Raw genomic sequence first — 239040 nt, forward strand, 5'->3', positions numbered from 1 at the left:
TGACGGTTCAAGTAAAATTGTACTTAAGGTTAGAAGAAAGGGTGTCGGAGGTCCAACTTTCCGTTTTCAGATTTATCCTTGATGTGACACATTTCAGTTTTAGACCCAAAAAATCCACATTGAAACATGTCAAAAATTGCCACTGGGTTCCATTATTTTTTGTTAAGAATCTGATACTGTATGTTTATTAGAATGTGAAGAGTTAACATCAATAAAAAAAGCACTTAATTGAAAGTGATTTTGTACAATTACTTGCAGATATTTGTCCATTTATCAGAAACCACACAGCATTATCATTAAATCCTCATCAGCACAGGGGCATCATTAAATGCCCCTGCAGCGTCTTTGCATCTCAATGATATGCTGACATGTGCTAAAACAGCTGGGGGACTGCTGGGAGAAAAATCACTGCCCGGAAAAACTCTGTATATTTTGTAGTGCCACTGAGTTTTAGCACCCTCGGTATTGCATTACAGGCTCAAAAGTCATCATCTAAGTGCTGACAATACACCATCAACATCATATTTGTCTTAATTAGCAGCAAAAACAAGAAGAGGGGAATAAAGTCCTCTATTTTTCTTGAGTTTACGAGTTTTGTCGTACTAGAACTTGAAGCCAGAGTTGCTCATAAACAAAGCACATAATGATAGAGAGAAACATCAATATATTTGAAAAGCGGATGTTATGACCATTTGGTGGTGATATTTTTATGTAACTTTGAATAAACATCTGATACATTACTCTGGCAGTTTTATAAATATTCACATTCTGAACAGAAAGGCATCTTCAATGAGTCAAGACAAGAAAGGTGTGCTAAATTTAACCAAGACAATTGATGACTTACAAAAGTAAAGCTAGATATTTGATTATGTTATCTCTCGGGCTGTCACAGTGCTTAGAAAGCAAGATTTCCATGCCAGCTCCTGAGCTGAATGTTTTTTGGGGGATAAAAACAATACAACTGTACTAATTACTCTTATCCTTAGACTGGCTTTTAATGTGCATAATGTTGTGTTGTTGTGCTAAATGTTGTTTTAATATTTGAAATAAACGTTTCATATATTTCCTATTTTATGCCACTGTAAAGTGTCTTTGAGCACCTGTAAAAGTGCTTAGAAATAAAATGTATTAGTATTATTATCCTCTAAAAAAAAAAGAGTGGATGGACTGTCATAAAAAGACAAGTGAACATTTATAGTTTTTGCAAACATTAATCTTTTTCAACAGAAGGACAGATGGAGGGATGACAAAGGGCAGCAGATGAACGAGAATCCTTTAATGTACAAGGCACTCTACCACTCTACATAAATGCATCTCCAAATAAAAGGCTGAAAGGTTGGGCTTTACAATACAAACTGTAGTTAGCCAAATGTCTACCCAAAGCGTCTTGGCAAGTGACATTTATTTAATAATTAGAATAACAATTGAGACATAAAATTATCATACTGAATATGGAAAGGAAGACAAAAGTTAACGTATCCATTATGGGTTTTCTACGATTTACTTCATTCAAAGCAAGTTCCTCTTTTTCTTCAACTACAACCAGGATATATTTCCTGAGGCGCCCATGTACCCACTTGAGAATCCCATATGGCTAGTTATATATAATTGAGCATCATAAATATACAATCTCTACCCTCTTCCAAACAGACATGGGTATGAGGATCCAACAACACTTATCGCAGTCTGTTGTGCTCTGTAAATCCAGCAGGGCATTGGGGTTTTAGTGGAGCAGCAATGGTGGTGTAATGCCTGTAACACCCAGCTGTTAATTCAGACTGACAACAGGCAGATATCTGGTAGACTAACAGCAGATGGGACTCGAATCCTAGCTTTATGGAGATAAAATATACGCCCTCTGAAAGGAAGGGGATGGAGAGGAGCAGAGAGACAGGAAGGATGAAACACATTTTTGCAGCATGGTTAAAGTGCATTGTAGAGCTTATCTGAAAAGGTGAAATACTGTCAGGTCATTTCTGGACATGTGTATCATTATGATAGGAGGAGGAGCAGGTTTTAGACAAGCTGAGTTTAAAGTAGGACACATCTGTAGGGCCCTGTTCAACCTGTTTTTTTCTTCATCTAAAGCAAAGAAAGCATTGTCATTGAGGCCAACAAATTATGAAATAAAAGTAGTAATAATAGTAAAATTTAGAGAACAGGGTTCTATAGTTCCAAAAATACCCGTGACTGAAAGGCTAAAGCTATTCAATTTCAGCTTTACTGTTGCTGTTTTATTGTTTGCCCTGTAAATCCTCTACCTTCAAAATAGGCAGTTAAGAATTAGACATGGTTTTATGTCTGCCATGGATATCGGGGATGTTATTATGTTTCACTGTTAAGGACTGTGTGAGCTTCTTTTCCCTCCCAGTGTCTTTCAGTTCAACCAGAGGATTATGTCTGCCCTCTAATGGCTAAAACAGGAAACATAACACAACATTTTATCTACAATAACTGGGTGATTGCAGGCCGAAATATAAATACTGGTTCGATCCGAAGTTGGACTTAGAAAAAGTCTGCAGCTGCCATGGTCGATCCTTTCTCATAATCAAATGTTTCAAAAACAAAAAGTCTATAATAGATTGTAACAGTTTTTATTGCTCAGTGACGAAAGACAAGAAAAGACACACATTAGTCATAGTAGAAAAAGAACATAACCAATGACAGCTTTCCTATTGGTCCCAATGTTGAAAAAAGAACATGCAAATGACTTGTGCCAATCATCAACTTTGTCCCCACTGTTTACATAAACAGACATTACTCTTATCCTCTTGGCCGGGCTCTGTCCTGCTGTAGAGCAGGATCACATATATTGTCGTAGTGTTTAAGCAGAGCAGGTGGTCGCACAGGAACAGAGGAAACATGTTTTTTACAACTCTGCTCTGTCCGCTGTTACTGTGGCCTGGCTTTGCCGCTCTAATGACTTCTCCATTGGAAGAGGTAGGTGGAAAACTGCGGGTGAACAGGAGCACTACGGTGAGTGATTCTGCTGCTGCAAAGTACATTGAACTCTTCAACTTTAAACAGTTTATCACCCAGTGAAAAGACCCAACATGCAGAGAGCCATTACTATGTTTTACTGGATTTACATGGCAGTCACTATGAAAACAAAAGCTCTAAAATAGTTTAGTGTTCTCATTCAGTATTTAGGTCACACTTCAAGTTTGATTCTACTGGTTTAAAGCTGCCATTTGTAAAGGGATCTAAAAATAGTTTGTTTGTGTCCTCTTTAAGCTTTCTCATCACTCCTCTAAACAAAGAGACATAGTTTCCTTTCCTGGTTCTTCTCCTGATACCTCAGGTATGTCTATGTACGAAAAGTAAAAGTGTTTGAAGATCGCATGCAATGAGAACTGTCTTCCTTTGGTTATAGTGTAATTGGAGGTGATATGCAGTAAAACATCATCTTACAGTACTTGTTTAACTGCAGGTACACAAGCATAGTACTAGTGTATGTCCATACTTTGTTTTCTCCTTATTCACAGGGAGTGGGCGGCTGCCTCGTTCGGCTCTGATGCCTGATATCACACATCTGGAACTGCTGGTGGTTGTAGGGCCCGATGTCCAGCAGTTCCACAAGCAAGATACAGAACGGTACATCCTCACCAACCTAAACATTGTAAGTCTAGGCACAATAACCTACGTTCAGATTATGTTCTGTAGATTGCCAGTTGTATGCCCTTATAAGACATGTATGGAATCATTTAATTAAACCAGAGATGGAAATAAAACAAGAGTATTCTACTCTACTTGTGTAAAGTTGTTCAGTTGATGCACTTTGGGTAAATGTTGCTGACTTACATTTTGAAAGTGAAAGGGGGAGGTTAAGAAAATAAATCTATTTAGGATAGGCTACAATGAAACAAGTACAATAACATGTCAACCACATTATATTGTTCACATTACACCTTAGTGCTCTCATGTCCAAATTAACAAATTACTTTATTCTTTGTGGCCTGTGAATAAAATGTAATATCAATTCGACAACCAATAAAAAAGAAAGACAACACCGGGAAAATTACACAAACTGTGATGGGTGCAACAAGCGTTATAGAGCTGCATACATTAAGTAAAATATAAATTCTTATTAAAGTAAGAGGAGAATAAAACATTACCAAAACTGAAACGCAGAGATGTATAAAAAACAAAGCTTCCAAGGCAGGTAACAGCCACATCCACTCAACACACAATAAAGCAAAAAGGATTTGTACAGTTTATACAAAGTAGCACACACACGCTATACTGAATAGCAAAGCTGAAATTGTCCTCTGGTGGTGTTTGCTGTACCCACCTTTTTCGGGAAGATCTCCCCAGGCTGCTCACTCTGCTTTTTCAATTCTAATCCAAAATGTAACCAGCCAGTCAGACTTAAGAAAGTTCTCACACACCGGAATGAAGGTAAAAGTTCCATAGTAAACACAGCAGTCCACGGGAGGATGCAATTTTAGGATTTAGCATGTCAAGTAGACCCAGCATGCACCTGCTGGTCACATGCAAAAGGTGGGTGAGTTTGATTTGTCTACATATAATCCTGTGCTAAATGATTAATTAAGGTAAATGTTTATTTTATTTGCCTAGCTGCAACATAGCTCTAAATTATGCTAGATACAAAATTGCTGCTTTTTAAATTCCATTCTCATACCAAACAGTTTATCATGATTTATTCATCTCTGTTTTTACTCTGCAACATGCTTCCTGAATTGTGGTGAAGTAGGCCTTGCTACAATAGGGTTCCTTGGGGAAAAAAATGCTCATAGTTCCAGTGATCAGAAGTAAGAGTATCAGAATGGATATATGTAGCCTGTCATGCCTGTAAAACGGAATATTCTTGAATATTTTAGCGATATTAAGTTACATGAGGGATTTAAATCAAATACTACATTTGACTTAGCCGCTAACACGTCATATTGAGCTACAAAGGAATAGTGGATGGATGGATGTTATATTATTGGTTGAAATTTGTTAGTAAAACTTTACGCAAACACACGTCCAATTTGTTTTACAGTTTTTTGTTTTACAGAAATTCCTCTAAAAGGGTTCAAATGCATTTCATCTTGAAACTGTAATTAACTAATTCTGATGTCACAACACAAAAATACGAGTTGGTTACAGCAACCAGAGTAAATGTAATACTCCATCCCTGGCACTCACTATTTACAGCACTACAGGGCTGTTAATGGTAATGAATAGATAATGAAGATGAGTAAAAAGCAACACAAGAAGATGTAGGCTATTGGGAAGTGTTTTCATAACCAGATAAGACATATAGAGTGCACTACAATCCTAACATCCCATTACACTCTAAAGTCATCCTGCTATATTCATCTTACTTTTATTCACATTTCCCCCCAGGCCTCAGAGCTGTTGAGAGACATGGCCCTGGGCGCCAACATGAGGGTGCACCTGGTCCGCATGATCATCCTGTCAGAGCCAGAGGTAAAAGCAGCTCCCTCTACAAATTCATTGTAGAATCAAGCTCAAAAATGACCAGATTTTAAAAGTAGCCTAGTACGTAACAGTAATCTAGACCTAACTCTTGTTTCATTTAGACATTGATGGTTACTAAGCTATTGTTGTTATTCACAGTGTCTTTGAATGTATACAATAGGATAACCTCACATTCAGTTGTTCTATGTTTTACAATTCCTACCTTATTGTTCTTTTTGCACATCTAGCCAGAGATCCAAATGTCTCCCAACATTACCTCCTCTCTGAGAAGTGTGTGTGACTGGGGCAGAAGGATAAACCCCTCGAACGATACAGACCCACTTCACGCTGATCTTCTCTTATACATTACAAGGTGTGTTGCATGAAGCTGGCTGTATTATAAATGTAAAGTTTTTAAACTTTTTTCAAACCGTGTTTTACTTTAATCGCTCCCACCGCAAACAGGTACGACCTGGTGTTGCCTGATGGGAACAAGCAGGTCAGGGGTGTAGCGCAGCTGGGTGGGGCTTGCTCCAGTGAATGGAGCTGTGTGATCACAGAGGACACAGGCTTTGACCTGGGGATCACAATCACTCATGAGATTGGCCACAGGTAAAGCAAAGTCACATGCATGATCAACAAATCAAATGATGCATTATCTATAATGTTTGAGGATAAGGTAACACTTTGTTTTAGAGATTTTTATTTTGCAAGTCCTTCCTAGAAATTTCCTGTTCCAAGTACTATACAAAGTACTATACAAATTGGCACTTTATAGGAAAGGCAGGGACAGTGTTTAGTTGTTATACCTTTAATTGTGTTATTATTTTTAAATTAATTGCTGCCTTAACTTTTGACAGTCACAGGGAACTTAATCAATGATAGATATATAATGAAGGAATACTTTTTTGTATTGAAATTAAGATTTCTCCTCAATGGCTAAGTAAAAAGGAAAGGAAACAAAAAAGGATTTAATTAAATTGTGCAAATGAATGTAGCCTTGTTAGAAGAATCAAGTGAAACACTTCCGAACAGTAGCAATACAATAGTTTTTAATTAAGCGGAGAAGTTGAGGTGCATTCACTGCAAAATGGAATGAAAACTTTAAATATCATCCCCGACTTTTAACAACTTCAATGAGATTCCTAAACATTTAAATAAGTTAATCTACACAATAAAGTATATTTAACATATTTAACATATTTAATTGACTTCGACCCAGTTTTGGAATAAACCATGACGGAGTAAGAAACACCTGCAGCAGGAGTGGGTTCATGATGGCCTCTGACGGGGGCTACAACAGCGTGGATCTGACCTGGTCGCCCTGCAGCCGCACGCAGCTGCTCACATTCTTCAGGTGGGCCAACCTGCTCAGAGAAGCTGTGCATTAAAGGCCTCCCTTTCAGCATGCAGAGGGGTACTGTTGAAAGGGCATTTCAACGTTGGGTCATATGTTAATGTGTTCACCTCAGGTTAAGAAAGGTCAATGTGTTATATTTGGCTTTGATTTGAAACCTTTTAAAACCTTTGTTGATCTTTAGTATATAGTATAGTAAAGTCTCAGTGTACTATGCAGGGGTGGAGAGATCTTTAGCAAAAATAGTGATACAACTGCATATTATGTTCTTTTCTATTATACTAAAAAAGATCTAAGATTGTCATTCAATGTACCATTTGAGTGACCATTCAAAATCTGACTTTAGTAAAAGTAAATTATTAGCATCAAGCGGCCCATTAATCTATATACATATATATATATATATATATTATATTATTGATTTACAATTTTGATCATACAATAAGTTCATCATTTAAATATTGAGTAAATGTCTCCAAAGTATCAATGACATTTTCCCAAACGTTTTTCTTATACATTCAACATTTTTTGATTATTATGTTTTGTTTTATTAATCTGAATGAAAATCTTCCAAATTAATTAAGTTATAAAATATATGTAGTGGAGTTAAAAGTCCAATATGTGTCTATTTTCAGTTGAAGTACCCCAAAATTGTACTCAAAGCAGAACTTGAGTAATTGTACTGTCCACAACTGGTGATATACTGTGAATAGTTTAGATAGAAAAAGCTCTAGTCTGGACTTATTGTTTTAATGTTTCCAGTGAAGGAAACGCTGAATGTGTGAAGGACCTGCCTTCACTGGGAGGCTCCCTACAGGACTGGAAGCCTGGCCTATATTATGGAGTTGATGATCAGTGCCGTATAGCTTTTGGTAGCAGTGCAAGAGCCTGTTCTTTCACTAATCCTGATCTGGTAAATCACCTGTTATATCAGCCTGATACCATCAGGTGGCATTTTACATAATTATTAACACATTTCCAGTCATCTCTGCATTACTGACCACCCTTTCCATCAGCCAGCTTGTCGTGTCCTGTCCTGTCACCTTCACCCTGATAACGGCTCCTGCAAACGTCTCCTGGTCCCTCTGCTGGACGGGACAGAGTGTGCACCTAACCAGGTCTCCGTCTTCACTTAGTCATTTTGGTGTGATCCTTCTCTTAATCATTGAGAAGTATTTACTAATGTTGTCTATTTCTCTCTTCCAGTGGTGTCTGAAGGGCCGTTGTGTGTCCGCTGATGAGCTCAGCTCCTCTGTGGTGGTGCATGGCTCCTGGTCCAACTGGTCTGAGTTCTCTCCCTGCTCCCGGACATGTGGCGGGGGAGTCTCTCACCGCACACGGAAATGCAATAACCCAAGGTAACGGATGGTATGCAAACATCTGTCATTGTCAGTGCTGTAGATCATGTGACTGTACTTTACTTTAATGTTTCAGACCAGCTTTTGGAGGGGATGATTGTGAGGGACTGGATATTGAGGCTGAACTTTGTCACCAGCAGGTAAGTTCTTACTGTTTACAATGGGCCCCCATACAGTACAGTAGGTCAATACTATTTACTTAGATCGTATTTGTAAGCTCTTTGTATCCTGTGCTCACATAACAAGTGTCTAAAAAAGAATAAGCGGTGTCACGACCTGGTCACGACCCATTATACAAGATAGAAAAATATTCATGTTTGTTTTTTCCTACTACACATTTTGTTGCAGCCATGTAAGCAAATGCAGTTGGATTTCATGGCAGAGCAGTGTTCCCAAACAGACCTCCACCCCCTCTACCTGCTACCAAACACTGCCTCTTTCTACACCTGGATCCCTGCTATAGGATTTGAACAAGGTGTGCCTAAAACATTTTCTTTTCCAAAGTGAAAGGAACCTTTATCTCTAACATGTTTTATTTGTGGAAACGCTTCTCCAGGGGAGGAGCAATGCAGATATATGTGCCAGTCAAAAGGAGAACATTTCCTAGTGAGCCGGGGCTCTCAGTTCGTGGATGGGACTCGCTGTGAGTCAAACAGCCTGCCTCAATTTGGCTCCATAGCTGCATGTCTCAGAGGGAAATGCCAGGTAAAGACTAATAAATAAATGATTTGGTAAATGATGAAGCATATGCAGTCTTATTTCTTCTCGCTTTAATTTTTACAATCATTCATATACTATTGTCTCTGATTAGCTGTTTGGCTGTGACGGCGTGCTGCATTCTGGGAAAGTGATGGATGTGTGTGGGGTGTGCGGTGGAGGCGGATCATCCTGCACTTTGACTTCTGACTCCTACACTGGTGGTCAGGCTAGAGGTAGCAAACAACAGTTCAACACATGGCAGAAAATCAATTGACAACATATTTTGGATGAAATTAATTGAGTGATTGCAAACATGCCTTATTTATGAATATTATGAGTTTTAATCCAGGCTTTTGTGTTTCAGAGTACACCACCTTCCTCTCTCTGCCGATGAATGCCACACAGGTTCATATTGTCAACAGATCACCTCTGTTCACTCACATGGGTGAGCAGCATACAATTTCAAATACTCTACAAAAAGCAGGAACTAAAACCTGAATTCATTTTTGGCATTTGTATCTGCAGCTGTAATGGTTGGAGATCGGTACATTGTGGGTGGGATGAGCAGCATGGCCCTGAGTATGACCCACCCCTCCCCACTGGAAGACAACCACCTAGAGTACCGCGTCCACCTGACCCCCGACCTTTTGCCCGAAATGGAGGAGCTTCTCCTGCCAGGTCTGCTGACAAAAGAGATGAAAATACAGGTGAGGAGAGAAAAACATTCATCTTGAAACAACATTTTATTTTAGATAAGAGGTAAGAGAAGACATTCTTCAGAATTTAAAAGCTGAGGGATGTACCTTTTACATACATTGTGTAGAAAAATACTCAGGAATTGTTCTTATGTACTCAATATTATCATTTTTGTCTTTGAAGGTGTATCGCAAATATGGAAAAGAATACGGAGAGAAAACAAACCCGAACATCAGCTACCAGTTCTATTTACCTAACAGAAACAGTGACTTGATAGACATCTCACCTAGAGGCAAATGGGCGGTCTTCACAACACCCTGCTCGGTCTCCTGCGGCTCCGGTGAGAGGCTGTTTATTATGAGTCATATGGAAAAGCACAAAGAGAAAACAGCATAATAATAATATTTGCTAGTAGATTCCATAATGAACTCACCGGCTGATGGCACATTATAGTGTTAGCTCTTTTGTTTTAAGGAACCAATGAGTTTAACAAATGAGATGAGGTATTTATATGTTAATGTGCAACAAAAATATTTTCAGACAAGCTTTTATTTCATAGTAACAGTATCTGCTTATTATACGGACACTGCATTGTTGAATGTGGTAAATTAATTTAGTTATTCTAGTCATCTTTTTAGTAGCAAATGCAACTAAAAATACACTAAATTGATAACCTGGATGATCAATTATAGTGCAAATAATGTAATATATAGCCTTTAATTGAGTTTTCCTTGTCCGTACATGATGTTCTTATGTGAATCTCCTCAAATCCAACCTAAAACCATTAAAATACATTTTTAGAATATTGGATTTAAGACTTTTAAACTTCTAAAATCATGTTCAATTTAATATATTTCTTATTCACAGGTGTACAGAAGTATGAATATGTCTGTGTACATGAAGACACCAACAAACATTTGGAGAAACACAATTGTGAAACACCTCCTCCACCCGTACCACTCCAGACAAGCTGTCAGCTCTCACCCTGTCCCCCCAGGTTAGGTTCAAACTCAGCACTGTGTGTTTTTTTCCTTTGCTTTCCACATTCAGCTCAGCACACAAGGTTAAACATGAATAATTTACTTTTTTACAGGTGGGATGTGGGGTTGTTTGGGTCTTGTAGTGCCTCCTGTGGTGGAGGAGAGAGAGTGCGTCCTGTTAGATGTGTTCAAGAACGTGGAACCGATGTGGTAGAGGTCCCAGATGCTGAATGCCCACCTGATACCGCTCCACATGCTGTAGAAAAATGTAACCTGCAACACTGTCCTGCCAGGTAAGTCTACACTGCACTGTTGAGCATTAGGTACATGGGTCAAATAACTTCCTATGACCTGCTGATATGAGACTGGATATCGTCTTAGAATGTTCATATTTTACTATCATGTAAGTGTCTTTTTCTGGCTTCAAAGGCTTCATTCCAGTAAAGTGATGCTACACTATTTACGAAACACTCTAGCCTGATCTAGCTATTATTTGCATTAACCAGCAGTATATAAACATACTGATAGTTATGAATTATTATGATTATTTTTTGGCAAAAGCACCAATAGTCAGCCCTAAAATATCCTCAACATATAATGATATTTCAGTTTCTCCATATATAACTTGCCTTAGGAATGTGAAGGATTTCAGGTGTTGAAAAGAGAGTAAATAAAATCCCCTAACATGTTTTTACAGATGGCATGTGTCAGAACCAGGGGAGTGCTCAGTAGTGTGCGGGCCAGGTGAAGCGAAGCAGGTTGTGTACTGTGTCCGGCCAGAACATGGTCAGGAAGTTGAAGTGGATCAAAGCTCTTGTTCTCTGCAGATCAAACCGCTTGACACTGTGCCCTGTGTGGTAGATGTCTGTCCCATTGGGTGGGAATCAAAGGGAGAGGTAACGTAGAGAAATCATACTCTAATGAGAAAATGTGGAGCATTTGTAAACATTGTTTTCCTTGACCAGTAGCAGCCCGTACTGAAGTCTGGTGTGTCACCACGCTCCAGACAGTCTCCTGTCTATGTTTGGAGTCCTGTTATCAGCCAGTGCTCAAAGACCTGTGATAATGGTAAGTGAACATGATCGCTTACCATCACTCAGAAACAGAAAGTCCTATTCAAAGAAGTTCAACCAAGGACTGATGCTTATGTAGGAACCCTGCAGGTGTGGTTCTCCTGTGTGGACCACTGGACCAGACTGGGGGTATCAGACGTCTACTGTGATCCTACTACAAAACCTCCTCCTCAGTCTGAGACCTGCAACACATCTCCCTGCCCCCGCATGTGAGATACCACATTTGACTTGTATATGTCGGGTATAATGCAGTAGGCCTACATATAATTTTCTTTGGTAGTCTTCTATGTATAGATCAAGACAAAGAAGCTATGTTTAAATAAAGGGTTTGAAAATGACAGCAGCAACCTGTTTTTATAACCACCAGGTGGCACACTAAGCAAGGAGTCTGCAGTGTAACGTGTGGAGGAGGGGTGGCCAACAGGGTGCTGTACTGTGCCGGAGAAAGAGACAGGGAGGAGGACGTGGTTGAAGATTCAGAGTGCAGTGACTTTCCCAAACCCACAGCAGTAGTTTCATGTAACAACCACAGCTGCCCAGCAAGGTGAAGCACACACATGTCTGAGATACATCTTTGCAAAGGGAAAATTACTCAAACAACACTGTCACTCATCCAGGTGGAGGGTATTCAGTGCATCACCCTGCTCTGCGTCCTGTGATTTGGGTGTAGCTCAGAGGACTGTGTCCTGTGTCCAGTTTGTCCATGGCAGGGAGAGTGTGGTGCCGGAGGAAAGCTGCTATGCAGCCATCAAACCAGCCACCACAGTGCCCTGCCTGGTGCGGGTCTGCACCTTCAGATGGGAGGTGAAACCATGGAGCCAGGTACATTTAACAGGACACACATGGTTTCAATATGGTTATTATATTAGACTCAAAATGAAACAATTAGTTGATTAATTGGCAAGTTAGTTGACTGGGCAACTATTGGTATTAGTAATTAATAATTCAAATTCTAATAATTGAATCCATGATTCCAGCATCTCAAATGTAAAATAAAGGATGAACTCTAAATATTTGGCTTTTTGAGCCAAACAGACATAAACTGTGAAGATGTCCCCATTAGATTGAATAATTGTGAATTATTGTTCCTACAGTATATATTGAAATATTTTGACCAGCAAATGATTAAATAATTTGTCAAGGAAATGATGGTCAGAATAATGGACAGCCATAGATAAGATAAATAATTAATTAAAAAGACAAATGACTAGAAAATGTATCACACTTTACATTATTTAATTTGTGTGGCTTATTAGTGTCTTTAATACAGAGTCAGCTTCACATTTGAAGGCCCTTGCCAGACATCCTAAATGTAACATAAAAGTATCTTCATTTTGTATGGAATATACTGAAAACCGATTGTTCTCCCTGGAATTGTAGAAAAAAATACATACAAAAATGTTGATCTATACAAATTCTCTGAATCCACAGTGGAATAGTATTTTTGATGGTCCTTTAAAAATGGAATCCTATTTGTACATGTTATGCAACTTGTTCTTCTTCTCTCATATGAATCATGTTTATTATGTTGTCCATCCAGTGCTCGGTACCATGTGGGTATGGGATCCAGTCCAGAGCTGTGTCCTGCATGGGCCCATCTCTGCCAGAGCCTCTCAGCCCTCAGTTTTGTATGCACATGCCCAAACCCATCACCATACAGGGCTGCTACATTGGCAGCTGTGGAGATGTGACACCAACCTCAGATGTCATAACTGCAGTCACACCAAAGCAACAATTGGACAATTCTCCTCCGAGTCCAACAGAGGCAGTTCCTATCCTACAGGCCACTGCAACAACCATCTCGACAACTAAACCCAGTTAGTGCACAAAAACTGCCCATTCTCATTAAGAGCGGAAGGCAGCTGATGGATTATCATTACAGTTTCTGCTTTTCACCAGGTGCATGTGGACAGCTACTCCTGGAAGAATCTGGCATAGTGGATTTGAAAGACGTGACAGGCCGCTGCACAGTATCGATTGGTCGACCCCTAGATGAGGTCCTCTATATTAAAATGGAATCTGGCTCCTTAAACTGCAAAAAAAGTATGTTTGATCAAAGATATAAAAATGTATTTCATAAGCCATAACTCTTGCATCTAAACAAACACCTATCACTCTATGCATGTTTCTACAGAGGAGTTTGTTGCATTTTTTGACCGACTGGCATTTGTAAGGAAGTGCGAGCAGGTAGCGGGCAGTGAACTAACCACCAGAACCAACGTCGTGCTGGTGCGTCAAAATCTGCTCACCCCTGGGAACGGGGTTGTGTTTACCTATAATTCACAGAAAAACATGAAGAAGAGCCATCATCAGGGTAAGGGTGTGGTCAGCACATGCAGTTCATTTTTGTCTGTAAACCAAAAGACTGATATTTAGCCAATTTCAAAAGATCGGCCGATGCTTTGTAAAAGAAGTAAAAGTTATTATTAGAGCTAAAGTGAAGTGACGCCACGTTTGAGCTATGTTAGAATTTTCAGAGTGGTGTTAATTCAGCTACAGTAGTCAATGTTCTTGTGTTCAATTGTATTGTACTATGTTTTTCCATTTTCTCTCTCCCTATTCATTTGAAGGTCAAAACCTTTAAGCTGCCTAAACATTTTGGGTTTTTTTAAATGATAAGTTGAATTTGTACCTGACGCAGTCCCCACAAATATTGCAGGATTCACCAAAACAAAATCTAATGCATTTCCAGCCTGAATTCCCTCAATTTTAAAGACACTACTTGGAAAAGTTTCAGACACAAAACAAGGTCATAGTGTGAACTTTTATTTATTGCTGCAGGCTTTGCATTGGGCCTACCGCAGATTTTTGACAAGCAAGTTTTTGTAAATGTCTTCAGTGAGTCCCGCCATTTATATTTCCCAGGCATAGCTGAAGGTCTCGAAGCTGTTTAACCTGCGTCATTCCACTTTATTCACTTATAGGTGATTGTCCCACTTACTGGAGGCAGTTGGCAGGTTAATCGTTAAGGGAAAAAATATCAAAGAACATACATTTATTTTCTTGCACAAAATATTTAAGAAGCTTCAAGGCCTTCATTGTTTCTGCACCTCAGATTGCGACATTCAGCTGTTTTCCCCAACTGGCGTCTTTGAGAATCCAACAACAGCAAACACTAACCACACCTGCAGAGTCCTTATCAACGCCCCTCCCTCAGTGAAGATCAGAATCCAAGCGCTACACATAGGATTAATATTTAACTCCACCTCCTCCCAGTCTACATACATCATGGTGAGGACAAACACATAGTTTCAATGGTATATGTTATATGTCACAATGTTGATATTGACTGCACTTTGTCCTCTGTGTTTCTTGTTCAGATCCGGGACATGGATGTCTTAAAGACCAATGTGTTCAAAGGCCAACAGCTGTTTCAGTGGCACTCCTCTGGAAACATGGCTGAGATTGAATTTCATGGAGATTACCTGTTTGCCAGAGGGAGCTTCAGAGCTGAATATTCCTTTATGCGTCTTTAACACTAAATATAAACTATTTTGAGGAGGTTTGAAATGGCATTATAACATTTCTTTAGAATTCTTTATTTACAATAAATATGTTTTTGTAACAGCAAATTACTTCTGCGCTGTTCAATAGAAACACTTTTTATTTCATTCATATGTGGTAATTATTTTCGAAATAAATAAAAAACAAACCAAAGCACTCAAGTTCTTTAAGTCAAACAAGGACAGTATCGTGAAAATGGAACCAGGGACAGAAGTATCACAATACTCCAATCAGCAAATTATGTTAAAATATGATGTATATTAAAATATAGAAATTCCCTCATAAAGAACTGCTTCTCATTACAAAAGCAGTCACAAATTGCACTTCCCACGACCCTTTAGTTACAGCATCACAGCACAGCACACCCAGTACATTCTGCGTCTACGTCAGCGTGGCACTCTGCCAGCGACTCCGGCACCCGTTCAATTCCAGCTCCTGTTCAGCCCCGCGGGACACAAACACCACGCCAGGCTCCGGTAGGGGATCACTGCTCGGCTGTAGCTGTGTCTTCCAGGAGAGCTCTCATGTCCAACAGAGCATCCTCTACAGCCCGGGCAAACTTGGCAGCATTTGTCTCGTCACAGCTGTTGAAGGCCGTGATGGCGATGTTGATGTGCTCATCCATGGGATTGTAACACACTCCATAGCCATCTGGCACCATTGGACCAAAGCACATCACACAGTCTGTCTTGGAGCCAACCTGGACACGGAGATGGGAGAGATGAGGGAGAGCAAACAAATATGACAACAAGTAATCATTCGCTAAGGGAAAGTAAACTGTTGATTTTCTTAGATGCAAATATACCTGGCTGGTGGAGAGATGGAAATGCTCAGCCACAGCAAAAGAGGTATCCATGAATATCTCAGGCATGGAGGTCAGGTCTTCAATACTCAGCATCTTTAGCCCCAGGAGATGCCTGTCTATGGCTTGTCCATGAATTGCCTAAGAAGGAAAAAGTTAAATGTGTACAACTATGACAAATCAAACTATGATTTTTAATGTTGATAAATTCCAGCTCTTACATCGTAAGTGTTCTTCTTATGCATCGTTTCAGCCTTCTGCAGCAGCGCCAGCCTCTCTGTGTTCTGTTGACAATATTTACTGTTCAGAAGGACGGCCTACATGCCTTAAATTGTACATAAATAGTGAGACTCTAGTGGATTAACAGTACCTGTTTGCTTGGGTCTTGCATTGCCTGGACAAATTTAAAGGAGTCTGCAGTAGTAGAACGGACAACATCTGTGCGCCCGTATTTGAACATTCGCAACGATGCACTCTCATAAGTAGAGCAGCAAATATTATACATCCTGGAGTTCAAAAACAGCACACAGGTTATATTAATTGATACTCTCAATGTCCATGTCCAGCATCATTATTCGAAATAGGAAAAGGGATTTCTTACCTGAAGTAGGCAAGTTGAAGAGCCATTTGCACAAAGGCATCTGGACTCAGCTTATGTTTCTTTGGAACACTTTTTCCAAAATGAGAAAACATAAGGGCCCTCACGTCTAAGTCCTGCACCATTCTGAAGAAACAAAGATGGGAGTGCCTCAAAGAAAAGGTCTAATATTATAATTGATTATATAATTAGAATAATAATCACAATTGCACTTTTACATACATGTTCATGTTTTGTTTGGCACTCTCAATGTCTCTTTTGACCTCAGGTGTAATGTTAAAACGCAGCTTCAGAGGCATGGACAAGGGAACCATGGGAGTGCGCACTATTTCAGCTCGTTGCCTGTTGAGAAAACATGAAACATTTAGTGCATTTTAGCTCATTTGAAAATAGGAAAAACACTGATCTAAGAATTAAAAGACACATACATGAATTTAACAACGAAATCGATGAGAAACACGATGGGTGGACCCTCAGCAGGTGCATGTTCATACACCAGTCCACATGTGCCGTCCTCACCAACAATGAACTGAGAAATATAAACAATCACTTTCAAATTCCCAACCATTACCACAGTAGTTTTGATAAATTGCAATATAAAGTAATTTGTCTCAAACTCACCTGTATCGTCTTGTCAAACCAGCGGTTGCCGCTGTTCCAGCGCGCTCCTCCTCCATGCAGCATCTGTGCAGCCACGCGGCTCGGATACAGCTCGTCTGACACGCGTGGCATTGGGGCGTCCAGGCAAACTGTGAAGATACCTTTCTGGATGGCACGGACTGACTCCTTATTTGTCTTATCTGAAAAGAAATAAAACATCATTTTTCTTTGACCGGATTTATTCTAAATAAGAGAACACATCTTTTAAAAATTCATGTTTAAGTTACAGGATCTTAAATGTGGTTGTCTTTGCGTTGCTCACCCTTTATCAGATTGTTATAGGCTTTTCCCCAGGTGTTTCGATGCTGTGATGTGAGGATGCCAATAGGTTCCTTGTTAGTCTGCAGAGAGGAGTTCCAGATCTTCTCCAGCTGCATGTAGATCTGGTCTACTGTCAGCGGAATGCCATCGCTGTGGTACACATCTAAAACGAAAAACTGAGGGAAAAGGCCAAGTTAATTTAAAACTGCCACAGGTTCACTATTTCTTTATCAATTGCACCATAATTCTGTGGAGTTGTCTAGTTGAAACAAGAGGAACAGCGATGCCATCTAGAGTACCTGGAAGTTGTGGACCACAGTGATGTGAGTCACGGGTGTATTCCCACTGTTGTAATTTACAACAGTATCTCTCTTTGGGCCCGGGATACGGCAGGAGGATAGGATCTGGTAATACTGGTCCATGCACAGCGGCTTCCCACTCAGATACTCTATAGGCAGGGTATCACTGTGACACAGCATCCAGCATATATTTGCAGATTTGTAAGTCAACTGAGAAGTGATGATAATGAGCTTTCTGTTATTATACATCCATTCATTTCTGACAAACTCACGTGTCAATCATTTTTTTAAAGTCCAAGACTCCTGCAATCAGTTTTGCAGCAAACCTGCAAAGAAGACAGTATCGGTGTTATGGACTAGCATACGGTATTATGAGTATTCAATCATCAGTAGCCAGCTCTTAAAGAAGACATTTACAACCTGAATGTCATTCAATATGACCTCCTGGTGGCACTCACTGACAAATTGTAGACCTACTCCAGTACTCTCTATGTGGCCACTGTGTTCACTGCATATCCCATGGGTCACAGTAGTCAAAAACAGCTGTGCAATGCTATGATGTGCCAAATGGCTTTAAATAGCTAGCCTTTAGAGGGAAGCCTGCGCAAAGGTCAAATTTAAACTCTAGTTTTATACAAGCTTGTTTACACTACGCTTCAACAGGATGTAAATCACTCTTTAAAACTTTATGATTGTGCTTATAATAGAAAATGAAAGGGATAGTTTGAATGTTTTGATGCAGGGTTGAGTGAGGTACTTGTCCAAATTCAGTGTGTTACATACAGTAATAGCAAATAGCACGCCCCTAGTTTAGAGAAACAGACAGTAGTTTCTACACTGGAGCAAAGCAATATACTGCTGTGGGAGTTGCTCTTCTACCGTTGCCTTTATCAGTCGTTTTTTTGGGTGTGATTGTATGACTGGTTGGAGTGTGATGGCTTTGGGGACAGTATGGATATAATGGCTTCAGTTTTCAGTCAGAAAGGACTGTCTTACGGCAAGTTAAAGCAATGTGAATACTCTAAATAGCGTACTCTTAAGCTGATATTGATTGATTTGGTAGCTTAAATGGGTTTTCATCCTAGCCTAGACCAAAGCAGTACATTGCTTTGCTTCCTTTCCTGTACTCCTTCCTTTTTCTCTGGGGGCTTGCCGACCACCGTTTACTGTAGGTAGCACACTGACTACTGATAAGAACCACAAGAACCACAGTTCAAGATAACCAAAGTCTCCCTTTAAGGTTAATAAATTATAATCTTTGAAACCAAGAAAGATACATTTATTAGATGTACTGGCACTTCTTTTTTCTGAAGGATGGCTTGGATCTCTAGTTTTATGCGAGCTTGTTCCCACTGCATTCAAACTTTGGGAGAACCCATATTTATGTGCTTATAATTAGGCCAGAGTTTTTTATAAGTGATATAATAGGATTTGGATAAACGGTTAAGTTATTGTGGTCTTACAATGGATCCTCACCTCATCTGTCCTTGTCGATCTCTGAAGCGCATGCGGGGCAGGACAACCCCAGGGCTGGTGTAGACCGCCAACGGCATCCGGCAATCGAGATAGGCTGACTGCATCCACCATTCTGACAGCTACATAGAGCAGGAGTCAGAAATCAGGACTTTCCTCAAGCCAGGGTTACCACAAAATATTCAGTTTAATACAACCAGAGATCTACCCAGTTGTCAGTCTTGCGTGCCCGTCGCTCCAGGCTTTTCTGCAGCCTATCCCCAACACCACCCTCAAGGAACTCCTTCACAAGCTGCCTGGTGTGTTCCAGCTCCTCCTCGCTGACTATGGGCTCCAGAGTGGTCAGGTATTTCTCGAATGTCTGCTTCAAGGGCGGCACAGGCAGCGTAGGTAAACCCTCCTGGTGCATCATGGACCTCTCTGGGATCTGTATAACGGATCTGACCAGGCGACATGGCTTCACTATGCCAGGCCGCAGCTGAAAGAAAAAGTACTTATCAGCATAAACTCTTATTTCTCATTTGTATAATATTACACTGGCAAGTCTAACACATTTGGAAAGTGTCACAACTGTTCTTTGGGCATATATTTAAAGTGACCACATGGCCATAATGCACACTCACTGCCTTGATATTAAAGCTAAAGTGCTTAGTGGTAATCTCAATAGTTGAACCAGAAGATAAATTAGACTACAGCTAAGTGATACTGAGTTTTTGTCAAATATTAATTAAATCCTCAGTGGAAATGGGTTCAATTAAGGACAGTATGTTGTGAACAACATTTTCAGAGTACGATGATTTGAACTTAGAAACCTGAAACCAAAACAACTGAGCAAAGCAGTCATACTATTTGCTTTGACCCACTGGTGTTAGCTTTTCCAACCTATAAATACAAGGTTGACACAGTTGAAGCTTTGAAATGGTAGCTAAAGCTAACACACATGAAAGCAATAAATATATCTGTGCTCACTAGTGCTCTCGTTTTTATAAACAATTATGATAAGATTTAAAAATACATTTGGGTGAAGGTACATTTGGTTTATACATGTATTTTGTATTAATGTAGCTGTAAGAATTCCTGCATAAAAGTATTACTTACAAGTAAAAGTTTCTGTAAAGTACATAAATATTAGCATCAAAATGTACCTTCTGCATTAGGGGTCATATAAGGTAATGTTTATTGATACATCTGATCACGTTAATGTGACAGCTGGTAAAAGTGGAGCTAATTTTAAATACTTTATATACTGTAAGGCAGCTTGTAAGATATCATAAAGTTTATATTCAACCGTATAAACTATTATTTATTCATGCTATTCATCTGAATCCTCAAAGTGACTCAATTATTAGTAAATGTAAATTACAATGTCTGCCTCTGGAAATAAAATAGCAGAAAATGAAAAACTTCTTAATGTTTTTTCTCAAATGTGTACTTCTTCTACCAGGAAAATTAAGTTACAGTGGGGATACGAATTCATTCTTAATTATTATATAGTGGTGATATAACTCATATGTATGCCAAGCCTAAAGACAAAATAACTTCCGGTACACTCTTACAAAATAAAAGGCTATGACCTCCGAAAGTCACAGGCGTGTTGTGTATTTGGCAAATCATGCCAAAACAAATAATGAAAAGAAACTAATAATAATACATGACCGACTCATTAATGCAGCTAACTACTAGCTACTGGTATGTTGACAATTTCGTCCTTTTTTGCAGCATGCGTAGTATACTATGCTACCTGCTAAGCTAGGCTAATTTACGCATAAAGTCACAGTACAGGGTTGATAAATTCCACTCTAAGTGAAGCCTATTTCAAATAATAAGTACCGTACCACACATTTTGACAGCCTGCAGTGGAGAAACATTTAAATGTTAACCTAATATCACAGTGTTGATGTCCTGAACAACGCCCCACCCCCGTTAGTCGCCTTAAAGCCAAACGTAACGTTACTGCGTTTGTTATTACGCATCTAAAATAAAGACTAAATAACAATAGACTCACCGCGGCCTTGACAAAAACACCCAACATCTTGTCAAACAGACTTGTTAAAGTATAACGCTGTCCTGGGAATAAAGATGAGAGACCCTCGGGCAGTCATGTCTCAAGGACAAGCACTCGGTGTATTCTCAGCTGTCCGCCCCCCCAGACCCAATGAACAGACAACTGCGAGCTCTCCACAGTGCTGCTTTTCCTAGTGGGGTTTATTGTGCATGCATCTCGTTTTTCAAATGTTTTGCACACGTTTTGGAAGCAATGACTGTCTCATTTCATTATAATTCATTTTAGTAAAAATAAATAGTACCTAATTAAGCTACATTCCAGTGATGTTGTATGAACTATTGGGCTGTCTTTTAGTTTAAGTCATGACAGATACATACATTATAACGTTAGATATGAAATCCCAAATTACTGGTAAAATGATGTCGATGGGAAAACAAATACAAGGTCACTTTAAACACCATAGCCTGCCTAATTTTCATGTGCTCTCTTATAATGTCGTATAATTATTCAGGATTTTAAGTTTAGATTTAGAGCCAATACATCAGTGTTTTAAACATATGTTAGCCAACTGTATTAATAAAGGATATAACCAGATATAAATAAAACATTTACAGAATGATATGCGATGCTGTGTTGATTTGCTTCACGAGGCTGTACAGATCTTAACCAGCCACATGATGGAGCTCTTCCAACATGCCAACATCCTTGCAAAAGAAGCAGCATGAACTCATTTCTTCAGGAAATACAAACCAAACATAGACTACAGCATCTCAAACGAATCACCAGAAAATAATGTTTAAATGAAAGGTGCCATTAAGTCACTCTGGGTAAATAAATTGTATCAATAGGCATTAAAAATGTTCAAAGAATCAGAAGTAGTTCGACATAATATGAATGCTCTGTATAAGCACATTTCAGAAACATTTTTCAATAACAGATGAGAGAGAGAATTGCATTCGTGTCATGGTTTATTTGAAACAATAAAATAAATCGATACAAAGAATAAAATAATCATACAAATCAAAATGCTTCGATTGCTCTTGTCCAACCGCTGCCTGTTAACAGTGTATGTTTTAAACAAATTGTTTGAGTAGCGAATATTTGCTCAAGGTCCGTCTGTTGCCAACTCACAAACTCAGATAGTCCGCCTGAACCCAACACTGAGATCAGGTTGGAGATGTTTGTGCTGTCCAACTGCTCCGATTCTGAATGTAACTCATCATCAGTCCTCATCCTTTTACATGGCACTAGCCCAAAGTCTGGCAAATAAAACTCTGGATCAACAATATGATAACTTGTGTCCATCTTTCGCTTTTTAGCGTAGGACTGCGCGCCCTGCGGCTGTTTTGACTGTGCGCAACAGTCTGAGTGGAAGTACCCATTCGTGACAGTAGTCACCACATGCGTGTCCAAGTCCAGGACAGTCTTTTGGTTGGCTTGTGCGTTTTGGATAGGTAACTCCCAGGGGGATTTGTCTGCACAACTCCAACAGGCTTCCGAAACCATGAGGTCAGAGTCACTTGGTGAAAGCATTGCGCAGGCTGATGCGTCTTGGTGCGCCACCTCTGCAGGCTGTCCGTTATGCTGGTGCGCTCCGCAGTGCCAAGTGTCCGACTCAACCCCTGTAAAGTTGCAGTAGAAGTCATCGGACAACTCCGTTAAGCTCCCAGTCAGTTCAAAATATTCTTGCCTTTCACGGACAGCAGCTACATCCTGATATTGATGCGTCCTCTGCGTTTGTAAGTTTTTGCTCACATAAAACTGCCTGGCGTTTCTCAGTACGTACGTTACCAGTAAGTTCTTGTGGAGCTTGATGCCCCCTCTCTGCGTCCTGGAGCTTTGGATTTTCCTCAAAGAAATGGAGATCAGATTCTGTGCGTCAAATGCACACTCCATCCTCAACCGGGCCAGCCGTTCTTTCCTCTCAGTCTCTCAAATCGTTCGGTTCTTCACTGAAGAAATATGTTAGGCTTTAGTTGAGATTCCTACTGGATTCGTGTAGACTGTGTCCATAGCTCTCCATGTCTTCCCAGTAAGGGCATGGATTTGCAACGCTCATCTTTCCTTGCCACGCCCTCACGTAGACATTGTCCAATGGGAGGGAGGCGGTGCTTCTGTTATACGCAAATATCACTACTAGCCTCATTCAGAATGCACGTAGGAGCGGGCATGCTGCATTTCACTAAATATGTTCTTTAAATCTCAGTGCAGACTAAAATCATCACAAGTTAAGTTTATATAGAATAGAAGAAAGTAGAACGAAATAGGACAGAAAGAGAGGAGTGGAACATTATAGTCATTGTAATAGAATAGACCATAATATACATAGGAATAAAACCGATTAGAGTAGACAGAGAGTTATAACACAGAGATAAAATGTAATAATAAGTTATGATATTAGAGTATTATAGAAAACTGTAGAGAGAATATAATAGAACATTGTTCAGATTAGTAGAATGTAATAGAGAGAAATATTATACAAGATGCAACAGAGTTATTTCATAAAATATATTGTGGTAAAATAGAATAGATAGACATAAAAAGGTTAAAATATATAGGAAAGTATAAAGTATAGAATACAGAAGAGTAGAGTACTATACAACAGAATAGAACAGGAGTTAATAGACCTATATTAGGTGATAACACTAGAATTAATAGACCATACCAAATTGTTATAGAGTTGAATGGATTATGGTAGATAATAACTACATCAAGTCATAAAACACATAAGAGAATGGAACATATAGCAGTGAGAATGATATAATTCAATAAAGACTACATGGAACAATATAATACAATAGACATTAATACAATACCAAAGAGCAGAGAGTTATAGCACAGAACTGAGATCTATACAACACAGTAAATAATAAAAAAGTAACGTAAAATACAACATATAGAACTAGAGATGACTTAAATTATAGGTGAATAGAATAGCAAACCTATTAATAGAGCTCTTTTTGTACAAGTAAATCCTAAAATGACAGAAAGACCAAATAAAATATGTCCAACACTATCTTGAAACTAAAAGGATATTATAAGTGTTATGAGTATAAACAACAGATAATCAAGAAACCAGCACAAATGCTAACTTATTGTCGATTTGAATCACAAACTTTAAGATTTGAAATCATTTTCCGACTTTCCACCGATCCCCTGAACCCCACTGACTGATCCATGAAGCATCTCCTGACTGCAATCATTTTGACTTCTATACAATATAATACAATCGTGCAATATGACACTGTACAACAAAACTTTCTATATAACGCATTGTACTATACTATGACTCTATACTGTACTAAGTAACGAAAGTAATAGGATTCCTCAAAAGTCAAAACAAATATAGACACAGTTTCAATAAGAAGCATCAACCCTAACAACAGAAGATAGTAAAGTATTGTTCAGCTCTATATAATTCTAAACAACTTTGTATTAAAAAAACCTGTACTATACTGTACTATAACTTTGTACTGTAGTAAGTAACACAGATATTTCCTCAAAGGTCAGGTTGAATATATACACACTCACTAAAAGCATAATCCCTAACAAGAAAGGAAAATAACACCTTGACATTCACTTCCATACAATACTTTACAATTGTGTTCTTTAGAAGCCTTCTCTCTACTATACTGTATTTGACTATATTGGTTTACTAGACTTAGGTAAATAGACCTTTCCTCCAAATCAAAATTAAATATATACATGCAGTAGATAGGTTTTTTGTACCAATACACATGTAGTCAATTATGAACAGACTGTCTGGACCTGACAATGATGTCATCAGACCTGCCTCTGATAATAGAAATACTGTCACCGTTCTCAGATGTGTGAGGTAAAAGCTCTTTGTAGGCGGATTATCTGTCATCCATGCCCCACATCTGTTTGTGTGTACACACACAGATGGCTGACATCATACTGAACACCTGGATATGACTTTGATTTTCTGCCAGATACGTGAATTAGGAGGACAGCCACTATTATGGTTATCATGCTCTGATAATGGAGTAAATTGGAGTCTGACATGTGTGCTCTCTCTGGAATATGGTTTAAGTGGCTGGGAGCAGATTGAGATCATTTTTTATGGTACAGCACGCTACAGTCCTAGGCCCTGCTGTGGTTCCCTTGCAAGGCACCGGACACCATTGCTCCCCGGGCACTGCACAATAGCTGCCCACTGCTCCTAGTGCTAGGATGGGTTAAATGCAGAGGACCAATTTCACTGTGTGTGCTATGCTGTGTGCATGTATGTGACTAATAAAGAGGGTTTCATCCTCCGATTCTATCTATCTATCTTATGGGATAGGTCAGGAATTTGTATAGTAGAACTGAATGCATTAGACTAGTCAAATCCAAGTATTCTTAATTGAATGAAGTAAATTGGGGAAGTTGACGTTGATAAACCTAATGTAATAATATACTTATGACTTGCTTTTGTCCATGCTGTTATACGATATTTGCAAAAAATCACCAATCATCACTTTGTCCAAGTCCCACTGCCTAAACTATGTGTGTATAGGTTGTTGGTTACACAGAGGACATAGTGTAGAAAGGTTAGTATAGTGAAGAATATTGTAAAAAAGTATTGTGACATTTAAACTATATTTCTGAAAAGCTATCTCTGTCTTTTTCCAATGATAACAAAACACATTTGCAATTATTTCAGCAACGTGAATAGAATAAACTTTAAAAAACACATATTTGTTACCTTGAGGGCAAAAAGAATTATGGGTGGCTAAATGGCAATGCCAGTGAAGCAAGGGGGGGGGGGTGCCAAAATGTCAAATTGGAGGAAAAATAAACCGTAACAAACACTTTATTGAGCATCACTGAAGAGAAACAGCAACCTACAATCTGTGAGAGACAGACCCAAAGGTTAGAGCAAATGTCAAATGGACCTAGAATCAGGTATGAAGACACGCACACACTCATATTGACTTGAGTAAACGTGTAGATCATAAGACAGTGATGGCTTTGCTGGAGTGCAAAAGTACACACGGTATAGTAATTCAAATAAAAGAGGTAAGTGTTCTCCTGTATATTTTGACCTCTGTGTGCATAAAATGACAAATTGTGAAGAAGTCAAGTTGGCATACTTAAGTTAAATATTATGATGCTGTTAGAGGTTTAAACCTGCAATCACAGATTCCAGTAATAACAGATATGTTTCTTCGATGTATTTTTACTCAAATAAAAATGTGTATTCTACATTTACTTAAACATGTCATTTTTGCCTTTGTCTCATACAGTATAGTCGGTTTGTAGTGCCATGACTGATAATGAAACGGACTATGATCATTAAAACGTTCTTGATGCTCTTTTTATTCAATATCAAACTGTTAGCTTTTAATCTCTGATATAAATATAGATATCGTAAGTAGGAAATCTGATGTTATTTGATTTAACAGCAGTACGTTCTTAATTATTAATTTTCTCTTCGCTGCAATTCAACTTAAACCAAATCTTAAACTAACACTAAGATGGTGATTCTAACTTTTAACAGACATGCAAAACACATAACATGTACACTTCTATTTTATATTAAATAAAGTATGGTACAATTAAGATAGCAGATATACTAGAAATGATTAAAACAATGTTTTTCAAATTCTTCCATTCAGTTCCAACAATTTTTAAAAATCCTACTTTTGGCGTGTTATTTTCCATTATATTTGTCATGTTTTCTCTCTCAGATTTCTAAATGATATGAACAATATATTTGAAACACCCTCATAAAACCACAGAGTTGAGTTAATGCAAATGATGAAATACAAATGTAAAAACTGCATTATTGATTATAGAGTTTTATATTCCTTTTTGCAGGGCAGTCCTGATGAATAAAAAGTGTTAATTGTGTTATATTTTATCTATTTGCTTCTAAAAATGTTGTATTATATGTACCTAAACATAGTGTAATGCCATATTGACATATTTAAACAAAACCTTTCAGATTACTGGAGAAAGTTTAATTGTTACATATACTTTTTTTTTAAATCCTCTATTCAACTCTATTGCTTTGCAATGTATGCATATTGGGAAGCTTTTTTCTTACAATAGGTTTTTCTCATACTCTAAGCTCTAACTCCCCACACTGAGATACAGCAAACTTTAGAATTTCATCCCTGTCTACACTCAGATTTATTTTTCATCGAGGGTTTAGTTCATATAGCATTCATGTTGTGATTTATTGAACACTGCATTACATTGCAAAACTGTTTTTTTATGGCTGATGAAAATATTTTCTCAATTTATTTAGTGACAAACGTGTTATCTACAAATACTTTTGAGTCTAATATATAAAAAAAACATTTTTAAGCAGACTTTGAGCTATGTTGAGATTGTGGTTCTGGAAAGGTATGCAAATTAATACAGTTGTTGATAAGATAATGGCTACTTTCCATACAACAACAAAAAAACATTTAAAGTAAATATATTTTTTCAATGATAAACACAACTAACAAAGTCCTTTTAAGGCATCATTCATAATTTTAAAGGCATATGACAAGCTATTTAAGGTCTAAGGTTACATTGAGTTTATGTATGGAGCACATTTCATACCTGAAACTTTTTAAGGGCTTCAAACTGTCCCAGCATTGGAGACAGATGTTTGGTTTTTTTTGTCTGTCTCTTGAGACAAAGAGTTTTGTAAAGATGAAAAAGAAAAAACGGTTGCTTTGATATAAATAATAATTATATCTGGTAGTTTATGTTGTTGATGATTGATATTATGAACTGAAATACGCATTAATGCCAATTTAATATGGAAACCAATTTATATATATTCTCTTGTAAATTAGTTAAGATATAACTATTCATAATAGTCAACCAAGTATAGATACTTCACAGTACCTGTGCTGATAAAGTATTGTGGGTAAAATTATATCTGTCAGAGATCCTATGCAAAGGACTCAGCCCCGCCCATAACCAACTCCTTAATAACTCTAAAAAATTGGGAAATTGTAAAAATTATACTTCAAGCACTTTTAAAAAATCAATAAATCTATAGTTGTGGAGTTGTCGATGAGCCTAAACAAAAAGGAATCACATGCTTAACAAAGAGAATTCAGTCTTTCCATAGTGCGTCCTCTTAAACACCGAGCTGAGATATGCAGCTCTGTAGAAGATGCACACAATTACTTCAGAGGCAGGGTGCTTTATTTACATATGCAATATGCATAAGCAAGGTTACTGTGAGGGTGAAATAACCGCGAGATAGAAGGAGAAAAAGAGGGAGGGGTTTGGGATGAGTGTGTGATGTTTGTGTGTGTGTGTGTGTGTGTGTGAGTGGTGATGGTGGGAGGGTTTGTGGGGTAGAGGGGGAGGCAGAAAATTGGTGTTATCAATATTTAACCAACCCTTCCAGCATATTTATGGCAGACAATAGAGTAGACCTGCAACTGTCTCATGTGAGTGGAAGTGTATTTATTACAGACTGAAATAGAGGCTGTAAATAGGATGTTCATTGATATATCACCACCACACTGGCAAGGAATAACCAAAGAGCCCACCACTTGGTATACTACTGCCAGTTGATTGTTACCAAAATAAACTATAAACATGTTCTATTAATTGCACGTCAAAACCCCTGCATCACAAACATTCATTAGGCGGATATTTCCACATGTGGCAAGCAGATGTATGTAATTCAATCAGTTTGAAGAAAAAAAAGAACAGAAAAAGCTATGAAAAGAGGGAGAAGAAATAAAATGTCTGGAGCTTTTTTTCACGGACCCATGGCCTCTCTGAAAATGTTTCCATGTGTTGTGTCTGAGCACACTGAGAGCAAAGTAGGAAAACATTCTCTCCTCCAAACCACATGCAACAGATTCTTTCTGAAGACCAAATAAATCAACTCTGTGTTTCAGATCATGTGACACATTTTTGTGCTTTGTGTTATTCCCAACATATCCTGTTTCAAACCCCCCACCCCAATCCCCAACCCGCCCCTATTCCAACATGCACACACACAAACTGTGCACACACACACAACACATGCACATTCAAAGTTTCCATTTCCTGTGCGTAAGATCACCTGTACAGACAGAATGGCGTGCTTCAATGTGACATGCTCAGGCAGGAAAACAGGAAAGGGAGTTCAAGGGTGTCCAACATGAAATACTCACACAGTTAGGGGAAACCCAGAGCACATGGCAGCACTCCAGTTTCTGAAAACAGTAAGTAAAGTTTCACTAGTGTACTTTTTTTTGCTTTTGCACTGCCATCGTGCGCTCTACTTTTGCTTGTACAAAGGTGTTTTCTATTAGTGTAATAACTGCTTGTTCGAGGACAATGGGCCTACATCAATTCAGTTAATTGGATCATGCAGCATAGGTATCATACAGATTCGTTGGAAGATTTCTTGTCAAAAGTTAGTTCACTCTAATGATAAATATGAGCAATATCTAAGCAGAAGACCAAAAAAAACCAAAACATATAATTGAATGCTACCATAAATGATTCCTGGAAAGTCTGGGCATGACTCTCTAAATAAATGCACTTCAGTTACCGACAACCCTCTGAAGACCTTTTTAATTTCACTGTAACTGCGTTCGCCTATTAGCCCTTGCAGTGAAGCTTATTTGCATAGAATGGAGGCGATTTTGCACCAAATGTATGCACATATTTAGATGATGCTATTTGCTTGGCAACACAATTAGGAATGCCATTGCAGATGAGACAGGTTCTTTTTGTCATATGTGTGCAGGTTACCTTACCTTATGTACATTTGCACATAAGAGTCGACAGCTATACTAGCAGCTCTGTGCATTTATACTTAAAGGTACAGCAGTGATTAATCGCCAAATGGTAATGTCAGCCTGCTTAAATGCGAGGAAAGACAATGCTAACATACTGTATCTATGTTTAACAAGTGTAAGGTCAGAGGTTCACCGTCTCAGTTTAGCATTTTAGCATGGTTTTATTTTCTAATTAGGGGGTTTGTTGTTTTGCTTTAATCAGATCACTAGCCCTTCCGCTCTCAACTCTTCAAATCTCATCAAGTAAATATGATGCTGAAACCCGCAGTCACAGTGGCTAAGCTTAGCATGAAGACTGGAAATAGGCTAGCTCTGTCCAAAGGTAAGAAAATGTGCGTACCAGCCCCTCTACAGTTCACAAGGGTTAGGGTTAGGGTTAGGATTAACACGTGTTATTCGATTTGATTGATTTTCAAAAACATAAAATAACAAACAAGCACATAATACAAAATATTGAACTTTTTTTTTCACCCTCCAATATTTTTCTGAACTACTTTATTATCTATCCTCCATTTCTTTCCTCTAATGCCATCCATAGGTTTGACTTGGCATGTGCCATTGTTACCTTGTATTTCTTGCTATATGTGACTTGCCATATGGATCAATCGCCTGTTCTCTGTGGGGTAACACTGTTCCCCTGCGCATCTGACAGCCATCCCTAGCCCATTTACTGTCAAATGGGCTCCGCTCTCTTTGCCTGAGCTCAGATGCAGATTTATGCCAGAGCAATGCCGGTTCTTGCATATTAGATGAAAGCCTTGTTTGCATATACCCGCTCTCTCTCCCTCCCTCCCCTACTTCCCCCCTCTTTCTCTCTCTTCCTTTTTTCTGAGGCGTCACTTTAATATGTATGCAAATGGGCTGCGCTCCACGGGCAGATATGTGTGGAGTCCTGTCCTGCAGTCAGGAGGTGTAGGAGAGATTGTGTTTGTATTTATGAGGCATGGGCCCTGCCGCTCTTGGGAGAGAAAACGCTGCGAGTAGTGTGGTGGAGGCTCTGCAGTGCAGGCAGAATGCAGATATGCCAATAACAGAGGTCATGGTTGTCACTAATGATAAGAGGAGACAATTAGACAATAGCATAGCTGTAATGTAACCCCCCCTTACACCCTCTTATACATATACACACACACAGACACACAGACACACAGACACACACACACACACACACACACACACACACACACACACACACACACACACACACACACACACACACACACACACACACACACACACACACATCCCTGCTCTGGCACCAAGCGAGCGAACAGACTGCGGAGGAGACTGGAATGTTCTTTCTATTGCAGCAGCTCTTCTCTTCAGCTCTGCTCAACCTGGATGGGGGTCCTTGGTGATTGGTGTGGGTAAAATACCAATTTATTGATCCCACACATCACTCAGGGGGGGGAGGATCACTGTCAGGGGCTGAGGCAGAGGAGACAAGGTCAGGTCACCTATGAGAGAGGCACCCTTAACCCATTTCATCAGTCTGATGCTCCCCAGACGGGCCTCAAAAGCCTGCGATCAATGATGTTTCGGTAACAGAGGAAACTGAAATAAAAAAATAAATGTTAAGGCTTCTAGTTTTGTTACTGGCATCATCTTTATCTGAACATGTGTTGTGTAAAACTTCCTGTAACATTCAGTATCGCACAATCAGAGGGAAAAATCTTGTTTTACAAAAAAGGTATTCATTTCAGGATGTTTTGTAAATTATTTTTTAGAAATATCAGTGAAAGTAACAATGAAATCCCGCTATTATGTTCAAGACATAATAATATCTTGGCTTAGTGCCAATCAGTGATCTACTAAGGACACACACACACACACACACACACACACACACACACACACACACCCTTCCTCCATCATGAATAAACCATACTGTGTCTATGAGTCATATACCACCCCCACATCCCTCTCTAACCCACTCCCCCTATTCGGAGCTGCGAGAGTAAAAACGCTAATTAACGTGATGGCTAGCTCCAGCTCCTGTCAATAGCTTGTGGGGGCCTCTCACGCAGCCAAGCTCCACTGGTCTCTGGTTTTAGCAGCTCTCTCCCCAGTCGCCATCTCTGGAGGACCGGGGCCCCTCATTCATATTCAGCCCCAGTCGCAGGCACCTGGAAGCAGCCAGCACCAGCACCACCTCCACCCTCTCCACAACCCCCTCAGTGTCTATCACCAGACCCCCATTCGAGCCCACCTGTCAATGCTGGATCCCAACTACTGCGAGTAAAAGATGCCCGAAGAACTCACCCAAACCTCACCCCACACACACACACACACACACACACACACACACACACACACACACACACACACACACACACACACACACACACACACACACACACACACACACACACACACACACACACACACACACACACACACTCTCTCTCTCTGTTTTCTCAAACTAGAATCCAATTGAAACACAAACTGAAAAACTCCATTTAGGAGAAGTGGGAGCTAGAAACTCTATCTAGGAGATGACACAACCCAACTGATGGGTTGAATCACCCAACGGTGGCGAGAGAGAGAGAGAGAGAGAGAGAGAGAGAGAGAGAGAGAGAGAGAGAGAGAGAGAGAGAGAGAGAGAGAGAGAGAGAGCAGAGGGAGGGAGGGGAGCTGCGTGCCTTGGTCGACTAGCTCTGTAACCATGACAACACAGCCGGGAGAGCAAGAAACAGGAACATACAGAATCTGTTTCTGCTGAGACTTGCACATGTGGCACAGTACTGCTTTTCCTCCACGCGTGTGTGTGTGTGTGTGTGTAGGCCCTTATGAAACATACATGCCTGCTGCCTCTCCAACCAAACTCACTCGCCTGACCTAGTCACAGAGTGAGTCACAGCATAAAAGACATTATGGTTGAAACTGAAGCACACAACCCAGTGTTTAGTGGCAGCCTTTCTTCTTCTTCTGTCCCTCGTCAACTACTGAATAAGGCGAGGTAGAGGCTGGGTGCAGTATGAAGAGAAAAAGATAAAATATAAAAAGCAAGAAAGAGCTAAACATTTTCATCCTCAGCCGCTGTTTCTGCCTATTTTCTGTCCCTGTGCCTCTCCGCCGCTCCCCTTCTGCCTGTCTTTTCTCTTTCCTCTTGCTCCCTCTTTCTACAGGCTCAGTCTAACCTCCCCCTCCCCTTTCCTCAAGGGAATAAAGGTCGTAACGCAAATGATTACTCAAACCCGAGTTGCCATAGAAACGCAGTCATGTGACTAGAGCAGGCATGCATAGACCACAACAAAGAGGTGGATCAGGAACCAGCGCTGGGAAGAGCTGTAGCTCGCCTTACTGGTGCCTCAGTGCATTTCACTCAAATTCAAGCTTTTAAAAATAGGCGAGCAGCATGAAACGCAAGGGGGAGAGAAGCAGAAAAACCGACACTCTAAAGAGCTGGGAAGAGAGGCTGTAAGGAATCTAGGCTGTAACACTGCAGTGTGCCATATATTCTACCATTCACTAGCATACCAAGGGTGTGTCCTATTCATCATGTCCTTCTTGAGGCAGAGCTCAGGCGCCAGTTGTCTGGAATTTCTGTGAAATGGCGTCAGTAGTAGAAATGTAGAGGGTGGTGGATTTGAGTGCTTCTAAAATAGGAGTATGGAACCGTAACTTTTTCAGCATGCTACACTTAAATGATTCCTCCTCAAAGCTCAAAGAGCAAGAGCAGCCTGGTGTTAGTGTGAAGCTGTACGGTTACTTGTTGAAGCAGTTCTACTTCCAAATAGATTTGGGTAAACCTTAGATTTGAGAAAAATTATGGCATGTAGAAAAACACATTTCGGAAGAGATTTAAAAGAGGAAAGTATACAGAAAAGTAGGGCAACTTAGGAAGGATCTCTCTATTTTCCAACAAGAAACTAACTTGAAGCTGAACTTATTTTTCCTTAAAGGTTATCTATCTAACAAAAAAACATACAAAAAGCCTTTAATAAGAACTTAAAGAATGAAGTATAATGACTACTTCAAAATCTGCTGAGCACAACAGCCGGTATGTGTCAGTCTAAACGAGGAACCAACACCTGGAGCAGAATGAGAAGGTGGCCTGCCCCAACAGGACTCAGTTATCCTGCATCAAATCCACCCTCGCTGAGATTAGTCCTAGCCCTGGGTGAACCCAGCGACCTGTGACCATCTCCGAGACCAAGAGACACCCCCCAATACACAGAGTCAAACCATCACATTTAACAGTACGAGGGCAAAACAACAACAATGTTATGGGAGATAAATTTGCTCCATGGAAGTCAGCAAAAGTGCAGACTTGTATTGCTTTGATTTTATATGTGTTAGCATTAACATCCATTCATTTTTGCTGAGCTCCATCAGGGCTCACAGAGCAGTAGGACGGGGTACATTTTCTGGTGATGAAGTCACCACATCTGCGGTTATGAACACTGTGTGTTTCAATGTCTACGCTTTTTCTTTTTGCTCTCCCCCACACACACACACTCATACATCTGAATTCAGGCTTGCCTTCACACACCAGAAAACACTCACAGCACGAAGATGTATGGGCAAACACTTAAATACACAATCTAAAGGGGGTGCGAGTGTTACCCCCCCCCCTACCCTTTACTGACTGCTGGGCCTTTCCCTCCAAAGTCCACCTCTGCTCCCACGAGGTTTCAGGCAGCAGCTGAGTGTTCAGTGAGGTCTGCAATCATCCCGTGTCTAGACGATGTCTACTGGTAGACAATGTATACTGAAAGACAAGGAGATGCACATTCTGCACAGGCTCAATGTATAAAAGAGCATTCCCGGGATAGACCACGATGTGTTTGAGTTGGTGACGCAGTGGTTAATAAAAAAGGTTTAGAGCCAGACTGGGAACTCAGCCAACAAGCACTAACATGAATACAAAAGAAGCAGCAATATTTTTGTCCAAATTTAAATAGCAAAATATTTTCTCTTCATGTTTTAGGCTCAGAGCTACAGTGCAGTATTCCAAGTACTGTTATCACTTGATATCCATACAATAACTTTTCTACGTGTGGCTTTAAATGTCCTTGTACTGAATTTTTTCTCCTAAAGTTAGTCCAAGTCCAAGCTTTTATTATCAATACTGCTGCAGCTGGCAAAGATGTCAGGGACGAGTTAAGACCAAGAAGAGAAATACACAATACTTGTTTAACATGGACTTATTTCTTTCGATAATCTATTATTATCGGAAGAAATACGTTTTGAAGTTGCTGCTCATCATGCTTTTTAGCCATGGATGTGTACTTACTTACCTTCTTATTTATTTCTGTATAACTAATGTGTGGTTTTCCTCTATATATTAATGTGTTAGCTAATTCTGTCTTTTTACCTTTTGCTGTAACAAATGTAAATGTCCCTGCTGTGTGGGAATATTAAGGGGTTCCTGATTGTGAATACTATGTAGTTAAGAGAAGAATTTCAAATGAAAAGGGGAACATATCAATAATTTTACACAAAGTTTTCATTTTAGTATACATTAGTTTTAACTATAAAGCAAAAAAGTAATTCTAGAATTTAAGTTTGTAAATATAAAACTTTCTAGTAGACATCACTTTATTCTTGGAATCTTATTTTTATGACAAGAGGATTGGAAGAATATAACTACAACACCAGCAAAAAAGCACAGAAGCTGGAGATACAATTGTTTGCAGGGAAGGAAAAGGCTATGAGAGAACGAGCAGGTGTGGTGGGAAAGACCCAAGGGCTTCAGGGAGAGAATAGATCAATAACTAATTTCAGTACCGAGCTTCACTCGCACTGTTTTCCAATAAATGCTGGATGGAGAGCACTGCCTTAGCCCTCCCCCCACTATCTCTGTTCTATCACCTTCTGCAAGCAGGGATTGGACTCTGTGGAAGAAGGCTGTTTCCCCCCGCTGTTGTGATTGTTGGTTGGATGGATTATGTTCCTACAGCTAGTGTATTGTATAAATGTAATCCAACGTTGCCATTTCCATTACCATGTGTGCTCCATGAGTGCTCCCACAACCACTCCACATATGCCGTCTCTGTAACTTTTTTTTTTTTCCCTGCTGCCTCCTGCAACCCCCTCCCAACCCTCCCTCCCCCTCGCTCGCTCTCTCTCTCTCTCCCCCTCTCTCTCTCCCTCATTCGACCAGGGCCAGTGTTGAGGTTTTGTCAAGAGATTCAGTCAGACAGGAGAGTGAAGCGTGTGTCATGCAGGGCTGCTGCTGCTGCTGCTGAGGCTCTTCTCCTCAGAGGCTGTGACCTAGATAACCAAGAGGAGCTGGAGCGCTTGCAAGCCTTGGAGCCACTCCAGCTTCAGCAATGTCAGGAAGGGGTTAGTTGTGTAACACAATGTCCTATTTAGTTTGCTTGTCTCACACACACACACACACACACACACACACACACACACACACACACACACACACACACACACACACACACACACACACACACACACACACACACACACACACACAACCATGGTTGTTATTCTTTTAGGCGCCGTTTATTTATTACCAAAGATGGGATGTGCAGATTGGGTTTTGTACATAGCAGGAACCAAACCCCACCCCCCCCCAAAAAAAAAAAAAAAAAGAGGAAAGGGCCCCTGTATTCATCTGAATTTAAACATTAGCATTAAGAATGCTTGGTAAAACTTTCCACGCCAGCAGCCACTGCAGACACATTATGTCACAGTGAAACCGTGTCAAAACATCTACAGGCTTCCTGCCGTGTTGGAGCGTTATATTCCTTCTTCTTTTTTTTTTTTTAAGCATTCACTCAACTGATGTGTGCTGTATGAACATGCTAAATATATATAGCAACAATTATTTCACTATAAACACGCAGCCAGTTAGTCTGAGACACACTCAGCGCTGCACTGCCACTACCTGGTCAGCTACAAACTGTTACATGTTGACAGCCATAACAAAAAAAAATGTCAAACTCATATTTGTGGACAGCTTTCAGGACTCTGCTGGTGAGAAACCTGACTGTTTTATTGGTACATTTTTATGTTAAAGCGAGAAAAGCGAGAATATCCACAAATTCCACAATACTCCACCATCATGTTGAGGAGATGAAATATAGATGGAGCCTACCTAAATCTGTGACCCTGCGATCTGAGCTGAGAGAGCAACACTGCCATCTGGTGGATTGTATTGTGTGTTTGCTGTGTGGCAGTTTAATCAGAACAGCAGATTTAGCTACACGCATTACTTTGTGTCTTTAAGTAAACATACACTGGTTGTCTGGTATTTTGGCAGAGAAAACAATGATAAGATTTTAAATAAAGGCCTCAATGGTGCTCAATACTTTTATACAACTACTACAGGCCTTTTCAGTTCTTCAATTTAGATTTTCAGGTAGAGCACAAACTAGTTGGTAGCTTTTATTGTCAGTGCTGGCTCTGTTGGGGCTTGAAGCAGTCCCAGCCAGGTTTAGGGATTGGCTCAGGAAGTATAAAGTCTTTCAGTTTGTCCGGTAACGGTAAAGCTTTCACTCTGTCTTCCAGGGGCCCAGGCTGTAGGTGGCTCCTTATAAATGCCCTACAAAGACTTTGCAGAGCAGGAGGGTTCGCTTCGTGCTCTACTACGCGGCTATGCAGGTCCTTTAGAGCCTGAGCGTAGGGATGCGGGTCCTGACCGGGCACAGGGAGCTTCACTTTCACATGCAGCGCGATGAGGTCTACCCTTGCTAAGTCGAGCAACACCTCAGCTTGCTCCAGCAGCTCTGAGGCGTGGCTTTTATCGGGGCACTTCTGCAGGACTGTGTGGAGGCGGTGGAAAAGGAGGCTGTAACCTGACCAACAGGAGTCGCCGTGATGAGAGCAAACCAAAGACGCTCCGCTCCGAATTAACAGCACTGCCAGAGGGAAGAGCAGGTCAAAGTGCTCCAGGCTCGTTTGCGTCAGGGCATTCAGACAGGAGCTGGGGTCCGCACCGTGAGACAAAAGTAGCCGCGTGGCTTTCAAGCAAAAGTTACCCATCTCAGCAGCATCCTCCACGTCGGCCTCCAGAGCCTCCGTGACCACAAAGACCAAAGAGGACATAGCAGTTTCACCGTCTAAAGAAGCCGCGTTAACGTCAGCACCTGCAGAGAAGAAAGCGTCACACAGAACCATATTTGTGTTATGAACAAATTAAAATAACAAGCAAATGTATCATTAACTATATTTATCAATGATTATTTCTTTAAATTAGTAATTATTTAGGCCCTTAATGAAACTACAAAACAAATCCACTGACATTACTGGTTAAATTGAGCCTTTGCTGCCTAGATTACAAGGCCACTCCAGACATACTGTATAGTAGTTCTATAAAGTTTGTTAACTTTCAAAACAGATCATAATGAGAAAAAAGGAATGAGAAGGAATGGTATAAATCAAGGCAGTGGAGAATGACATAGTTTGACCAACAGTCTGTAGTGTTCTTCTCTTTAAATTAAGATTATTTTGTGGGCTTTTTATAACAGGTTTCCTTGTTGTGAGTCTTTATTCACACTGTAGAGTCACGTATACTGTAATGCAGCTATAACAGCATAAACAAAACATTGCTTTGAGCCGATATGGCTTATCGACAATCAGCAGCAAATAACATGATCGAGCATCTCAATCAATACTAAACAAAGAGAAGCAGGACGTCTCCATATTTGAGAGGCTCAAACTGCATGTCGGGCCATTTGAATGACAAACCTTTATTAAAACATATATATGTATATACAGTATATATATATATATATATATATATATAAATATATATACATACATTATTTTCTATTGATCAACTTCATCATAGCTCTGGACGACTTCCAAAAGTTGAATAAACTGACTTTTAATAAAGTTCCCAATGTGCGTCTTCTTTATGCCGTTGTTCACTATTGTAAATACCTAAAGACAAGAGGTATAGATATAGTATAAATAGAGCAGATCGACAACACCACTACTCTGTCTGTGAAGAAGTGAAAGACTTTGACTGTTAAACATCCTGCAGTTTAAAGTCAGTCAGTCGCTTCATGGCGTAATCACAGGATTGGTTCTGCTCCATTTTCACTTTCGATAAAACTTCTATGTGCGTATTTAAACCTGACAGCCCCTGAGTTTACTTTGATCTCAAAATGCATACAGGTGGGCAGGTGCATACTAACACAAGTTTCTGAAAGTAGTGGTTTGAGTGCGATTCAGTTTGAGAGGGTGTTTGAAAGTGGACAAGAAGGCAAAGGGAAGATGAAGGGTGTTTCACAGTCAGTACCTCTCTGAAGAAGAAGCTCGATGTTCTCTATGTTGTGCACAGTCAGTCCGTCGCTACTTGCAAAAGCATGGAGCAAAGGTGTTTTTCCTTTAGGGAAGAAACCAAAACAATCCGGTGTGAGAAGGAACCAGGGAAAGAATAAATATATTTGAATAAGGCCAGGCAAGGTTAATTTACCATGTTTATCCCATGCATTGACATCAGCACCGAGCTCCAGCAGGACGAGCAAGCAGGGCAGCCTCTCCGACTCCTCACTGGCAAGATCCAAAGGACTGCTCTCATGGATCTACAAAGTTACATCTATATTACACATACAATGCTACAGAAAGATAAGCATGATACTATGAGAACAAATAGGACTTAAATCATCCAGAGTTGCCTCACCCTGTCTCTCTTTTCAACGTCTGCTCCGTGTCTGACCAGCAGCTTCACCATGTCTGGTTTGTTCCTCAAAACTGCCATATGGAGAGGATTGTAGTAGGATACTGGGTCTGGATAGAAGAACAGAAATTAATATTAAACAAATGGAGTCTTTATCACAGATTAAGATTTCTGACAATGATACAATTTAATGGTATGTTTTTTGTTGTTGTGTATTTCCTTGTGTTTTATTTATTTACTTAGAGCTTCAGATGCAGCGTGTGTGATGACAAACTGGTGACTGAGTGTTTTCTCAAGCTGTTGTTGGTGTCAGACTCTCGCCCGCTGTATCCCACAGCAATCCAGTATAAAAGCAGATTATAAACCAACGTTTATTCTAAATTTTACATTTAACAGCACAGTACTCATTACATGTATCTATAGATTATTGACAGTTTCTGTAACTATGATCAAAGTCCAGATTATTAAATGTCAAAATACACTCTAGTCCGCCCATCTGGTTAGTATGGTTTATTTTTGCTGATTTGAAAGCTGTCAATTACACTTTGCTGCTCTCTCTCAACCTGTTAGTCAATTTATGATTATTTTTGCTTCGGTTCAGACCAAATAACCATTCTATTGGTACCAAAGAACCTTCAGTGCCAATTACCTGTCTTATAACTATCTTTACTATCATACGCTTTGGCTACAGGCCTCTCAGATAGTTAGCATAAACTATTTTAAAACATCAAGGCACGACAACCTAAAAATAGAGAAGCTTGAACATACTTGCTTGCTATGTGGGAGAATTTGTCACTGTTAACATTCCGGAAAAAGGCATTCAATATAAGTAAAAGATGAATGAAGCAGCCTCTGCCAGGAACCTCTAATTATGTCCCAGGGGAAAGACATTCTTGCTACCACCAGAGGTCACCACAGCAGAGTCTGACACGCTGGCAGATTCTGTCACAGCCTTAAGACATGCAGCTCTTTCCACTGCAATTTGCAAAAGGGAAACTTGTTCCCTTCAGTGTATATGGACAACAACTTGTTCAATTTTAAATCATGCAATCCTTGTGTAACATTGAAAATGACCGCGACACTTAGGTCCCATACTTCAAACACTCATTACATTTTCTCTATGAATTCAGGTGAAATACTGTTGTGCATGTGAAAGAGACTCCAGATCACCTATTAAAACTGCAGCAAGATGAAAGCTATTGTAGCTTCTAGCCAACAAAGCAAAACAAACAACTGATCAGTAAGCCTACTACTATAAATGATATACGATAAGATGATACTTTATTGTTAGATCAAGTCTGAAATCTTTCTTGCATCACAGCAGCAACAGATATACCTTTTGTTACAGAAACAAGTCGAAGATAATTTTTGTGAAAGTAAGGCACTTCATTTGTCAAGAGAAAATATATATTATGTTTAAAATAATCAAAAATGACTACTGAAATTGGTATATATATATATATATATATATATATATATCATTTAAACCAGCCTTTGCACAGTTTGAAATGCAGAATTGATCATTTATCATTAGGGTCAGTGTGCTCTGATAGTGTTATTTAGGGTTGTCTGGCTGGCTACTCTATTTATTTGCAATTTTATTTTAGTAAAAGAAAGTGTACAATTAATTTACAGCCCACAAAAGAAGCGATATCTTACCCTCAAAGTTTAGATCAGCTCCATAGCGTAGAAGGATTTCAGCTGCGTTCACCAGTCCATGCTCTGCTACCTTAGACAGAGCACAGCTGATACCTTCCACAAACACTTCTGAATGGGACTCGCGCTCCAGAAGCTCCACCAGAGAGCTGGACTCACCCTCAGGGCTTCTGACTCTGGACACGGGAGCAGAAGGTGTACTGTTTTATTAAAACTGTATGCAAAGCTTCCAGATCATATATGCATTGTGTACCAGCAGAGGTTATGACATTATAACTGGAGTAGAACAAACTGATACACACACAATTGAACATTAAAAATAACTACCTTTTACTGTTATGCATCTGATGAGGATAAATTGGATTTAACCTTGAAAAACATATTATTGGCTTTCTGAAAGAGCTCAATGAACATACTGGAAATAAAATGTGCTCAAAACTGAGGGATGAGACAATAACGTTTTTAATTTTTTCGCAAATTACAATAAAATACACCGACCATAAATTCAGGGTGATACCATGATCTGGGTAATCAGGAATATCCTCACAATTGACTTGAAAAAGCAGTTTGGGTTGCTATCATGTTAGAAAATATACTATAATACTACTACTACTACTACTACTAATAATAATAATAATAATAATAATAATAATAATAATAATAATAATAATAATAATAATAATAATAATAATAATAATAATAATAATAGAAAGAACTGCTTAATTGTGCTGCTACAATGGGATATGTAAGGAAAATAAAAACATACAATGTAGTCAAGCTGGAGTTTCATCTGCCTCCTGATCACTGCCGGCCAGTCCCTTTTTCTGAGTCTGACACTTCATCTTTATCCCTCACACTCATTTCTTCTTTTTCACTAATGTCCTCATCTCCTCCTGGCTTTCTCCTGCTCTGACCTTCCTGGTCTCTTGAGCTCCAGTGTGTTTTTTTTCCTTTTCCTCTTTCTATTTGTCCTGATCACTTCTCAGATGTCTTTTATTTGTTAAACAAAATGTAAGTGTAGTGGGGTGCTTGGGAATGCAGCTCAGGGCCTGACTCCTCCCCCCAACCACTCCCCTAATTAGGGCACAGTATAAATTACACCTGATGCAATTGTTCTTTCCTTTTGCTCTGCTGTCATGGTCGGTGGTGCAGTTTGTCCGGTGACTCTTTCTTCCTGTGGTTCACCGGCTGCTGTTTTTGTGTATGCCAGTTGCTGTTTTTGGCTAGTCCAGTTTAGTTTGAGTTAGTTTTTTTGTTTAGCCAACTGGGATAACCCCTTTGTTTGTTCAACCTTGTTTTCAGTTATTTCTTATTTCCGTTAGTAAAGCTCAGTGCCAGTCATTGGGGGGGTAGTCACCCTCACTATTTGTGGTGGTGAAGATCACCGGGGAGCACGAGTGAGGAACTGTTTGCTCGGTGTGGTTTGCTGTGGCTGCACATGGTGAGTATTTGGTTGCACCCTAGTGTCACGAGAAGTAGCCTGCCACCCCATTAACTGGCCTCAGCTCACTTTAGATTTAGTTTTTTTTAAATAGACTTTTAAATGTTACATTTTAGATAAAGATGTTAATCCCATTGTATAATAAAGATCATTTTGAAACTGAGTAATTGTTGTCTTATAATCCATTATTTTGTCTTCCAGCACCGTTTTCCTAAGTTTCCTTTTGATTTACAATTAATAGAAGTTACTTTATTCTGAAACACCTCTCTGCCCCTCAGTCCTGAACCTGTGTCCTACTCTTTTTATGTTTATATCCTGGGGTGCAAGTCCCCAGGTGGCGTTGTCGGTCCATCCCATTTAAATTTAACCACACCACCCCGCCACATAAGGTAAAGTGTTTCCAGGATGTGTTAAGCATAATTAGTTTATATAATTACGTGACTTGCAACTACTTTGACCAGGATAATCGTGAACACAAATGTGTATATCGTCCTCTGCCTACAGCTATTCAAAAATAATATAAATGTGACTTCAGCTTTACCTGTCCTCGTGACTTCCGCCTCCTTCCTGAAGTACAACCACAGCCATAACAGCATCAACGAGCGGCTTGTACTCGTAAATGATCCTACGAAACCCATGGAGGAAAGGCATGGCTCCTCCGCTCAACACACTTTAGTAAGTCGAAACCTAAAAAACAAAATACAACAGTATACAACTCATATCAGAGACTTAATTTCAGATAACTCCCCTAATGATTTATCGATGAAACCCATGTATTGGTTGAAAATAGGAGACAATTCACTCATTTTCTACGTCAGATGCTTTGCTACTCTGTGCATAGCATTTCACCCTCACCTTCTCAAAAAGTTATATTGTAGCCAGCTAATTTAGCATGCACATGTAAAACGTCCCAGTCACTTCTAGCATTAGTAGCTACGTTAAATGCATCGCTCATGTATTTGCTTAATTGTGACTGAAAGTGTTCGGGGAAATGATCTAAATTGTAAAAACACTCACTGATAACTTTAGTCCAGCCAGTCGTTTCCCTTGGTTCAAAACAGGAAGCTTGTCCTGCACGCCCAAATGGGTCCGACACTGTTTTCATTCCCCTTTGAAGCAAAAAGTGTGCAACAAAGGTTCCACTTTACGCTCTTTCCTCAAACGATGGCTAATCTTTTCTGCACTAAACAAACACTGTCAAGTTTACTGCTTGAGAAACAGAAAGACAAATGAATGAGGAAGAATATATACATCTGCAGTGTTACTACAGTTTTTATTAAATAATGAGAGGCATTGGGAAGCGGATGTTATTTTCTTTTTTGTGAACAGTACTTTCTAATTGACCCCGTTTTTCTTAAGTTTATCAGCTATTTTAATCAAAGCGATCACGTTATATTAAAGAGTCTCTATTCTGAGTATTTGGGCAGAACATTTATACAGATATAGTTGTTGCTGTGGGTGGTTTGGGTTTGCTTAGCTGATACTGCTCTCCTGTGGGCTTGCATCAATATGATAGGTGATAGACTTCTTCTTGCAGTCCAACCATAATGGCTAACCTTTCCTGCACTAAACGAAATATGTCCAGTTTACTACTTAAAAAAGAGAAAGACGAATACATGAAAAATAAAACCTAAATCTGGGCAGTTACTGGGTTTTTAATTGAATAATGTGAAAGATTGTCCAGCAGTGGCTCAGTCAGTAGGGGCTTGGACTGGGAATCGTAGGGTCGCCGGTTCAAGTCCCCAAACAGACACGAAATATGGAAGGTGGACTGCTACTTCGAGAGGTCCCAGTTCACCTCCTAGGCCCTGCTGTGGTGCCCTTGAGCAAGGCACCGGACACCTCCAATCCCCCCTCCCCATTGCTCCCCGGGCGCTGCACGATAGCTGCCCACTGCTCCTAGTACTAGGATGGGTTAAATGCAGAGGACTAATTTCACTGTGTGTGCTCTGCTGTGTGCATGTATGTGACTAATAAAGAGGGTTTCATCCTCCGATTCTATCTTCTAAGATTGGGAATCTGATGGTATTTAGTTAAAACATACACACCGTCTTTCATCAAAACTACTGTAGTTGCTGTGGGTGGTTTGTTTTTGCTAAGATGATACTGCTCTCATGTGGAGGCTTGAATCATGATATGCAAGAATTTCAAAAAACAAGTACACATTGAAGATGAGACATATTGTCAGCATATCATTTACATTGTGGTGGTAATCTTGGATAATTACAAATAATAAATCAGGACACAGCCCAGGCTTTTAAAAAAAAACGTTCTCTTCCAAACAACCATCCCAATACATAACATACAACATATGTCCGACCAAATGAAGTTCCCTTGTAAGTAATTCAGTAAGTAATTCGGCAAGTTTCATCTTTAAAATCTATACTACCCTTTGTTGTGTCTGAAACCTTCTGTCATGCAGTTGACTAACCATAATAACCAACCCTTTTTCATTTTGTCTACTTCTTCAGAGATCAATTCATTGATAAGCATTATGAAATTTCAATTTGATGTTCTTTCTAACAAATATGACTAGGGAAATGGTTTAGCGACGACACATCACTTCCTACGTTTTCCTTGTCCATATGGCACATTAGTCTAAGACAACAGCTTTCAGATATTTTTTTTTTTTTGACAACTACTCCATTTTGCTGACAGCATCTGGTTGGTTACAGTCGCCTTTGTCCTGTTTAGCAAGCAATCCCCTGCTGTGTCTGGCTTTGGTGACAGATGGCTCGCTTTGAGAGACGTGGAGGAGTGCTTTCTTACAAAACATGTCATTTTTAACTTATCTGTGAGTCTGATTTTCAACACAGCATATGTTAAGTGCATTTTAACATAACGTGTGGTTGCTGACACACTGTACCGAGGAAGACGCGTACAAATCGTTAAAATCCCATTTATTAAAGAGTGTGTGATCTCATATAAAACAGGTAAATGATATGACAACATATACTATATATATAAAATAAAATATCAATGTTTTGCAAAATATGTGTTCAAATATTGTTAGAAACCTAATAAATAAAAAAGATAGACATCCATTTATTTGACTGCAGTTGTGTGTGATTAAATACAGTATGATGTATGACTGCTGAACAGAAAATGGTTGATTTTAAACTCTGTCTTTAGGTGGCAGCAATGCACCACAGCTTTACACCCCTCCACTGTGAGCTTGGAATCAATGCTACACATCTGGTATTGTAAACTCATGCTTGAGTGCACAGTTTACTCATGCATTGAGACAAACATAAACCATCATGTTAATGTAGATATGGGCAGAATTAATAACAAACAGCTCTGAGAGAATCAGTTTTCCTTACCAAGAGCCCCTCCTCTGAAGTGGAAAACAGAATTGCAGTAATTTAATCAAGGCTTGATCAATTTTCATTGTGTCAATGCCAAGAAAATTATTATTTTTACTCTCAACACATCCAATCAATATAGCTTTGTTCCCTGAACGCATGGCAGCCTACCCAGAGTCCTAATGTGGCTAAAATGTCTTTTGTTATTTTCCAAACACGCTCAATTTACCCATGATTTTGGAGCCATGTGCTCATGAATAATCTACTTTATCTCTCCTTTTACAAATCTGCCAGTGATTAGTGCTTAATTCTTTGTGCACACACCTGTCTGGATTTCCCCGATGAAGCAGACAATCTCTCTTTTCCACTCTGAGATTAATTTGTACCTTTGCCACCATGTGGTCACAGGAGCATACTGTGCCTTGTCAGACAACAGCAACAGTAGGTGGTGAAACACATCCTGTGCTTGGCCATGACAATGAAAGAAATAACTCCCCGCTGCAGGGCCCCTCTTTCCAGTATAGCATTAGCATAAATGCAGCTAATTGAGTAAGATTAGGAACATCACTGTGCCACAGCAAGTGTCAATGTTGTCACAGCATTGCATTTTAAGTGCCTGTAGCCATCAAAACACAACATTTGAAATAGCTTTAAAAAATCTTCTGTTATCTGTGATCTAAAACAAAACAACTTTCCCTTCGATACAGCAGTATAACCTCTATAACATAATACTATATGTGGTAAAATAACAAAGAGAGATTATGGGTATTAAAGAGTGATGGTGATAGTTGAGAGCAAAGCTTTTCGAAAATATTACCCTCTTTGCCGTTTGTGTCCTTTTCTTTCCATCTAATTTTAAGCGGGATTGGTAGGATGGAGGCAAAGAGGGAAGATAACTGTGGTTCCATTCCTATACCCCTTACAAGTAAATTGGCTCTTTATCAAATTTAGTTCCTATCTATCACTACAAAGAACGGTATCGAAATTACTTTGTTGGCCACAAATCGCTGGCAATAGATTGAGCCTCGGTTGAAACAAGGCCATCATTTATCTGGTTCACATTTCCTCCTGAGGTTAGAGGGAGCAAGACACACTAAGACTTTTATTTGTTCCATGGGTGATAGATCTAACCTCCCTGAATCTTTGATTACCAGATTACCACAAGTAAAATAAGAATCTATAAAAAATGTAAACCTGTTGGTGCCCTGTGAGATTCTCTCTGTTTCTCACCAATAGTGTTGTCAAGGGAGCTGGAGAAATACGGAGTTCTTCCAACACTGAGGAGATTTACCCAGTTACAACGTATACTGGGTTATGCAAAGCTCTATAGTTCGTCCCAGGAGGCTGATGCATAAAAGAGAGGTTAATTACCGGGGATAAAAAGTACTTATAGATGTAATAAAGTGGAACACACAGAACTCTTCAGCTCCGGAAAAAGCTACACTCTCTGAGGTGAAAGGTGACAGAATACCAGCGGTGAAGGTGAATGTGGAGGCAGTGAATGATAATAGAGTGGCAGCGTATTGTGGTTTGGTTTCCCTCAGTTCCATACCGAGAGCTGGAATTATCAGACCAGCAGGTCTGGGCCTAATATCCTTTTGTGTTGGCAGCGTATTGCCGAGTGAAGATTGTGGATGGAAATAATCAGCCCTTTTAAAGGTCAGGGGAAGTTAAGCACACCCAAAGTCGACCATGACATATTCTAACTGATAAGGAATAACTGTCTGTGTAAGGAAGAATGAGGAGAGTTCACCTTGTCCCGTTTATGCTATCATGATTACTCAACTGTCAGTCAAATATAATGGCACATATGCAGTCGACCCCAACCACAACTATAGGAAACTCTGGCTTACCCTGGCTAACATACATTGAGGCAAGGAGAGAAATATATGGAAATACTTTTAGTGTTGTCATTATAGTTTGATAGCATCTTCACTGTGTTTTAGCATAGTAGTACGTCACAAAGTATTAGTATACATTTCACAGGGAGTGAGAGATGTAATCACAATCAACATCGCAATGATTTCTTTCATTTAACCTGCAGCAGAAACATGCTATATAGGTTTGAAGGAGATGGCTAATATGTTAGGCGTGTTTGCTTTTCAAAATATGCACGACATGAGCATTTGTTTGGACTAATGTTTCTGCTGTTTCTGGCTATTTAACTGTAAAATGTTAACTAGCTTGTTGCTAATGTTGCCTGTGTAGCATACAGTTGGTTGATAGAGCTATTTTGTACTGAAAACAGCTGTTAGCTAAAAAGCTAAAAAAATAATAATTCAGTTTTGGACTGAAACCAAAACAAGGAGCTGAAACACTGAGTAGTAGAGCAGCCTGTTCATCACCATAAGTAGTCGTCATATGATCCATTTAAAGGGATCGTTTTATATTGTGGGCAGCCACGCAAATGAAGACTCCAAGAGTTTAATGCTCTCAGACATTTCAACTGTCTTTTTGTAAGAACAATAATGCATGTTAATTAGATAACTTTATAGCAGCTGGTATGCAGGTTTTGTGAGCATTGGACAGAGGCTCTCTGTTTCTCCTTCTTCCAGTCTTCTTGTTGTTTGAAGCTTCATATTTATTTGACAGATATGAAAGTTTTTCTTATCTAATTATTTACCAGAAAGGGATTAAGTAGGAAAGGATTTCTTCCACTGCCTGACTAAAACCCCCTCTTCTAATTATATACAGAGTAATTAAACTGTTTACATCTTGCTTATGGAAAGGGTCTAGTGTTGTCTACAGTATAGATCAGGCAGAAAAAATAAAGGACAAACCATTTGGGAGCAGTGACTTACAGCATTCGGGGCCATAGGAAGGTCACTCTTTGCCTTCCCCCAGGGCATCAGTCTTGAAAACAGAGTGACAGCCCGAGAGAGGCTGATAAGTAAATACAGTTTTTAATGGGCTGTGAATGGCTGGTGGTAATCTGCGCAGGCCGGGAGTGGGCAAGGCACAGAGGGCGACAGGGCATTCTGCAGCGGTTATTATTAATGCTATCATAGATCAGATAGGCCAGGGGAGGAGAATGAAAGGTGTGATGAATTTGGGGCGCCCTGTCTACCAACTTACTGGAGGACAGGCTACTGAGGCTGGTTAAGGTCATATATGAAGGATACCACCAAAGAAGACACAAGGGACGATTCATTATGTATAATACAGAGGAAAGGATAGTATATACCCCCGAGACCTATAGGCCTACCGAAGGTCACCGGGTGACACTGAGTTAGTTCAAAAACACAGCCCATAGTGTGTTTCTTTTAACCCATATGGTATTCGTAATATATGAATATGCCTAAATAAACTATGTACTTTTATAAACTTATTACTAGCATTTGATTTTTGTAATTTTTTGGGGAAATCTGTGCCCTTACACAAACTAAAGTGCCAAAAGTGAAATCTATTGATTGTTGTCTGGATGTTAAAATGCAATGTGTGTTTGTATGTTCGAGTCTGACATTTCAGACGTGGGCCTATTTTCAATGTATGAAAGCGTCCAGATCTGTTTCAAGACATCAAAGACTTGAGACCTTTTTCCAGACATCAAAGTCTCAAAACCCATCCTCGGAGAGGTCTGCGGACCTTAACGTCACACATGTGTAGACACACACACTTGTTTTGCCCAAGCTGCTCTACCTGGTTTTATAACTCCCACATGTTTGTGTCTTATGTTATTTAGGAGAAAGATTGATGTCTTGTGACTTTTTAGAGGAATAAAGCAAATGGACTTACCATGTGCGGGACTGAGAGGGTTTCTGCTGCTGTTTTTAATGACTTGCAGCTACAGACGATATAACCCAAGCAACTTAGGCTCTGTCTGGTTTCCCCCTCTGATTTCCAGCTGTTGAATGGACCTCAGTGTAGCGTGGGCTTCAAGGGATTTGTTTGAGTGTCAGACTATAGACAGACTGCTTTTGGACAGCTACCAGCTTTTGTGAGAGTGATGTTCCAGCCCAGCCATTACAGCTAGGGAAGTGACTGCTCTACATCAACACTTTTTGCACCCCCCACATGTAATGCTTTTTGCAGCTGTACAAAAGTGGATTTGGTTCCACGATCAAATTGCACATTCACAAGGAAGAAAAAGCAAGGCTCCTTAAGGGTGAAAAGGGAATTTGAAGTCACCTAGAAAGGATGCATTAACATTAGGACTGTAATTATGATTTAGTGGTCAAAAGGATTCAAAACACTCACCTTTGCAAACATCTAATTGAAGTAGTATCCACACTCTATCTGTGTGAATGTAAGAAGTGCTCTGCATGATTCCCTTTCTCAGTTGACAGGCCTTTTCAGACATAAATGCTGCATATAGGGTCCAAAGTATAGGCTGTGATACCACTTTCAGGCCACATCTGTTTTGCTAATGTACTGTACTTTTGCTTGGCTTGTCAATTGTGATACACTGACTGACAGCATATAAGATGACAAGTGCCTTCAAGCTATATGCTTGACACTTAAATATATACTATACTGCTGTAAGAAATGTTTGTTGTACCTGTAGTCACAGTATGCACTGATATTCGCAAATTAAGTGTTATTACACTAGATACAATACAACACAGATATTCAATACACTGTAGAAGGTTATTTAAAATGTGGTCGGTTTCATTTTTGATTAAATAACATGGCTATACTTTGTAAAATCAATTATATCTAAAAAGATAATAAGAGTCTTACTTAAAATCAATAGGACAAAAAGAGCTAATGTAAGGTCTTGCTTCACAGTGATCATAGCGTTGGCAGACCAGCAGAGCAATAAAAACAAACACCCATGAAAAGCATGATTGGACTTGTGGTTGACTCATCTGATATTTCTGTAATTAGCATTCATGAATCTTTCTTTATCTTTCATTCTAACACCATCTGGCCTACACAGAAAAAAAAACTTGATCTGGCTCACAGTTTTTAATCAATTCCTAGATCACAGTAATAAACAATAACTCATTTTCTGGGCAGAATTAGTTTTAAAGAATTTGTCAGAGGCAACAATGAAGTTATCCATCACAACATATTATTTTAAACTAAGAAACGGCAAACAGGCCCGTAGTCACTTTAAAAAGATATTCATGATGTTTCATCAGAGATTATTTTGTAGTAGAGCCATAGTTTGCTCGGTTAAGGCAATAATTCATGTTCATTGGATATCATTACTTTATGTAAAGGGCTTGTAATCTTCACGTAGTCTGCTATAGAATAGGCTGCTATAAGCTTCACATATTCAAAATGCATGCTGAGATAGAGCATCTGTCCTCAAGAACAAGATAATAAAATAGCTGCACAAAGGAAGAAGTCAACATGGAAGAAGGGCTGTAGAAACTCAGTATTCGGCCCCACAGTCAGAAATGAACACTATAGAGACTGAGAACTCACTAACATGTTTTTTTTTCTAAAATGTGTGATTTTAGTCTCCCAATAATCATTGCTTTCTAACTAGATTTGCATGGTTCCCACATTGTGAAATGATTCTGTCCTCCACCACACTTGAGCAGCTCTGTTCAGTTCGCTTGCCCTGCCACACGGGGTCACTAGTGCCTGTCGAGTAGAGCAATCATGCGACCAGTTCTTCGACATGTACGATAACAACTTTTAAAGTCATTATTATCGTCCACAGAGGGCAACCGTATCGGTGGAGAAGTGTGAGGCATTTTGTAAGGAGAAAACTATTTGACTTTGTAAGCAATGCTTCTTATATGAAGATAAACTGCATTTCAGTGGTCTGCTTTTGGAGTTGAATATGAATTCAATTATTAAAAGTGTTGAATATAGAATATGTATGCATATTGTCACCACTACCTGTGTAGAATAGTGTGTTGCTGGAGCGCCACACGCCTCCCGATGTGTGCCATTGCCAGCTTCTGTCACTGCTTTCTTCTCCTCAGCTTCTCTCGACGCGCATTGGACGGTTCACAGTGCGTAAGCTCCACTGAAACTGTAGCCTATCGCCTGTCTACATAAACATCGAAAGATGGAGGCTTGAAACCGGACTTTCGCTGAATATTTGAGCCACTTGGTGCCAAACTGTAATTAGAAGTGGCAGCTTGGCTCGAGATCGGACCTCTGCGCGTGCTGCTGCTGCTGGAGTTGCGCTCAGGACTTGCCTGGGTGTGGATGTACGCTGACCCATGTTGCTATTTGAACTTCTTTACTGTTATATATTATACCATACATGATGGTGTGCGGTAACTGCTTCTATTCGTCCACAAGTGTCGGACTTTACGCACTGCATAGCAGCCAACTTCAGGTGACTGGTGGTGCGGAGGATGCAGAGCAGACAAACTGAGGACAAGGGACTGAATCCGTTTTCAGTCCAGCTGTTTCTGGAGAAAATCGTTTTGGAGTTTACTGAGATCCTTTTGAAGATGTATCAATATAGATGTTTTCCCTGGGTTTAGGCAATTTATCAGACATAACCTTCTTTCTTTTCGGAAAATGCTTCAAAGAGTGATGCAAAGCTCCGCGCAAGTTCTTTCTCTTCAGTTCCTGTTTTTTCCAGACAAAAACAAGTAGACAGGACTCGAGTGAAAACGCTTTAGAATTTGTTTTCCCACACAGTGTGCTTTTCTAGCCCCTGAAAATGACTGGAAGAGGCATAGCGATTTTATCATAAAAAATGCTTTTGCAGTTTTTATGCGATGCTACAACTTGGATTTTCTTCTTTTGAATTTAGCCAATTTGGCTCCCATACATTCTTTTAAGGGGATACTCGTTTGCCTAACGACTCAAAGAAACATGTTGCATATCCTTGCGCTTCATTCGGCGGTGTTACTTTTTGGAGGTAAGCACAAAGTCAGTCAATTTACCTTGTGTGTTCTAGTCCACTGTTTCAACTGAATAAATGTGTTTTTTTTTTTTTTTACAAAGAATATGCACATGGACATGATGAAGTTGAAAACAAATTGTAGCCGACACAAGTTCATGCCAGGTATAAGGGACACATTGTACCTGAGACACGGGCTGCAGTAATCACTGAGGTTGTCAATCTGCTCTATCACATCTGAATAGGTACCACACAGTGTTCGTATCTGTTTAAGTATACATGATGTTTTATAAAACCCCACTGCACCTGTACTACATGCCCAGAGCAGCTCTGGCCTTAAATAACATTTATCTCATGAATATTTCATTATGACAGGGATCCTCTTGTGTAACTGAAACATCGTGGTTTTATTACATCTCGGCTTGTCAGGTTATTACATCAAAATTCATCTCAAAGCCAATGATTATTTTATGGGAACAGTTACAGAGACCTGCATACATCTTCAGAGCACACATCACAACATGACCATAAACAGGCAATCGATGGACAGATATATTTTGTTTTGAGGACTTTCTCTCTATATGACTTCCTGCCAAAACAATGACAATACACATTTGCACACCACCTTGCATGCTTTCTTTTTGCTTTCTAAAATATGTCCTGTTGACTATTGTGAATATTTTCTATGGATAACACCTGCCATTCTTATCAAGCAGATATAACTTTAGACATTATGTCTTTAATTTTAAAGAAGTATTTGGAGCTGCACATGTTCTATCCTCTGTAATGGAAAATATATTTACTGTTCATTGACCATGTCTTGTTTGCCTTTACTGCGTTGAGGCCAAACCTCATCATTATGTTCATGTTAAACAGCCCAACGCCAGTCATGTATCAGTTATTGTAAGAAAAACAACTATTATTCCCCTACAGCATTTAGAGGTCAGAAAGTTTAATGCTCAATACTCAAACTGCATCTCGTATATCCATTGTGCTCGTACACCTTGATTAGGCATCACTCTCACAGCTCTGAGGATGTCTCTTGTTTGACAGCATCTCTATGATGATGCTGACTCACTGGCTTGAAGTGAATAGTAATGATGTTTGCCATATGCCAAGGCCTTCTCAGTAACCATACACAGTATGATCCTAATTGAGCATTGTGTGTCATAAAACTGCAGGACACAGCTTCTCACTGTGAATAGTGATGAAAATTGATAACACACTCCAGGAAATGAGAGGATCAAACCTGTACTAGGAAAATGCCTGCACAGCATAATCGAGCCGTGATTAGGGAGGGGAAACTTCTCGTACCGTGGTGTGACTGTGACCAGACCCTTTGTTTGGAAAAGCAGACATTTAATCAGGACAGACTTAATAGACCTAAGATCTTGCATTAAAATATGTTGAATAGAATGTCATACTGAAACATGATAAAGATTACACTTTTTAAGTTTTTATTGAACTGGCTTAATTTCTTATGGCCTATTTTAATCTGTCCTCTCTATTAAGCGTAGCTGCTAGGTGTTTTCCAGCAAGACACCTTGCTGGGATTCCTGAGTGCAATATCCAATCTTCCCTCCCTTCGTCTTATCCTTAAGCTTAACAAGATCCAAAAGGGGATCAAGCAAGGATAGCCTTCAGTCTACATCTTTAAGCACTAAGCACACAGCCCATGCTGTCTCTGGTCCCAGCTATGTGTCTGTCCTCTTGCTTTTGTATCCCCGTCAAGAGATTGGGCTTGTCGTAGGATTTTTTGGAACACCAACATTTTATCAGCTGAACAGAGATTCTGTGGCTCTCTCTCAGCAGAGTTTTTGTGTAGTCGGCCTCAGAAAGATCCACTGCTGTGGTCCTGCGTCCCGGTGCAGTGGCACACATCCAGCTCCTCCTCTTTTGCCCCTGGCAGTCTTTAAACCTTGCTACTCATGTCCTTGATGAAGCATACCAAGAAATGAGAGAGAGGTGACATCCTGCATTTATCTTTAATAGAAAAAGGATAATATGACTCACATTAATGGACTCTTAGTTATTTGTATGAGAGGTGAGTTCAGTATAACATCTCAATGACTATGAAAAGCATTCAGCTGAAAGCACATACTGAAAGACTGTCTTCTTGCATTGAGACTAACAAACAGTATAGAAAGTTTTTGTTGGCATCCTGTTCTGTGTCTGTTTCTCATTGTTGTAGGTTTTACAATCAACATTTTAATGTATTAAATAAGAGGGTGATTTTATATTTGACTTTAGTCCTAGTCCTAGTGTTTCATCGTACAGGAAGATTGCAGGAAATGTCATTTAGAGAACACTTATAATCTGTTTCAAACCCTTAAAAGCTCATCATTTATACATTTATAAGAAGCATCTGGTTGATATAATTTTGCTGAGTCTCTGTCTTGAGTGAGCTTGCTTTGGAACATGTCCTGTAATATAATTTTGCTGGTTTGTTGGCCTTAGCTCAGTTATAGCGTTTATTTACAGATCAGAGCACATCAAAAGACACAGAATAAGTCCCTGGCTTGGTGGTGTTCTTATCAAGGCTATCTTTCAGCTGTGCTTTGAGCACACTGTGGTTCACATTTTTGATTTGTGAGGGAGGACACTGATAAAAAGAGGCAGATTTTTCTCTTCCCTCAAATCCAATTTTGGCATGGCTTGGGTGTTCTCTTCATGGAGGGAGAAAGGAAAAGAGAATCTCAGCAGCAGCAGGATGCACGCTGGGTTTTGGACATGTCTGCTTTGTAATTACCTTCCATCACAAATGTTTTACGCCATCAGTTTGTCTGCCAAACTGCGCACCTTTTTGTTTGTTTAATGACCGTTTTATGGAACACACTGAGTAGGTGGACTCTTATTTAAATCCCTTGTACTGCTCTTTCGTGCTTATTATACTTAAAGTGTGTGTGGGAGGTGTACATTGTAGCTTTCCAATCAGTGAGTCAAAAGAGGGGTTCTGCCCCCATAAATTCATGTATCATCAGTGTAATGTCCTTTAATATTCCCATGAAGCACATCTGCCCTATGTTAATTGGCTCTGTATAACTGCAGTGATCTTACATTCAATTTAATCAAGTTTCACGATTAGAGAATGTGAATGAAGGAAATCTTTAAAGGGAGGGGTTGGTAGTGTGTGTGTGTGTGTGTGTGTGTGTGTGTGTGTGTGTGTGTGTGTGTGTGTGTGTGTGTGTGTGTGTGTGTGTGTGTGTGTGTGTGTGTGTGTGTGTGTGTGTGTGTGTGTGTGTGTGTGTGTGTGTGTGTGTGTGTGTGTGTGTGTGTGTGTGTGTGTGTGTGCGTGCGTGGGGCAGGCATTGTAATAATTGACAAACATGCTGATGCCGTGTTTGTGTGTTCACTCATCAGTGGACAGTCGTGTCTTATCAGAAGACTTCACCCTCATAAATCTGTTCTCAGCCAGACTGTGTGCTCCAGCCGTGCTGCGTCTGCAACAGAGGGAAAGCACCAGAGAACACCAGCTTGTCTCAGGCTGCCGCTGTTTACAACTCATACTTTACTGTAAATTATTGTTACTCATGAACTGGGGCTGCACTGGAAATTTTAATTCAGAATTGCAACTTCCAGATTTCCAGATTTGGGACCTGTGTTTTCAAAATCTTGTTTTGTAGTTGGAAAAAAAGACAGAAAGCCTTCAGCAGTTCTGAGACTTTTCTGCCCAATGAAGAGGCTTGTATTCAGATGTTTAGCAGGCAATTTAGCATGCTAAGATTGAATTATTACAAATCAATGCTCCACTAACATTAGTTATGTCATATGTTTTGCAGATGTTTGATCATAAACCAACCGAAGTATTGGAGAAATGTATATTCTGACCTGATGGTGGCACTAGTAGAAAAGTCAAAATGTCATTGTAAATCATCAAATACTTTTTGAGACGTTTTACTCAAAACTAAAAATGTCAGCTTAATTGAGGTGCTAGAAGAAAAGTCTAGGGATCAAATCAGTAAGGATTCATCCTCTGGGGACTCGCAATGTCAATGACAAAATGTGTTCGGGCCATATGATGCTTGGTTGGGTTCGCATGAGCTTGCTTGGTGGTCTTTGATACAAACTCAGAGCTTATAACTAGAGAGATATGAGGGTTTTCCTTCAGAAAACTTGTCTTGAACAGAGATTTAACATTTTTCTAGGCCAAAAACTATTACTACTTGAAAGTATATCTGGGACGCCCTGATATATATCCCTTGGAACAATGTAACGTAGTCGTTTTTTACACTTATAAAGTAGTAGAAGTCTTATACTTGAAAGAACAGCACTAGAAAAATATATTAGAAAGAAACATGCACTCATTTACTTTATTTGCAATACATAGCCCAATACATTTACTGTCTTTATGTTGTGACCTAATTTTTCTTGTTAATATTTGTATTCAATAACTGCTGAACACTTTTGTTATGCATGGAAGATGAGGGAGAAAACATGTTTGCCGTGTTCATGGTAATGTGGAAGCTATTGAATCATATGATCTTAAAAGAAACCCGGCAGACTGAGAAGTGGTTAAAATGCCATTAGCCTTGGAGCTTTTTCTGGAAACAAACCACTTCTGGTATAGCATTCTACAATATTAGATATTAATGTAGTATATCCAGCATCAAGGCTTAAACAATATGAATAAACCCAATAACTTAATTCTCCTCTAACTTTGGGTCTTCTTTGAAAGCAAAGATGTGAAGAGGAGAACCAATACCATCAACATGTGTGCTGAATTAAAAGAAAAATGTCTTGAAATAACAAATCTTTAAGTAATTACTTTGTATCACAGGTATACTATCTGTTTCTGCAGCGAGTTATAGCACAGCCTTTCATGTCTTGCTTCCTTCCTGTCAGTGGAGATGCATCCATAGCTCCAATTGGTTATGCATTTTTGATTTGAGTAATCAAAGGCAGGTGGCTGGACAAAAGGCTGTCAATACATCTGAGAGATCAGAGCTGTGTGCGGCGCATTCACTGTCTATCAGAGGCATCAGAGCCCAATGCATTAAAGGCAATGATCTGACAGGTACATATTGTCATGGCTCATTGACTTCTTTGTGGTGTGGCTGATTGATCGTAGAGATTATGTTAGGATGGGGCTCGTGTGCCTCTTTGTGATTCACAGTGGTGTGCTCACGCAGCAGAATGCCAAACAGCAGCTTTTAAACTACCATTGAATTTAAATTAAAACAAAATATTATTTTTTTCCCTTGAGCGGTTCCTTTTTCTTTGTGAATAAACACTACTGTCTGAGGCTGCTAGACGAAATCCAGAGAGTTTGTTCAGCCCACTCATCTGTGACAGCAAGCCAATGTTCAGCGTCATGAAGAATGATTTATGTTAGGTGTCTCTGACACAGCACCTTTTTATAATTTGAAACAAAGAGCATTGGCCTAATATATACATTTCTTTTTGATATAGAAAGATATCACTGTATGAAGTATGCATGTTTATTGTCAGTGGAGCAGCTCTGGTTTTTAAATCAGTGTGATATCAAAGATTAAAATTTCCGCTCTGATGCTCCACCTAGTTTGGTTTTCAAATAAATAACATTGTTATTTTATACAAATCATCAGACAGATGTAGAGTATATGCCAATCCTTTGCTTTCACTCTCATCCGTTGTGATTTATACTAGCTGTATCATTAAGCATATCAATTTATATTTGTGTTACAATATTTATAGGAAGAAAGTGTCAGCACACAGAGCATCAGCGCATCAGTGCTATATAATAACATATATGTAACAATATCAGTCCAAGCAGTTTTTATTAAAAACAATAAAAGTACAATGCTCTGTTGAACTGAATGAATGACTATATATACTTAAAGTTAAGGATGATTTCACACACACCACGGTAAATGTAATTCCATCTATAGCTCTTGCAACATACTGCATTTCTGGAAATGTTGCACGATAATAGACCAAGCGCTGCTGCAATGATTTCATCTTTATTGGAATCTGACCAATACTTTGCTTTGGCCAACAGGCTGTTATATTACCGTATTGCAGATGAATTAGTATTGATGTATGTAGGCCAATGAATAATCAAATACAAAATGTATATTGTCCACCAAAGAGTAATGAATACTTATTTTGCAGCTGTAAAATGAACCATAGTACATCATGGCCAAAATAATTTAATCATCATTATTGACTATTTTTAACCACTAGCACAACAAATTGTTATCAGCTCTATTATCAACCTATAGAGTTAATTTTGCAAACTTGTTGTAAAACAGTTGCCTTACATCAAGCCTACATCATTTGAAGTTCAAAGTCTAATTGACTCTCCTTTTTAGCTGTTTTGGTCTCCACAAACTCTGGGGGAAATATATGGCTCTTTGGCTGCTAAATGCTCTCCTCTGTTCTATAGCTAGATGCTAACTTTGTCTGTCTGCTGTTTTGTGCTACGCAGGTTGTAAACAGTGTGTTTATCTTTGAAAGCAGCTGCCTGCGACTGCAAACAGTGTCGATGAGAGTAAGTCTCAACAGTTTTGGGCTGTAAAACCAAAACACTAAGTTAAAAGGTGCTCTGAGGGATGCTGCAAAATCAGTTTGATTCATCAACATCTTTCACATTAGACATTTTAAATTGTTAATTATGTAAATAGTAAATTAATATTGATCATTTTACGGTAATAAGCAAAGTACAAATAATGTAACCCTATACCGTGACATTAAGCTTCATCAATCTAATACTTTGTCCCTGTCAGTTAAAAAACTGTATGGATCTGCACTCAAATTGGACCAACACATTGGGTGGAGGAGAGTAAAAATCACTACAAAATGTGATGTGTTGACTTTTACAATGGATACTCTATAAAAATACTTCTAAAGAACAATCATGTGCTCATTTACTTCAACTCAGTTAAATGTAAATGGCCTGAAGTGCTCCCTGACCATTGGCTAGATGGTACTTGGTGTAATTGGAATGCCAGTGTATATGTGTGTCCCCAATCAGTCTTGACACAATCACCGGTTCCTAATCAGTGTGAAAGTAATGGCCACCTCAGAGTACAATCAGTGTACAAGTTAGTCTGGCAGAAGTGGCTCTAACTTAATGAACTCCCTCAAGTGAACTCACTGAGTCAGCATGAATGTGATCAAGACAAGGAGCACAAAAGTCCTTTTATGCACTTTTACTTACTGGATCTTAAAAGGCTTTGTGCTTATGTTTATAAATCCTGATCTTGAACCACATGTGAAGCAATTTCTTGTCTATGTCATATTGCCTTGGCTATTACGCAGATTAAAGGACGTCCTCAGTTGTTGGCAGCCTGGATTGTCCATGTTTCTTTGTTTCACTCATGCTAAACAGTATGCCATTGACTATGGAGGATTACATTAAATCAGTCACAATGTGTAGCCATAGTGCGGCCCTACAGTGCTCAGTGGGGCCGCCTGGCCGGTGGGGGCTGAGCTGGCAGTCGGTACATATTACCACAGCTTGCTGTGTACCACTATCTTCTCCTGCAGATTCTCCTCTTAACCCCTCAGTCCCTCAATTTCACACAAATTGGAAGTAGCCACACCAAGCTAAGACAGAATGACCCCAAAGATAATGAAGGGTTAGCAATAAAAATATTACAGCTTAACTCAAATTGGGAATAAAATTGTATAAGTATGTTAGTGCGACACTGAATGCTGTCTTACTGCTCAGAATTCTAATTTGGATTAATATATTATACCATAATCATTTTAATGCATACTCGTATCATGGCTTTATGGATGGCAATGTCAATCAGACTGTTTCTCTTTGGGCCAATAGCAAAATATATCATCACATTTCATACAGACATTCCTGACCCTGAATCCTAATGATTGATGTAATCCTCTGGGTGAAATTAACTTGGGTGGATTGCCATAGAGTTTGGTTCAGAATTGTAACTTCCCCTCAGGGTCAATTTTATTTTATATTAGGGCCATTATCAAGTTAACATTTTAATTATTCCAACACGTATTTTTGTAACATGCTAACACGATAACCCAGCTTAATAAAAGTTATTCCTTTCTTCATCAGCATTTTGTCCTTGTGAGCATGTTAAATGCTGTGCTAAAGTAGAGCAACACAGATATTTTATACTCATAGTCTTGGTATTTTTTTGAAAGGTTACAAAATGTCAAAAGTACTCTACTAATACAGGATAATAAAATAAGAAAGTAATTAAAAGAGAACTCAGGGTTCTGGGTCAAAAGTTGGGAAATGTAGGCCAGAGGCAGATTATTGACTGTGTTGAAGGTGCTGAGTAAAACCTTAGAATTTACTCTGACCTTTATTGGCAGGCAGTGGAGAGAGGCATGATGGTTGTCTTTGCATCAATTAAAAGCTCTGCATCCTTTCCTCTATGGCAGTAGAGTAGGTATAGTAAAGTATGGATTTTAATAATGATACAAACATTTTGTCTGGAGAGAGAAGTCATATAACATCCAACTGTATCCTTTAAATACTATGGAAAGAACAATCCTGAGATTAGATTTTAATTATTTTTGTGTCTTAAAGGGATTTGCATAACGATACGTGGAAGTATGATGGATGTCTTGATATGATTCGCTCAGAGACATGTGACCTATTGCCCTATATAAGCCGGAGTGCAAAACGGGCCTGTTTTCCCTGCTGTGTTGCATTTGATTACTGCCGCCTTGTTTCATGTGTTTTATGTGTATTCTTAAAGAACCTTAAAGATTGCTGCGTGAATCCCCTTTAATTAGATGGTTTGGGACTTAAGGCTTATTTATGGTTCAACGTCGACATAACGCAGCTGTGAACATTTATAGTTCTGCGTCGGGTTTACGTGAGGCAATGCAATTAATTGCCACAACGGTAGGGGGCGCAATGTTTTTTAAGACTGGTCCATCGTCGTTGCTTGTTGTATTTGTTTACCAGACGTTCTTCTGCTTGGTCTATTCCCGCGTTTTTTTTTTGGTTTTTTTTAAATGGTGGTTTTTGTGGATTGTAGGAATTGAAAACCGGGGAAAAGCGAAATGACGTTTGTCGTTTTAGCGGACCAATCACAGCCCTTACGGCTGCGTCGCCTCGAAGCAAGGTTACAATTTTTGGGAGGTGCACGCAACGGCGCAAGGAGGGCCCGCAACGACGCAACGGGTCCGTAAGGTACCTAGCGTTACGTCGACGTTGAAACATATCGGCCTTTAGGCAATGGCTGAAATTCAGAGTGATATAATCGGCGCTCCATCCCTAATTGCACATGTGATATGCACAAAGGCTAATTCAGCCCACCAGAGTGAGTGAAACTGCTTTTTACTTTTACCAGTTGATACTTTCTAAAATCTGTAAGGTTGTATTTTTTAAAGCCTATCTGGAACTAACACTTGCGTATATTTGACAGAGGATACAGAGTTTATCACACAAACAGTGCTGCCTTGCATACTTAAAGCAAGCATGACCAGTTCAACAATAGGCTACCCATGGCAAAGGACGGAGAAAAGCAGTAAGAAAAAGTACAGCATGATAAAGTAGAGCACCTTTAAAACAACTCAGCATGTCAGGGGCACTTATCTGTTCTTTTCAGAGATGGAAGCCAGAGTGGTTTCTTTCAAAGAAATATTCAGGATCCGACCTGTATGTCGACATAGCAACTTATGTCCGAATGAGAAATATGCCTAGAAATATATTTTTGCGCCAGCCAGCAGATAGAGGTGGGTTGATCTCTTAGACAGCAGCCTCCTGCTGTATGAAGATGGATGAGAAGTGAAGAATATCACAGATGCTGTGATAAAGCACTGTAAACAAAATAAGCTTACCTCTGAAACAAACACCCCACACCAAAAATGTACAGGTTCTCTCACACAAAAGCATGAAGTACAAAAAACCTGGAAGCCTAGAGTATAGAAGAATTCTATCAATTATTTGATAAGGAATCTGAAACCGCACACAATTTCACTGAGGGAACTGCGAAGTGAACTTGTGATTTATTTTTGGTATATCTCTTCATGTTGAATGATATAGAGCTATGCTGTTACAACTATAGGCAGCGGTAATCCAGAGAACTCGCTGTTGAAGTAGAGTTTGATCACTTTAATGTTAGCAGATATTAGATATTCCTCCACATCTTTTTTAATTTATATGCTGATTTAAATCACCTAAAATAAATTAATCAAGTCCAGACTATTTTAACCTGCTCTGGGGCTTTTGTTTATCCAATCTGCTTTGAATACTGCTACTATAATCCATGGTGCAGAACAAACAATCACATTGACACCCCCAACAAAGGTAGAGTTTGATCCATTCTCAGGCTTTCATTTTCAACCATGGTGTGATGTGTGAGCATAGAGACTGTATGGAAGAGGTTGAAGAAGTCACAATGATGTCCATGAATTGGTTTGTGGACCTTTGTTTTTGAAGCCTTGAGTTTGGCTTTTTGGTCGTCTCTATTTTGGGTTTGGGATGTCGCCATCTTGGATTTTTTTGGAACCAGAAAAAGACATTGAGGGTGGAGGTAAGCAAAACTGAACGAAAAACATTTTTAGGAACAAATGTTACAATAAACTAACAACAAAAAAAAAAAACGTACTTTGAATGCGTCAAAGCTCTAAGACAAAAATGTTGTCAGTACCACTCAAATTGGACAACACATGGTTAGCGACCTGAAGACCCCAAGGTAGTCTGGCCTTAAAGCAAACCCTGCTTTATCGTTGATTTCACTCTATATCGGACCTTCAATTACAAAATGAACATCATAGTGTGTTGAAGACCAGGTGATACAACAGATTGAACCATAAACTCTTTAGGATCATGTCTACTGGGTGGTAATTCAAGTGAGAAGAAAACACATTTACTCATAGACTTCTATACAATCAGACCTGTTTTAGTAAACATTTTAGTCTGCCTGCTGTCCGTTAAAAAGATGCAGGTTTAAGGCACTTTAAATTTGCTTCACTTGTGAGCTTTGTGGACCACTGACAGGATATGTATAGGTGACATTTCTTTCAAAGCAAATCCAGACAACTCTACCGTGTACATCGTACTGCAGCTCTGACTCTGACTTTTCAGTTGCTCATTTTGGTCAAGACCACCATAGTATCTAACTCTACTTTCTAGCAAAGTAAAGTTTGAATGACTTGCTGTCAGTCATCTGATTAAGGTTTGTTTTGTTTTACCCCATCACAGGATTTACAGTATGTAGTGCTGCTGACAAGTCCCCACAATCATCCATTGAGCGAGTTAGCTGTCAGTCTATGTGATTTCATGCTTGGTTTGTTTATAAATAAGGCAGTGTTGAACTCTGTGTGCACTGAACTGAAATGCTGAATTCATTGGTTTGGAGAATTGAAAACAAATTACAGTGCTGCTAACAGCCCCAAAAGGCTATTGTAATGAGAAAATTATCTTTCAGGTCATGCTGATGTTCGAGCTCCACTAAACAGATATTTAATATTGAATATTTGGGACGTCAGACATGTTTTTGGCAACACTGAACATATTTTTTATCAACGTCCTTGTTCTCTCTTACGTGAGGTTTTTAGATATGCCTGTAGTGGGTTTATAAGTGACCTGCAGATGTATTTTATTTCAATTGTTATGTCTCTGTAAGACATTTATTCTTAAAAATGTGTAGATAAAACATAAAAAGACATAACACATGAAGATGTTTTTTATCGCACATTTTTCAGTGCATTACCTAATTTATGAAGGGAAGCAGCTGTGTCAAAGTTAAACAGTTAGTCATATTTAACTCCAGGCTGCACCATAACCTCAGCTGCCTGATAGAGTCTGACCATCCTCACTGCAGCAGCATAAGTTGATAAAGAATGGATTATATATAGTATACTCTCCCACTTCAGTATTTCATGTTTTTTTTAAAAGAGATTTTTAGCTTGTGGAAGATATGTGAAGACATCCACAAAGGCCAGAGATAAATCTTATCATCAGTAGTTTAATACTGCTACACATCACAGACCTAAAGGTTTGTTTATTTACATTATGTGCCGGTCTTTATGTGTTCTCTATGTAACAATTCATATATTTTTGAGTAGGAATCTATATTTGAAAATGAAGCTATTTGTCTTCAGTAGCAATGAGCTGTTTTCCTGCTTTGTTACCTACTTTTCCAGCCAGATATTTGAAACAGAGCTGATGAAAGCATTTTGCAGGGTGACAGGCAAACACATCAACATTCTTTAACAGGAAAAGTCTGCAATGAAACTTTATTTTCAAAACTAACTTTCAACTCCCACAACTCTCATATTGCAGCAAGGTGAGAGGCTAACAGGATTAATAAAATCTGCCAAGAGTACTTTTTGTACTTTTTTCCCCCGCCAGAGTATAAGTCTTCATAATATTGGCTGCCCCCTCCATTCTCTTCTGTCCACAGGGGTTTAGTTTAACATTAATAAGCCAAAAAAAACTTGTAGTGCTTTAATGTTTCCTATTGAGGATTCATTGAGTTTTTCTTGGTCTAGCCTGCAAAGCAGCTCTGCATCAACACAAATGCTTGTAGAACAACATGTATAATTAGCATTTGTTTTATTACCTGTTTTGCAACACTTCTGAAAGGCTGGATCAAGACTAATCGCTACAGTCTTCTAGGATTTCTGCAGACTTGTTTGCTGGCATTGAGTCAGTTGCTGTCAGTCATTGAAATAAAGTTAAGTTTGGCAGCTGGACAGGGAGGCTTTTTGCAAACAAAATGTTCCGCGCCTCATTGCCATTTTGAAATATTTCTTTTAAACCAACAGACCTTTTCAGTGAGTGTAGAAACACTGAAATTGAAACAATGCCCTCCCCTCGCTTTAATAGCTTTATTTCCCTGGCCTTAAATAGATCTGGTTCATGGAGTTAGTTACCACTCTGACAGATTTGAGGCCAAACAGCAGATTTAAAATAAGTCCATCTGGAGCCTAAAAGCTCCTTTCATAAGGGACAAGGCAGTGAATGTACATTCTGTAGAGAGAAAGGAAAATCCTATTTTTCATATTTTCCAACGATTAAAAAACGTTACGTGACCTTGCAATATGTATGGATGTGCATGCACACCACTTGAAAATTAACAACCTAAAGCAATCATGTTACTAAGAAAATGTGGATTTTTTTTGATGAGTTCATGAGTGTAGTTCAAATTGTGCTTGGATTTAGTGGCTAAATATACCTTTTAGTGTTTCTATCCATAAATCTCTTTTCTTTTGCCCTTGGTATAGTTAAGTGCAAAATGTGCAACTATAGCAGAAAGGAGTGACCATGACCTGTTTCCAAAGGTGAAAAGACAGGGAATCAAGTGATATCTGTGCAGAGTCATCCGTTGCTATTATTGTCTTTACTACAGTCATGAAAATAATGAAAATTAACAAGAGATTTCATTGAGGTACTGTTGAAAAGAACATATGCGTATTGCAAGACTATTGAAATAACTACCAATAGCAAGGATTTGACATCTTTCTTAGCTGTAGTTCTAGGGATCATGACGAAAGCAGCAAAGGCAAAGAGATAACAAAAAAAATGTCATATCAGAAGCTTCAGGTCCTGACGGACGAGGTGCAGAGGTATTCCATAAAACATCGGGCGAGGAATTTAAACGTGACGAAAAGAAACAATATTTGGGATTTATGAGCCTGTGATATGTTAACGGGACCGTCTCTCTGTGACCACCAATTCTCTGAAGATGCTATTCATTTCCCTGTTACTGTGTGTGGCTATTAGCTCTGATCTTGGACTGTTTTTGCAATGAGGCTCGTTTGCATAGAAAGGGGCTAATTCTGCATGTTAACTCATTTAAATATGTGCAAATACCACAGGAGCACCAAGGCACTTTTTGCTTGGAAGCTCAAATACAGTAGTGGTGAATTTCTCTCTTTTGTGGATGCTTCGAGAATACAAAGTTTCTATTTACTTAGCAGCCGCGCTAGCCACTCAATACTTTTTGTGAATCAGGGCATAGTACCTTGTGCCCTTAAGGACGCTCTATTATGCTCACTTCAGAGTTCATATTTGTATTTTGTTCCTCTACTGTGACATGTTTATTGTGATTGGTCAACTGCTTAGAGATGTCCCAGTCATTAGGTGTCCCACTACATTGTGTTGGAGCTCTTACCAATAGAAGTGCATGTGTTACATAGTGATGTCACTACGGTACGGAAGTACATTTTAGCCTTTGCAGACCATTTACATGGACAAATACCTATATAACAGACTACAGAAAAGGAAAAACTTCAACAAGTATAATAGAGCCCCTTTTAATAGCTGTATTCTACTTCTACATTATGGAGAACAAAGCACTAAGAATCAAAGTTAAAAATTCAATAGCAGCGATATTCACTAAAATACCCACAGCTATAGCTATATTCATAATGAGAATGTACAGTAGTAGCAGGATATAGCTTTTGTTTTTGAGCTACCAACTGTCGAATCTCATATGAGAGAGCTTTACAGAAGCACTTCAAATTAATCCACTGTTTGATGTGGACTTATGTGGTTCTTCTGTATGACTATGGATTTAAGAGCTCAAACGTTTTGCCGTCCATGATGATTAGCCACCAACACCCAGCGACTGATTTCTCTTAGTATGCCGATCCACACTTCAGTATAACTGTAACATCACACAACAAACATTTCTATGCATGTGTTTGACTGAGAGCCGACATACAGTGAATTTGTAATTTACAAGAAACATGTCCAACATCCTTTTACTTGCTGATGTTTTCTTTATGCAAATTAACATAATTTCATATATTTAAATGTCTTGCTTGAGACAAGACATTCAATTGAAGCCCACACATCTTTTCCTCAGTTCAGTGCCTGCAGTGAATCTACACCTGTTTCCCTCCATCAACATCTTCCTGTTGACGTTGAATATTTTTCTTACCGCCCTCCGATTTATCTGAATGCGTCTTTCAGTTTGAAATGAAAACACCCATATTACACACTTGCAGTCCAATATTACTGCAAAGTATTATGCAATCAGGGTTAATTATCAGTATAATTATCGTCTATTCATTAAACCTGAGGTCTGGTGCTGTAGAGCCTAGAAGAAAAAGCTTTGAAAAGAGACAACCCAAAACTAGATTCATAAACAGTGTGTAGACAAGTCTCGCAGTGTGCTGCATTTATAGGGATTCAGCCTTGTCAGGGGAGCTCCAGCCAGAATGTATCATCCAGTGTGGATGACCTTGGGGAGAGGTTTACCAATAGATTTGGGGAGGGAGCAGTGCTGGATAAGGAGGCACTTAAGCATGCAGAGACATTGTGCTGCAAAACATTCATTTACCAGCTCTTTTTTTCACACTTTGCTGTAAATAAAGAGATTTGAGGGAAAACATTCCCTCCACACCAATATAAACTGACTTAATTAACTTACGGATTTTACGACTGTCGTCCCAAGGTTCCTCATCCAACCCTCTAAGCCTTGGGATAAAGGCTTTAACTAAATCTAGGTAACAACAGTTATTTGTGAGCATTTTGAAGTGGACCACATGAATATGTTCGCTGGCTTAAGGAAAATACGTATTGATGCATATTATGGAGAAAACTACATTTTTGCTTGATTCATACCCATTTTCATTATCAAAGAAAACGGCTTCTCCTCACACTCATCAGAGTCGCAGTGTTTCATTTTCAACCCGCTAAATCACAGACAGGCATCGCCATCCATAATCAATGTGCTTGGCTTCTGTTTCATTTTCTTTAAATTTTATAGTCCTTGGTTACTTAATTTAGTACAGTTTTAACATGATTTCCCATTGATAAGACTCAAAGAGTAGAACAATGAAATATTTAAAGGCCATTGCAAAGTTAATTACAGTATCAGATCTGAATTAATAATATTCAGTTATACACTGATTATGATCAATAGGGATGTTATCCTCACTTATCATCCTATTTGCTGTGTAATTGTGTATAATTTCCAACCTCGCTCTCATCAGTTGGTGGCCATTAAGTCCTGGTTGGATGTGTATCCACTGTCGTGACAGAGCTCACTCACTATTAAATGTCTCTTTGCACTCACAAAGAGGCTGACGGACTTTGCCCCTCTGTATTTAGCCTGATTTACGATATCGTTTTGCTATAAAGGCCAGTGTGAGGGGAAGAGATTCATTAAGGAGACCAGTTTATGTTTTAGAGAAGTCCGGAGAGCCCATGGGAATACTGATTGGCACACAGATATGTGCTTGTCTCATCGTCGCAACCAAAGCCAAAAGCTCTTACCCCTTTTCCCCTCCAGCCATGTGCACTGGATGGCACAAAGGACGTGTTGTTCTCTGCCTGCAGGATGCCCAGGATGCCCAGTGTTCTTGCCACCAAGTCTGCAGCCTCCTGCTGTGGTTTCGCTGTTCCAGACTTATCAGGCCTCCTTGCAGCACCTGGAGGCCCATCTCAGCATCCCTTAATAACATCCCCGCTGACCCTTCCAGCCACTAACAGCGGCGCCTATTTGGGTTCATCTCCTCCATCCACAGCTTTACCAAATAGGCCCGCGGCACGGCTTTGCGGTGTTTACTCTTCATCGGTCGATACTCTTTAATTCCCGAGATGATGCTTTCTCTCATGAACTCAAAATAGCTCTTCCTCCTGAAGCCACAAGCCCATTACTCTTTATTAGCTCTTAGCGTCTTAAATGTGGCCATCCATTAGAGACACAGCAACAAACACCCAGCAGGTCCCTCAGTAATCTGCCAGGACACACACACACACACACACACACACACACACACACACACACACACACACACACACACACACACACACACACACACACACACACACACTCACACACACACAGTAATTTAAACTGACCCTTAATCAAGAGCAATTATTGTGAATTGAATTCAGCTCATCTCCTAGATAAAGAACGACACCCTGTGTAACATATTCCCATACAAGATTTTCAAACTTGATATTGTGGCCCTGCCTCCATGACTCTTACTCATCAGCTAGGAGGACTCCACCAACCTCTATCTGCCTGAATGATTTCTTTTCCATGGAAGCTGGCATAAAGTAATACCATACTGTGTCATGTATTGATTCTTTTTCCAGTCCCTCTCCCTTGGATTTCTTGGTGGCTCGAAAGCATAAATCATCTGCAAATGATCCTTGAAGGAAATATTGTAATTATTATTCTTGACGCATGGTCACAAATTCAATAGCCCTTATTAATTGAACATGGAGAGAAATATGATGTGGGTAATTCAATGGGACCAGAGAGCTTTCCGTCATCCCTCATGTTTAAGACTGTCCTGTTTGGCATTCATGACAAATCTCTGAATGCTTCAGGGTCAGGATGAGGGTCAGAGGGAGTGTAATTTTATACCTCGACACACAGCAGCTTTGCAATTTGATTTGCTGTTTTTGTGTTTAGACTACCACTGCCGGAGGAACCTTTCTGAATGTGATCATTGTTTATGAGATGATTAAAAACTGAATACCTTAACAGAAACCAGGTATCACAGAATCCACCTTTTTTTCTCTTTGCTCTAAGTTGCTCACCATCTACTTCTGTCGCTTCCTCTTCTGTCATGTTCTTTATCTTTTGTCTTTCTTGACATGTGTGATGAAGCATAAAGACAGCCAACGGACAAGCTACCCGCCCGGGCAGCCGTTCACTTCTGTGTCCACCCGTGTTATAGCAGCCAGGAGTGGACAGCAGGAACGCCCGCCTCTCCTTCCCCGGTGTCCTCTATTGTGGCTTTTCATTTACTCAGATCTTGCGAGTGTGAAGGCTGCTTTTCGCTCCGCCAATCCTTTTCCAGCTCAACATATCCTAGCGTGGAGCCCCAATGGAAGGATGAGTGAGCCTGTATGAGGCTGGCTGTAGGAGGGGTGCTGCTTGGGTAGTTAGCACTCATCTGAGACCTGTCTTTCTCCCCCGCTTACCTCTACACAGCCGTGTCTGACAGAAAACTGTTAGCCAAAGAAACTGGAAAGCTTAAATTGACTGCAAGAGTGGCATCACATATATAAGGGTGACAACCTAATTAATTGGAACTAAAATATTTGTTAGGCTATTACATGCTGTGCGCTTACATACTGCCTAAGAAAGTAGATTACAAGGAAACTAGTCCAGTGGTGACTGAAATTGTAAATCCACTTTCTCGATGAGTTTTTCTAAGATTGTTTTCCACTGAACTGTGATATAGACAGAACTAGAGTCAAAATGAGTTATTCTCCTCAAAGAACATATCCCATGATGGTGTATGTCAAACAAGAAATGTGAATGTCTGGACAAAATATTGTGGCAATATTGTGACTGTGGCGGTCCAGTACATGGCACTGAATCTGTGAACATGTATGAAAAAAACAGGGACTAAAGTCATAGGATTCATGCTCAATCCATCTTATAGTTGATGATATCTCTCAGTCCGGACCAAAATGGTAGATGGACCATCAGACTGACATTGCCTCCCCCCATTTTATAACTACTTATTATTGAATATTTAATACTTCTATAATGCCCTTTCATCAATTACATTTAATGAAGCGACCATTCTTTGTATTTGTTCGATGCTAAAAATCACTGAAGGGTCAATGCGGAGATGTCTTGACTGCTTTACGTAGCGGAAAACACATTCTACAGCGTTCCAAGAGGAAGAGGGAAAAATCCCTTTTTATTAGAAACTTGGAATGAAGAAACGGCCTCAAACATTTGAATTCATCTGGCTCAGCATAATGCTGCATATCGCTTTACAATTTAATGCCACACAATAGGGAAATTTAATTATACATGATGTGGATCATAAAGTGTATGCTGAAATAGACATTTTCCTCAGTTGAATCACCATTATTTTCTGCCAGCTGAAAGTTAAGTCCCCCCCCCCCCCCCCCCCGTATGACAGAAGTCCGATTAGGAAATGTGGAATCTTTTTACCTCTTTGATGCTTCCACAGCAAAACTGCAGTCTGTACTTCTAAACATCTGATGTTGAAAATGCAATCAATGACCCATACATATTCAACAGAAATATGTGGTAATACTACAGCAACATAAAGCAGGTAAATTATCTCTTCCCAACAGTTGTTCCTTGGCACAGCTTTTTCAACTCCCTGACTGCATGCAGTAATCTAGAAGTCTTGATCTGTGTCTCCTACATCGGAGGTTACTGCGCCAAGTTAACAACTGGAACCAGATAAACACTAATATCAACTGATAGCAACCCAAAGTTCTGTAACATTATACGCATATTGCGATGGGCATTTTAGAATCCTAGATATTGGAAAAGTACTTTGACAGGATTGGATGATGAAGCATCTTGGAAATGGCATACTGTCAATCCAGCCATTTAAGAATACTTCCTTGACTTTCAGAAGGACTCACTGTACTGACAACATCAATAGTATCAATCTTCTCCTATCTTTTGCCAGAAATCATTTTAGCAACATATTATAGAAATTAAGTGAAAGCTGTAAATTTGACTGGGGCCACAGCAGGAGCCCATTACAAAAAGGCAATATTCAGAGGGTCCAGTTATCAGAGCTACACCCTTCTGCACAGAAAAACAGACTAGTGCAGTTAAAAAGTATAATGTGTTTTCAATTTCTCCTCTCCAGAACAAAGCAAGAAGCAATTCATCATTAATAATTTATTAATTCTAATACATAACAAAGACTTGCTGATTCTGATCATGTTGGATCTGGGTTTGGAGATATCCAGGTTTATTTGTCTTGTGATAATCCCACTGTTCCTAAACAAGGCTTGCATGCTTATGCCGCTTACCGACAAACTGCCTCCCAACTACTTGTAGATGTGCACACACTGAAATACACTGAACCAACTGTCTTCAAATAATCACAATTAAAGCGCCATGATTTTACTGTCTTAATTAAAAAACAAAGCACAGGTTTGAAGAAATGTTGAAACTATTTTAATTGTTATCTGAGCCGGGTCCACACAACCACCCTAATTTGTATTTCTCATTTTCTGTTTCCCTTCCACTAGATTGACTGCACATTAGATATAACAGTGTTTTGCAGAATGTATTTGTACGAAGGATGTGCCGTGCTCTGCCTTAAATAGACTTCAAATACTTCTACAAACTGCTTTTTTTTGACACATGGTGGTTAAACAAGAACTCTGGCTTCCTGAAATAAGGTCTTTATTCACATGTTCATTCAGATGCTATTCTTGTATTGCCCTTGAAATTGTAAAAACTTATAGACCCATTGAGTTTGCTTGCTTTATCAGAGCAGCCTTTAAGAGTAGTATATTTTTGCAATGTTTGGGTCACATTCTACATAATTATATGTATTATATCATATATAATATATTATATCTTGTAGATTCCAGGAATTACAGCAGGTGCTTGTTACATTTTTTAAGTAAAATAAATCAAGACGAGAATATATTTTCAACAAAAGTCCCTAACCATCAATGATCTATCTCCGTAATAATTTGTTTTCCATATTGTGTGTATAAGCACAATTGAACACATTTTAGTCCTTTATGTCGGCCATGAAAATAATAAATCAAGTCAAGTCTGCAGTCCTGTGGAGAGAGCACTTTGCTTTCACTTTACTTGAAACATAAATGCTCAGAAATGGGAGGGAGAGTAACATTACTACCCAGGGACCAGGAGATGACTTTTTTCCTGACTGTTCTGTCTTGCTGTACTATCAAGCTTTTAATTTGTCAGCACTGAAAATCCACATACACAACAATGCATCTTGTCAACAAACAACGAAAAGATCCTGCTTGTTCAGGACAATACAAATTGCTCTGTGTTTCCCTGTTGCTCAGAAGTCTGTGTTCCCTGTCATTTACACATGGTCTAGATCCGAGCGTGAACTCTGAAGCAGCTCACTGATGCTTTAAGTATCGCTGCTGCCCCCGGGTTGAGGTCTGGGCCTGCCTCTACTTATGTATCCTCCAGTGGTACAGCAGCATGGAGGTCAAGTGGGCCACTATGAACCACAAATCCCTGTCTGATTTGTAAAATGTTGGGGAATTGATTTACATGGATGATCAGAGGAAAGAAATCCTCTGGCAGCCAGAAGAAGATGGTATGCCGAAGGATTGTAATCACACAGCAGATTGCTCTTGAGAAGAAGGTCAAAGTCTTTTGATTCAAATCTTTTTATACGTGAGTTTTGCTGACTCTCAACCAAGGGGACAAAATCCCATAACAAAGGAGGCTGCGCTTAATTGTAATTATGATTATGTCTATAGATGATTTGATAAGCAGCCAAGTTAATTGTAAAAAAACGTTTTGTTGCAAAAATTGCTTAATTGTTACAGCCTTAATTAAGTTGTTATGGAAAAACTCAGTCATACTAATCATTCCATATCTCTGGATCGTCTCTGTTTTATAATAACAAAAGTTCCTACTGCTTCAAATGGCTGTTACTCACACAATACGCCCTCAGTTTTGTATGAGCTTTTTCCTCACTCAGCTCTTCTCTTTTGTCTTTCAGTAGCCAACTGTCGAGTCATGGAGGGACTGCAGAGATATTCCTCCATCCCCACATACCTGCCTGTCAACTACCAGGTGCTCAACGCTGACTTGGCTTTCTTCCTGAAAGAAGCCAACCAGGACTTCATGAGGAACTCTAGCCTGATGTCACGGACTGAACCCTTTTTCATCTACCAGGCCAGAAGTTTGCCGTCCATCAACACCAGCTATGGGCCTCTGTCTGTTGAGCAGCCTGTCCCTTTAGAGCTCCTACAGACCCCGGGGACATTTCCCGCCTCTTCTGTTTTTACCTTCAACTGGAAGGTGCAGACCTTCATCATGAATACCAGGATTCACTTGGCCAAGCCCAAAGTCCAGGTGCTGTTTTATGTTGCAGGCAGGGACTGGGACGACTACAGCGCCATCGACAAGCTGCCCTGTGTGCACATGTTTGCTTTCCATGAGACCCAGGAAGTGCGCGGCAGTTGCCAGCTGAAGGGGGGTCTGGGTTTGTGCGTGGCCGAGCTGGAGCCCTTGGCCGGTTGGTTCAGCCCACCCAGCGTAGTGCCGGGACGCCAGAAGAACCTCGAGATGTCCGAGGGCACACCGGTGGAGCTGTACTACATGCTGCAGTCCACAAAAGCCGGGGAGTGCCACTCAGAGGAGGCCAGGAAGGACAATTTCATCCGTTCAAGCCAGGAGGGGCTGTTTGGTTCCTACACTTCCACACCGCTGCGGAGGATCGGTGGTGTGAGGCTCTACCAGAACCCCTCTCCTCCACCCCTCGCTGAACACAGGCTGGATAATAACTTTATGGTGCTGGTGCCAGCAACACCCATGAGACAGAGGGAAACCATCTCTGCTTTTATCAGCGTGGCAGCCTTCTCTCCTGTGGAGATGTTTACTCTCAGGTAAGAATGCTTTTCTCTGTGTTAGTCTCATACTTTGGTCATTTGAGTCTCATTCACACAGAGATTATTCCAGTAACCTTATCATTTTAAATGTAGAAAAACTGAAACGTGGGCTTAACTTATTTTACATTTTTCTTTCTATGAGCTAACCCTGAGATTTGGTGGTGACTCTGTTCTGTGTGAGCAGGGGAAACCTCAACTCTTCCACCTTGAGTTTTTCCCATTGACTTTTTTTTATTTGGCTCTGAATTCTAACAACTGAATACATTTAAGATAAGGATTCGATTGCAGTTCACAAATGCCACCTGTTAACCAAGGTAAACAGCAATTCCTCTGTTGCGTGCTCTGAGGCTGTTGATGAAATACGTATTGATCGCTGAGTGGTCAGACAGCATGAGCGTAAACAGACGCTAATGACTACTAGAATGTCTTTGCCATTTGATTAGCTGCTTTGGAATTCAAAACAAGTTACCAGAGGGAGAGTTAGAGGAAAGTTGGCTGCTTGATTCTGTTTCCACACATCGTCTGTACACACATCTGTAAAAGCATCTTTACCACTTTAGATAAGGTCTGACTGGTCTGTAGAGAATAGGTATAATTGTTGAATCATTATCTTTAAGTTAAGTGACCTTTATCATGCATTTCATTAAAGAAATGACAAGGGCCTGAGCTATAAACAACTAGTAAACAAGATTCAAAGATTCAAAGGTTTTATTGTCATATAAGCTACAGTGTAGAAATGGCAATGAAAGTCTCAAGCTCCCCCAAAACAATTTCAAAAATAAAATAAACAATAGTGCATTCAAAAGTCTATACATAAATAGAATATGATATATATTTTACATTGAGATGAAATTAAATACTGCTTATTACAGTGACTATTTAGATAAATAAATTGTTAGATGAAAAACGGATGAATGCTTAATGGAGGTACTTCACACAGCTCAGGTGTTTAATAGTCTTATGGCGAGTGGGATGGAACTTTCCCTGAGTCTGGTGGTTTTGGTCCTGATACTGCGGTACCGCATGCCAGGCGACAGCAGACAAAACACTTTGTTACTGAGGTGATGAGGGTCTTTTATAATCCTTTGGGCTTTCTACCTTAGCCGCTGGGAGTAGAGGTCCTCCATTGATGACAGCTCCGTCCTGGTGATGTGCTGTGCAGTTTTCACCACCCTCTCTAGAGTCTTACGGTTGAGGGCGGTGCAACTGCCGTAGGTCGTGATGCAGCCGGTCAGGATACTCTCGATGGTGTACCTGTAGAAGTTGTAGAGTATCCTGGAGTCCATGTTGAACAACCGCAGCCTACAGAGGAAGACGAGCTGCTGACGAGCTGTTTTGGTGATGAATCCATGGACTCACCAAACAAACACCATCACCGAAACAAATCCAGCTATAATTTCTTTTTAGTTTTAGTGAACTTCAGAGAAACTAAACTCTCCAGTAATTTTGTTTATGTTTTTATCTTCCACCTTTACCCTCATCAAGGTAACCAAGCATTTCTACCACCGTGAAAACAGGAAGCACGGGGTTATCTCTGGGAAGTAGCTTGATTCAGTGAAGCTGCTGATAGGTAGTAATTACAATGAACAGATGAGACAAAATGATTTAGATAATTAATGCAATGCAAATGAGGATGTCATTAATTAAAATGCATGTCCATTAGTGTAATGACTGAAGCCGATCTTAATCACACTAGTTTGGAACATTTATAAACCTTCCAAGAAGCTGCAGCACGAGGTCAAGACCATTTTTCAACCTGTGTGAAACAAAAACAAGCCGTACGCTGAATAAGAGGCTTTAATGCTTAGGTAAGGCAAAAAGTACAGAGGCAATTTTAAATTGAAAGATATTAATGTTTATATAAGGTTGTTCCACTCTTATTTTCGTTTTGCAGTTGTTTACTAATGAAGATTATTTACTCGGCTAACAAAAAAGATACACAGAGTGTGCTTTAGGCCCCAAATCTGAGCAACGGTAAACAAGTTCACAATAGCTGTGAAGTTTTAACAAGCCAAACAAATTCTCCAGAATTATCTCCTTCCCCTGCTTCATTTAATTACAAAATATTTGTCCTGAAGTGATAAGGCACTGGAAACTTTTTTCTTTTTCCTGAATTGAAAAACATTTCTTTCATCAGGCACATTTGCAGTCGAGGCTGGCCACAGAGGCGATGCCTGTGGTGTTTTTATTTGGCAGCGGAGCGCCATGGCAGGCGCAGGTTGGCCATCTGAGAGGGGCAGATATGAAAACGCCTCTGTGTGGTCCTAGGTGATAAGGCTGTGCTCATACATGCATTTGTTAGGACGCTTAATCACCAGAGCGAGAAGACTTTGATCTCTATATTCACAACATCATTATCATCTGTGTACTACACACTTGTGCGTTAGCCATTGTTGGCTGTGTAGCCCTGCATGCAGAATGAGCTTATGATCCCGTGAAATCTGTCAAACAGACCTTCCGCCACTTTAGCTTAAAATGTTTATTAGATCCCAAGATCGTACATTAAAAAACAGAATCCCTGTCCTTCATATTTATAGCTCTACACCTGTTTCAGCATGAGTAAACCCATTTATAATACTTATTTTTCTTCCTACCATAGCTAAAAACAGGTACATTTTGTAATTATTTCACCTGTAAATTCACATTCCTCTCATCCATTTAGGTTAAAAGCTCATGCTGTGATATATGCTATGCAATGAAAGCTCATTTATTTATTTTTTTAATAGGCAATCATCCAGGCAATTTATTGCTGTGGGTATGCCCAGCGTGGTATGGTTTACTGAGGTATTTTTGTCTTAATGTGCTAATTTAAATTTGATGGGCTCTGATTTGATAGACCTCCTCTGTGTCACTGTAGTTTACTTTTCTTGAGAGGGATTTTGGCATGGAAGATTGAATAGTTGTCACTATCCTAAGACGTTTTGCCATGAGCTGATTACTATTTCCTTTCTCCTCGCCCTGAATTAATTGTCCACTATGAGAAACAACTACGAGTTAGATGCAAATTGCCAAGCTGTGGGGATCAAGTTCAGTGTACTCATGCTCAAAAATATGCGTCTCAAATATAAGGTACATTTAAACGTGTGCGTTGTTATTATTACAGTGTTCACCAAACGCTCAAAAGAGGATCTAATTTTAAGATGATGAATGAAGGAATTTATATAATACAGCACATAGATTTTGAGAGCGCTGTAGTGTCACCCAACTTCTGTTTTCTTTAATAAAAAACGTTTTTAACAAACAAGTGACTAGTTCAGTTTATCGGCTGAATTTGTCACTGCTGATGAATAGTATTTGTTTAGGCATAGCACGTTAGGGTTTCCAGTCTTGGTTACACTTAAGCCCACAACAGGACATGTCATTAACATTTGCAACCCTAATCCTTCCTTAACCAAAATGCACGTGCCCTAAAATCTTGATTAAATGGGGTCATGCGATCGACACTACCATCAACCATTTGTTACTACATTTACTGAATTAAGTTAAAACTGCTTATCCAAACAACCTTAAACTCAACACTGACCGGTACACCTGCCATAACGTAGTTGCATCCCCTCACAGTATTTGAGGTTACGCATGAAAAATCATCAACCAAGAAAATTGTAGACTGCATGCTGGTAGGTGGAGGAACAATTTACAGTGGCCCCCTCTCTATACACTACAGTGTGTGGATAACTCACTGCTAATAAATATGACCCGTATATCCCTAGAGCTTGCACTCGACAATGCACTTGGCTCCTCTAAAATACACCCGCCGAGTCGATTGAAGAAAAAGTAGCCGAGTAAATCGAAGGACAGAAATACAAACAGAGACTCCTTCCAGTTTAGTAGGATAACATCTTATGATGGATTTTACATTTCTTGTCAATGTCAAAGGACATCATGAAAACACAAATTACTGTGAACAAAGCTGGATTAGACAGGATTAACTCTTTGGCAGCACTGCAACACATATCTTTCTTTTTGATATCTCCCTGCTTTACTGTTCTGGCTAAGAAACCATATCGCATCATACTGTAATGCTGTTTTATCGCAAGCAGGATTTATTCCTTGTAATTTTCAAAGAATAAAGACATTTTATGCACACCAGCAGATTCTGCACTGCAAGGGAGTTGAAAGAAGGAAAGGACGGTAAAAAGTCAATTAGGCATTTGGAGCTATTAAATTTAACATGCAAGTAATGTATAAGTTGGATTCATTATCATAATATGTTTTCTTCTGTGCGAGTAATTTAGATCATTATGTCATTGATAATTCATTATTATCCCTCAGTATTAGATGTTTATATGCAAATCACATGCTGTGGAAAAGGAAATTATTTTTAAAGATATTTTCCTCCTGTAGTCTCTTGTGGTTCAAGACAAAAAAAACCTTGGCACAAAAGGAAATTACTCTATTTTCTGTCTTGGTGCAGTGCTGCCTGAGTCACTGTACAGTCAGTGAGGGTTATTACATGTGCATTGTGCTCCCTGGCTAGGCTCAGCCATCATTTTAACGATAGATTAGTCAATTCAAGTAACACAACAGTTCACAAGTGCAGATGTTCTCCAAGCATACTGTGTTCCTCGCTTTGAATGTTGCAGACAAAAAGCTCACCCTCTGCTGTAGTGAAGTAAAGGAGCATTCACACCACTGTTGATAGTCATTCAATTCACATTTCAGGAGCAGGTATATCATCTTTTTTATTCTATAGGTTCATTTTCTTTGTCAAAACATGGTGCATTCATTACCCTAACAAGCAGTTACTCTAGCATTGAGCAGCGAGCCGTAAGCAGAGATGAGGAGCTGTTAAGTTAAGCCACATTTTATTTTTCTCTCAAAATTGAATAGCCTTCAGAATAAACAAACACTGACTAAAGTGACATGACATCAAGGCAATACTTTTGCCATAACACAACAGTTTTGGTACCACTTATTCCACCTTTAATAACTAAAAGAGGCAAAGCATACTGGAGAGGTTCTCCACTGAGAAGACAGTTATCACATACATAGGCACCAGGAGTCAAATAAAAGATACTACATTTATGGCAAACATGACATAATAGTAAATATGTATCGATTCTGAATAAACTATTTTTACTGCCTCGGCACAGATGGCAGCTCTCCACTGCAATACTTTCTCTTTGCCCCCCTCAAAGTAATAAGTTCTGCTTTCTGTTGAGGTGCAGAAAAAAGCTTAAGGGGGAGTTTGCATTGGCTAATGAAAATGAAATGTCTTAATTCACTGCTCTGCCAAAAAAAAGGTCACCACCTGGATTTAACTAAGCAAATAGGTAAGAGCCTCCCATTGGATAATTACTGCATGGGTGTTGATGTTTCAGCTGGCAACAACTTATTTAACCCTAACTGGTGCAGTGAGTAGCTTCTCATTTGTTAAACAGTTGAAAGACATATCCTGTGGTCGTGGAAAAGATGTTAATCTGTTTCAGAAGGGTCAAATTATTGGCATGCATCAAGCAGAGAAAACATCTAAGGAGATTGCTGAAACTACTCAAATCGGGTTAAGAACTGTCCAACGCATTATTAAAAAGTGGAAGGACAGTGGGGAAACATGGTCTGATGAGTCCAGATTGACCCTGTTCCAGAGTGATGGGCACATCAGGGTAAGAAGAGAGGTGGCTGAAGATGCACCCATCATGCCTAGTGCCTATTATACAAGCCTGTGGGGGCAGTGCTATGATCTGGGGTTGCTGCAGGTGGTCTGGTCTAGGTTCAGCAACGTTATGTGCCCAAAGAATGAGGTCAGCTGACTACCTGAATATACTTAATGACCAGGTTATTCCATCAATGGATTTTTTCTTCCCTGATGGCACGGGCATGTTCCAAGATGACAATGCCAGGATCCATCGGGCTCAAATTGTGAAAGAGTGGTTCAGGGAGCATGAGACATCATTTTCACACATGGATTGGCCCCCACAGAGTCCAGACCTGAACCCGATTGAGAATCTTTGGGATGTGCTGGAGAAGACTTTGGGCAGTGGTCCGACTCTCCCGTCATCAATACAAGATCTTGGCGAAAAAATGAATGCAACTCTGGACAGAAATAAATGTTGTGACATTGCAGAAGCTTGTGGAAACGATGCCACAGCGAATGTGTGCCGATATCAAAGCTAAAAGCGGTCCAACGAAATATTAGAGTGTGTGACCTTTTTTTTTGGCCAGGCAGTGTATTATTTAAACTGTAAAAATGAGGCACTCAAAACTGACATAAATCTAACAAGAAAGGTCGAAAAAGATAAAAGTGCTTCCTGGAGAGTCAAATCTTCCTCTCTTCAACCCTTAAAGAGTGCATTTGAGAGCGACCCTACGTTTCGATCTTTCAAGCGTCTCTAAAAAAAACCTTTTTTTGATCTTGCTGCCTTGGGTGTCATTTGTCCTTCCACTGAAAAGAGGAGCTGAATTGTAAAAGATTGTGATAAAATTGGTTGCAATGACTGAAAATTCTGTGTTGCCATCAGTGCGGAGATGATAGCTGTTATTGCTGTGGTTGTACTTTCATCAACAGCTTTATAGATTGTAAAAATGATGTGGAAGTTGGACTAATATATTGCTTGAATATATTATTTGTGTGGGTCTGTGTGTGTGATGCAGATGCAGCTGTGTGGTGTGTGCACGCACTGTATGTGACTGTTTGTGTTTCAGGCGACATGTTTGCTAACCAGACACATGCTGCTGGTCCTCTGCATGCAGTTTGTTTAATCGTCGGCCTCCCTCAGAGAACACTCTACCAACATTTGTTTCCAAACAGATTTCATTAAACTGACAGCCTTTTGCAATCACATTGTATGCATGTTTGTCTGTGTGCGTACAGGAGTGTATGTGTACATGTGTTGTGTGAACAGAAGTGTTTGTGCATGTAAACTGACATGTCTGACGACGTGCCATGCTCACACTGTGAATACAAAAAGTACTGCATGAGCCACTGTGATGGATTCGAAAGGTCCTTGTCTTTACAAGGGAGTGCAGGAGTAGACAAATTATATATCATTATGCTTCATTATGAGTGCTAATCAACAACAGTGACTAATGTATGCAAGAAGCACTGGTCTTGAAAAAATCAGCAGGGGCGAGATGGAAAAGATTAATTTTCCCGAATGTGTAAAAACGTTCTCATTGGTTATCAAATAAACCTGTAACTGCACATTTCTTCCATAAGACAACTGTGTCTTAAGTCAGGTATTCATATATACAGCTCTGGAAAAAATAAGAAACCACTCCACATTTTTCTTGAATCTCAATATGTGCCTGTATGGCAGCCGTTCCAACACAGAGACATGTTGGCAGTAGTTTATAGAATCAAATCAAACAGTTCCATTTACTCAAACTCATAACTATAAATAGTGAAACCAGAGAAACTGATAATGCTGCAGTGGTCTCTTTTTTTTTTCCAAAGCTGTATATATACCTATATATATTCAATTAATATGTACAACTCTAACAAGCTTTAGCTTTACTCACAAATGTAGACATACAGGCATGAAGAGTCGGACAGAGATAGCTTTCCTAACTTTATGCTGCATACTGTTTTGAAGACAACCACAGCTGCAAAGTTGGTGTTACCATTAGTCAGACAAGGTTGAAAAACAATCATCAAGATTTTAGATGGCTCTTATAAGATGTCGAAAGGTAGTATAAAGTTTCATCAAATGGAGCACAAGTAGCTAGTTTATGTGGTCTACTTAAGTAATTACTTGGTTTACTTTCCCTCACTTGATGTAGGAATTGTGTCTCTGCTGACCACTAATGCCTTGTGCCAAAAGTCCCAGTAAAACTGATAGCTCATCGATATAAATGACTGTTCAGGTTAAGAAATGGAAAGCAACACAAATGGTTGTTGGCTATTAGACACAAAACCACAACACAGAGATCAAATCAGTGGTCACACACTTGTATCCGATTCATTATAGTGCAATCTCATTTCAAAGTCATCATTGCTGGCTATAAACAGGCACTGAATCAGCAACCTCTGGGGTGGCTCTGCAGGGGGAGAATACTTGATGAAAGACTAAGAAAATGCCTTGTCATTTATTGGCAGGCATTGAAGCCATAAGCCATTTTCTTAAAACAGCTTCTCTATCGGAAAGTTGGGGAAAGAAGCACTCCGGGGACCAGATATAGATGATTAGGACTAAACATATCTGAGAAAGCGGCTTTAATCGTGCATAAAATAAATCTTGTCAGATGTCTCCTCTAGTCATAATGAAATCCTTCTTTGTAGTTTGTTTATTTTTAGTCTGTGACAGTTTGCAGTCTGATTTGGCAACCTACAACAGATTGCTTATGCATCTCAAAACAAACTGTCTTCTCTTCTGTAAAAGTTGCTCATGGTGTTTTTAACCTTCTTCGATGCAATAATACAAACTTAAAAAAAGAATGTTAAGGATCTGTTTTGTTTTCATGTAGTCTCCTCTCGTTTTCATTAAGTCAGCACAACGGGTGCCACAAGGTGTCAAACATCGACGTCTCCTATGCTGAGCTTGCCAATTCAAAGGCGTCCCATTATGTTTGTTAAATTTTTATTAGGGGGCTGTGTGCCTTGCCAGCGGCTGACGGAGGTCCTGTTAACAAACACTGCTGCCAAAATATGGGTGCACAGAGAGGTGGCAGTGCTGTAATAGAGCAGAACAGAGTGGTGCACAGCTCCCACATATAGCCCCCCGTCGCCTCCACACAGCTTCATAGGGGGTCCAATCATCTGCCTCGGATCTTCTTAGTAGAAATACAGTATCGCACAACCAGGAATAGCATTCCTGTGTAATTAGACATCAACACAGCTACTGTTGGCTTACTTGTTAGAGGTGGATATTTTCCTTTGAAACTCAATGCCTACATTCAAAATGTATCGGGAGCTGTTTGGGTCTCAATTAGGGCTTCACAATGAATCAACATTTTTTTGAAGTGTAAAATCCAAACGAGAAAGAGCAATACGAGTTGAGCATAGGCTGAATATCAATAGGTGTCCACTCCCTGAGTGAGCAGGATTTCCTGTGTTACAAAAAATGTACATCCAGAGAACTAGGTGTAACTGAATCTTGATCACACACTAAGTCATTTTCACTGAAATGAATTCTTAGTGAATAAATGTGTCTGCATGTTTGTCATTATCCACATAAATGCCCAAATACAACCTTTCTCACTCAGTTTTACTAACTCCCACTCTTGTGTTTTATTCTTTTCTATATTTCTGTACAAAATACAATGAATCAGCTTGCAAAAACAATGGGTTTAAATGTCACATCGCCTTCTCAGAACTTAAACGCAAACAAAACTTTATAGTTTTTATGGAGTCTATAATTAAAAAAAGAACATACCATCTTGAAGTTCAGTGTCTCAATGTCGTCCAAGCACAACATTTACTGAAAAAGGTTTTAGGCAATCAGAGCAATAATATAGCAGCAAACAATTTATTATACTGCAATGGTATAGGGGAGCAGTGACGTTCTGAGACGGGAGTAAAAGTCACACAATGGGAATCGTATTCTGAGATTCCCAGTTTTTTGTTTTACAAAGCCGGTTCTGCCATGTGTTTATGTCCATGTTTGTGTACCCCACTGGTTAGTTTACTGCCCTCTGTGTGTCTTAGAAACGTAATGCCCATCCTTTGTTTCCCCACCATTTTAACACTGTCAATTTTGTCAGCACTGTTGCCATTCTGTGCCCTTTTTTTGCTGTTAGCACATTTAGCTGATAGATGACTGCTTAGCCGTTGCCATGTTGATAGCTGTGTGGAAGCAACCCCTCAGATCCTTCATCCTCATTGATACACTCTGAATACCCTATAAATAACATTTTAAAGATTAAATTATCTTTCAGTCTGATCCATAATTACATTTGTCACAACCTTGACCGACTGAGAAAGGTAAGATTAGCATGCTAATTGTAATTTGACCAGTATTAAATAGATTGAACTTCTCAATCAGATTAACTACATTTCCGGAAAGGCTAATAGAGGTCAAGTTCACATCACTGATGACTATATTGACAAGAAGACCGCCTCAGATATTACGATTCATTTCCCGTTCTCTACATTAAACATGCAGGGATAATTATTGCTTTGTAGAATTACTGAATTAAATTACAATAATTCCTCTGTTTCTCTGTGCCAATTAATGTGTCAGCTTATTCAGTCCCCAGTCTTTTACTTAGACTCATCATTTGCCCCTTTTATTCTTCTCTAAGCATAAACATGATCAAAGCCTTCTTCTTATAATTAATTACAGTCTCTAAGCTAGACCCTGATAGCGTGTAGTTTCATGTTTAATTTAGGGTCAGTACTATATGGATTTTTCCGGTCTTATAATAATAGTTGTCTAACACAAAGTCCTGATTTAAATGGTAATGTTCAGTTTTCTTTTCGAATGAATTACTATTTATTTTTATAGATGAGCGTTCTCGTATACATGAAGGAATTATAGTATTGATTTCATTTCATGCACTCATCCATGGTCATATGTATTATACAATCCAATATATGGCAACAGCAGATGTGCAGAAGAGAGGTTAATCTGATTTTATAAAATATACTTAAAGAATGATCCCTCTGTCTTCCTCATATTGCCCCTATAGATACAGTATGTCAAGCAGACTACACTTAAGCTTCGACTCCTTGGCTCAGTTTCATTGTGTCGTCCATTAGGCTATGCTCACCTTATTAGCAGTCGAGAAGAACGGAGATATGATTTAATGCAGTTTCTTGCAGGGAACACAGTAAGACACAATTGAATGGTTTCGTTATTCATTTTCATGGACTTTAATGCACCCTTAAAACTCTGTAATTGGCTCTGTAACTGGTTGTATTTTATCTTCCCTGACACATGTAGCCACCTGTTCACTGACAGTGGCTAATTATCTCAGTTAGCTGCATTATGGCTGTTATGGGAAGTAAATAAAAAGTAGTCAGCAGCAGGGAACAGGCTGATTCTCGAAGCTCGATCACTACTGCATTCTTCTGACGTCCAGATAAGAATAACAATGAGGGGATTATCTTTCCACCACACAGAAGTGCAATCAAATGTATCAGATGCTGAGTAGATTAACTTTGGAAGACATAGGATCACATTTTTGTATATGGATGTCTTTTTTTTCTTTCAATACTTCTTTTAGATGGCCTAATCTCGAGGAATACCCCTTGACAGTCTGCTCTTAAAGGAATGGTTTGCCATTTTAGCAAATATTCTTATTCTGGTTTCTTGCCAAGAGTTAAAAGAAAAGATCAATACCACTTGTTAGTTTGGTATCCATCTTTTCTCCGAACAATCTAACTTCTCCTTTAACGATAGAAAAAATCACTTTGGGACTTTTTTTTTTTACTGTAATGCAAACCATGGCTATAACCAAAATAACCAGGAATTTATTTAAAGAACAGCTGCTGGTAAAATGTGTCTTACACAGCTTTACTAATCAAATAAAAAACAAATGTAGCTCATTTGTACATCATCCATCTGTTCATCAAGAAAATGAACTACATTTCACATAGTGTTGTCCTGTCTGGGTAAACATGTCCCAGATGGTCTCTGGTTCAGTCTCTCTAGTTTAAGCTTTGAGTTTTAAGTCAGACAAAAAGCATGCCGGCGACTCTGTTAATATCAATGTGAGCATGTTTATATAGTCCTTTTGTGCATTTTGTCACTTTATCTGTGAATAACTTTAAGTTAATGCTTTAGTCTTTAAGCTAAGACTGAGTAATTAAGTAGATTTCAACATAGATTATACATTACTGCCATGTATTTAAATATACAGTGTTTCTTACTTTTTAAATGTGCTGTAAGCAAAGTAAAATGGCAATCCAATATCTCACACAATCATTGATTCACACACTCAAATAATTACAGCTAAACTCTCAGCACTAGTCTGCAAATTTCTTGATCTTCAGGTTTGATTTATTTGTCCTACAGGTTGTCTTACCGATCCAATATTTTAGACATAATCTCTAATCTCATAATGATTCTGATGAGCCTGATCCTAAACACTGTTGAATCCCCTTCACATCTATGTATGATGGCTGTAAGATCAGGGCAGTGAAACATTCCTAGCATCAGCTCTGCTTTCCAAAGACAGACTGACGGAGACACAGCCCCCTGTGATCTTAGTCCCCAAGTGCAGCCCGCCCCCTCAGACCCACATTAAATCAATGGTTTCAGGCAGAGTGCCATTATAACTACATGTTGAAAGCAGATTTTCCTCTTTATGCAGTCCTGTTTTGATGCTCTGCAGTAAAAAAATATATAAAGAATGCACACTTTATGAGATAAAAAATACCTTAGGTTAGCTCTGCATGTGTAGATGTACTCAATAACACCTTTTATGGGCCTGAAACTCTGCTGCCACATTCACTACGATGCAGAAAACCACGATTCAAAACTTTGCAACTAATTAAAAACTAATGTCAAATCCTTTCAAATCCAAACTATGTTTCCATAGCTACCAACTCCTGCGTGAAACAGGTCTATTCTTTCTCCTGTGACTGACCATCCATCATGGCCAGTGCTTAGAAAGAAAGGTATTTTTACTCTGTCTGATGAAGTTGAACTAGCACTTTGAGCTTAGGCGAGAGAGTTATGCTTTCAAAACCCAATACTTTACAAAAAGGACCAATAAGTAATTCAAACCACCACAACAGAAACAAACTATACACACAAACACATAGCCAATAACCTTTCCTATTCATTTTAATGGTGTAATGCAGTAGTGTACCACATTTTAATTCTAATATACACAAGAAGCCGACCTAAAAAAAGGGCTCAATTTAGTAGAAGTCCCAAAAGGAAAATGTCAACCTTAGTAAAAGTATGTATTATTAACAGAATTTATATTCATCATGAAATGGCACTGTTAGTTGTATGCTTCATAGCTACACTGATTCGTTTATATGTAAGTAATATTGTACAGTTCTTGTTCAAAGCTAGTTTTTTCAAGCATGTTCCACACCGTTGGGTGATGTAATCTATAATGCATTGTGTCTTGAAAACTATGCTCATTATAAGTTTGGGATGTAAACCTTTGTAGAGTTTGTAAACCATGCAGGAACTATAGTTGTTATGAAATAAGTAAAACAAGTTTTAGTTAAATTCTTCTGAAAGTAATACAGTAGAAATATAAAGTGGCACAAGAGGAAAGAACCATTCATTTGCTTATTACTGTGCTCAAAAAATCACATCATTCTATCTCTATCCTTGCTTGCACTTTTTAATCACTTTTACAGCTGAGAAAAAAAGCTGGATTTTTAAATAAATCTGTGTCGGCTTTTCTGACCAAGTGTAGACAGTATGACAATGTTGGGAAATAAGAACTGCTCCAAACCAGATCAGTGAGGGATAATCCTAATACCACTAACAGAAAAGAAGAAAACGCAACGCAGAGGAAATACATTTCTGGGACATGCCACAGTTCATCTGAGGTCTCAGGAGAGGTAGGGTAGTGAGTCTATTTTCTTTTCTTTTATGTTAACAGAATAATGATTACACAACTTCAGACTCAGAATGGGTAATGGAAATGAAAGACATCTGGGTCTATTAGGTCTATTAACATCCATTTGACTGTTCCCTTTATGGCATATTTGATTGTGTGATAGCAATGTGCACACATTTGTGTGGGTGAAAAAAAAGAAAGTGTATGAGTCATTGTGCATAACTTTCTGAGACTATGCACAACACAAAACTGTTAATAATGATGCCACCTGCATTTGTGACATTAGCTGTTATTGCCTTTTCACCCATGGAAATGTTCCCATGCTGTGACTTATCCCGGCTCAGATAGTCGGACCTGCCTACAGCATCACTGCTCCATCTCCCTCCCTCAATCTATTATGGTACAGTACACATCTTCCTATAATATCTGGCATACTACCTCATGATCAATGTTGCACATGGTACCGTATGTTAAGGAATAGACTTCATTTTTTTCTTAAAGAACATTTATTGACACATGCGCCATAAGATATACATGTGGTTAGTCTTTGCCGATTAGACCCTGATCCTGATATTGTATTTCTTAAGGGGGAAATGCAGCCCTGAGTATAATAGGAAAACCCTCTGGGGTCTAGGCACTGTTGGTGATGTTGAAGATCTGGATTTGATGATGAGATGGGATAAGGAGGAGATGTGATGAGGTGTGGTCTTTGGATTAGCTCTCCTGGGCACTGGGTCTAGGTGGATGGGTTGGAGGCGGGCTGCAGATTAGACACCTGAAATCACAGCTGACTGCAGGAGAGAGGAGAACGATTTTAAAGTTTGACTGCAGCACGATGATTGGCTGCTGGAGATTGTGGTGAAATGAAATTGGTTAAAGAGAATGCCCATAATGAGCTGATTAATGCAGCTGTGCAGTGAATGAATGTATAGCGTGTCTTCCTGCTTGAACTTGCGCTGAGCTTGATTTAATTTAGGCTTTTGTAAATTTAACCGACCAATCTGTAAAACCAATTACAAAAATACATCTTTCTGAAAAATGTTAGTGTAATATGAACAAAATGAGGTAATGAAGAGAAATATTATTGATGAGAATAACATTTATCCTTTATCATTCAAAAAACAAACTACCTTTGAACTATTATTATACAACTTCAAATGAACACATAATTTAATGAACCAGAAGTCCTGGATTCTGACCAAATCCAGATGTCATTTCCCCTTTTAATTTTTATCAAAGTACTCTGTGTGCTGACCATAGGTTGTATGGTGTTAGTCCTCTATGGATTTACATTGTGTGTGTGTGTGTGTGTGTGTGTGTGTGTGTGTGTGTGTGTGTGTGTGTGTGTGTGTGTGTGTGTGTGTGTGTGTGAGTGTGTGTGAGTGTGTGTGTGTGTGTGTGTGTGTGTGTGTGTGTGTGAACTGTATCCATTTTTTCTTTGTCAACCATATTGATAAACCATTTCCACATCCACTCAATGGAAATGGAGCAGAGCCCTGCATTACCAAAATTCAAGATCCCTTATTAACATTTCATCCTCTTCTTCCTGGGAAGATTGTTACAGGAAGAAGAGGATGAACAATTTCTCCAGTCTTTGAAAGAAACTGTTATTAACCCAAGGAGACCCTGTTCTCGTAAAAAGGATATGGATATGGATCGTGAAATGACTTAAGATTAGATTGCATTCTGGGAAGTTGCGGTGGGGATAATGCAATGTTTGGCTTGCATGTACAGTATGCAGCTTGGGATTCTTGTTTCAATGGCCAATTGAATCGTGATGTATCCCACCTTGATTGACTCGTATCTTGATAATGCTATCATGCAAAATGCCAGACTACAAATCAAGCAGCAATATCCTTCTCGATTTCCAGTCCAACGGAGTTAGATTCTGCTCATTATTTCCAGCTTGTCTCACTCTCACCCCAACATCTCGGGATTTGACCACTCAGATGCCGAACTCTGGCATTTTGCATGATCCTCCAAATTTGGTTATGTTATTCAACTGTCTGGCATTTCCAAAGGTTACAACCTTTACTTGTTCATTTGGTGTCTTCGATGTCAATGTTTCTGTGTTCAACATGAGTTTTTCCGGGGCACATGCGAGGTCGGGCCTTGTTAGGTCTGCAGATGGGCTGATCGGCACCAACAATCAATTCTCAGCAGGCCCTCCGTGATCTTTACTGCCTGTCACTTCTGCCTTTTTCTTCCAGTCCTAATCAATGAACCAAAGGTTTATCCAACAGGCTGCAGAATCACCAGTGCACATCCATGACTCTTTGACACGCACATCGGTACTAAAATAGAGAAAAAACCTACTAAAACAGCTGACCCCAAGTTTCCCCCTGCCAAGTTAGAACTTCAGATTCAATCCTTTCTTTCACTGCGGTTTGGCTCTTTACATTGCACTCTGCAGTATTTGTCTTTCTTGCAGAGAGTAGTCTTTTCCTCTGTAGTACATATTTACCACAGACAGACATTGAGAATATGACAGCTCCTCCTGTAGCATTAAGCACCTACTGAAGGGGGAGAAGATGAAGAGCAGCAAAGTGGTTGTTCTGAGAGGCTAAAGACTGGGAGAGATGAACCGTGGTGGCCTCTTTCTTTCCTGCAAAAGGAGCATGTGGGACCCTCCTGCAGCAGGAAGGTTAGGGATTCATCATTGACCAGAAAATTCAAGCGTGTGTGTGATCAGGGTGGCTGGCCTAGCACTGGGCTAAATGGAAGACTAATGGACAGAGGGAGTGAGCCTGACGGGCTCCTAGGAGCCCTGTTCTCTCTCCCTCCACCTGTCATCCATCACATTTCCAGCTGATACTGGGAGATAGCTGTCCCGCTCTGGTGGGAGATGGGCCAAGGGAGCAGGCAGTATAAGGAGGGGGGGGGCACCAGCTGGAGACAGGGACAGTGGCAGGGACGTGGCTACTGCATGCCATTAGGAGCAGTGTTTAGCAGCCATGCTTATCCTCATGTTGGGCTGGAGAGGAGCCTGTTTTTTTGGGTCATGATGAACAGCCTGTTCTCATTCATAGATTTAATTTGTACCTACGAAAGTAGTGCATTATAATTGCATATAGAAATTGTGAACCAGGATGTGCGGGCTGCCACAAACACAGGTGACTTTGTAAAAAAAGCAACAGTGCCTGAATGGATGGAACAGACAAACACAGGACTTTCACACAGGATCTGCTTTTGCCACATCAAATGATCAAAGTTGACTTATTTTAATTGACTTTTTTACGTGATGTTATAGTTAAGTTAATAAGTTATGTAAGTTAAGTGACCAACAAACCTTATTTAAACCAGCTTGTTCACTGCAGGCACACTGATCGCTCTTGTTGATGGACATTCGAAGGACAAAGCATGACAAATATTTACATACAAACGTTATATGAGGATATGCTGCATGATTTCTAAGTTATGCATTTTCTCATCTCCTTTTTGAACGAACTATAATCTATCTATAGGTTGTTGTTGTTATGTACGCAAACCCACAAGGGATAAGCGAGGCTAAAATGACTGACAGTACCAGAGGAAGCAAATAATGGCAAGTGGCTATTATAATTAGCAATTAAGATTATACACAAATAGATTCAAGCTCTCTGTCTCATTGTCATTATGAAGGTTGCAACAGTGTTCTTAAAACAGGGTGAGTGTTGGGCTGTTCTTCTTCCAGCGTGCAGGCTTCAGGAAAACCTTTCCATATAATCAATGGCTCTGCTTTCTCTATGTGTGACCGAGGACACCAGGGAAAGCTCTCTCTCTCACACACACACATACACACACAAACACACCATTGAAACAGCTTTTGAAAGTCCTTTTATACCAGCTCAGATTAGAGTTCTTTTAAAACAGATGTCACCTTGGGGGCAAAGAAAAGAGATTATGGATTCTTTTTTGTCATCAACTTTACCATGGCAAAGCATGAAAACCCTTCCGGTAAAATGATCGTTAGATTGAATACCAGTAATTACAAAGGGAATCTAACAAAGATTAGTGTTTATTGTACCAGTTTGAGGGTACAAGTCTATAAAAAACATAAATCAAAACAAAGTGAGTTGAACGCAAAATGCTATCTGACATTTGTCTGATCGTTTAAGACAAAGGTGCTTTGCATATTGGAAACAATATGCATAGAGTCGCCATGTTTAGAAAAATTCTCTTAAAAAGTTCATAATCCGCAACACACCAGCTGCCACGCCAAATACAGTCAGGGCGGTAAAGTAGGGGAGCTGATTGGCCCCTTACTCACTTCGTACCCACATACTTTAGGGGCCCTTGCGCAGGAAACTCATCATCAAAAAGTACAATTTCAGAACTGCATCTTCCATGGATGCGACGTTCTCATGGTGACAAAATCTATCCATATTAATACCTGGCAAATAACAAATAAATATTTCCTGCTACATTAGGTGTCTGCAGCATCACAATTTGCCATGATGAGACACACACACAAACAGACACACTCACAAACACACAAGTTGAAAACAATACCAGCGTAGCATTCAAGTCTGTAGAGTATAAGAACATTTGCAATTCCTTGATTTGATTTTTTAGTTTGCACCTTTCTTAAATTCAAAGTATACTTAAGAATAAATCCTCTCTGATTCAATTGTTTCTTTGTGTTCTTCTCTGCTAACAAAGTTTCCGCTACTGCCAAAATAAATGATTTTAAATGGGCAAGCAGCATGACAACTAAAAATTATACTGAGCTGAATGTCAAGGAAATTAGAAAGTCCTGTTTTTGAAAGAATACCAGTGGTACCTTCACCCCAATTACATTACATGTATATACAAATGTAGTTAAATGAATGCGTCCTCCCCCCTAATGCAGTTGTTAACAGATGCAGATGCAGTTGTGTTTATTAATGCATTTGTCAATATAGTAAATCACAGCTGTAATAATGTGTGTTTTTATATGAGCATTTCTAGGCATACACAGTAGTTTAAGCTTACATAATAGTATAATGGAAAAACTTTGCTTACCTAAAGTCTAAAACCTTGGTTTTTGGTGCTATATATTCCCCCGCCTTTTCCAATGCAGTGGCTGTGTTGTAGATTTAGTCCTTTAACAGTTAATAGAGGTAAAGCGAAGGTGTATAATTGCCAACCTAAACAGTAAAAACTTCTGTGATACGTTTCCTCTTGTGATAACCGGCAGTTCTCACCAGTCAGACTCCCTTCACTTATTCTCTCCCTCACTTCCTCCTGGTTCAGTGTATCATCTTGTATGGCAGTGGCTCTTGACACTTTTGTGTACTGTAGCTGTTAAAATGCAAATTTTGCAGGATTCAGCTTTCCTGTTCTGTCTGCAATTTACTGTGTGACGTCCCCATCTCCTTGCTGCTGAGCAGAGGACGCGAGTGTCAGCTATATCCATCCTCCTGAGCCTTGGTAAAATGCCACAATATCTTTTTGCACAAACTGCAGCGCTGCTCTCAGACTGCAAAAAACAAGAAGAGACCAACACAGTGACAAGCAGCCCGCTCTTGGGTCTCTAATGTTTGAAGCCCTGACATTTTTCGAACATCTGACGTGCGTGCTGTAAGACCATGTTATGTCATGAAAAACTGAGATGTGCTGTTCGCTGAGATATCTTAAGGTGTCTTGTCCTTAACATTCTGAAGGCGTTATTTTAAGACCCTATTTACATCTGAAAGTTATCAAAAGTCAGGTGGTTGATAGTGTATTCCTGTCACACTGTGTTGTAATGCGACATGAGCATTATGCAGGGCACCTTGGCAACTTTAGATCTCATTCAAGAAGGGCAGGTTGCTATCTTGCAACTATAACGTTTGTAATATAAATCTGCTGCGTTTATAAGACCCATCGCAAACTGAGAAGGGTTTGCTCATCTCAAATAAACTGATCGCATCAGTCCCCAAGAGAAAGCCTCTTCTGGGGCCTTTCATTCATTGTGATCATGTGCAACATTTGCCCCTGTACCGAGAAGTACACAGCTCCAAGAGTACATCTCTTTCGTTGTGAAGTTCATGTTTGCCATTGTAAACAATTTCATTACAAACAATTCAGTGGCGACAACATCAGCACTTCGCAAACAAGTGCCATTAATTGTCACACTCTCATTCGCTCACAGTGTATGCTGAGTAAACAGCCCCAGCTAAGGTGAAATGAAGCATATTGCAAATGTGCACTTAGCAATGAGTGGAAACAGTGCGCACGTCGGTCGCTGCGTGTTCTGCCCACTGGATTGGATGAAGATTGCTAACAGACAAGTGGAAATTAATCAGGGATAGAGGTGAGAGTAAACTTTTAAGAGGAAGAGCTAAGATAATGAAACAGAGAAACAGACTGAAGGAAATGAAAACTCAACATGTACTAGAACAGTATTCCGCTCCCCTTTTTGCCCCTCCTACTTCTCTCAACCCTGTCATGACACTGAGTAATCAGAGACAGATGGTCATAAATCAGCCTTTTTATTAACACACTGCTGTCAATGAAATAACTATCCGTGAAATAAGCATCAGTTAATGTGCATCCTTAATCCACATAGAACATGACACCCACTTACTAATAGACATTGCAGACTGCCACGTGTAATAATTGCTGCTGTTCATGTATGGCAGGAGACTCATGACGGGAGAAGACATGTAGGCTATGGGGGAGGCGGGGACTGTAATAATTATGCCATGTGTGTTGGCAGTGGGTTCAGTTGCTTTGGAGCTAGATATCCCGTCATATTTGTGTGTTATCACATGATTTGGATGGTGCATTTACTTTTGTTTTGTTGCTCAGCTCTACCTCTTTACAGTTTACATGCATACACTGTAGATCATTCATTTATTGTGGCATCAGTCAAGGCGTTGAATTATTCATGAAACACTGTAGATTGTTTACAAATGAGCTTATTACCTGGTTATGAGAAGGCAAAATAGAAGCCCATGGTGGTTTCACATTCTCAGATATTATTGATAACAAGTAGTCATCATTATTTCACCTATTGGATTGTTGGTGACACAAGAAGGTGGAACAACGGAGTACCATCAAATGCTGAACAAGAAATATTCAACCATGTTTAAATTAAATCCTACAGCTGAACACTCTTTGAAAGGGTTACAGCAGTAGGATGGTTATGTGATATCCATCCATCCATCCATCTTCTCCCGCTTTTCCGTCAGGGTCGCGGAGGTAACAGCTCCAGCAGAGAGCCCCAAACTTTCCTTTCCCTGGCCACATCAACCAGCTCTGACTGGGGGATTCCAAGACGCTCCCAGGCCAGCGAAGAGATATAATCCCTCCAACTGGTCCTAGGTCTACCCCTCGGTCTCTTCCAAGCTGGACGTGCCTGGAACACCTCCCTAGGAAGGCGCTCAGGTGGCATCCTCACTAGGTGCCCGAACCACCTCAACTGGCTCCTTTCAACGCGAAGGAGCAGCGGTTCTACTCCGAGTCGCTCCCGGATGACTGAACTTCTCACCTTATCCCTAAGGGAGATGCCAGCCACCCTGCGGAGAAATCCCATTTCGGCCGCTTGTATCCGCGATCTCGTTCTTTCGGTCATGACCCATCCTTCATGACCATAGGTGAGGGTAGGAACGAAGATGGCCCGTTAGACAGAGAGCTTTGCCTTCTGGCTCAGCTCCCTTTTCGTCACAACGGTGCGGTAAAGCGACTGCAGTACCGCTCCCGCTGCTCTGATTCTCCGGCCCATCTCACGCTCCATTGTTCCCTCACTCGAGAACAAGACCCCGAGATACTTGAACTCCTTCACTTGGGGTAAGGCTTCATTCCCTACCTGGAGTGGACAGTCCATCGGTTTCCTGCTGAGAACCATGGCCTCAGATTTGGAGGTGCTGATCCTCATCCCAGCCGCTTCACACTCGGCCGCGAACCAATCCTGAAGGTCACAGACCGATGAAGCCATTATGTGATATTAGTACACAATTTATTATCAGAGCTTTAACAATAGTACTTTGATTTAATCTATCAAAATTATTTATCTGCTGTCATTGCACTCAATGTTTTTCCCAAATGTTATATAACATCCTTCTAATCGTGCTGTGAACGAGAGACCCATGTACCCTTATGAAATGTTAATGTTTTAAAGGCTTCTGTAGTTTGGAAGAGAAACTGGAAGTCTATCTCTTCCTCTTTCATGGTGGAATTCTCTCTGCACAGGCCTAGATTGAAGTCTGTGTTCTTTGCCGCCAGGTTTTTTCTGTGAGTTATGTAAAATGTAAGATGCTTGAGGGCAGATGTTTCCTGTTAAAATATTCAGAAACTTGGTGGTCATTACCTATGTCTGTGCTATGTTTTTGGGACCTGTAATGTCATGCTCCAGTAAGTTTGAACGAAAAATGACGTAAACACCAGATGTATGTGCACATACAGGAGAAATAAAGAACACAAGTGAGTCCTCAAGGAACTTTCATATCCTCTCTTCACACTCATACTTCAATATTTCGCTGTCTGTGTGTTTTGGTGCGTGTGTGTTAGAAGGAGAAATCGGTAGGACACTTGTCCCTGGTGGGTTGTGAAAAAGCTCTAGGGCTGCTGCTCTGACAGGTGAGACTATCAGCTCTGCACAGCTCTCTGACCACATATTCAGGACAAGGACACAACTTCTGCTGCCTACTTCAATTCAGTGTCACTTGGCCCGTTATAGCTGGTGTCATCTGTCAATCACAGCAGAGTATTGTATTGTCCAGTGCACAGGCCAAGGGTACAGTCAGCTGTGGTGATAATTAACCCTGCAGAAGACCTTTGAGTCATAAAGCAGGGGTCAGCACACCCCAGTGTAATATTAGTATCAGGAAAGAATTTTCCTCCATGAGGAGCGGTGCAGTTAAAGTGACATACTGTAGTGATGGCAACAGTGGTGGACTTAAGGGGACTGTTCTCCATTCCTCCTCATAGGGAGGGTCAACGTTGTTTGTTGGGGGTGTAGAAAAATACGGCTCATGATCAAGAAATTAAAATCCACATACATTTGACTTTCGTTTTGATCAAGGAACAGTCCAAAAGCAGTCCTTTATAAGCAGCTGGCATTAGTTCTATCATTTTATATAATACAAGTCTTTATGATGGCCACATTTTAAGAATAGCCAAAGACTGTCCTGCATTACATTAGTATCAGGGGGGAAAAACTGTTTTTTACTAAGGCATCCTCATATCACTGCAAGGATATGATATTGACCGTCCTGGTAGTCAGTTTGTGGCCTGTCAGTATAAAATACGTGGTCTCACTTCTACAAGTTTACACTGCTGGCAGAGTGATTACTAAAGGACTGATTGAATCATTTAAAAATAGAAACAGGCAACCTTTCAATGGTGTGTTTTTAGCTCATTGTTTGGTCAAGACTCTCATCAGCATGTGTTTCAGATAATCCCACTTTTACTTTTCAAACAGCAGAAAGACAATGCAAGCAACCAGCTGTGGAAGATAGCATTACATGATTTTGTGAACTACTCTAAGGTCAAAAATGTTCATAATCTTTTTATTTTCTGGGTTCCTTTTGAGTAGAATTACTATAAACTATACAGAATAATGCAAACAAACCTTATAATGAAAACCATGTGGCATCTTACACAGTGCCCAAAGTCTTGTTTTACACGGTTAATTTCTAGGTGAAGAGATAGTTCTCAACCCACCTAATTCACTCCACAAACAAGTACCAATTGGATGACAGAGTTTCAGAATTGTGGTGCCAATTTTCCAGTTACGTATTGAGTCTTTAATAGGCTGCAGTGCTTTGTCCCCGTGCTATATTGGGCCATCAGTGGCTCTCTGTGGTTTTGCATGATTAGAAAAGTTGTGCCGTTACATTAGCGGCTGGTAGCTCCTTCTAATCCCATTTTCTTTGTGGTCACAAACAGGGTGCCAGCAGAGCCTCTCATTTAAAGGAACAGGGAATCCATGCTTTATACGAACCAGCCCTAATTCAATTGACATTGCTGGCTGGCTCTAATGGATTTTACCTGGTGGGCCTGCAAATTGAATACTTTAAGGAATATCAACTCCTTCTGAGTATTTGAAGAGAAAAGGTGCAATTTTCATTTTGTGAGCTTTCTCTAACGAGGCAGTGGCATTCAGGAGATTATAATCTATCTCTCGAGTTCAATTTGATTCTTCTTCAGCAAAGCATTGTCCCTCTTGCCTGTGGTTTGGGCTTTTATCTCCCTCAAGCCATTTGATGTTCTTACCCACTGCTTTTCGTTTCTGGAAAACAGACTCACACACTCTCTGACACTCACATTGAACCACATACACATAGTTACATCCTTTTGTACACCTCAGCCCCCCGCGACTCCAGTCTTGTCTTTCTGTGATAAGTCAAACCCTTTGCTGTGTCATTTCATTGAGCTTTGGAGATTGTTATTGTTTTATCTCGACGTGTTGATCTCCGTGCGAGGTGGACGCCCATCTTTCCCCTGCTCTCTCTGCAAAGGTCAGTGAGCTGCGGATGAAGTTGTGTCGATCAGATGAGTGCTGCAGACTGACAGCTAATTTTCATCAAAGCAATTGTGGCAGAGGGGAGAGATTCCGGACGCCCGGGGGGGCTGTTGCTTCTCTGAGGATGCTCCACTACTTATCAGGCTTACTGACTCGCTGTGTGTAGACATGGTCTTGCAGTCTGCTCAGATTTACTAGTACTATGCAAAGTTGCAATTCACTTGTAACATCAGTTTATAAGAATATATAGAATGCTTATTTGTATCGTGAATTCTTGTTTCAATTTCTATGTGTATATTTGAGTGATTTTATATATACTATATAGTGTTATGAAAATAAGCTTTGGACTCAGGAAAGCCATTTTTCTTGTTGAAGTATCTTGCAGAACATTGAAACGTAAGGCTTCTTTTTAAAACTGATTGTAACAAATAGTGACCTCTGGTCTTGCTCTGATATAATAACAAGAAAATAATGCTAAGTACTGTATGTGTACTTCTGAAGTCAGGGATGTCAATTATTTGGTATTTTTTGAAGGCAACATTAGGACAAAGGCGAGAGTTATATTTTATTGTTCTAAAACATGAGCACATATATATATATATATATATATATATATTTACCCAAGCACTTGGCCGTCTTTCTTTTATTGGTGGCTCTTTTTTTTTATGATAGAAAATGTTTTGTCAACAACACAGTGCTCTAACACTTTTCAGCCTCTTATGATCTGCAAACGCCAGCCAATTGTTTTGCCCTCTTTCCTCTCCTCTTCCCCGCTGCCAGTTTGCTAAACATGGTTTGCATTGATTTATTCTCCTCCACCAATTAAAAGCAATTTTGTGAGCATTAGAGTAAGCCATGCCGGGAGCAGTTTAATGGGGCAGGCTGTTCACTACCTCATCGGGTGTGTGCGTGTGTTTTCTGCTTGTACGTGTGAACTCATGGATGCCATGGTTTGACTTATTTCACTCTTTGAATGTGTCTGCATGAGCGTACGTGTGTTCAAATGTGTGCCTTTTCATTCATGTTTAGGTATACATGAGCAGATGGGTGCTGGTGTGTATTACAGAATCCCCGCATGTGCAGGGCATTAGCGCTCTGTTGGCAGGCTAAATCCTCATGTTGTGGAAGTGGTGTCAGTCGCCTCTGCCACGACACAAAGCTTATCTTTTACCAACTCCCGTTCCTCTTTGGAAAAGGAGAGACAAGGGGGCGGGATGGGGGTTGAGAGGATGTGTCCAAGAAGACAGGAAGCACCAGGCTGGTGTGAATAACCCTGGGCTCTGGAGAAAATGTAAGAAGCCAAACACTGTGCTGTGTTATCCCTGAAGGACCCAGTTCCCTCTGCGTATACCCTGTCATCCCTAACCTGACAGAACTCTGATGGCCTTGCATCAGTGTGTCGGTGCAGACAGGTCTCTATGTGTCAGTACCCATCACCTGTAATAAAACAACCATCGACCTTCTTAATGGACACCCACCTTATGCATTGGTATGCTACAGGTGGAATACTGAATGGTTTCTGGTTTCATTGGGTGAGCAAGTTTCAATTACTGTGACTTCAGGCAAAACTCCATGAATGGAATGGCATTCTTTCCACCAACTTTTGTCCTTCATAATGGTCTTTCATGATGTATTTGTGAAATGTATTTCTGTTTAAATATTTAAATTCACTGCTCAGTTGCCTGTTCGTTTCTAATGTGTTCTCGTCATACTTGAAGGAAGAGTAACAGCATAGGGAAGGCAGAGAAGGCAAGGAGGAACAGAGAGAGCAGGAGGTGAGTGTAGTTGAATCGAACTTGTCCACAGAACTTACTACTCAGCTTTGCGGTGGCAGCGGTTTGGGGAAATTTATGAATATTGAATGAGCTACAAGGATCGTGCCGGTCTGGGCCAAAATGCCAGGGCGGATTTTTCTGTCACTGTACAGCCCTTCCTACTTCGCAAAATGCCTTTAAATGGCTTTCATCTTTTACTTAGCACCGATATGTCGAAAACACTTCTATGATTTGAGATGGAAATATGATTCACCTAAAGATGAACTTTACTGCACCTGAACATTTTGGCTCTCAGCATTGACATAATGGATCCAACACACCAGATAAAATCAAAGATAAGACATCAATTTGTGAGCAGCGGAGCCAGAGCCTTCAATAGTTTCCCATTTACTAACCATTTCCTTGGGGCATGCAACTATTTATTCCCTCAGTTTTCTCAAAACTGGAAATGATGGAAATGGAAAGCAACAACAGAGGAAAATATTAAAAAACAAGTGTGCGGGTAATCTCTATCGCCAACGGCGACGTTGTGACATTATCTCTTCGTCACAGCTTAGCAGAGTCCTGCTACTACGAGTTTCTGCATTTACTTGAGGGTTTGTGTACATACATGTGCAATTCATACATGCATTAGTATATATGCATGGGTGGACATTTACATTTGTGTGTGTGTCTGGTATACTGGCAGATGTTCCTTTGCCTGGCCTGTTTGAACTCGATGTTTTTCTCAAAATAAAAAGGGATAATGTTTATGCACACACACACACACACACACACACACACACACACACACACACACACACACACACACACACACACACACACACACACACACACACACACACACACACACACACACACACACACACACACACACACACACACACATTCATCTGCAGATTAGCCTGCAGCTGCCTGCTTGCCCCAAAGCAGGAAAGGGTGGAAATACTCACTTTGCAGCAGCCTTTGTTGAGCCCCACTACCTGCTCACTCTAGATCAGCTCCTCTCAAATACGATTCAATATCCTCCAACAAGGGATGCTGCTGTAATTTAAAGGCTAGCAAAACCTATTCACAGAACAAACCAACTGCAGTCAGTCATGTTGCATTAATAAAAAGAGAAATGATTGAATGGTTTGACTGACAAACATTTTATCAGATGAAATGGGAAAGGGAAGCTGTGCAAATATTCTAGACGTCTTAAATTATCTCCCATCCTTATATTATTGACTGTTTCTATTTTCATTTGCCGCTTATTTTCCCCAGTTCTTCTTCTCCTACTGTGCTCTTGAATGTCGTGGGAATCCAATTAGGTGGACACATTCTTCGATCACAAATCTGCACGCCATGATAGCAATCATATGAATTCTTCAAATAGGATTTTGAAGAATTGCTCACACCGTGTCTACACAAAAGGCAGAGTAACTGGCAAACAGATCTCCATACAAAATGTGTTTCCTCTCACTTTTATGACCATTCAGCATAACAATGGGTACTTTTGTAATCTCTGCTGTGTGATTCAGAAATAAAAAGCCAATAAAATGTGCTCATGGCATGTGGGGGAGTGACTGCTCATAGGTAGATCCTTTTGCCAACACTTACTGTCGTGGCTCTTCCATTGAAACATGAGCACAGGGAACATAATTGTCTATATATTGAATATTTAAGACACATTTTACAATCACTTCTGGCAGGCTGTGACATTTCCTTAAACTTTCCTGCTATACAAATATGCTGTAATAAATGCCCATGTTTACATGGATATAGGTTGGGAATTAGTAATGGTGCTTACCATTAATGTGGACTCAAGGTCGCAAGATACCTGACCATGCTGATAGCCTGATTGAGGGACTCGAAAAAATGTTGTGTAACGATTTAAAGTGTTGAAAAACTGAGACCCTAAGTCTAACAGCGATCATTTTGATATGTTGTCATATAATGTACTTGTTTTCTTTCTCTGTTGAATGGTCGATGATCAGCACCACACATTGATTCGAGGAACTGCAGATTGCAAAGTCATGCTCTGTGCCTGCAAACACTGAATCAGGCATCTAGACCTTCACTAACCTGATTTTTCTGTCTCACTGTTTTCTTTCAACCTAAACTGCTACCTTGAATTTATCTCACTTACAGTTTTCACTTTTTAAAAAAAGTAAAAAAGAAACTATAAACTGTATACTGCCAATCCTAACTAAAATGGGTTTTTGACCTCTTTCGAAGACTCCCTGCATCTATTAAGCTTTTAGCCAACCGCTATAGACAGCTTTCAAAACACAAAAATGTACTGCTGTGTGTGTTTGAACATACAGTGGGGCAAAAAAGTATTTAGTCAGCCACCAATTGTGCAAGTTCTCCCATTTAAAAAGATGAGAGAGGCCTGTAATTTTTATCATAGGTATACCTCAACTATGAGAGACAGAATGAGAAAAAAAAATCCAGAAAATCACATTGTAGGATTTTTAAAGAATTTATTTCAAATGATTGTGAAAAATAAGTATTTGGTCAATAACAAAAGTTCATCTCAATACTTTGTTATATACCCTTTGTTGGCAATGACAGAGGTCAAACGTTTTCTGTAAGTCTTCACAAGGTTTTCACACACTGTTGCTGGTATTTTGGCCCATTCCTCCATGCAGATCTCCTCTAAAGCAGTGATGTTTTGGGGCTGTCGCTGGGCAACACGGACTTTCAACTCCCTCCAAAGATTTTCTATGGGGTTGAGATCTGGAGACTGGCTAGGCCACTCCAGGACCTTGAAATGCTTCTTACGAAGCCACTCCTTCGTTGCCCTGGCGGTGTGTTTGGGATCATTGTCATGCTGAAAGACCCAGCCACGCTTCATCTTCAGTGCCCTTGCTGATGGAAGGAGGTTTTCACTCAAAATCTCACGATACATGGCCCCATTCATTCTTTCCTTTACACGGATCAGTCATCCTGGTCCCTTTGCAGAAAAACAGCCCCAAAACATGATGTTTCCACCCCCATGCTTCACAGTAGGTATGGTGTTCTTTGGATGCAACTCTGCATTCTTTCTCCTCCAAACACGACGAGTTGAGTTTTTACCAAAAAGTTCTATTTTGGTTTCATCTGACCATATGACATTCTCCCAATCCTCTTCTGGATCATCCAAATGCCCTCTAGCAAACTTCAGACGGGCCTGGACATGTACTGGCTTAAGCAGGGGGACACGTCTGGAACTGCAGGATTTAAGTCCCTGGCGGCGTAGTGTGTTACTGATGGTAGCCTCTGTTACTTTGGTCCCAGCTCTCTGCAGGTCATTCACTAGGTCCCCCCGTGTGGTTCTGGGATTTTTGCTCACCGTTCTTGTGATCATTTTGACCCCACGGGGTGAGATCTTGCGTGGAGCCCCAGATCGAGGGAGATTAGCAGTGGTCTTGTATGTCTTCCATTTTCTAATAATTGCTCCCACAGTTGATTTCTTCACACCAAGCTGCTTACCTATTGCAGATTCAGTTTTCCCAGCCTGGTGCAGGTCTACAATTTTGTCTCTGGTCTCCTTTGACAGCTCTTTGGTCTTGGCCATAGTGGAGTTTGGAGTATGACTGTTTGAGGTTGTGGACAGGTGTCTTTTATACTGATAACGAGTTCAAAAAGGTGCCATTAATACAGGTAACGAGTGGAGGACAGAGGAGCCTCTTAAAGAAGAAGTTACAGGTCTGTGAGAGCCAGAAATCTTGCTTGTTTGTAGGTGACCAAATACTTATTTTACCGAGGAATTTACCAATTAATTCATTAAAAATCCTACAATGTGATTTCCTGGATTTTTTTTTCTCATTCTGTCTCTCATAGTTGAGGTATACCTATGATAAACAGGCCTCTCTCATCTTTTTAAATGGGAGAACTTGCACAATTGGTGGCTGACTAAATACTTTTTTGCCCCACTGTATATGCATTGGTTGCTCGAGGCTCCTAGTCAGTCTGTTAGCTTGCCAGTATTAATACAGACAGATTCCCATCACCTGCTACAGTGGGAGGGGAAATAAAATCAAAATATACAATGTTGAGTTCTTCCCATCGAGCCAACATGTAAAATATTTTTGGTTGGTAAATGAATGCTGTCAGTTAGCCTTATGAATGCAGGTTAGCTAGCTGCTGTGGTGTTATGGGCACAGCATTGATGTGGATTTGATGACAGAACAATTATGCCCTGCTAGTATCTCCCTTACGTCTCAGTTCCAATGGGGATCTTTAGTGAGAGTCAACAACCATGCTATCGTCTCTCTCAATATAAACACAGCAATGCTAACATCAGCATGCTAAAGTGCTCAAAGTGACAATGCTAACATATGGATGCTAACCAGGCAAAACGTTTGAGGTTTAACCTCGGAGGGGTGCAATCTGCCTCATTCAAAGCACATGGCCCAGCCATCTGCAACACTGCTGACTCCAATGCTAACTTTCTTGCTAATGCTTTTTCTTGTGATCTTTACGATGGGACACGGGCATCTATCATATAATGCCTCAATCCCTTTTTAATCAGCTCTGGTTTCTTGACATATTCAGTACCTCACATTCGGATAGACACGGCTGTGCAGTTGGTAAAACAAAACGCAAGCTGTCCTGAATCAGAGTCACTGTTACCAAAGTCATTAGGACATTGTCTAAGCAAGAATGTCTGTTTATGCGATTTTGTGCCAGCCCAAATAGTAAATACCCAAACATCACAGTATCACAGGCCAACTTAAATACATTCTTAAATGTTCAAAAAGTATGAAGTAGGTCATTTGGATCCATTTGGTTGGCATTAGGCCTATGTAAATCTCTGACAACACTGCCCTTTTTAGAGCTTTGCAGCCAACAGCTACCTAACTAACATACAACAATCAGCAAGCATAGCAGCTGAATTTGACCCAATAGCTAAGCGAATAGATCTGTGGGTTAAGTGAATTAAAAATAACACAATATATGACGACAGGACCCCCTGCATACATTCTCAGGCACAGACACAAAATCAGTAGAAAAGCATTGAAAATACTTTGCAAAAGTTTCTGTTTCCTCTTGTTCATTTCTGAAATAATATAAGTCTGTTGTGATGTGTCGCTCTGGAATTGGAGTGTGGGTGTTTGGCTTGATTTATCTTTTGTTTGCCACTGTGTATGGGTGTGTGTGTGTTCGTTACAGTGTCTTCTCTTGCGGCATTTATGGTCTGTGTAGCAGCAGACTTGTAGATGAGTGTGGTGCTTTACACTGTTCCATTAGCAGTCAACCACAAACCATCACAAAGTACTGTCCTGCTGTCTCTATGCCATTCGCTCCCACTGCAGCTTCTCTCTTTTCCCCTGTTCCCCACTGAGCTGTTGTATTCTCTGCACACTGTTTATGTAGGCGGAATAGCACAATAAAATGAGAATAACTTCCTCTGGGAGCTCCTGATTGTTGATGCATATCGTCCTCAGAGGAGTCGGTAGAGAAAATGGTCAGAATAGGTCACCAAACCCTGTGATGCATGTGAGCCAGGAGCCGCCCAACAAAGCCAGATGGAAGCAGGCCACGCAGAGGTAACTACAGTGCAGCCAGGGTCGCGGGATATGAAGCACTGGTTGGGGACTCCCATTGTCGTCCAGCCTCAACCTTATTGGATTTCCCCCGGACATTTTTATTCCTTTCACTGCCCCGCTGAGAAGTATCTCTCCTACTTATCTCATCACTATTTATTAAGGGAGCCCCCGAGGAGTCCAAGCATACAATCACATTGAGGGTCGCTGGTCGGTAGAGAGAAAGTAGAAAGCCAAAGTTGAAGAAAAGAAAAAATAGAAGAATAAAATATTCAGTATTTGCAGCATGATTTTTCTTCCGTTTTCTCCAAGAAAGGGCAGTGATGACACGGCTTAACAATCCAGACTGCTCACTGATTGCCTCTGTACTACTTCCATCACTTCTCTTTGTTCAGTGCCGTTTTGCTTGGACCATGGTTCTGATGAATACTCATCCAGTTCTCTTAAGATTTCTTACAGTTTTGAGGAGTTGCATCTAGTCTGACTTTAAACACTCTTGCCTTTTTACACTGTTCCCCTTTCTTCAGTTTGTGGGTATGTATCTTTACATTCTCTTTAGTTGTGTAATACTTGATCTCTGCCTCCCCTTGAAATCTCTATTTTATTTTGTTCTGAGATGCAACACAACAAAGTAATACAGTTTAGTTGTGTTAAATATATACAAAAATAAAGTTAGATCAAAGAAAACATACAGAGATACAGCTACTTGAAGCCTTAATGAGAAATGTTCTACTGTGTATAATGCTTATTATTATATTAGCCATACTAGTGGCACGGCTTGTAGTATGTCTTGTTGTTCTTCGGACGTTCGTGATAATTTGGCTTTTCCTGCAGCATCTTCCAACAACAGGTTGACATTTTTGTTTACTAGTATCTTGACATCCACCACTGTTTTTAACTCAAGTGGATCCTTCACTAAAGTAGTAGTTAAAAGTCTTAAATTGAACATTTAAAAACAAATGTGTAGTATTAGTGGCACTGAATACATACAGTATCAAAAGTAAAAGAACACAATATGCCAAATAAATGGATTCCAAGTGTTATATTTATAATATGTTTATTATAGGAATTGTATTCCTGATTTATCGTCGCCTCAGTAGCATCTGAATGTAGGTGAGGTATAGGTTATTTTAATACTTGTATACACTGTTATGTAATTTGACCTATATAAATGCACAGTTTTTTTCTCTGATAAATAAAATGTAAATTTGGAAATGAACAAGAGCTATCAGTTAAATGCAAAAAGCAAAGTATTTGCCTCCAAAATCAAGTAAAATTGTAAAGTAGCATAAAATGGAAATACTTAGGCGAAGGAAAAGTACATCAAACTTGTACTTATATACAGTAACTGAGTATATTCCATAATTGGTTTCTGATCGATACGAGGATTGCTATATTTTGAGACGCTGGTCCTTTTGAAGGCAGATATTCCATGGCTGAGGATACTATGTACAGAATCAATAATATTGGATGACTGTTTTTTAACCTGCAGGTGACTCATTCGTTGGCTGCTTACAAGGTCAAATTGACCATTAAGTCAATAAAAGACACTTCGACCACACTCTGGGTATACAGTCTGTGGAGTAACGACTGCTACCCTCTGAGACTCAACTGTGTTTAAAACATTCTGAAGCCTCACTGGAAAGCACTGATAGACATCCGGATCACTGAAGTGTAAAGAAACCAGACACAAGCCTCTGCTGCTCCCGTTGGGACCCGGGGAGGACTGCATGAGCTCTTTGTGTTACAGTTGTATGCTCACTGCCACCAAGGTCCTCCTCAGCACTCTCTTTGACTCTGTTTTGAACAGTGGGTCTACCATTTAGTTGGGGAGAAAAATTCACCCATGGATTGACGACGTTAGCTTTTGTATTGTGTCCAGAGTATTTCAGATGATGTAGGCCAGGATATTTTTATTTGGTGTGACCACCTCTCCTTGACTGTGACCAGCCAAATAAGACAATATGTAGTCCTGCTTTTATATTATGGTTACCAAGAATGTTTCATGATTAATAAATATATTTATTTAATGGAATAAAAATAAGGCCTTCTAGCAAACACTTTATATTGCATGTAAATTATATGTTGATGTGCTTTTGATCTTTTTGGGGAAAAGTGAAGTTGTTAATTCAAACAATATAGATGAACAGAACAACAAAAAGGGATAATATTAGAACACAAAGCCACCGTGTTGACACAGTAATGTGAAATAAAATGTAAATAGAACAAAACAAATCAAGACTTAAAGAAACTCCTCCAAACAGAAGATATTTTTTCATATATACTATTGGATGTGGTTTGCTTACTCTTTATTCAATGGCATTTCCAGACTGGTAAATATCTGTTTGATATTTGACAAACACTCCTTTTTGCCAAACTTGTGGTCACAGAGCGCTCCTCAGGACACAACTATAAACAATGTTTAAATGTCACTAAACCTGTAGCTTTTAAACTATCCTCCTCTGATCAGAAGCATTAAACCATATTTATCACACCTCTGGTTGCAGCATCACTCTTTGCACACACATGCGGCTCACACACACAATCCCCTGTTTTCTGTGATGGTGCTTGGTTTAAGGTGTGCTTTCATTCATAAGCACAATATTTGTTGGTGTTGTCAAGTGAAACGGTAACCTCACAGTTTAAGTTACAGGAAATGTAAAAGAAGGCAATAGGATTTGTTGGGGTCCAACGTTTAGCCTCAGCCAAGTATATCAGTGAGGACTCTATGATTGACAAATCTGACACAGATGTCATCTCAAAGACAAAAATATTGTAGTCCGATCAATAAGACTTTACATGTGATGTCGTGGCCAAATCTATGAATTTCGAAAGGCTTTCATTCACAACAGAGAGGGAAGCAGCTGGCAAAAATACTCCAAATCATATTGGTAAGACTGCAACACTAAAGAAGATTACACAGATGCACATATGTAGTATGCACACTTAAGCACATGCACAATCAGATCGACCCTTGTGTGTAGTGTTTATCTTTATTCCTATAGAGAGGGAAAGCATACCATCTGTCATAATACCCATTTTCACTTCGTATAGAATCCCCATCACGACATGACATTACATCAAAGAAAGTAGCCTGACTCGAGACGCCAGATATATTCATTGGCAAACAGACAGGCAATCCCATAGTGCACGTTAAAGTGCAGCAACAAATTCAAGATGAAAGCAAAGTCCTTTCTTTGGTCCCATCTGCCAACCTGGTATGGATTAGATAGTGGAAGTGATTAGGCACTCTTTATAATTTAGTCTTGAATAGATCAATCCTTAAACTTGGACGTCACCCATATGAAATTACATTTCACATGTTATGTAAAAATAGTCTTAATCTTTTTTTATGACACCACTTTCACCCTGAGATCACTCTGTGGATATACCTTACAATATGGGTTCTGGGTTTGAGGTTTTTCCATTTCCATTTTTTTTTCTTTCCTTTGTAGGCCGCTGAGCCAAGGACAGTGACGCTTGCCACAGTCAAAGAAACCTTTTCATAATGTCCTTTTCAGACTGTGAGCGTGTTAATCTATTACTGAGGGAGGTAAGGGAGTAAGAGGAGACGCATAATGGAATGGACACATCCATCTTATACAAAACCATAACTTTAAAGTTAACACATTCAACACTGATGGTTGATCCCACAGTGTCAGGGGGTGTTACTTTTTGATTAGTTCATTTAGCTTTAAGCTCTGTTTGGAGTCACACGGATGTACAAACAACACTTATCAGACTGCAAATTGCTGCGTTTTGATTATCAGATTGACCGGTGAACACAAGATAACACATGTGTTTAAAACAACCAGTTGTCATCTGGGGAGCAAAAACAGTATGATCAAAACCAAGATAACAGCTGGGACATCTTCAGAAGACAAGGCAGTGCAGGGAACCATCTGGATAATGAATTTCTAGACAGTGACCAAAAAAAAACGTAATTGTCTTTCTGTGCGCAGCTGCCATGCATCCATATCCAATGACAAACGGAAATGAAGAACTTCTTGGTAAAAGAAGTAGAATCTCTCAGCCTTATGCATCCATAAACATGTCTTTTCTCTCTCCACAGGGTGAAGTTGAAAGAAGGAGTGACGTTTCTTGGGGCTCGTCCCAGCAATCCCACTCAGTGGATAGTGAGCCAGGATGTGAGGAGCGAAGGCCACCGAGTGGTGACTCTTCACTGCCGCAGGAAGGAGTCCGGCTACGATCAGCAAAGGTTAGCACATAAATGACTTCGCTTTAAAGAAATACTCCCAGCAAATATGTTCCATTGGTAACTTCGGGAGCGTGGCTAAACATACTGGTGACTTCTTATAAAGTTGATATAGCAAAAATGCTATCAAACAGGTGGTCACATTGTTGATATGTAACACATCAATTATTTCAGCCTCAATTTGTATATCTGGAAAAAAATACAAGTGAAATGTGACAAATACTTTTAATCTCATGTCCTTATTTTTAGTTGCATTAAGTCTCCCATATCTTTGTATTTAGTTGAAACAGCATAAGTCTTTCCCTAATATAGTTTTTACATTTATAAAAGAAAAATATACATTTAATAACATAACTATGAAGCGCTTGAGTGGACTTTACAGCTTTTCTCATTCTCTTTTGATACTCATCCATTGAGCCAACCTAATCACTTTGACTGTGCGGTTCAAGCTCCTATAACTTTTGTTTCTCACAGTTAACATAATTTCAGAAATTGCTTTGGCTCATCATTTACATTTTACTAAAGATACACTAAAAAATGTACAGTGCAAATCATGTTCTCTCTCCGCCTGAAATGTAACACTTGACTGTCCATGAAGCCCATGGCATATGTCTGTTGAGACCAATGAAATATCCCCTCTTCTCTCTCTCCCTCTCTCTATCCTCTCCTCTCTCCTCCCTGACTCTACCCACTTCCCTTCCCTCCCTCTCTTTATTTGCATACTTATTTTCTCCGCTGTCATATCCTCAAAGTTGTTTTGGTCATTTCCTTTCTGAATTCATGTCTTTAAACTAATCTGGCAGATAGGGAGGAAGTGATTGCCAGCACTCAGTAAAAAGGTTGCTGTGTTAATTATGTGCTGATTGAAGGTCTTTGTGAACTTTAATGGTTTTTCCCCTTCAGATCAGGAAGTTGTTTTAAATGATATAAGTTTCTAGTGACAGGTGTGATTTTATGGATTAGAGGCCGATTTGGGGTTGGGTAAAGCTCCGCTTTTTTGCTCTTTAGCTTTCGTTCCACTTAGCAAATTCTCCCTTAAGAAAACAGGACAATTGACAATGCAGCTGCTACTTTTAATCAACGTGGTGCAGGGGTTATTTTAAGTGTACAGCAAACTATAAAAAATTAGAATGTGTTGCTCCAGTGATTTGTTTAGACATGCCGCTATTAGTGGATTACTACAAAGAATGATTATAGTGTAACTGCAATAAACACAGACGTTAGCCAAAGATAAATGCGCCTGCCTTTAAAGAGCTGTAAAAGGGAAGCAGCTAATAAACATTTTCTAATAGACGTCTCATACAGTAATTTGTTGTGTGATACTGAGGAGTTACTTTCAGATATGACGTGGCACTGGCTGATCTGGAAGGAATGTTGTTGTTGTTTGTTTTTTTACATTGGTTTAATATTTTCCCTTCTAAAAGCATACAGTACAACTTTTGTTGTACTTTTTATACACTCAGTTTCAAACAAAGACCAGTAATATACATGACGGCTCAGCCTTTCAAACACAAAGGTACCAGCTGCCTGACATTTCACAGGGATGCAGAATGTTGATCATTTTTGTTAGTATCTGGCTCAGTCTCCCTATTTCACCCTTACTTACACATACAATATCATAACTGAATAACACACTTCTAGGACATCAGATTTGCTGTTGCTTTTCAGAACATAGAGGTTTATATCATTTTTCCAAGAAGCCAAAAAGGTTGGAGCCCAATTTATTCATTTTTGGCAGCCAGTGTCAGCCTTTTCTTTGGAAATGTAAAATGTAGAATAATGTTTTCTTTGAAAATCCCCAAACAATACTTTCTGACCTGAATATGTGAGGGGGCTTGCCCGAGGTTAGTCCAAGTTGAATGTTTGGCCTTTAACAATAACTTTCCCATGCGGGGTAGCAGTAATATATTTTGTCTGCAAATGTCTGTATGCGAGCATCTTGAACAACATATCCCCCTTTATGCATGCATTTTTCTCTCTTAACAAACCTTCTCTCCTACACACATGAGCTCAGTTACTGTATAAAAATAATGCTTTATTGATTTACCAAGTGGAGGAACCGGAGACAAGTGTGAGCATATTTAGTCTAATCCCTGCTGTTTGGGCCATGTACGATGGACTGCTCCTTAATCCCCAAAGCTGTCAAAGTCACTTCACAGAGAAGACCAAAGACAACCCGTGATGGCTATACAATACACAATGCTCCAATTTTTCTTTCGTCTTGTCCTCCCGGCTCCCAGCCATTTCAATGAAGCTCTTTTAGGAGGGGATTAGACTATCTCATCTGTTGAGCTGTCACTCAGTTCGCTTTCTTCTTCTCTGCTCCTTTCCTGGAGGATTGGAAGATGACGAGGTGTGTGAATGCAGCGGGTCAAACCCATTTGGATCTAGTTTACTTTTATTTTATTATTTCTAACAACACAATGAATATGATCATCTTTTCCTTTGTTTGCTGATATTCTCCGCAGCCCTTTTTTTTTTTTCCAGAATTACAGTTTAATTGAAAACCTGGACTTTTGGTGCTTTTTACTCAGAATTACTGTCATTACAGTATCTTCAAACAATAGCCATGTATGGTGACAAAATGCTTTTTTGGATGACTCAAAGCTATTCCCCTGCAGTCCTACTAAAAGGTGCTCAAAAGCTCTCCAGATTGACACACTTCTGAAAAGTAATAACGTGTTGGCTAATTATTGTACTACTCTTCTGCAGCACACTCAATGTCAAGCATTAATATCAAATAATCTTCCCTTCTCAACTTTAAAAAAAACCTTTTTCATGATCCTCTAGCTCTGCGACTACTTCATTCATAGCATCTGTCAATTACAAATATAAACCATTACATCACACCCCCTTTTGATAGCGATATAATAACCTAAATAACTCTTTAGACACTTTTTTTGACGCATACATAATTTTTTGGTTTGGCACTTCTCCCATCGGCCGACATAGAGGAGCAGGATTTATGAGCTAAACTGCAGCCAGCCATCAGCTATTGAGATGTTTTGGCTTCACTTTTCGGTACTCGTCATGTCGTCCATCATTATATACAGTCTATGATTTGCACATCTAAAGCAAACTGTCTTTGGAAGGAGGGGTAAAAGGGCCTCAGCTGTCCAGGGTTTAGCAGCTGTTAGTGAGACAGCTAATGACACCAGAAAACATATATGTCATCAGTAACTGCTCTTTCGGATGCACTGAGGTTGGATTTTTATCTTGACACACACGGACTGAAAATTGGAATCGGAGCCCAGGCTGTCAGCTGTGGTACAAATGGATCGTTGGCACTGTACCTTGGACTGTGGACTGGACTTAAGTGTCATTGAATGATGTGAGTGGGAGCACTATTTGAAGCCTTTGTGCCATGATGGCAGCCCAGTCCCACTGCAAGCATGAGAGCACATTGATACTGATGGGTCAGGTGTAGCCTAATATGTGCCGGTTCAATCATTTACTTGAACTGCTCACACTGGCCAGCTGAGTCACTCCTTTCTTCCCGTTAACAGCTGATGATCAAACCACACATTGATGGCCCTCAATACCCATTTAAAACATATTCAAATAGACATTTCTTCTAGCTTTAAATATACAAATCATCTGCTTTACAGATCAACACAGTATACTTTTATTGTCAGTTTTCATCGAACCTGATGGATTTTTTCCACCACATAAAATATTATTTTCCGACCAATTGCATTTTTTGAATCTTTTTTGAGGTGCTACGATGTAAAGACAGGTTGGGCTTTTGACTGAAAATAACACAGATGGCATTTCTTTTCAATTCAATGAATGAAATCTATCGAATGTGCAATAACGACTTCATAGCTGTCCGGGATTTTCTCACAATATATTTCAATAAAAAGCCTGATCTGCTCCAGTTGCACTGCATGCAGGATCACACACATTCTTCCAAGCTGTAGGTGTTATCGCCAAAACAGCAAATAACAATGATCTTTTAAACAGTCATAAAAACACTTAACATTAATAGCTGGATTTTAATGCAATCAACCCTGCTTGAATTCATACTGTGGGATAATGTTGTACATTACAGACTAAGTAATTAATTGATGGGTTTCTGATGACTTCTGAACAGTAATGCGCCTCTGAACAGTATGCAAAAACAGCTAGTCACCTGTAACGACTGGCCTGAGACATTGGGTGTTAATAAGGACAATGCTCTACATCTAAAGAAACTATAGCAGATATTTTGACCTATCACAGTACCCATCATACACTATATGATGATTGCAGTTTATTTAAGAGGTCCTTGCTCTTATGTGCTTCTTCACTGTTGTAACTTATGGGATGGCCCCATTGTTGCTGTTATTGTAGATCACACCTGTTTTTCCCAACTATAAGCAGAAATGTCCCTTATTGATGCTCCAATCAAATATTTCCAACTCTTCTAAATATCAAAAGCGGGTGAGGATGTGAATCTTCAAATAATTTCATATTTTTGCAAACTATGTATGTGCAGTGCAAGAAGGAGATTTATTTAAATGTTGTTGTATGATTTCTGTCCTTTAAAAAGAAATAATAAGAAATAATTGAATTGCTGTAAAATAATATGTCGAACGAATAATGGTTTGTCCTTCAATGTATATTCATCTTCTATTTGTTGTAGGAGCCTGATTGATGAGAGATGACATTGCTGGGTCGTAAGTGTGCATTTATAGCCGCATATATATGCAGATCATTTTTCATCCTTCCATTGTATCTTGAAGTGAGCATGGCGTCCTTTCTTTGACAGGTTGAGATTTTCAGTGATTGTGCTACAGTGCGTCAAAGGAATCAAAATGAGTCCCTATAGAAAGGGACAGAATTGCTCTGTGTACACACAATACTGGCATAAATGCACTCTGGTAGATTGAAAAGTTCACTTTGTCACCATTAAAGGCGAACCCATTCAAAACAAAAGCAGACCTGCATCCTCAGCATGTCATAAGCTATAAGTGGTGGCTTCAGTGAAAGTGCCATGTCTCGGCCTTGGTAGTTCATTAAGATTGCCTGGGTGCAGATGGATCTCTCCTGTGAGCCACCACTTCATTAATCCCCCACACCACACCCATAGAGGGACAGCACGTCGTCCACTCATACAGCCACTCCTCAAGAGAGCCAGCTAAGAGTGGAGAGGAGGGGGAGAAGATGGGGAGGACATATATTTTAAATATCTTTTTTAATTTTCCAAACTTCAAACGGTCTCAGCGTGGCCCTGTTTTACATTAAATCAAATCTGCATAGAGTTGGGATTAATATAATTGAATTCAACATACATTAATTTCGCCATAAAGATACACGACTTTTCCTCTAAAGCAAGCTTGTAAATCTCATCAAAGTGAATGGTAAGGATCCCAGAGGGAGAAAAGTCATACAGCAATGTAATAACGGGTGAGATTTGGCAGCGACCCCACAATTTATCTTAATTTCAAAGTCTGGAGAACCTTTAACGTAATAATTATTTATAGTTTGTGACATTTACAGCAAAACTGCAATGAAACAAGGAGCCCAGAATAGCTTTTTCAGTGCTCAAGGCTCCTGAATTTTATTTAAAAAATATGGGAATGTGGATGTCACAATCCTTCTCTGATATCTGAGGTTCTCTCAGAAATGCAAGCCTATGAGCTTTGCTCCACAGATGTTAAAAGTCCAGTTACAGAGATGGCGAACAAATCATGCATTACAATGTTGAAGCTAATTCTGTGATATTTTACTTGATTTCAAATTACTTGCTAATGCCTCTTGATTTGTGCAGTTTTAAACCATGCAGCAGCACCGAGAATGAGTATCATGCTGTGTGCCTTAATTCTGTATAATGCTGCATAAATCAAGGCTGAAATAGCCCAATTACATTAGGGCCAAACTTGACAGCCTTAATGCTAACACCCTTAATAATGAATCAGCCCTATTCCCACTAGCCTCCATTTACCGTAAACACTCTCACCGGAGCTTCACTGGCTGTATTTACTAACACACAACTGTCTACACTGCTCTGTGTCCTCAGTCAACTCTCAATGATAGAAATGAGGTGCACAAAATGCATGTGTGTTACAGCCTAGGCGTGGAACAGCTTCTTACTGTTGCTCTATTTTTTCTTTCATCAAGATTGAGTGAACAGTGGGGGTGTTATTAGGTTACATATTGTAATGTTGGAGGAAAATGAACATTCAAATTGTACCTAATAGAATAGATGTGCTTTTGTTTCCTTTATCAGGAGTGGAGCAGAGATTTCTTCCCAGGACAGCGGGCTGATTACAGCAGTCAGCCCAGATTACATCTTACTGTTCAGGCTGCTTTTGTCTTCCATTGCCAAGGAAACAATATATTGGAAATATTGTCCCAGTGGGCCTTATTGCACTTTCCCCCAGTTCCCCAATCAGACAGGAATAACACTCAATGGGGAAGTTTTGATCTTCATTATATACAACCACAACAAGTGGCCATGAAGTTAGGTAACCATTCTCAAAGGCTACCCACTGTGACCTGAATGGTTTGTCAGTAATATGTAAAACACTTTAATTGCATAGTAGCTCGGATTTTCTCAGATCACGCCATTGTAGAAGCTGTGCATGAGAGTTTGTTTGTTGCCGCCACGTCTGTGTGTAGTGGAGAGACAGATTGAGGTTTGCATGTGTTCTGGAGAATTCATGTGTTTCAGATTTATAGAGGTTTATGAGTGAATATCCTGCTCTTAGAGGTTAATCCTTCTAAGGATTAGATCATGGCTACCGGTTTGGAGTGTTGCATTACCAGAGCTTTTCTTTGTCTGTGTCTGTGTTTGTGTCTACTTACTGTACAATGGCTTTTAGTAAAAACTAATTATATAAAAACATTTTATATATAAATGTATATTTTTCATTTCAAAGTGCTTTACAAAAATAAAAACAATGCATTTTTACATTTAATTGCATATGTGATTTAATTGCAAAACTGAGCAGCTCCACCATGACTCATATCTACAAGTCAGTTTTGTCTTGTTGTTTTGTTTTTGTTGTGAGTTAATACAAGATGTTTGCATAAAATTAACCAAGAAAACAACCTGAACTATTCACCTTTAGATCATTATGCCTTTAAAATTGAAGTAGCATGAGCAAATTCGGAAGCAGTGACTTATATGAACATCATTTGCCTGTCAAGATGTGACTTTTTAAAATCCTTTTCCCATTTAAACTGACAGTGTAATTACTATTACATATACAGAAATACAAGTATTCTGATAGGCTAAAGACCCTACTGACTACTTATATAAAAAAATGGACAGATGTAAGTGACAGCAGGTCAGAGAATAACAACTTTATGGTGTAAAATGATGACATTATTACAAATCAAATTGGCTAATAGTTAAACGGTATGTATTATTGATAGCTTTATTAATACATTTTCTTTTGTACAAATATTTACACTCTAAATTGAGGTCTGAATACCAAGCATTTGTCTGTGATTTATTTTAAAAACTAAGTAATGAAAATGTCTAATTAACTAGATTTGTTAGACTGATTAGATCACAATGTCCTTCCTTAATTGACGTCCCCCCTCTGTGAATGATCAGGAGCTTCCAGTTTTGTTTTCAAATTCTTTAGTGTTATGAATGAAAGCTACAAATAAGCACAGCATGGATTTATTTCCTGTGCTCTTCTTCCATAAATAAATGTATGACTGTACCCTCTGCAGATATTTGTCTTACGTTTTCTGAGCAGACAGACAGAGTTTAGACCTGTGGTTGGATCAAAATAGTTGCTGTGCTTGCTGCAGGTTATAGTCAGCCACAAAGGCAATGAGGGCTGAGGTGTAAACATGCAATTGTGTACACACTTTCAAAACATCCTTGCTGATTCTCTTCTAATTACATCTTTGTAGTGTCTATTAAACAAGTACTTTGCATTGCAATGAGGTTTCCCTCGTTCAGCACTCTCTTCTGATGTTTTAACAACTAAGTAGTGAGAATGAGCTCTAACACTCTTTATTACTGCCAGTCAAATTCATCACAAAAGCTCCTGCACTAGATTTATCTGACTCTATAGGAAAAGAAACCTTAGCCTACAGTTGGCTCCAATTAACCCCAGTTTAGCTTGGCCTTCAAGAGGATTGGCTTTAACACCAAAGCCTATGCCACTTAACGAAATGCGTTGTCTGGCACCAAAGCGTTTTTTATTTCCCCAACCTGCGCAGGACAAATATTTAAATAGGCCTATTAAAACAGGCCCTGGGCTGTTGAGAAAGGTATAGAAGATGTATTATGAGAAGAAAGGAGGATAACGGAAGGGATGTTGAAGAGCTCAGCACGTAGAACACAAATGGGCAGCTCTGAGCAGATTCAATAAACCAGAAGACAAACAGAGAAGGCACTAGTCACATCCGCTCGTCTGCACCACAGCACTTGTGCGTGGCAACCCTGACAAGCAATCTTTCACTGTCCTCTGTTATCATTCCCAGCCTAACAGGTTGAAAGCAGGAGCTCTGTCCAACAGATAACGTGCAAAGGAAAAGTATAGGATGCCACTGTAGGGTCTCCTCTCGCCCGTTTAGCCGGACTTACCAGCCCTGACACGTAATCAGGCGGTGTGTACACCTCAGTGAGCCTCAGGGGTATCAGAAGCAGCACCCTGAGTGTTCCAACACAGCAGGACCAGCAGACATGTACATGCCTCCCGATGAGATGCCACACTTCGTACATGTCACATCCCTCCACCTTGAACCTGCACAAACAAACGCTCGGCACATACAGAGAAAAAGGTGTACATCAGCGTTTACACACATAGACTGCATGTGAGTGATTGAAGTTCCAACCCCAAGTGATAGTAAAGAATCAAAAGGCTTGTGGAGGTCGCACTGAAAAGACACTCACAGAAGCTCCCCGGTTTAGCGATTACTTCAATACCTTTATAGCTACGTGTGGCGAGACTACATTCATGATTTACCGTCATTAAAAGACCTTGATGCAAGTATGAATGTTTTTTTATTGCTGATTTGTTTGTCAATGAGTCTCAAAGCCTGAATAGCATCTTAGTCATGACATGCGAGCGGCTTACGCTGATGCAGTCAGACATTTCCGACACTTGTCCTCAGTCTATCATAGCGTGATCTAACTTGACTCTTCACGTCCTCCGGATCAACCCTCCATCTCCCACAAGCTGTAAGTCGGCAGGCGGCACTGAATAGCTGTGTTGAATATGTAAATGCCATTAAAGCTTTCTTTCTTTAATTTGTCTTTAGTTTCATGACTGAGTGCTTCTAATTATGGATCAATGTCTCATTTCTACACACAGACCTCTAGGTGTTTGAAGGCAGATTTTTTCCGTTACTAACTGCTGATCAATGAGAAATTCTGCCTGGATAAGCCTACTGATGTGCGTATTATTAGTACTTGTAGGATCTTTTCCTTTTTTATATATGGACCTGATCAGATTTGATTACATTTGCACTTTGATTTATGGAACGTCCTGTCTAGGTTTGTATTGTTGCTGCGTTTACTGAAGTGGATGCGGTGTGTGCAGGGATATACAGTAGGCCTGTTGTGTGTATAATTGCTCTGGTAGTTATTTAGCACTGAGCTCATTAAATGATGCATAAAAAGGGACTAAGTTCTCTCTAATACCTTAATGCACTCATGACTGGGAGTTGTATACTGGGAGGAGTTGCTGATATAGCGCTTTGAAACTATAAAATGCTACTCATGTGTTTAAAAATGGCCATCAGGGTCCATAAGCTCAGTTCTTAGAGCCTGTGAAAGCTGCTCAGGGATTTTAGGAATCCAAAATGTTAACTTATCTTACTGTTAATTGGCTTCAGACTGCCAGTGTGTCCATGTGCAGTAATGTTTATGTACAGAGAGACTTTTAAGGCATTTACAGACTCTCTCTGAGGAGAGCTTGCACATTTCTGATGCAGATCGAGTCCTTGGAGCAGTCAAGTTACTTCAGAATCAGTCTATTAACTGTAATACAGACAAGTAGCCTATTCTTACTCTTAATTTATGTTATGTCACGTTGAAGTAAATGAACAGTCGGATCGTTGTTAGAAATCGTTCAAAGTGCCTTCAAATGAACAAGCTGCTAATTCAGCAAACCTTTCTAGTTGGACAGCTACACAACACGTATAGTAATTTGCACAATCGGTCAAATGTGCAATGAAATGTAAGAATTATTGAAAACATTTGGATGCCAATCTCTAGAAGGTGTGCATGCAAACCATTTTTCGCTGATTTTTAATTAAGTCAGTATAAAGTGTTTGGCTTTAACACAGACTTATTTTGAGTCCCTGAAACAAAAAAATGGATCTCATAAGGATTCCTTAGAAGGTAGGAGTTTTGCAGGAGCAGACTCCCTCATCACCCCTAACCCCTCTGATGCCTGGCACTGCATTAAGACTGAGGTACAAGGCAATCATGCCCACACAGCCTCTGCATCCCTTCCTCACCAACACTGTAATTATCACAAACAGAGCAGCTCTGTTTACATATGTTTAACTGTGAATCAGCAGGAATGTGACTTATATTTAAGTGTGTTTGCATGTGATTATTCAGATGTGAACAGATGTTGGTGAACACACAATACACATGTTGTGTTACATGTTTGCCCCCTCTCTATAGCGTTTTGCGCTTTCATTACTGTATATGTTGGTACAGACCATGTTTTGCTTGTCCTTATTTACCTCTGACCTGCTTGCTTACACATGCTGTAATATTGAGCTGATCCTTTTGACTCTTTCCCCCTTTCTTTTGTCCAACAGACCAAGCTTAACTTTCCCCGACAAGAAAGGTGTGGGGTAAAGCACAGGTTGTAATAGAGTAACATTGATCCGATGGTCTGGGCGCCTCTGGTCAATGACGCCTGTGTGTTATCCAGGTTCTGTTGCCATGCCAACGGTGGCAGAGCTGAAAGGACCCAAGGTTTTGTGGGTCTTTAAGGACTTTTCGAGAGGAGGACAGGCTCTGCCAGTGTCACAGCACCTGCAGGTGCAAAGACAGGCCCAGCCGGTCACATGATGTCACCCGCAGATCGACCTGGGGGAGCTTGTAGAGGATGGAGGGAGGGGGGAGAGTTTATCTGCACAAACATTTGCATCAGTGCCCCAGGGCTCAGTGTCTGCTGCCCCCTAGTGTGTGTGTGTGTGTCTGTGTGTGTGTGTGTGTGTGTGTGTGTGTGTGTGGATGAGTTATCAGCAACCTTGCTTGCCATTCCCAGTGCTAAATGCCTGTTATCCAGCCTTGAGATGAGTGCTTTGATGTGAGGAAAATTGAGTGTAACTGTCTGGACAAGTAGCACATTATTATATTGGAATTTGCTATTAGGACAGCTTTTCTATGACTAAGACAGATATAGAGAGCAATTGACTGAGAAGTGATGTCTAATGCACAAAGGTCTGAGGTCACCGGTGATGATAGCTGCCGTCGTTAGGGATCCATTACACCACAGAGCCTCCTTCAGCTGATGCGCTCTAATGATGTTGCACTGCAGAGAAGCATTTAGTTTTGATTAGACAATTGTTGGCATGGTGCATTTCATTAGCTCCAAGATGAGATTTTGTTGTCTGGGAATTGATCTGCCACTGGCTAACAGACGGCGTCTTGTGTCCCTCAAGGCAATCTGAAACAAGTTAAGAAACAAATGTAATAACGGTGTATTCCCCTCCTGACACACTCATACCTTTTACAACCAGCGTCCTTCCTCTCGTTATCCCGCCCCCATACAAATTGGCTTTTAACCATCTTCCCTGTCTGGAGATAAAGTGTTTCCGATTTCTTGCCGCAGCATTATATCGCACTTCTGAAATGTAAAGTATTGCTTTTTTCTTTGTGAAGAAGTTGACCAACCTTCCAACTAAACAGTTTTAATGGAGATTTGAGTGATGACAGCAATGAAAAAAATCTCTTCTGTGTCCAATTCAAGGCCACATTCTGTATGTCAGTATTTAATTTTTTTTTGACTTTTTTCATGTTCTCTTAATCATGTGTGACAGTTCACATGATTAAGAGAGGGAGCGAGACCAGCTGAGGAGAGAGAAAGAGCAGCGAGTGAGTGTGTGTGTGTGTGTGTGTGTGGGAGTTGAATATGTGGGCTGATGAATGCTGCAGAACACTGTTAAGCTAATCAGAAATGTGATCCCCTTATTGGGTTTGATGCACACAAGCCAGAAGCCCTCGGTTTTGATCCCGTGGTTCATTATAATCGTATAATTAATAGTACTCAGCCCTTTTCTCTGTGTGCACGGTAGAAAGGGGTAAAGAATAAATGATTAAATTAAAAGGAATCTGATGCCTATTAATTTAGGCACTGTAGGTTATTTGAAATGAAACAGCCCAACCTTTTCTATGAGCTCCCCGAGAATAAGATAAATGGAAATAAAAATGGCCCAGATTGTATTTCTTGGCAATTAGAAAGAACAAAGCAATACAGTGCAGAACACACTTTTGGAAGTAGCAGTGTCTTACTGTGTTTCAGCATGATTTGTTGTATTATATTTTGTGAAAAATAAGTGGATATGAGGAAAAAGACTGAACACAAGGGTTTATTGTCAGAAACCCAAACACATTGTTTAAAGGGGCCCTATTCATTTGTGGGGGGGTTTCCCTTTCCTGTATTGTGATATATAGGTTTTACTGCATGTAAATGGTCTGCAAAGGCTTCAATCCCAAAGTTCCCTCCAGAGGGAGTTTCTCTCCTACACACTCCCCCCTACGCCTAAATTGCTTCTATTGGACTCCTTTGTTTACCCCCCATACATAGTGACATCACTATGTAACACTTGTGCTAATAGTGACTGGCGCTCAAACATATTATACGTGATAGGCTAAGGGGCGAGACACCTCTAAACGGTTGACCAATCGCAACAGAGCTAGCCAGCTAACAAATCAGAGTAGACTGGGCTCTGGTTTCAGAAAGAGGTGGCAGAATAATGGAAAATATTAGCAAAGCTACACTGCAAATCTCTGCATAGCAGTACTGTACAGCAGTACTATCTAGAAAAATTAGTGTTTTTTATTTTTTATTTTACTCAACATTATTGGATTACACATCAAGGTCAATGCAGCTGAACTGCTTTATGTACTTTTACGTTCTTTCATCTGTAACATCATATTTTGTAAATGGATTATGAGTAAAGAACAAAGTTAAGCATGTGGTTGAGCAGCAGTAAAAAGACGCTCAACACAATAACATTAGAATTGTACAATATTTCAGTAAATGTAGTTATTTATCACCACTGGATACCATCACAAACAAACATATAGCAGAAAAGGAGATCATTTCAAGCAGAAATTCAAGTGATGTACACTTCAAAATGTGTTTACTCGCGTTGTGGAGTTTCCTGTATATTTGAAGTCAAGTTTAAGAAAGCCTTTTGTGGCTCCTTAGGAGATTAGATCTGATATAACGCTGCAGTTTGAGTCACTTACATCACAACTTTGCTTCTTCTTAAAACATTTCACTCGTGTTACTATTCAACATCTGTGCAAAGTGTTGTGCTCAGGAGAGTCTGACAGTGTTGAATTTGTCTAAACACATGTTAAAAGATGTATGCCTGTTGTGTTAAAGTGTGTTACTTTAACATACACATCTTCAACACAGCATTTAAAACCGAGAGCTCCTTTTTTTCAGCCCAGTTTAGCATTCCTCTGTATTTTTTTTGCCAGTTTAAATTGTTTAAATTATGTCAGTTGACACGCCATAAATCAAAGGTATTAGTTTCAGATGTTGGAGGAAATTATAGCAACATGAATAATGCTTTAGCTTCCTTGATTGTATCAATGCAGCCTTCATATATGAAACACATCCACATGTTTGAATTCCGAATTCCACAAGCACGTAGATGCATGTACACACATACTGTATGTACGTACGTACACACACACACACACACACACACACACACACACACGTAAGCCCACACTCCCAACACAAACCCGTATGTTCAGAGGCAGCTTGGTATAAAGGTTTAATCAAATGTAAAATTGGTGCCGTTTTCAATGTCATTTTGACAACTTAATGTTAGGTGGCTCCCACCAGCAGGCACTTTGTACAGAGGGATCTTTATAGCTTACATCCTGGAGAGCCCTCGTACTGCTACAGGAACAAGTTGCTGCTGTCAGGTGGAAGGGAGTAAAAGGTGCATTTAATTCGCTTTTCTTGCTTTGTGTTTAACCTAAAGGAAAGTTTACATTTTTTTTCTACCAGGGCATACGATACATGTATGACTGCAAACATTTGATTGTCATTTTGTGAATTTTTCCCACTTCTAATCTACAGTTGTTAAGAACATGTGGCAACAAGAGCATAACACAAATGAACTTTTCACTGTCTGGCACAATAGTTTGTTTCTGGCCTTTAAAATTAAATCATTGAACTCTCTTTTAATGTTTTCTCTATCAGAAGGCCTATTTTTTTTTTAAATCCTCACAAATCCAGCCTATTATCTAAAATTACCAGTATTATTTTGCCATGTCTCTCTCTTTTATGCAACTCTAACTCTCATCTCTTCTCTTGTGGCCACTTCATACAATACATAACCATGAACCGGAGCCACAGTCAGCTACACCCTGCTGACATTTATCACTATTATTCTCATTGCTGTCTTCTCTTTATTTGAAAGTATATCAGGGGGAGTTTACACCTTTTTTCTCATCCTGTCACATATCTCCCTTATTATTCTGGAAAAGGCCGAATTGAAAAGGTCCCCTGTGCAAATGTATCCCAGGGTGATATCCCTCTTACGCTTCCTCCATACCCCTCTCTTCCAACCTTTGGACTTTTCTCCACCATCTCTCTTGCTGTACTTTCACAGGAACACAATGGAAAATTATTACTGTAAAGATAGTAATGGAGTTACCATTCCTGGCTTTGCACTCAAGTTTCCTCTGCCGAAGCAGTAGTTTAAAGGGGCCCTACTATGCTTTTTGGGGTTACCCCTATCTGTTATATAGGTTTTTATGCATGTAGATGGTCTGCAAAGGCTATAATCCCAAAATGTCTCTCCCACACACTGTGCAGTTCTCACTCAAACTACTCCGTGAAATTGTGCTTTTCATGAATATTATTATTATCAGAAATATCCAATTGAAATCCAGCCCATATGACATATTTCTTTTCTACTTTTCAAATCAATGACGAATAGTTTCACAGCATGTATCCACAGCAAAAATGGGTCTGAGTGATTTGCTCTGATTGCACAGCAGCTAATCAGAGAGTCGAGGTGATGTGACTTAAGGAGGGTGGTTTCTGATGGGTTTCCTCAGCAGAGGGACTGTGCTGCTTACTGTGACCATTTGGTTCTTTTCTCAGAAATCAGACCCAAAAAGACTGAGGTGCTGACCTCTGAGGGGGATTCTTATTGGAAGTGGTCTGGGATAATTCACTTCATGTTTCATTCATGGACTATTCATCAGGATGATATTACATGTCTTTTGAAAAAAGAGGTCTTAAATATCTTATGACATATCTTATTAACTGTTCAGGTGTCTGGTTTTCACCAATCTTATCTGTCCTTCACATTACCTTCATTCTGAATGAGATCACTTCAATCGACAAAACATCACTGGGTTTTTTGGAGATTTTAAAAAGGAAATTGTTGGTTTTTAACAACTTGAAAACATGACTTTATAATTACAGTCCATGTTCTTAAATGTGGTATTATTGAGGTTATCAAGAAACTGCAATTTAAAAAATATAGTTTATGAGATGGATTAAAAACAAAAGCCACCAACGATAGTAAATGGTGTTGAGCTTAAAGGATTAGTGTTCAAATAGGCCCCTAATGAATTAATTTAGAGAGGATCAATCATTGAGTCATTTTCAAGCAAAAAAACAGATTCTGGGTCTTGATTTTCCAAGGGAGTCATTTATACATCATTTTGGGGGGTTTTGATCAATTGTCAAACAACAAAACGTTAGGATGAAGAAGGAAGATGTTAGACGTTATAATTACTAATAATAATGTAATCCAGAAAATATGTCCCCGGATATTTGGTAGTGGAAATACAGTAAAGGGTATTTGTGTTCCTAAATCGAGCTTTTTGTAGTTGTATAAATTAGATTTGTGAAATGCATGTTTTTCAGTCTCGTAGTACTCCTGTTTGCAGCAGTACGATGTTGTGTACTTGAGCTTGTTGACACAACAGCATAAACATATTTGAGTCTAGCAACTGATATGCATTTCACAAGCTGTAGTACTTGCATGTTGTAAAGGGTTTTATGGAGAAGTGAACACATGTAGCAGACATTTTATTTCATAGTTGAGACATTTGTTGCATATTGATGTTTGTATTAGATTGAGAAAACAAACATCTAGCGTGAGTGATTAGGTCCACAGTGTTTGCAGACACACATTCAGATGCTTGGTTGCTCTTGGGTACAATGTGTGTGTGTGTGTGTGTGTGTGTGTGTGTGTGTGTGTGTGTGTGTGTGTGTGTGTGTGTGTGTGTGTGTGTGTGTGTGTGTGTGTGTGTGTGTGTGTGTGTGTGTGTGTGTGTATCCAGGCTTCATTGTGCTGACTGGTTTATTGCTGTTCCAGGTGACAGAGCATGAGAACAGCAGCGCTTCAAGGTGCTGCTTTCAGGCACCACTGAAGCCACAAATTTGATTATTTTTTTGCCTCCACAAGTAGTTCAGAGTTTCCATGAGGCACCACCTCACACACACACAAAAACACACACACATCCAGCTGCCTGACACTGCCATGGATGGCATGCTGTGCTTCCAGGAGCCTGCATTATGCATCTTCATCTGCCATTGTGTTCCTGTTAAACATCTCTTGTTCCAGGAATTCAGCGTGTTACGTGCTGCTCTGTCAATGTTTGTCATGGCCCTTCGTGGTTTGTACTCTACATCCTTCTTCATGTTTATTATACATGAAAAATACAAAAGCCTGTGCTCATGTGTTTTGGCAAAAACCTATGTTGCGATTATGTGAAGAAGATGAATGTCTGGAGTACTTGATGTACAAGCTGAGAAATTCCTAAATTGGACCTGAAAATGTCACTTTTTTCAAAGACTCTATGTCTATCCCTCTCTTATTCTCTAATCCCCATCGGGTGTGACAGTGGGCACAAGGATCCTATCACATCAGGGAGAGATTAAACAAGGAGTGTCACATAGACACAGTGAGTTTGATAATGGAACAAAAGAAGCTCTTTCAATTACAGCTCTTTCTCCAGAGAAATCTGCTAAAAAGGGAATTCTTCCAATAACTTTGTCCTTTTTCTGTTTGTTCACTTTGACATTTAAATCTATCTTTCTTTAACCTTCTTGCAGTGTAAATTCAAAAGAGCTCTAACGTGTTTCATCAAGATAAGACAGAGCTGAATCACCTCTGCAAAGAGCTTTTTGGACTGTGTAATAAGAGATGACAGCTGATCAATGGAAGTCTGGATTTGTTGATGATCCATTAGGAAAGGACATGTGGAAGATGTTGAAAATATTGTGCCAAGTTAAACTATTTGTCTAAACTTGAAAGTTACCTGCTGATACCTCCTGACCTTTTGATAATTGGGACCAGGATAGGAACCAATAATTGGTAAATCAATATGATTGACACAAAAGTAATCAGCAACTAATTAGATAATTGGCTAAACATTTAAAGGAACAGAGTCTCAGACAATTCATTGGCAAAAAGGACATATAGACGGTGGCAGACTTTCTTTGAACTCCATTTCATCCTCTCAATTGTCAGGATTCGCTGTTGCTGTGTTATTTATCATAAAAACTTGAATTTCTGAAGCCTATGGGCTGTTTGTCAGGCAAAAAATGGTTATTAAAAGACATCACCCTGAGCTGTAGGAGATGGTGATGTATATTTTTTAGCATTTCTGACATTTTAGAGATCAAACGATTGAAGCAATGGTCAGACCTTTTGGGAAACTTTAGACCGAAAGCTATTTCTGAGGGTGCTATCAATCTTCTCCTCTTACTGTTTCTCCCACAAAAATATAAGCCAATGAGCCAACTGCAATACTGAAAATAAATAGTACTTGCAGAGGACATGCTCATATAAAGAAGAGATATAGCATTTAGTCATTTTAAAGACTAATTTCATCTTGAACTATATATTTGATACACTCCCAAAACTCATGTGGTCATTTAAAGCCAACAACTAAACAAAGAGAGTTATTACTGTGGATATGGAAAGCAATGTAGCTACTCTAATGTGTATTGGTTAGCCAACTGTTATCCCTATAACCCTATAGCCCTATAGCGCTACAATAGTGGTGACTGAGTTTACTTTTACAAGTCTTCACAATTGAATCTGTAACTTATCTTAACCATTGGCTATACATTGTCATCTTGATATATAGACATACTCTAGCATCTTAAACCGATCCTTTTTTTGATCATTTTGAGGATACAGATGTATATTTTATACATCATTTATAGGATATAATCAACAAATAAAAAACCCATCATCAATAGTAACAGCTAACCATGGGGATCATTAGAAATGCTCCGTTGTGTTATTTGTTTACCTTACCCTTTTTTTCCCATTAAAAGATACTTTATGATTACTATTTGCTTCATTTACAAGATCCTTCCTTTTTTTGCCAATTCATTTAACAACCTTAACCAATTTCTTGCAATTCGGTTAGGTTTTTCTACTTTTTTACTATGAATAAGTGACAGAGGCACATTATGGTAATAAGCTACACACTTATGTTTCATTGTGTGTCACTGTGTATCCAAGAAATCTGCTAGTGTTGTGGTGATGAATGTGCATCCTGAATGTGCCTAAACAGCATCCTCACAGCCATCTCTCTGCTATTCTCAGGGAGTCAGCTGTCAGCGGTCTCGGGCAGCACCTTGTCAAGTCTTATTCACTCTCCATTTTGGTCTCTAAAGCCAAAGGGCCAGCTGCTTCCAACTTTAAGGCCTGTTATCTACTGAGCCCCTCTCTATTGCCTTTGGCTGCCCTCTGGTCGTCTGTCTGGCCTCAGATTCAGTCGAACCACAGCTAGTTTACAGATAATTATCAGGCTGAGACCAGCTGTGTGGCACGCTTCCATGGGCCCTTTGCTGCTAATTGAATTAGACCCCATGCTGGAAGTGACAGAGAAATGAACAGTTTCCCTCAGCGCTCCGTGTGATTAGCAGACTTTAAAGAGGGCAGGTGGGCTCAGGATGGCGCTGGTGTAAAGGATCAATGTCTTATTCACCCTGACATTAACGCTTCTATCAGGTTTCATTCAATGGTGGTCAAGCACAGGGGACAATAGAAAAAAAACAAACGTTTTCAACATGAGGTATGAAGAGACCAAATGTTAATTTTCCCTCTTTTTTGTCTTTCAATTTATTGGCTAGCTTGATATACAACCTGCAGCAGCTTTGGTTTTTAAGAGTCACAATAAAAAATGCAATAAATAAACTACTTGCACCATAAACATTTTCTTTTTATTATATATTGCTTTTACACGTTTTACTATATTACAAACACACTTGTCCTCCACACTGCCAATGTTTTTATTCATTTCTTTAATCAAAGGCAAAAAATGGCCAAAGTCAAATGATTGTTTGCATGTCATTGAATGTCTTCGCTTTTGCCCTTGATCTCAACTTTGCCCTGCCCTGAGATCCTTTTCTTCTATTGCCTTCACTTTCCCTTGTATTTATATTGCTGTTATCTTTTGAAATTGGATATTTCTGTCACCAAAAATTAATCTGAATTAAGAGCTTGTCTGCATGTTAAAATAAAGCAGAGGGTCTAATTTTAATCTACGATTTCAATTTCGAATAACCTGAATTCTCTGGCATTTCTATTCTAGGAAGGAATAAAATAAAACTCACGAAATGTATAACTTTCACAGCTACAATTAATCTCTCCCAACTGGATGCGAGGATGGAAATAATTGCCATTCTGAAGGGGGAGGAAAAGCAAATATCAGTCAACTTTTCTGTCTTTATCTTGAGGCTCTTTAAGTTTGTGAAGGTGGGAGTTTAGCTCATGTACTTGGTGGTGTATAATGAAACCTTTCTGCTGTGCAGTCTCTTTCATTCTTTGCCTGTCTTTCTAATCGCATGCCTAAAGTGTGTGATATTTGCTGGAGTAAAGGCTGCGTGTGCTGTAGAAAGTAGGCCATTTGGGCTGATGGCTGACACAGGTCCTGTGTGACGCTCGTTGACTCTAAAAACTCTCAAATGTTTATTTCTGGATGTTCAGTGCATCATCTGTTCGCCTGATGAACCTCCGGTCTTCACCGGCCTGAGATTAGCATTTGTCTTTTCCCAAAGCATTGTGGGACGGGTTATGTAAGTCCATGATGTCGTACTACGCCTTCAGTTGCTCGGTGCTCTGATTGGTACGTTGTTATGAAATGTGACACAAGTTATTTGGTTGTCGTCTTAATTATTCATACACACCTCTGTTGGATGTGAAAATTGGGTTGTTGTGTTCTGCTGCACAACAAATCTTTCATTCTCTCAGAATAAAATGAGCACGATGTGGAGATAGTGTCAGACCTATGTGAATATGAGAGCGGTGGATAAAACATTTTCCTTTATTTATTGTTTTACTGTTTTTACTGTCTCCTATTTATAATTTAGGATGTCATACATTTGCTCGGTTGTCTTTCCAAGATGTACCTCACATGTATTATCTGTTCTATAGCAATGTTTTGTTTATTCTACCTCTGAATTTAGCTTTAAAAGTTCTCTTTTTCTGCCTTATGCTTTACAGTATTTTATACATGTTATAGGCCCCCCTCTCTCCAAACAAAATACTATGTGGATTTATTCATCTTGCCTCTTCTCTGTCTCTCTCCCCCTCACCATGTTCGAATTACATGCTGCTGTTTTGTGCTGGTGTGCAGCAGAGACCATGCATGAAATTTATTGGCCCCAAGTCCTGCCATTTGACACGCAAGACGTGGCTAACAGATCTTGTGCCATTTCCCATCTCCTCCGACTCCCGTGTAAAGCTGACCTTTTCTGCCTCCAGGCTATATTTAAACTCTGAGCACCAGAGACTTATAGCGCTACGGGGAAATTTTATTATCAACGCTCTCAATTTGTCTGACTTAATTTGGGCCTGCTGTGGATCGTGCCAAATGTGTCGTTTATGTACGCTCTAGTACAGCAAACAAGGGCACCGTTGACGAACCCCAAAATCAACATCTTAGTGGGGGTGACACCTGATGAAGCATACCTTTGAACTTCCCTGAGATCCAGCCATAAAATAATAGTTCTATTTACAGTGCAGATCAACTTGGAAAGTTGTGAGTGGAATATAGAAAAAAGTGGTTCACTCAGTCATGACCAGGGAGGCAAACACACAGGGACCTGACATTTTGAAGAATCTCAGTTGGTAAAATGTCATAGATTTCAGCCACAGACACATTTATCAGCTTTAACAGTTTGCCGTCATTAAAGCAGACCGCAAATTGAATAAGCCTCGGAACACAAACACATCCACACACGCTTTACCCTTTTTCAACTCTCACCCAGCCATCTGCTTAACCATTCATTGACACTTTTTTCCTGTTATCTGGCAGATCTGAAATGGGAGTTCAGAGGGTGCTCCAGGTGGATCTGAAAATGGAAAGCTTTCCGGAGCCGCTGGGCAGCCGCTGGATGGCCTGGCAGGTGGAGTACCCGTCCAGTCGTGCAGCCACACAAGAGGCTGAGACGGAGATCAAACTGGCGCAGGAGGCCCTGGCGGGCATCGTGCCATTGGCGATGGTGAGTGATGCCACTTCCAGCTCACTGCCATTCCCAAAGAGATGGCTGCACTGTGAAATGTCGAGCACAGCATTCTTTAATTTACACTTCAAGTGGACATTTGCATATATTTTCTTTCAACACATAATTTAAATACCTTTCTGCACTTTTATGCCATGTCTGGTTGGAGTCTTGTGGAGAAAGATGAATGTATTCTAAAGCTATGTGTTTAGAAGATGGTCAACTTAGAATTTAGGAACAACATCATAGCATGCTGAGCTCCAAGGATGTTTGCTGTTACATCTTGCCGAGTAAAATATTCTGGCATTAAAATACTACAGTGCACACGATTAATAAAATGATGTCAAGCTTAAGTTATTTCGGATTAGGATTTTACACGATACAAAATATGTGATTAGTTTCTACAAAGATGTGCATGCTGGTCTTGGACCTGCCTGCCTACACACACCAGAGGTCCTTGTAGTGCTATCGAATTATTTGAAAATAAATAAAAATAACACTCAAAACTTTTCTTGAGTACCTCCTACACTACTCAATAATATACCTAAAATTGCAATTACGTCAACCATATCCAGCTACAACATAACTGCATATACACTAATACATCAGTAATAATATTGCAATCATTTACCCCGATTCACTCGGAGAGGGCCATCCTGCATACTAAGTCATAAAAATATAACCTTATTATATTGCTATATTTAAAGTAAAGGATCTGAATAATTCCTCTATGTAGTGTTGCATGAGCATCTCTCACTCCCAGCAGGCCACAGATGGGGTCAGTAGTCTGGCTCTGGCCTGAGGGGAGCCCCAAGCTGTGTGCCTCCCTCAGCGAGGCGCAGGTACTCTGTTGTGTAGATTAAACCAAGCTCCCGCTATAGAACTTCCCATTTCTAGTTTTGTTCAGCGACCCAGAGTGCACTGCTTCTGATTCAGATCAAGAACATTCAGGTGAACAAATGAGCAACTTCAATGTGTGTTGACTTAAGAAGAAAGCCTACATCAGCGCTGATTGCTAAAAGAAAAAACGCATACATTTTTTATTTCTGTGCGTCTGATCTGCATGATAAAGACCTGCCTGTTGTGTCAGTGTTATTCTCTAAGTATTGCCCATAGCTGTGTGGATGATAGATGAATGTGGGTGGCTGCTCCTTGATTCAGAGGAATGCGACGCATCCTCACCCACTGATCCATTCTCGGGATAATTGAAGAAATGTGTTTAATGCTGCAGTATTGTTCGAGTTCCTTCTCTCACATCTTTTTTTATGTCACTGATGAATCGACTGCCTGCTTCCCTTTCTCTAGGAGTACGTAGTTTGCTTTTACATCTTCAACTGACAAAAGTATTGCAAAATTGATTTGCAGTGTTATCCCTCAAAAAGAAGGAGAATTTACGATAATAATGGATATAGGAAAACAGGTTTTGAATAAAATACTATTTTAATTAAAAAGGAAATCTGTATTTTCAATGGCAGGATGAAGGACAGAAAAAGTCACCTGTATTGTTTATTATAAAATGTCCACCCCTTCAGAATCTAACAAGCACTTCTTCAATCAAGTCTGAAACTGTCCGATCAGTCATATCCTGCTCCATTTGTTCATAGAAGAAGGGATTTTAATGGCTCACTATAAATCATTTCAGTGGCAACATTCCATCTCAATTAACCTGATATTAAAATTATTTGCTAAACTGGGCTGAATCAATTAGGGACAGAGTTATTTAGGTAGGAGCGTCTCATGAGATTAAGATGAATAGCGGTTCACGTGTTTTAAACTGTGTGTGTGACCTGGGTGTGTTCACTTTGCCTGTTCCTTACATTGATTTGCTATTCTGTTCAGAGGACCTGTCAGTGATTCAGTGAATTAGATGCTATCATGGCAGAATGTGTTGTTATTTTCAAACATTTTCATCTTTAGACTTTTTCTGAAAAGACGTTGATTGGACAATTTTACATATTTTATTTTTGCTCCATCATGAGATTTTCTCTTCGCTTCTCAATGTAATTTTCTTCCAAGTGCTTCTTTCACACAGACAACCTCCCAAGGTGCTCAGAATCTCCAGCCACCCTATGGACACACAACACAAATACTCACGCAGACACATTCAGAACTCATTAACTCTCTCCCTCTGTCCTGTTTTCTGTCTCCCTCAGTCTTATACACCCTCCCCCCACCCCACACACACACACACACACACACACACACACACACACACACACACACACACACACACACACACACACACACACACACACACACACACACACAGATATAAGGCTTTTTGCAATCTGCATGCACCAATATAAGAGAAGCACAGAAGCGAGAAAGAGGAAGGCTGAATTAGATTACTTGGGATCACTGTGGCATGAAAGGCCCACAGATAAGTTCCTCTTCCTTCCCCCTGCTACACTCCTCACTGATAGAAAAAAAGGAAGTAAGGTAATGTAAGAGCAGCGCTGTCAAACCCCCTTACACACACACACAGACACACACACACACACACACACACACACACACACATCGCCCTACATCCCCATATTGCCTCTTCCAAAGCGAAAACAAAATCAGTGATTCAGAAAGAAAACCGGTTGCTGCACACATAACTGAAGTCACTAATAGAGTCGTGAAGATGGAGATGTAGCAGAGCTATATGAAATTTGGGCGGACAGAAGATATGGTATAACATGCCCAGTTAGGCTTCATTGGTGGTGGGATGTAGTGACTGGGAGACCACGGAACAGCTTTATCCCTATGTTCATAAAACAAATGTTGGATCACTTTGAAATGGGGAACACCACTATAGTGCAATAGTGTATATCATCATGGAAAACCACGCAGAGAAGTACTCAGATGTAGCAATTCAAATATGTCAGCCCTCAAGACCCAATTTCCTTTTTCTGCTAGGGACTGTTGGCTGCAATTAGATCTGAAACACAGAGGGGAAAAAAGAGTACAAGTTGACCGACCATTATACATGTTTCCACTACTATGAGGTTCAGATTTGGAATATTTATAAGAAAAATTTGTTAGCCTTGGATAAAGTTGAACAAGTGTTTAACAAATTCTGTGGAAATCTCTGAAGCCGTGGTTAGTCAGTATTCCCCAACAGATCTGAAATATGTCGATTTATCTCTTTTTCATAAGCTTTGAACATTACTCACTCAGCTAGCAGAAACAGAGCAACATTGACTTCTCTTCTTTCGCACCACTGCTCGATTGCAAGTATGCCATTTACTCGTGTTTATGCCTCTTGTTTCATCCCTTAACTCCTGATTTAAAAATCGGGAACTCTGAGAGCTGAAGTATTGAGCAGAACATGGTGGTAAGGCAGTGCTCTAAAGTATTAGCAAAATAACATCACAAACAGTCAGCATTAATATCACAAAATATTGCTAAATGTAGATTTGAGGGTAATATGATCATCTAGCTGTCTTCTTAGTTAGTTATGTGACTCCATGTTAAGACGAACTAAAAGCCTTTTATGTCTATTTTTTGCAGTAGTGATCAGTCATATAGGCAGTGAATCAAGGTTATAGATTAAATAAGAAGAGCAGAGGAACAAAGACTTAGGGAAAAAGTGTTGTGTTTTCAGAGAAAGCAGAGAGGAAGAAACACACTTTTTTTAATCAAGTTGAGAGGGAAGACTTCACAGAGCACGCTGAAGGCATCTGTTGACACAACAGCTCTGTGGTTTTGCTCTAGAAGCTCTTTTCATCTGTAATGAGCACTAATTAGTCTAATACCCTAGACTGTATTTAGTTGTAATGGAAAAGCTGCAGTAATTGTTTTCTGACCAGAAATAAACTCATAAACCAAATGAAGATCCATTACCGACCATGTCTCAAAAGGTTGTAATGTAATAAAGCTAATGACTATTAAAAATGAGAAGCTTATTTTGGGTTTGATCACATTTATGGCCTATTACTTCAATGGTTCTTCAGACCGGTTCCCAGCCAATTTATATCGTGTTCTAAATGACCATGCCCTTGCTGGAATCAATTATTATAAAAAGGTCTTTTTATTGCATTTTTCCAGCCAAGTGATGGGCTCTGCCATGGGAGACACCTCTGGAAAAGCAGCAGCACCGTTTTGAAAGACGAAACTCAATTTTTTCCTTGTTCCTTTTGAAGAACGCTCCTCCTGCGTATTGCCACATACCTACCTGCATTAGCAGGGCTCAAAGCACCGCTCTCCACTTTGTCACCAATTTCAAACCGTAGAGCAGGAAATCTGCAAATGCAGCAATTATTTCAGAAGCTGAAAAATGAAAAGAGTACTCTTTTAGTCAGTTTAGAGCAAGGAAACGCCTCAGAACCCTTTCTGTTGATACTGCCTGCCTGTCCTGACTGGTTTTGTCTTCACATGCTGTTCTTTACCTCTCCTCTCTTCTCCTCTCCTCTCCTCTCCTCTCCTCTCCTCTCCTCTCCTCTCCTCTCCTCTCCTCTCCTCTCTTCTACCCCTTTATGTGTCAGCTTGCTCCAAACAAACATACTATAATATATTAACAATGTATATTAATTGCCTCCCTTGTCACCCTCCGCCCCCTCATGTTGGCATTTTCCATTTCACTTACAGTGTGAAATAGCTGTGTGTTTTTTTGGGTCATCTTCAGATGAATCTTAAAGGCAGTAATTGGATGCCTGAGCGAATTCCTCTGCACAGTAGGAGGCTGGTCCATTATCTTTAACCATCGTGAAATAATGCACTCCTGTCCAGGCTGCCCTCATCATCATTACCCATGCTGTGGATGCTTGGTGATGGAGAGGGAGCAGGAGGACAGGGCATACATCATATCTGAACTCATCAGTCTTCCTGCTCCAGCCGAGACACCAAACTGTGCTCACTCACACGAGCATTCGCGGGCATAGAGATGAGGAGAAATGAAAGCAGCCGTTTGTATTCAGAACCGCTCCAATGTATCGTTAAACAATACATCATCACCCTGGCCTTCTCTGGCCACTTCTGCTCTCACATGATAAAGTCATCTATCAACATCCTCCAATGAATGTTTCATTTTACTCCTTTCGATTCCATTCCCTCTGTTGCAATGCACATCTTCTCTGCCAGGCATGTGAGATCAGGAGAGCCATTTATCAAAAGCATGGTTAGTCATACAGACATGAGCACTTATATGCCAGCTAATCCTGCAGGAGTGCCGCATGGACGCATGCAATATCATGCAAGATGTTTATCAAAATAGCATATGCTGTACTGTACACCCTGCATAAAGTACCTGATTTCAGGCAGTCTTGGTTGCATATCCCCGCTTTTTAGTGGATCAGGATGAAACAGAATAAATCATACATTTTGCAAAGATGGGACCCAAGCATGCAATTCATTAGCATCTACTACAGCTTAGAGACTGATGATGAAGTGGTAGCATTGATTGACGCAGCCGCAGTATGGCCAACATGTGTTGTACTACATGTAATGCTAATTGGGACAACAGATTCTGACGAGCGGTCACTTAATTCACAACATATCAAAGTCCTTTACACTTTATGGCTTAATACTTTCCATGTTCCCACACTCCTTTACCAGGTCAAGATGTAAACGGCATACAACAACAGTAAGATAAGATGGACTTTTATTAATCCCTGTGGGGAAATTCAGGAGTTTAAAGCAGCAACAGAGTGAGAGTGAAAAACAGGACAGTAAAGATTCACCAATTACTGACACATTTTCACTGAGTGCATGTATGATAACAAGTGAGGAAGTAAAAAGCTGAACTACTGTACCTTTGGACAATATGGCAAACTGCAGTTACGTTGAAAAAGAAAACCTACACTGAGGTTAAAAGCAAAGTTCTCCAATGTCACTCCAGAAGACAATAAATCCTGAGATGCTTTATAATTCACATGCCATACAGCGACTATACGGGAAGGGTTTGTTACCTTTAAAAAAAACACACTCACATAACCTTCCTTGTGTACTATGTGATCAGTGCGTTCAATTATACATTTTACCGCAGCAGAATCTATTTTTGCAAAACTGATTCTTCGCAGTGCCATCAGATAATTATCAGTCATTCAAACTAACCTTCCCACAATGCTTTTGAAAACTCCCCTGGGAGGAGGTCAGAAAACTTGTTTACTGTACCATTGGCATTCTCAGAAGATAACCCACAATGGATGCATTGCGTGATTCATACATTTCTGTGAACGTTTATTTTTGCTTTGCCCACAGAAAATGATGAAGGCCTGCACCCTTTGGAACCACTTACAGTGTTTTCTAGTTTCTGTAATTGAATGCTGTGAACCCTCATCCACACCACTTCAGCCCGCTTTGTTCTCCTAACCTTGTCAGTTATGGTGAAAACAGATTGTACAGCAAGGCAATAAACAATGTAGAGATGAGGAGAAGGGCAGGATTCAGACTGACAGATCAATCTCAGTGACAGGGTCGTCACCCATCTCACAATAATTGTTAACATCCCACTTCACAGTGGCCAACTTCTATTCTTTCCGACTTTAATCTTGGCCCACTGAGGTTTGAGAGGAATTTGTGCATTTTTTTAGCGGTAAGGGACTCTACAGTGGAGCTGACCTTTATGCGCACTGAGAGAAGTCTGTGTCCAGAGGGCCAAGCCAAGTTAAGCCAAGCTAAGCTGCTAGTATGGATCTCGATCAGAGCCAGGAGAAGAAATCAGACCAGAGATCAGGAGGTCATCCCCAACAGGCATGGTTGGCTGTTGGCGAGGAACTCTTCATCGATCGGCTGAGTGTAATAGATATTTGGCTGAAATTGAGCAGGCTGGCGCAGGCAGGGTTGTTCCCTTGCCTTCTATCCTCCGGGGTCCCAGCTCATTGGGCAAACAGCAGGGGCACCAGAGAGCCATCACAGTACCAGAGTCAAAGCATCAGTCAAAGCACCCAGCAGCTCCCTCCCATGAGCCTCTGCAGCTCTCTGTCATCTCTAGGTGAGCAGAGAGCTAGATGTGTCCCTGATGCCTGACCTTGATTCCTCCGAAGCTGGGTCTGACTATTGTGGAAACTCACCAGGGACACCCTCTTGTCCTTCCTGACCCATTGATCTAGATATATTACAGGTAGGGAATTCATGAGAATTGCAGTGGATTTATCCTATAAATGTAAAATATTGTTCTTCCACATCCGGCCATGTTTTATTCACAACCTCATTTTCACAGCATGAAGCGCATTTCATGCCCACTGGACTCCAGAGGGGGGCTCTCAACCTCCACCACCACCCGAGATAATTTCCAACTTTATCTTGGAGGTACAGACAATAATAATCCCTCTTTTAATGCACTCATATTATTTGAGTGGTGTGTTTATAAGAGAGGCCCTGAAGGTGAATGGATGCAGCACAGAGTACTTTATCTAAACTTATTTGCTGTCCTATTTTGTGTGTCTCTTCAGAAAGTGAAATATTTAAAATAGACCCTGTATAGACTCTTTGCATTGTAAAACAATTCATTATACAGTACTGTCAGCAACTTGTGTAAACTAAAGAATCAAGGACAGATAAGATTATAATTAATATTTGAGGGGGGATTATTCCTGTCAGCAGCTTGTCATTGTGGCATTTTCCCCACAGTCAAAGTTTCCCTCTTAAATCATATTCACTCATAAATAATTTACAGTTGAGAGCTTTTCTATGTGACTTAAACATCAATATTTTCCACTGAGGTGTTAATCCTCTTGCATAACTGACCAAGCAGCTCAGTTGAAGAGTTTTTGAGACGTCATTGATTGCCCTTCTTTTACATTTGGAAAGTGGAGGGGACAATATAACGTAAATCACTCCACCAATGACTGCACTTTAGGCTCCAGAGTTTCCGTAAGAGTTTATGCTGCACTTTTTCTTTTAGGTATTATGTCGGGATGAATCAGTGCCAAACACATTGTTTTTTGTCTAATACCCTCTTTTTTACTATGCTGCTTAACACACTGGCCTAGTCATCAAAAGTGAAATTCAGGTCAGTCATTCAGAAGTCAAATGCTTTATTATTTTCATTTCTGTCAGAGGTACTTACAATAGGTCATGGAATTTAATATATACAGATAGTGGTTCTACATTTACATTTTTGCAGAAACAGCAAAAGGGAATGAGAATGAATTCCCCTTAAAAGAAGAGAAAATGTGTGAAATACATTGAGTTTCAGAAGTATTGTCAGGCAACCAGTAAAGATCCAAGCAAGACCCTAGTAAAAGTAAAGCAAATCTGTTCCCAATAATACCACAACTTGTCATTTTAACAATTCTGTATGGATAAAATGTACATGATATAGCCTTACATGTGTCACTGGCTTTAATGGGGTTAGTAGGCATATAGGCATGTTATTAACAAAAATCAACACGTTGTCGGAGATTTGTAGGCAAAAGCATGGAAAATAAGGAATGCATTGTCACAAGATATTAATTAAACCATTGTATAATGTTCAGCTAATGACAGTACAGCTCCAACACTTTTTCTGAACCAATGCTATGCTCCTTACAAAACTGTTCGACCATATTCTCAAAGCAACATTAATACAAATTTAAAAAACTACTGATAAAGAAGTAAGATTGATTTTAGTAGTAACACAAGCAAAATGTTCCATGGGTCACAATCTACACCCTTCCGTTTTCAGCCATCCGCTTAACCATTCAGCTCTTTCACATATTGGTTGAGTTCCACTTTGTGCTCAGACAAGGAATGAAGGGCCCTTTCTATAATATTTCCTACACAGATTGGTCATTTTGAGCCCTCCTTTCATCCTGTCCATATGATCCTCATGGGGATCCCCCTTTACTTCTTCTGTAAAACTTACATTTTCTGGATCAAATCAGCTATCAAAGCAGAAATAGAGTTAGTCTTTTTCTCATACCTGCCACAACCAACAGTAATGAGCAGAACTGATCTCTGACCAGCATGAACCTCCCACAGGGCACTGCCACTCACTGGAGCTCTTTGTGTGCCACCAATACTGCTGCCACCTTCATCCGGTCATCTGGGAAGTGAGGAAAAGGGAACACTGGAGAGGAATTGGCTCATTGTCAGAGGAGCAAAGAGTGGGAAGAGAAGAGGATGGAGCAAAACAGAGACCCTCATTAAAAGGCAGCATGTTGGCTTCACAGCCATCCCGCCACTTCAATGCGCTGTCATGCAGTGATGTATCGCTCTGCATGGTGCTACGAAGGCCTTTATTCCCACTCTCCTCCATGTTTCTCGCTTCTAGCCAATTAAACGCCCACTGGAATAGAAGGGAGGAAGTGCCACATTGAACCTTGCACAATGTGCAGAGAGGAGCTGATGAAAGGACATGTCTCTTTAAGTCTGCTCAATAGCTTCAGGACATTGCCTGAGTGGCGTTTAATGTCTACAGCACATAATTCACTATCCCTCTATTCCCATTTAACTTTCCGTGCACGTACGCATACTTTATCGCCAAGGGATGAAAATGTTTATCAGAACTATGAATATTTCATTTAGAGTAGTTTGAGTATTGGCATTCTTCATTCATGGCCATTTTTTGAATGTTTTTGCTCTTGAAATGTCACGAGAGATCATAAAGAGGCTCTTGTCCAATGACATGTCATTAATCATTGTGGTAAAATCACCACAATCGGTGTTGTGGGTTTCAGGTTTTCTCACTATGTGGTTGTGCTTCTGGGTTTATCTGGTAAGCTTGTTGGCTTTACGACAGTGGACAACAATAGGTGTACACACTAAGTATATACAGTGCTGTGTTTACCACCCTTTTTTCTTTCTTTTGCCCCATGAATTATGCAGGACCTAAAATCCCAAACTCAACACTGTGCTTGACCTGTTCATTTGTTGTTGTAGCCATGGTGGGGTCAGGCTGTGGATGTGTTAGTGCAGGAAGAGGCAGAGGCTAATCGCAACAGCAGGACAGGCAGCAGATTCGATACTTTTCATGCTGCCTGTGTCACTCAGGCTGACACCATAAATCTCACTTATTTTCAGATCCAACCGAGACACGGGCAGAAATTACTGCCCAGAGCACATTACCAGGCACTGCGGCGTGCTGAATGCTAACAGAGAGATCCTTGATAAAGCAGACCGGCAGTTCTCCAACAGATTATTGAACAAAATCTGTTAGACTTGAGGGAGCAGATTGGCTATAAGAAAAGCACAAACATCAGTGTCAACTACAAAGCACCCTGCATGAATAGACATTTCTTTAAATAAATCAATTAGTGATTTGTACAATGGCAATACTGTGCTCGGTTAAAGCATTTCTATGCTCAGTGCTCTATAATTATCATTGTTATTTACACTTTATCTTTTTATTTTTATGCAGTTTTTAAGGCAAAAAAGATAAAACTAAAACTCGATTCCTATAAATCAATGCTCATTTTTTTACTCCAGCTTTCCACAGAAGCCTTTTTTTTAAAGTGTAAATGTAATATGTTGAAGTGTGATATAATATCCAGAGACACTACACCACAATTTTTCGTTTATCAACCGGCCATAGCGGGCAAATGACGATGGGATGTCAAGGGTTTCTGACTCACTCTGTGGTGTGACTTGGTTCGATTACGTGTAAATTATTTTGGTTATGTGTATGCATCACTAAAAGTACAATCTAACCTGGAATTGGAAGATATTTATTCAGAAACCTGTATTATTACATAGTCTTGAAGATCTGTCTTGCAGAGGACCTAAAGGATATAAACCTATCTTAAGATTTTTAGTTTTTATGGCGTTTTCACCAAAGCCAGCCATACATTTTAGTGTTATTCTACTGTAGTAAAGAAAAAAGCCTATACTGTTGTGTTTAAAATGAAAATGTCCCTTATATATGATTAAATAACTATTAAAATGATTAATTTGAAAGAATATGCACTCTGCATTGTGTGTTATTTTCCAATAATGCCACACAGTCTGTCATGGATTATCTCCTGATAAATCTGATAAATGTAACTCTTAAAAGAAAAGACAAAAGTTGCCAGAAAAGAAGGACATCAACAGTAGGCTACAGTTCTATAGTGACACCTTTTAATGTTCTAAAATGTATAATCATAAAAACAATGTATGCACAAAACTAAGGATTAAATGCATTTTAGTAAAATCTCACTTTATGATACAAGCCTTAACCATCTCAAGTAAGAAAGTCATAAATCTCCAACCATAATAAAAACTCATCAGGTCATCCTCTCAGTTTCACAGGCCCAGATTTTATTGTGTCTTCTTTCAGAGTACCGTTAGATGACTTAGTAACGCTGCTGATGTGCACCGCTGTTCTTCATTTTGTGTTTAATTGCGCTGTCTATGTGTGAGTGTGTGGACCATTGATGCATCACTTTGGGATCCCACTGTGGCTTATTACTGCCAGGCCCTGCTCTCCGCTGCTCTCAACCTGCTGGGTCATCTCCAGCTGCTGTAATCTAACATTAGCCTCTGCTTTCACCAGGTCCCAACCATTTACCCTATCATGTATTATAGATGGCCCTCTGGAATTGGAGAAATCCCAGCAGACACAGAATTAATTTAAAGCAACCCTCAATTTTAAGGGGAATTGAATCAAAGTCACAGGCACAGTAAGATAGGGGTTTATATTCCTATATAACACTGTCACAGTCTATAAAATTGTAATGAAAAGCCATTTGAAGATTAAGTGTTTTTTTGTGATTCATTGGTATCTCTTGGCTCAACTAAAAATCATTTCACTCCAGAGCTGACTGGTCTCAGTAATTGATGCTTACAAACGAGCAAAGCTCCTTTCAACCAAATTTAATCCTCCTTTTCTCTTTTTTTTGACTCTGATTCACAAGCTCACAAACACAAGGGGAAGCCTTTAGAAACCGAGTTAACAGGGACCTGAACAAATCTTATGCACTTCCCTAGGGACAATGGGATACACTTGAATGTGGTGACAGGAAGTTGGGCACAGTAGATTGGTCCTGTCTGCGCTAGTCACGTTTAAAATTATTGCTCTAAACACATGTGACATTTTATTCAACAGGTATCACTACAGAGTGAGATTTAAATACAAAAAATAGTAGCTACCTCAATAGAATAGAACTGAAATGCATTCAGTGCTGGCATAGCTTCAATTCACTGCCAAAAAGAAAGGTGTCTTGGAGTTCATGCCCATTGAAATGAAAGACGTCAGAGCAGGGCGTTTGTGTTAGCTCCAATAGCAGAATCAACTGCGTCCAATGAGAGGCCTTTGTCAAGCTGTGCAATTAGTTTGTGGAAGACATTTTAGTTCCCCAATAGCAAGAAAGCCATATTGGTCGAATGGTAAAGTAATGAAAGGTGAACTCTGACCTCAATGGCAGATATTTACTGAGATGCCCAGGATTCCAGAGCAATTTGTGTAATTGAAGAGCAATTTCTACAATCCAATGTGAATGTGGGAGAGAAAACGTTTCCTTAAACTTATCTTAATTGGCCCCAATTATCGTTTGTGACAATAGTGGTGTGTGTGTGTGGTGTGTGGTGTGTGTGTGTGTGTGTGTGTGTGTGTGTGTGTGTGTGTGTGTGTGTGTGTGTGTGTAATGAAAGGTTAAGAATTATGTTCAAAGGGATGAAGCCCTGCCATTGAACTTAAAGAACCAAGGATTTCCAGACTGCACAGGTCACTAACTAAGTCAGCCTAATGGCAAATTGCAGCAGTGGTGATATCCACATAAAGCCTATACTATACTATAAGGCAGTTTGGCCCTAAAGTATACCAGACTGCCGGATTATCATCAATTTTACAACAAATTGACTTGTCGTGGATCCGAGGTTTTAACACTCACAACATTAATCAAGAGAAACTCATTAAGACACAGACAGAGAAATGGATGAGGTTAAAAATGATATTGTTACGTTACAAGCATAATACTGTGAAAACACCACGTTGCCTCCAGCAGTCAATCGCGTGGGGTCTCCCCCGTGACAGAGGATTCATGTCGTTTATATAGGAAGCTTCCTTCCTTCAATGCACACACACATTCCAAGTCTCAAACTTCAGCCTGTTCAGCGATCATATAGACGTATAGACTTCTTTCTTTTGGCCTTGGGAGGCGACAGGTCAATCTTACTGTCCTTTAAGGTCATACACGTCAAAGATGCTTGAGGAATTGCAGAACAGATGCTGAACATATTTAGACACTTGCTTGGAGAAACTTTGGGAATAACATTAGAAGTATGTAACTTAGATTGCACTAACAGTCTATACTGTAAATTTCCCCCTTTGTGGGACGAATAAAGGTATTCTGATTCTGATTATTCTGCCAAACTATAGCTGCCTGAATGCACACGATGATGCCTTTTTTAACCAAATGTGTAGAGAGGCAAATGTTTCAAAGAAAAGAAGCTCACGTAATAGAGCATGAATGATTTCACTAAATAATTTTTTTTTTCTAAGCATTTCATCTGTCGCCTGTTGAAAATGAAGAAACATCTAAATGTTATCTGCCCATCTGTAATTTTGGTGACTAGCCAACCACAATGTTATGCTAATTACTTTCATCAATTAGCTGGCTGAAAAGCGTGGCTGTTAGGAGAATGTCTTGTATTCATCCTGATAATTACATTGACAATAATTAGAAACAACCCCAAATTGTTCGCGTTGACTTCATATTAAGAAACTCAGCTTAGAGACTCAGAAGTAGCTATTCAAAAATCGATCAACACAAAAACTGCTGCATGCTGCATTTGAAGAAATTATTTCCTGGGAACCGAAGCGTGACTATATGTCTGTTCTTTCAGCTGCTGTAACTGTGCTCTCACCAGCTGCCATCAGACATTAGCTGTTCACTCAACAGTGGCTCTGATTTCACAGTGGTTAACCCAATAACCACTAATTGAGCGTTGATTGTGCAAAGCCTCTTTAGGCCAATTTCGATGCCGCTTGTTACTTGGACTTTTTCAATTCTTTCCAACCTAATCACTGATTGGGGGGATTAGGGACCTGCTGTGCTGATCCCTCTCTCTCTTTCTGCCTCCAGGACTCTGAGATTTTGAACACTGCAGTGCTGACTGGGAAGACAGTGGCTGTGCCAGTAAAGGTGGTGACCATTGGAATAGATGCTTCTGTTACCGACATCTCGGAAGCAGTCAAGTGTAGATCTACAGACGAAGATGTGGTCAAGGTCAGTACGATGAATTGTTGAAAAAGAAACAAACCTTTGTACACTTTCACCCACCTGTATGAATGCTTTACCAAAGAAAAACTCAAGTTGACATGTAGAAAGCTGAGGGAGACAAGTTGGTGTATTGATCAAAGCAATAATTACAACTAAGTGTAATTGAAAGAGGTTAAGTGATCAATACATGACGTAAATGCACTTCCACTCAAGCTTCCGCTCAACTCAGAAATAACAACAAACTAATACATCAGATCATTGTAGAGCAATGAGGAGACTTTCTACTTAATGTATGCATTTAACAAACACAATTTATGTTGAATCCTTTATGCAAAGGTTTTAAAGGCAAATAGAAAGGAAGTGCCACTAATGGGAACGCAGGTTAATCAGAATGTTGCATTCTTTCCAGGAATGTGGTCAAAATGTGTACATTATAAATGCAATTGGTTCATAATAAAAGTGTTAAGATACTGATACACTCAATTTAACATAATAGACTGTTGGTAGTTTGCAGGTCAATCTTGTTTATCGGACCCATTTGAATTGCAATAATAAGTTAATATCATACTGAAAACAATGTATGTGCATTAATGATTGACTCTAGGCAGGTATTGTTTTTCAGACTGCATTAGGTTTTATGTGAAAGCACTACTGTGAATATTAAAAATGAGACAGATGAGAAGATTTTCTATGTTTAGCACATTTATATAAAACCTTCGGATAAACAAACACCAGCAAGCAACATGAAAGTGTGTGTTTGAAATGCAGTGACTGCTGACAGGTTGTTTAAGATTTCCTTTATTTTTACAGCCCTTTGCAACCCTGGGGCATAAGGCACAAAAGAGTAAAAAGTCACTTACAGTGTTATAAAGTTGAGCCTTTGTGTGACTTACTTTGCTCTCAACAGAATCCCAATGACTTCTTGCTTATCCGTGGAAAAAACAAAGAAAGAATCACATCCTGTCTGTGGTGTGTTTCCAATCCTTAGTGTCTGAGATGTTACTGTGCTATGGTTTAGCTTTAATTTTGTGTTTCCTAGTCGCACCTTAAAAAGATTTTTTTTTAAATACTAAGATGCCGCAAATCAAACTCAGGTAATGTACATCAAAGAGTAATAAAAACAAATCCTGTATATTTTCCCACACTGATCCACTTTATCATGTTTGCTCCATTAAGTTATGTTTGGCTAAGGGATTCTTAGAGGGAAATAAATTGCAAATAAATGAAGTTAAAAAACATATATATATATATATTTCTGCTGCTGAGAGGTCAGAGCCTCATCCTGCTCACCTCTGCTAATCTCTTGTATCATAGCGTGCGATCATGAACATAAACATGACTAATTTATCTAATTCTGACCTGGGGAATAAGAAAGAAGTAAATACACAGTGACATTAAACCTAAATAATGAATCCCTGTGCATATTAAAGTATGCTTACTCTCACTTGTGGCCCTATAATTACAGTGAATTTGAAAAAAAAAAAAAGAAAGCTTGAGTTGCTTATCTTTAAACTATGTTGAATATTAGTCTTGCTAAAACAAATTTTATCTGACAAGTTTAGGCTGAAAAGCTCTGCCTCCATTATTTTTTAATATTCATCTTTTTGGATTCAGAGTTTTCACAGTTCAGTTTTGGGCCAATGCATGAGGCCAGGTTCCCTGTATGGACTGTGTTGTATGTGGGTGGGTATAGCAGGTGTACATCTACAATACCACCTTGTTAGAGCTCATCATGTTGTTGCTGCATACAGTGGGGACATTGCCAAAGACTTAAAGCAGCTAAATGTATTTGATTTGAATAAACATGGACTACTACATGACTACTTGTAAGTGATAGTGTTTGTCTGTAGTGGTTAATGAAGAGGAATGCATTACCCGACTGTTGTTGTTTTGGTTGTTTTCAGTGGCAAAGCTCTTAAAACTCGCTGCCACCCACCCAGCACAAAACAACAACAGACAAAGTTTGCAACAAGCTAACTAGCTCACAAACACATTTTCAAATGAGGCATCTTTCAGCAGGAAGCAGCTGATTGAAGTTCTCATCAGGTCAAGGATATGAAGCAGCATTTTAAATATATCATCATTTTTTGTTTTTAAATAAAAGGGTGCAAACATTTATGGCATACCTCAGTGCTGCCAGAATGAATTTTGAAGTGCAGTGCATCCAGATTTGATGATTTTATAGGCTAGTTCATTTTTTTTGTCAAGTTCTATACAATATCATCCTAGCCTAGCATTTTTTTTAAGGTTTTGAAGAAATGGAAACCCTTTTCATGACAGTAATCCTGGCTTAAAAGTTATTACTTTATACCATATCAACAAATAAGTCTTGTTTTCCTCACCAGTGCTTACATTTTCTAGCAAGAAGCACATGTTGTTTAAGAATGTAGATATTTAGCGTCACGGAATTTTTAAAGAAAAACTAGAACAAATTGTTCTTCTCCTTGTTAGACATGAACTCTACTCTCTCAAGGTCGACGAAGGGCCCTTCTTACCACTGCCTACATGGAGAAAGTCTATTAGAATATTCATACACTTTCCCCTTGCATTGAAGTGAGTGCTCTAGCTTATGCAGAGGAGCCTGAGCAGCTTAATTGCTTCTGTCAAGATAACTCTGTATACAAGCCAGAGACATGCACAACCCACCTTCATGCTCCCCACTCCCATCGCTCATATCTGCCGTGGATTGTATCTGTCTGGTGAGTTGTTAATTTCCTGGGCTAGATCCAGAGACAGCCTTAATGTCCTCTGTAAGTATTCTCCCGTTAGCTGCCTAATGTCTCTGATTAATGTGGCAGTGGATCCTCCTGGACGTTTATGATACTTTGTGAATCAGAGTAACCGATAGTGTGTAATTCACAGAGACAGTGCCACCCTTGGTCTGCCACAACACACATCCTTCTGGGACTGTGTATAAGGTTAAAGGGAATGTCTTTTTACATTACATATTGATTTGGATGTGTGTCGGCCGATGATACAGCGCAGCAGGCGGGTGTACGCGTTTCAGTGTAATGTGTCGGGATGGCTTGATGTCAGCTGCCATGCTCGCTATAATTGTTTATGCTTAGATTGGTGGGAGTAGATCAAAGACATACCATCAGGCAGTTCATTTGCCTGTAATGAGACATACTGCAGCAGACGTGTGTGTTAATATGTCCCACAGTCATTAACATGTTCTTTCCTACTACACATAAGGATAAACTGTCCTCTTATAGCTTTCATTTCATTTGGTAAGCAAAAAAAAGTCTGATAGGATAAACAGATTTGTAAGGAGCGTCCGTTTAATCAATCAGCTACAGTATATATTACTTTTGGTTCTGGTCAACGAGCCTCACATGGAGCCCAGTCAGGTGGTGTCTAGCATGCAAGATAATGCTCGTGCTAGCATGTTGCAAGGCCAAGTGAGAGAAGCCTGAGATGAAACGGGCTGTCAAAGGCACTTCTGCATCAGCCGACTGAGTGCATCGAGAGAGAAAGAGCCGAACAGTGAGGGCTGATAAGGAGCACGAACATCTCTGACATCTTTATCAGTTCAAACACACACTCTCACACTGGGAGCACTGACGGTGCCCAATCGGCTACATGACTGAGTGTAGCCAGGGGAGCACCACTGCCCTTGTAAAAATGTTCAAAAGCTTTATTAAACAACTCTGTCTGACCCTGTTACATTGCAATGTTGTTCAGCGTCAGTGCATGAGCAAGGTGCTGCTGTTTGCTCTGTACTCTTTATTTATGGCAGTAACATAGAGTAAGTATGCACTCATACTGTGTGCGTCCACTTGAGAATTCAGGGCTTTTGCAGGCTTAACAGAAGTTCTCTGATGGTTGGATGTAGCCTTGAAGGATCCCCTGCAGCATGCTTTTTAGTTCCTCGCAGGGGTTTCTACAGATTCTTGTCAGTTGGACAGTGTTAAGACATAAAGTCAACTGCTTTTGTCAGCTTGTTATTTTCTTGAAAACCTTTTTGTATCAGCCCAATGTTGTAACCCCTGCTAAAACAAATTGTAAGAAGAACTGAAATTGAAGGGCCTTTTGAAATAATTGTATTTTGTGACTCTACTCTGACATGTTTACATGCTTGAATGTTCAAAAAGATCTTTATTTTTCTCATACTGCCTGTGCTGCAGCACCTCTTTTCACCCTCTGTCTGAAACCACAGCCCAGTATGCTCTGATTGGTTAGCTGGCCGACTCTGTTGTGATTGGTCAACCGTTTAGATATGCACCACCCCTCACCCTATCATGTACAATGTGTTAGGGCAGTTCTAACCAGTAGAAGCGCGATTTCCAATGTTGCAGTAGTAAACAAAAGAGGTCCAGTCGAGGCATTTAATGTTTGGGGGGGGGGGGGGGGGGGGGGGGGTGGGAGAGACATTCCCTCTGGCATGAACTTTTACGGGATTTTAGCCTGTGCACACTATTTACATGCACAAAAAAACCCAACACAGGAAAGGGTAAACCGCAAAAAGCATATCATTGCCTCTTTAAAGAAACATTTTCGCTAGGAAATAAGTTTCAGCTGAGATAGCTCTCCATGCATAAGTGTAATGTAGGAGGTGAGAAATACTGGTCTCAAAAGATAAGCTGCACCCACTGGTCATTTAATTGGTGCAAATTTATATTTTGCCAGCAGACACCAGAAATAATTCATCATAGTGCTTTAATTCCAATAACCACACAGGCAGTTAACAAGCTGCGTGGCCAACATTGTTAGCTGTTAACTCCTATCTTTAATTTCGCACCCCCTTTAAAAAGATGTAAAGGCTTTTTTGTCATATGCAGTACAGCTAAAGCTTCCTCCAACACTGCAACATGTGATAAACATAACACATAAAAAGAAACAAGGAAGTTAAATAGTCCAATAAAGAATATAGAGTGACACAAAGGTGCAAGTTAAAAGCAGCAATAACTCAAATATTTGAACAAATAGAATAAGATACATTTCTTTTTGACTCTGTGTTCCTCCTGACATGATTCAAATCACTATAACATGAGATTAGCTTATTACAATTTTCATCAAAAAGGGTTCCCACCATGTCATCATGTATGTAAGAAAAGGAATCAACCACAATTTGTTTGATGACTGTTTAGATTTAGCAGACCCTATATCTGTGTCCAGCTACATACTGTTTATTAGGACTACATTACCGAATGTAAAATCACATATCCAAATATCAGATTTAGTGTAAACCAAGAAGCAAAATGTAATTTCCAAAGAGTGTCTTGTGTTGGCTTCAATCTGAAAATGCTGTGAAATAGAGTTCACACAAAGCTAAGACTCCGTCTGTCTCCAGAATGTGGTCACAGAGGATATCCTGCTGCGGCTTCGTGATTTATGGCTGTTTATGGTTTTATCTCTCTGTGGAAGAATAACTTGGAAGTAGAAAAAAAAAAGATATTACCCCCGACCATTTAATTCCATCTGGTTTGAGCCATAGTAGTCAGCTATATGATGAGATAAATAGGATTGACAAAGTGCCCAGAAAAAAAGGCATCTCTGTTTAAGACATACTGATTAATAGCTTCTGTGCGAGTGTGAGCTGGATAGCCGTCTTGAGATCCTTCTCTTCTTTTGTTGTGTATTTGCGTATGTTATGCGTTTGTAGAGCTAGCATGGCATTGCATTTAAAAGAGACAAAGACAGAAGAAAGGATTCTGGAAATTAATCAGATGCTGATACAAGTAAAGAAAGAAGCTTCACAGGGGGGGTGACTTCAAACAGAGTGAGCAAACGCAACAATGAGTTTTGTCTTTTGAAAAGAAAAAAATTTGGCCAGCTGATAACTTTTTTTTCTAAAGCAATTTATGAAACAGGTGCCTTTGAGTCAGGTCATTTTAGGAAGAGACAACTGCTCTCCTCTTTCTACTTTCCATCTGTTGGTTCTTCTTTCAGCGTTCGGCAAAAATATAATAGAACAGCAGACCATGATGTGTTTTCCCTAAGGTTCAAAGAATTCCTCCCCCCCCCCCCTTGCTTCTTTTCCTGAGTGTGGAGCACATACAGGACCTTTCATCTTGTTCAAAGTAGTTACAGGAATACTGCATCAGTGGGGAGCTCAGAAGTGTAAACCTTATAATCAACATGGAGAGCCTGGGCCACAGTGAAGGTTTTATGGTGTATTGCACTCTGTAATTCAATGTGTAGTAACCGTCAGAAGAGCTCAACTTAAATGTGGTCTCTGTTAATCTCTCCTTCTCCTCTCACGCAGGTGTCAGACAGGTGCGACTATGTTTTTGTTAACGGCAAGGAGATGAAGGGCAAGGTGAAGATGATGGTGAACTTCACCTACGGATACCTGAGTGCTCAACTGGAGCTCAACGTGTGGATCCCTCGACTCCCCCTCCAGATTGAAGTGTCAGACACCGAGCTGAGCCAGATCAAAGGGTGGAGAGTACCCATCATGGCCACCAGTCAGAGGTAAAGTACTGCATGCATCTGTCAGCTACTGGGCCATGTGTGTATGTCATAAGTCATACGTGCAAGTCTCAAGCAGATCTTCTTGCCTAACAGGTCTCAAGTAAGTCCCACGTTACTTGGTTGACAATACAGCAAGTCAAATTGAGTCCCTGCTATTAGTCGAGCAAGTAACAAGTCAAGTCATAAAACTCTGATGATGTACCTCAATGTAAATGCCAAACATCCCTTCATTGATGACTGAATCTTTGGAGAAGCTGTCTTCTGTGTTGCCCTCTGCTGCACCCTAATAGGTTGCCACGTTTGCACGCTTTGCACAAAACTTTTTGATATCTAGAAAGATAAGCTGTTGTTTAAATATTTAAAACAGTAATACAATAGTCACTTTCAGCCGTTTGTCAGTATAGCACATGTATGACTTACTGTAAGTTATCAGAAATACTTTATTCATCCCAAACTTGGAATCTTTTTTGTTACAGCAGCAAAATACAATGTATGTGACGAAGAAATCTTTCTCTGAACAAGACTAAACCAGACAATTCGAGTTAATTGGTACTTCTGTAAGTTGTCTCAGTCTTCTCTGCATTTTATAAAATAACATTTTGCAAAGGGCTTATTCTCTCAACTTGTCTTTTGTGTCTGCTGTGTAATTCCAGCAAAATGTACAATTATCCAGCAAGACGGCATCCTCGCCATGCCACCAATCTTAATTTGAGTGGATACAATTTCGATCTATAAATGCCCTTTCTAATGTATTTAACAGTGTTCTGCAAGGCATGTAAATGCTCCCAATGCGAGCGATTTTTCTGCTTTTTCAGCAGCACTAGCTTCATTTAAAGGGGTAAGGAGTGGCCTTTATTTCAGACGATGTATTCGATTTCAATCATGGCAGCTTTAGATAAGATAATGATGAGATGTGTGACTGAACTGCGCTCCACCTGTCCATTCCTGACTTCAGTCCTGCTGACAGTTCTTGGCTGATAACAGAATGGCTGACCTGAGCAATACAGCTTGTCATTACATCGGCTTAAGGTGTCCTGGCATTTGCCTCTTAGTCGTCAGTAGAACAGAACATTATTAGAGCTGCATGGAGGTCAGACCTCTCCCCCGGGGGCCTCATCACTAACAGCACCTCTGCCAACATCTCTGTGCAGCGCTTCTCTGCAACTGCTGAAATCCATCAATTGAAAGAGCAGCTATCAGCCTACCTGCAGTAATTACTTCTGGAAAAGCGTTGAGGCTGTTCCTGGACTTGGAGTCATCCCACGCACCAGTGTGGCTGCTCTAATTATCCTGGCTCCCCTCTTATTTTGAGTGACAGGGGTACAGCATTCGACTAATGCCATGGCATGTTGCGGATGTTGCTTTCCCAGCTTTGCTCTGGTATGCCTTTATCAGCCGGGACAGGCCAGTTGTGTTGTCATTGTTGACGCCAGAACCACTGCTGATGGGCAGCACAGAGCATTGTTTCTCCCTGTCTTCCACCCGTCTTTGTTTATCAGGGGATAACAGGCGTGACCTTGCAAAGTAGCACTATTCCTGTTGGTGAGAAATGGCCCTGCTCCACTGTCTATAAGCCCACAAGGAACTGAACAACAATAAAAAGTGGGGGGACCTTTGTCTTTTAGCCTGGCTGCCAAGTCGTGGCCACATTTTGGGGCGAGAGGGAAATGAGAAATAAATAAACATCCAGCTAAAGTTTGATAGTTTTCAAAAGCACTACTCACTCGATTTCTGACTGAAACTTCCTGTATAGCTCACCTCTTCCTTTCCCTAAACCCTGTCAGAACAGTGACAAGATAAGCCTTGGCAGACAGCAAACTTAATGTAGGCGTAGCACTCAGGCATGCACCACTCCTTGAACAGGTCTTTAAAGACATGTTTACCCAGATAGGAGTTTTAAAAATCTCCTTTAATACTCATTCTTTATGTTGTTTTTATACCTGGTTGGCCTTTACTCTGTGTACTGACTGTTGTCTTTCTTAACCAACTTGCACCTGAATTCCTTACAATAGGATCCACACAATAAAAGAAGACAATCAAACGTTGTCAGATAGAGCTGCATCTGTATACTGTATACAAGCACAACTGCCTGTTTCCGTCCAAAAGACCTTCGTCATGTTTTGTAGCAAAATATAAAAATGCAGCGAATTGCCACAACAAATACAGAACTCAATCCGTGGGACACAACAAAAATAAGCATGACACACCAATATGCAGAATCTGCTCTGTAGTCAGAATTGGGCTTGAAAGTAAATGAAGCAGAGAGAAAAATTGCTTTGTGAAGCAGGTTGTTCGCGCCGCTGTGTGTGATTTGTTTATTAGATTAACCTTAGATTAGATTTGGAGATGTCTGCACAGCAGTGGCATATCAGATTTAGAGTGGAGCTAAAACAGTTGGACTACACTATCAGGTTGTTTACTCCTGAACCCATTACATCTGACTAATACCTGCATGTATGAACATCCCCTATATACTGTTAAGGTGCTGATTCGGTCAATGTGTCAGTACAAACTCTTATAACATCAGTGCCGTTTGTCAACTCATTGCCTGTGAATGTCAAATTACAGATTCTGTTTATGCTCATTCACACACAATAGGATCCAAAAGGATTTAACCAAAGCAGTCAGCGATGAGAAACTTTCAATTACTGCTGGTAATGGTGACAGAAATCATTGGCAGATGGTTTTCTCCTCTGCTTATTTTATGTAGATCAAAGGGGAGTGAGTGGAGAACAGGAATTTATGAAAGGCGAAAGGAATTTTAAGAGAAAAATCTGATGCTGAATGAATATTTGATCACAAATTCATTAATCACAAGGCTTGTTAGTCATTTGGAATTAGAAAATGTATCTGAAAAAGTGTCACATTTCATGCAGATGGGAGTTTTTTTGTTTGTATGTGAATTTGAAGGTTGGCCTTTTAATAGTCAGTGAGTCTGTCTAAGGTAGGAGAGGGAAGAAGCTCTTGTATTTGATGGGAAAATATTATATCCGACTAAAATAACCTCATCAATGGAATTCAATGTAGTTGTTCATTTATGTGTGCGTAAGCGACACAAAAATAAGTGGAGGCGTAAGTATTCATAAATATGCATTAAGTGTGTCATGTAGGGTCTGCTTATGCCCAACTGCTCTGTTATTTTAATCTGCAGTTGAAAACATTGCTAAAATAGTGCAACACTCTGAAAACACAATTCGGGGAAGTGTGCTTAGGCATGCTAGCGATTGTTTGAGAGTTAAGGTTAACAGATTTTGAATGGTACTGCAATGTGAGGGAATTGGACATGATGTTAATGTTACCGACTGGATTAGAGTCTCCCTGTTTTCATATTTCCTGTAGTGTGACAGGAACTACAATGGAATATTGAGCAGAAACCAACATGCTTGCTGTAGCTTCACTTCAGATAATACAACTTTATTTCCAGAACCCCATGCAAAATATATGAGCCATCTTCTCAGCAATGACTTCATACACCGTTTTTATATTTGGTATTTCTAAGCAAAACATAGCACACACCACAAGTGCAACCACCTGAAAATCCACCTTAAAGTGGCTGCTCTGAAATGTTTTTCTATCAACATCAAGTGTGTGGTTCTTGTCTGGTGTATGCATTTTTTGGTTTTATATATAAAAAATTGCATACAGCATATGAATCACAGTCTGCTGAAGTTGAATGGTCACAGTCAACCAAATCACACCCACACAGTCCTAAGGAAGGAGATTGTCTCTTTTAAGTCTGAAATTATTTTTCTCCTTGAACTTGACTTTAGCATATTAGTCATGAATATTTAATAGATAAAAATACTTTAATGTTATTTTTTTTAGGGACTTTACCAGAACAACACACAACCATAGAGAGCAAATAGTGAAAAGAACACAAACAGCTTTCTGTCTTTTGATACCTCTGTTCAAATTCAAAGGCATTCATCAGACATTTTTCTAAAACATATTTAGGGTTTGTTGTCACTTGTTGAATCCTAAATCCAAATTATTTCTTAAAGTGATCCCCTCTCTGTTATTTCCTGTGTGAATAGCTGTCATTCAGTTGCACGTGAAATGGCTCCTGCCAGGGAAGGTTTTAAGCCCCTAACTCCAAATCTCACCGAGCTCTGGGTTTTTTTTCTCTGGAGCGTGCAGCTAGCATCTTGATTTCCACGGCTTTATGTGAAGTCAGATTTCTCCGGGGATTCGCAAAGAAAAGAGACAAGCAGAGCGGATAATCGTGATAAAAAAACAGTTAAAAAGATTAATTTATTTACTTCTCCCCTTTATCATGGTGGCATGACACCATGAGAAAATGGGAATCTACAGTGCCGTATATGATTAGCAGTTTTGTTTACAAAGCACTTTTCCCATTAAAATAATGTCCAAACCGTGCCCCAGTGTAAGACTGAAAAGCTGTAACAGCATTTATTCTCCCAGATCAACCATTCAAACATTCAACATCTCAGGGTGCTTCATGTCTTGTCTGTTGAAGAAAAAGAACATCAAAACAAATATGGACAAAACCCAATGATAGTGCAGCTTTATGGTAACCATTTAAAGCCAGTTCGTCATACTCAAAGTAATTTTCCTGGTGAGAAAGAGCTGAGCCTCCCTTGGCAATTCTTTTTACCTAAAGCTATAAAATTAGATTTGCTAGCAAAAAAGCAATGAAGGATATTTAGGGCTATTAAGGAAAGCAGTAAGGAGACTGTGCACATTCACAACCCAGACCAGGTGCTCTGAAACGGTGAAGGAGGGACATCAGAAGAGAAAATGAGAGCCATACACTGGATTTATCCTCTTTCCATGGTTTAATCAACAACATTGCATCGTTACTTTATCTTCATTAAACATCCCTGTGTGAGACTGATGTGTGTGTGAACGTGTGTCTGAGTTCAGTTTATCTAAACGCTGCTGAAAATACCTCAAACCAATTCAGAAGACATAGCAGATGTTTTCTCTTCTCATCTAATAGGTATAATTAGCAAACCGTATACACATATGCCACAATTAGTTTAGATTATGCCTTAGCTGGAGATGTAAACTGGCAATAACTGCAAAGTAAATATCATTATGTAATACATGTGACACAGCTTTAACTTATGCACTTTCTGCAATGTTTTAATTACAGTAGCATGCATAATTAACGAGAGTATACAGTTATAGCAGGTATATCCTCCATGTGTACATGTTTACTTGTTTATTGAGTTAAGCATGTTAACATGATGTAGTTTAATAATTAGCACTTTAAATAAAGTAAAGCCCATGCCTTTGTGGATGTCATTACTTGTGCATGTATTAATAAAAGAAAGTTCAGTCAGACAACTCACATTGTTCCTTTGGTATGTTTACTAGAAGCAGCATATAGTTTGAGTTTGGCATTTAGGTTTGGGCTTCATCACTCCACATATTTACATAGAACATTGAGTGATGACTAAATAACTATCCCCCCGAGCCTACAGGTGGATGCTGGGGTGGCGGAGGGGCAACCGAGCAGCAGCAATGTGGAAGCAGCAGTAGCATTAGCGAGGCAGCGGCAGGCAGATCTGGCAGCTTTAATAGAGCGGGATGGATGATGGGTTTGGTTGGTTGTAAGAGGGACGAGGCGTGTTGTGTGTAAATGTATCATTGGTGCTCGAGTTGGCTGCATGAACTAGCTCACAGGCCTCATTAATGGACAGTAGTGCTAGATAAAAAGTCAGATGATCACAAATATAGTTCTGATTCATAATCTCGGGACCTCTACACTAAATGCCAACTTATTAAATATCTACCGTATAACTATCCTCAAACATTTCTATTCCTTGAGCTACACAGCTCGCATGGCTGCAAGAACATTTTCAGTTGCTACCAGTTTGCACATCTTTTCCATTTCTTATTTCTTATTAGGTCCACGCGGGACAGCGAGGACGAGGATGATGACGACAGACGTGGACGAAGCTGCACCCTGCAGTACCAGCACGCCATTGTCAGGGTCCTGACACATTTTGTGGCTGAGTCAGCAGATCCCAGAGGCCAGACCAGCTTCATGCTGGGCACTGATTGGCAGGTGGACATCACAGAGCTGGTGTGGGACTTCCTGAAGGTGGAGGACCCCCAAATTGCAAAAATACTGGACAGGAGGATATTGGTGGGGCTGGACATGGGGATGACCACTATCCAGGTAGGCCAGATGTTGTGAACTGCACAAAGTAGTTCATTCATTAACTCATGTAGCACTTAGAAGTACTGTTAGGATCTTATTTATAAAGCATTGGATATAATTCCTTTTATTATTGAAACAACTGTATTCAACCTACAGCAACTAAATGCTAAAATGAAGTCAATACGACAGTGGCTCAGAAAGGTTGTATACAAACCCTCAAATCTATGTTAATAACCTGAGCTTTAGATTTGTCTTACTAAACATACTTCCTGGTTTAAGTTTTAGTCTGGTCATACACATTTGAGTGAGTCAAGGCTAAGTCAATGTAAAAAAGACCAAAGTTGTAATTAACCTGAACCTTTCTTCTCCAAATGAAGAGATATTTATTAGCCTTGGCCTTGTGCTTTGTGGCATTGTTATGTTGCAGGTGCTAGAAAGTGCTAGCAATTCAGTGTTCCACGTGCTGGTGTTTCTCAAATTAAAAAAACAATTTCCCATGAACCCCGTTGCTTCCTGTCTCAAAGGTCTAACTATGTGTGTAAAAAGAAAGACAAGGATCCGCAAGCAGCTCTTACTAACAGTGAATATAAATTCATTCAATCAACCATCTGCCATTGCGGTAATCTCTTTAAGCTTCAGTCACGTGTGCTGAAAGATCAGTGCCTGCTTCTTATTATACAGAGTCCTCCCAAAAACTGCTGATGTAAAATGCAGTGCAGAGGGCCTACGAGGCTGCCAAAGATCTTGACAAAGGTCTGTGTTAGTAATAACAGAATCTAATGAGAAAAATATTCTCATGTCTCAAATTGAATATGGTAATTATTCATCAAATCGAGAACATTGATATTATTTGAATTATGTCATTTAAAGGAATAAATGACAAACACAAATGCATGTAAGAATAATAAAGAATAGAAACATGAATACATGTTTTAATACAGATGCCACTGATCGCTGCTGTGGTTTGAATTGTACCTCTTTTGTCTAGTGCAGACAGGTGCGTGCTGGTGTTTCACAGCCTGCATCTTGGCTCTCAGCAGTGAGTGGTTTCCCCCCCCCCCCCCCCCCCTTGGCCCTTTGGTTTGTCATGCTCTCCAAACTAGCTGGATGAATATCAGGCTCCTAATGGCATCTGTGTGAGTGGGATCCGCTCCCTGTCATCGCGGGCTCATCTCTCTCTGTCTGTGCGTGTCTTCACCTTTGTGGGAAAGCTTCAACGCTTTCACAAAATAAGCACAAACTGGGAAACATGAGGAGCACTAAAGTCTGCCAGCTGTGTCTACCTGTGCCACGCGCAACAAAGGCTAATGCACGAGGAGAAAAGTCACACTAAAACCTCTGCAGCATTTGTCATAAATAAAGTTAGAGTTCTTGCTTCTGAATTGGGGTTAAAGTGTGCCTCTCCCCTGGATACGAATCAAAGGGAAAGGATTCTTACCTATAGGAGGCATCGGGTTATTTGGCAGCCAAGCGTTTGTTTGATCTATACAGCCTGAGTAAAGAGATCAAATAAAAAGTAGGTTGTGCATATTGCGCAGTGGCTGCGCAATATGCAACAGTGGCTTGTGAGCTTTTTATGTCAGATGAAACACATCGAAAGACATTTTGTTAAATCACCTGTAACTCGTGGTAATCCGCTTTTTTCTTGTTTGTGGCATCTTCTCTTTTTCACATTCCACCTGCCAGGAGTTCCTTGTCAATCAAGCAGTGTGACCAGTAGGGACTAACTTCTGGTGGATTTCCTGTTTATGAAGTTTCTATAGTGCTCTTTTTCTGTTTTTAGCTATGGTTGCTGTCGCTGCTGATTTCTCCAGGGAAAGACCCTCACAGCCCTCGGTGTTTAGAGGAGGAAATGAAAAGTATTTCATGAACAGGCTGTACAATAGCTTGAGTCACTATTGCAGAGGAACATAGCTGTAATTGATCATACCAAAATGTCACCGGTTATTGCTTGACAAACTTATATTTGAGGGGATTGTTGTGGAAGAAAATGTTTCATATTTTCCTTTTAAAATTCCTCTACTGTCACAACGTAGTTCATCATCTCTGTTTATTTGTCTTGTTCTGATTTTCTGCATTTTGCACCTAGGTGTTGTCTCCTTTATCCGACTCAATCCTGGCAGAGAAGACTGTCACAGTGGTGGATGACAAAGTGACCATCACCGAGTTGGGGGTCCAGCTGGTGACGGGCCTCTCTATGAGCCTGCAGCTCAGTACAGGAAGCAACAGAGCCATCCTGGCTACCACGACCACACAGGAGATTCTGCAGAGCCCCAAACAGGTCAGATATGAGATATACAAGAACAGATGTGACAACGTCTAGATAATCAAGTCATGCATTTAAACAGCAACTGTTATAATGGTACATTAATCAATCAGTTATCATTTTCAAGCATAAATTGTAAACATTTGCTGGTTCCAGCTTTTCAAATGTGAAGTTTTGCTGCCTTTCTTTCTACTTAAGAAACAATTAGATAACAAATGTATTGTCAGATCAAGTCTGAGAGTATACTTGCATCAAAGCAGCTCAATTTGCAAACATCAAACGAGAACAAACATCTTGACATGACACAAGGAACACAAACATACAACATTATCACAATTATTGAAGATAATCATGCCAAAAGACCCCTCAGCGCTGAATTTACCTGGGATTAGCTCTGTATTTTACTTCTCCTTGATAGTAAACTGAATATCTATATTTTTGGGATGTTAGTCAATTAGAAAAAAAAAATGATAGCCTACTCACCTTCATCATCTTAGGCTGCAGTTTGTATTTAGTTATTGAAAAAGACAAATAATAATTGCTGCTCCTTTTATATATAAAAGACTTGAAAGAAAGTGAAAAAAATAAGCATTAAATTAAATATGTATTTTTTAGCCAACATGGTTGAATGAATGACCAGTAACTTTTTACACACACAATTTAGCAAGATTTGATTAAGACAGAGAATGATAAATATTCTCTCGCAGCATTCAGTTTACTCCATTATTCAGCAATCCAATGGTAGATGAGTCTTTTGTTGAAAGACACATTTTTATATATCTACAACAAGACCCAACAAAAATTGGATTCTGCAGGCTTGATTATTGTGCTTTCAAAACTAAAGATTTACTTCCAGATTTCCTGAAATAGCATTTTTCCAGTCAAAGAAAAAGCTGCGGGTCTGCATGTGCTTATGTACACGTTTCTTTTTGTTTGTTCCACACCAGCTCTAACCCTCTTAACTACAAGGCCTAAAGCTGGAGTGTGACAGAATGTGTATCCTTGGGCATCTAATAGAAACTGGAGATTAATCTCAAAGCATGCCAAGGCAACTCCACAGCTGCTGTACCATAATATGACTTTACAGCAAAGACATTCATATTATGCTTCCCTTGCTCATTTGCCCTAGCGTCTCTCATTGTGGTCCCTTTGATCTGCCAATCAAGCCCTCTTACAATTTCTCAGGATTGCCCCTTTACTTTCCATCCCCCCTCTTCCTCCATATGAGTAAGGATGGAAAGGCCATTTATCTATCCTATCTCGATGCACTAACTGTGAAGATAACATGGCAGCGCAGCACTGTAAGTCCGATGGTGCCAGTAATTATAGTGTTGACACTTACTTCTTGTTCACCATTAGGGATTTGTCTTTTGGCTACATTTAAGGGCAAACTAATGCATTTGCAGCAGGAGAAGGCCTCAAGATGTCTATGTATGGCAAATCCTCATTCTAATGAACAATGTTTAATGTTACTGTTTGATTTTTCCGCCTATCTTTTAATCTTGGGAGGAAATAGCCGCTGAGATATTGAAACCACGCCACTTGGTGAGCTTAGTCAGCTTAGAAAATGTTTTCCAAAATTAGAAAGTACATTTCAATATTAGTTTACAATATGTTGATTTGTTTTTATAATCATTTCAGTACCAATAGACTCAAAACAATTTGATCTGTTCCCATAGGTTTCCATGATGAGAGGCTAGATGCTGTATTGTTGTACTATTATTTGCATTTCTTTGAAGTACAAAAGCACATGTTATTTGTGTGTCATTGACTATTTTCTCAATTTCTCTCTCTCCCTTTGTATGCTGTTGTTTATGTGTGTTCTCACAGGAAGCCTTGATCAGCGCCTGGCTACAGTTTAGTGACGGCTCTGTTGCTCCTCTTGACCTTTATAATCCTGACTTTTTTGTCCTGACGGCTACCTCCCTGGATGAAGAAATAGTGACAGTGCAGCAGAACCCCTCGTGGAAATGGCCTGTCATAGTGACGGAGGCGGAGGGCCAAGGCCTGCTGGTCAGGGTGGAAATGACTGTTTGCGAAGCCTGTCAGAAGTTTAAGCGCCGCAGCATCCTGGCCGCTGGAAACTGTAACGTCAGAGTGAAGTTTGGTCACAGTGACAGCTCAAGGGGAGGGATCATCGACTACAGCCCCGATGCAGACGAGATGGAGAACAGAGGCAGACTCTCCCCCTCCCAGGACAGGACTGGCCCTGGCACCCACTACTATGGCAGCTCCATCTCTGACATGGAGGATGGGGTGTTAAGGAGAGCCACCACCACTAGAAGTGCAATATTGCGCAGACCAAACGGGGAGAAACTTTCAGATGATAGTAGCCAGAACATGCCAATTGACTTTGCTGACTTCCCTGCACAAGTGGACCTGCCCCGTGGCCGCAATATGGATGATGACCTTATTCAGACTGCTCGTGGACTTACAGACCTGGAGATTGGCATGTATGCCCTGCTGGGGGTCTTCTGCCTCGCCATCCTGGTTTTTCTCATCAACTGCATCTCCTATACGCTGAAATACCGCCACAAGGAGCTTTCGATTGAGGGCCAGGAGAACATGAACCATGCTCACGATTGGGTATGGCTTGGCAACGAGGCAGAGTTGCTTGAGAGCCAAATCAGCCTGTCACCCCAGCAGGAGGAACAGACCTCTATGATAGACTCGAGCAGCGGGCTTGAGGAAGGCAGCCACCTGCTGAACGGAGGCTCAGCCCAGAAGAATGTGCAGGGCCAAGTGCACCGGGGAGCGGATACAGGGTGCATAGTCAAGGACAGTAAAGGAGACTCACCCACCACCAAGAGGAAGAGAGTCAAGTTCACCACGTTCACCACCATCCCCTCGGACAGTAGCTACCCCACTGTTAACACACTGACTGGAAGCCACTGCCAGGACATTAAGTGGGTGTGCCAAGATGTGGAGCTGGGAGACTCCAAGGAGTTGCGCAATTACATGGAAAGGTTAAGTGACAGTGCTTTAAAAGAGGTGGCATAATGTACTGCGTGCACTTGTAACAAACTCACCCTTATGCCTTTCAGAGGAGAGTGGGTCTGGACTGAAACCGGATCCGGAAATTGACGTCAGAATCATCCCAAACTGCCAAAGGGTCATTATATTAAAGAGGATTGTGGTGATCCCACAAGTGACTGATGATGAATCATTTATCAAAAAAAAAGTCAATGAAAAACGTGATTCTTTTGTTCATTTGTTTATCAGATGATTAGCTTTTTATCATTAATTTTAATACAACAGGGTTTAAGATAGAACGAACCCAGGACTAGCAGCAACTGTGACGTGTACAATTCAGACAACATGTAGATTTTAAAACAAACCATAAGATGGTTAGATAGATGTTCCCGATGTGTGTGCACATTAAATGGTTTTGGAAGTTTTGTAACATTTCAGATTTTAATTTCTTACATCAGATCCTTGATCTATGGAAGAGTTCTGTAAAGGCCAAAGCAAGCTATGAGAAAATTCTGCATGTGGATGGAAAAAAAAAGGCACAACTTTCTGGTTCATTCTCATTTTCCCTAACACAGCAGAAAACCTGTTCTGTATATACCAAACAGTCTCCAAGCATTGTATTGTTGCTCTGTATATTGTATTTTCATAACATTTAAGAAATACACAACAATGTCAAGAGTATGTATCAGCTTTTCTTGACCACAGCCATTAAGTCCTGAGGTCAGTCGAGGATTGTGGTTGAGGAAAAGGAGCCACTTACACATTAATCTTTGTATAAAGAGTATTTCATGACATGCAAGTCACCAACAAGGCAATGTAATCTGCTCTTTTTAATGCTGGCCAGTCAAGAAAGGCAGTGGTCATTAATACTCTCGTCTCGTCTATTAGAACTTGTGCCCTAACATGACAGCAGTGCATGAAGGGGCTTTTGAACTAAATTGCCGGACAACATGGTAATGTGACATTTCCCGCTGTCCAGTCCCCACTTTAAAGTGAATTGATCTTTGAAGAAAATGCCAATTAAGGTCGTGTTACCTCTCTCCCATAGCCTTCAGGAAAAGCATACTGATAAACTGTGTGTTATGGACAAACTGGGATGAAATGTGCACTCCATCTCTCGGGGATAGTGTGGATACAAAGAGGGATAATTAAAGGCAAGGTGGGAAATTTGTTCTTTTTGAAAAAGGATATTTTATTATCCAGATAATTGCACAAATAATAATCATCTCTGAAAACTTGCTAAACAAAGGCAGTCGGGTGAAAAATTGCCTTTTGCTCAGTGAACGTTATTATCATCACAGTGGTGTTGGCTGATTGCATTTTTTTTGTGTTATTATTTTCTATCAAGCAGAGAAGTGTTCACATTATGTTAACTGCTGCTGCAGTGTGGATCAGACTGTCAATCAGCAACACTCAGATGGTTAGCTTGGAGGAAGGGAGGTGAGATACTTAAGCAAATAGTAGCACTACCTTGAGTGCAATAAGGGGACGCCATTCAGATTAGAGCAACAGTCAGCACTGAAAGGAGTCCCTCCGACTCCTTTAATAGTTTGAGTGGCTTTTTTAACTTTTATTTAATTATTTCAAACAGCTTGTCGACTCAGTCTCTTTTTCTACTTCTGTGGTAATGCAAATGATTTCCTGCTTGCTGAGCCACCAAATCATAACCACACAAACAATTCAAGAAATAGATTTCAAATTAAAAAATAACAAGCCATGATAGCTATTTAATTTAGGAAATAGTTTTAAATGCTGAGAACTGGGCTTATTTACCGTTTGCTGTTAACACAATACATTTGAAGCTACAACGAGTAGGCTACAGCAGTTGGTTAGCTTAGCATTAAGACAACATATTGACTCTTTGTAGAGGGTAAAATACTAGTGTAAAAAAAATCTATGGGTTTTGTGCCGACTATACATGGTTTGCACAATAAGCTGCATAAGTCGCAATATGTAGTTTCTTAGTTCTGAGCTTCAGAGGTGCTGTTTTTGTTAGCCTGGCCGAGCCATGCTAGCATTTTTGAGTCAGTGCTCAGCCGACCAGCTATTAACAGATCTAAAAATCGACCATTAACCAAATACCTGGTAATTAGCCTGTCTATCCTGGTATCTAAAATATCATATTTTTTAGTATTTTTAAAAATGTTAACTCAAATGTTGTGGTGGCTAATTCAACTAAAAGTTTAGACAACGATGAAATATATTACGATTTTTCTTAGCCCTTTATTTTTAATCATTATAAATGTAGCTTACATTCAAGTTGTTTCCATGATTTATTAACAGATACACAGGAACAACTCTCCCTGCTCACTCATTTGTCTCAGTTTCTGTTGTCCTGATTTTTCTCTTTTTTTTCCTCCGGTGCAATCTGCCTTGTGATTTTCCTGCTTCTGCAGCTCTATCAGTGGCTGCAGGGGATTATAGCGGGATCCATGTGCAGAGAGTGCTGTGTGCTGGGACCGTGGCTGCTGTGCCCAGCCTGTGGACTGTGAAGGGCGATGAGAGCAAGTGCAGTTCCTGGGAGGGATTCAACTGTCAGCCACAAGGGGCGTGATTGATGGAGGGCCCCATGTAATTAAAACACCACTGCGAGTCTCTTCCCGTGACCGTCGTCAGTGGTTCCAGCCTCTACAGGTAGGGGCAGAACAGCGCAGCCCATTAAGGACCTGCTGTCTCCACCCCCTTGGGCTCCGGTTTTAGACAAGTGTTCACACCTGCTGGGATGTTGCACAGCAGATATAATGACTGTATTTGTATGTACTTCAATTCTTAGAGCATGGTAACTCAACACTCATTTCTGTTGGCCTTGATGTCTTGACTTCTCTGAGATTAAAAGTAAAAATCTTCCCCAGGCCTCCATCTTAAATGGATTTTTAATTAAATTGATGATGTGAGACCAACAAACTCCCACTAATGGTTGGCTGTGCTCCCCGTGGTCCTAATATGTCGGGTCTGTATTTGCAATTTCCAAGTGATTATTCATTGCTTAAGTTATGTTGCTTCCTTTGAATTCCTTTTTTCAAATCAGTTCACAGCAGTTCTACGTCAACTAAAAACTTACAACCACACTTTCTCAGAGGAACGATAGAGCAGCTGTCAAGGTCAGCTTGATTTACCAGTCCGACCGATTTTCTACAGATTAAACCACAGGGAACCAAAGACAACTGCATTCATAAGAAAAACACCCTTGTGCTCAATCTGTGTCTTGTAAACACTATCTTCCACTTGACGAGAGCACCAGTGGGAAGACAAATAACAGAGCACACACACACACCCATGCATGCTCACACACAGAGTATCTTGTCTCACTAGCCATTTAAGTTATTTTTGGCAAAATTAAACGTAAAGCCCCTGATGTCAGTCTAACCTTGAGTTCATTATAATTGAACAGAATTAGGCTGGCAATATTCCGTATTTTTTTAATTGTCACCAAATCCCACAATAAACATGAACATCCACAATTTCCATACTTAATGACTTCCGTTCTTGGAAGATGTGACTTCTAATAACTAATAAAATGTATACAAATTAAATATTTGCTTTAGTTTTTTCAATGTTCAGCAATAGGCAATTTCTTAAAACAGCTTCACAATATAGTTAAAAAAGAAAAAACAAAAGCAGTTCTTAAGGACTATTTTAAGCTGTGGGTTATACATATTTGGTTGGTGTTCTAGTGAGTATACAGCAGCAAAACAATGATAAACTATAGTGCATATGTTCATGTTAATAAAGAAAACTGTGTGTTACAGTGTTGCCCATGAGTTTTAAATAGCTTTTTAACAACAGGGGAAGTGTCTATCGTAGAGAGGAATTAGATATATCAGACTTTGGGTGTAAATTCATCGTTGGTTTTGGATTTAAGATATGACACGATAACAATTTACTTTAATTTGTCAGATCAAGTTTGCATCACAGCAGCTCCATTTGCAACCATCAACAAGGACAAATATTCAAGACAAGAAACAAGGAAACAGACATTTAGCATAACATTACAATCACTGAGGACACTATATCAAAGACCGTACATCTGGGATTCAACTGTATTTCATTTTAGGATTGACTGATGCACCAAAGAGTGCTTCAGTATTAAATTGTGGTACCGTGTCAGATCTGATAGTAACAATTCATATCGTATTATGTTGTCCAAACTCAATATGTTATGCTTTTGCAAGTTGATTCATAGAGTTTCTCAAATGGTTGACCTACATTTTTTGAGCAGATTTTCCTATGTCTTTTCATTTGACAGTAAGTCAATTAAAGAATACCACCAGCCCTTATCCTTAATCCCAAATTAATTGTTTGTGGAGACCAGATCCACAGAATTGAGGCGCAATCCGCAAATCACAAATAGATCTGCAGCTTTGGATTTTTACAATGTGATATAAGTACAAACCTACACACAGTTAAAACATGCACTATAAAAAGTATTAGTGATGTTTCAAAAACCTAAAGACAAAAAAGCAACTACAGTAGCCCTTCAGCAGCATGTGGTGAGTAACCAACCGTGTCATTTAGATATATCGGCCCTGGAGGACTAGCAGATCACCGTGCTCAGGGGAGCGACATATCAGCCAGAACCCTTGGACAGGATGGGGCATTTTTCTGCCTGCCGGAAAACAATAGAAGGTCAGAGGGCTGCAAAGATACGCCTAACAGAAAATGGTATTCCTCAGTGCGGCTGATAAAAATTCATCTTGATACCTGTACTGTTTTATGGGAGTCAAGCCTCATTCTGTACAAATAAGAAGCTCTAAACCACAGGGCCTGCACATAATAACCGAGGTTGAAGCCATAAATCCAGATGGATGTACGCTGTTAAACACATTTTACGGTTGCTTATTTCACAGATCATCCGTCTGAATGAACATCCTTAACCCGCCGACATGCTCAGTCCCACAGAGGAGAGTCTTTTAAGTGACAAGACCTGAGCAGCACAATTTCTGCAACAAGAGACTGTAAGAGGCTCTCTAGTGCTCATATTCTCAGCATGACTCATTAGGGATTGAAAACACATCCACCACTGTAAAACAACTTGTCTCTTGTCCAACGCTGTCCCATTTTGAATCAGAAATTGCTCCGGGTTGCAGACTAACAAAGACAGCTCGGATAAGATAATTAGGTCTCTATGAGTGCGGATGATTAGTACTCAGAGATAGCCGATTTGTCTGCTTGGCCCTTTTTCCTAAGCATTGTGTCTGCATTAGCTTATCTTAATTAACATGTGATGATACCTCCTAATCCTCCAATTACTGGAGGAACATCTTCTGGTGCATCTGCCGGTCGCTCATTACACAGGTAAGACTCAGTAATACAATTAAAAGCAGCTTAGCATTTTGTAGATTGTGTAAGACAGACATATGCCGCTTCGCACAGACTTATTTTTATCTGTATTTTAAAAGTTTTCTACTTCACATCATGAAGACCTAAAACTGAAGGTATTTGGAGACAGTAAATGCCACTGAATTAAATTTTAAATCACATCTGCATTGTTGCTATCCTAATTGTGGCAGCTCTTCAACAAGAACCAAGCTTTTTTTCTAATGTAAGTTCTGGGTGTTTTAATTGTAGGATGAAATAAACGTGACAAAGAGTCACAGAGCTGAGGTTGATGAACATTGAATAAATCATTTTTTTCTTGAAGTTATTTAATCATAAAGCAAAGCATTGGCCACATCATTTAGTATGATGATGTAGCTAGACGTTAGGGATTTGTTTTAATGTTACAGTACATCCTGAAGGGAAATCATACAAAGGTGTCATGGTACTCTATTGAAGTATTTTTGGGGACATTCCACGGCAGGCACAAATTTTGAACTCTTGTCAGTACTAAAGGAAAGTCGCGCGATCAAAAGCATCGGGGTGCATCCTCTGGCAACTATGAATATCTGTCCATAATGATTGGGACAATCCATCTAACATGTAGATTTTACTGGACCAGAGTTGTATACCGACAGATTACCAACTAACCCTTACCCATGCTAATAGGACGGTGAAACAAATTGTACTTTCTATTACATTTGTGGAACATACTGAAAAACAAAGGACCTTAGAAGGAATAGATATATGGATCCAGGTGTTTTTTGCTTGAATCCTGGCCAACACATCAAAATAAAATAGTGGGTCAGAACTATATTTCTCAATGTTACTGCATTGCAATTCTGCCACAATCGGAGTGTCAGACATGTTTCTCAATATGAGAAACAAGCCGCCACACTAGAATTATGACCCCGAGGCATTGTGTTGGTTTCAAACATCAAGCTGTCTGCTCAGTCACGGGCTATGTGTGCTCTCCGACCAAATTAGACAGGAAATGGCCCTCTCCGAGCCTCGTGGCTTTGAGGGCTTAACATTAAAAAAAGATGTGTGATGACGTGTTGATTTCAATCTGTCTGATGAAACTAAGAAGAAATACTTACGCAATGGGAATGAAAATGAGGCGTTAAACCTTTGTGTTTGCAACCTTTCCCAAACAGCATGCTGCAGGGTGTGTGTTTTATATAACTCATTTACACAGTCTACTTTGGGTGTCCCAGGAGCAATAAACCATAGCCCTCATCACAAAAGCATCCAGGCAGGCACAATCCGTGATTCCCATTTGAACACTAGGGCTGTCAGTATAGCATCCTCTTGATTTGGAAAATGCTGTGCCTCATGTATTAATGTTTTCTGTTGCTTAAAATAGTGAAAATTCAAAAAAAAATAAACTAAAAAAAAACTGCCATCAGTGACAAGTGATGAGTCATGCCTTGTGATAAAATGGCAGAAAATGAGAAACTCAATTCTTAATTTAACACTTTAATGGCAACAAATACAACACTATTCGAATTCTGTAGCATTATCGAAACAGAATATGATTCCATAATAAACCTTTAGGGAAACTGAAATGACAAAGTAAGTGTATAAAATATGCAATAAAACAATGAAAAGCCATTTATCCGAACCCTTCAACACAAACTAAAATCACCAACAGGAGTGAGCTTTTAGCGTTTTATGTGCTGTTACAAATTGTACTTTATTTACACCACAGGGTAAACACGGTTCTGTGCTCCAAGAGGCAATTGTATCATTCCTGGAGAGTTATGTGAGTCTGAGTCCTGAGAGTTTTGTTGTTGTTCAGAAAATGCAGTACCTTTTGCTCTATACATATTCTGAAAAGTATGAAGAGAACACAATCATTTTTCTAAGCAATGTTAAGCAAAACAAAAGCATCAGTCTAATAACAACAACAACAACAACAATACCAATTTTTCAAGGTTTCCCAGCAAAGCCATGATAACACTGTTAAACATCCCTGATTCTAAATATAGGGAAGGTGAAAATTATTTGTATTTCGCTTGTATAAAACACACACTCCTTTTTATTTTAATCCCAGCAGGTGATGCAGGGGATATTTTAAGAGCTAGACTCAAGGTGGCCTCTTAAGCTTAGGGTTCATTTCTATTAGTTGAATGTCAAACGGACATGCAGCATGGCCGGAAATGCAAAAAAGTGCTGTGAAGCTTCATGGAGGTATTTTTATCACGGGGAGTTTTCAATATTTTATGTGTATGGTTCTGTTTGAGGAATTAAAGCAGATTTATGGAAGGGATTTACAATATGTAATCACAGGCACTGGTAACAAATGTGGTAGATTCTTTTCTCTCAATATTAGATGTGAATAATAGATTACTTAAATTACAGTGTATTAATAGAATCTCTTCAAACAAAGCCCTATTCTGTCATTAATAGCAATGGTTTCAAGAAAACGCCAAGAACATACAACTAGCGTCGGAGTTAGAACTGCATGAAGCTATCAAAAAGCGAAAAAGGCACAATTTTTATCAAAAAAATAATGTAAGTACCTTTAATACACACATTTCAGACTGGATGTGAGTTTTGAAGTCATTTGAATCATCATCATACCAGGCTCAGTCAAATTGTTAGCAGAAGTCAAAATAAAGACTGTTAGAAAAGAAAACCGTAAAAATATAACTATAAAAACAACTGAGCATTTTTCATGATTAGAACATATCTAGATATCACATTTGTTTTATGGCACCACTCCAAAAGTGCAAATGATCAACAAAAAGGCAACAAGAGTAAACACACAGGAGTAAAGGAGTAGAAAAAAGATTCAAACATAGCTCCTGAATAAATCTCTTTACTTTCAGTGGTATCCAGTGATAGATAAATGAGAGTCTCCTCTTAAAAGCTTGAGTAAACATAAATACCAAATATAGTCATGACATAATTTGCAACTGGAAGGTGAACCAAACTAGTGGGATTAAATTAGAAATACCCATTTGACAGGATCCTTGGGCACTGAGCGATATGAATGGAGAAGGCAGGTTTGGTGAAAACGAAATGGGGACGTGCACCGGTCAAGAAGAAGTGTGTCTCTGCCTTTGGCTTCCTGTTCGAGCCCGCTGCTTGTCATACTTAAAAGAGATGATAAGAAAGACCAGCAAGGTGACACCCTGGATCCCTGCCAGGAGGAAGAAATAATAGTGCAGAGAGCAGTCGTTGATGTTACCTGGGAAAGAGAGAACACAAGGGCATTAGTATAATGGAGACACAAGACTGGCATTCAGATGGTGCTGGAAAACAGTGAGCAGCACCAAAATGACAAAAACGGAAATTTGGAGAACAGAAGAGTCAGGCACAACGTCTTCGGAGGGCGACAGCAGGAGGGCGCTTTTATCACAAAGTACTGCGACGTGTTAAAAGAATACCAAAGGCTAAGGTAAACGGCCACAAAGCTCGCATGTGTGGCAGGTTGTTGTGTTTCTGCTAGACATAAAAGGCCGGCTTGAAGTGAGCATGGCAGGTACGCTGTCAGGAATTAGGATTCACCGGAGGGTGCTTGTTACTTCTCATCTCGCAACAGTGAAACCTTCAGAAAGCGGAGACTGCTGACCCCGCTCATCTGCGTTGACAAAGCAAGGCGGTACTGATGCTGCGGAGACTGAAGCATCAGATACAACACAGCAATGTGGGCCCTCAGCTGTGCTTCGAGGCAGGGAGTCTTTCATCGGTATTAAAGGACAGTTTGTTTCCTCGTGGGGCTGGGATGCAATAAATAGGAAGATAAAATAAACTGATGCCTCTGCTGTGATTTGATGTATTACTTCTTCCCAGGAGGGAGGGGAGGACAAACAGACCATGCTGAGACTGAGCATTGAGGACACACAAGTTCTAAGCTTTTTTTTTCAATTTGTGTCTCAATATTTGCTGTTTTTTTTTAATGGTCATTCAGCAACAAAGCCCAAGAGGAAAGCTCTAAGCAAATCCGGTTTCAGGGTTTTACATGAAGGGCAAAAACAACAAGAACAATTGTCTCCATCGTTCAAGTAAGGAGACAATTGGATTTGCATAAGAACAGCTTTTGTCTTCTTGATCATGTCCTGTCGACCAATTGACTTAGCAGCTTACAGCGTGAGAGGACTGTTTGCCACGTTGCTCGGCGAGGAGACATATCCGGTGAGCCGGCGGTTGTAGGGTGCCTCTTAATGAGCACTTTTCTCCTGCTAGAACATATGCAAGAACATGTCTTTTGGCTCATGTAACAGGCACATTTTTCATCACTGTTCAGAGATATCTATAGCTTACATCCAACATTATCATCAAATGAGTAAATGTGAAGCCCCAGAGCAGTGTGCCGTTTCCTCAGAAAGCTCCCATTAGCGCCCCACCATGTGGAGCTGTCACGCCGTATACAGAGGCAGGCAGAGAGAAGAAGCCTTGATTTTAATTATATAAGGGGCAATACTCAATTTAAGTACTTCCTCTTCACGTGGCAGGGAATGTGTGTGCGTGTCAAGGTGTTTGTATGCAAGTTTATTTCTGTAGAGCCCAATCAATTTAAAGTTAGGAGACCCCTAGGAATAGATGGTTATAGACAGGCAGGATTTATAAAGATCTTTAATCTTACTTTTATGTAATAGCTTTGGAATCGGTAAAATGTGATGCAGGGGGGAAGGTAAAAACAATCTAAAATACAGTACAAGCTCCTCACCCACCAAAAGCATTGCAGACAGAAGTCGACAACTGTGTGGGAGTGTTCAAGCACACCTTTAGGCATGTGTGCAAACGGTCAGGCTGAAGTTAAAAAGAGAATATAGGACAATGTAAAAAGGAGTAACAATTCTATTGACCTGTATGCGTGGAGACTTGGCTGAAGATGTCAAATATATAATTGCGAAATACTCCTCCTCTCAGAATAGTTTCCTTACTGTGATTAAAACAGTCAGTGTTTCACACCAAACGCCTGAATCACATCCACCTCACTGCATTACAACATGGAAACCTTCATATTCATGAATTGACAGGCTTTGCTCCTGATAGAAGAGCAAGATTTACTCATTTGAAACAAGTTATCCCACTGGGTTGCATGATCACTTGTGATCAGTAGAGCACATCACCCTCTTGTTATGTCACCAAGCATATCGTGCATTTAAATAATCATTTCCCAGTCACTCTGTTGCGTGCATGCTCTTGTGGTTGAATAAAACTTGAGAGGGAAAAAACACTGATCTACTCCCTATTTCTTGAAGCCATTGATCTGGGAACAGAGAGCTGTGAACTTCTTCCAGAACCTTAATGAATAATGTGGAAAAAGGAAACCCTGACTCTTGACCCCTTTGACAGTTTCAACTTATTTTGTTGTCATCTTTTTCTGGTCAAAAGTTCAATGTGAGAAATGGGACAGCCAAACAAGTGTTTGAATAATTCAAGAAGAAAAGAACAAAACAAAGCTTGACAGGAGAGCACGGAGGAAAAGGGAAGTGCATTTGCAGCGAGGAAGCTTGTATTTTTTCAATCAATAACTCGCCTAACAGATAGTAAACCAAGAGTCTGCCTCCGCAGTCTTCATTAACACAGCAAACTGCTGACAGAAAGCAGGGAATACATTTCAAATTAAATACATTAAGGAATATCTACTATGTTGACTAAATGATTGTGTCAGTATGAGGCATGGCAGAAAACCTGGGATTATTCTGACCGAGGACTGGATCTCAACCTTTGTTCCACTTTCCACAATTGGAATTATCTAACACCAAAGAACCTTACAAGTGGGTTTGCAAAAAAAAAGGCTGAAAATCTCATTTGTTTGGTAAAAGTCTGTAAAAGTGTGCAAGGTTTCAGTGGCATACTGGTTCTTTCTCTAATTTCTTTAAAAATTAACTTAGGTTCTACCTCCTACTTTCAGCCCTCGCCCCCCAGGGCCCACTTGGCTGCTAACCACTTTAAAAAACATGGATGGCTAATTACAGCAGCCAAAGACTAAACAAGGCCTCTGTAAAACACATTAATTGAGCCAATACATGTTATTACAAAGCCACATTTTTACAAGTGAATACAGCAAACCAATCAGAGTGCAGTATTTTGGGTACTACACTTTCTTTAGCTGGGATTTAACATGTTTTACAGCTCTGAGTTTATGATAAGATTGTGATTACACTGAATGCACTAGCAGAAGGAGTCAGACATCGAATATCTTAGTGACACAAACTTACAGGACAATTTACCTCCCAGTGGGTCTGAGAACGCCATGTGAGGCCAGATGAAATGGCTCAATTTCAATTTAACGTTTGAAAACAGATCAATTGATCCAGGCCTTGGGCGCAATGACCCAGCATTTTAATGCTTCAATGCCATCCCCTGTCTCTGGCATGAAATCAAAGGGGGAATCAATGTGTGTTTGTTCCAGCGATAAACATATCATAACATATTATTTTTCTGCGCCCCGTTGCTCATAAAAGAATATTATTGATGCTGTAATCATGTTTAATGGATAACCCATGCTATCTATTTCTATATGGCCTCTGCTGCCACTGACGCGTCCACGCACCAAAAATTATATTTTCAAATATAGCCCTTTCAGACAGAATAAGAGTTCACGTTAAATTTGCCAGATCTGACATTAAAAGGCATCCATTAAAACATTGACATTTCACTGAATGGGATCCAACACTTCACGGACAGGATGTGGAATGTCAGCGCACTCTGAAAGTCTCAACACGTCCCAGACATCTGATTTAAGATCAGTTATGACTTTAACACTGATCAAAGAAAAATGCCGTTTTCCTGCCATGTGACCATAGAGACTCTCAAAAAGCATTCATATTGAGTGAAGAAAACTCCAAAAGGCAGAAGACATTTCCTAGAAACAAAAAGCTCCTTGTATGTAAAGAATAATGCTCGGTAAGAAACTAAAGGTTGATCTTTCATTGGCTCATCTTATGGCGATACAAATGTCATCGACAGGAAAGGGATGACATAGTGGGCCGGTAAAAACACCAAATAAAAGTGTTTGATGCGTGACTACTCAACCAGATGTAACCATGGTGGACATATAATGGGCCCGGGGATTTAAAAGATCAGTAATTTCCTCACAAAAGCTCACTAACTCTTAAAGGGATAGTCCGGTGAAAATTGACCCCAGGGTCTTTTTCTGCATGAAAACTGATCAAGTAAGCGCTCTAGAGAGTTTTTTTTGTTCATCAACCAGTATTGAGCTTGCCCGGAAAAAACGGTTGCAACGCTAATAGCCAAAATGGCTTACAGTGCATTCGATCGGGCTAGTGCGCAGAACGCTTCCAAAACAGCATCTTTTAACCACTAACATTGCTCGAAATAGCACCAAACCTCTGCAGTAGCATGACTAGGGTACTACACATAAAACGGAGCACCAACAACGTAGTTTGCAAACCAAAGTTTATTAAAAAGAACTGTTTACAAGTCTCACCAACTGCCCCCCATTCCAGCTCCTCTCCAAGGAAAGTCCGGAGTTCAGTTCAATGAGGAATGTTTTGGAATGTATAATTCCAATGAAAGGAGTTGCATGTAAGTTACAAGCAACTCCTTTCATTTCCGTGTCAACACTCACTAGATATGAATTTCCATGGGGTTCAATTTTCGCCGGACTATCCCTTTAAGTCTGAGAGCAGATGTGGCTAAAATACTGTAACCATTTTCACAACGGCTTTGCAGACTGAAGCCAGTGGCTTTCAGTCGCACATGTGGTCATTCACTCCCATACTGTACACATAATGGAAAAGTCATTCTCTCAACGTTTAAGAGGCTGGCATGATGAGAGGACTTTGAAGAGGCCATTTTTATTTCAGTAAGTTTTTGCTTTATGACTTGGTGAAACACATAAGACATGTATACCAGACTTATTGGGATTGTACTTCTTTTGCAACATGTTATCTTTTTATGGATTTGTAAAAACGTTGGTGCATTTGGAACTTTAATTCTCTGTTGATTTATATCTGTATTAGAACTTCCAAACATCATTATACATGTATATACAAATGTTCCTTGTGAATGGCGTATAAATGAGGATTACTGTAGCTGCAAATATTATGGTAAATGTTTTCTAATACTTTTACTATATTTCCTTATTGACGACACAGAAGTGTTGAGCCAATAGGGTACAACCGAACTGCAATAGGACCTTAGGACCATTAGCATCACCTAGGTATCATTCAAGTTGTCCCAAGGAGACACACTTAAAAAATAAAATCACTCGTGCAGATATAATGTCTAAATAAATATAAAAATAGATATAACATTCATCTCACTTGCATGCATCTAACTAACAACAAATGGGAAACATCCAACGGATCCCTGACGCCCCCCCTAGTCTCTTTCCTGACCTTCATTAGTCACACTTTAACCGAGAAAGGAAATAAAGGAGCCCTATTATGCTCATATTCAGGTTCATATTCGTAAGTTGTGCCTCGACTGTAACATGTTTACATGCTTTGACGTTAAAAAAGATCTTTATTTTTCTCATACTGCCGTTGACTATTCACCCTCTGTCTGAAACCAAAGCTCAGTCTGCTCTGATTGGTTAGCTGGCTAGCTCTGTTGTGATTGGTCAACCACTTGGAGATGCTTACCCTTAGCATATCACGTACAATGTATTTGAACACGAGCCAATAGAAGCGAGAGTGTTTTATAGTGATGTCACTATCTGAGTGACGTAAACAAGTTTTCAAGGGGGGCATATAAGGCAGGGGGGAGTGGGTCGAAAGCCTTTTAAACAGCATTCACATGCATAAAAAACTATATAAACTCATAAAAGGACCTCTTTGATTAATCTTTGTCCTCTTTCCAGGATTCATTATCACACAGGCAATCAGGTGTTGGCATTCCCTGGGGGCGATCTTCCCTGCAATCCTTACGAAACCAAGAATGTGTGACTTGTTTTGCATCATTTCCAAACCAGCAGGTAGCACCGCAACAAATTACAGACCTTCAAAACCCTACATGTGACACTCCACGGATTCTGACTAACATCAGTAAGTGCAAACCAGGGAGAGAAAAAGCAACAGTGCGACAGAGAGAGCTGAGCATCCACCAGTGTGATGTCAGACTAGAAGTCCCATCTCAATGTAATGCTCCAGGGACAGCTTTACTTAAGAGATCCAGGGCTATGTAATCAGACCCCCAGCCAGTGATTAATGTTGCTCATCTGTCTTCAGGCCCGTACAGCTCAGTACAACTTAGCACAGCTCACCCAAGATGCTGTTTACTGCACACCCTTTTTGCCTGCAGCCATGGAAATAAGTTGAATTCATTTCACCTAGAGAGCCAGGGAATATGGAAGAAGCTAAAATCCAACAGACTGTGATAAACAGACACAAACACAAACCACATGATTCCTGACTGACTGTACTTAATGCCTAAGCTTTGTGCTGTGTTTCTTTTATCAGTGGCCAGGAGGATGTTTTGTTCCATTTCTGCAGCTCACCTTTTAAATGACTTGTTTTTGGAAAGCAAAAACACATCCACAATCCAACTCTAGTTTAACTGCCCCTCAAGTGAAGCCAGGCTGAGCAAGGGATGGATTTACGGAGCGTGCCAAGCATCTTCCAGTGCTAACATCATCAAAAGTACCTCCAGAACTGTCGGCGCACTGTATTAATGAGCTATTAGGTGTTTGTGGGTAAACAATTTACAGTGTTGGCTTATTTACCGCATGCTCAGGGAAAAGTGCATCTGGGTTGGGAGCCTCCTCTCGCTAGGGAGCCCATCCATCTGCTGCCACCACCACACTATATTCTACTACTTGGACAGATTTACACAAACCTTTTGTCGTTAGCCCGACATGTGTATTTATTATAGGGAACGCTCTTAAAACAAGAGAACTGCACCATGTGTTGTCCCCCCTCTCTCCCTCTTCTCTCACTGCGTCTAATTTACAGACTCTTTAAGTGAATTTAAAATCTGCACAAGCTGGGAGCATTCTTAAGGAAAGGTCTGAAAATAAAAACCTTCAGCAGTATCTGAATCGATACCAACAATTCTATTACGAGTACATACATAGAGTCGATGTGCAAAGTCAATAGTGCACTCTAAATGCTCCTAACGGCAGGATTGACAACTTTAATGCGCAGTTTAGGGGGATGGTGGACAGCCCTAAGAAAACTCTGAATAAAGATCAATCAGCTCTGTGTCGTGGAAATATTTTGAAGAGAGAAGCATCATATTTTAAGTACAGACTCCAAAGTCATGATTCCCATTATGGAAGTGGTATAGAATGAAAATAGATCAGACAATGTGAGAGCTGGGCAATTGCAAAACAAGGAAACATTTGCATATATACAGATTCATCAATGTTATTATTAATTTTGAGCTGTGTTCTGACCACATATTCATTCTCCTTTTAGCTCTGTTTGGTTTCCACCATCATTTTAGGAAAATATCTGCCTAAAAATGTATATATTTGAATCATCAGACTGAACCAAAACATGTAGCAGGCTGGAAAAACTAAAAAACAATACGCTACAAAGATATAAAGAACTGGCGGAAACAGGAGACATTTCAATATTCAATCCACTTGTTAAAAACGTCTAGATAAAAGCTATTGTGGTTAGTTACTGTGTTCTCTTACCAAAGTCTTTGTGAGATGACATCCATCCAATCGCCTTGAGGGAGACAATAGCCAACAAACCGGAGCCCACGAAGGAGCCAATCCCAGAGAAGAAAAAGAAAAGTCCCATGATGGCACTCTGCATGGACTTGGGGGCGGCAGCATAGGCAAACTCCAAACCTTCAACGAAAACAGTAAAATTAAAGGTATTTGTTAGATTGTTGGGTATAGCACTGTAAAATCTGTTCATTTGACCCGTAACAGACAATTAAAGTGTAATGTAACCTGTTATATCATACCCTCCCAAACATATACTGTCATGCCTCTGACATATTATATTTAATGGTGGCACTGGTCTGCGGGTGCGACTCCTTTTAGTACTGATCGCACAAAGCAGTCATTTCTAGAAAACACATCACTCTGTATTTACTTAGTCATGAAAGAAAGGAAAGTATTAGAAAATGGGAAAGGGACCTAAGGAAAATAAGATGGGCTAAAAACATCAAATAAGTGTCTCTTTTGCCTAGAGATCTGTCTGCCTGCAAGCTGACATTGATAATTTCATGGCACCTCAAAGATGTGATTTTTGAAATGAGGCCCTATAGCTACATCTGTCTGGAGAGATTACGAAAGTGCTGTTAAATACATTTGCCTTTCAAGACCTTTCTTGGAGGGGGACATTGCACAAATGAATGTGATGAGCAGTTACCTTACTTATACCTGCGCTTGTGCAAAGAAAACAACTTCAGAAGACAAGGACTGAGATAAGGGAATTGCAAATATAAGGTTATGACTCAGTGGAAAGCATGACGTCCTTTCCAAAAGTTAACAGCGATACATTTGTTTATATCCTAAGCTAACCTCTTGATAGCAAAGAAACACTCGTCAATAGGCATATCACAGGGGACTACAAAGGTTGGTGAGGATCCTCAGGTAGCACTCTTAGACATTTAACATCTTAAACATTTTTTTTTTAAATACTTATGGTATTTATTTTTTTTCAAATTTGGGACGGTGTACAAACAAAACAAGGAAGGGGATTGCAGCGACGAAGTCTAGGGCAACAAAGGTTTTAAACAGATTTATTCCAACAAAAGGCGACTAAAGGGAATATTCCTCTAAACCAGACATATGTCACAATTCTTTCCGCCAGTTTTCGTATAAGTAAGCCCTGTGGGATGGTATGCAGGGAGAGGAGAAAGTTGGTTTATTTTAAGGCTCCCTTTAGCTTTGTTATGTATGGATTTGACTTTTTAGGGACCCAGATAGTTGTGCAAAATCTAGTTCTGTTCAAGTAACTTATAATACCCAACAAATATTTGAGTTTCCATGGATCTTAAATTGTGGATATCAAATGTTAATGTTCAGTCGTACAGACACCCTGCAGTGAATGGATCCACTTGATAATCCTTCCACGGTGGTGAAGAAATTAAATATTAATAGTTCAATCATCACTCTTTATATAGAACAAAGTGTGTCGTAGAACACAACAACAGCACGACCTATAGTACTAGGAGGATGACTCAATCATAGCTCGAGGCTTTAACAAACTCAAATCACCAGATAACTGAGGCCTGAAGCAAAGCTCATGACTGTAGAGAACAAAAACATGAAGATATAGTCACACAAAAGATAAATAAACACAATACAAGGCAGATTTGGGTTTTACGTTACACTCAGATATTCCTAAAAGACACAGGTTGCGGTCGAATAGTCAGTTTAGCTTAGGAAGGTTCCTAACGGAGCGAAATGACCCGGAAGTACCCAAGTGGCCGCCATGATAAGAGCTGTTCGAATTCTCTAGATGATAGGAAAGGAGCTTTGAAACTTCCTTTATAACCTCCTTTAGCTTAGGGAACACTGGACCTTCCTTTACGAAAGGAAAGGAGAAAATGTTGTCCCACAATGCCTCGTGACGGAGAAATGCGTTTCATGAAAGTTACAGTGCTTATTACGCAGTTTAAAATGTATGCCGTAAAAAGTGTGTTTTGAACGTTCAACACTGCATTAATCAAAAGGAGAAATATTTCTGTATTACTGAAATGATCAAATAAAGTCCATACTTCAGTGTTTACTGAGCTGTGTGGGGTTTCTTAAATGTTTTGAAACATGTTTGAATTGTGATATACAAAGTGATAGGTTAAGGCATAACTAGTTTAGAATAAAAACATTTGTATTTATTTTAAAATATTTCATATAATACTACGTATTGGGATTCATGTGGGTTAATACGTGACAAGCATACGTTTCATTTTCCTTTTTTATTTCAATTCCAACCTTTGTAATGAAGAATATGTCACACCGTTGTCCACGTTTATAAAGCATAAAACAACACCATCAGAGAGCACGGTGCAGAGTAGATGCGCTTTCAGTAGTCCGCTTCATAGAAAACTGTAGCAGACGCACATTAATAACATCCGCTGGCGCATAATAAATACGTGGGATAGTGTAAGTGCAGTCGGATTCTCAAAGCACCGCAATCCCTTTTGAATTCTCCTATCCACTATTCCTTAACCCTGTGACGTTTCACGCAAACGTCAAGGGATAGTAGATAGGAATAGACGATAGGAGCTGATTTTTTGACAATTCGACCGTACCCACAATTACCTAATTTTTGTAAAAGGAGAAAACTGTTGCTTTTATTTCCATCTCAGATTTCGCACTCCCTATTTTTATATAACATTAAAAGCAATTTCTCACTTTATCAAAGGATTGTATTAGTGGTAGAAATGTGTCCTTACTTCTCAAAGCTTTTAATGAAATGACATTTCTTGTTTAGGTCAGGGCTCACACAAAAAAGGAAAGAAAGGGAGCCTGCTTGCTAAGCAGTTTTCGTCTGGTAACCCTGAAAGTATCAAAAAGATGGCTGCAGCTGTCAGTTCCGGCATGAACTATTCTGACCTGCTCTGATTCAATGCTTTTCTTTTTAATAATTTTCCGGAGAAGAACGGGGAATTTATTTCTTCTAGAAAAGCAAACACTGCTACATTTCCAGTGAAGGATTATGCGTGGCCACAAATTGATGGGCCTGTGTCTTTGAATTATATTTACTGGGATGAATCGTCTGAGCAGCGACAGTAACACAACTTTAAATTCAAATCAGACCTGCTGGTGTGAAAAGTTGGTCCAAGAGCTAACAAAAAAGTACTGGAATTGGGATTTTTTAAAAATAAATTATCATAGTAGATAGACTTTTGAAGGTTTCACAAATGATCTCAAACATTAAACACTCAAGTAAAATAAATATGAATAGAAAGAAGGGTTAATACAAAACTTAAGACTCTGCATGCCATCTAGAAATGTAGATAGTTCTGGTTCATTGTTCCAAGGTTTTAGATACCTGCCTTTGAAATTGTGGCTGCTTCACCAAATATACCAAAAGAGAGATGAAACAAAATGTGTTTGTGCTTTAGTCTACAGTAAAAGATAGTAACCTGCAGATTTCTTTTATGCCTTTTACACAATGGAAGCAATATCTGCTTGTATTGGGCCTTTGTGGGCAATCTTGTTAATCAATGAGCCGAAGCTCTATACTGGTAGCTTTAGAGTAAGTCACGGGCTATAGTGTAATACTGTAATGCCTCTTATAGCATTGTTTTAATAAAAAACTCTGCCTATTAGGACTACATACGAGTTTAACTATAATCACCCTGCTGGACTGATAATTAAACGTGTCATTATATTCTGTATATTCAGTGTAATACATTTCAATGAACACTGTGTACGCTGGGGAAGCGCGCTAATTGGATAACTAAGAGTTGAACTTGCAATTAAGTGTTTGCCACGACAATCTGTCAGTATTATCTCTCTTGAGTGTGATTTAGTGTGGGAGATATTGTTTCATTAGGCTGGTGTATATTTAAGTTCATAGTGACAAATGTCAACTCAGCAGCGGGCTGAACATGAAGGTGAAATGATGTGATGTTAATTGGTTTGCGACTGTGACTTTACCCTCAGTCCAGAACAAGCTTCCTTACAGTGACAATAAAGTAAATTGAATCGATACATGGCACAAAGTAAGGTACATATCTGTGTATCTGTCCTATTTTCTACCTCCATCATGTTAAGTTTTCCTTTTGTTTTGTTATTGTTTGCTAGCAGGAGGAGCTGAAAAAGGACTTGTTTGATTTGATTTTATTAAACTCGATGGAAAGGTAAAAGTATGTTGTGTCTTTTATAAATGCACAGCCACGATGATGAGGCTTCAGCAGGATAAAGCTATCTTGACATAATTGTGATAGTTTTGGAAATGTATCCCGACATAGTTGTGGGGCTTGCAGATATGCATAGCATGGAAGACTGAAACATGTGCCTTGGCAGCGATCTGTGCTTTCTGAATGCCCTTCTAGTTATCTGCTGCATTTGTTTGGACTCCAATGTGCTGCGGGTCACAGATTGCATTATCATTTCAAATTTGCAAAGTTTGCTTTAGACACTCCGTATTAATAAAATGTCCCTTTACTGAATAATGTCTTGCTGGGGTGTGAGAAATTTGGAATAATCAATTATCGATTGTGCTTTTTACTCTGGACTACAAGCCACAAACACATTATGCCGGTGCAGGCGATGGATCAAACAAATTGCTCAAAAAGATTATAAACATCAGCCTTCATTGCATAGTGCTTAGAAGAACGGGCATTACTGTTTTTAGCCCACAACCCATTCAGAGCAGCTCAGTATGAAGGTTAATCAGACCAGCTCAAATCATGAGGCTAATCAGTGGAGGGTTTTGTAATTCACAGTTGGTCTGAATCATCATGTCTTTTAAACTGTAGGTGCCAAATAACACAGGAGATGTCAAACCACTTTACCTGCAATGCTGGCAAAGACTTCGCTGATTCCTATCAGCACATATTGAGGCACTTGCCACCATATGGGTAAATCTGCAGCGTGGTAGGTAACATTGCCAAGCACCTGGTCAATGGTACCCTTTGATTTGATTATCTCCAGGCGTTTTGTCTCCAAAATACCTGAGGGGACAGACACAGAGAAAATGCTTAGTGAGCTGAGTGTAAGCAAACCATTGTTAGCACACACAAGTTCATAAGTGCAATTCTGCAACATACATACTAATTTAAAGTAAGTGCAAACAGGGCCACGGGTGAATCTAAAGGCTTGTCAGGATTAAGAGACTCTTGTTAAGGTATTTAAAGTCCATGACACCAACAAACAGCTAAACACTTCCAGAGGACTTAGTGCCAGTCCATTTAGCATTTAACTAGTTTTAAGGCAACCCGAACACTTCATTAAGATCACATCTACACGCTTCCATATTATGACAGTTAGTTATGGAACAGTGCAGACGGTTCAATAATGAGAGGCTAGCAGTTGTCATCAACCGCTGCCGCCTCCTAAAAGCTTTATTCGATAGAGCTATTATCATGTAACCAGAGGCTATTTCCAGATAACTCCCGGAGACAGCTTCCTATCATAACTACACTTAATGCTGTTCTTGAGAGAAGTAGTAGCCTTGTAATCCGACTATCCTATAATACCAGCCGTCCATCTCAGGCAGTGTGGCCACTGGGCTGCTGAGAGCAAGAGTCACACCATAAACACACACCCATGCTTATAAACATCACACAGCCCAGTGTGATCCCTGGCAACTCTGCTCCAGCTTTTCATTAAAAAAATAAATAAAGATGCTTTCGGACACCTAAAAGCCCTTGAGCTTTAGCTAAAGCAGATTAGTATATGAAGTTAAGAGAATGTGATAAAACGTGCTTTTAAAAAAAACTCTTCAGAAGCAATGTCAGCACAGCTTTTCAGAGCAGGCCTCAGTATGTGGCTGATTGTTGTACACAAACGAAGAGCGGATCAGAAACTGCGTCTGACAGTATGCCTTCAGCTGTCTCTCTGCACTACGAGGTCCAGCTGTCTTGGTGCCAGGCGTGTGACAGCGGGCACGATAAAACCCTGTGAAATATCCCTGCAACCATGACATCATGACAAATTCCTGCATGTTGGTTTATGAAAGTGATTCTAACTCTCAAAAGCAGCGGTGTGGCCAATGTCGTGGACACAAAGTGGCGGGCTGACAATGCGATGTGTTGGTCTGGCTCTTTTCTGGCAAAAGAGGCCACACTTGGTCATTCACACCTATCCATCTTTCAGTCTCTGAACACAACATGCTTTCAGCAACTGGACAGACGCAGATAAGCAGCGGGGACACACAGAAAGTCATCTGAGGTAAATGCTGTTAAAAAACAATGAAAAAATTGGAAGGCAGCGCCCAGGAGTCAACGTGAGTAGCTGAATTAATGTGAAGCAAGGCAATGCAAGGGGTCAGCAAATCATTCTGGGATGAATAATTGTTGCAGATACAATATAATTAATAAGGTATCTCAATAACTACATTTCTAAAATCCAGCTCAGTACTTTGTTCCACATTCGCTGTGTGTTCACCTACTGTTCTGTGACCAATGGCCACACCACAGCACCATTTTAAACCCCTTCTCTCCACTCTGAGATCCAAAATTGCTTTCTGCAATATTTAGAATTTATTTATCCCAAATTCAACTGCAAGGACTGCACTTTCTGTCAGGAAGCCAAATGGAAAAGTAAATACTTAAAGAGCATTTGAACATCATAAAATGAACATGTTGGAGCACCTCTCCTCCCAGGACTGCTCATGTCCCCTGAAAAGAAAATATTACTTTAAACTGAAAAAGTACACACATTAGATTTGGTTCATAGACCCCTCACCACATCTCTCTGATTGCAAAGGATGTTTTTGAGGGTCAGCCTTCAATAACTTGCTCGAACATCACAAGGCTCTCCCTCGAAAAACTTTCTCATCTCTTCTCTCCCATGTTTATATAAAGTGAGGCAAAAGGATAAGAGTAGAAATCCAGCACCTTTTCCTCTCTCTTAACCATAACAACACCCAAAGACTCCATATTTTACTGTCTCCTCACACTGACTCAGTCTTACAATGATTAAGTGTGCATAGGTTTCTAAATTAAGTGGAAACATTTGGCATGGAGAAACCAGTTAAGACCCTGATACACATCATGCCCACCACTAACTGTATATTTATACTTTAACCAGCCACTACTAATATAGGGACTAACTAAGGTGCAAATCTATGGAAAGGTCTACTCTAAACCAATCTCTCTCTGTCATAAACAATTAAAATCAAGATTCAGAAATATTTTGATAGCAGACTACCTAAATGAACCAAAAATGGGTATACAGTACCTAGCTGCTGTTTTTGTTTTATTTCTTGGTTTTTTTTTGTCATTTTTTGGTCATGATGATGATGGAAGTGATAATAATAGTAGTAATAATTGTGATGGCTTTTATCATAATTATATTAATCATCATAGTTTATATAAAAATAGGATGAGAAATGATACCGTCTTGTTATCTTAACATGGACTTGTAGGAAATAATTGTTTATCTTCATTTCACCCTGGAAACTGGGTGTATGTATATGTGTACATATGTATGTGTATGTAGAATTATGTTACTTGTGTGCGTATTTAATCACTGATGCATCTATTTTTTTTTTATCCTGCAACTGGATGACTAACAGGAGGGCAACTATCTGTGTAAGCTATGCTTTCTGCCCTCCCACTTCTACTCATTTTGTTTGTTTGTCAGATTCATAAATTGTCTGTATTAATATTGTAATAGTAGAAAAAAAACAACAACTTGGATTTAAGTTGAGCTTTTTGTTCTCTCTGACTATAGAGAGGAATAACCTACTTATGCTGATGAGGAATCATATATATGACAGGACACATACGGTAAGTATCGTCTTATCTGGCGGCTCTAGTGTTCTTGTTGCAAAAGGTGCGTTCACGCAGCTTAAACATTCAAAGTTGCTTTTCGATCCGGACTCAAAAAGCACTTTGTAAAATCATTTGAAACAACCAACAAGGCTACTCAGACTCTAATAGCTATTATAAAGGTTCTATAAATGGCATTCAGATCATTATATAGCAGTGTAACAAACATTAGAGACGTAGATATGGTGTAGGTAATGGACTCCTGAGCAAAGAATTAAGTAGATTATTCTCTGTATTTAAGTGTTAAACAAATGTCTTCTAATGTATCTTCATTGTAGTTAGTTTGAACAGAATATTTAATAACCTCTTTATAAAATTGAACGATCCTTCACAATTGTTGTCAAATTTGATTCAGTGCATCATTAACAGACAATTGGCAATCTGGGTAAAGCACACCAGTCAATATCTAAAGGTCACTAATGACAGAACATGTCCATATTCTGTGCGGCAGATGCGTTGTGTATCAGAGAAAGGGCAGGGGTTGTGGATTATATAATGTGCATTGATTCTAGTAGTGTTACCTATTTGCTTTCTTCCTGCCCCAGGCTTGTCTCTCTCTAATCATTTAGCCTAGATATATCAATGCTGCAGCAACGCTGACAGGCCTAGCTGAGACTATATTTATAAAATAATTTTCAGTCTGAAAGTTAATAGGACTGAGCAACTCTGCTGCATACGGCTGCAGTCACTCGGGAACCTAAAGGTAAGATGCCACGGCTCCCCCTGTGCTCTACAGGGTGCGTTTTCCCTTTGCTAGGTGGAACAAGAAATCTGTGACAGACCATCTGCTGAAACAAAAATAACACAATAAAAAACCCATTTATACAAGAGAAACTATATAAATGGTTCAGCAGCAACACTGTATACTCACTGCTGGTGAGGAACTGATATTTTAGTACCATGTTCCAAAAGTCTGACAAAGACAGTATTTAGAATTTAAATGAATAAATGATGTAACTGTGGTTCTACAAATGCAGTGCTCGTTGCCGTAAAAGTACTGATTGCAAGTGGCATTCACCGCAAGCACTAACTTAGCAGTTTCATTAGAGTGTGTTTGGCCTACTTATGTGACAGCGCAGAGAGGACATCTCTGTTTTTACACTCACCCGCCGCCACGGCCGAAAACATAACAAAGAACATCCCCACTGCAATCCTCTTCAGAGAGGAAGGCAGCAGGCCGCGGCGCTTCAGGATGGGGTCCACCACTTTGTCCTTAAGGGGAATCAGCATGAGGATGAGCACTGCGTCAAACATGGTGAGCCAGGCTGCAGGGAAGCGGAACGTCACCTGGGGGATCAGAGGAGCAAGATGAGGTAAAGCTGTGCAAAAAGGCAACAAAGCATGAAAACTACTGAGAAAGTCAGGGCATTCCAACACAGTTCACAGAGTGTTTGTGTATGCATGTATGTGAGCGTGTGTACCTCAGCCTTAATATTGCTCTGGCACCCCCAAGTGGTCAGAATCAAACATTATGAAATGAAATATAATTGTTCTCTTCACTTCAAAAGGAGCATAAGGTCGATTTATTAGCGATGAGTAGCAGTAGTAAGGTTATTATTTGTTCTTTATTTTATCATGAAGTGGTAGTAGTATTGTTTTAACTTATCAATTAAAGAGCATTTGAGATGATTTAAGTTTTCAGCACAAAGTCTAAACTAGTACCAATGGGTGTAATTATGAAAATAATAATTCCATTTGAGAAACAGAATGGATGAAATATCAATCGGAGGGGAAAACCTACTGAGAGCTTTCAATGTGCCTATGACTCAAGGCAATATCTCATTGTCTGAGGAATGGAAGACTGCTGGAGATGGTTTTTGCAATTCAAATGTGCCATCTGAGCTCCTGATGCGTCTCTGGTTGAACACTCCTGAAAGCATAATTTATTCTCAGATTGAATTTCCATTTCTTGGGAGTAACCACTGGCCATCTATACAAAGCTCCTTAGAGTGTTTTCATTACTTGTTTGTGCATTATCATATTCGCAATGATAGAAAGTGCCAAGGGAGACTTTAACCAAGGAAAGTGATGAATGATGAAAGCGAAGAGGATGTTCTGCTTTTTAAACTTCCACAAATGGACTAAAAATACTGTGTGACGACAGGATACACTCTATATCATAGTTTGGGACCCAAGAAATGATACATAAGTTGGGGAATATGAGGAATAAAGAAAGGTTAAGACATAGACAACAACCTTTTTATATGAATCCTAGGGTACAGATATTTTAAAGGGTAGTTTTGAATATTTATTTAAAGTACAAATCGCTTACGAAACATAGTTCAAATAATGACTGTTGTAAAAAGTTCATACCTGGCTTATTAGTATAAGTGTGGGCTCTCATTCTTTGAAGAGACATTATTTGCTCAGGTTTGCTACAGAAATGTGTCAGGCAAGGTAGGGGAGCACATCACAGAGTCAACTAATCTCACTTCCCTTTTATGTTGAGAAGTGTCAAGACTGGTAGCTGAAAAGGCTCAGTTCTGTTTTAGATACTAGGTAAACAGTATGTGGAGGTGGGGGGAGGGTGGTGGTGCCAATATAGATCTTAAACACGGTTAAACACAAACCACAAAACTATGTTGAACGTATCAGTGCTTCAAGTTTCTATTGAGAAATGTAACATTACAAGCATGTAGCAGTAGATTGCGTGCCGTTGGCCAGTTGCGAGGCCAGTGTTTCACTTCACGTTTCCATGGAAATCACTGCGTTTCACTATGACCTCAAGCATGCCTGCTCATAAAGGAGAACAGACGTACTTTACGCACTACACTTCCTAGCATTTTCTGATTTCATCACATTAAAAACTTTGATTTTTCTGGAGTCCTATATCGTGTGGAGCAACTGGGGGGGGATTCAGTCATCAAAGCCCTCCAGAACAGAACATACATTCTGTCAGAGGGAGACGCGCGTACAGCAGCAACACTAGTCAGGAAGGATCAGTTGGAGGCGCTACTGCGGAGAGGTACACTCACCGGCAGGTTGCTAATCTGCGAGGTATTAGTCTGTGAAGGAAAGTTCTGACTTAATCCCCAAGGCATTACCAACCTTTGCTGCTGCCTCCAGCTGTTGCCTACCAATGTGCGTCAGTGACCTAACGACTGCTTTAGTTTCAGCCGTGAACAAAAACTAGTTCAAACCTGATTATGTGGAAGCAGGTCCTCGAAGCTGATATGTGCAACTAAATAGAATTATACAGAAGTTGCTAAATATGTGACCCTATCGCTGATATATTTTTTTTAAACAAGAAACAGGTGCTTGGACTAAGAGTGTCTCCACTTTTCAATTACCTTGGAGCCAGAGGTGTTGTTTGACGTACTATCAGGAATCCTCAGATGGAGGCCCTGCAGGATGTACGTTGTCTGCATCTGCAACACAATAAGGAGATTAGAGTCTCAGCGTGAGGTAATTCACCACCTCATGATCACCGGGATGTCTGGTGTAAAAACACTCTTCGCCAACATTGAAACAGAAAATAATCATCCCTCACATTATTAACACAAGCGCATCTAGAAGTCTTATTTCATTCCTTCAGGTTTTTCCATCTAGTGTGAAACATGGCTCATATATTTAGTATTTAATTTAAAATTGGGGGACCTTACCTGGAAGTAAACAGTCCAGTATGGAATAAGAGCAAAGAAAACTGGGAGGACTTTCACCAGGGATTTCACTTCCTCCACTTTCTCTTCTGGATATTTTCCTCCATAGGATACTTTGGCACTGTCTAGCAGTGTTGGCCTATTGCTTCATGGGGAGAAGATGAAAGAAAATAACCTTTAAAATATTATCTTAAACCAACAGCGTTATTTATAGCATAACATAAACACATATATAGATACATAAATAAATAATATAAATATAGAAAACAGTGGAATTAACCTGAACTCTTGAAGTTTGAGCCTTTTTGAGGACCCCCTTAAATAAATACACTTCCAGAGAAACTTTATTTTAAAGCCTATAATCCACATCTCTGGAGAAAATGTCTTAATATGGAATTCTTGAAAGGCTGTGGAAATTGGCAAATTTAAAATATTCAATGTCATGTTTTTTGAACCAATTGTGGTACTTTGGTTCAAAGTCAAGTAATAGCACTTCAGAATAACTCCACGCCACAGGGAATGAAGATAAACGCCTGGACCGGTGGGTAGAAAATAATTATACGAGGGATCAAAGGAGGTTTCAACATAAAAGTATACCTGTAGCAGCTAGCTGTGCTATCCACTGGAGTCAACATTTGCCATGAACAAAAATACTTGTTACTCTGTTGGAAAGAGCATTCCTTTTGGGATTGAAACATGATTTGTTTGGCGGATACTGTGTGCGTGCTGTTTGTCATTCAGGGAATTACTTTATCACTTTATCATCATATCGTCATCTTTATCCCATCATTACATAAAATGCTGTAAAATAACCAACACACAGAGGTGACATGTCGCTCTCACCGGAGAAGGTTCGGCTCCTTTGGTTTCTTAGAGCAGCATGCATAGCCCAGGATCCTGAACATATCTGTGAAGGCGCTGCCATCAGCGGGTTTGTTGATGAAGACAGTACGGCCCAGGAGAAAGACCATGAAGGATATCCCGAGGCACACGGTGGGGATGATGTAGCCAACCCAAAAATTGTAGTTCTGCTGGATGTAGGCCACACATCCCAGAGACAGGATAGCTCCTAAATTGATGCACCAGTAGAACCAGTTGAAGAATCTGCGCGTGGCCTCGGGTCCTCTGTCTTTGACCTAAGATCATATACAGTGCAACAAACCATGTCATTGTAAGTTGGTCAAACATACAGGAAGAAAAAAAAATATGGGTCTAATAAAAGAGATCTTGAACTCTGAAAAGCTTTACAGCTGTTTGTCAAATCAGATCGATAGTAAACTAGCAGCATGTGTCAGCTATAAAGAATTTGTGTTCGTCAGCACTTTGATATGCAAGTGAAGTCTAGAAATCTTCTGCATTTAAAAGGCAATTGCAATGGGCAAAGCTACATCTGTTTTTAAAAGATCTAGCTTTTAAAATCCTGACAATAAATAAAAATTAAAAAAACTGCCCTGATGATGAGGACCAAGCTGACACAGACAAGAGGATGTGAGGTCACAAAATTACTATTATACTACTATATTTCAATATCAATATCAAATTGGTAGAAGTATAAGATGAAACGAGTGGAGGTGTTTTTTAGAACTTATAATAAACAGCACATTCTGAGTGTATTCCTTATCTGATTCAGACCCTCTGATTGCCAGGTATCAACTAAAACTGCATTATAATACAGTCTGAAAATAATCTATACGTAGAGAAGCGTACTTTAATGGCTCCTACATTTAGTTTTGACACAAGTTTAATCAGAGTAAGTGGTTGTGTTCCCTCCAGCATTTAGTCACGTCACGACAAGACAAACATCTAATTTACTCTCTTGTTTCACTGTTGACCATCCATCAAATACAGAATATGATCAGGTATAAATACTACAATGATCATAGGCTGGTGGACATTGCAGAGAGCTGCCACACAGTGTCCTTTTCTCCTGTGTCCTGCTTTCATTTGATGTCCTAGTTTTAAACTCGATCCATCATCAGTTAGCTGCACAGAACGACAGCAGCTACAGAAATCCTCTATCTTTATGATTACTAAGATCAAGTTGCATATTATTTTCAGAAATCTGTTCACATGCAACAGTAAATATTGTATTTTGCTAAAACCAAGAACATTTCAAGTATTAGCAGTTCCTACTATTACTCAATTAGGACTTCGAGCTGGAGGAGAACTTGTAGGGAAATTGTACCTCTCAGTAACACAGATCATCTAGTTAAAAACAAGTCATGCTTTGTCAGTTTCTATAATTTGTTTTGCTCGAACGCAAGCCAAATGTAGAATTCTTATTCTATATATTGCTGTTGTTTTTTCTGTTGTGTGGGCGTACCCGTCTCTGTGTTTATTTGTGTCCCTACAATGTATGGATTTTGCTTGATGTTGTGTGTTGTGTATGTTTGAACATGATCAAAAGGAGCATTGACAGAGAGACGTGAAGAACTTGTAATGAGCATAGTGGGATCAGTAACTAATCAAATCACCCTGCCAGTTCCCTGTGAGAGGTTTTAACTTCTCATAGTTAGATTATTCTGAAAACAATGACCCCATTGACAAACTTTTCCATTTTATATGACATTTTCTTTGTCACCAGTCCAAAAAGTGTTGTGTTTTACTTCCTGTTAGCAATAAATTATTATTTTTCAAAAAAGACGATGCTTGTCTAAGTGAACTGTCATGGTGCAAAAAAATAAAACATCACATGTTTGACCTCAATGGTGTCACACTGCATACCTAATCTTACACAGGCCTATGTATGTCTGAAAACCAATCTCCATGTCTACTTTTAGCACTCCTCATTTATTTAGACAGACTTTAAGATCTGGAAATAATATGGTTCATACTCTACCTGATCTGCCCCGAATGGAGTGATGTTGGACTTCACGGTTCCCACTCCTAATGCAATTAAAAAAAGGCCACTGTAGACTACTGGGCCACAATATGGGGCGCGGATGGGGCAGATTACGTTGGTTGCAGGGGTACTGTTTGTGCTCAGACATTCAGCAGGTTGCACAGGAAATGCCCCCTCTTCTCCACATAGATGTGTCCTGGTGTCTTCATTTGAGATGAAAGGGAAAAATAGCATGCCAAGAAAATATAGGATTAAACTTGAAGCAATAGTCCAGAATTTCCCAAGGTATGCATCCGCTAACCAGCCTCCAAATGGTGAAATCAGGTAAGTAACTCCCATGAACATCAGAGATGCCTGGCTCGCCTGAGTGCCCTGCCAATAAAAGGGACTACCATTGAGAAAAAGGACTAGATTGGATGTGATGCCATAGAAAGCAATCCTTTCTAAAGATTCAGCCAGCAGGATGGCTGCACATGCTAGTCTTCTTCCCTGGAAAACTGATGGTTGTGGTGGAGGTCTGTTCCCAGAGTCCAACAGAGGGGTGCTCTCATTTGCATCCCTGTTGTTAGACATTCTTCAGTAACTCAATGTTTCTTCTTAATTAGAGAGTTCAAATCTGTAAAGAAAATACAGATGATTTTAAGCACGTAAGACAAACATTGTCAACACTGTTTACACAGAGAAAAACGGCTAGCTAAACCGAACTCACGTCTGATGTGTCAAAGAGCCCCCTTCCTTATAATACAGTATGTATACAGGCACCTAATATAAACCTCAAGTATGCTAGCTTTAGCAAAACGAAACGTTTGCGTTTACATCACCTTCAGTATGACTGAAACACGTCCCAGTGGTATTCAATGATCTCCATTAACCTATAAAATATTTGCCGAGCAAACATTTACTTTGGGTCGTCTTAAATTAATACTTTGTCAAAGGAGAACTGGAAGTCAACAAAAAAAAAACAGTCACAGTACTATCGCGTGACATATAGCTCGCAGTCAACAAACGGTCACGCTTGCGTTGCTCTAGAGACGATCTCTAAGTTAAATTTACCCGGCATGCCCAGCAAAGTAATGCAGGATCAGCCCTATCCATGAGGTTTGTAAGTTAGTTCCTTTTCCGCTTGCGCTGCAACATCGATACAAGGAAGTAGTGATGTGGTTGTTTCATTTTTTCATTATGTGTTATTATCGCTGATATTGTCTATGACAAACTTGTCAACAGACACGAAGCTGTCTCTCGTTTATTTTAGTTAGTCCTAAATAACCGTCTCGAAACTAAATACTGTCATGTGTTTCCAGGGGATCATATAAGTGACGGACTTGTAAACATTACAAGTATGGGGTGTACTGTCAATTGGGCTAGCCTTAAAGTGCTAGCTTTGCTCTACGTGTAACTTGCAGGCATGGGTTCAGGAAATGTGATAGGAGTTCAGCTAGCGAGGCTACTGAACCAGCACCTAGAGACTCTGCTTGCTGCATTATTCAAACTGTTTTTCAGTAATGTTTACATGTTAACTAGTTAGCTCGTCATACCGGCCATTAGTGAAGATATGAAATTACTCTTTCTTGCTTGCCTCAGTCCTAAAACTGGGAACCACACTACAGCTGAGAGAATAAGGTAATTTACTTTGTTGCTAAGCTAGCTACAACAGCTAACTAGTATTTACCTGTTGAGGCTGCATTAGGCAATAGCAGTGTAGTTTACTGTTAGCCAGGGCTGTGTCAAAATGAAACCGTCTATTTCACTGTACAACTTATTTTAAAAAGTAATCTGTAACATAATAATTTACCTACCTACCTTAGTGCTCTGTGGCTTTAGTATGTCAGCTACAGTATAACCTGATTCAGTAATATGCAGCTTTAGAAGGAAAGATGTAGACAACAAGGAAACAACCAACATTTGAGGGGAAAGGCTTTTGCAATTAAGCTTTAATGTTTGAACTTTATATATTCATCCTGACTGCTAGCCATCCATAGTCATGTTTATTTTTGTTTTTAGGTCCCACATTGAATCACATGGACACACTTGTGAGCTCAGAGATGCAGCCGAGTTTCAGTCTCCTGCTGAGGTGGCAAACCTAATATCTAGTAATCCTACATTTGAGGGTGCACTGGCCATCCATCTGTTCAGAGCAGGCAGACTTCTCTTAGGTAAACATCCTCGCTGTCATATGACTTATTCACTTGTCTGCATACCTTAAGTCATGTGTTTTTGTCAAAATAATATAAGACATACAAGTACACTGCTACCTGTCCTATAAATGTCAGGACCTTTCTGTTTTATGTCTAACCTTTACACCAGATATCCAAGTACCCTTTGGCGTTATCTTTGGTGGAACAGATATAAATGAAGATGTGAAAGTTGAGCAGAAGCGTGTGGTTATGGAGCAGGTGCTACAGAAAGCCAGGTGATGTTACCGCAAACTATTTTAACCCATAAAATGTATTTTTCTGTAGATATCCGTGGAGAACAGTTGTCATAATTTGCTTGGCTTCTGATTTTTAAATGTGTAATATATGAAAAATAATTAATGTGCAAGAAAAACACGTGGAACTAAAAGCATTCTATTGGTTTTTTTATATGACAAGTTATGCATAAAGAGTGTGATATAAATGTGGTCATTCAACAATTTTGGTTTCCAAATTTGCCAGTAATGTTTCATACATGTTTCACTTACTTCCTTTTACAGAGGTTTTTAATGCAGATGTCACCCTCTTGAAGTGCATCCAGGAAGTAAATTCTATCATTTACACTTACTGACATGTTTTGTATCAATCAAGATATCTCTCAAGATACCGCTCTCATCTTTAATTTAATTAATCATGTGCTTTTTTAGTCTTGGAAAAAAATGACAGCTTCACAAGCTCATAATAAAGTTGTTGCCACAGTTGTGACCAGTTGGTATGAATGGTATATTGCCATTAGTCACTAAATATGTATTACTGAAACATATGTAGTGTTATTGACCAGTAATGCTTTTAGCATTCAGTGCCTGGCTCCAAAAAGTCCTAACTGAAGCAACTATGATCACCAATTTTATTTGTCAAGTATTTAAATCATTTTGACTAGAGTATCAAATATGTGTATGGGTAAATGACTGAACATCAAACAAAGTGGTAATAAGAAAGTATTAGGACAATATGCATGCCAAATACATTTGTGCAGGTTGTTTGATCACTCCTTCCATCGTTAAACCATGATAAAAGTTAGTGTGCACAAGCTTATCCAGGCTATCCTGTTCTGTGCCTTGACATCAGAACCATAGTGGCTTGGTTATCATTATGATAAAAATAGTTGGCATCTACTAAATCTAAAGGGATAATTGCCTTCTGGTAGAACTGGGGAGATCCAGGTCTTGTGACTTCAAACATCTAAATCTACGCACCTCCTGCTGCTAGTGCCTTCTCACACAGCCTTGATCAAGATATCTGAGCCTTTTGGCCAATTAAGTTTTGCAAGCTCAAACATAGGCAAATTAATATTAGCTTTTTGCTCCACATTGCATTTATTTTCCTCTTTGCATTCTTAAATCATTTGCCTTCAAACCACAAGCACTTGTTCTGCTCTCACATATTTAGCCTTAGAGTACAGAAGTTTGTGTCATACTTCTGTAACCACCACTTTTTCCTCTTTTGTTGTGAAAATCGTCACTGCTTGAACACTTCTAAAATTAACTAGCAGCAATGAAATTCTTGTTTTACTGAAATTACTTTCACAGGGGTGATAATGATTTTTTTAAAACTGTTTTGTCTGACAGGTTTGCGGTTGCATTCACTGACAAATTGAAAGAAGATGCAGAATTATATTTGGTATGGTTATGTCTTTTGCATTTTAATATAGCAGTGGTTGGAATAAGCACTGATGTTTGCACGTGCAGGTCTATGTTTCATGTAGGCGTGATTGTAACAGTAACATCAACTACATACACTTAGCAACTAATACCTCCCAAGTGATAAGATTTACAAAAAATTGACCCCTGTTTTAAAAAGCTACGATAAAAAATCAGTTAGTTTAAACAAGTCTTTTGTTTGCTCTTTACGGTGCTACAACAGAGCAATAGCCTGACAGCTCCAATACATATAACAGAAGGGCTTTTACAATACAAACACAATATCCTGCCCTGCCACGTAATAGCTAGCCATTAAGACAATATTATGGTGTTTTATTTTCAGATTAGATTCTAGCCGTAGGGGCGAGTCGCATGCTTTATCTCTGCCATTTAGTGCTGACAGCAGGCAGACAGGACAGGCACTGAGAGGCATCGCCATGCTTTTGTGTGTTTTCTGCTTTTATTGTGACAGAAAACACACAGAAGCAAGATGGCGCCGAGGATGGCTGCTGTGTCTCAAGCTCCTCAATTGCACCATGTATGTTGAGTTGTTGGAGGAGCATGGGACATAAGATTTTCATTGCCAACATACGTTGTATATGCTGTGCATATGACCAATGAAACCGTGAAACCTTGAAACGGGATGAATCTGTGATAACATCCAGTGAATTTCCTCTTCATCCCCTGTGATTTATTTAGTACCATCTCATTATCTTAGCAACTGCTCCCCTGACTCTCTTCTAAAGTTTGGGTTTTGATTAAATGTGTTTGGAGCACAAACAGCTTTAATTGGCCTCTATTGTCTGACACAAAGAGAAAGAAACACAGTTAGCAATAATCAAATGTAATTTGTATAAACAAACACTGAGAATTGATTGATTCAAAACACTTGTGTATTTTTGTTTGGAATTTGTTTTAATCAGAGTTCTTTTCCTCTTATTTTTTTCTCTGAAGCTGTCCCAGAGAAGTAAAATCTATGTGCAGCCCCAAGGTAAGCTCTGCAGGATGGATATCCTCGCTTCATGCTGTGAATCCCTGTTTCGCCATTGAAGTGTTGCATTAATCAGCTTTGACGTTTTTTCCTCCATTATCATGCTGTCTGCAGTACAGAGTTGTATTTGCTCTTGCCACTGGCCACCTTACCATGGAGGACAGCCCAAATCACTCTTCCATATTGTTTCCCACGAGCAGCCTTCTTTGGCAAATAGTGTCCCTACATAGATTAGAGCAGAGCCCTGTGCCAGCTGCATGGCTGAGCTCTGACCAGTGGAAGCTTATTTTAGTGCTTTTCACCACATAGTGATCACACTGAAGCACTTTTGACACAAACCTCCTAAAAAGGTTTTTAAGTATGTTGATTTTGTTTATTTTACATACAATTTAGATGTATGTTTGTCCAATATGAATGTATGTTATCAAGAACATTGGATGTGATTGTGTTACACACCCTTCTTTTTTATAATCACTCAACTTATTTATCCATATAACATTAAAACACGTTGATATCATTCCACATAGTGGATATTACATTGATGTTGATTTTGAAGATCTGAAAGAACAGTGCTTTTCATTTATCTGTATAGGTATCCAGACTGAAGTGAGTGAGAAATTCTGCTGGAGTGAATTCTTGAGGAGCTCAGGTAATGTTACTACTTCTGTTGGTTTTTATTCTGGCTATTGTTTAATGTTTGACTTGATTATCAGCAGGTCCTACTCAGGACTTTTATTTTATTTGTTTATTTATTAAGTGTTTTAGCCTTCAGTAGGAATTTAGCAAATAATCTCAGGGTCATTAGAAGTACAGGACGTAAGGATGAAAAAACCCTTTCAAAGCAGGGCAGAATCATACATCTTGAAATTACAGTGATGCGTTCTTGTCATGCTTTGGATAGCTGACAGTCGTGTCTCGTCTAATTATTAACGCAATGTCTGAAACTTTAGCAGGAATAGTTGTTCGCACATCTACAAAACCTTATTACTAGGACAGGTACTGGATACAGCATCGATCCAATGAAATGAAAAAGGTACCTGCACACTAAAAGTTAAGATCACTTGTAAAATTGGTTTTATGGGTATCATTTTGACCAGCTAAACCCAGGTGAGTCATATTTTAAACCGTTTTCAGTAGTGTACATAATAGCCCTCTGCTATATTCTAGACTCACCTCCACAATTGATCCTAGACTGTGTAGTGCAGTGTAAAGCTGGGCAGCCGACACTAAGAGCAAAATGGGGAATGCTATCATACATCCAAACCTAAAAGTACCAATCAAAGAGCATAAACGTACTTTGAGCTATATTCAATGCATCTGATTGTCCGAGAGGCCAGAGTGTGTAGCTGAATTCCCTTTTCACTTCTCTTCTTCAGTCTCCCAACTTCCTTTTGGATAGCTCAGTTAATATGCACTGTTCCTCCGAGCATCCTCAGCCCAGAATTTAAATTGGACATTGCAAAATGATGTCCATCCAAGGTACATTAGTGCTCATAGAGAGCACAGTTGGGTACAGAGAGGAACAATTGATTAATAGCTTTCTGGCGGGGGGCCATTTGTCACAAAACTTCACAAACGCTGGAAGAAATACTAATTGCCCAGAGTTGAAATAGGAGTCACTACTATTGCGCTTTTCCTCAGTGATGTGATAAAAGCACTGTTATCCAACTTTGTATTCCTTTTGGAGCTGTAAACATTGCTTAATTTACTGCATATGTGCTGTCTGATTGTGTTAAATTATCTGTGTTATTTGTCAGTAAAATAATTATTTTCTTCCCTCCTGCCATCGTGTTATTACCACAGCATTAAGAGTAGACACACTTCATATTATTTACTTGTGTTTTGATGTAAAAATGACGACTCCAATACACAGAGCTGCATTCATATACAACTGATCCTGCAATCTGTCTTCAATGATTCTTAAATGTGCCTTGGCATAAAACTAAAAACGTCTTTCTCTGCTGTCTAATAGAGGACATATTCCATGTCCTTCTTCTTTAATTACCAGCTCTTTCCATTAAAATAATTAGTGTCATCATGTTTTAGTTTTGCTCAAACATAACCACGTTCCCCGAAGAAGTCACTCCTGCAGCAACTTGTATTCTGGTGTGACATAAGTCAATCATTACAAAATAAAAAATAAAAAAAATTCCCCAGTTTGGGATGAATAAAATATTTCTGATTCTGAAGTATATTGAATATAGGGTTGTTTAATTAAAGTGTGTGGAGGTTTGAATGTTTGGAATAAATATATGTTGTGTGGCCCGGCGGCACAGACCTCCATCTGTGAATATAAAAGCTGAGTAAAGATAGGTGACTATTCTGTATGTGTTATCCTTTTGGCTTCAGCACTGGCATCCAAAGACCATAAACACCACTGCCTTGTGAGGTTGCTGCATACATGAGGAACAGCAAAGCTTTGAATCCCTGAAGGATGAGAGTAAACATGCAGAGGGTCTGTTGTTGTCCTCTTGTCCAGCTACCTGATCCTCAAGCGATAGCATAAATATTAAATAAGTTACATAAGAAGCCTTCCCTCAAGTCTGCATCAATTGGTATAATTTAATTAAGAATCAAGAGATGAGGGAAGGTTAGATGTCAGGTTTAATGCTTACTGTCGTCTTACAGTGTGGGAACATGATCAGAGAACAGTGTTTGGGCCATAGGGGACACATCATGCTTGGAAGTGGCTTCATGCTCCTTGTTCATTATATTGCCATGATGAGTTTTCGTTGAATGTGTGGACATTAAAAATGCATCACTGACACAGCTTCTGCACATGTTAGAAAAGATGACAGTTAGTTTTCCGACTAAAGATATTTTAAAGACATATTTCCTAAGAGAAGGAAACTAGCCAAAGCTTGTGAGCATCTTTAAAAATTCACATATACAACACAATATGTGATTATCAAACATTTTCATAAGGTTGTGTAGAATTGTTGATACAATATATGCAATTTCCTCAGATATTTTCTTTTTACAACGGCTTAGTCATTATTGTGTTCACTCCCCCTGCAATATATGTTGCCTTAATTACCCTTTACCGTTAAACAACAGATTAAAAGGAGCTATTCAAAAAGATGTTCCCACATCGATTCCCACACATATACACACATACTGATTCAAGCATTAGGGGACTGTTCAGAATGCCCTTCTGATATCAAAGGCAAAAATGTGTGTGTGTGGGGGGGGGGGGGGGGGGGGGAGAGGGAGAGAGAGCGAGAGAGAGAGATGCTCGTAGAACAGCTGATTTGTACAATTTTGTTTTTCTCCCCCCGAGGAAAGATGAATTGTGTCTTAGATCCAAAGGGGATTGTGTTTTATCATAATATTTCTTAGAATGTTTTACTCACTTTGACACATCTGTGCTCTTGTATGATTCCAGCTATCCTCAATTATTTTTCTGGGAAAGTGACATGTTTGTTACCCTCGGCTGACGTGCTTTCTCATCTAATACATCTTTGTGAAAAAAAGTTCAATACATCCCTCAGCTAAAGAGCTTTTTTTTGACAATTGGTTTTCGAATCAGGGTCAATTCCCAGACTTTAGCTGTCATTTTAAGAGGCTCTTTAATAGCATTAAAGAGCTGCTTCAGCCTCCTGATCTGGACTTATCTGGCAGCAGGGGACTTCACTCTTCTGTCACTGTGCTTCAAGCACGTGCTGTGTCTTTGTTTCTAAGTTTGTAACAGACACTGCTAGCAGCACTAGCATTAAGCATCTCAACATTAAGGAATTCACTTTTTGGTGGTTGTAGATCATAAGCGGTCAGGGATAAAAAATGTAGGAAAGGTAATTCAAGTCTTGCCATCATGATAATCCAGTGTTGTAAGAGGCAGGACTGTTGTCTGTTGCTTTTGGAAGGTCAGGTGCAGAAAAGTACTTGTTGGCAGGGATCAGAGTTGTATGCCTACCAGCTTCTGACTAATCTCTGGATTGATCCTGAAAGTTGGATGATCTGGGAAAAGAGCCGATTTGGCCCTGCCTCCCTTTTAAAAGCAAGGTTCTCAAAACGTTTGATGTTGTTATGTGATGTTGGGTTAGCTAATTTTAATCTAGTGTTGTTCAGTGAACAAATTGTCACCCGAACACTGTGCTCTGTAGTTATGATGCCGCATTACACACTGATTAGGCTTCAACCTTCCGATGCTTTCAGCAGTCTATTTCCCTGCCGTGTGTTACAACTCTGATCAGAGAATTGTGCAGGCACATTAGTCACCGCTGTCTTATTTTCCTCATGACCTTGGGTGATGTATTGCTTTCATTATCTGTCGATGTACTCGGGATGTTCATTATGCAGTGTTTTGATATTTCGGTGCTGTCTCTGTGTGTGTCTGGCTTCTCTCCAGATGCGAGCATAGAGCACGTGGATGAGCTGCGTGTCTTCCTGTTGGTCTGTGGCCTCAGACGAGTCAAGGACCCCCTCTATCTGGTGGAGGTTTTTTCAGGTGCATTACATTCTGTTTACCATCTATTTTACAATATACTGGTATTGAAAAATGTGAAGCAATGTAATAAACATCATAGTTGAGTGACTTGGCAATTAGCCCAGCTTAAAAAATGGGCTTGTTTCCAGTTTACTCAACCTTAAAGGGAAAAATGGCCACCTTTTCTGTGTATGTTCTATCAGTGTTGATGGTGATTGCAGTTGAGTTACATTCCTTGCTATAATGACCAACTGACTACATTTACCATAAACTATTTTTTTTGTACATCTATTTAAAGATGCCACACAATCTCTTTTCATGTCCTGTAAACCCCCAGATGCAAAGACTGCCTTTCTGTAGTAACCTGGGGTAGATGCAATAGCTATGTCCTCATCAATTAGGAATGAAGTCTCTGCAGTTGAGTTTCAGCTAATTAAAACATTTATGTGAACGTGCAACGAGATTCTCGTTGGATCATGTTGGCCGTACGAAGTAATTGTTCCTTGTTATCTGTTGGGTCTTGCCGTTATACTGTTTCTTTCTATGGGGACTATGTTATATATGTTATATATATCTTAATATGTGCAATGGTGAGAATTAATTAGCAACATCAGGGCCTTCCTTGTAATGTATATGTCTTTCATAATGTTGCACACATCTATGGTAAAGCACTACAGGGTGCCACATTGTATATTGATGTTTCTTTGAGATAATAGAACAAAATGTATGGATTTTCACTTGGCATTTCTTGGCACTAAATTGTGCTACCCACATTCTTCAAAATGTGAACTTACTGTACATTGCCCCAAGCAAGAATAGCTGTACGAATTTTGCAGATTATCTGCTGCTGTTACATTTTTATGTTGTGTTTTTGTTTCCATGACCACTTTATTTGTGTGTCTTTTAGAGTGGCATTGTGAGAATCCAATGAATGTTCTGGTCATTATTGGGCCAAAGGTAAGTACACAATCATTAATACTTGCTGTGTTTCTCCCTTTGTAGCTTGACTCTGTGTTGTATCTAGATAGAAACCTTCCCTACGGATTTCTAGGGACCTCTAATTGGATGTAGCAGAGATACTGGCTTTAGCTGTTTAGCTGGAATTAACTGGCAGCCCTAGGAGGAAAAGGCAATCTTCTGCAAACAGGGCGAGGGTCAGCCGCACCAGTGGTTTTGTGTCTTTTTCTGTCAAACTGGCTCTCTGCTTCATTGTCATATGCATGGCCTATTCCAGATTAGCTCTTGCCTTTTACTAGTGACTTAAAAAGAGCTACCTCATTTTAATAAACAAGGATGGGCATATATCCGTATTGGTAATAATACCAGCCAAAGCAGTTTGTTGTCCTGTCACACACCATCATGCTTCTTTCCTGTTTATCAATCCTGGAGACATTAACTGTACATATTCAGGCTACATGTGTTTGTTTTTGTCCTATTGAACTTTTGTAACCTGCCTTTATAGTGTTCATAAGTCAACCTGTCAGCCAAACAGTCAAGTGAGATGAGGGAGTTTTCAAACATTTACTGAAAAAGTTGTTCTTTTACTGATTGCACCTTTTATGTTAATGTCAGGTTATACCAGCAGCAGCCTGAGTGCTATAACAACTGTTCTTTTTTTCACTTATTTCATTTCCAATTTCGCACTCATTGATTTCTCTCTATGTTTGTCTTTATCTTCTCTCCCCCTGACTTGCTTTGATATGACACCAGTGTACATTATTTTAGTGTCTGTTCTTTCTTTCAAACAGTGTTGTGAGGCAAAAGGTATGTTCTGCTTAAGATTTGTTCGAAAACAACTCAATTAGACATTGCCAGGGGCTTATTCATTGTCTGACTGCCGCTTCTTGCTCCGCTATGCTTTGTTGTTTGATGCAATGGTTCAGTGGAAGTGTGATTCATCTCAACAACCCTGAATCACATTGAAAGCGTTTGTTTGTTTGTTAAAGGAATCAAAAGACATACAGTATGTTATTATTATTATTATTATTAAAAGCATTATTATTGTTATTATAAAAAAATGCATTTGTAGGATGGCCAGATTTTTGCTCAATTATTTTACATTTCTAATTTTGGTAAACCTATACATAATTTTAATAATGAAGTGAGTGTAAATTCTAAAAATATGGATATTAGAGCGAGACACGATTTGCTCCGGCTGTCATGAGGTACTATAAATCCGCAGCTACTTCATTCAAGTAATAAGTGCTCTGGCTGCACAGCATCTGTCATTAAGAGGAAAATTCAGGTCAGTCTGTCAGGGATGACACATCCTGCTCCTCTGTGACTGGGATTAATCTTCCCCTACAATGTGCACACTATGCTTTGTACTATTCTTGAATGAATTGCATCTAAAAATGTTTTCGATAATGTTATTTTGGTTTTTGTAAGCTAGCAGGCTTTTGCCCCAAATATTTGTTTCTCACAACAAGGGAAATGGCACAAAAGCTCAAATAAAAAGGTATGATAGATTCACCAAGAGTGCTTATGCATCTGCCTTCCCCTTCTTACTGGACACTTCCTTCCCTTCTGATTCCTTTTCACTAACCATAGAAGAGCACAGAATCAGTACAGTACCCAAATTATTTGTGTTCTTTACTACGGCCGTTACCGTGATTTATCCCCTGCTGGATTTATAGTGACTGCTTATTCCCAGATTTAACCAGGATTGAAATGTTGAGATTCTTTGATTTTTAATGCACACGTGCTTTAAAGCAGATTTTATTTGGAAATTCCATGACCTATAAAATGAAAAAGCAAAAAAAAAGTAGCGGCTTGCTTGGCAACATCTTTGACCTAAATTGCGATGCTTTGACTTTTCTGCCGGCATGCTAATGCACACAAATCCCACATTGCAATTAATCAGATTGGCCACCCACCCCAACCTGACCCCAATCTCTGAAAATACAGAATTTTCAGAGAATGATTTGTTCATGATAGAAATTAATATTTATGTCATTGTTTATACATCATTCAGATTAAATCATTTCTGCCATCCTTGATGAAAACAAGCAGGTTTCACTTATCTCTGTGTTGTTTCTGTCTCACTCAGATTGATCCTGTATTTACTCTTGAAGTGGAAGCTGTTGTTAAAAGGTAAGCCCTCTTTTGATTCTTTACCAGTCAGAGAGCTCTTAAAGAAAATTTGATATCTGACAGTCTTGCCAAGAATTTGCTCCTGTTTGAAGACTACTTATCCTTCTATGTGCCCCATGTGGCACAGGAAAATATCTAAGCAAATGTAGCTTACATTTATCTTGATGTAATGTGAACAGAATGAAAATCTGAGGGGAGCGCCAAGATCCTTTTTTTTATCCGTCCTCCCACTCTCAAGTCCTTCCTGATCCTTCAGTTTTTCGCCAAGGGCCTTCAGCACAAAAAAAGCTCTGCAGCAGGAAGCTGCCTTCCCTGGTTAGGACTTCACCTGGACTCTCCGTGCATGTCACATATAGTGCAGCTGTGTTTCCTGCCCTGAGCTTGTCACTGCCCTTTAGCATCATTCACGCCTCTGTTAGCCCTTAGTCACGCAGAACTGAGCTTTGTCGCTGCTTCTGCAGAACAGCAGGGGTCTTCTTGGCCCAGGAGAGGAGCCAACAGGAGCTTCATGCTGCCATGAAACGGTGCTTCGCCGTGGTAAACAGCTCCGTCTCAGAGGGCATGTCAGCAGCCATTTTGGAGGTAAACATCTTAAGGGCTCATGGGTAACACAAAATCATGTTCTGACTTCACTGCTGTACACGCAGTTGTATCTTTTTATACTGCATGCATTGTGGTGTAGAATACTTTTTTGCTAAGGAGAATTCGATTTAATCACAAGCTAAGAATTTGCCATCCCTTGTCAAAATGAACAGTGTAAATATTAACAAGAGTCCTTATCCTGCTGTTTCTTGCTCTGCTACAATGTTATCTGACCACTTCAGGGACAATTACCCAAATTAATTGCTTGACTCCAATCTTCCCATTCCTGAGTGAGCAAACCCTGCAAATCCACTTAATCTCTTTAAAACACAGTCGATTGAGAGAATCCACAGCTGGCTTAAAGTCTGATTAGTGTGTTTCACTCAACAACCTGCTGAAGGTGTTAGCTGATACAGACTGGTAATTTAGTGAACTCGGGCACTTAAGAGCAAAATGGCTGAGCTGTACAACTTCCAAGGTGCTTAAGGTGCTTTTTTTCTTGATGGTGATAAAATAAATGGGTCTGTGAATAAGTGACTTTTCTCTGTGACATTGTGAATTTTAGCCAATCTGGGGAATTTAATCTCTGTGCTCCATCAGGCCATGGATCTCGGGGTACCTGTGTTGGCCAGAGACATTCCAGGAAATGCAGCGGTAGTCCAGCATGAGTTCACGGGCCTGCTGTACTTGTCTCCTCTGGTATGTAATGACACACACTGTCACAACCACATGCATGCATTTAGCTCCTTTAGGCTTTAACACTGTCTGTGTTGATGCACAATAGTCAGAGAGGATATCATGTATTAGCACTGCAGCCGATGTCCACTTCTATCACCTCAATTGACCAAAATGTGTTGGCTGTTAATAACTTACCTTACTTTAACTTAAACTTAAAGGCCTCTCCATTTTTAGAAGGAAACTTTTACATCAATTTGCCAAATGTTAAATTCTTATCATTAATCGAATCCAAGCAGATAAAATATAGCAAAAGGAGCTGATGTTTCCCTAGGTGCTTAGATTAGGATCGAAAAGTATTTTGTTCAGGGACAGAGCAAAGATACCAAAATTGTGGTGATGCAACACATGGCAGGAAAGTGCAAAGTGGGGCCCTCCAATGAGAGCTTATCAGTCTAACATTTAATGAGATTTGATACAAACGAGAATAGGTTAAGGCCAGTTAATTGAGCTTCAGCATGCTGCTTTTTCCCCATGCTCTTGCGTGATGTTGTTGTAACGGCAGGGATAAATCCTCCCCGGGGGGTCACGTGTGCTCAGCTTAGCTGCCAGGAGAAAACTCTCACAGATGGTTGTTTCGACCTGGGCTAAATAAACCACGACCCCAGCCAGGGCCGATGGGCAGCGAGTGCTATTCTGTCAACGAAAAAAGTCCACTGCACTCCAGACTTTTCGCTTGCCTAAAAATCCCCTCCTATGTACTGTATGATAGTAAGTCTTTCTGGTTCTTTAAGCCCTCAAAGTAATTACATGATGAATGTAGGTATAAAAAAATGTCTCAAAAGAAACACACTCGCACTTAAAATGTTTTTAAGAGAAAAATGGCACGTCCTGCTTGGCTCTATAATTTACACCTAAGAGTGAATTGATTATAGGTGTGCTGCTCATAAATTGAGCTTCAATCCTGTTTCTAAGGATTTATAGCTCTCATGGCGTTGCATAGGAGCCGTTCCTTACCAAGAGCCTCTCCAGACATAATCACATCACTTGAATGAAGTAAAGTGAATTGCCTTGCTGACTGGCAGTGGCTAAAACTTTGTGTGCCCATTGGCTCCTTCTGCTCCAACAAATGTTGGCTGCCATGTTGTAGGAAGCCAACGTTTGAGGAGTTTTCATTCATTTTGTTGGAGGCTTCTTTTAGTCTGCTTGGCCAAAAGATGAACGGCTAGGATTCAGGATGCTGTGTGAATACACATCTCAGTCAATGCTTAGAGATGACAACATTAAACATTTCTTATTGTCTCATTTATATCCTCATCTTCCCCTCACCAAGTTCATGTGACAGCTGAATGTTTTTTATTCTTAAATTGTAGCATTACAGTATTTGGATAGACTGGACAGACACTTTTTGACTTGGAGCCACAAACACCTCCCCTATTTGGCAATGTACAGATATTTTTGAAGTATTTACTAAGCAGCACAGGCTCTTGTTTGAGTTCTGTTCTCGTGCCTTGGATAATCTTTTATTCTTAAAAAAAAAGACTTTCTTGAATCACCTTCAATGGTAAGCTTTAAGTTGCATTTGGCAGTAAATAAGAATAATTTTTCTTTTAATCCTGCCAGGAATTTGTGCATCAATCTCAAAGGCTGTTATCAGATCACAAGCTGAGAGAGAGGGTGGTAAGGAATGGAAAACTTTACGTGGAAGAGCATCACGGCCTGAAACAGGAGAGAGAAACCTATAGGCAGCTGGTGGACACTCTGCTCGGAGCGTAAGGTGACAGCGCTCAACCCCACTCTGTATACTTTCTCAGGAAGAGCTGGGCATTACCCTGGTGCCTTTACATGCTGTAGGTAAAATGATCACAGATGTGTTTATTCACAGACTTTTAAGAAATCAGGCTACAAAGATGATGTACAAAATAACCTTGTTTTATCTGCACGGCTGAATTGAAATGATGCTGCAGAGCACTTTGAACCAAAGAACCAGAAAGAAATGGTTTTTTGTCCTGTTAATATATTTCATGTATACCTTAATTGCTAATGTACTGTTATTTATGTTTGGTATACATATATAAATAAGGCTTCTCTGCTTTTCAGTCTACTTAATAAAAGAGGCAAACAACTCCACTCTTTGTTTTTGAATGGTTGGGTATTTGAAAATGTGTTTTCATTCCCTCTATTTCATTCCCTCGGCCAAAATAATAAATGTAAAATTGCCAATCTCAAATTCTCCACAAACTCAGTGGATCCACTGATTTACCCTATCTGCAACTGTTGCACTATTTCCTATTCCTTCCAGTCTGTTTGCTTCCACATTAAACGGTTGGGTTGCAGACATCCAGGGGCCAAGCAAAAATTCCATTTGTTTAAAGGGCAGAGGGGCACAAAGGGTTCTTGTAATTTGTCGTTACAAAAGTTGATTTGGCAACACGCTGGAGCATGGGCTGGTTAGGAAAACATTTAATGTTAACCCTCAAAAGTTTCGCAACATTTTTGATGCAAATATAACATTTAGAATGACACAAAATATAGATAAACATCAATAGCTGTCCTGCATACTGTATCAGTGAAATCAAATACTTAAGATATGGTGTTTAATGAAAGAAATAAATGAAAATTTGATTCCTTCAATTTTTACAAAAACACGGGCCTTAGATATTGCATAAGAAATCCACTCAGACTGAGTTTAGTATTATAAATGGAAATCAATAGTTGGCATTTGTTATTCGGGATACTTATTCAGTGAGTCTTTGTCTGTGTAAACCATCATGTGAGTGCAAACATTGAAAACAAAAATCCACATGCAGTATTAGCATTTGGTGGCTTTAAATGCTGTGTATTAAAAGTTCATCTGGTTAATCTTTTAACACACATCCACACTCCAAAATGTACAATAATATACAGTTCATGTAAAAGGCCTTGATAGGTAATGAAATGTAGAGGAGGGCCATTCCAAAATGACATATTCTAGACAGTTAAGAAAGGCATTGAGGTGATCAAAGCCACATCTACTGTACATGTGAGGTCTGATCAGGTTCTGTATTACAAATCGTCTCCAGGCTTTGAAATAGTCATTTGAGGTTGCTCCTCAAAACTGTCCTGCTTCCCAACCCAGTGGATGCCATAACCATTCTCCTTGGGCGGGAGGCGTGGCGAATGCTGTCGCTCTAAAGTGGAGAAGGTGGTGAACTGGACTCTCTTTCGCTTGCTGGTTGGCGAGTGGAGGGACTCGGTGTGCATAGGTTTGCCCCTGAGGGAGCCCCCACAGCTGATGGGTGAGTCTGTAACAGAGGCTAGGCAACTGGGCCGTCTGCACATAGAGGCAGTCTTATCAGGCCCAATGTCTATAACGGTGGTTGTAGTCTGGGTTTCTTGCTGGACTGGACTGCCTGGCACGCTCATCACCAGCTCAGCATCTGTGCCGAGCCATACCCAGTCATGCCTGTGTCCTGTGGGCTCCTGGCCATGCGAGGGTGGCTGCTTGTGCCTGAACTTAACAACATATGAGACACAATTAACCATAAAAACCAAGATGGCCAGGCAAAAGACGCCCAACAGAGCATACATGCCAATCTCCAAGTCTGTGAGCGGCCTGCTGGCAAGCATTTCTTCTCCACCTATTTCTACCTCTGATGTCTCCTGACCAGGTACCTCCACCTTGGTGGGAAAATTATTGTTCACCAGGTTCCCAGGCGCCTTCACAGTGCTGGTAAAACTGGTCATATCCTCCACTATCATGTTGTCTGACCCATACACCTTGCTGCCGTCCGTGGGGCTGCTCATAATGCTGGTAGGAATGTCGGCGCTTCTTGCATTGGTTGTCTTTCCCACTCCTCCGAGGCTCCCACTCGTGATGAACGTTCGTTCTGTAGATTTGATAGTGGTTGGAATCTTCTGCATGACACTTTCCTCTCTATCTGAGGCGGGACTGCGCCGTGGAGGGTTTTGGGATGGTTTCCTTTGCTTCCTCACGCTTCCCACCTCTTCTCCATCATTCCCATAGTCACTGTCATTGTCCTTGTTGCTAATAGTGCTGCTGTCCACGATACCAGTATTGCTGTCTAGCCGCCGACTGTTCACTTGAAACTTGACCTTCAGGCTGCCGTTGCCCACAGCCACAGTGCTTTTGCGTTTGGACTTCTGGCAGGACTCACAGATGGACATTTCTACTCTGACCAGGACTCCCTCGCCCTCACCCTCAGCCACCACAGTTGGAGGCGTGCCCTGCACTGACACTACCCCCTGATCTAGAGACGCCACCATCACTTTGTAGTAAGCACGATCATAAATGTCTAGAGGGGTCTGGTTTCCATCACTGAACTGCAGCCAAGCACTGACCAAAGCCTCCTAAGAGAACAGAAAAGAGTAGAAATGTTAATTGTGCTTCTGATCTTACGTTTCATAATTCATTTATATGGAGTCAGTCTGTTACCTGTTTGGGGCTCTGTAGGACCTCCTGTGTGGTTGTGGTTGCCAGGATGGCCCTATTACTTCCCGTGCTGAGCTGTAAATTCATGGAGAGGCCTGAAACCAGCTGGACCCCTAACTCTGTAATGGTCACTTTGTCATCCATGACTTTGATAGTTTTCTTAGCCAGGATTGCATCAGACAGTGGAGAAAACACCTGTCACAGAAAATCCGACACAGTATATTAATAGCGTTGCCTCAGACTGTATTTCCTTGCCAGGAAGAGTGTAGTATATCAGGTTCACAGTAAAACAAATAAACACTCCATCTAACCCGGGGTCTTGCTGATTCTTGCTATGACATTGGTAACAGGATGTTTAGGGCAAGGTTAATCCAATTAAGATTTCAAGTCATTACCTGGATGGTGGTTGTCCCGAGGTCTCGTCCTGACAGTACCCTTCCAGCCTGCAACCTTGCCACTCGAGGGTCCTCAACCTTCATGAAGTATCGGACCAGCCTTGTGACATCCACCTGCCAATCCGAGCCTAGGAAATAGGCCTTAGGATCCCGAGGGTCTGCCTGCTCTGCCACAAAGTGAGTTAGCACCCGCACCAGGGCATGCTGATACTGAAGCATGCAGCCCTTCCCCTTCCTGTCATCTTCTTCACTGTTCCAGCCATTTCTGCAAAGCACAGGTACAAGTCACACCTGTCACATGGTAAATGCTCTGACCTGCTAAACTCCAATCACTCAACCCTGTCTCTTTGCCTGATTGGATCACATTGAGATATGTAGTTCATTATATAATGGCATCAAAACCTTAAATCCTTCGAGAAATATAATTTGGATGTGTATGGGTTAAGGGTGGCTATTATATACAGTTTATATATAGATATCGATCTAACATACCAAATAAAATATGTTTTATGTGAAATAAATGGTTTGTTTGTAGGTCCCACCTTTTTGAAGTTAGTATCGGGACCCTCCAGCTTTTGATTTGGCTCAGTTCTGTGTCCGACACCTCGATCTGGAGGGGGAGTCGAGGCATCCACACGTTCAGTTCTAGCTGAGCACTCAGGTAGCTGTAAGTAAAGTTCACCACCAACTTCACCTTGCCCTTTATCTCTTTGCCATTCATGAAAACATAGTCGCACCTGTCCGACACCTGGATAGGGGGAGATAATCCATCAGAACATGAATATATTATCATTTTAATTTGGTGTAAGCACGCTTGTGTAAACAATCTACACCACACTTTAACCTTCATATCTTAATGAAGGAGATATGAGTCATCTAACCAACGACAAAAAATAATCAAATGTTATCATAAAAGTCACTACTTTAACAAATAGGCCATTCTTACAACAACAAATGGCCTTATTGCAGTTTTTGCACTGCATGAGTAGCCATAGTGATGTCAGCTGGCTGTTATAAACTACTGCGATGATCACCGGTCCGAAACGCTAGAGAGGCAGCATTGCAATTTTATGTTAATCAAAATATCACGTGGTGCAGTGCTGAACATCATTCTTCACAGCCATACACATCAATTAATTCATGTTTTCAAATGTGACCTTGGGAAGTTTGGGCGACTGCTCAAACCTCTCAGGGACATAGTCAGACGCGAGTCAGGAGGTTTCCTTGGTCCTCTCAACGGCCACTGCTTTAAACAAATTGGATAATCAACGCAACATTAAAATTCAGTCACAAGACCCCTGAAGTGCACAGGGGACTGAAAGAAGGGGGGGGAAACAGTGACTTTGACAGATTGCCTAAAGAGGAATACAATGATTCCTACTCTCATTTATGTGAACTCAACAGTTTGCCAGAGGATGTGCTGTCACAGGGTCATGCTATTTTTGAGATCATCCTGTGTCCTCAAAGGGTCAGTGCATCAGTCATCCTGCACCCATGACCAGAGCATAGGCTTTAGAATGACCACATCACCATGTGTCATCCTTGCTGTTAGATGAGATACCTGGACTCCTTCCTGAAAATAATCCAATGCTTGATTTATATCCAAACAGCAGATTTAGATGTGGCTCTGGAGGCCTTGAATGGTTGTCATATGAAATGTCTAATGCAAGCATGGCAGAACAGACAAGGTCTGATATAGATCAGTGAACTCATGTGTATAATTCAGTGTAACCAGTCATCCAAAGGAGCATCCTTCTCCGAACCTTCAAGAGCCATGTTTAGAAAATGTTCTGAATCATCAGTTTTAAAGGAATGGCATTTTTATGTATAATCTGTCAAATCATTCCAATCACGATCTGATTCTGTGGCCAAGAATATCGCTCCGTCAAAATAGATATTGGCTTAAAAAATATAATTATGATATGACTTTCATCATTGGGTACAGTATTCAAGGCTAAATAAAACAAGTACTTCATCCTTGACTGACACAACAGTGACAGTAGTTTTCTTGTGTAAATCAAACATGTAAATAGCTTTGCAGAATTAATTATTGTAAAGGGACAATCATTCAGGCTTGATGTAAATCATTTAGTCAAATTACTAAGCCACACCATTAAAAGTCCTGATTAATCAATGCTTTGACAGTTATGCTCAATATGTCTCTGTTCAAGTATCAAAGTCTCAATCCTTCAATTCTGAAATGACAAAGAGAATGCCTATAAGTGCATTTCAAGTCCTTCCAACAATCACGCATCGAAAACCCGTCCATCACAGCAGATAGGACTTTGGTTTGTTTTTGTTTTGTCACATGAGCTACCCATTATGGATTAATCCTACCCCATCTATCACTTGCAGATTTGATACTCGGAGATCAAAAGAGAAAAGATATTGGAGTCAAGCTGTTAGACTAAGTAGATTAAAGGGAATATTTGTGACTGAAGCCGTTCTCTGGTCAGCGAATACACTGAGAGCTACCGTAAGCTTAGAACAACAGTAGAGACGGCTTCATTACAGGGTAGAAAAAAATATTTATTCCACAGCAGGCCTTTTGACCTCCTCATGTAATCCTACTTTTCTTATAACTGACACCAATCTGCACTTAATACATGTGCACTTACTGTATATACTGTACTACAAATCTTATTGTCACAAAATACTATCAACCTACACATCTGTTGTTTGCTAAACATGCTTTGCAAGTGTATTAGATGGCTGGAGCACACAGCATGTCTTTGTTTACAATGCCACTTTACCCTTGAGTAAGTACATTCACAGCTTCTGACCTCAGGGGCAGGAGACTTGACTTTCAATTTCATAAATAAACAAAGCTGGCTTTTGGCAGTCAGCCGTGCTCAGGTTTACAGGATAAAAGTAGCAAGTCATGGGATGGGAGACGTGACAGACTGCGAGGTCATTTGTGAAAAGCGATTTAGCTCAGCGATTGTTCATTGTCTGGGAGATTGATGGGCGATGTTGTCGGATCCCTGCTAATAGTTTGTTTTACTGGGTGGAAAAGACTCGGAGAGCAGATGTGACTTTGGTTGAACTTATTTGTCTGCGCCTGTCCTTCCCGTCACACATGAATCTAGCCTTTGCTTGATGAAGCTTTTTAGAACAGCCACTCTAAATTGCCCCCTGGCCCCCTAGATTCAACAAGGGCAGACAACACAAACATCTCACCTTGTTCCATTCATTGCTGCTAAACACATTTTCTTTCTCGGCTAACCATTTACAATAAGTAAGTGAATGTTTTTCTGAATTCAGTTACGAACATTAGTACTTGGGATTGAATGCAGCAACAAAAATAGAAGCTATATCACCTCCTACCTTTTCATTATAATTGTGTCCCCATATATGAATATCTTTTTTAAAAAAGCCTTCTACCGTAAAATGGTTTTACTAGGAATGTGTGAAACCAAAGACACTTCAAATAATGTATTAGGAGGTTATAGTGTGTGGAGTCTAGCAGTTGACCCTACCTTGAGAACATCCTCATCAGTGGAGCTACAGTCTGTGTAGTCAGACACGTCAGTAACCATTCCGTCTTCTTCCACTGCCACCGTCCTCACAGGCATCACCACCTTCTTTCCAGTGAGAATGGCTGTATTCAGGATCTCTGTGTCCTGCAGGGAGGCCAGGGAAATCAACAATAGACATTACATTTTAGTCAAGTATTTTAGTTACATTGCAATAAGACATTGCAAAGAAAAACACTTTTTTTGTTTTACATTTGAGGGCATTTGAGTAAACATTTCATGTAGTACAAAAGGGGTTTTGGAACTGTAGCACTGTGGGTTGCTGTAGGAGGAAGGTAGGATAGACCGGAGCGATGAAGTGCGACTAAGTGACTCAGCAGTCCAGATAAGGTGAGAAGGCCAGTCTCCCTTTGGGAAACTAGGGGAGGTGGAAGCAGATTTAAGGCTGGGTGATGGCTAGGTCACTGCATGGAAGGGAGAGCTTATCTTGGACTATTCCGCACAGGCCCACTGAGCATCGCCATATCTGCTTGAACACAATCAAATAACTTGAGCCACAGAGGTGAACTAAAAATAATCACTACATATCTACAGTACAGCCTGTTCTTTCACGCTCAATGTATTATGAAATAGGGCGGTGGTGGAAGGTAGAGAACAGTTGTCCACTAATCACAGGGTTGGATATTTGATCCATGGGTCCACTTGTCCTTGAGCAATACTCTGAGCATAGGTTGTTTAAAGTGGTCAAGTCAGCAACTTGCATAGTAACTTGCTTCCATGAATGAATGTGAATAGTGATATGAATACCACTGTTACAAATACTGTAGTAGAAGCATCTTTCTGTCTTACTCTCTGTGTCTGTGTTTTTCACTTACATGCATGTGTATGTATGCATGGGTGATCTAAGCATGGAAATGAAGCAGATGGGTATGTGTCGTACTCTGTAAAAAAACACACTGTTTTAATTGAAGTTGAAATAACTGAATAAAGTGCGTGTAAATTACTTTGAGAGTAGTGGAGTGCAGCCAAGTTAAGCTCTGTGCATGATCAGTTGAATCAAATTTAAAGAGACACTTGGTTACTCGGTATGAAAATGAAGCAGATGGATATGTGTCCCTTGACTGTAAAACTGGCTTAAACGAAGCTGAAATAATGAATGAACATAATGTGTTGTACTGTCGTAAAATATAGTTCAAAAAAACACATCTGAAGGTTTGCAGTGAGGTTTTCACCATTATATAGAAGTATTGAGCAGCAGCACTAGATGGAGTTCACAGAGCAAGGCTCAGAGTGATAAGTCAGCGCGAATGTCCCCTCGAGCCAGCCATCAAATCTCTTCGTGTTTGGCCCTCTGCCTGAGGTCAGCTTTTAATCCAAGAGAAGGATGAACCATGTCGAATTCACAAATCAGGATACTGTAGCATATCCTCATAACGTCAAGCTCTATGGCACCATTATGATGGAAATGCATCATGGTGAAATTTAAGTAACCCTTCTGCCCAAACGAATGGCATATTGATTCGTAACTTTTGATTGCGTGTATTTCCTCATAAAAAGTTGAATTAAAAACTGAACAAAATGTATCTGAGTCTGGCGGACTGTGTCAAGCGTGCAAACAATGGCGCATTATAAAGTAAAATGAAGTTCCTAGGTGACACAAAAATTCAGATTTAATCTTGTAAGTGGCGTAAACTCTTGTATACTGTTCTGTCTTTGGTGGTGGATTTTATATCACCATGGATTAATTATAGAGGATGCATGATAAAGAGGCCTGCAGCACCAAAATAGAAGCACATGAAGCAGCTGTTAGGGAAAGATGACCACATTGCAAGCCAGAACAGAGCACTACAACAAAGAGGAGAGACATCAGCTAGCTGACAGTCAACAACTCAGGGTCACACTCGGCTCAGAATAGAACCCATTTACTAAACAATCCAAAGCATATCCAGCCTTTTGGAATGCAAACAAGACACAAGTGGATTGCAGCAAAATACATTTTATGATATTTTTAAGCACCAGCACTCAAAGGATGCGAATGGAGGAAGTGTTGACGTTGTCGGAAACACTGCTCTCAGCGACATTGATTTTGTTTTTCTAAAATAATGATTAGGTGTGACATGGAAGCTGTCAGCTCACTCACCATTACAAGAGGAGCCAGGCCTACAAAGTCTCTTTGAGTTGTATAGATCCTCATGGCTCCTTCAGTCTTGGCTACATTTTTGGACTCGGATGTTAGTTCCAGCCTCCAGATGATCACCTGACTTTCAAGAGGACTGCTCAGCTCCTCCACCTCAAAATCCATCTGAAGCACCTCCAGCAGACTGCTCTCCAGCCTGAATGGGAAGCAGGATGAGTTAGACATACATGCATTCATCTAAAGTTTCGCAACAACAAATGCGGTTTCTAAACCGTGTAACAACTGTGTAAAGTTGATATATCACGCAAATCAGGAGAAGAACCCGCTGTAAAATGGGATTATTCAAGCTATAATCAATAATAGAATGATGCTATGCTATTATTCATTATAACTTGATGTAAAGAGTCCCATGTTTTTGTTTTTACATGAGAGAATGCAAATTTCCACCAGAAAGAAGTTTCCATCAAAGCCTCTGATAATTAATCAGATTAATTTACCATTGGGGTCTTCAATTACCTCACCACACTATAAATTCCTGTAGAGATAATTATGTTACATTTGTAAAGGTGCAGTGGTTTTACTGTGGCTCATTGCTCTCAGCGAAAGACGAGTCATTGCAGGAGCTGACACGCGTTATTTGCCATTATGAGCAGAACCAAACTTCCTCATGGTCACAGAAATGTGATGTGCTACCATTGCTGCTGTGAGACTTTGATTCATCCCTGTGATCTATGTATTATCCCTTGTGCATGGAGCATATCAGATTGCAATTATTGTGTATTCAGGAAACAGTTGGTGCTGTTAAAAGTTAAGTACAAAGAAACCAGATGAAGATTTGCACTGGATGTTTGGAGATATTTAGCTCAAAATCAACGTTAATGTTATGAATTTGTTCTTGCAGAAAGAAAGTGCAAAGAGTTATGTAGCAGGATGTGATCACAATAGCGGCAGAGAGGCCTTGTCTTTTTTTTATTATAGGGCTTTGAATCTGTAGGCAATCTCACAAACTAAACCAAAAAGGAGTAGAGTTGGATCTCCCTGTGCTACTAGACTACTGAGTTGCTGGTACTGTTAAATGTGAACTGAATATAAGTTGGTCAGAGGACAGTGGCATCCTGCATACACAACAGTAAAAGCCTTTCTAACTTAAATTGGCCTCTCAGTGATGCCAGCCAGAACAGAGTGTCCTAGCCATGGATTCAATTTTCTCCTATGGCCCAAGTTAGTATGCTGGGTTTTATTTCTTGGCACTGAAATGAACTATAGGAAAGATATATTGGTGGACAAAAAATGCAATAAGAGTGCACATACCCGCATGGACATTATCAGACCCACTGCATCTGTGTGTACATGTTATAAATGTCTGTGCCAGGGCTGTGCAGACAAGCAGTAAGTCATGTTCACTGCATGAAAATGACCTCTGAAGGGCTGCAGACCAGCCATCTTTCTGCATTAAAGCAACAAGGATTGGAGAGAATGCAAATAGTATTTTGTTAATCCTCTATTGTGTTCCAAACTCAACAACAAAGCACACAATAGTCCTCTCTACGCCGCCCTCTCATACATTGCACCATGTATCTGCCCCTATTAAGGGCAACACAGAGATTAAGTGTAATTGAATAATCTTAGCATATTGATTCCAGACCTGAGATTAAAAGATAATTACTGTATTCTGGTCAAGAATCAAAACAAGATATACTTGAATAATCACACATTTATCCCCTTAAGTATGCATTAACACAGATATCTGTAGAAAATGCTTTTTTTGCCTCAGTCATTCTTGTGAAGCGTCCCGGGGGATGATGCTTTAACTTGTTTTCGACCGGCAGCCTGTCTGTGAGTAGCAGCGCTTTAATATTAAGGTCCAAACCAAGCTGCTGTGACAGTGGATTAAAAAGCTTTAATGTACAGATGCTCACTGAAGCCAAGAAGACAAAAAGTCAGAAAATCCCCACCGTGGTGTGACAGTGGACACTCTGCATGTTTCTGTTGGTTTCATGACATTTTAGAGAGGATTAGTGGAAATTACTCAATGAAAGAATATGTTAAATACATTTTGATAAACAATGGCATAATCCACACGAATGGGGAAACAAATGTAATGAGGTCAAGCCAATAATAACAACCAGACATAAGGAAACAGTTCTTTCTCTGAAGCAAGCGTTGCTGTATGACCTCTAACAAAGTCCTTCTCCCTGTTTTGGAGAAAAATCTGTTTTGTTCATTTTTATCGAACCAAATTCACTGATGGATGATGACATGTGTCTAGTTTTATTTGTTTTTCTTTCATCCTGTGAAAGTTGTCTGCATACACTTGCTCTTTTTCAGCTTTGCCACAGCATTCAAACACAGATTAGACCTTAAGTTTTACAAGCATGTCTTGGAGCTGCTTTACAGGGACAAAGAATCTTACTGTTTGGGTTTAATCTCACTGGGAAGACTGGCAAGTTTGTACGGCGAAAAATAAAAATAAATGCAAGTGCACAACACAAGATAAATATTATACTCCTGCTCAAAGACATCTGGATGGTGAGCTAACTAAATGACTTATTGCCCAAGTTAGCAGCCTATAGCAGTTGGTCTGTTGTCCCACAATTTATTGTAAATCCTGACTGAAATATTTAAGTATCTTGTCCCAATAAGATGATTTTGGTGGTGCACCGACTTTTTACTGAGGTTGAGGTTGATCTTTAGTTTTGAGTGGAAAGTTTCCATGCAACTTAGTGGAAGCACTTGTTTCCTTTAGAAGCAATTTGTCCTCTTTTAGGGATTGCTTTTCTACTCCCTAAAAGAGGACAAATTATGCCATGATTACATGCTTTAATGTTGTACCTGTGCTGCAGAACCTCTTTTCACCCTCTGTCTGAAACCAGATCACAGTAAGCTCTGATTGGTCAACCGCTTAGAGATGTCCTGCCCCTTAGTACATCTGGTACAATATCTGGTTGAGTGCTAGCCAAAAGAAGCACGAGTTACATCGTGATATTACTATGTTACCAAAGTAAACACAAGGAGTCCAATGGAGGTGTTCAGGCAGGGGGGAGTGTGTGGGGGATAGAAACTCCCTCTGTGGATAACTTGGGGATTTTAGCTTTGCAGACCAGTTACATGCACATAAACCTATATTAAACACTACAGGAAAGGGTAAACCCCAATAGGCATAAAAGGGCCCCTTCACATTTTTATCTTGGACCTTTTTTAGGTTGAAATGTCAATTTAACCAGTACTTTGGTATCTAACCAAATAACAAAATCATGTTCGGTGAGTTGGTCATTGTAAGCATGTTGCCATGCTGATGTTAGCATTTAGCTCAAAGTATCCTTTCTCCTGTGCCATAGCTTTGCTGCACAGAGCCACTTACATGGCTGAAGATTAGACTTAGTCTTATAACATTATTCTAGAACTGAAAGAAAGGTTGAATTTATGCTTCGGTTGTGGTAAAACAGAGTAGGATTGAAGGGACATTACATAAATATTTGCGTGTTTCCTATTCCCTTTAAATAAAATATTTCCTGTAATCTCAGGAGGCATGGGATTAAATGTCAACTCTTTAACGGCCTCAGCTAACCTCACTGTACAATGAAATGCACTTAGCTGAAAATGAAAGGATATCTGAGATAAGCCACTTGTTCACGCAAGGCTGTAGTGTTCTTTAATGAGGTTACAGGGCAAGAAGTTAAGTACTTCCTAGAAGCCCCAATAGGATCAGACTAGCCTTTAGATGCATTGTCTCATAAATAATTTTGATGCCAGGTTTGAAAAGGACAGTTTTGTCATTAGAAACTTCCCTGCTTACAGATTTTACTGGTCATTGGTCAGATATGTGTTTTACTGCAAACTATGAATGCATGGATGCACACGGCTAGTAAATGTTTAGAAATGATTAAAGCCCAGAGGAGGGGTGGATCATAAAGGGGGAAAAGGAATAGCTGTTTACAAGGGGCAGCTTTACAGGATCACCTGCAGCCAACCTGTGCTTAGAGAGTATAAGACATGTCCTCCCAGAACGCAGCACAGTATTCTTCTGGAGTAAGCTGTTGTCAGGCTTGTACGCATGGATGGTTTGTCTTTTACTCCACTGAGTACTGAGACAAATACTGATATTCTTTGTAGGACATTCATCACAATAGTGCCACTTTTATCAGCTAGAGGCACTAGCAACCAACAGTAGATGAAGAATTCCCTTTGGACCTTCGGAGTGTTTTTCGTCCATTCTAACGACAGCAATCTAAGCCCATAAATATGTATAAACTCCCAGCCACAACAAACTAGACATAGATGGATAGCATACACTGGCATACAGAGTAATGTGAGAAAAACAGACTTGCCTTTTCCCAGGTATGGGAGCCTTCCTCTGACAAATAACAGCGATGTCTCCATCTGCACCCATATCCAGAGTGATGTCCCACAGTAAAGAGTTACTAGGTGTCGCTGTTCGAAAGGTCACACCTTTCTTTACTGTCGCTCTGTGGAAAGTCAAAAACAAAAAAGGTCAAGAATGTGGTAAATGTGAAATGTCCTGTACTAACATCCAATGGATTTCAGGGCAATAAATGTTTATCTTTCCAAAGTTTAAGGAGCATATAATGTATTTGGAATATTGTGTTGACCTAATTTTTCATACCTTTTGGAACATGCTTGTGACAAAATAGTATTTATAAATTGGTCCCAGTCCAGTTCATGGTCATATTAAACTTTTAGATTAAACATTTATTTTCTGCACACAGAATATATTTGATGTATGTGTAAAATAACTTTCCAGGCTATAACAATAAATCCAGATTTTCCGTTAAAGGGGGCAGCTTCATATTGTTCATATTTCAGTTACGGATTCAACCGAATGAAGACAAGCAATTCATTTCATTAAAAAAAAAAAATGTCAAAAGCTGAATTTCCATCCACCAAATTATGTTTTGCATTACAGATAAATAAGTGGTGTTTTTTTTTTTTACTTTTCCAATGCATCATTAGTTTTTCTAGGCCCCTTAATTTTTAATGATAAGCATTATACAGCTGAACACGTACACCTTTCCCGGTGGACTTCCCCAGCATTAACAGCTTGCAGCAGGTCAAATGTTAATTAGATATACCTCTATATGCATGTAAAATCGACTCCTCTGCTGCAACAATACTAATAGTCAGTATGGTGAGCTTTTCTCACAAAATATTGCTCCTTTTTTTTACTGAAAGCTCTGATAAGAATCCTTAATACAAGTTTTCTATAGTTCAGAACAACATCCTGTTGTAATTCTTTGGCGATTATCTGCATGCAGAGCTGTGTGTTTTTATCTCTGAGTCTTGATAAACAAAATATGTTGAGCGCATTAGGACTCTCTGAGGAGGTGTTATCTATGATGGGAGCAAGAGCAATCTTAGCACTTCTCCTGTTTTGAGAAGAGGGGTTTGACTTTGAATCCCTGTTCAGCACAATGAAACAAAAACAACATGCATTAACTCCTAATTGAAATTCTAGGATGACCTCTTTAGGGATTTGCGGTGAGTTTTGCGTGCACATGCTTTTGTGTGTGTGACTTAATACTAACATCTGCACATCGAGCATGTAATCTGAAAGGAAGGTCTCAAGTGGCCACCGTCTCTGCTCTTGAGCCACAAAATCTAACACAATCCGGTGCCTTAACCACAGGAGTGCAAGATAGAAAGGTCTCCCTTTTTTACTCTGTCTCTTTGTCACAAAGAATGGATTTGGAAGTAATGTCATCTTGTGGCATTTGTGACAAGATCAAACAGACAAAGACTTAATAGGTTAAAGGTCACAATTAAAGAGGGATCACTGAGCAGTTTCTTGTTCAATAGTGGTTTTAATCCTGTGCCATCCTGACCCCAGGGACTTCTGGATTTCCAGCTGCACACAACAGCATCTGATTTATCTTATTAACCCAGCTTCAACCAGGGAGCAGAGATCTAAAAGGTGGAATCATGTGGTGGTGGAAAATAAAATCCTGCAAGTCCTCTGGTCATGATTGCACGCAGCAGAATGCCATAGTTTTAGGGTCAGGCAGTGGATGCATATTGAGGTAGCTGTGGAAGAACCACCCCATTCTCTTTAATGCTAATAGCTGCAGCAGAACTGTACTAGGAAAAACAGAAATCTAGGGAATTCAAACTCTGGCTCTGACTATCTCTTATCAAATAAAGCCCAAAAAGGAGCCAAATACATTAAATGTTGGGGCTCTGTGTTTGTTAGGTAAATTAAATTAGCATGTACGTGTCCTGTTCATATTATTGAATGACAGTGCCAAACATAAAGTGGTGGCCAGTCAGTGATTATTAGTCTGAGGGTTCCCAAGATAGCATAACCAACTTTAAGAGATAGTTTGAATCTACTTTTAGTAGTGACACAATATGTAGTCTTATATTAACTAATCAGCTCATAATCGTGACTATTACACTTTATAAAATGTAAACAGTTACAGTTTTTCAGACTTCTGGGTTTGCCTTCTGGGTTTGCCTGGCCGTCTCACTTTTGATATCTTGTTTAAACCTTTTGCAGAAAAGACAAGAGCAACCTCACACATAATTGATGATGGGACTGGACAGTACCACAGTGGAATTTCTATCTGACAATGATGGATGTCTAAATTCTGCAAGCAGCTAAAACCTGATTGTGACCGTTAAGCCGCCGGCCTTGTAGAGTTCAGAGCATTTCAATGTTGTTGCTGCCCAGATCTCTGAATGTAAGTCTGTGTTGAGGGTTGTTATGCACCAGAATGTATTTGAGATATGTTAACCATTAACAATATTTCCATCACTTGCTGTGATGGTCAAACCTTTTCTGACAGTTTAGCTCCCAAGAAACTTCTTAAGTAGAAAGCAGTTTAGGTTTTAGCATGTTAACATCACGTATATGTGAGGCTGAGAGGAATGTCATTGGTGTTGCATAACCTAAATATGGCATTGTTATTGGATATATTTTGGGGGATTATTAATATTATGTATAATACAATTCATCCTGTAGCATATAATGCCTGGACATGCTACATTGCAATCTATCTTAGAATTGTATAGGTCACTTAGCTCGAATTCATGGCGCTATAGCATGTCTACAAACGTCTTTGACATGTGCTGCATAATGCACATGCAAAGTTTATCAAAGATTTTTTTTCAACTTAGTGCTGATCAAGCCAACTTTCATGTTCTATTTCTGTATATAATTACCCCACTGATGCTGACTGTAGAGAATTATAAATGCAATGTAATCTGGGCATAATCAATGAAGTGGGCCGGATAGCATGCACAGTATGAATGAGAAAAAACCTACTGTGAGTTTTCATCTGGTATTGACTTCTGAATAACATGTCCTGTTGTGACGGAACACCTCTGTGTATTGAGCTGCATGGAGCCAAGTTTAACTAACAGACAGTGGCAGCAATAAGAAGCCTTATTCCAAGTGTTTTTTTCTCCCCTGGTGTAAAAAAAATAAATAATCCCCAACGACTGGAAGAGGGCTTTCTTCTGAGTAGTTGGGAGCATGGACCAGTGTCTATGTCTTTGGTTAGCAGGCCCTGAAGAGGCAGCGGGCAGGGGGTGGGGGGGGGGGCACCTGGGCAGGGAAAATAGATGGCTGTGTAGACTAAAGCTGACAGTGTGTGAGAAAAGCCGCTCTCAGGTGCTGCACCTGCCATCCATCTCACTTCTGACCATGCACAGCATGAGTGGCAGTATTCTTTCAGCTTTTACATACTCTTCATTCACTTACACACACACACACACACACACACACACACACACACACACACACACACACACACACACACACACACACACACACACACACACACACACACACACACACACACACACACACACACACACACACACACACACACACACACACACACACACACACCACACACCTGGATGTGCTGGCAAACTGGTATACAGAATGGTTGTTGGCCCTTGGCCTTCAACAGTCAGCTTCCTCCCTTTTGTTTTGTGGATGGTGTTTTTTCAAGCTTATTTGAAACATCGCACAGCCATGGCCAACAAGGAAATGTAGAACAATGACAAAATTCAAATACCACTCTGCATAATACAGTTAAACAGAGACTGATTAAAGACCTAGATAATATTTTCTGTGTGAGCTGCACTTCCTGGCCCAGATCCATTTCATCTCCACGGTTGTTATCAAGATGCCTTAGTACATAGGGTTTGTAATTGCTTCCCTGATATAATTTGTGTTACCATCTTTGGCTTTGTGAATGCATCACTGCGGGGCAATGGTAGCACCAGTGAACCCAAGAGCCATCGGAAACAGATGCAATCATTAATTATGCAGGCAAATGTCCACCGTTTAGCCATATGATGGCCAGCCATTGGTATGTGTTTATCGTACTTATGGAGCAGTTTAGGGAGTTAGGGAGACGTTCACGCCAACATGTGTGCCAGATGGCAAACACCAAAGCACTAAAAAGGGATGTGAAAGTCTTATTTTTCCCAAGGATGAATGAGTAGGTTCCCTGGTTGAAGATATCACTGAGACAATGTCCTGTTGACACAGAAGCTTGGGTTTACTTATTGCCCCATTGCTTCCTTTAAATAAAAATTAATTTCGGATTTTTAAAAGCTGTTGTAAACTCATACTTCTTGCCACTCAACCACTCGATCATAAAATGAAGGGATCATCTAACTACCCTTCCGAGGTTGAATAATAATGAATTTAGTTTATCTGTGACCTTTATCCAACAATCGCTGAGAATGATTACATGAATGGACAGGTGTGGCTTGTCTTTTTCTCTATGGAACTCAAATGTGTATGTCCCTTGACTCTAGCTAGTGGCATCAATAACAGGTGTATCATGCTGATGAGAGAATTAAGCAAAGCTTAACGGGACATTCAGACGGTGATGAAGCACACAGACAGCTGTTGTGGACCGGATGCATAGGGTTTGTTAATGTGCTGAAAGGTTGGTGTGTGTGTGTGTGTGTGTGTGTGGGGGGGGATTGTTGTATTTGTCGGTTAAAATGACAGTGAATTTATTATGCATGTTTATGGCATTTGTACACAACTGCCCATCAAACAAGTTATATTACTACAAAGCTTTCTAACAAGCTTATCAATCTTTACGTGGTGGTTGAAAAGAAAGGACAAGAGAGGAGGGGAGCAGAGCAAAAGAAAGGAGAAGAATGGGATATAGGAGTGGTATACAAAGGAAATAAATGGAAAGGAGAGGTAAGGAAGAGTAAAAGACATGCAAGGTGGGGAGAGGAGGCTTTCCTGATATCTGCTATCAGTTTTTTGTTCAGAGACTGAGTAAATGAATTAGAGCAGCAATGATTAAAAGTGACGGAATGAAGAGCGGGAATCAGGATGTCTTTTTCTGGTTCATTGCTAGTCAAATATATTGTGTGGATTCATTCATGTTCAGATTCTCCTAACATCAAGACAATCCAAAGAATAAAACTCCTTTATGTTTCTTTGAAACGATTGTGCACAAGGAAAAAAAAACCTGAATCACCTTAGAGAAAAGTAGAGTGATTATGGGGGGCTAAAGTCAGAAACCTGTGCGTACAGGTGCATTTGAGCAGAGCTGTTGGCTCAATCAATAATTATCCATTCACAAATGATCAGAGTAAGTGACTCTGGAGGAAAATATAACCAGCTGAAAAAATAATTAATATTGCATGGCTGTCCCCTCACCTGCTCCCCTCCACTCAAGCATGAATTTGCAGGTCAAGTCGGAAGTTACTCAGAAAACATTTATTTTTCAGGAAATATTGATTGTGTACCAAAGCGTTTTTTTATCTACTAAGAAAAGATGTAACTATAGTTCAGGGCACACGGCACCTTACTGGACATCATTCAACAGCAACTTATATATTCATTTATTATTACTTGAAACAAAAACACATATTATGAAAGAAGGACTTATGATATACTTTACTCATGATATGAATCTACACACCAACCTGACACAATGTATTTCACACCTTCTGACAGTTCATTATTCACTGACTTGGAGTAAAACAGATTTATAGTTTCTAAAATAATAATAAAAAATCAGTCTCTAATCAAGTTAGCGTAAATATCCACTTGTCTGCTTTGACAGCTAACCTTGACAGATCTAGTTATGCTGCAGCGTGGTCCTCTTTGATCTCCATCTGAATGATAATAATAAAAGGCATTATAGCGCAGATGACCATGAAAACTGTCCATAAAACGGTGAGAGACATTTAATTCAAGTTCAGTTTTAAGGTGCAATTCTCCCATGTTGCATCATTTCACCTTGTAAAGGGGAGTTACAAACTGACATCTTGAAAGAAAGTAATGAGAACAGGTTTAGTCTTGTTTTACTCTGTTCATTGTATTCCTCAGAGAATAAGTACGGAGGTTGAGGAATACATTCTTGGGAAAATATAAGTACTCTTTCTAAAAATAGTATAAAATGTACTTATATCCCAAGGAGTAAACAGGATAATAGACCATCGCCCATTAAGAACCAAATCAAATTAAGCTACTCTGGTTATCCTCATGATGTCAACACAAGCATTACATTGAGATACCACAGAAAGAAGAGCGAAAATGAGTCATAAGCTACTGGAGATCTTATTTGAACCATGTCAACCTTGATGACTCATGAAGCATCAGTAAATGTCATCAGGCTGTGCTCCCTCGCACATGTACCAGTCTAACTTGACTTGAATAACATACCCCAGTTCTGGGAAAGACGGTTACCCTCTATGCAATAATCCATGATTAATCTCTTTACCTCCAATACTCCCTTATTTTAAAGGTACAGGATTTGCAAGAAAAAAAGAAGAGGACTAATATGGTTGGATAACCATTCCATGTATTAAATTCGTATCACCCAATTCATTTTGACTGAAGGGTTTTACCTTAGTCTTTAAAACAAACTGTGAGGCAATGGAAGACACAGGCTTACCTGACAGTGAAGTTAGTCAGCTCAGCAGAGCTGGCCATGAGTATGTAGAAGGTGGCGATATCAGTCTTCTTCAGTGGTTTGGAAGATGTCCGTATGACAACAGCATTGCCGAGCTTCAGCCGTGAAAGTGTAGCCATTCCTTTGGGCACCTGCAGAAGACGCACACTGCCAATCCTCTGCATGGCTGTGATAGGAACATACTCTGCCTGCTGCTGTGAGCCACCCCAACGACTTCCATCCACAGAATTACACTTCCCATTGACTCTGGGTTGCGCCTGGTAGTACAGCTCCACAGGGTTCCCAGTAGTCGGGTCCTGCCTCTCCCTGCTGGTGCCCTCTGACCCCGGAGCAAACCAACCAGGCGCAGGATTCAGCTCAGCCATGCAGGTTCCCCTCTCGCCTCCCATGGCACAGGAACCCCTGACCTCCTGAGTCTGCCAGAAAGCATACACTGTCACACACGGTAGCTCATCCACAGTTCCTTCTCCTCGGTCCCAGTCCCTACCAGCCACATAGAAAAGCACCCGCACTTTGGGCTTGGAGGAGAAAACCCGAGGCGTTAGCACGAAGGACTGTATTTTCCAGTTAAAGGTGAAGACCTCCGGAGCGTTGAAAAGCTGCACAGACTGGACTACATCTAGAGGCACAAGCTGCTCTGTGGACATCGTGCCGTAGCTGGCGTTGACGGCTGGCTGCCGACTGGATCTTAAGATGACAAAGGGCTGCGTGTGAGTCTGCATGCTGGAGTTCCTCATGAAGTCTTGCCCAGCTTCCTTTAGGAAGAGGAAGTCAGCATCTCGCACCTCGTAGTTGACAGGCAAGAAGACAGGCAAAGGCACTGGGCTCTTACTGTCGCTCAGCTCGGTATTGCTGAAATCTGTAAGATAAAAATAGAAAATCCCAGTAGGCATGTTAGAATCCATGCAAATATGTAACAGTGCCATGTGTATGAGCAACTAGAGTTCAACTTAAAAAACATTCAGAAAGATTTTAGATTTTATTTATTTTTTTCTACATTTGAGAATCAAATACTGTGAAAAATACCAACAATATTCCAGGAATCAAAAGTCAGTCAGGGCCAACTGATCCACTTAGTGGGGCATCAATGTATTAGACTAAAAGGCCTCTGAGCTTAACCTTAAATGCCTGTTACAGTACACATAGGTGATCTAATGTAAAGAGAAGCTTAAAAGAGTTTTACTTTCGGAAATTGGGATAAAGCAGCAGCTGAACTCTGTGACTTTGCAGATCTGTGACTCTATTGGTTTGAGGAGAGCTGAACCTTATACTCCACAGCTGATCATATTTGCTTTCAACCCTGTTTTTTACTTAGAAAAAACTGCAACAGCCTCCCAACAATACATCAAAAATAATATAACAGAATTTAATTGCAAACACTTTTAATTGTGTACCCAAATTTACATTTTAATATTGTAATGGGCAATGATAACGTGCACCACAATTTGCAAATGAATAAGACCCTGATAAGGAGACATTGTTTCCTCTGCATGTGCACCATAATTAACACTGTGCAGGTCAAAGTTGTTTTTTTTGGCATGACTATTAAATAGGTTTTCAAAGAGGGCTCAAATAAAACATAAGGTTTGGATAAAAAGACCCTGGATTAATATTTCTGAGCCCCTCCTCATCATTTCTGTGCAGTCCAATCAATCAACCAATCAAGTGAATTATATCCATTTAGGTCATCTTTGTATAAAATTTCATAAAAACATAATATATTATGAAATGAATTCTTTAATTCATATTTTTCTTTTAAAAGTATGTTCGCTATTCTTTCAATTCAGAAGCATGTCATTCTTTCATATTCCTTCCCCCCACTGCCCCAGTTTCACCTCTCATGGATGATCAGCTTTCTCTATATGAGGAGCAAAGGTGGGATCTGATACATCTGGCTCAAGGTTGAAATCTCCCATCAAAAACTGGGATTAAAATGGCTTTTCAGATTGTCAGAACAGCAGGCTGTGAATACCCAGCAGATCCCCCATAAAAAATGAATGGTGGAGCCTCACCATGTGAAGTAAAGGCGATGAGACCAGATTTTAATTTAAAAGTATTAAGCTGAGAGAAACACATCTGAAATTGTATCTGTGTAGTGGTCTGTTGGTTGTGTATTTATGTATTAGTTGCTTTTTGAATGACAGTATACCAGTATAATGATCATAAGGATTACTGGTTGACTGTTAAATACTGATCACCAGTGAAAAGGACGACCTTTTATACAAATGAGTAAAAAAATGTACTGCATAAATATTCTCTGAGCTGGTTTAAAAGCTTAATGGTAAGTGTTTGTCTCTGTGGACTCGAGCAGAGGTCACTCGGCCATCAAGTGTCCTCATTAAACGTCTATTTTGATAGAATTATGAAGATTATGGTAGCTGACCTGAGTCTGCTCTCTTTATCTGGTGGCTAATTGCCGTACTTGGTGAATTAAGGACAAAAACACTTGTGTTTACTTTGCAGTAAAAATGGATGAAGCTGCTAGCGTGGTGGAAAAACAGCATCAAAGACCAAAACAAATCATCATCCCACTGGTAAACCAAAGCTAACAATGTCTTACAAAATAGATAATGTCTTTAGACTTAAGCATTTGTGAAGTATTACGAAGTTCTCTGATAGAGTTGTATTTCCCTGAATTCTAAACTGTTATTTATCCAACAAGGAAGGCTTGAAGATTTTCTATGTCAATATCAGATGCCATGTGTCCATATGGTTGCTGGCATTTGACGGACGGGTCCCTCTATCATGGCCTCTTGTGCCTTTAATCCTCACTTATCCAAAGAGCCTGTCATGATGGTCTGACAGTTCACACAGCAATGACTACACTGCTTGCGTCAAAATCATGTCACCCAGCAGCCCTCGGAGGAAAACAACAGCATGTTTTGTTTTTTTTTCCTCCCTCTCTCTCTCTCTCCCTGACACACAGACAAGAGTGTCAGTCATGTTCTCTGAGTGGGCAACACACTGCATGAGGCAGGGACTGGAGCAGCAAACAGTACTGTCCTGGCTTGACAGATGTGTTGTTTTAATACCAGAGCTGGAGTGCATGTATCGCCATTGTGGCAACAAAGTACCTCACATGCAAGCTCATCCCTTTACAATTGGGTTTAATGGGTCATCTGTGCTCTCAGTTTTTTTTCACATGCTATTTATTTTCAGAAAGAGTAAAACAAGAGTAAATAGCACACATCTATTTGCAGGCACTGTTTGTAATGTGTCCTGGCAAAGTAAGAGATGCATCCGATGCCTCTGTCAATATTTTGGATGTGTATTAAGTGGCCGATGAAGCTGAACTTCTATGGTCCTATCATCCTGATGAGAGTCCTGCCCCCAGCCGATAAACATGAGAAGAAATCTGCCGCACCAGCTGGTACAGCCTCTCAAATCACTCTTTTTGAAAACCCTGAGCTTCTCTTGCTCCTTGGCTGAGTCAAAAAGCATCAGTGTTGCCATGCATATGCTACAGCTGCCTCTAAAAGACACCACTCAGACTGTTCCTTTTCAACGCCTTGCATTGTATCTTTATTTCATTTTTTCCCTCCACAGTATGTAGGTTAAGTGCTTTCTATGAGGGCAAAAAAACTGAGGAGCTCCTTTATGCCAGGGAACAAATCATATCTTTCAGTTCTGCCACATGTGTGAAGGAAATCAGTCCAATGAGGGCTTTAAATCCATAATGGATGTGGAATGTAAAGATGGTATTCATCTTTGGAAAGTGTTATGCGGTAGCTTAAATGTCTTCTGTTTACTGAAAAGTTTACTTAGGGGATGAAGACTTACAGATCCATTTAAAAGTAATGTTCCCCATCACCAGTTAAAAAAACCCACTGTTGTCTCTAATGAGATACATTTTGCTCTACAGTTTGTCTCAAGGCTCTATATTAAAATATGTTTAAAGACATGTCAGCTAACTTCTTTTCAGCATTTCCCAAATTGTAATAAATCTATGAATTATTCTATTAAAATGCGGCGCAAACATTGTGAATTCTAATGTGCTGTAATGACGTTCACCATATGTGCAAAACAGATTGCAGAAGGACAGTCGGCTCCCAAAAGTATCACTGAGGACAACAATGGATGTCTTCATTTTAATCAGTAATTGAGATAGTCTTGTGTCTCTATTTATAGGTCACACATCAAGCAATATGGTGATGATGAACACTTGAACACTTTTGAGCCAAGATGCTCATAACGGTCATTAAGCGCCTGAAGCAGATCATATTTTCTGTCTTACAAATGATGTTAGCACTATGTGTTTTTCTCTTTTGACTTGCTGACCTTTCCAATACATTTATCTTTAATGAGCACCAAAACAATGTGATAAATGTTTGTATAGGTTAAATACAGAGATGTTTTGGTATTTTTTGAGACATTAAGGCCTTTGGCAATAACCTTTGGAGGTAAACAGTGGCTCAGATACGCTCGAGGAATTTCCTAAAAGTTGCAAAAAGTTCAGGTATTTCTCAACATTGTGGTCAATTATTATAGGGCCTCCAGAAAGTTATGAACGATGTGATCCAAGAAAGGACTGGAAGACATACTTGTTTGTGATACAAAGTAGTGTCTGCTACAGGAACCTAAGCGGAGTATAGCTGTCCCAATTAAAAGGTAAGCTACAAAGGTTTGAGTTTGTTTACCTATTCGGTACATACTGTATGTCTGGGTTGTTACAATGAGCCATTTGCAAGTTGTTCAAAACTTTTCAGTGGAAGTTTATTAATGTTCTCTGGTCAAGACTCCCTAGCTGATTTGTTGTTGTGCCATTTAGTTCATGTCATGATGTTGAATTATGGGCTGTCAGTGGAGTGCAGAACCAATTCACTTGCCAATGTAAAAGTTCCTTGTCAGTCAAATCTCATGGTCGAGTCAAAGTGCTCTTGGGAGCATTATAGTGCTTTATACTAACATACAAATAGGATGTTCTGATCATGCAGCATGTAATGCCCGAGGGGCTGGGTAGAGTGAGGGTAGGAGAAGATGGGCAGAAAGGGGGAGAGAGAGGAAGGCTTAAGCTTTTGCTGTGATTGGTAGGGATTGCTATATCCAATGAGACTCTTAAAGCTCCTTTTTTAAAAAAAAATCAGTTTTATCACATTTTCTCAGTTTTTGTCATCCTTTTATCCACATAAATCAGCAAGCCTGCATTCCCTGGAAATAGCAATCTACAAGGCAGTTATGGGCTGTACAGTAAATGCCTTTATGATGTTCTTTTTTTCTTCATTATCAAAGTTGGAATTTCAGATATTCTGCTTCTTGTTTGCTACGTGAACATTTTCTAGCACACAACCATTTGTGAAAAGCAATACCTCCCAAAAAAAGTAAAGTGCTAAGGCATGGCTTGAGTTGTAATTTAAACCCCTGAAGGATTTTACTCCGATTTCTCCTACATGTGTAATACCCCCAGTCACTGCTGTCACACCCCTTTGCCTTAAAACATCAATGCTCATTGTTGTCTCACTGGATCGCTTTATCCCTGTGAAGTGCAATGTAAGTTTGTGGCACAAATGAGGGCATTTATATATTATTTAGACTAAAAGAGAAGGTTGTTTCACTGCTGACATGGCATTGCTCAGAGAAGGCCAACCCCCATCAGTAACAAGTGCACAAGAAGGACAGTTCTCTTTAATAGATCATTAGTTTTCAGTTGTTACCATTGAATGCAGTGTTGAAACAGTATGAAACAGTTAAGCTTGAGGGTAATTAATTGCGCTTTGCCAGAAGCTGAATTGTTTGTTTTTTTTGTCTCTTGTGCAGTTTAGATTTTAATACACCAATACACGCAATCAATTACTTCCAGGTTACTTACCTTGTGTGAGAACAGCTGTAATTGTTGCAATGACAATATGTAAGATCCTCCAGCTCTGGTGGTAAAAGCTCATTTTGGCACCCGGCGCTGCTCGCTGTTACAGGCAAGTTCCCAGTGTCCGTGGTTTGGTGTTGTTTTAGCAGAGCACGTAGCGGATCGTTTCATCCATTCCTGCAGTTCGAACACTTAACATTATCACACCTGTGTGAGTATAAATTGTAGTGTAGTCCGTGCTGAAGGTGACATGAAGATCTGTTCATCGGCTGGTCTCCGTTTGTGCGTAAAAGTTGTGCGTAACGAGATCTCTCTCCTGAATACTTTTTGCCCGGTCAAAAGAGTCTTGAGCTGAAGCTGTGTCACGGGGAATGTTTCGGTGCGATCAATAGTATGCCTCTAAGCGAATTATCTTAACAAATCCTCCAGCTTGAGTCGGTCTCCCAGTCTGCCACCGCGGCTGGGTCTCTGCGGTGTTAAACGGCTGTTAACAGATCACTGACTGTCTTGTGCGCAATCCTCAGGGCACTAAACTCATCATCTGTCACTGTTCATCCGCTCAGGAAGCCACGTCCAATACGCAGCTGGTAGGATTAACCCTGCGTTGGTTTGAGTGAAGAAATGATCAACGAGACATACTGTATTTAGTGTCTTCTGATTTTGTATCACTGTTAAACTTGGAATTCACTGTATGCTGACGTTAAGTTTACAGTATATAAATATATTATGTAGAGCCATGGTGGAGTAAACATGATGATCTTTATTGTATATTGCACTTGGAAGCATGGATGTAGCATTCTCCATCGTTTTGGTGTGAAGTTGAAAAAGATGTAACTGTTCAATGAAACAAATGCAGACCTTATTAGAATATTACATTTTAGGTAAAAATAAAATCAATAGATATTTCGTAATTGTTTAAAATAACATATTTTTGTTTTACCCTGTGTTATGATTGTTCTCCTATAATTGTTGTCTGAAATACTGTATATACTGAAAATACTAGAATGCTGCAAGAGCCATTTGGAAAGGTGATTAGCATCCTTATAATTTCCATAATACATATCAGCACTCATTTGATGTATTGGTTTATTTTGAATGACACAGAAACATTGATGTTTTTTCTTTATATAGAACGAGCTAGGAAGTTGCAACCTTGTCTGCATGTACAAGTAAGACACTTTTATTTAACCAGGGCAAACCACATGGTTGCATCAGACTTACCTCATTATGAAAATCATTCAAAATGTAGAGATGGCAGGCATGACTACTTTGAATGAATCTTTTTTTCCAATTGCCTTTGACAAAATAGACCCGCTCTAAGTCAAGTGATGTTTAGATTATAATTATTACTGAATGTTTAAGAGCATCAGGTGGATTTTAGTGCCCTCTGATGGTTAAGAGGAGTCTCTATGTCAGGAAAGTAAAGGTTAATGACTGACTATTGCTTGCATCCCAGTTGCATCAGATATTGGAGATTTTAACACATTTTTGTTAACAGAGAAACTAATAGATAACAGATATTTATGTATTTATGCACACAGTATTCTTATGTAGGTGCAGGGTGGAAGAGATACTAACACTCGTCACATTATTTTGCATGTTTCAGGAACAGGGAGCAGGATGAATAACTGCTATCCATTAAAAACAGAACACAAGCATTAATATGCACAACTCAGTGTTGTACTTTGTGCACATACTCACGCCAACAAAAGTTACTTGTTTGCGGACTTGTAGTGGTAAATGTAATGGGGATTTATTGACTAATAAGGAGGATTATCCAACATATCAACCCACAAGAGTGTGTGACCAAACTTCACAGTATCTGGAGACAGGAGGAAGTTGCCACAAGCTACTGCTGTGAGTTTATTCAAGCTCCTCCCTGACACTGCAGCACTGTGATAAGCAGCAGCAGCATCTGTGTGTTGGGTTGCTCCAGTTTGCTTTGTAGTGCTGCTGTAGGATGATTTAGATCCTTTCCTATTTACCTGCCCCTCACGCAGAGAATCAGCAACTGCACTGTGTCTTAGGAAAAACCTGAGAAGATTAACACACCCCTTACAGAGCTGAAGTTGTAGTAGCAGTAGAAATACACCCCAAGTGTTGCATTCATACTCATAAACAGTGACTGCAGAAACAGGACATGAATACTTTTTGTACATGCATATAAAGGCATATATTTCTTGTATTTCATCATGCCATATTAGCTGAAGGTAATCAGAACCAAATGTTTTCCCTGCTATGCAAATTAAATAGTTTTGACGTGAAACATTGGCAGCTGAATGCTTGAGTAATCTCCCAACACAATCTTCATTAAAATAGCAGAGGCATGCTCTTGCAAGGAAACAGCTTGTTTAGTCACCTGATGTAGTGCATATGGAGAATTACTTGTCAGAAGCGTCACACATTTACCCATCATTTTACATGACATTCAGCTTTTTTTTAAAAGAAATCTGAATTTTGACCTTCCAGCTACTCTCGATTAGAATAATCCACAATTGCTCGCGAATGCAGGAGAACATATGGTGAAACCTGTCAAGAATATCTTATGAACACTTAAAGGATGGAGAAACAACACAGGCCTCCGGATATGCAAGTTAGGATGGTGACATAGATGGATGTCAAAGCAGAGATGTGCTAGAGTGGGGAGAGTGGTCATAAACTGGTGATAGATGTGGTTGCCACAAGGAAGCGAATGTGTTTTCAATGTACATCATCCTTCTGTTTGACAGATAGTGGTTGTGCTGAGGTGCATTTAGCCACACACTCCATTCTAATGTTCCATTCTCATTTTCATTGCAAACTCAGAAAGTGAGTGCCCTGATATTTACATATCTTAAAAACAACATTGTTTCCAATCATTATAGGTTAAACATATGGTGTCCAAGGTGGAGTATGTTTGTGTGTTATTGTGTATATTGGGCTTATTTGCAAGCTCCTGTATATGCTATTTGTATTCTACTTAATAAGAAAAAGAATCGTAGATGTTGGTCATCTTTTAATAAATTAGTTTACTGAGAGGGTCGATACCACTCCCATATTTAAGAAACTAATGTCATATTTGAGAGTGGTATCAATCTTATTACCTAACTCTTGGCAAGAGGGAACATTCAGCACTTTTTTCCAAAATACGAACTTTTTCTTTTAATAAAATTATTACATAATAGATAATGAAATGTAATAAAATTATAAAAACGTTTTTCTCCGTGACTAAAAAACAAGCTTGAAAGACAAATCGCATTTGTATTCAAACACCAGTTTAAAACACATTGTCTGGCAACCCTTACATTTTTGGATAAAATATATCAGATGGTTTATTTGCACCTATAATATAAAATGTTTCATTATAAACACTGTACATAAGGGTCCTTGTCAAAAAGACCTGCTTTTTTACAATGTTTCACTGTAATTGACTTTAGCACTGCTGAAAAAGATTAATCCCATAGTAGAACAACACTGACAATGTTAAAAATACACACAGCCAGAGATTGCTGTGTGCTGCAAATTGAGTCTCAGATACATTTTGACAGTGTGGATACTTTTTTACTTTCCTAAATTGAGAGTTATTTCAAGTTAATAGGAGTTGACATTTCTCACCAGATAAATCAACACCTCTGCAAATATGGCTCAATATTCAAATACAGCTGAAGGTGTTTAATGAAACTAAATAACCCTGGCATCTTGATGATTTTGAGCACTCATTATTCCGAATTTAGAGTAGGGGTCTTGTACTTCTCTGCAGGTAAATACCCAGAATAATAAGCCTCGTAGATTCTGTAACACAGACTTGTCTTAATAAAGCGACAAGTGCATCAAAGTAGAAACAAAGTGTCCAAAGGAAAATCAGGGAGCGGTGTGTTGTTTCTAGATAGTGGTGGTTAAAACCGACAGTAACAAACTTCATGCCATAATAAAGATGTAATGCCAACAAGTACACAAACAGTTAAGTCTTATAATACATACTGACGCTTATGATCAAACAGTATTCTTAAAACCAAGTCAATACACCCCATGCATTTACAGCTTGCGATCCTCCCACCTGCCTGTAGCCCAGTCTACATTCCTCAAACAATAAATCATGAAAGTGGGTACATTGTTCAAACTCTAATGAATAACATTCTGTCAATTTATAGTACAACAGCCACTTTACCAATATATTCCACAACAGATAAAACGACAAAAGATCATATATATCCTTGATATGCCGAGAGTTTCTATATGACACATAAAATTGTTTCTGTGTCTTTTAACGGGAGGGAGCCTGCTAGTATTTTTCATATTACATGCCTGTACAGCATCTACTGCACTCCCTGCCTTGCTGCTCTCCAAAAATTAATTGCCAGTTTGTAAAACTTGAAAGGTACAAAGGCGAAACCTGGGCAAGCACAAGCTCAAATGGCTGAATTCAGGCAAGAGCCAGACGTCTCTTTTTTTCACTGGGTTTTAG

At 39.7% G+C, this 239040-nt stretch overlaps 8 protein-coding genes across 12 annotated transcripts; 3 read left to right on the forward strand and 5 right to left on the reverse strand.

Moving 5' to 3' along the window:
* The first annotated feature begins 2760 nt into the window (after positions 1-2760).
* On the forward strand, positions 2761-15247 carry adamts13 (ADAM metallopeptidase with thrombospondin type 1 motif, 13). 2 transcript variants are annotated; one of them, XM_063897351.1, is made up of 29 exons: positions 2761-2976; positions 3235-3301; positions 3486-3619; positions 5353-5436; positions 5676-5800; positions 5893-6039; positions 6650-6784; positions 7547-7697; positions 7801-7902; positions 7991-8142; positions 8219-8282; positions 8491-8617; positions 8699-8847; positions 8954-9074; positions 9206-9286; positions 9367-9548; positions 9721-9877; positions 10405-10534; positions 10631-10810; positions 11215-11413; positions 11486-11585; positions 11670-11799; positions 11958-12134; positions 12208-12412; positions 13131-13407; positions 13490-13633; positions 13725-13904; positions 14646-14821; positions 14911-15247. In XM_063897351.1, the coding sequence occupies exons 1-29, from the start codon at positions 2863-2865 to the stop codon at positions 15064-15066; spliced, it is 4146 nt and encodes a 1381-aa protein (XP_063753421.1). In that variant the 5' UTR covers positions 2761-2862; the 3' UTR covers positions 15067-15247. The 2 variants fall into 2 exon arrangements, with proteins under 2 accessions (XP_063753421.1, XP_063753422.1); XM_063897352.1 differs by having other exon boundaries at positions 2772-2940.
* zgc:154046 (Carnitine O-acetyltransferase-like) lies at positions 15177-21410 on the reverse strand. Its single transcript, XM_063897353.1, has 14 exons — positions 21193-21410; positions 19396-19665; positions 19191-19309; positions 17987-18040; positions 17715-17880; positions 17417-17591; positions 17116-17294; positions 16923-17023; positions 16717-16836; positions 16498-16620; positions 16267-16402; positions 16118-16180; positions 15900-16037; positions 15177-15794 (listed from the first exon to the last, which is right to left on the reverse strand). Exons 1-14 carry the CDS (start codon positions 21217-21219, stop codon positions 15579-15581), a joined length of 1887 nt encoding a protein of 628 aa, XP_063753423.1. The 5' UTR covers positions 21220-21410; the 3' UTR covers positions 15177-15578.
* A 732-nt stretch (positions 21411-22142) lies between these two features.
* LOC134873594 (immediate early response gene 5-like protein) lies at positions 22143-23276 on the reverse strand. Its single transcript, XM_063897354.1, has one exon. The coding sequence runs from the start codon at positions 23086-23088 to the stop codon at positions 22213-22215; it is 876 nt and encodes a 291-aa protein (XP_063753424.1). The 5' UTR covers positions 23089-23276; the 3' UTR covers positions 22143-22212.
* Positions 23277-36885: 13609 nt separating this feature from the next.
* On the reverse strand, positions 36886-43738 carry asb6 (ankyrin repeat and SOCS box containing 6). Its single transcript, XM_063896404.1, has 7 exons — positions 43652-43738; positions 43176-43321; positions 41197-41369; positions 39541-39647; positions 39334-39442; positions 39157-39243; positions 36886-37999 (listed from the first exon to the last, which is right to left on the reverse strand). Exons 2-7 carry the CDS (start codon positions 43283-43285, stop codon positions 37305-37307), a joined length of 1281 nt encoding a protein of 426 aa, XP_063752474.1. The 5' UTR covers positions 43286-43321; positions 43652-43738; the 3' UTR covers positions 36886-37304.
* A 29846-nt stretch (positions 43739-73584) lies between these two features.
* On the forward strand, positions 73585-167213 carry si:dkeyp-14d3.1 (transmembrane protein 132C). Its single transcript, XM_063897485.1, has 10 exons — positions 73585-73630; positions 74021-74930; positions 110115-110261; positions 131722-131908; positions 145819-145962; positions 152165-152373; positions 158248-158521; positions 160593-160784; positions 162600-163735; positions 163814-167213. The coding sequence occupies exons 1-10, from the start codon at positions 73585-73587 to the stop codon at positions 163851-163853; spliced, it is 3285 nt and encodes a 1094-aa protein (XP_063753555.1). The 3' UTR covers positions 163854-167213.
* A 3459-nt stretch (positions 167214-170672) lies between these two features.
* On the reverse strand, positions 170673-194888 carry slc15a4 (solute carrier family 15 member 4). 2 transcript variants are annotated; one of them, XM_063898341.1, is made up of 9 exons: positions 194660-194888; positions 193836-194454; positions 191840-192132; positions 191000-191141; positions 190688-190765; positions 188504-188684; positions 184416-184574; positions 179626-179784; positions 170673-172254 (listed from the first exon to the last, which is right to left on the reverse strand). In XM_063898341.1, the coding sequence occupies exons 2-9, from the start codon at positions 194409-194411 to the stop codon at positions 172103-172105; spliced, it is 1740 nt and encodes a 579-aa protein (XP_063754411.1). In that variant the 5' UTR covers positions 194412-194454; positions 194660-194888; the 3' UTR covers positions 170673-172102. The 2 variants fall into 2 exon arrangements, with proteins under 2 accessions (XP_063754411.1, XP_063754413.1); XM_063898343.1 differs by having other exon boundaries at positions 194548-194877.
* Positions 194841-209567, forward strand: glt1d1 (glycosyltransferase 1 domain containing 1). Of its 3 annotated transcripts, none has more exons than XM_063898345.1 (12): positions 194841-194936; positions 195840-195991; positions 196143-196248; positions 197599-197650; positions 198625-198661; positions 199254-199310; positions 203010-203108; positions 203995-204044; positions 206137-206180; positions 206642-206762; positions 207363-207461; positions 209061-209567. In XM_063898345.1, exons 1-12 carry the CDS (start codon positions 194932-194934, stop codon positions 209211-209213), a joined length of 975 nt encoding a protein of 324 aa, XP_063754415.1. In that variant the 5' UTR covers positions 194841-194931; the 3' UTR covers positions 209214-209567. The 3 variants fall into 3 exon arrangements, with proteins under 3 accessions (XP_063754415.1, XP_063754414.1, XP_063754416.1); XM_063898344.1 differs by lacking the exon at positions 194841-194936 and adding an exon at positions 194973-195458; XM_063898346.1 differs by lacking the exon at positions 194841-194936 and adding an exon at positions 194973-195458 and having other exon boundaries at positions 206647-206762.
* Positions 208637-235077, reverse strand: LOC134874271 (transmembrane protein 132D). The gene is made up of 9 exons (XM_063898340.1): positions 234603-235077; positions 228779-229655; positions 222206-222343; positions 217881-218073; positions 215744-215887; positions 212807-213012; positions 212265-212529; positions 211873-212064; positions 208637-211787 (listed from the first exon to the last, which is right to left on the reverse strand). Exons 1-9 carry the CDS (start codon positions 234673-234675, stop codon positions 210483-210485), a joined length of 3393 nt encoding a protein of 1130 aa, XP_063754410.1. The 5' UTR covers positions 234676-235077; the 3' UTR covers positions 208637-210482.
* Between the last annotated feature and the right edge of the window lie 3963 nt (positions 235078-239040).

Source organism: Eleginops maclovinus, chromosome 12 (genome assembly GCF_036324505.1).
Source record: "Eleginops maclovinus isolate JMC-PN-2008 ecotype Puerto Natales chromosome 12, JC_Emac_rtc_rv5, whole genome shotgun sequence".
Lineage (NCBI taxonomy): Eukaryota > Metazoa > Chordata > Actinopteri > Perciformes > Eleginopidae > Eleginops > Eleginops maclovinus.

Excerpts from the sequence above, each read along its gene's own strand:
- adamts13 (XM_063897351.1), top strand. The coding sequence starts at position 2,863 with ATGTTTTTTACAACTCTGCTCTGTCCGCTGTTACTGTGGCCTGGCTTT. Across the intron at positions 8,283-8,490 it reads CTGAACTTTGTCACCAGCAG|CCATGTAAGCAAATGCAGTT; the intron begins GTAAGTTCTTAC and ends ATTTTGTTGCAG. Across the intron at positions 11,800-11,957 it reads ACATCTCCCTGCCCCCGCAT|GTGGCACACTAAGCAAGGAG; the intron begins GTGAGATACCAC and ends TATAACCACCAG.
- zgc:154046 (XM_063897353.1), bottom strand. The coding sequence starts at position 21,219 with ATGTTGGGTGTTTTTGTCAAGGCCGCG. Across the intron at positions 18,041-19,190 it reads GATCGACAAGGACAGATGAG|GTTTGCTGCAAAACTGATTG; the intron begins GTGAGGATCCAT and ends TCTTCTTTGCAG. Across the intron at positions 16,181-16,266 it reads TGCAAGACCCAAGCAAACAG|AACACAGAGAGGCTGGCGCT; the intron begins GTACTGTTAATC and ends TATTGTCAACAG.
- LOC134873594 (XM_063897354.1), bottom strand. The coding sequence starts at position 23,088 with ATGGAGTGTGCATTTGACGCACAGAATCTGATCTCCATTTCTTTGAGG.
- asb6 (XM_063896404.1), bottom strand. The coding sequence starts at position 43,285 with ATGCCTTTCCTCCATGGGTTTCGTAGGATCATTTACGAGTACAAGCCG. Across the intron at positions 39,648-41,196 it reads AGCTGATCTAAACTTTGAGG|ACCCAGTATCCTACTACAAT; the intron begins GTAAGATATCGC and ends TCTTCTATCCAG. Across the intron at positions 39,443-39,540 it reads ACGTTGAAAAGAGAGACAGG|ATCCATGAGAGCAGTCCTTT; the intron begins GTGAGGCAACTC and ends GTAACTTTGTAG.
- si:dkeyp-14d3.1 (XM_063897485.1), top strand. The coding sequence starts at position 73,585 with ATGGATGATCAGAGGAAAGAAATCCTCTGGCAGCCAGAAGAAGATG. Across the intron at positions 110,262-131,721 it reads TCCGGCTACGATCAGCAAAG|ATCTGAAATGGGAGTTCAGA; the intron begins GTTAGCACATAA and ends GTTATCTGGCAG. Across the intron at positions 163,736-163,813 it reads TTGCGCAATTACATGGAAAG|AGGAGAGTGGGTCTGGACTG; the intron begins GTTAAGTGACAG and ends TATGCCTTTCAG.
- slc15a4 (XM_063898341.1), bottom strand. The coding sequence starts at position 194,411 with ATGTCTAACAACAGGGATGCAAATGAGAGCACCCCTCTGTTGGACTCT. Across the intron at positions 192,133-193,835 it reads CTCCATTCGGGGCAGATCAG|GTCAAAGACAGAGGACCCGA; the intron begins GTAGAGTATGAA and ends ATATGATCTTAG. Across the intron at positions 191,142-191,839 it reads AAGGAGCCGAACCTTCTCCG|CAATAGGCCAACACTGCTAG; the intron begins GTGAGAGCGACA and ends CTCCCCATGAAG.
- glt1d1 (XM_063898344.1), top strand. The coding sequence starts at position 195,391 with ATGAAATTACTCTTTCTTGCTTGCCTCAGTCCTAAAACTGGGAACCAC. Across the intron at positions 195,459-195,839 it reads ACTACAGCTGAGAGAATAAG|GTCCCACATTGAATCACATG; the intron begins GTAATTTACTTT and ends TTTTGTTTTTAG. Across the intron at positions 203,109-203,994 it reads TCTGGTGGAGGTTTTTTCAG|AGTGGCATTGTGAGAATCCA; the intron begins GTGCATTACATT and ends TGTGTCTTTTAG.
- LOC134874271 (XM_063898340.1), bottom strand. The coding sequence starts at position 234,675 with ATGAGCTTTTACCACCAGAGCTGGAGGATCTTACATATTGTCATTGCA. Across the intron at positions 218,074-222,205 it reads GCTCCCATACCTGGGAAAAG|GCTGGAGAGCAGTCTGCTGG; the intron begins GCAAGTCTGTTT and ends CTTCCCATTCAG. Across the intron at positions 213,013-215,743 it reads CTGATGAGGATGTTCTCAAG|GTGTCGGACAGGTGCGACTA; the intron begins GTAGGGTCAACT and ends CCCCCTATCCAG.